This window comes from Centroberyx affinis, unplaced genomic scaffold (genome assembly GCF_046629955.1).
Source record: "Centroberyx affinis isolate AG114_WGS23_722 - 3 ecotype Tasmania unplaced genomic scaffold, CSIRO-AGI_Caff_v1 ptg002385l_1, whole genome shotgun sequence".
In the NCBI taxonomy this organism is placed as follows: Eukaryota; Metazoa; Chordata; class Actinopteri; order Beryciformes; family Berycidae; genus Centroberyx; species Centroberyx affinis.
The window spans coordinates 1-244,201 of NW_027280640.1; the positions used below are offsets into that span (position 1 = coordinate 1).

General features: G+C 41.8%; 16 protein-coding genes and 1 pseudogene across 26 annotated transcripts in view; 10 read left to right on the forward strand and 7 right to left on the reverse strand.

Annotated features, from left to right (window-relative positions):
* Positions 1–1,811: 1,811 nt before the first annotated feature.
* On the reverse strand, positions 1,812–13,234 carry LOC139656108 (long-chain fatty acid transport protein 2-like). 2 transcript variants are annotated; one of them, XM_071533607.1, is made up of 10 exons: positions 12,727–13,234; positions 10,814–11,023; positions 9,945–10,103; positions 8,539–8,663; positions 6,022–6,216; positions 5,538–5,628; positions 5,219–5,417; positions 3,563–3,660; positions 3,274–3,404; positions 1,812–2,678 (listed from the first exon to the last, which is right to left on the reverse strand). In XM_071533607.1, the coding sequence occupies exons 1-10, from the start codon at positions 13,199–13,201 to the stop codon at positions 2,502–2,504; spliced, it is 1,860 nt and encodes a 619-aa protein (XP_071389708.1). In that variant the 5' UTR covers positions 13,202–13,234; the 3' UTR covers positions 1,812–2,501. The 2 variants fall into 2 exon arrangements, with proteins under 2 accessions (XP_071389708.1, XP_071389709.1); XM_071533608.1 differs by lacking the exon at positions 9,945–10,103.
* Positions 13,235–17,621: 4,387 nt separating this feature from the next.
* LOC139656122 (glycine amidinotransferase, mitochondrial-like) lies at positions 17,622–23,036 on the forward strand. The gene is given in 11 exon segments (XM_071533624.1): positions 17,622–17,762; positions 18,848–18,995; positions 18,998–19,065; positions 19,192–19,387; positions 19,722–19,738; positions 19,740–19,913; positions 20,236–20,373; positions 20,822–20,986; positions 21,116–21,179; positions 21,257–21,373; positions 21,625–23,036. Coding segments are annotated over 11 exon segments (1,269 nt in total). The 5' UTR covers positions 17,622–17,693; the 3' UTR covers positions 21,738–23,036.
* An 18,892-nt stretch (positions 23,037–41,928) lies between these two features.
* On the forward strand, positions 41,929–81,393 carry pde8a (phosphodiesterase 8A). Its single transcript, XM_071533597.1, has 22 exons — positions 41,929–42,034; positions 59,748–59,804; positions 63,533–63,723; positions 64,368–64,424; positions 64,660–64,714; positions 64,964–65,052; positions 65,370–65,448; positions 65,944–66,084; positions 67,592–67,680; positions 67,831–67,882; positions 67,979–68,021; positions 70,450–70,527; positions 70,993–71,063; positions 72,101–72,265; positions 75,304–75,352; positions 75,770–75,905; positions 76,021–76,219; positions 78,190–78,407; positions 79,381–79,513; positions 80,635–80,799; positions 80,942–81,071; positions 81,178–81,393. The coding sequence occupies exons 2-22, from the start codon at positions 59,778–59,780 to the stop codon at positions 81,282–81,284; spliced, it is 2,274 nt and encodes a 757-aa protein (XP_071389698.1). The 5' UTR covers positions 41,929–42,034; positions 59,748–59,777; the 3' UTR covers positions 81,285–81,393.
* On the forward strand, positions 44,465–44,626 carry LOC139656129 (U4 spliceosomal RNA; annotated as a pseudogene).
* Positions 81,394–84,068: 2,675 nt separating the features above from the next.
* On the forward strand, positions 84,069–93,074 carry LOC139656107 (KH homology domain-containing protein 4-like). Its single transcript, XM_071533606.1, has 14 exons — positions 84,069–84,206; positions 84,974–85,277; positions 85,386–85,505; positions 85,749–85,825; positions 86,026–86,078; positions 86,836–87,041; positions 87,846–88,054; positions 89,313–89,373; positions 89,671–89,728; positions 89,954–90,189; positions 90,394–90,498; positions 91,486–91,568; positions 91,657–91,775; positions 92,230–93,074. The coding sequence occupies exons 1-14, from the start codon at positions 84,178–84,180 to the stop codon at positions 92,358–92,360; spliced, it is 1,791 nt and encodes a 596-aa protein (XP_071389707.1). The 5' UTR covers positions 84,069–84,177; the 3' UTR covers positions 92,361–93,074.
* Positions 93,075–93,269: 195 nt separating this feature from the next.
* Positions 93,270–99,939, reverse strand: LOC139656105 (fibronectin type III and SPRY domain-containing protein 2). The gene is made up of 12 exons (XM_071533605.1): positions 99,658–99,939; positions 99,381–99,476; positions 98,891–99,124; positions 98,373–98,395; positions 97,970–98,091; positions 96,838–97,002; positions 96,591–96,725; positions 96,204–96,357; positions 95,238–95,371; positions 95,014–95,146; positions 94,372–94,548; positions 93,270–93,590 (listed from the first exon to the last, which is right to left on the reverse strand). The coding sequence occupies exons 1-12, from the start codon at positions 99,937–99,939 to the stop codon at positions 93,341–93,343; spliced, it is 1,905 nt and encodes a 634-aa protein (XP_071389706.1). The 3' UTR covers positions 93,270–93,340.
* Positions 99,940–100,988: 1,049 nt separating this feature from the next.
* On the forward strand, positions 100,989–115,463 carry LOC139656112 (WASP homolog-associated protein with actin, membranes and microtubules). 2 transcript variants are annotated; one of them, XM_071533614.1, is made up of 11 exons: positions 100,989–101,616; positions 104,275–104,448; positions 105,486–105,636; positions 106,271–106,440; positions 107,396–107,591; positions 109,380–109,564; positions 110,298–110,384; positions 110,515–110,610; positions 111,344–111,764; positions 112,564–112,706; positions 113,840–115,463. In XM_071533614.1, exons 1-11 carry the CDS (start codon positions 101,044–101,046, stop codon positions 113,999–114,001), a joined length of 2,358 nt encoding a protein of 785 aa, XP_071389715.1. In that variant the 5' UTR covers positions 100,989–101,043; the 3' UTR covers positions 114,002–115,463. The 2 variants fall into 2 exon arrangements, with proteins under 2 accessions (XP_071389715.1, XP_071389714.1); XM_071533613.1 differs by having other exon boundaries at positions 111,341–111,764; positions 113,840–115,462.
* Positions 115,464–117,152: 1,689 nt separating this feature from the next.
* homer2 (homer scaffold protein 2) lies at positions 117,153–146,750 on the reverse strand. Its single transcript, XM_071533616.1, has 9 exons — positions 146,332–146,750; positions 136,077–136,233; positions 128,413–128,544; positions 127,763–127,855; positions 126,494–126,633; positions 125,000–125,156; positions 124,239–124,349; positions 121,344–121,424; positions 117,153–119,174 (listed from the first exon to the last, which is right to left on the reverse strand). The coding sequence occupies exons 1-9, from the start codon at positions 146,334–146,336 to the stop codon at positions 118,986–118,988; spliced, it is 1,065 nt and encodes a 354-aa protein (XP_071389717.1). The 5' UTR covers positions 146,337–146,750; the 3' UTR covers positions 117,153–118,985.
* A 540-nt stretch (positions 146,751–147,290) lies between these two features.
* On the forward strand, positions 147,291–149,222 carry LOC139656124 (RNA guanine-N7 methyltransferase activating subunit-like). Its single transcript, XM_071533626.1, has 3 exons — positions 147,291–147,358; positions 147,580–147,750; positions 148,496–149,222. Exons 2-3 carry the CDS (start codon positions 147,581–147,583, stop codon positions 148,731–148,733), a joined length of 408 nt encoding a protein of 135 aa, XP_071389727.1. The 5' UTR covers positions 147,291–147,358; position 147,580; the 3' UTR covers positions 148,734–149,222.
* Positions 149,223–156,735: 7,513 nt separating this feature from the next.
* On the reverse strand, positions 156,736–161,832 carry LOC139656095 (BTB/POZ domain-containing protein 1-like). 2 transcript variants are annotated; one of them, XM_071533587.1, is made up of 8 exons: positions 161,282–161,832; positions 160,680–160,836; positions 159,625–159,730; positions 159,337–159,534; positions 158,938–159,067; positions 158,728–158,815; positions 157,891–158,037; positions 156,736–157,767 (listed from the first exon to the last, which is right to left on the reverse strand). In XM_071533587.1, exons 1-8 carry the CDS (start codon positions 161,707–161,709, stop codon positions 157,609–157,611), a joined length of 1,413 nt encoding a protein of 470 aa, XP_071389688.1. In that variant the 5' UTR covers positions 161,710–161,832; the 3' UTR covers positions 156,736–157,608. The 2 variants fall into 2 exon arrangements, with proteins under 2 accessions (XP_071389688.1, XP_071389687.1); XM_071533586.1 differs by having other exon boundaries at positions 158,938–159,130.
* Positions 161,833–162,667: 835 nt separating this feature from the next.
* Positions 162,668–168,199, forward strand: LOC139656096 (transmembrane 6 superfamily member 1-like). Of its 2 annotated transcripts, none has more exons than XM_071533588.1 (10): positions 162,668–162,759; positions 162,902–163,005; positions 163,485–163,586; positions 163,677–163,776; positions 163,996–164,078; positions 164,319–164,437; positions 165,114–165,218; positions 165,801–165,893; positions 166,005–166,124; positions 167,840–168,199. In XM_071533588.1, the coding sequence occupies exons 1-10, from the start codon at positions 162,668–162,670 to the stop codon at positions 168,035–168,037; spliced, it is 1,116 nt and encodes a 371-aa protein (XP_071389689.1). In that variant the 3' UTR covers positions 168,038–168,199. The 2 variants fall into 2 exon arrangements, with proteins under 2 accessions (XP_071389689.1, XP_071389690.1); XM_071533589.1 differs by having other exon boundaries at positions 163,485–163,582; positions 163,673–163,776; positions 165,123–165,218.
* A 980-nt stretch (positions 168,200–169,179) lies between these two features.
* Positions 169,180–174,242, forward strand: zrsr2 (zinc finger (CCCH type), RNA-binding motif and serine/arginine rich 2). 4 transcript variants are annotated; one of them, XM_071533600.1, is made up of 13 exons: positions 169,180–169,434; positions 169,622–169,707; positions 169,815–169,887; positions 170,073–170,181; positions 170,393–170,479; positions 171,023–171,061; positions 171,666–171,796; positions 171,939–172,152; positions 172,459–172,514; positions 172,620–172,729; positions 172,945–173,226; positions 173,260–173,367; positions 173,422–173,969. In XM_071533600.1, exons 1-13 carry the CDS (start codon positions 169,391–169,393, stop codon positions 173,967–173,969), a joined length of 1,887 nt encoding a protein of 628 aa, XP_071389701.1. In that variant the 5' UTR covers positions 169,180–169,390. The 4 variants fall into 4 exon arrangements, with proteins under 4 accessions (XP_071389701.1, XP_071389700.1, XP_071389703.1 ...); XM_071533599.1 differs by having other exon boundaries at positions 171,660–171,796; positions 172,945–173,969; XM_071533602.1 differs by lacking the exons at positions 169,180–169,434; positions 169,622–169,707; positions 169,815–169,887; positions 170,073–170,181; positions 170,393–170,479 and adding an exon at positions 170,506–170,936 and having other exon boundaries at positions 171,660–171,796; positions 172,945–174,242.
* Positions 174,243–175,608: 1,366 nt separating this feature from the next.
* LOC139656104 (AP-1 complex subunit sigma-2-like) lies at positions 175,609–179,125 on the reverse strand. Of its 2 annotated transcripts, XM_071533604.1 has the most exons (6): positions 178,972–179,125; positions 178,192–178,370; positions 176,790–176,898; positions 176,404–176,541; positions 176,107–176,115; positions 175,691–175,746 (listed from the first exon to the last, which is right to left on the reverse strand). In XM_071533604.1, the coding sequence occupies exons 2-6, from the start codon at positions 178,368–178,370 to the stop codon at positions 175,699–175,701; spliced, it is 483 nt and encodes a 160-aa protein (XP_071389705.1). In that variant the 5' UTR covers positions 178,972–179,125; the 3' UTR covers positions 175,691–175,698. The 2 variants fall into 2 exon arrangements, with proteins under 2 accessions (XP_071389704.1, XP_071389705.1); XM_071533603.1 differs by lacking the exon at positions 176,107–176,115 and having other exon boundaries at positions 175,609–175,746.
* A 3,660-nt stretch (positions 179,126–182,785) lies between these two features.
* phka2 (phosphorylase kinase, alpha 2 (liver)) lies at positions 182,786–198,494 on the forward strand. Of its 3 annotated transcripts, none has more exons than XM_071533591.1 (32): positions 182,786–182,863; positions 183,745–183,903; positions 184,870–184,917; positions 185,288–185,456; positions 185,607–185,689; positions 186,110–186,190; positions 186,324–186,422; positions 187,100–187,246; positions 187,397–187,450; positions 187,838–187,960; positions 188,074–188,169; positions 188,664–188,771; positions 189,042–189,120; positions 189,503–189,637; positions 189,747–189,856; positions 189,949–190,093; positions 190,538–190,616; positions 190,754–190,911; positions 191,020–191,175; positions 191,419–191,527; positions 191,673–191,798; positions 192,332–192,494; positions 193,131–193,210; positions 193,343–193,421; positions 193,529–193,658; positions 193,780–193,881; positions 194,205–194,323; positions 194,473–194,496; positions 195,129–195,182; positions 195,565–195,798; positions 195,996–196,196; positions 196,305–198,494. In XM_071533591.1, the coding sequence occupies exons 1-32, from the start codon at positions 182,786–182,788 to the stop codon at positions 196,476–196,478; spliced, it is 3,702 nt and encodes a 1,233-aa protein (XP_071389692.1). In that variant the 3' UTR covers positions 196,479–198,494. The 3 variants fall into 3 exon arrangements, with proteins under 3 accessions (XP_071389692.1, XP_071389693.1, XP_071389691.1); XM_071533592.1 differs by having other exon boundaries at positions 190,754–190,908; positions 191,008–191,175; positions 191,419–191,528; positions 191,662–191,798; XM_071533590.1 differs by having other exon boundaries at positions 190,754–190,896; positions 191,008–191,175; positions 191,419–191,528; positions 191,662–191,798.
* Positions 198,495–211,627: 13,133 nt separating this feature from the next.
* On the reverse strand, positions 211,628–221,150 carry ppef1 (protein phosphatase, EF-hand calcium binding domain 1). Its single transcript, XM_071533617.1, has 17 exons — positions 221,096–221,150; positions 218,679–218,806; positions 218,470–218,530; positions 216,541–216,704; positions 216,055–216,169; positions 215,476–215,522; positions 215,046–215,212; positions 214,899–214,935; positions 214,524–214,673; positions 213,720–213,843; positions 213,349–213,605; positions 213,041–213,226; positions 212,758–212,900; positions 212,526–212,632; positions 212,144–212,307; positions 211,932–212,016; positions 211,628–211,827 (listed from the first exon to the last, which is right to left on the reverse strand). Exons 1-17 carry the CDS (start codon positions 221,148–221,150, stop codon positions 211,628–211,630), a joined length of 2,190 nt encoding a protein of 729 aa, XP_071389718.1.
* A 4,376-nt stretch (positions 221,151–225,526) lies between these two features.
* Positions 225,527–231,742, forward strand: rs1a (retinoschisin 1a). The gene is made up of 6 exons (XM_071533618.1): positions 225,527–225,578; positions 226,111–226,136; positions 226,572–226,701; positions 229,625–229,766; positions 230,908–231,103; positions 231,590–231,742. The coding sequence occupies exons 1-6, from the start codon at positions 225,527–225,529 to the stop codon at positions 231,740–231,742; spliced, it is 699 nt and encodes a 232-aa protein (XP_071389719.1).
* A 3,586-nt stretch (positions 231,743–235,328) lies between these two features.
* The window catches only part of cdkl5 (cyclin dependent kinase like 5), a 16,551-nt gene continuing 7,678 nt past the window's right edge, over positions 235,329–244,201 (reverse strand). The window contains exons 11-20 of the mRNA XM_071533619.1: positions 244,144–244,201; positions 242,465–243,285; positions 241,908–242,248; positions 240,848–240,949; positions 240,356–240,461; positions 239,482–239,614; positions 238,403–238,508; positions 237,804–237,926; positions 236,742–237,008; positions 235,329–235,733 (exon numbers count right to left, since the gene is read on the reverse strand). The exon at positions 244,144–244,201 is cut by the window's right edge and continues 118 nt beyond it. Coding sequence (XP_071389720.1) covers positions 235,329–235,733; positions 236,742–237,008; positions 237,804–237,926; positions 238,403–238,508; positions 239,482–239,614; positions 240,356–240,461; positions 240,848–240,949; positions 241,908–242,248; positions 242,465–243,285; positions 244,144–244,201 — 2,462 coding nt within the window. The remainder of the gene's footprint in view (positions 235,734–236,741; positions 237,009–237,803; positions 237,927–238,402; positions 238,509–239,481; positions 239,615–240,355; positions 240,462–240,847; positions 240,950–241,907; positions 242,249–242,464; positions 243,286–244,143) is intronic.

Consider the following 244,201-nt stretch of genomic DNA (forward strand, 5'->3'; position numbering starts at 1 on the left):
GTCCCTAAACTACCTTTGAGTCGGCAAATAACACAGAAATCCAAGTTATTCCAGATCATTATTTGACTGCATACATAAATATGGTTTATAGTTGTGGTCTGGGCATTTTGACAACCTGTTGTGTGAAGTACAGATGTACAGTGTTGGGTTACTGATGGCAAATTTAACCCTGCGCTGAGGTGACAGACGGTCTGAGGCCTCCTGGATCTTGACAGAGAGACTTTAGTTTCCCTCAGTTTTACGATCCTGTCTGAGGATAAACACATGAACCAACACCGACTCTACAGCAGCGGTTCTCAACCTTTTTGGCTTGTGACCCTTTTAAAACAAAGTGAAGCCTACTCGTGACCCCCCGTCACGTCACAGGTTGCATATGCAGAGTGGTGAAAAGGACTAATTATCAGAGGAGGCCTAGAGCCTTAAGAAAAAAAAATAAAAATAGAGAAAAATCTGAAAAAATAGACATGACAATAAATTTGTATAGCAGAAATCGCAACCCCCCAAAATGAAATTCTTGAATGTTGAGAACCACTGCTCTATAGCACCATGGGGAAGACACAAAGAGAACTGGTAGGGAGTTCACAGAGGAAAAATAATTGAAAAAAATGGGGCAGTGAGAGGGAGACAGCTATGGAGAGATCCTGAGAACTGAAATATGTTCTCCTTCATTTTTCTTGCATCATAAAAAGCCAACATGCGACCAAGTGCGAATGAACTGGCATTTGAAATTGCCATATTATTGACTGAGTTGGACTCTATTTGTACAAGCATGTTAGTCCTGTGTGCCTGCAGCAGCGATGAGGACTTTGGTCCCCGACAAGAGACGCGTGGCAGCAGAGACCTGGATCATAATGCAGTTGGGCTTAGCGGCAGCACAGGACAGTTTAGAAAAGCCCAGCTTGATTTTGTCATGATCTGCTCTCTGTCATGATCTGCTCCTCGGTTTTGCTCCTCGGTTTCCTGGTCGGCCACTCCTTCTACCCCCCAGTCCTGTCATCCTCCAGACTTCCACCAGATGTCCTCGGACTTTCCCTCCTCCTGCACACACACACCTGTCTTCCATCAGCCCATTAGCCCTGTAACTTTGTTCCCCCTTCCCCTGCCTGCTTTCAGCCAATCAGCTCCCGGACTCATTCCCATCCAGCCAGCTGTTCTTTATTCTCGTTAGTCCCAGTGTGTGTATATATTGTCTGTGTTCCGCTGGAGCGGGGGTCAGTTCGTCTGTTTAGTTTTCTGTTTTGCTACTTACTTTGTTATGAGCTCTGTTTTCATGTGTTTTTGCCTTTTGGTTTACCGGTTGTTTGCTGTACGACTGCCTCAGTTCTGTAATTAAAGCTTCTTGCTTCAGCAAAGCTCTCTGTCTCCCGGCTTGCATTTGGGTCCAGTCCCTGAGTTTACGTACGTGACAGATTTAGATATTTGGTCCCTGTAAAAAGAGCCACAGTGTCCTCTTGTTTCAGCCCAGCATGCTACCTCAAAGCTCTGGACACTTTGTTAGTGTGCTGGTCCTCATCCTGGAAGCTGTACACTTCACTCTGAAAGGTGATGAACTTATTTTTGTCAGGCTGGGTTGCCTTCAGATCCAAGAAACAATCCAGTAAGGTTTAGCAAATTTTTCTCTTCCTGAATTCTGCTTTTTGGATCTCTCTCTTGACAAATTTGTGGATGTGCATGGCATGCAATCATGATTATTGATGTAATGAAAGAATAGAGGATACTGAGTAGTTTACTTCAGGCCCAGTCTGAAACCGGTCTTACCAAAAGCTGAACTACAGCAGAGTGGAGATCAAACTTTTTATTTTATCATTGGAAACATTAGATATGCCTTCCATGTTAAAGTTAAAGTTCATTTATTTATATAGCCCTTCATCAAAAGCATGTCTTAATGGACTTTACAAAGAAAGCCTAACTAGATCTAACTGATCAATCATAGAACAGAATGATGATGATGAGTAAGCCTTCATGTCTATACACAGTAAATGTACACAGTTAAAAAGCAAAAGCTGTCAGGCTGTCAAATCCTGATTAAGCAACACAGAACCACATAGTGTGTATTTGTCATCACCCTGTGGCTTTTAAACAGGAGGATTCTCTTGATGTTGTGGTAGAAATACATGTGCAAAATATTTGTTGTTTTACATTAAGATAATTACTTTACTTTCTATGAAAGTAATTTGCATTTACCATACATTGACACATAAATATGAATCATATTTGGTCCCTTTCTACAAAACTGCCTAACATGTAAAGAGTAACATAGATAAATCCTTACAAAATTCTTTTAAACTTGTTACACTTTTGATTCCCATATATTGCTTTATACAAACACAATATTATGCTATTTTGCCTGCATTTTCTATTACTACACATGCACAGTATGATCAATATGAAAAAGATCAGTTCAGTCCCTGAGCTGGATGTTCATCAGTAACAACAGATATATCTATATGGCTAGACTGATCGGCCAACGCACAGTTATTGAATATCAAGAGCAGGCCTCCTCATAGTTTCATGGTTCCTGAAGTGATGGAGCCGTAGATCTGAGCCGTCACTGGCATGTAACTCTTCTCACGGTCATCAAGGATGTAGAGCGGGTCCTGGACGCAGCCGGGGTCGAAACCTTCCTCCACTAACTTCACCTTCATCTGCTTGAACGTCCCAGTCACCTCCACTGCATTCTAAAGGAGAGGAAAGTGCACACACACACACACACACACACACACGTACAACAACAGGTTTGACATCTCATCATCTGCTTTTGTTTCTATCAGAGGCGTGACCAAGTCAACTTTGCTCAACTCCCAAGTCTCAAGGCAAGCTCCAAGTCTAAATGTAGATTACCAAGTCAAGTCCAAGTCATTAATGTCAAGGCTCAAGTCTAAATGTAGAAGTCAAGTCAGAACAAATCAAGAGTCCAGTATCAATTTAATATCTTAAAGAAAACTAAATATCTAGGAGTTTTCAATGCAATATCATTTTCTATAATCAGTTTAAACTTCAGTAGATTCAATTCCATACAAATTCAGAAAACAGAATTTAAATTCAGTCGTCTGGTGGAACAAATCTCATCACTTTCAAGTCATCAAAGTCAAAGTCAAGTTCCAAGTCACCAGAACCCAAGCCAAGTCTCAAGCAATTAAAATTCTGACTCAAGTCTGACTTGAGTCCAAGTCATGTGACTCGAGTCCCTGCCTCTGGTTTCTATGCAGCAAACACACAGGCCAAAAATGCGCTGTATATCAATTCTAAATGCTTAAAATCATGAGAAATTACCTGTATCCTTATAAAGCGAGGCCGGGCGTACGACGGAAGGTAGCTGACCACATGGCTGTATATGTTGCTTCCATCAAACTGGGCGTCTTCTTTTATAGTGACAGCTGCCATCCCTATCCTCCCCTCATGCCCTAGAAGGATAAAAAGCCAACATTTAAGAGCCAAACAAACAAAGAAGCAAATTCATTACCAAATAAAAGTTTCTCTTCGTCGTTCTGATACTTTGAATTCCAAATATAAACCATCAAACATACTACAAAGTACAATGTAGAGAGGAAATGTCCATTACCTGGTACTTGGACTCCATAAACATTGGCCTCTTTGACACAATCACAAATCGTGAGGATGTCAGCTACTTCGGTCGTGGCTACGTTCTCACCTTTCCACCTGTGGGTTCAAACAAGTTACCAATTTATATGTACATGTGTATTTGGACTTAGGGCAAAAGTAAACTTTCCAGGTCCTCATTAGCCTCATGCAGAGAGGAAACAGGGGACATGTTGTTCCATTTGCCCAATAAAAGCACATGTCTGGGGAATAAAGTGCAAGTTTTGACAATTTCTCTAGTGCATCACCTCTTTAAAGGAGAATTCAACCAAAATTGGCTTAAAATGATATTATTCTGCAAAGTAGACATTTTCATACATTTTCTTAAGAGTAGTAGTAGTTTTATGAAACTTTAGTAGCTCTCAAGGTAAGAAAAATCCAATTATATTACGTAAGAGTTGTACTGCCTAAGATGGTTGAAAAAAATGGTATTTAATTTCCTTCATCTTTCATTTTTATGAGGGGGAGTCACACCTGATTATTGATTGAACACCTAGTATTATGAAAAAAGGTACTAGAACATGACTGTGCATACAATTTTCACAATCCCAGCCAATGCAACTCCTTGGACTCCTGGATTGCAATTTCCTCTACCTTAAGAATAAATATTCTCGTTTATCTTGTGTAAATGTTAGGAGGACTATAAAACGAAACTCATTTCCGTTCAAGCAAGCATGAGTTGACAAAATAAGTGTCCAATTAATTAAACTGTTATTTTTTGGTTTGTCTCAAATGAATCCGGTAAAAAAACAGGAAGCTCAAATTGTCACTCTTCTGATCTGCAGTTCCAGCAATCGGCTTTTGAAATCAGAATGTCGCAGTGCTAAAGCCAAGGAGGTTCACTGTGTTTACTGGACAGACTGCTTCAAAACTTCTCTCAGAGCCCAAGTCATGCTCTTCAAGGAGGTTTATTGTTCTGCTGATCGATTGCACTGGTCAACCCCACTGCCTGTCGCTGCATTTCATTGTCTAAGTACTCTGTGCAGTGACAATAAAGTTGAATCTAATCTAATTTAATATAGTGTGTGAAGTGTTTAGGTATATTTAGACATCGTCCCGTATGGAAACTTGTCCCTACATTCGAACAGGATAATGCAGATATTTGTTGTAAAACAACATATTTCGGTTTTCTTGAGTTGACAATACAACATTTATCCCCTTTGTTGGAAAGCAGTATCTATTAGATTCCCTTCTAAAATAGAAAAAGCTTTAAATTGTATTTTTTTACTGATTTTTGGATCCTTATTGGTCACTGACCCATAGATGGCATAATTTTCAGGTTTTCAGATATCACTGACCAGAGAAGGCCCAGGTTTCTAGTTTTGGGAAAGAGAAAAATAATGTAATATATTTCTAATAGAGCACTGTTCTCCTTCAACCGCTTTCCCCCCAGTTTGGATTTGGCCTTTCAGTCTTTTTAACAGTAAGAAGGTAAGAGAAAGGCAGTAATTTTAGAGCTTGTGAGTTCATGTTGTTTTATTCACCATTAGTTTTGGTCTTGCATTTATGGTTGGAGGATATGGCCAAAATTGCTACATAAAAATGGAAAAAAACAATTATTACTATAAAACTATAAAAACAGTGGATTTCAAAAGCAAAACAGTAATACAACATGTACCTAAATGTGTCTCCTACACGATCCTGAAAGTAAATGAAGTTGTCTTTGTCGATCCTCAGCAGGTCTCCGCTGTTGAAGTACAGATCTCCTTTCTTGAGAACGTCTCGCAGTCTTTTCTTCTCCGTTTGCCATTCGTTTTGTGCGTAGCCGACAAAAGGAGCAACTTCTGTGATCTTCGATACCAACAGTCCCGTCTCACCTTCAAGAAAGAGGAGAAAGGAGACACGTCTGTTACACTGTTCCTACATTATTCTATTAATGCCATACTGTATTAATACTATACTGTGCTCAGAGAGACAGCTGAGGAAGTTTCCCTCACCTTTGGGTGACTCTATGCAGAGGCCATTTGCATCTCTAACCGGTTCATCTCTCTCTGTGTCATATTTAATAAGAGTGTAGGGAAACAGCTTCTACAGGAGGAAACAGCACATTACAGTATATTGCATTATGTGCTCAATACCTCTTTATACCAGCAGCAGATTAAAACATTATCATTCCATAATACAGTTGACCTTAATTTATCTGAAAGTCAGACTCAGATAGAACTGGCCAGTTAACATAAAAGGTGTCATTGTGTAATGAAGAAAATATTGGCAATTCTATTAATTAAGTAGCTATAATTGTTAGATGGTGATTTCTTTGTTGATACATATCACAATAATGAAGGATGTTTTGGGATGAGCTCTAATGACTCAAAATAGAATATTTAGATAGCTTTGAACTGCTTCAACCAATCATAAATAAGTCTTAAAAAGTTTCACAATAGAGGCATAAATGTTTTTCTGGACTGAGCTCATTCTTACCCGATGGAAGAAGTTGACTCGTCCAATAGCTCCAATTTTCCCTGCGTAGTTGACAAATCCCACATTTCCCTCAGTGGAGGCATAAAACTCTCGGACCTCAATTTCCCCGAAGCGATTGAGAAACTCCCTCCATATCTCCGCTCTGACACCGTTGCCAATGGCCAGTCTTACTTTGTGGTCCTTGTCATTTTCTCTCTGCATTGTCATGTAAAAAGAATAAAAAGAAACTGATCAAGCATTTTGCAAATATTAAGTAAATGAATGACTGCATATCTGATCAATTCAAGTCTGAATGTACTAGAAACAGATAACTGTAAATACTTCATATCAAAGAATTGGGGAATCATTATTGTCAAAATGCAAAGGTTAAAAAACAAGGATGGGCAACTTTAATGGTGATGGGGCCAAAAAACTCCTATGGTCACTTTGCTTTAAAACACATACAGTATAATGCCATACCCTTTAATGGGGCTGTAATGAACAGACAGTCCCCTAAGTCAGTTGGAGGGCTGGTTGGCAGGTTGCCTATTAGCAGAAGGGATGCTGGTCTGATTCCCGGAACCAAAACGCCCCAAAAAAAGTGACCCATGACGCCTAATCCCCATGTATGTGTAGCAACCTGGTCTAAGGCACTAAAAATAAACCCACACTAGCAAAACCACTGATACAACCACTGTTAATAATACTTGTCCTGACATCAACCATACAAACATACGTGTATGCCCATCACTCGAATAAATGTGACCCTAAAGTCATACACTCGTACATTCTATCACAGAGGGCGATCTGGTTGCCAAGCCACTTGATATGGTATTCCTGAGTAAAGGCCAGCGTCTATTCCTAGAGAAGACCAGATACAGACAAACCCATCTCCTGTAACTGGTGGAGAGTCACGCGGAAATCTGAGACTACACTCCACGTGATTCTGGTAGATACTGTTTCAATGGCCATAGACAGAATATTTTCCCTACTCCCAAAAACGCCCCACCCAGCCTTCATAAGATCTCAAATGTATGCTATCATGATTCTGACATATAAAGAATGTCCATTTATTATATCAACAATTTGCGCCGAGCAATAATGTCTGAAGCTTTTCCAACCCTTTCAAACACCTACATTTTATGACACTGAGGGCTGGAACCTGATAGTCGAGATTTTAACGATTTCTATTTCAGTAAGCCAGCTGTGCTGCGCAGTGAGGATGTACAGATTTGGAAAGTAGATCTGTCTCAATGGCAGCCTGCTGCAGGCTGGTCACAGTATTCTGCTTCTGCAGCTGTTTTGAGCAAACGCATGGGTAAGATGGCAGAGAGGAAGCACAGCGTCCACAGTGCCGCGCCAGAGATCCTGAGTGGGCAACAAATGCTGGAAGACATTTACTGTATATTCAAGCATTCACTTTGATAATTGGAAAACCTGACGTTTCTGAGCACTGCTGCTGCTGAAAATGTATTTTATGTATTTTAGTTGCTCTTCACTGTCTGTTCTATACTGTGTACTGTCTGTGTTATATTGTGTACTGTCTGTTTTATACTGTGCACTGTTTGTTTTATACTGTGCACTGTCTGTTTTTATTGTGTTGCCAGATTGCTGAAGACAAATTTCCATTTTATGTAAATTTAATGGACAATAAAGTTTATCTTATCTTATCTTATCTTATCTTATCTCATCTTATCTTATCTTATCTTATCTTTCAGTAAATAGATAATTGGTAAATTGATAACCCTTATGTCTGTTTATTTGTTTTTATATGGTATGGTATGGTATGGTATGGTATTAAGTCTTTTTTATAAGCCACATCAAAGACAATTTGCTGTCATGCTTGTGATAGACAATAAAGCTTTCTGAATCTGAATCTAATAACTAGGGCTAGACCGATATATCAGGGCCAATATTGTCCTTTTATTAAATATGGGATATGGGATAGTAGTCCACTAACAGTAGGATGGAGGTTCCTCCCTGACCACAGCTGACCAAACCTGCAACATTTTATTTTCTTTGCACATTTTATTCATTCATTTAATTGTTCAATTGTGTTTTTGTACATTGATTCTTCATTTAAAAGGTAGCAAAGTATCCCAGAGTTCCCTCTGAATGTGTGTGATGGGTCACCCTGCCTAGAAGGGCTGCTAACCCTAAAACAAGATTCATTAGTTTGGGTTTTGATGGACAGTTTTAAGGGTCACATGGTCTAAATGCTGTTTCAGAAGTTCTTCCATGAAAAAACGTGTCAGGGAAACAGTGGATATTTGCCATTTTTGGCATTAAAATGGAAAAATTTAAAGATAAAGGCTATCAGTTATTTCAACCTAAAATATCTGTATTAGCGGTATCAGCCTTCAAAAGCCAATATCAGTCAGCCATAAGAGATATTATTCCTAATTAGAATAATGTTAAAATGATACAAATGTGATGCTGCTTAGTTTCTAGTCTTACAGTAAACAGTTTTGAATGGTTAAAGAAGAAGATATGAAAAGTTGTGATTGGTAATGACATGAATGTGGTGATGCTCTTTACCTTGGGTGTGTTGCAGAGGTAACGCAGAACTTCTCCTATGTACTGCACAACTGTCACATTGTGTTTCCTGCAGTCGTCCCAGAACTGAGAGGCAGAGAACTTCTTCTTCAGAATGATAGTTGAGCCTTCAATGTCAGAGAGCACAAATGAAAGAAAATTGATTATAGGCTGCACAATATCAAAATGTGTTGGTGCCAGAGATGGATTAAATTTCCTTTTCATTGCGTTTAATTCAGCAAGTGGATTGTTTTGGGGGGATTTTTTCAACATTTGAAAGATGAAAATCCTCTGTTGTAAAAGCTTATATCCAATCTACTAAGAGTTTCATTCCAAAATGAGATATCCATCATTTGAAAACAAAACAAACTAGTACTCTTACAAAATTATTTATTATGTATTCCCACTGAAATCATAAGTCATCTAAGTACCTTTCCTTATTAACGAAAAAAAAAGTTATATTTTTAAGGATATTCACCTGCGTTTTTGAACAATTGGCTCATGAATTTCAGGCATAGTCTAAACACACATTCTCTGAAATGCTTTCTACTGTCTATTTAAACACTGTTTAAACCACTGATTTCAACTTATTACTTACAGTAAATATCAACAAAGACATTTCAACAATTACCTACAACAGAGTCACTTTTACAACACTGACATTTTTCTCATTACGTTAGTTTTGGTAGACTGGTTGCATCAGATTGTTTGAGGCATGGATAAACAAAGCTTTACTGTATAAGGCTTGAAATATTTGTCAAATTCTTGTATTTAGTCTCATGTCAAAATAATGACTACAGCACGCTGTTTAAATGAATGTACAGCAGCAATAGGACAGGGATTGTTTTGTTTTGGGTGCAGTATTGAATATCCCTTAATACGTGTGTGACACGGCCCTCTTTCCCTGACAAATAATGGCGTGAACTTTAGCCTATTTAGAGAAAGCGTTTAGAAAGTAGAGGTGGTCCAGTCTTGGTGATCTGGCTCTGTTCAGATTACAGGTTTACAGCGACAAAAGGTTCTTTCATTAGTTTTCCTCGGGGGGAGGCGGAGGGCAAGGCAGACACTTCAAAACCAGGGGAAGGAGGGAGCAGAGGCGTCACTTCTGTGTGGCGCGAGCCCAAGTCTGTTTACAACTTTGCAGCAATAACTGCAGGATGGAGTTATGTGCGAGAACCTAATCGTATTAAGGTCTTGTAACAGAGTGCTGCTTTGATGAACCCGCATACTCAGTTCATATTCGGTCATTTCATAAAGCCTGATCTGTGTGACCTCACAACTGTTTATTAGCACATGAGCGGATTCATTCTGTCTGCAAGGAATCTCACATGCCCCTCACAAATTCTTATGTGATTTTGCTCTAGAAATACCACCTGGTTTTGAGGTGCTTTCTGTCTCAACTGTCTCACCTGTCTCAATGGAGCCAATAAAGCCTATGATGAATCCAGCTGTGTGGTAGAGAGGCAAGTTGAGATAGATGACATCACCGGACGTAACGCCATTGGAAGATAAAACAGCCAGAGCTACAAAGAGACGGGTCTGGTTGACCACAGCTGCCTTAGGGAGACCTGTAATGAAATACAGACACAAACAGCTCAAACCTTGAAATCTGGAGCAGGTAGGGATGGGACGATATGCTTTTCTCACGATACGATTTGATACGCGATGTGGGGATCACGATTCGATGCAACCACAATGTAATATAGAAAAGTTTAGTGTCAACAAAGTATGACTGTGCAGAATTATGTTTATTTCTGACCCAAAAATCTTTCTAGCAATGGCATTAGCTTGCTAGAATGTAAACAACAATTTAAAAATGTCATTACAAAGTGAAAATACTATCATTTTGATGAAGAGCTTGTGAAACCATGATGGGCAAGCCGTCTCATTTGTGATTACAACAGCAGAATAAAATGGAGCTAATGTCGGGATTAATTTTTTTGCCCCACAAAACATATTGTCACATTTTGTATTGCGATAAATAGAGTTTCGATATATATCGTCCCATCCCTGGGAGAAGGCTTGTAATACTTGAATGCAGGTTATCGTGTCACACTGAAAATAGGTATGGTAACAGTTAAAGTCCTCACAAAAATAACTTTTCCCCCACAATTTCCACTCACCACCCCCGACTGCATGAGGGAGGGCCATCGGACACACACACACACACACACACACACAACTACAGACTGTTGACTCTCTCCCCTCCCTCTCCAGTACAGCCTCCTGATTTGCTCCTCAAAGTGTATCTCCCACCCTTCTCCGCCCGCTCAAATACCTGTAGTTCCAGAGGTGTAAATGTAGACACCAGGGCTTTTGAGTGTGATGTGCGATCTGAGAGATCGAGGGAGCGGGGCGTCGGAGGCCTGTTCCACTTTATCGGAGAAGCTCTCGATTCCAGGTGTGTCGCACTCCTTGGCCATCAAGTAGATGCTGACGCCCTGCTCTCTCAGTGAGGGAAGAACATCTTCCACTGCTTCCTTCAGCTCTGAGAAAAGGGACACACTGCTATTGCTGAAAGTATTTCATGTATAGTGTTGTATTGGATCAGTTGGTTAATTTTTAGATTATCCATTTATTATTCCATGCCTTATTAGTTTATGATAATATTTTGTGCTTGAAAAGTTTGATTCATGGCCAATTCCAGTGCTTGACTGATATATTCTTTGAGTGTTTGGGAATCAGTGCAACTCTGTTCAGTATAAGATTTGTGGAGTAGCTGAGAATTTTGAGTAAGATTTTGAATAAAAGTTTGAGATATGTGTTGAGCAGCTCTGTAGCTTTAATGTCATATGGAATCTTCTGTTTGTATCATTTATACAGATCCCACCCCCTGATGAAGTTAAAGGGAATGTGCTGCTGAAATGAATATCTTCTTGTGGAATCTGCCTTCGCCCTAATTTCAGTGGCTCATGTCCTAATGCTGAATGTTCCTCCTACACTCCAGCCCACTCCGAATAGATCAAACCTAAAACAACCATACTCAGTGGATAATGTTACTAGGGTTAGACTGATATATTGGTTTGCTGATATATTGGGCCGATGTTGGCCATTTATTACATGGCGTACTCAATTCTGATTGGCTAATCAATGCACTGTTTCACATCTAACATACATATCACTTTGCGGCTTTTACTTCAGACACTCAGCTAACTGAGGTCACAAACATGGAAGATTTTTCCAATAAAACTATAAAATGTATTCAGAGAGCACAAAACTTTTACTTGCTAGTTAGAGACTGCTCTGCAATCTTACTGGATACATTTTCATGGTTACAGTTCTGCTACAGTGTAACTCATGGGTGCTAGCTACAGATGTTGCTATGGTTACAGTCCTGCTACAGTGTAAGTCATCATGGATGCTAGCTACAGATGTTTCTGTGGTCACACTCCTACTGACCTATTTTTTGGCAGAAGCTTGATATTTACTTTAGCTGCAATAAAAATAATTTTGGATCAATATTTCATGTCAACTGTTTAATGTCTTCACCCTGGCAGGTCTTAATTATACACCATTTCTTTCCTATTAAATACCAAACATCAGCCAGTCATATTCCGCCCTGATCAGGGCTCCATTTAAAAAAAAAAAAAAGCAATTAAATGTTATTTTCTTTCATACATTTGATCTATTCATCTAATTGTTCTCTTACGTTTCAATTTTTACATTTATTCCTGCCTGAAAGAACTGCTAATCCTTAAAGAACTGCTAATCCTGAAAGAATTTCATTACTCTGTGATGCAGTGTTGATTGTTGTCCCATGATGGTCTAAATGCTGCTCAGAGGCTTTTCCACCCGGCCAACATTACATTTCAAACACTGACTACTTGTAACTGTTTGGCATGATGGTTCAATTTAAATCATTCACACTAAACTTAAGTCTAAAAGTATATGGTATCGGCCTTCAAAACCCGTATCAGTCGAACCCTAGCTGAATACTGTGGCTGAAGTCAACTAAGTCGAGGCTGGTCAGGGCATTTCCCATGCAAAGCTGCTACAACTTTCAAAGTAAACTATAGGTAAAGGCATTTCCCACAAGAATAACCACCTCTAATATAGGCTACAGAAACTGAATAAGCATGCTTTGTGTTTTTGTACAATGAACGACGTTTGGAGGCTGTAGCCTAATCTTCCACCAGCGCCTCAACATTTTCCATTTGAGAAAGGCTCCATGCAGACCGATGTGACAGATACCTGAGGCTGCAATCAACACTTTAGCTTTGCAGCAATTAAAGCAGTGCAGCAGAGACTTGGAGCGGATGTTGTGATTGAGCAGAGCCACGGGGGAGCCTAGTTTAGCCAAGGCCAGCCAGGTAAACATGAACGCGGGTTCGTTGCCCATGAAAAGTGCAACCGTGTCCCCAGCTTTATACTGAGGGTGAGCCCGCAGAGCATTGGCAACTTTGTTACTCCTCTTGTCCGTGTCGCTGTACGAGTAGCTTTCATTTTCAAACACGACGAACAGCTTGTCGGGATGCGCAGCGGTCTGCTCCAAGAAACGGTCCAAAGCAAGAAATAAAGGTTTCCTTCTTCGCCGAGATACAAACGTCCCAAACATCCGTAGCAGATCTCGTAGATAGAGGATATCCATCCAAACATACGGGAAAAAAGTTTTGACTGCGAATGGTATGATGACCAAAGTTGCTAAAAATATAGAAACAATGAACATCTTGACTCTGGTGTGTTGTTTTTAAGATGAGTCCTGCTAAAATTTTCAAACGCCTGCAGCAAAATGCCGAATGTTTCAAATTCATCCATATGTTTTTTTCTTCCGATGGGGCGGGGCATTGAGGTGTGGGCATCTTATTGTACAAGCTGCAGTTGTAGTCAGCAGAGGGAGCAGACATACCAGTTAACTACTTCAACTATTAGTTATACATTAAGCAAGGGACGCCCAAATGTTTTTCAATGTCAGGACCCCCCAAACAGATCCACATTAGGTGACAGACCCCGGTAAGATGATATAGTTTTAGTTGGTCGACATCCATCATATAGGTGGTCAAATCCCCTATAGGTGGGGAAGTAACTGTGGAGACCTACAGCCTACCTCTGATCCAAACAGACTATAACACTCTCACTGTCCTAACTTCAAATTAAATATGTAATTATTCTTTACTTGGGATCCCCCCCAGGACCTGTTCAAGGACCCCTTGTAAACCCTGGACTCCATTGTGTGAGTCTCTCTGCATTAGGCTACATATCTTTACTTTCTGCAAAGCTTTTAAGATGTAAAGTCATGTCAGTGACAAGTCAGTGTATATTGTGATTATGAATCGAGGCCATCGGCACGTCCATTTCCTTCCTCAGAGCTGCTTGGATTAGCCATGGCTCTCAAAGTGTTAGGGTCCAAAGTGACACCCATGGCATTAAATAATTTAATGGCATGGGTGCCATGAGTGGCTCCGCTCATGTTTAAGATTAATTTTTATGGCAGCTCAGAATGATATCTTCTGTATAGCCTACTAATACTGGGTAACATCCACCGACAGAAAAACATAAAAAGGGAACTTCCCCCCCAAATGTATACATCAATCAGACATTAATTTGCAAACCATATGCAACAACACATTCTCCATGTCATCCAACTAAAAAATTCAGCTAATTCAATACAAGGTTCTACACAGAGCACCCATCACCACTCACAAAATGTATCATATGGGCTTTACAGACAGCAACACCTGTACACACTGTCCAACTACAATAGACAACCACTTCCATGCATTCTGGCTCCGCACCCCAGTTAGGCTGTTTTGGTCAGAGGTCATGAGAAAGCTATCCGAGATCCTTAACCTCAGCATCCCCCTCTCCCCTTCCATCTCTCTGTTAGGCGACCTCTCCTCACTTACAATCCCACAACATCTCCAAACATTCATCTTAATTGCATTAACCGTGGCCAAGAAAACCATATTACTCAACTGGAAAGACAGAACAAAATTATCAATCAACCACTGGTTCAATCTGTTAACAGACCACTCAAACCTAGAAAAGCTCACCTCAACCCTAAAAGACAATATGAGCCCATTCCATAACACCTGGTCTCCTTTCCTGCAGTTCATTCAGAGCTGATTCCTCTCTACACCAACCCACTCAGATTTTTCCAACCCCAATACAATAACTCACAATGTGCATGCTCAACACTGCCCATCACAACTGGTCTCCCCCCTCCCTCCCCCACCGTTTGTCACGTCTTTGTGTTTTTGTTGTTGTTTTGTTAATGCTTTTGTTATCCACCTGTGATGAAACACCTTGTGCTGTCTTGTAATGTACTGTAATTTGTTGATACATTTTCAATAAAAAAAAAAAAAAAAAAAACTTCCCCCCAAATGCTATGAGTATCCAGGGTCATGGTACTTTTAACAGAGACTAAAAATCTTATAAAACATATCTCTGGCAATTTCTGTAGCAAGGATTGTCATTTTCACATTTTACCAACAACCAACAACTACATAAAGAGCCCTTTATACAAAGACTAATAGTAGGCAAGAGATAATAACTTTAATTTCTGTTTCTGTGCATTGTTTGTCAAATAGTTGCCCCCATATGTGCCAGTATTTCATATACTGCTCTTCCTCAATTCCATTACTTTGCTGATGCCAGGACTAAAAAAATATGAAACGTTGATCTGTGATTACTTTCATCTTTCCTGTGAAAGTGATCATGCCTGTTAATCTGCTTGCCATGTGACAGAACCAACAGCCACCTGAACAGTGAATGCTAGTAAATTAATTGTGACAGTTTTACTGTCTAGGCTACTGTATATTGGTGTATATTGGTCATGACAGACAGTAGTGGCAGAGTTTAAAGTGGCAAATCCGCATAATGTGTTTTATTGATTTTTTCTGACATCTTTGATGCGCTCATTGCTGTGGTGTTTCTGCACTGCACTTCCCACCTGTCAATCAAACAGTGTGTCCAGGTCTGTGGTGTCTTTTTCCCTTGGATTTTCTGTTGAAGAAGTCTGAGATTCTGTAGGTGGCGCTCCTTTCTTTCTCTGTTCAGCCATGGTGGCTATGGCTGCTCATGCTAACTACCCAGTTCTTCTTCTGTTTATTCCAAACTGCTGTTGTTGCTGTAAAAACAGCAAAAAGCTTTCATGAACTGGGTATAGATTCAATCACCACTGTGTTATATTGGTCGACAATAGAGAATAGCAAAACAGACATTTGTTAATATGAAAATGTTGTGGACTATTTCTTTAAGGAGAAGGATCTTTCATGGGACAGAAATTGTAAAAAAATGTATTATTTTCATGTTCTGTTAAAACAGTTTATTCAAACAGGTTTTGTAGACTACAGGGATGGTAAAATTTGAAAACCTACATTGTCTCTATCAGTGAGTCTCTTTATCACTGTCTATCAGTGTCAGTATATCAGTTTCGGTATCAGTACAGATGTCTATAAATAGCAGACACTTTCCCCCATAAGAAATGTGAAATGTGAAATTAATGCATCAACCAAAACTTGTATTATATAATAATATAATATAAAATATTTATAATAACAATTATTTAGCTAATTTAGGTTCCATAAAAATAAAAATAAACGTGCCTTTCTCCTTGTGTTCACTGAACCACTAGATGATGCTTGGGAGCCGAAGACATTCCCAGTCCATATCCTTTGAACCCTGGGCATCAGCCAGTGATTTTTTTTTAGAGGGCAAGGTAATATCAGCGGTCACTGAGGTCATTGGGTTGTGAAACTCTGTCAGCACAGTCCAGTGAAGCATGTGGTGACACAGCCTGTGCTATCTCTTTGATTATGTCAACTCCTTTTTGCACCCTTCCAATCTAGTTTGTGTCCCTCCAAAAGCCGTCTGTCAGGGTATACTGCATTCCAAAGGGTCTAGCAAGCAATGATACACACACAGATAGAGACTTAATGGAAAAAAAGTCTATAGCAGCCCAGTCTCAGAAGCCTGTTTGTTTTTTACTTGTTGAAACCAATTCAGCCTATACTGTGGTCACAACAAGCAAACTGAACATGAAAGGACAGAAAGGTCTCCTCAAACTTCATATTGACACTTTTAATTTTGGTTTGATTACCTATATGCATGACTGAAATCAATAAATGAGATAAAGTGGCATTCATTTATATGTTTTTAGTGTATCATGCACTGTATTGAACAAAGTGTTTTCCAGTAACACTATTTTTTATAGTTTATCGTGAAATGCCAAAATGCCTTTAAACAGTTTAGGCTGTACTGTTATTACTGTTGCAAAACAAAAAAAAACGATTTCCTAAGTTTCTGTTCTGGTCACTCTGATAACATATCTTTATTATTTCATGCTAAAAGAAGCTGAACTACAGCAAAGCTACCCTCAAGAGTGTAGTTAGATAGTATATATAGTTATAGTATAGTTTGATAAAGTTACTCAGAAAATGTAGTTCAAACTTTTCTGTAACAAATTATCTATATCTGCAATGTAATATAACAGCAATAATATACAATTAAGTCACATGGCTGCAAAACACAACTGAGTTTATTATGAAAATAGATACAAAAGGCTACTCAGGTGTAGTTTTACAAGCTTCCAGTTACTTCACATTGGCAGAAACTGAACTGCAGCAGAACTTCCCTCAAGAGAAAATATAATTGTCATCTGGCTTCATCACATGTACTTTCTGTTGGATGTAAACTTAAAATGAGTAAATAACAGGGTCTTTGAAGTATCTGATTTGTTCATTTTTAAACCAAAACTAGTTGGTAGTTGCAGTAGTTATGCCTCAAAATCCCCAAAAAGTACTAAACTACTAAAAACACTATCCAAATTTGAATTTAGTTGAACTAACACCAAGCAACTACAAAATTAGTTTAGTAGTGAAACTACTCCCCAACACTGGACATTAGCTATTCAAGAAACATACAATGGAAAACAGAAACTATCATGGAGACATTTCAGATGTTATCCTTGGAACTTTAACGCTAGTAGCCCAGTTGATAAGAATTTGCTGGTGTAAGGGATTGAGTTTCAGAATGCATTTTCTCAAGTCACGTTGCCCCACAACTTGCACGTGACCAATAGTTTTAGAGGCACGTAGCCCGACTGCTATAAAGAAGAGGGTGAGCAGAGGCGTCTTCACTCATGTGCAAAGTGAGAGGTGGATTCTGCGCTGCCGTCTGACTTCCCTTGCATAGCCAAACCTTAATTATTACATCGGACGATGCTGCGAGTAAGGTGTCTGAGAGGAGGTAGCAGGGGGGCCGAGGCTGCCCATCTGATCGGAGCCATGGTTGGTATTGTGGTGTTTTTTTTTCTCCCAAATCTTTTCTACAAAATTCTAAAACAAATTTCAATAAAAAAAAAAAAATCAAACTGAATAAAAAGAATGTATTTTTGATTAAAACATTTTGCACTACATCTGAACTGCAAAAGCAGCTTCTTTCACCTGATGTCAATCTAATTTATTTATTTATTTACTCATTCTTTTGTTGAACTGATTTTGCATTTTGTTATTTGAAATATTCATAATGTCACAATCGACCAATTATGGAAAATGATAATTAAAAAAACGAAATCACAATAACTAAACACTTGAAACACTGATTTTGCCGGAGAGACCGCAGGCCTATAATTGATTTATTTTGAAATGCTGAGTGGATTTTTTTTTCTGAGTGACGGTGAACAGCTGTTTGGCGCAGATGCGCTCCCAGCGTCAGTGACACTGGAGCTGCGCCTGAGTCAGCAGAGGCGATTCAGTAACGCCTATCTCTGCAGATAGCGCTTCTAACAAGTGTACTTTGGCTCCAAACCAATATACCTTACTGACGATATTTCCAGTCCTATACTCTGATATTCAAGGTCGCCTGTGTCACTGTGACCTGCCTGCACAGCTGTTCTGCTGTATCTGAATTCGTTTACTTGTCTATAGGACTTTTTCAAATATGAAACAAGGAGCTACCAAAATTCTTTTGGTTACCGTCCTGGCACAAAAACAAACCCAACAGCACCAACTTGATCAGGGAGCCATGGGAATACAATGCAAATGAATGCATTTTAAATTGTTCTATCTTTCTACACCTGTCCAAATTATAGGCTATATGCCTACTTATCTGTAAGTGAACCAACCAGTGAACCTTTTGTTCGGAAAAAATGACCTGAAGAAAAATCAGCAGAAAGGATTCTATATATTTAAAAAGAGAATTACGCAAAACAAATCTGTATCAATACATTCAGCTCCCAAGCTGGCTCTGCCATAGGCTATTGGAAACAAAGTCCAAGACTCTGCTCTTGAGTCATTGATAAAAAAAAAAAAAAATCAGTATCTGCAGTTGGATGTGTGAATGTAAGTCCTGATGCAGCTTGTGTCTCCCGCAGCTCGGCCGGGCTGCGACTGGGTGGGTGCAGAGGGCCTTCGAGAGCACTTCGAGTGCTGCAGCTGCACAGCCGCGCCCTGCAGTCGAAGAAGAAACTGTTACTGAGCCCGTGCTGCAGGAATGCCCCGTCTCCGCCTACAACGAATGGGACCCCTGGAGGAGGTGATCGTGGGCCGCGCCGAAAACGCCCGCGTGCCTCCCTTCACTGTGGAAGTCAAAGTAAGAAATGATGAAAGAGTCATTCGTTTGAAGCATGCACAGATCTGCAAAGTGATACCTAAAATGCATTGTGAGTAAAAAAAGTAAATTGCCCTCTTGATGAGCATATTGTCATATTGTTGACAGGCTAACACATATGAGAAGTATTGGCCCTTCTACCAGAAGCATGGGGGGCATTCTTTTCCTGCGGACCACTTGAAGAAAGCTGTTGCTGAGATTGAGGAAATGTGCAATATTCTGCGTCACGAGGGCGTTAATGTTCGTAGGCCAGAGCCCATCGACTGGTCCTTCGAATACAAAACTCCAGACTTCACATCATCAGGTAAACACAGGGAGAGATAGAGTAAGCAGACTCCATGACTGATGCGAGAGGGGGAGTGGTGTATTATGCAGCTATTATCCATTGATAAATATTTCAAAAGTGGAACCTAATTTTTTATATTAGTTAATAGCTGACAATATGAAAATATCATACAATACAGCAAAATGTATGTGCAAATAGAAAATAGTGTAATCTCATCTCATCTCTTTATACATAATCCACCACTCAGGAGACAAAACTGAATGATCAAGCCACTAGTACATCTACCTGTGTACGGTGATGATGATGCATTGCATTAAACTAATGGTGTACTGTGAATCCTACCTGTTTGCAGGCATGTATGCTGCCATGCCCCAGAGACATCCTTATGGTCGTGGGCAATGAGATTATCGAGGCTCCGATGGCCTGGAGGGCTCGTTTCTTTGAATACCGCGCCTACCGGCCTTTGATCAAGGAGTACTTCAAAAAAGGTGCTAAATGGACCACTGCTCCCAAACCTACTATGGCCGACGAGCTGTATGATCAGGTGAGGGCTTCATCTTGTGACATGATCTGTCTCGTACTTCCCTCTGCTAGATGATTAGCGGTGACTTTAATTTCTTGAAACAGGACATGTTAAATATTTCATAATGATTACAGAAGGGTTGTGTAAACTAACTTTGAAGTGTTGAGTTTTTGTATTTAATGTGAACTTCAACCTACATGAAAATGACCTGTTCAGGTCCCCGTACTGCAAGTGAACTCTTGACACCACGTTGTTCATCGTGCCGTACCGGCAAGAGACTGTACATTACAGCTTAATTGCCCGAGAGATAATCCCTTTCCTGTTTCCGACCCCGCTCATACAGGACTACCCCATCCGCACAGTTGAGGACAGACACAAGCTGGCTGCCCAGGGGAAGTTTGTGACCACGGAGCACGAGCCCTGTTTCGATGCTGCTGATTTCATCAGAGCTGGGAGGGACCTTTTTGTCCAGAGGAGTCAGGTATTCAGGCTGCTAAAGTAACTTGCAAACATGTGTGTGATTTGATACTGAGTAAAATATTTGCCCAGTTTTGCATTGGTTAAGTAGCCCAACAAGGGCAAATTCTTCAGTCTTATCAGACACAACGCTGCATGGCGTAAATGTCAGCTGTAACTACAGCTGCTACAGTCTGAGAAAGAGAAGATTAGATTATAAAGCACAATGTGGCTATTACTACAGTGCAGTTATCAATTGCAGATGTCATGAAGCAAGGCAGTAGAATAATGATGAAGCCCTTGGCCTGGAAAGTGGTTCACTTCTCTTTGTATGTCAGTGAACGCCCTAAAATACCATTCTAAATTTCGCTAGACCCATTTACTCACCAATTAACACAATTAGACCCAAGGCAGGAATCCACTGCAGCGATTCAGAAGAAGATAGCATCCAACCTCTATTGTTTTATTTGTAGGTTACAAATTACATGGGAATTGAGTGGATGCGTCGTCATCTGGCCCCAGACTACAAGATCCACATCGTCTCATTCAAGGACCCCAATCCCATGCACATTGATGCCACTTTTAACATCATTGGGCCGGGGCTGGTGCTGTCGAACCCTGATCGCCCATGTCGCCAGGTAAGACTGGGAAGACTGTGTGTCTCTTTTTCTTGACCATCTTTTCTCATAGTGTCCTGTGCTGCCCACTTGTGAGATAAAACTGTAACAGGTATGTTTCACCACTAGACTTTGTATTGTGTCTTTCAGATTGAGATGTTTCAGAAGGCTGGCTGGACTATTGTGAAACCTCCCACACCCCTGATTCCTGATGGTGGGTACTGGTTAAATCGAACTTCCATGAGTTGAATATTTGTAATTTCTCTTACAACTCTCTTACTCTCTGTTTAGACCACCCACTGTGGATGTCCTCCAAGTGGCTCTCCATGAATGTTCTGATGCTGGATGAGAAGCGTGTTATGGTTGACGCCAATGAAGCCACCATTCACAAAATGTTTGAAAACCTTGGTGAGTTCACTTAAGTGATCCTAGCCTGTTTTCCCCTCAGTTCACAGTCTTCCGGATTCACTTTAACTGATATTTCCATTATGCTATTCATGTACACTTTCTTTCAAGTGAGGAAAAGGTTCTGTATATCAAGAGGGATTTCCAGATATCAGCTGTTTCCCAGTTTGAAGCAAATAAAACCTTTAATCATACTGCCTGCTGTCCACAAATAAAGTAAGGATAATTAACGGGTGCATGTGTTTTTACCGCAGGTATCAAGACCATAAAGGTGAACATTCGCCATGCCAACTCCCTGGGTGGTGGCTTCCACTGCTGGACAACCGATGTCCGCCGCCGTGGTACCCTGCAGTCCTACTTCCACTAGCCATGCCAGAAATAGGCAGTTTTTATTGAGCTGTTAAGGTTAAAGCCTCAATCCGGGATTTTATGTAATTCTTAATTTCGGATTCTTTATTTTTTTGCTCTAGCAGCTATGTAACTATTTACACATAGGTTCATCAAGGGTGGGGCTTGGTGATGATCCGCTATTTGCAACTTTCAGATCCTATCTGAACTCAAAGTACATGATGCTCAAATGTTAACAAACAATGCAAAGATAAATAAATAATTTTTTGCTTCAAAATACATTTTAAACTTGTGTTTAGGTGTCAAATGCTGTAACTCCTTCCATTAAAATCACCTGAGTCAAACCAATTAGAGAGTGAAAAAAAAGTTTTCAAACCTATGAAACAAACATGAAGCTTGTAGTGGGGCAATCTTGTCACTACTGGTGGCACCATAGTCCAATTCCGGATTGGGCCTTTAAGTCTTAAATGAAGATGTATGAACTGTGTTGATTTAACATTGCTGTGTATTACAGTGCCTTTGCAAACAGCTTTGTCCAGAGATGTCTGCTGAATAGCAACAAATGAACATCACTTACTTTCTTGCAAAAAAAAAAACTCAATAATCTCAATATTAACTGCATTTCTGGCCTGGCTATTGTGAAAATGAATTGTCAAAGGCTTATCCATCTAAAAGTCTTAACTATGAGGACGGGGTACAATTTGGTATGTGAATGTCATCGGACTTAATGGGCACAGGAGCGAAGAAACTTCCTCCTCACGAAAACTCATTTCGTATTATCAATTCATACTGATTTTTCCAACTTTTTTTTTTTATCTAGAAGAATGTATAAAAGTTGTTATGTAGGTCATTAAACAATATTGATTTCTTATCTCTGGTATATTATTTTGTAAAGAATGGAATTGATTAAACAAACAAATTTATATTTATATTTTTCATACATTTTATTGGACTTATATATTTTTCATTGTTTCCCAACAATTAGTGTTTTTATATATTTACTTAAAAAGTATGAGGTCCATATCAGATATTGTATACCTTTTGCCTCTGCTGTTTTCTCTTATTGCAAATCTGGGCCAGTTATATGCTACTAGTCATTCTCACTGAACTGCTTGGCTGCTTTTGTTTGCATGGCAAAAATGCCCACAGAATGAAATATTTTATGCTGTTAAGATTCTTGTTGCATGGGTTCTTTGATGCTTATACTGTGTAATGTAATCCTGGAGATTTTGAACTCTAGAAGTCTGTCTTGGTATATAGTTTGATAATGGTTTCAAGTAAAAAGATCGCTCAACAGGAACATGGTTGATGCTTTGTACTGTGCAACATTATTAAACATATATAAAGAAGAGACATGTGTCGTCTTGATTGTGTGTAGAAGTAACACTGGCCTATAACACATGGGAAAACATGACTTATTTTGTTTGATGAATTTAGCCGGTGCTGACAAGTGATTATTACATTACATTAGTTGATATCTGCATTGTTAGCCCCATAATCTTCTCTTCCAGGTTGAGGTTGTTAGCAACAAAGACACAACTCTCTACCTCAGTGTACAGTAGTTGAATGAATGTAGTACTAAGTCTCAAGTTACAAATGGTGAGTTATGCCAAAATGGAGGAGAGACAAAAAATGTTAGCACTTAAAGACATACTTGCAGTAAGTATATTTCCCACCTGAATTTCTTGAAACACCAAAAATAACTACGTTTATACTTAAATTTAAAGTGGGAGAATTATATTTATGATTGATGATAATGATAATGCTGTGCACAGCTTGGTAGGACTTTTGTAGTTCTAATAGAGTGCTGTCAACTTTAGTGAGAATAGGTATGGTGTATAACAAGTAATCAGTACCATTTGATGTTACTGAAGTGAGTGAGAGTGTTAGAGGGAAAAGTCGAGACACATGGCCAACATCTGTGAAAAACATCTGAGGCTGACTTGGGAAAACTTAACAATAAGATGAAAATTTGCATTCTGAGCCAGTATCCTATTATTGCGATACATCATATTTGAGAAAATCTACTTTGTTGAAGGACCTTTAAGACTTTTATCAGTGTCTCTGCAAAAACGTACACAGACCCAACAGGCCTTTAGTACAGGTATCAATGGGATCCATCTGTTTATGCACTGCAGGTTTGTGGTCTTCTCCCATCAGTATTGTCTCAAATTTGTTTTGGGTCATATTATATGTTATGTTGTTACATGTATGTTATATGTATGTTACTTAATGTACAGTATTTGTGATGGTAAGCATATTGCAGAACTAGGCATTACATTGGCAGTTCACACATATTACAAATTTAGTTGCATAAATTAGGTCACTCTGGGTTAAGTTAACCTGGGAAACTAATCCATTCATGTACGTATCTGATAAATGGTATCATAGTTTGCACTCACTGTGCCGCCATGACACCTTTATGTCTGTGAAACATTAACAGGGCTGATGTGTCAGTGGCAGAAATTGCATCATGTTACTCTGTAAACCGACCTGCTGCGATGTGATAGTCGGTGAGATGATAATTTCACTGTAAAGATTTAAAAAAAAACAAAAAAAAACTAGGTTCACTGGTTGGTTCACTTACATATAATGATAGCCTATATCATTTGGACAGGAGCCCATGTAGAAAGACAGAAGAAATTAAACTGCATTCATTTACATTGTTATGCTTACAGGAATCCCATGGCTCCCTGATTAAGTTAGTATTGTTGGGTCTGTTTCTGTGCCAGAATGGTAACGAAAAAGAATTTTGGTTGTATAGACAAGTGGCTGGCAGTAACCTTTGGTTTAAAATAGGAATGCCTTGCAATGCTAGCAAGCTATTAGCTGGTTAACTGAAGCACCCATGCAGGAACTTTTTATGATATACTTTATAGATACCCTGAGGAGGAAATTCACTTTCCTTCCTCTGGTTGGGGTGAAAGGTCTGGGGTGAAAGGGTTAAGTATCTACCTTAAAGATACTGCAGCACGATACTGCAGCAGGTATGGCCACACAGAAAAATAACTAACTATAAGACTAACTATAAGACAACTATAAGATTCAAAATAGTCAAAGTTATTATCAGGCCAGTTGTATAGCAACAATTTCTCAATGCCCATCTCTCATAAGTAACCTCTCATTTTCTTAAAAAACTTTAAAAAAAAAAAATTGCAGTTGTAGTTTTAATAAACTCAACAGCTCAATATTTTGACATTTGAAACAGTTCTGCAAGCTAATTGATCAGATTTGACCATAATAAATAAGGATATCAAAGCTATAAATCACAGACAAATCATCATAGTTTTAAAATATGTGATATAACAGAATATAAATTACAAAATGTTGAAGAAAGTTGTCTTGGCATTGTAAACCAGCAGTGGAAAAAGAAGCAAAGCAAGCTGTTCTGATCCTTTATTCTGCTGCCACCTACTGGTGAAGAACACACACAACACTTTGAAGGTTATTGTATAGTAAATATATAGGAAATTTCTGAATTAGAACACGATCAAAGAATGTAATGTTACTGTATATTTGCACAAGTCAAATTTCAGACCACAATAGTAAATTCAGCAACATATGATTAAAAACATGGTCATCTGTTTAATATTAGATTTGATTGGATTTGAATGTATGCTCTCTTCAGTATGTGAGGCATTTTAGATTAAATTCACACTGTGACAACATACCAATGGGTTTACAATGAAAGCATAATTTAGATAGATAGATAGATAGATAGATAGATAGATAGATAGATAGATAGATAGATAGATAGCCTACCTAACACACACTAAAACCACACATACATGCACACAAACACTGACACACAAATAGCAAGCAAACATATACACACACACAATGAGAAAGAATATTATGTCAGTTGCAAACATATTGTACAGTAGATATATTACAGAATGTTACTGGATGTTAGCCACTCAAATAGTCTGAATACGCTGTTTGTTTCTCCACAGGCTGGAGGAGCGAGCTGGGCCAAGTGAGAGCCACCAAGGCTTAACAGCCTCATGCCCTGATGACCTGATTTAGCTGAGCTTTTTGCTAAATGATGATTATGTGAACTGTTTGAGAAAATTGTGAATAAGTGAACACTCCCCTTTTCCCTGCTCTGTGATGTCTGTCATGAACCTGCACATCTACACCACACAATTCATGGTCCTTACTTGTTTCCCTTCTGCGGAAATTGTGAACGGAGGAGGATGTATTCTGTTTATCACCATCACTATTATTGATAGTAGGGCTGAATGTCTCTCTTTTCATGACAGCCAGTGCAGATAGTTGTATTAGTGTCACGTTTCTTTAGCACCACCCAGACCAGGACTTGATCTCACAACTGAGACTGAACTGCTCTTTTTCCCTGGAAAATCCCAACCCCCCACAACACCTCTCCACCAGGACTGCTAAGATATTTTTGTGTAATTTTAGTGGGGTTTTTTCCTTTTAGATTTTCCCCTTTTTTCCCTTATTTTACTACTGTTCCCTGTGCCGGTCTGGTCATCACTCCAGTCTGCCTTCTCCATCCTGACTCCCGAACAGCAGACTCACTCCCCATCATCTATTCTAGACCGAAAACTCAGCTTTTCTAGAAGCACCTCATGTCACCCTCTTCCCACTGAATAATATCACCTCTCCACTCACTGGTGCTCTCTAGAATATTGCTTCTATCTTTGCTGCTTAGCTATTATTTGATTTCTTTTTCCTAGCACTTATTCTGCTGTTGGACTGTTATGTCACTCTGGAGTGTCAGCTAAATGCTTAAAATGTAAAATGTAAATGAGCTTGAAATGAAGGCAAATAGTGTCTTATGAAGTGTGACCAAAGGTGGACTTAGACCTGTCAGGGCCTCTGTCTTCAGAAGATAAGGAGCTCTGACTTGAGATAAACCACTCGATTGATCCAGTTGCCCCATCAGGTGTAAATTTAAGGTGTCCGGGTCTGAGTCTGAATTCAAAATCTCCTCAGTCTCAATAACCTTCTTCAGACCTTCATCTGCCACTTACTGGGCCCAGCGTCCCCCACTATGTCAGCTTATGACATGGAAGGGACCAAAATAGTTCAGAACTGTTGAGAAACAGCTGGGTATAGGCGAAGGTGAGCTACCAGTAGGTCCGCCATCCTGGATAACAGGGTTGGGGCCATTCACGAATTGATTCATCCTGGAGTTGGAATTGGAATGTCACCCAGCTCCAAGGAAACAGAATTGGAATTGAATTGGAATGACAGGAAATAGAGCTGAATTCCAAGAAATTCCATTAAATTCCACTTCCGAAGTTGTCTTGACTTGCTAAACATAAAAAATTAAACATTATGAATCAAATAAAAGACAGTTAAACAAATCAAATAAATTGAATGATAATGCACTATGTGTTACAATTACATGTTATGCATCAAATACCACCTGAAAGGCCCCTTTAACATTTTATGATATTCAGTATTGATAATATATAACACTACATGTAATCTCAGATATGTGGTAAGAAGAAACAAAGAAACATGGAATTTCACAGAATGTCATTGAATTAAATTAATCTTCCTGAAATTCCCATTTTGTTCCAATTTCCTTTAGGTTTTTTTCAAATTCCAATTCCAATTCCTCAGTTGAATTTGATGAGTTTATTCATGAATTGACCCCAGCCCTGCTGGATTAGGGTTGGCTTGGTCCTCCGTCTCTGACATTCAGCACAAGAATGCTGCTCATTTAACTGCTTCCCCTTTGTCACACTGTGGCTTGGATCAAGCACTATAGGGTGGATGCTGCCAGGCTGTGACGAGTCCTGCCTCCTGCACTGATGAATCACAGTTCAGAATCAGACTGCAGAGCGGAGGTGATCATGTGTCTTGTGGCAGAGATAGGTTTACCTGAGACCAAGGCATTGAGGTTCTCTTCAAAACCCTTGAGCTGTACCTGTTTTTATCTGCTTCTATATAGTTTTCTGCAGATGGGCTGCCTGTTTGGACAGCTGTCTCAACAACTGTCTTCAAACTGGAAAATTGATTGGGATCTGGTAATGATCAGGCTTCAGGGACTGCAGGAGAACAGCAGTGAACTTCCGCAGCTCCTCTTGGCTGTGAAGGTCTTTGATAGGCGGAATTAGGTGTAGTCCAGCCCAGTCGGTCGGAGTGGATGCACATGCTCAAGTTTCTGGAATGGCCATTGGACCTTCAGTGGGTATATACAGTGTATCAGCAGAGGTTGGCATGCATGTGGCAGCTTGGACAGCAATCTTGCCACATGAGAATCACATGAGAATGGAGCTCAACACGTCCATCCTTTGCAAGTTGGTCCAACATACCTGCCATGGTTTCAACTCGCAGTGTAAGAAGTGTAGAAGGCAGCTGGATATTGGCTTCTTGAATCTTTTCACTTGATTACAACTTCTGTATTTACAGCAGCGATTCTCAATCCTTGTCATCGGGATCCAGAGCCATCTAATCATGGACTGATTTAGACCTGGGATGCAAGGTGAATGCAATTAACCACCTGGTAGGATAGAAAACCGGCAGTACTCAGGCACTACACAGCAGAGAACCACTGAGTTACAGCAGCCTGTGGTGAAAAGACTTAACAGTGCTCTCCCAGTCCCAGTGCCTGTTGATGCCATAATTACTGCAGCAATGCAAAAGTATGATTTCTGTATGTGTGGTGATGTCTTTTACTATTACAATAAAACTAATTTATGAAATTGTCAGTAGACATCGATCTGTTCATTTATATCCAGTTACATGTTTATGGTTAAGTATTTTTTTTATTATTATTATTGTATAATGAGAAATGTAACTTTTTCCATTTGGAATACAGTTTCATACAGCACAAGAGGGATTGACTAACATATTCAAAACATGTTATGAGTACAATATTGTGTAATAAAAGTGGAATAAAAGGCCTTGGCTTGATTAATGGTAGAGACATAGTCTAAATATAGGCTCAAGGTAGCCTATAAAAGGAGTCTGATAGCCTGACACCCTGACACAGGGTGTCAGGCTATCAGCTGTTATGATAAACAGCTCCAAGTTTCTGTTGAAAAATGGCAAATATTGAGAAAGCACTATCAGCAGTATAGGTAACTCACTATCATCTTATTATATAGGCAAGGCAAGGAAAACTTTATTTATACAGCACATTTCATACACAAGGCAAATACAGTGTGCTTCACATAAAACAGAAAAAATACATAAAATGACATTAAAACGAAAGAAAGAAAGGTATTGAGCAGTCACTCTCACACTGGTGACACCTCTGGTCAGCCAGTATAACTTCTCTGAGAGTGACTCCCTTAATTTTTCCTCTCAAAAGGAAATCATCAATCAAAGGATTCTTCGAAGGAGCCTAGAGTCTTTCCAGTGGTCTTACCCCACCCTATAGGCAGGCCCCACAGCCCCTATAGGACTTGGAAATGTTCCTGTAGAACAATACACAGATCATCTAAATAATTACAATTATAAACTTCAAGAAATCCTTCAATTCTCAATACAGGTTTGAGGATCCCGTCAGAGCGGATAAACTACTCACCAGAGTTCCTCTAGACTCCTGTTGGGATCCTGTTTGTGACGCCAATTGATGAATAATTTTGTATAAAATAGGTAAAACATAAATAAAAGAAATAAAAGAAATAAATAAAGATAACACCTGTTACATCTACATACAGATGATTTAGCAGAAGGCCACAGAGAAAAGGAATGTTTTGAGCCGACTTTTAAAAGAGCTGACAGTGGGAGCACATCTCAGTGCTTCTGGAAGTTTATTCCAGTAATTGGGAGCATAATTACTAAAAGCAGCTTCACCTGATTTAGTTTTCACCCTGGGAACAACTAACAGACCGGTCCCAGATGACCTCAGAGGTCTGGGTGGCTCATATCCTAGGAGCAGCTCAGAAATGTATTTTGGAGCTAAGCCATTTAGCGCTTTATAGACAAGCAGCAGAATTTTAAAATCAATTCTATGGCACACTGGAAGCCAGTGCAGTGACCTAAGAACTGGTGTAATGTGGGCTGTTTTCTTAGTCTTAGTCAGAACTCTGGCAGCAGCATTCTGAATGAGCTGTAACCACCCCAAAGTGTTTTTGGGGAGAGAAGACCATTGCAGTAGTCTAACCTGCTGGTAATGAAAGTATGCATCAGCTTTTCTAAATCAGGTTTTGACATAAGACCCCATATTTTGGTTATATTTTTAAGATGATAAAAGGCTGATCTTGTAATGGTATTGATATGTTTGTTAAAATTGAGATCAGCATCCATAATAACACCAAGATTCCTAGCTTGGTCTTTACTCTTGAGAGACAGGGAGTCAAGGTGAGCCCTAATTGTTTGCCTCTTTTCCTTAGGACCAAAGATAATTACCTCAGTTTTGTCTTTATTTAGCTGAACTGAATCAGAGAATCTACAGGACCAAAGTCACTTGGCGAAAGAGATATATAGAGCTGAGTGTCATCTGCATAATTGTGGTAGTGAATGCTATTTTTCTGTATGATATGTCCTAGTGGAAGCATGTAGAGGTTGAATAAAAGAGGGCCAAGGATTGAGCCCTGTGGAACTCCACGTCTTACTGACCCTTTCAGAAACAAAGTCACCGATAGACACAAAGTAGTCCTGCCTTGCAGGTAAGTCTTGACCCAATTTAAGACCAGGCCAGAGAGTCCAACCCAATTTTCTAGTCTATCTAATAATATTGTGTGATCAACAGTGTCAAATGCAGCACTAAGATCCAGAAGTACAAGGATAGAAAGCTTGCCTGAATCTGTGTTTATATGAAGATCATTCACAACTCTAATAGGGGCCGTCTCAGTACTATGATGGGGTCTAAATCCGGATTGGAAATGGTCAAAGTGGGCATTAAATAGTTCTTAAGCTGGTTGAAGACAATTTTTTTACAGGATTTTACTAATAAAAGGGAGATTGGAAATAAGTCTGTAATTACTTATCACAGAGGCATCCACACAACTCTTCTTTAACAGAGGCTTAATAACAGCAGTTTTCAAAGCATTTGGGAAAACACCAGACAAAAGAACGCTGTTAACAATTTGCAATAGTCATTCGCGAAACAGCTAAAAACATTTAAAAAAAAGCAGGCATAACCTTCCTGTTAGACATGGAAGCACTGATAGTTTGTCTGATACTCACAATCCTATCACTGAAAAAGGCGGCAAATTCATTACATTTAAAAGTAGAAAGAAGCTCTGGGGCAATTGATGCTGGGGGATTTATCAGTCTATCAACAGTAGTAAAAAGTGTATGTGCATTGTTTGTATTTTCACTAATGATCTTGGCAAAAAAGGATTGTCTGGCATTTCTCAATCTATGTTGTAGTTTTGAAGCTCCTCTTTGTAGATATCATAGTGAACCTGGAGCTTTGTTTTTCGCCATTTACGTTCAGCCTTTCGGCATTCTCTTTTCCGTTGTTTTACAGACATAGCATTTCTCCAGGGTGCTTTTTGCTTACCAGAGATTTTCACCTTAACTGGTCCAATGTCATCAATGGCATTCCTAATTTGACAATTAACATTTTCAACAAGGTCATTAATACAATGCGCAGTGGGCATTTGTGACACAGATATTGCGTTCATAAAAGCTGCAGCAGTATTATCATTGATGTAGCGTTTTGGGTTGGGGGTTTTTTACAATTTTTGGCCTAGCTTGTAGTTCCAGATTTATAGACACATCAAAGAAAACACAGAAATGATCAGATATGGCAACATCAATAGCAGTTTTAGTGATATTGAGACCCCTAGTGATAATCATGTCAAGGTATGCCCCCGATTGTGGGTGGCTCCGACACATGCTGAGACAGACCAAAAGCCTCTAGCACGCTAGACAGCTCTCTAGCATGGTTATCATTTGGATTATCAATGTGAATATTGAAGTCACCCGATATAGCCAGACAATCAAAATCTGAAGAGATTTTGGACAGTAGTTCACCAAATTCATCAAAGAAATTGTTGGACTGTTTAGGTGGTCTATATACAATCAGAAATAAAACTTGAATAGTACATTTCAAAGTAAAAGAAGGTATTCAAAAGATGTAAAATCCCCAAATGACACCTGTTTGCACTGAAACACATCAGAGAAAAGAGCTGCAACACCTCCCCCTCTCCTGTCAGCTCTAAAAACATCTAAAAAATTAAAATTGGGGGTGCAGATTCAATAAGAACAGTCATTCTGCCATTTCTGTCTAAACAGGTTTCAGTTAAAAACATAAAATCAACTTTATAAGTATTAATTAGGTCATTGATCAAAAGAGACTTGTTAGCCAGAGACCTAACCTTAAGCAAGCCAAGCTTTATGGTTTTTTGGGCTAGTTTTAGATTATTGGTCACAGGCCCTGAGGCAGGGTGTCTGCAATTGTCAAGTTGTTTCACTCTTATCAAATTTGATAATTTTGCAGCATGGAGAGGGTACATCTTGCTTATTCTACTGCTAGTCAATACAGGAATGGGGAAAGTTACAGGCACTGATGTAAAAACTCTTGGTGGTGGTTGTGATCCAGCAATACATGTACTGGGTCCCAGCTTCATATGGGAAATTTCATGAATACCAGCTACATTGCAGCGGGGACCCCAAGGCCATCAGTTGTTTGCTTCTCCAGTGTTGATATCAGCAATGCTGGTGTGACACAGTGCGCTTGGCGCCTCCAGGATGGATGAAGGTCGAGGGGGGCAGGGAGGGGGAGGACGTCTGTGAGTTGAAGAGGGGGGGCATGGGCGAGGGGGACAGCAATGTATTTAATCCAAGTAGCCTGCTAAACTTATTTATTCCTCTGTCAGCTCTTGGTAATGGCCCACTGATAAAGGATTGAATCTCTAGTTTGCCAAGTCTGTTAAAAAGTTCAATGAAGTCCAGCTTTAGCAGTTTCCAACAATGAGAATGTCCGGCACAGGTGTCTGCTCCACTGGGGGGCCAGGCTTCTTGACCATCCAAGCCTTTGACTTTAACCCTTTATCTGTGCGCACCTTAGTCCGTCGCTGTTCTTCCTTGTGCAAATGATCAATAGTGGTCGCCATTTCTGATTCACACAGATTCAATAGTAGTTCAAATCTATTTTCCAGCCGTAATGTCGGGATGACTGCAGTCTCTTATTTGCATTAGTCTGCTGTCTATTTGTGTGTTTATTTTTGGGCTTTGCGCTGAGCGTATACCAGTGGGTAGCAGACTCAGTCTGTTCAGTTAGTTTCTTTGGTGCTGGTTCAGGTTTACCAAGTTTTAGGAAGGTTATGGAATCATTCAATGCTGGCACTTCATTAGCACTCTGAGCCTGAGTTCTAGGCTGTTTTGACGACTGAAGACATTGGAAGTGTGTCATGAAGTTCTCTGTCATTTTCCAATGCAAAAATTGTGGTTTCTAATAAAGCAATATTCTGTAGCAGTTTATGGCAGTCTGAGCATTTTAGAGATTCCAGAGTGTGAGGAGGCATCTTGTAATCCCGAATGGTGAAAAAGTTTGAAAATAGGTGATCACGACCTCTGATCACTTTAATCCTGTAGAATTAGTAGTTAACAGGTACTCCCACTCATAGTTTTGTGCATTGCAGCTGGAAAAACAAGAAAATATTGCCGAAAAATAGATAAGCATCCAGGAGCAAAGCAGAGAGCGTCTGTAGTGTTGGAGAGGCGGTAGCAAAAGTGGCTTTATATATATATAGGCTTATAGGCTTATATACTGTATATACAGCCCTGGAGACCACTGCAAAATTATCAGTTTCTCTGGTTTTACTATTTATAGGTATGTGTTTGAGTAAAATGAACATTTTTGTTTTATTCTATAAACTACTGACAACATTTCTCCCAAATTCCAAATAAAAATATTGTCATTTAGAGCATTTATTTGCAGAAAATTACAACTGGTCAAAATAACAAAAAAGATGCAGTGTTTTCAGACCTCGAATAATGCAAAGAATATTTGGTGGAATAACCCTGATTTTCAATCACAGCTTTCATGCGTCTTGGCATGCTCTCCACCAGTCTTTCACATTGCTGTTGGGTGACTTTATGCCACTTCTGGCGCAAAACTTCAAGCAGCTCGGTTTTGTTTGATGGCTTGTGACCATCCATCTTCCTCTTGATCTCATTCCAGAGGTTTTCAATGGGGTTCAGGTCTGGAGATTGGGCTGGCCATGACAGGGTCTTGATCTGGGGGTCCTCCATCCACACCTTGATTGACCTGGCTGTGTGGCATGGAGCATTGTCTTGCTGGAAAAACCAATCCTCAGAGTTGGGGAACATTGTCAGAGCAGAAGGAAGCAAATTTTCTTCCAGGACAACCTTGTACGTGGCTTGAGTCATGCGTCCTTCACAAAGACAAATCTGCTCGATTCCAGCCTTGCTGAAGCACACCCAGATCATCATCGATCCTCCACCAAATTTCACAGTGGGTGCGAGACACTGTGGCTTGTAGGCCTCTCCAGGTCTCTGTCTAACCATTAGATGACCAGGTGTTGGGCAAAGCTGAAAATTGGACTCATCAGAGAAGATGACCTTACTCCAGTCCTCTACGGTCCAATCCTTATGGTCTTTTGCAAACCTCAGCCTGGCTCTTCTTTGCTTCTGAACTCTTCCTAAGTTAAAAGATTAGTATTGTGTTGTTTAAAAATGAATATGAACTTGTTTTCTTTGCATTATTCGAGATCTGAAAACACTGCATCTTTTTTGTTATTTTGAGTTGTCATTTTCTGCAAATAAATGCTCTAAATGACAATATTTTTATTTGGAATTTGGGAGAAATGTTGTCAGTAGTTTATAGAATAAAACAAAAATGTTCATTTTACTCATTTTACTCAAACGCATACCTATAAATAGTAAAACAAGAGAAACTGATAATTTTGCAGTGGTCTCTTAATTTTTTCCAGAGCTGTATATATAAGCCTGCTACTCACAAAAACTATTGAATTTGGCGAATTGAAAGGGAAACTTTGAAATTTTTAGTTTAAGTATTATTTTTTTCATTGCCAGGCATTTGTCACACTGTCGTGAAAAGTTTCTTCTTTGGCAAAAAAAAAAAAAAGAATTGCTTGTTAGCATTCCTTTAGCATCCAGTTGCAAACACACATTGTGTTTTGTGGGTCCTTCAATCAAGTCTACTGAAGCCAAACTTTAACAGTGGAATGTGTTAACAGATGAAGAATCTTGAATCAGTCATTATGAAATTTGAAAAAAATCTGTATAATGTGCTGCTAGAAGAGTGAAAATACAGATTTGTAAACAAAGTAAACTCATAAACAAAGTAGTTCACTACAGACAAGTGCCTGGTAAATCAACTGAAGTTGTAACTTTGTAGCTACTAGCTAGCTAAAGAGTGTGTGTGTGTTTGAATGTACTCTGTGTGTGTGTGTGTGTGTGTGCGTGCGTGTGTGTGTGTGTGTGCGTGTGTGTGTGTGTGCGTGTGACGTATTTCTTTAAATACTAGCTTACGTTTTTTGTTTCTTGATTACAGGATTCAAGTTTCCCATCGACATCATCACCTGAAATTGGAGTCAGGGGAACAAGAGGGGGTCGAGGCAGAGCGAAGTCCTCCTCTTGGAAAAGCTGTTGAAACACTTTAGGACTCATGTTTGATGCCCTGAAGTTTACTGAAAGTGTTCATGAGCCCAGATAGTGAAACACAACATTGATTCACCAAAGTGCTGCTGACCCAGAGCAGAGAGGTTCCACACAGGTTTTATATACAGTATGTTGCCTGCATCATCAGCTTTAATGTTTTGGATAAGGTGTCCAGCAACTTGCCCATGGTAACCTGAATGACAGTCTTGCCCTGGATCTCGGCCAGGAAGCATGTTGAACAAGGCCAGCGCAGGCACAGTGTGTGCAGACAATACATGATACAGCAGCCTGGTCTTCTCAGTGAGAAAAACAGAGTTTCCAATCTCAGCTGTTGTGTCTGGACAACCTGGGAGACACAGCCACTGACTTGTTTAAAATCTGAAGTCTGCTGAACACACTAACATGAGCTGTAGTGCAATACATGTCTGACACACTGTCTTGTTTACACCACTGTCCCTTGCAATATTACTTTCACTTTTTAAGTTTAACAATAAATAATGCAGAGTTAGAATTGAACATTTACTAAACGTATTCATTTTATCACAAAATGGCATATTGAAAGACTTTTATACACATTTGTTATAAATTTAGACAAATGACAAAAACAGACATACATGTGTTTTTACAAATACTGTAATGTGTCACTCTACAAAGTCCTTACAAGACACAGAGTATAGGTGGATGTGAAAGCATTACTTTTATCTGTCATGGTGGTCATCTTATACAGACAGGTGTGTTTTGTTCTAAATCATCCGATTGGTTGAATTGACCATAGGTAGACTCCAATCAAGCTGTAGAGACATCTCAAAACATTCAAAGGAAGTTGGATGCAGCTTAACTCAATATGAGTGTCACTGCAAAGGGGCTGAACACAAAACATTACAGTTTTGCATTTGTTATTAATTTGCACACATAATTTAAAAAAAATCGACTTTGACATTATGGGTTATTGTGTGGAGTTCAATCTTTTTTTTTCTTCTTTTTTTTTTTAAATTCAGGCTATAACACCACAAAATGTGGTAAACATCAAGGGAGTTGACAATTTTCTGAAGGCACATATGGACAGTCCAATCAATATTTGTGAACATTAAACTATAACAAAGCAAGAAGGCTTGAACCTGTGATGTCATCAAGATGCAGAATCTGGAGCTGCTCCAAAGAGATTGAGTTTGTAAAGTAGATAAAAGTGACTGTGGGGAAATTTGCAGGAATAATGACATGGATACACTGACAAGGAGCGTACTTTCCTCTGGACGACGACTCCATGCAACGAGGCTCTGCGCTCAAAAATATTGATTCTTGATTGATTTCTTGGATTGATTTACATATGTCATACACTGTGTGGGTACACATGTTGGTACCTCACACCTATTACTATGTAATTAAAAGACAGAAACACCATAAATAAAAACAGCAATAAAACTGCGTATTACTGAATTTTTCTTAAGTAAATTTGGTGACCATCGAACCATACAGTAACAGTGACTGTGAGTGCTGTGGATGGGGCGTCCTGGTTGTCAGTGGTGCATGTAAACGTCCTGGGTTCAAATCCAGCCTGGGACCTTTGTTGCATGTCCTCCCCCTCTCTCTCCCAATATTTACTTTCTCTCTCTCTACTTTGAACTGTCTAATAGAGGTGGAAATGCCCAAAAAATCTAAAAAAAACAAAACAAAAACCCAAACAAAACAATGACAGTGAGTGAGTGAAGTGGGGAGAGATTCTAACAGATGTGTATAGGTTGAAAATATAGGCCTATCAAGATAAGCCAAATTTTTCTAACTTGATTAGAGAACAGTACTTGTGGGACGTCCTGGCGGCTCAGTGGTCTAAGGTCTGTCCTGGGTTCGGATCCGGCACTCAGATCTCTGTCAACTTAAAAAAAAAAAAAAAGGCAAATAAAAGAAAACATTACTAACAGTCTCTAATTTAATTGTTTATTTATTTTTGAAAAAAATATATACTTGCATTGTATTCGCCAATTGTTTGCTAATACAATGTGGTTTCTGAACTTCTAAGCGGGCTGTTTCCAACCAGAAGGGTCAACCGTCCCATTAGCTTGTTGAAAATGATGGTGAGCTTGGAATTTATTGGTTGCGATGTTGTCATAAGTGTAAGTGTAAGTATAGTAGCAGTGTCAATGTAGTGTCTGTGAGTGTGGATCTGATCAGTGCTGAGAGTGGGTACAGAGGGGGGTGTATTGTTGACACATCAGAATTTACTGTTGAGACTTCTGGATCTGCATCGTGGGACAAATTCAGTGAAATGTCTGTGATGGGAGGCGCTCACTCGATAACTCCAAAGATTCCCGCTCTCACTCACCCCTGCTTCCTGTAACATCCAAACCAGGATCTGTTATGTGCTCAGTCGGGTTTAAAAGCAGAGTATTGAAGCACGTGTGGAACCTGTTTGGCCTTGACACTCTGCAATAATACAACTTCTGATATTGTTGCATATAACAGTTATATAGGGGATGACTATGTTACACTATGTAGTTTCTGACAAGTAATAGCAAAGGACTTGACAAGCTGAGGTTAATTTTTATAGCTATTTTACCAACACACAGCATTTGATATAAGTACACCTGATGTTATTAGAATAGAGTGAGTGCCTACACAGAAACCTGACTGGATGTTTCTGGAAAGGAGGGTGAGCAAATTATAATATTATTACTGATATTGAAAAAGTAACTCATTATACTACTCCTTAATCATTACTGTGCAAAGTCATAAGGTTACTGAAACATGTTACAACCAAACGCTGCAAATAGGTGCATTTCACTTGCACTTACTCTTGGGTACACGGTTTCTTGGCAACATTGTTTTAGTGACTTTTAGTTAGTTTTAGATTAGTTTTTGATGCCTGGTTGTAGTTTTGGTTTTAATTGCACAGAACTTGAATATGATCGCTGTATCAAAGTAATTTTCATATTAGGAGACAATAGTCTTAGTTTCACATATACAGGCTACCATGCTGCTACTATGCCTCACTATGATTGCTAGAAACATCAAGTCAAAGTAATAATGCATATGGACAAAACCCAGTCAGTCACATGTGAAGCAAGTCGCTGCATCAGTTAACTCTGACAGAATCACCAGCCTAACCAGCTAGTTTTCACATAGCTATTCAATGCTGTGGTCTTGATTCAAATACGTATATGTCTTGAGCTGGGTTTAGACACTGCTCTAATGCACCAGTACAATTGGTGCCCAAGAAATTTGACCCGGTCAGTTGTTGGTGACCCATTACAAGATGGTTAAACAATACAGGTTTGATGCACTAGGTGAAGGGACAAAACAGGTCTTCACATATAGTGCAGACATATTGCATGACACATTGTAAGTAAACCTTCAAAGCTGAAGGATTATACCAGTGTAGCAGCATTGGCATAGCCACAAATGTGCAAAGTACAACTCGGTTGACTGATAGCAAAATATGCATAAATGACAGAAGTGTAAGTAAGGCAACAGTAAAAATGTCATCCCCCACGCATAATGCAGTCATTGTTTGTTTATCTAAAATTATGTCACTCAGTGCTTGTATAGTAGCCTACTGAGTTTAGTTTTTGTCTGTGGATTGGTGTGCTGCCACCCATCATATCTCAGACACCACTGATTGGCCAATCAGTGTAATTTTTAAACGCCAGAACACAGTGCCAAAATGTATCATCCCTCCAAATTTCATCAAAATCTGACCATTTTGACCTGTAATCATATCTCCCCTGTCAGGCCAATTAGTGTAATTTTTTAAGCACCAGAACACTGTGACAAGAAGCATTGTCCCACTAAGTTGTATCAAAATCAGACCAGTGACACCAATCAGACGTTTAATTGTAGCACCTCCATCAGGCCAAACAAATTATGGTACTACTTCCATGTAATGTTACCTATTGTGCAAATGGGATGCGTTAACAAGACAGTGAGAGTTAGCTGGATGCTATGGTTAGCTAGCTAACTAACAAGCTGACAGTGTCAACACAAAATCAATCACAGGCACCAGTGAAGAAATGATCAGCACTGAAATCAACCATGTCTATTTCATCCATTTTTGAAATGTAATCAGTCATTCTCAGATGTTGTTGTGGACCAAAAATCTAAAAATCCTCCATAAATGCATTAAAACAGATAATTCCAGTCCTCAGTTCTGATTGAATGAGTCAGCTGTTGTAAAATACGTGATAAACACACAGCTGTGACCGCATAAGACTGTGGTCACAGATCACATTTTTTTCCCTCATGCTGAAACACAATGAGCCGCTTTGAGCGTCACTAATAGAGAGAGCAAGAGTAAAATCGCACTAACCAAAAATCACCGGAACGTTTTATGAAACCACGTGAGACTGTGATTTATAATGATTTTAGAACAGCTAACAGTCTGAGCTCTGTTTCACGTTGCACCTAAAAACGACTCTTAGCTGTTCTAAAATTGCTGTAAACTACCTCCTCCCATGGCTTGTTGCTTATAGGAGCATTAAGTAATCTTTCACTTTTATCGACCTCTGTCAGCGACCAAGGAATTCCAACAACATTGACATTAATTGACATATATAATAATCAATAGTTTCACATAGAGACGAGTAGTAGTAAGTGTATGTTTTTTTCAGATTATGCAGTAACCTGTGTAACCATGTGCATAGGGTCTTAACATGCACCTCCAAAGATTTGTAACAATGTGGATGGCAGTGATCAAGCTGCAATGATTGGCTGGCTAGTCTATGTAGTGCTAGTGCATAATGTTTGTTGCTATGGTGACAGAACATGCACTCTGTTCTTCAAGCCGCTTTGACCTCATCAACCATGAATTTGCCTGGCGTTTGCGGAAACTGTGCGTGCGGACGCTGAAATAAAGTATGAATCAGCTGTAAGGTAATTAGAGCAGAAAGAAACATTTATTAAATAGTTTATGTCATGATGCAAGATATTGTAATGATAAAAGTCATTTGTTTGTTTTTTTGACTTGAGAACGAAATGTCTTCTGAGCATGAGCAGTTGAAAATAGGGGGGCAGGGAGTTTTTGCTCCAAAACAGAGTAAGGGCCCGAAAGTGAGTTTTGAAAATCACAAATCTCAGCACCTGGCAAAGTAATGGCATTGGTATTGGTATCAATAACCCTATCAATCAACCCCGCAGATACACTATAATGTGCTATGGGAGAGTAAAAACGTCACTTACTGCACCTTTAATTATTTACCCGGTTTGCAAGTGACATTCGCACAAAATGTGCCCGTAGCTCCAGCCAGCTCTCTGCGGTCTCCTTCCTGCTTTCAAAGTTCCCACGGAAAGCAGCGGACCACCCAGCAGCGCCGAGCACGACGCCGATTAGCTGAGTTGAGCTCATTTGCATTAACGTCAGTAAAGGCTGTAGGTCAATCCTTGCGGGTGCTTTTATTGGATGTGCCGCTGTCAAGCAGTGCTGAAGAATTGGAAGGGCAAACGCTAGAAAAGGCAGAGAAAAGACAAACAGAAAACCAGCATTATGTAGCTCGTTTCTGCCTTATCTCTGCGCTCGTAAACCTTAAATAATTCTGCCTTCCCCTTTTTCATACCCGAAACTTGTGGACGCGGAGCGGTCTTGTTTTTTTTGTTTTTTTTCCTCTCTCAAGCGATTGCATTCTCCAGAGGTGGTACCTCCACATATTACAATTTGACAGGCTCTACATCTTTTTTTCTCCAGAATGAGAGAAAATCGCGGAGCCTGACACACTGTAGCCGGGTTTGTGTCTCTCTATCTGGCGGATCATCTTCAATCGGGCAGCGGATGTCTGAATGGAGATTGCAAGCCATCCCCAAGATTTCTCCGCTTCCTAAATTGGTGAATTTGGGCTGATAAATGGAGTGTTTGGTCGGACTACATGGCATTATGTTGCAAGGGGGAGGCTTGACATCGGAGCGACTGACCAGAATAATAGTCTGCAGTGTGAATATTTCAGCCTGTTGATGATGAACGGCTCAGGACTGGAGCAAAGTGTCGTGAGAACCGGTTTGTGGCCCATGTCTTGAATTGAAGTGGGCAACCAGATTGTTAAAGGAGAAAAAGGATCATTTTGGATGGCTGTGGGGTGGGGAGGACGACAACAAATGAATCCTCGGACACAAAAAAATGGATAAAACTAATGCATGAGCTGGCGGGGGGACTGGTGTTTTTTAGGCCTACTTGATAACAGTGAAGTTGAGAAAAAAATGAGAAAATGATGATGTGGTACGAAGAAGGCGAGAAGAGGAGCCAGAGTGAGGGATAAATCGTCCATGGGGATCTGAACAGCCCAATTGAAGAATAACGGAATTCAAGTTTTTTTTTTTTTTTTTTTTTTTTTTTTTTTGCGGGGACGAGACAGCTGCTTTGATTAAAGAAACATCTCCAATTAACTTCATGTGAAAAACAGAGGGAGGAAATCAGCTTCCTGGTCGGGGGGTGGGGGATAGAGAGATAGATATATTATTCATGCTTTGTGTTAGAGCAATTGGAGAACCCGTTTTGTATTGGCCTAGCTGATATATATAAATATATACATATAAATATAAAAATGAAATAGCTTAGGAAGAAGAGTGGACCTTAAAAACACAAGGAGACAGCGAATGACACTCGGGTAGCCTCTAAGTAAAGCACTTGCGCAAAAGAAAAAGGCTGAAGTGGGTTGAAGCATGGGCTGTGCTTCAAGTATTCATATCTCTGATAGGGTGGTCTACCACAGTGGAAAAGAGTCCGAGGATTCCCACTCACCCCAGCAGACTAATACCACTCAGCATCAAGGAAATCCTGCCTCGGGACTACCCATAAAACCCCTGAGTTGCAAGGTGAGGGAGCCTACATTCATTACATTCAGAGAACTGAGAAAGAAGTGTGTGAGAGAGAGAGTGTGTGTGTGTTGAGAACTGAGAAAGTGAATATTATACAACCTGTTTAATTCAAGTTGTTCAGCAAAAGGCCCGTATTCCCTTACAGAAAAGAAAACCTATAATGATTTTTTGAAGTATACTGTACAAATATCACTCCAAAATCATAAATTATATATTATATCCAGTAGGGAAAATATAGTGACACTCTAGGAGATAAAAAATAACACAAAATACAGTAAGGTCACGCTAAACTATTGACTGACACAGACACCGTCCCTATGGGAATATTACAGTGATTTTTTTTGTTTTGTTTTGTCATGACTGCTAGATTTCACATTTGAATTTGCCATGCTTGACATTACAACTTTATCTGCTACTTTTTTTAAATATAGAAAAGCTAGGCCATGACAGTGTCACACACACACGGTGGAAGGTCGCGGGGTCATGGGCCTCCACACCAACCTGAGGTATTGTTCAGGAGTTTATGAGCCCAGCAAACGCAGTCAGGATGTAGCATATATGTTTATCAGCTGTGAGGAGCTTGATATATACTGTATATGTATAATCCCACTGCTGGAGTTGTGGACTAAAACCTTTATCAAAGGTGTGGTTCTGTTCAGGTCACCACACTGTAAAAGCCACGGCCTTTGCCTCTGCAGCACCTTTCTACTAATGAAGCTCTTTTAGTTTTCAGTAAGATGCCCTCTCTCATTGGCCTGGTCGAGGCCCAAACTTGCCGCTTCAGGTTTGATTGAAATTAGACTCTAGTCAAAGTCTCCTACTGAAACGTTAAAGTGGAAGTGCTTATACGGGCGGCAAATGTGTCTGAACGGGCAGCAGGAGAGGCACTGGAAAGGATTTAGTGACATAATCACAAATAGGTCCTCATCAGTATGTTACATCATGTCAAAAAGACAGAAAAAAAACCCAAAACAGGCCCATTTGTGTATTGGACTATAAATAATTAACAGTGGCATAATGAAATGCACTGTTTGTATCCTGGGACTAAAAAAAGAGTTGTTTCATGTTAAGATTCCCCAGTACTATTATTATTATTATGACGATGATGATGATTATTATTATGATTATTATTATTATTTGGCATTCTATGTCATGCTTGGAATCACATAACAAGAAGTGTAACAAATCAGAGGTGCTTGTCTCCCTGTCATCAGGGTTCAGAAGTCAGCGACAGGCATTTGGTGATGAGGAGGATCTGATTTTGTGACAAACTAACAAGTGAAGATCCTGGTTTCCACGTGCGCTGGCAAACCGCCTCGTCCCTTTCACACAGTGTTCCTCAGAAATCTCAGTCACTATACAATCTTGAGTTCAGAGCAGTTATTCTTTTCCTGAATGAAGAATAGTGATGCAGTGGACTCGAGAGCAGTGGCAAATTTACAATAGAGTCGAGAGAGCTTGTACTTGTGTGCATGTGCCGGCGTCTTCAAGTATAAACAGTATGTAAATGTGCGATTTTATGATTTTTAGTGCGCAAGTGTGTTTGTGTGATGGTGTATGTTTTCATGAGTGTGTGTGCATTTGTTTGACAGACCGCAGGCTATTTGAGGACCTCTGTCAAGCTGAATTTTGTGGCCAAATGTCACCGCAGGATCCAGTGAGAAGTCAGTGTGACAGATGCCCCCACGTCAAGACGCCCACTGTGCCTGTGATTGAATTAGTCCCCTGATTGAGTTAGACTAATGGCATACAAATCTCCTTCAGCTGGAGACGGTTAAAGCCTGTTCTGTAAGGTGTCATCATCAACATTCTCCGTAGTCACTCCCAGCGAGCGGCCACGTTGATTCTGCTATAATCTATACTTTACAGCTGAGTTGGGTTGTAACATTTACCGCTCGCTCCCTTCACAAATCGAGTGTTTGCCAACACCAGCTGGCTGGGATCGGTCTGAGGTGCATGTTCAGTGATATGTGTCACTGTTGCTCGTTGTAGCTTTCTTGGATTCTCCTGCTTATAAGCGATCAATATTGGCTATTGATTATTCTTGTGAGTGTAGGTTTTATTCTCCCTTCGCAAAACAATTCCATTACAAAAAGCACAGTGTCCGGCGGTTCTTCCGGAAGATGTTTGGGAGTCGAGTTTTCCGAAGATGTCAAAGTGTTCGTTTGACCTTTTTTTCCGACAACAGTAGAGCCGCACCGTAACCCCAACAAGTGTCACTGTAAAACAAATTCGACCCACATCATCTCTAATTGTCGGTGCGTCTAATTATACGTGTTTCTGTTTTTGTCTCTGTGTGCGTGTTTGCCCATGTTTGTGTCATTGTGATTCTGTGGCACAGAAAGGGGCACACACACACATTCAACACTTGCAGGATAATAATCATCCACATCTGTGCCCAAACTGGCACTAACTACAGCAAAGCAAATTTTTACGCAGAGGCAATATCGTCTATGAAGTCTATGAAGGTCTACTGAGATGTGATTATTGCTGGTTGAAAACTGAACCCAAAGCACACTTTATTTTACCTTCATAACAAACTTGAATTAACCGGATTTTAAAAGTGTGCTCTTTTTCTAGATGTTTACACTGAGAGAGATAGAGAGAGAGAGAGACAGAGAGAGAGTATGTGCAGGCGTCCAGGCGAGTGTGAGAAAGATTCAATAGAAGTTTGGGAGCGTGATGTGAGCCTTTGTCAAGGGTACGTTACCATCTGGGCTGCTCTGGCAGTGATAAGGCTCAAGTACAAGGTCTTGTGATAGTGGGCATTTTTTGCTGTGTGTAGGGCCAACAGACAGAGCAAGACCTCAGCCAAACACAACACCATTTATCTGGCCTTGACTTTCACAGTCTGACTGCCCCACTCAAGAAAATCAAGACGCTCCCCCCCCCCCCCCCCCCGAACAGCAAATACAGAATCAATTTTACATAACCTCTTACCATGAAGGGGGAAAGGACGGGCGGTATCGGTCCTAAGCATCCGGATAGAGTAACACCGTCCCGCTTGCTCTCTGATTCCAGCCGCTGTGTACATTAACATCACTCACTCACACCTCAGACTTTCCCCATTAAACCCTTCCATCCCCAGAAGTGACAAGGCACACAAGGTTGCTTTTCTCAACTGAAGCCCCGGCCGAGAAAAAAAACACTTAACTACACATTTACTAGCATGCAACACAAAACTTTTAGAAGTTTCTGAGGAATCTCAAATTGATGCTTCTTAGTTTCTGTCCTCAACCGTAAAGAGTGTGTATGGGGAGATATGCTACATCTGGGACCTGGGCAACTTCTTTCCAGTTGTCAGTTTTCTGTCCCTCTCTCTCTCTGGTGTGTGCTCTTTTGAGCCCTCTCTGGCCAGTGGAGTAGAGATTGTGTGTGTGTTTAGTCTAAGTTGAGAGCCATTGGGTAATTTATTCCAGAGGAAGGCAAAGGCTTAGCATGGTGATGAATTAATCCACTGTGCTTTTTCTGCCGGCTGAGAGGAGGGAGACTGATATTGGCTGTTTTTTTTTCTCTCTCTGTCTCTCTCTCTCTCTCTCTCTTGCTTTCTTTCATTATCACACTTTCTCTGTTTTCCACGCTCCTCCCCTTGTGTTGTTCTTGTTCCATAAAAAGTTTTTTTTCTTAGCTATTGCGCTCAGACAGTACAAAGTTAATGCATTTATCTCTGTCGTATTGACAACTGTCCTTATCACCACTGTTGCATATATGATTTAGTGTACAATAGGAGCAATCTCCCTCTGTAGACCCATAGAAATGCAAACGTTCAACTGACTTCAATGGTCCTGCTGTTGTCTTTGTCTTTACAGCTGGTGATAGGATCTAGTGATGGACTGTGCTTATCTATGTCCATCTAGGATGTCATGTGCGTGTACAATGGTACTTTACAGCTCCATGGCTAGAGCATGACACTAACGCCTGGCACTCTGCCAGGATTAGGGGTTTGATTCCCATTGGGGCCAAAGTGTTTGATACTGTAAAGCACTTTGGATGAAAATGTCCATCCAAATGGCACATGTATGTAAACATTGGCACATTTTCAATAACTACTAGATAAAGAAAGGCTTTCTGTGTTAATCTGACCATTTCTGCTCAGTCACTAATAGTCACTGAGGTGGAGCTGCCCAATTTTCACATTAATTGAAATAAAAAGACATTTCACAAACTCCATGAATCCAACATACAAATATCACTTTAGCTGTACATTGTGTTTTATTTAAAGAAGTGTCAGCTGGCACGTGACCCTGTGTTTCCCTTCCTGTCAGGAGTATCTCCAGTGGCAGTGAGAGGGCAGTTTTTTTTTTTGCCATGTCATACTTGGCTCTTTATCTTTCTGGCACATGAGCTGAAGGACTTGAGGAGAGGAAGCCAGATGGGGCCCATAGAGCACCCATGGTCCACTGATTGATGCATTGGCAATGCTAGAACTCATCATCTTACTGGACTTTTGAGTAAAGGCAACAGTAGGAGTTGTCCAAGATTTTAGCCTTTTTCAACCTCTACAGTAACAATAAACATGTATTCAAGCAAAAATATGAATTGCTGTTTATTATGGTAACTTAGTTATACATTTGATTTTGGGTGGAATTAGTCTTGCCTTGGGCACTGAATGGCTCAAACAGTCAAAGCGATGACAACGAAGAAACAGATACAAATGGGCCATTTTAGTGACAGAGCCAGTGACTGCTTGATGTTTAAAGAGTCTCGCCACTCTTTACAATCATTGTTATTGTGCTATCTAATACTTAGAAGCAGTTATTTTTGCTGGTTGTTTATGGAATTACATTGACTTGAAGAATCACTTAGTGGAACAGGGATGGCTATCCGTTTTGCATGTGGCATCACAAAAGCATCTTTATGTACAATCCTTTGCTTTCACTTGATATCACAGCTCCCACTGGTGGCTACGGAGCCTGGGAGTGGCCATCCTGTAGGGGAAAAAATCTATTTCTTGGTAATGAAGTATTAACTTGTGTGCACAACATGCTCTTGTGTGTGCACATTATATGAAACATCCACTTGGGTTGCATAAAAAAACAGCAAGATAGAAGTTAGTAGAGCCAGTGAAACCGCACCAACGTATTTTCTGAGACTGGTGTTGGAGAGCGCTACTGTAAGTGTTGAGAGATACAAATCCTTGCAATTGATCGACTATAAAGTCTATAACATCCCTCAAGTCTGCATTTTGACTACAGTTTGGCCCAGTAGCCCTTAATATCCTTGTCACTTGTCTCTTACAGTAAGTGTTGTCAGCAGGCAATGGCTTAATAACTCAGAGAGTTATTTATCTGAAGTAAAACTTGATTAACGAATCTCGTTATGAATCCTCCTCATTGAACCTCATGAAAAGCCTGAATCAGCTAAATGTGTCTTTACTCAACAAAATATCATCCTAATTACAATAAATTAATCAATGCAATCAAGTAAATTCAAACTGATTGTTGCAAGTGAGTGAAATTTGAAACTTGCTAAATGAACTAAATTGAGCACACCATTTATAAAAAGCACACACATTTTATTAAATTGTAGGCACATGTTAATTTGTATGTATGAATTACGAAATTGTGTGCACAAAATATAGAAAGTGAGGGCACAAATGAAATCAAATCCAGGAAACTTAATGTGCCTTATACACTTCACTTAATCAATACGAGGGTATGAGTTGTATCTTGTGCAAACACAAAGTCGATGTAGTAAATTGTGATCTCCAAATATATATATTTTTTCTCTTTTGACCTCTCCTGAGCTCCATAGGTGACCATTTTTATGGCGGCGATTTTGCATCCCTCCTTGCATTTGATTGTATTAAATTAGGGATGGAAAATGGTGTGACTGAAAGCAAAACATTGTGGCTACAACTGAATTAGTGTGAGATCATATGTTGCTATGTTACTCCTGTAATCACTAATTAAATGGCGATCCTGAGGAGAAATCAAATTAGGATAATATAATAAACAGCTTTGTTACCTTGGGTGTGGACAGTGCTCAGTCTTTTTAGCTCCAAGAGTTTGTTCACTTATGAGATGTCAGCTAAGGTGCATGTACTTTTGAAACAGACCCTCCCATTGTTTTTGAAATAGTCTTAACAAATAAGGCCACATTCAAAGCTTGTTCTATTCCCCCTCAAGGTTAAGGACTTAGTATCATAAGGTCAGCATGTGATAGTTTCATAAGATTATGGAAATGGTATTCTTCCAAAACAAGGCACTGCAAGTGTTTACTTTGTAGCCATGCTCTCTGTTCTGTTTCAGAAGCTCCCAGGAATGTGGATGTGAGCGGGCCCAGGTCTATCGGTGGCCTTAAGCTCCTCCCTGACTGCATCGCTCCCAATTTCTGGGCTCACGCCTGAGCATCTGCTGTGGCCGTGGCGTCGTGCTACCAATGCATGTGTTTTCAATGTGGCTTCCAGCCCCATGCATCTAGACTGTCAGGGCACAGAATGGGGTTTATCATGATGAGAGAGAGTGCCTGAGTGGATGGGGACTCGCTCCCCTTGCGTGTGACGCTTGTAGAAAACAGAGCTGTGTCAAAGGCCTGCTAGGCGTGTAGTTCTACAGAATTTTATTTTGTCTGCTGACTGCTGGAATGTCTTGCAACCGCTGCCTCGATGCTAAACTCTCCCAAGGTCCTAATCCCACACTTGACTTTAAAGTGGTTTTGAAATGAACACCATGTACACAACACATCATCACTGTTCAAGCAAATGAAGAGTTCATCTGAGATTTATCCTCCTCTTGCATAGTATCGCATTGTCAAAGTGTCCATAGGTGTATTTGACTCTCCCCTGTGAGAGAGCCTTATGTGGCGATTGAGGGCTGCTGTAACCATGCACAACACACCATGTTAACCCTGTTAACAGCCATGTTAACAGCCTCTGGTTACTGGAGTACTTTGGCCGTTTTCACGCTCCGTCACACTACTATCCATGCAGCCAGAGCACACAGGAGAAAGGCTGTGTACAGTACAGTTGAAAGACTACTCCTGGGGCTAGATGTACAAAACCTAAGGAACAGTTGCACCCAATTGGTAAATTTAGGACTAAATTATAAACCTAATGGGCATTTCACTGCTAATTCTGAAAGTTCATCTGAGACTAATTTCTGGAGGTTTTGGTGGCAAAAATCTCCTGAGGCCTTGACTTCATTTTACTTCCTTTCTTCACTAAAGAAAGGCTGAGCAGACAAGAGGCTCACTGGATTTAAGTGAACAGGGCTGCAGCTTATTGGTTGTAGTAAACAGGCGAGAGGCTCATTCACCTGCTGAACACCACAGTAAGCCGGCAATACCTGCCTCCTTCCTTGTGTTTCACGGACACAGCTATGACACACAAACGTTTCGTGACTTCCAGGAGTGTGTCATGCCTTTTGACTCTCTCTGAAGGTGTGCGCTCTTTTGCTAGAAGTCTCTTTAGCCAAAAACAGTGGTTGAGTTCCACATCAATGGAGTCAACTCTGCCCTTCCTCTACCTAGACCTGAGTTAGCCTGAATGAATGTATGACTGTATGAATGCTCTTTAAAGGAAGCTTTTTAGCCAGAATTTTCTTCTGTAGTAGTCAGTCACATCCCAGTGGAATTATGGCACTTACCTCAAACTTTCAGACACATTCTTTAAAGGATAATACCAGTGTTTTGCTAAGTTTGTGCCAATCGTCTAGGTCGCCCCTCTCTCCTTTTACAATATTCCTTGTTCTAAATCTGTCTGCACACAGTCAGCGTAGTTGGAGATATCAAGGCTCATTTTCCTACCTTCAGAAGGAGACATTCACAGCCATTCATTTTTGTACAGTATGAAAAACAACTTTAATTGTCCGAGCAAGATTATTCTTCACAGTAAACATGAAGCGTTAATTTAATTTGGTCAAAGTTCCTGTGTTATCGTTATCGCTATTGTGTACAAGTTGAGTGTTGGCCGTACACACCGCAAAAACTTGCTTACTGTCAGTCACCTGACACCCACAGAAAGAAATAATCCTGCAGTTAATTTAAAGCTAGCTACGGTTTGACACCGTACAAGTAAATTAAAAAAAATCTAATTACATACAGCATGCATTGCAAAGAGATGAAGAGGAAAATGCAAACTAGATGTAGACTATAGTAAATGGTCTATAACTGTAAATGACACTGGTATTCTCCTTTTAAAACCTAAATACTATGCTGTTGAACTGGCAATATAACCCTTCATTTTCCATCTGTTTCAGCTGCTGTGATTGTATTCTTAGCACTGAACTTTTTTGTCCTGAATTTTGTCCTGCTATGTTAATAACCTCTTAAAGAAAACTCTTAGTTTAAACATTAGGGTTAGTGCTATGAAGCTATTGGAAGTTCTATCCATAGCCCATTGAATTTAAAAAAGAGAGCTGGGGCTGTGTGTGTGTGTGTGTGTGTATGTGTGTGTGCACGTGCATATGCAGTCATCAAATCTCCATTCCTCAGTCAGCTTTTGTGTGTGTGTGTGTCAGTCATGTTTGAGTTTGTGTGCCAAGCCCTAGCCTGGTGCTTCAGCTCGTGTCACTCAGTGATCCCTCATGCTACAGTGACATCAGTGCTCCACTTTTAGCAGGTGAAGAGGAGGGGGAGTCCAGTGATTATCTAATGCTGTGTCTCACAGCCAGCTGAACGACCAGGAGCCCGCTCCTGATATTTTCAAAAAGATCTAAGCTGTTCTGGAGAGTTGGAGCCACACAGTGCTGTAGATGGAGCTGGGGTAGTGCGGCCACAATGAGTATATTGCTAATTCTAATCCTGTCTTTGGGCTACAGGGTCAGGTGTGATAATTAACATTGTACAGTTGGGTAAGGCTCTGGCAACATACTCACTGTAATGGAGACTAACGGTCTCTTATTGAGGCTAAACTGTCTTTATGTGTAGCTTCTTGTCTACACTCTTGCCTTCCTTGCTGTGATGTGTTTGGCAGGACTGAAGAGGAGGAGGGGTCAGTTGCAATGGAAGGTTTCCCGGTAAGATTATGCTGTAGTGTCACTGGACCAGGCAGTGTCCCAATTAGACTGACCAAGCTCCCTTAGCTTGTCTCTTTGCTTTACTGGCCTCTGACCTTACCTGGAAGGAGCTAAGAGGGGAAGGAGAATGTGGACTACACACGCCTGATGAACAGCTGCGTATGTTTGACAGTACAAGTGACACGGTCATGGCAGGCACAGATGGAGATGGACAAACTTAAGGGGTTTAGTGCTGGTATTGGAGTGGGTCACAGTAGAAGAGAAAGGAGAGGGCACACAAGCAGATGATTTGAAGTATGCATTGGTCCGTGTGTGTCTGTTTGTGTTAAGTGAGGTTGTTGTTGGAGGTGGGGAGGTGTGAATGAAGGGGAAAGTGAAGCAGTCCATAACCTAGGCCTGCAGTAACTGTAGTGCAGATTGAATGAGGCTGATGGGGGCAAAAGAAGAAGAGGTTTTAGTAAGGGGCTGCCCCAGAGCCCTGGATGGCTTAGGATTGTCCAGGTATTAGGGGGATTTCAGGGTAATCTGGATAAGGACAGAAATACCTTGAAGGTGAACATTGGAGAAAGTGCTCCGCTCCTCGTGGATCTGTTTACTCGTGATTCTTCCATTTAATTAATTTACACACTGTGTCTTTGGACACATTGAAGTCTTTAGCTTGCCGCACGGGAAGAGTTTGTAGATGTAGGCATTCACTACTCGGCTCATCTGATCACACCAGGATGCCCCAATATCGGATCTTGCTGGGATTGCTATCGGATCTTCAAAACCAGATATGGAAGTGTTCAGGCTCCTATTGAGATCGGAATTCTTTGTCGTTTGGACGCGATCCAATCACAATGTGCGTACAAGTAATGTAAAAAGATGGAGGGGGAGAGTGGGGAAAGTAATGTAGACACAAATGTAGATAAATACAGCCACAGGAGATGTAAAACAGCCATTTTCAGGCCAAGTGTGGACATACTGTACAAGGATGTGATCATAAAATCTCATCTTTTGGATCAAAATCCTAGCCTTAGTTCCATCATTAGAGTTCGACATGTAGCTTATATGCAGGGATCTAGTGGGTTGCTTTATGCATCTGGTGGCTTATCTGTGTCTGTGTTGAATGTGTGCATATCTCTCTCTCTCTCTCTCTCTCTCTCTCTCTCTCTCTCTCTCTCTCTCTCTCTCTCTCTCTCTCTCTCTCTCTCTCTCTCTCTCTCTCTCTCTCTCTCTCTCTCTCTCTCTCTCTCTCTTGCTCTTTCGCTCTCTCTCTCGCTCTCTCTTGCTCTCTCACTCTCGCTCTCATTCTCATATCCCTGTGGACCAGTCAGGGCTCTGAGCACTGTCTTTCCCAGTCTCTAACCCTCATCACATGGTCTGTCGGCAGGAACCGCTCCACAGCAAGGCCTCAGTTACTCTCCTTGGCACAGTGACGCACAGATCACATACACACTCACGCCAATATGGACACAGGGTATGCAGGCACGCCTAGGCAGTGTCACTAGCTGTGGGAATGCTGCTTGCACTCTGACGTCAAACACAAACACACGTACCGTATACGCATAAGTGTATACGCATTGTCCTTTTTTCTTTCATTCAAAAATATAAACACAGCGTACTGACTACGTCTATAGGAGCAGAATATAGTAAGTAACAATGGAAACATTTGGAGTGCTGTGATATGGTCGGCTAGTCTGATTGTGTTTGTGTGTGTGTACGTATGTGTGCATATGTATGTATATAAGCAGTCAACAAATATTCATTCCTCATTCAGCTCTCTCTGTTCAGCTGCAAAATACACAGAGGAATTCTACATAATTTGCAGATTTCGTGTCACCTTCGAAGCGATGCTTGCAGGTGTGGTACACTAGTGAGAAATAGGGACAGGTCACCAAGGATGAAGTAACCTAGTCATTTTCTGCAAACTCTGTATTTTTAAACCACGGACGTCATTCAAGGGCATTTGGGACTGAATTCCAGGACAAGGATGAGTTCAGTCTCCTGCGAGTTACTCGGTGTATTCCCTGTGTGTGTATGTGTGCATTCCGGTATGCTTGAGTTTCCGCACTATCTGGTGAGGTAGGAGAGATGTCACTGCAGACAGAATAAAGGTCAGGCCGTACTCTGGCAGCCCTTAGTGTAGTGTCACCAGGCACTGCATGAAACAAAATGTGTGCGTGTGTGTGTGTGTGCGTGTGTGTGTGTGTGTGTGTGTGTATGTGCACGCCCACACATGCTTGTTTGTGCGTGCAAGACCGTGATTAGAAATTGCAGTATTTAGGACAGTATGTGGAAGAATGTGAGTCACTAGCTAATACTTACAGTAGGCCTACACACAGACCAAGCACCACCACATTGCTTTGCATCGCTTTCCTCTATCAAAAGTCATCGCTTGTGGGCCTTTCACTGGGCGTGTTCTTGGGTCAAGCATCGGTTTTGTTTAACATTATTTGTGTATGTAGACCTATTTTGTATTTTATCATTTTATCAATTTTATTGTGCCCAAATAAAGTCTGTGATCATATGTCTGCAAAATGTAATCTTGAAATCATGCTTTACTTAGAGAGCTAGCTTAGGGGTTAGAGCTGGAAGTGATGGGGTAGGCAAGCTAGCAGGCTAACAGTAGCCTGATATTCAGACTGAATGGCCATTTCGTTACCACTCCATTATTCAGCCATTATTCGGGGGGGGGGGGGGGTTGATATCCCCCTAACCACTAGTGACTGACATATCCGGCTGCTCTGACATTATTTTCAGTCACACTGATGCTGGGCATATTTTCTAACTTCACCAAGAATATCGCCCATTTTTGAGAAAAATAACATCTTTGCAAAGGTTGTCGTGCTGCGACTGCCGTGCATATGCATTATATAGATTTTTTTCAAATTGTCGTGTTGCATCATGGGTCTGGTTGGCATCGCCACTTATCGGTATTTGCAGACGATACATCATTGTCCATGAGAAGGGAATGACCAAGTGCGCACTGCATAACGGGATAGGTGGCGATGAGAAAAGTTGAAAAAATATAGATGAGCATGACAGTCACGGCACAAGTACCAATTACAAAAAGCTGGAGACTAGTTGGTGTATAACATTACCGGAGGTAGCCTAAAAGCTAACTTTACCTCTGGTGGCTAAACACTGAAGTTGGCTTGCTAGCCTACCTATCCCATCACATCCAAATACATAGCCAGCTAGCTAACTGGCTAGAGTAAAGCACAATACTAAGATTATGTATTCCACCAGTATGCTTATGGAATATATTTGGGCAAAATGAAATGAAGAAAATGATAAAACGCCCCCAAGTGACGATCTTTTGATAGAATGAAGTGATGCAAAGAGAAGTGTTTGCTTATCATTTCCCTTCATGTGGTCACTTGCTTCTACAATGAATGGAGCCAAACTGCTTCAAGTAATAAAAAAAACAAACTTGTAGTTGACTATTTTTATATGTCAAACATGTAAAGCCACACAGTTGTAATTCTCTCAGAGTGGATTTTTTTGAGTTTTTGTTCTACGGGTTGGTCTTTCCTCTTTAGTGCGTTCCACCAGCAAGTGAGAGAGAGACGCAGATAGAAATACAGAGAAAGCAAGGATGTTCTGGGACACACGGATCCACGGTGGCCTAGTTTTCCTCAGCCATGCCAATGACTCACCTAAAGTCTTCTGCCTGGCTGACTGTGGGCTTGGTCACCGTGGATAAGACATGTGGACGGGGCCAGAATACACACATACATGGTTACTGTTATTTTTCTAAATGGATGAACTGCAGTAATTACATTAACACGTTAGACAAGTGCCTTGTTTTTGTAGGGGCGGGGGGTTGTTCTTTCACTCGGGTGAGTCTTTTTGCTGCTCTTTGGCTACAATATCAAAGCATTGGAGCCACAGCAGGGCCAGATAGAAATACTGGACCACCAATATTATCTTCTAACATTTGCCTCACATTTTTGTCAGTGTAATATTAACGTCTGCATATTACTTGACCTTCCACCTTACTAGCCCTTCCTTTCCTTTTGTCTAATTCCATGCATTCTGGCATTTACTTAATGTTCCTGCATACTGCCTGACCATTGCTCTAATATCCACTCATTAATCTGCATGCAGGTGCCCACACACACATACACATGCTCCTTTTCTGTTTCATGGAGTTTGTGATGTACTTTTGTTTTACCTCTCTCATAATCCTTTCTTTCATTACCTCTTGATTTATCTGTATCTGTGTCCTTTGCTTTCTGTAAAACACTTTGTGACAAACCTGTGTGTGTTAAGAGCAGTTTGGACATAAATTTAACTTAATGTGACGTGACGTGACTTGACGTTATAGGTTGTAGGCTACACTGAATGAATGGGTCTTGAGTCTGGGCTTAAAGTCACAATGAAATGAGCCATGGCTTTTTCACCTTGGTTACTAATTTTCCATGTCATAAAATTTTCCTATTCAATAATATATGCCAAAAAAAACAATTTTTTTTTGTTTTCTTGTGTTTTTATATCAAAATCCCATGGTGTGTCTACATATACATTTATGTACATAAAACGTACATAAAAAATCCAACCACATTTTTGAACAATCCCGCCCTTCCCATCAAGTACAACTGCCTTTACCTCTCTGTGCCTAATGGATATCCCATTGGTTTTCACTTTTGAACAATCCCTCCCCTTGTTATGTCCCGCCCCAACATCCTGTTTCAACAGGAAATGCGTCAAATTACAGAAGCAAGATGCTCTCAAAATACCGTTTAATTGTGACTTTAATTAAAGAGAGAGTGTCTAATTCCTACAGTTCCTCTGTCTGAGCATTTTTGATTATATGAAAAAAAAAAAGTAATCGCTGCTGAGAGAATAACAACGAATACCAACACTTGTCTATGGTCAATTCTGAATTGTAGCACATAATGATCAAGTTGTTTGTCTGTTTATGATCATTTGGTTCACTGTGTGTCCAGAGCCAGATTATGAAATAATGGTGCCTATGATGAATTCAATCTAAAAACAACAATCAACTTTTGTAATTTAAGTTTGTAATACAAATTACAATTTTTTTCTTTGATAATTAAGTCTTTGCAAGCAATGTATGGAAATGTCTAGTTGTTTCATGCTGTCACAACGTTTTTCTAGTGGCAGATCAATTGGCAATCTGCAATTTTGCTCCCAAATAATAATCTAAATATGCTGTATCAGTCAGGCCTTAGAAAAATAGTGCATTGTTACAGTTCAATGATGATTAAAATGGATAGAATGATTTACTTTACGTTTCCAAGTCAGTAAAGTGGCTGTTGTAGTGAGGGTTTAGTGAAGTGCTTGCCAGGTTGGTTAGCTGGCTACGGGTCATTGATTGGTCAGAGTTGGAGCTGGGTTTTTTTTTTTCAAAATTTTTAATTAGAGGATAAACCCCTTGAGATGCACCATCTCGTTTTCGAGGGGGGCCTCAGGCCCAAAACATAGAAATTAACAACATATAAACAAAACAAAATACATAAATAATAATAATGATAATAAATTAAACAATCCAACGATACTAAACAATCAACATAGTAACATTTACAAGGAAACCCCATTGTTATTGATGGCTTCAGCACAGTTCTAAGGGAAGCAAATGTAAGTGGCCACACATCAATGTGAATTATTCTCTTTGAGGTAACACACACAGCATGGACAGCCAGCACTACTATCTCAGTGGCTCGGCATGTGGTGGGGTTGACGTGTCACTCAATGCCATTTAGCCCGTCACTGAGCTCTGTGTGTGTGTGTGTGTGTGTGTGTGCGTGTGTGTGCGTGTGTCTGTCTGTCTGTCTGTCTGACCATCTGTCTGGTACATAGTGTGCGTACCACACCTGTGGCTGGGACTGCTCCCCCTAATCAGCCCTAATGAAGAACATTGATTCATCTCCATTTGGTCCACACTTTTAGACTGTTGTACAGCACACGGACAGCCTCTGGAACATACACACACGTGCGCACGCACACACACACACACACACACCCCAATCCTCACCCTCTCCCCCACCACCACCAATTGTGAGACCAGCACTAAGTCAAGGCTCTGACTTCTTCTAGCAGAGGAAGAAATACCAGTCTCTTGTAGTACGGCTGATAGTTGTCTTCATTACTTACACTCCTTTATCATTATCAGTTCTGAATATAATAGACTTAATGACATGTATGGAGATATTTAAAAGAGGGGAAAGAATTGTCGCAAGGGAACTGAAGGAGGGGAGGTATCAGAGAGTGGGAGGGAGGAGGTAGAGCGAGCATGTTAGCAGGAGAAAGCTCTGTCAAAGCGAGGGATCTGGAGATTGTTAGTTAACGGGGCCGCCATGCACGTTTTCCTAAGAAGCACGAGTAGGGCAGACATCCCAAGATTCCCTGCATCCTGGTCCCAGCTCTGGGGTGGAGGAAGCTGTTTACTCTTTCTATCTCTCACTGCTGACGTCGGCGCACCGAACAATGTCATCCAATTTCCTGTTTTTCACTTTAGTGGAAAGCCACTCTCCCAGTGTGTATGGTGTAGTGTGTGTGTGTGTGTGTGTGTGTGTGTGTGTGTGTATGAGTGTGAGAGAGAAGGGCTGGTGGGCTGGAGGAGAGGAGGAGATCCATAGGGCCGGATGCACAGGGAGCAGGATATGGGGTCACAGGCAGCTCTGCTATGTAAATACATTAGGTGTATAGAACGAGAGTAGCAGTCGACTGCAGCCTGGGACGACTGTAGATGCCTAGCCGCTCTGATGCGATCAAACCGGCCCGAACAAGGAGGAAAGGTGTGTTATCACATGCCATATGATCAATTGGAGTGATCAGGCTGGAAACTGTCAAACTGTCACAACTGTCAACTTGTCACACAGACTGATTTCTAAGGTTATTGTGTTAAGGAGCACTCAAGCATTTGATTTTGAATTCCTCCCTGGTTTTGTTTTATAGGCATTTGCTATTGTAGAGCTGCATTTTTTTTAACTGTGGGGAAATGTCAAGAGTCAAGAGAAACTACAAGGACCAGAATGCATTGCATTGAACTCAGACTTCCATTCAAAGTGTTTGCACAGAACAAAATTACATCTACACTATGCCCAAGTCAACAAACTTGTCATCCACGTTTACCACCTGGCCCTGTGCAGAGAGAGAGAGGGAAAGAGAGAGAGAGGGAAAGAGAGAGAGAGTGAAAGAGAGAGAGAGAGAGATCCCAGTGTGACTGGTACAACGCAGCACATAGCAGGAGGGAGGGACATGGATTACGTAGGCACACACACCATGTCCGTACTGCCCGCCCGCCTGGCCTGCATGCTCACTCACTTCCCCCGCTTTGTTTGCCCCTGGTTGGGTGCCAGCATGATGTTTGCGGGATGCAAATGCTTGGGTGAGTGATTCATTGCTGTGTGTGCGTGTGTGTACTGTACAAGAGGAGTATGCTGCCCGAGGAGGCTGGCAGACTGGCTCGGCGCTGTGTGTGTGGCAGGCTGGCTATTCGAGTTACACAACCTCAGCTGCAGTTGCATTGGTTGTGTCAGTGTCAATTAGAGAGGGAAGTCTCTCTGGACCGAGACAGAGCGCTGCGTTCTGCTCTGCTAGGCCTCGGCTAGCTGCAGGCCCTGTGGCCAAACTCCATACGTCAAGGCCCTGACCTCAACTACTTCGCTAGCAAATGCTGTCACAACGGAAACATGATGTATATGTGTGTGTGTGTGTGTGTGTGTGAGTGCATGTATTCGGGCACTTGCACATTCCATCTGGGACATTTACTCCATAGGAGAGAGAATGTTTTGCTTCACTTCCACAGTAAAATGAATGATTTGGTTAAATCTCTAATCAAAGTCGATAGAGCTGAGGACTGAGGTTATTTGTTCTGACACACATGGCCAAAGAAATTAAAATCATATCTGACAGCAGTAAAAACTGTGTTTTGTCCTGTGAAGCCCTCTTGGAATACCGGGAGTTTGTTGCATTTCCATACATTGGTCCCTTTTCACAGCCACACACACACACACACACACACACACACACACGCACACACAAGTATCATACACATATATACCATCTCTCCAGGACACATGAGCTAATCATGCGACCAGGCCCTTGTGTCTGTGAAAGATCAGATTAGCACACAGCCTATCAACAGCTGGCCATCCTGATGTCATACTCTTTGTTAGTGGACATTACAACAAACAGAGCCTAGTGTCACCGTGACGTCAATTTGGCTACTACTGAGAACTAATTAGCTTTTTTTTCCTTTGTTGTTAATGTTGCTCACAAAAAGGCTTACAATTTAGCGAGAAGCGATTTACTGCTGCCCGGCATGTTCTGAAATTCCTCTCTGTGTTCCTCCTCACGTGTGTAGTTTGTTTACGGAGAAGAGGAATTCTAGAGGGATGGCGGTCCGCAAGGGGCTTGGTTGCTATGGTTACTAACCCCTGCGCTGGGTTCCATTTAGCAGGAAGGAAGCTAAATTATTTGCAGACAGAAAAGAGTACTCTCATGTAGGGAAAGTGTAATGAGTTGAAATCGGGTCTATTTGGAATCAGTAATCAAGTTTTTTCCTTTTTTTCTTTTTTCCTTTTCAAAGCTCTATAGTTACTTGATTTTTACAAATTATGAGATTTGTTTTTAATGGCAAGATATGCAATACGTGGCAAGAGGCTCACGGTAGATATTGACATTTTATTTTATATAGACTAACTGAGTGATCTGCATTGATTAAAGATACCAGGAATTATCTATTTATTTATGAAATGAATTTTTTTTCTAATCCTTGTATTCTTCTTGTTATTTTTCAGACCACATTAACAGAGGTGCAATTTGGACCAATGAAGTTATTTAAAGACCCGCTTCAGGTATCGTAAAACAATGCCAAATGTCTGAATGATGGATGCTTGTGTGGTTGAGTGAATTAGGCTTTCCAGTGAACAAGAGAAGTGCTTCAGTGAAATGTTCATGTCCATATCATTTAGGCTCTTAACTAGAACAGTCCAGCTAAAGTTGGAGTAGACTGTCAATATTTGGTAGCATTTTTCTAGGATTACTATTTCAAAACGTCGCCACAGTATGTTTGCAGTTAGAACTAATCTTGAATTTGAAAAAGATACCACACCTCACTAATAGATTAAAGAAAACAAGTCCCCATTCAAACATTCAAAGAAGAGAAAAAAAAATGTTAATGGACGTATTGTGTGCGATGTAGCCTTGGGTTGTCAAGGCAACAAGGCCAAACATTGATGACCGTGAACATACCATCATGAACAATGCACGTTATGGGAGAACTGCACAGAGGAGCCATGGACCAGTTTCGTCACTGCAAATAGGACATTCTCTGACGTTCAATGGTTCATTATACAGTGTTGCACTGTGCTTGTTCCTTTGGCATGTGTCGCTGCTGTTTTATGAAAACCTGCTGTCTTCTAAAAGTCAGCTTTTTAGGAATTGTAAAATCATTTTGAAAATATACAACAGGTTTTGAATTGGTTTCAAGGGCGCCTGGGCCTTGCAACTTGCTCAACCCACAAAGGACTATGCAAACCTTTGGTTCAAGTAAAACCACAATAATCACTAAAAGTGGAAGTATGAGGTTTCCACTTGACAGCAGCATGTCATGTAGCCAACGCAACTGGAAAAGGAGCCTAAGAGGAGAAATGCAATAGATTAGAGGTCCTGTGTTTGAAGCCATGTATAAGTGCACAGAATCAGCTTCATTGTAGTCCGGGCCTGATGCGCTCCAGTGTGACCACAGTAGGAAAACGAGGCAGAGAGATATCCCCTTCCTGTTTTTGTCACTCACAGCTGATCCTGTCATGCCCTCCTCCTCTCTTCTCTCCTCCTCTTTTCTCTTGGCTCACAGGATCTGGCCAGGCCCTCTGTTTTCAACAATGATGTTTTCTAGACAGAGCAGTCAGACCCTGCCAAAATGCTGGCTACCCCCCTGAGAACCAGTTTGCCTGTCTTTCTCTTTCTGTCTCTGTCTCTTTCTGTCTGCCACTTTCTCTGCCGTTTTCCCTACTGTTTCTTTTGGAACATATTAATTATATCTTCACTCAAAACATTCTTGCTATTAGTAGCTTGAATGTACTGTGAGTTGTTTGCTGGATTTTTGTCCGTTGCGACTGGGTGTGTTAGTACTGCACTGGAAAAAATGTCCATCTTAACAAGTCATTTAGGCTATTATTGAGCCCTAAAATCATAATTTTCTTAAAACAAGTGAAAAAATCTGCCAGTGGGGTAATTTTACTTGTTTCCAATGCAAAGTAACTTGTTTCAAGAATTTTGTTGAATCAAGTGTCATTTTCTTGATAGTAGTGCAATAATCTGCTTTATTCTGACTTGTTTCAAGATATTGACACTCATTTCTAGAAAACTCCTGAAACAAGTGAAACTGCTTTGGAAACAAATTATCTCACCCCATGGCATAATTTTCTCTTGTTTTAAGAAAAATAAGATTTGAAGACTGAATATGAGACTAAAAGACTTGTTAAGATAGATGTTTTTTGCAGCGTGAGCAAGGCCTATCTGTCCAGCCCCAGTGCAGGCACCTGAAAAGACCTGATCCTGGCCTACATTAGCCCGTTCCTCCACCTCAGCCGGAATGTTGACTTTTCTACCAACATCCCAATGTGGAATTCTGATCTAATTCCCTGTGCGTACCAAACATAGCTGAAGGACTCAGTGATGATGTATTTACGACCTGGACACTTTTTGCTGCTTGTAATGAAAATGGTCATATGTGGAATATGGTTTGTATTAGGAACATGTCTCTCAGCCATTAGGGCTCCTCTATAGGCCTGGGGCCGGCTTTTGATGAAGTCACGTCTTTAAATAAAGCCAGACCAATCGTCAGAGTGAATCAAAAGGATAATTGTCCAACAACAAATCCTCTGTCCCCTGATTGTGCGTAGGACACTAGCTCTAGTTTTCTCAACAGAGTCATGTCTTTGTACCCTAACTCAATTTTACAGGTGTGATGCAAACCTAAAACTGCAGAACAAACTTTCCCTTCTTTACGTTCATTCTGCTCCCTGCCAAACAGTTGGAGATGACGTCTGTTTGAGAGAGTGACTCATGAATCTACTCTTAGTGCGGCAGTGCTCTTGGAGGCGGGCCTAAATCTCTGGTCCTGTATTTACGCAAGTAAGGGGTTATATGAAAGTATGCTGGCAGGGAGAGTGTGTTCTCAATGGCTGGTTTGACGGTAGCAGCAGTACCTTCTGCCACAGCCTTGGCAGGCCAATGGGAGGGGCCGCAGCTAGTCAAGGCCACCTCGACTAATTGTGTCATAGATCATGGCAACGGACAATAAAATCTCTGACGCATCCAGGTGGGAGCTGGGCCTGATCGATCAGGACCTGTCCGCTGGAGGCCTGAGGTCACAGTCAAGCCCACACTGCAGGCTGGTTAGGGCTACAGGCACAAATGAGCATAAATGCACCTATGAAAACATGAAAATTTAGAGCTGTAAGTGAATGGATAAACTCATGTTCTAGCTCTCTCTTCTCTTGCTGTGTCCGAACTGATTCTATAGCTCAGAGGGGAGGCAGAGGAGGCGGATCGTCTGTGGTTTGGAAAGTCAGTTTCCATAATCAGATCAGGGCTACATATCAAGTAGCTCTATGGTTCTCATATATCCTCCTATAAATAATATCTCCGGCCCATTTTGAATGCAGTAGCTAGGATTTTAACTGGTGCAAAACAAATGGATCATATATCCCCAACTTTAGCATTTTTCCATTGAGTACTGGTTAGATAGAGAATTGATTTTACGATTTTACTGATCACATTTAAAGCACAGCTAGGTCTGCTCCCTAGTTCACTGCAGAGCTCCTAATCCCCTATGAACCATAGAGCGGCCTGCTGACTGTCCCACAGTCTGGACTCAAGACTGAAGGTGATCGCTCTTTTGTCATCAAGACCTCTAGACTGTGGACCGCTCTGCCTGAGGAACTAATGCTTGTTCCTACTAATTCATAGTATGCAAATTCACTGTCATCTTTTAAAACACCTCTTAAAACACACTCATATAGACTTGCTTTCATGTACAGTTTTGGATTTTGACCACTTCAAATCTGGTGTTTTGTTTTTATTTGTTATTGTTTTTATTTTATGTAGTTTGCATTTCCCATCTTTATCTCCTTTGTATATATTTTATATTTACTATTCTTGTTTTTTATGGCTTCTTGCAAAGCACTTTGTAAACTGTGCTTTTAGATAAGTGCTATATAAAGTTTATTATTAAGTGAAAGAATCTTTATGCATCTGCCAATGGCGTTAGATATTGTCACTTGTTTCCAATGCAAATCAACTTCAAGAATTTTGACGATATTGACATTCATTTCTAGAACATTCCTGAAACTAGTGAAACTGCATTGGAAACAAGTGGAGTTATCTCACCTCATTGGCAGAATCTTTCTCTTATTTTCAGAAAAATACGATTTGAAGGCTGAATATGAGACTAAATGATTCGTTAAGATGGGCGTTTTTTGCAGTGTAGTAGTTGTAGTAGTAGTAGGATGTTGCATGAGGTCAATGAGAAACAAAAAAAAGATTTACTTAGCTTTGTACATTTCTCTTTTTGCAGGTACTTTTAGTATTTGCCAAAGAGGACAGTCAGAGTAATGGCTTCTGCTGGGCATGTGAGAAGGCCAACTTCAGGTGCAGCATGGCGCGGACACCTGAGTCGGCTCTCGAATGTTTCTTGGAGAAGCATCACGACCTCGTCATCATTGACCACAGACATTCCAGACACTTTGACGCTGAAGCACTATGCCGGTAGGCTAATTCCCTTACCATCAAAGTACTTCTAAATGCATTGTATTTCTGGAATGATACAGTGGACACAGATGGATTGAATCTGATGCCATGCAAATAATGTCACCGAAGGCCAGTGTCCCAATCCAGACCAGGTCTTGACAGGCCCTGCTGTAGCCTCTGTGGGTTTCCCTGCCTCGCTGAGGGGGATGAATGGGAGCCGGCTCACTTTGGGCTAGCTTCATTCGCATGCTACCTAGTGGAGTCATGTCAATGAGAAATGAGCAGTGCCTGCCCATACCACTCTCTATCTTTAGCCTGTGCCCAAACCAAAAACACATTTACAAACATTCATTTACCCTGCCCAGCGTGTATGTTAACCCTATTCATTTTGGCCAATCCATATGTTCAGTGTACACGCACAGGCCCCGATGGGGAACTAAAGGGCCTTTATGACCACTGGCTGGGGAAAACCACAGGCGGATGAGTGGCCCTGTACACTGCATTCTTTCAGAGGCCTAGGCCTGCTCACAGAGCTGCACCACTGGGCTCTGCCTGCCTGGGAGAATCGGAGCGTGAAAAACTGAAAAATACATTGATTTGATGCCATGGGCTTTTCCACCGGCCTGCTCACTGGCTAAAAGGCTCCCTCTGTTTACATTCAGGTCAATTAGAGCGGTCAACTCCTCAGAAAACACTGTGATAGTCGCCGTTGTGAAAAGGTACGTACAACTCGCTGACACCCCCTTGCTCTCCCTCTTTCTCCCTTTTCTTCCTCACTGTGTCTTGTTATGTAGCTAATGATTAGGATTATGGTCAGCATCAAAATGGCTGACTCAGCACAGGCCTGGAGGCCTGCAGGCCTGGAGCCTGTCATATGGTGCGCCCCTCTGACGTTCTCTCAACAGGCCTTTGTCGTGGGGATGGTTGGGTGCTAACATGTGTTCTCTTTTTAAGGCCAGACAGAGAGGAAGCCTCTGTGATGCCTCTGATCAATGCTGGCTTTAATAGGGTGAGTACGATTGCATGTGATTTTTTTTTCATTCCTGGTGTCAACACTCGATCTAAGGCAGGGATCCAGACTCTAAATCCTTTTTGTTTGCTTAAGAGGCACACCCATTGAGTTCCCTATACCTGAATCACTGGTACTCACTGGCATTAGCAGCACCATAACATGGCCTATAATAGCACTGATTTGAAAATGGGCTATTAAGTGGCTTTGGTTGATCCATGTTGCTTTGTGTTGCCCTCTGACCCTCAGAGATATGTGGAGAATGCCAATATGATGGCCTGCTACAATGAGCTGCTACAGCTGGAGCATGGAGAGGTGCGGGCGCAGTTCAAACTGAGGTGAGGAGCGAATGGGCATTTCCCAGAGCACACCTTAAGATCTGAGTGCAATTAAGTGGTACATTAGTTATACAATGTCTTATCGAGACCTCTTGCACTGAGGGCAAAACATCAGAAAGAGGATATAGGTTAATGTAATTTGTTGTGCCAATGTTGCTACCCGTTGTCTCCATCTGGGATACAAATACATGTCCACTTTGATGTTCTCTAAGATCTACTTGTTAACTGTCTTTGTATAATCAAGCTCATGTGTTCAATACATTTGGGGAATATGGGTATTAATGAGTCTGTGACTGTTCTCTCTCTATTTGTGCAAGGGCTGGAAATGCTATTTTCACGGCTCTAGAACAAAGCCAAGAGGCCATAGAGATCACTTCTGAAGATCAAGTCATTCAGGTGGGTCTCTGATACACTTTGCATTCTCATTGCATCATTGTGGTTAACGTTTCAGTTCTCCCTCTCTCTCTGTCTCTCTCTCTCTGTCTCTCTCTCTCTCTCTCTCTGTCTCTCTCTCTCTGTCTTTCTCTCTCTCTCTCCTGTTTTAGTGCCTGCTGATGTCTTGTGATCCCAGATCTCTGTAATGATAGTCGTGGTCTCTCTCTCTCTCTCTCTCTCTCTCTCTCTGAATGGTTCCTTTTGTTAACCACAAAGCATTTTAGGCTGTGTTATCACATTCTGTGTTTTTGAGTTCTATGAAGTGAGTAACGAATGTGCCAACATCTCTCTCTGAAAATGTATTGTTTTGGTTGGCATGGCTCCTATGCCATTAGAGGTCATTATCATAGCTAACGCTGCTGACACCCCTAAGACTGCACTATGTCTGACCTCAGCCCAGTGTGCGCTTCATGAACAGCAGATTGTCATCTCAACACTCTCTCCTCTCCTTCGCAGTACGTGAACCCTGCCTACGAGTCCATTATGGGCTACCAACAAGGCGAGCTAATAGGGAAGGAAATAATAGAAGTGCCTAAAAGTGAGAAGAATAAGCCTGATCTCCTTGAAACAATAAACTCCTGCATACGGAAAGGAAAGGTAATAAGCATTCACAAAATCTTACTCTTGCCTACACTACACTTTTTAGAACAGTGATTCTCAACATTTTTCATATCAAGCACCCCAAATTTAATGCCCATTTAATGAGATTTTGTCTCTCCAACCCAACTCTGAGAATATTTTTATTGTTAAATAGGATTTTGTCCAGAATTCCATGACTATGAGTATTTGTAGGTAGAGAGATAACAGTGAAACTATGACCAAAATAGTCATTCTTCTATTTTCTCTAATTGTGTTAACTTCTTGTAAATTCAATTCATCAGTTTGTCGGGGACCCTCTGGAATGCCCTCAAGGACCCCTGGTGGTCCCCGGGCCCCATGTTGAGAACCACTGTTTTAGGCTACGCTACACTTTCACTGTGGTTCACTTGCACCCCCTTGCAAACTGTAGCCTCATCACTAAATGAATGATCGCCTACATGATTGTGATTGTGACTGTGTTGATAGACTGTCCCATATACATACTGTGTGGCCGTCATTGTAGTCTATTACTATCATTCCACTATTAGTTCACTCTAGTAAGTAGTAGGGATGGGACGATATATCGAAATTCAATATATCACAATACAAAAATGTGACAATACGTATCGTGGGGCAGAAAAATGAATCGCAATATTAGCTATGTTTTATTCTGCTGTAGTAATCACAAAATGAGCTGGCTTGCCAATCACAATTTTACAATCTCTCCATCGATATTATTTTCACTTTGTAATGACATTTTTAAATTGTTGTTTACATTCTATCAAGCCAGTGCCATTGCTCGAAAGATTTTTGGCTGAGAAATAAACATCATTCTGCACACTCATACTTTACACATTAAATGTTTATTTATTACATCGTATCGTGGTTGTATCGAATCCTGAACCCCATATCGCGTATCGAATCGTATCGTGAGATAAGCATATCATCCCTTCCCTAATAAGTAGACTACTACTTACTGTATGCAATGCATATGTGCCTTGTCTGTGTGCAATGCATATGTGCACGTGCATCCACGTGTGGTCCATGAACTGTGCCACGGGCCATCCAGCAGCTCTGTTTCATGTGCATAAGAACAGTGGTTGATGGCTTTGCTGTGATCTTACTACACAGAGAGCGAAGGTCAGTCCCAGACAGACTAACAGCGGGAAAGGCCTTTTAAAGCTGCTGCAGCAGTCCATGGGTGGGGTGGACATGAAACAAGCACACTGGACTCCAGGAGTGTTTCACCTACCCATTAAAGCAACTTGCTGCTCTCTGAAATACTCTGCCACCCCCCCACCCCACCCTACCCCCAAATATCACCCTGGCACACCCCCCTACTCCTAGCTTTTAGTACCTTTTCAACAGATGAAATCTTGTGATTCCTCGCTTTTATTATGTTTTTAATTCGATACAGTGTATATCTACAGTGAATCCATGTCCTGAGTATGTCTTCATATACTGTAATGTTTTGTTGCTGTATGTCTCACCGCCTCTCTCTTGGCTCTGGCTTGGTATGTTCCAGGAGTGGCAGGGGATTTATTATGCCAAAAAGAAGAATGGAGACAGCATTCAGCAAAATGTGAAGATCACACCTGTAATTGGACAGGGAGGGTGAGTGACAGTATGTTTAGGGCTGGCTCATCCAATCTTCAGCTGTCATCCACTGTAAATTACCTTGCAGTAACTTGCTGTTTAATGATACTGTATAATTGTATCCCCTTTATTTTTTCCCCTTGTACTAATTGTTTTTGTCATTCACAGAAAAATCAGACACTATGTGTCTATCAACAGGCCTTTAAATGATAATAATAAGGTAAGAGGTATTCTTATTTCTGTTACAAATAGATGGATGAAAGGAGCTCTCTGACCCAGATGTATCAAGTTGCTTTTTTTCCCCCTATCCATACAGACTGATAAATCCAGTGAACGTGTGCAGGCAGAGTCTCAGACAGGTAAGATGTGTCCCCAAGTTCTCTCTACTACCTTAAAGTGTGTGTGTGTGTGGGGGGGGGGGCTGCGCCATCTTAATCATCTTAATTCTTATGGATATTAGTGTAACATTTGATTTGATCAATCACACAATTATGCTGAACCATCTAAAAGCCTGGGTTGGAGCTTGGGGACAGTGCTTGACTGGTTCAGGTCTACTGTATCTCTTTGGTAGAACACATCGGTGATGCTTGTTTCTCCCAGGCCGGTATCACATGCGGTGCGCCACAAGGTTCGTTCCTAGGACCAATACAGTTTTTTTAATACGGCGATCCACATTTTTTTTATGATTGCCTTGAAGGCATCAACTGTTAGATGACTTAAAACTGACTGAAACTTAATGACAGTAAATTGGAAACTGTCACATTTTGTAAACCGAGATTTGTAGACTCGGGTTGCAGTCACCTTGGCAATATGTCAGCAAATGTAAGGCACCGTGCCAGAAACCTGGGTGTTTTTTTATTAGGAGTTAAATGTTGAAGAGCAGGTTATCTAGTCCTGCTTTTTCCAACTGAGAAATGTCTCTAACATGAAATCATTTCTTTCTTTTATCGACCTGGAAAAAGTTATCCATGCTATTATTTCTTCTAGACTGGACTATTGTTACTTGCTCTATTGTGGCCTCAGCTGTAAAGCCCGTTCACAGCTGCAACTGATTTCAAAGTGCAGCAGCTAGGCTCCTGACAGGCACAGAAAAGAGGGATCATATTGCTCCTCTCTCCCTTCACTGGCTCCCTGTCAGCTATAGAATCAACTTTGTAATCTTGCTGTTTGTTTATAAAGCTTTGCAATGTCTTGCATGTCAGTATACAGGTATTTCTGAACTGTTTTGCCCTTACAACACCCCTAGGTCCCTTAGTCTTCTGATCAGGGGCTCTAAAGGGTGATCACACTTTTACTATTGTGGCCCCTATAGACTGTGGAACAACCTTCCAAAAAGTGTTAGGTTGGCAGAATCGACTGCTGTTTTTACAAATCGATTAAAGACCTACTTTTCCTCCATGGCCTTTCAGTGTGACTGATGTGTTTTACCTACTTTTCTGTAATCTGGTTGGACTTTTTGTCTGTGTAGATTGTTTCTTGATCTGATATGTTTTTCTTTTAACCTTGTGAAGTGCTTTCTATCAAAGTGTCTTGTGTTTAGGCGCTATATATGTGTATATAAAATTGGCTTGACTATCCCAAATCCCTCCCAGAGCCTCTGCCAGCCTACTATATAGATGAAGGTTTCTGTTTTACTTCAGAACTTTTAATAACTGCATTATTCATTCACATCATCATCATATGTGAGTAGGTACAAAGATACAGGGTTTATTTTTAAGTTCCTCCAAGATTTTGCAATTTTGCAGTTGCGATAATAGAAATTCAAGCAATAGAATAGAAATTGCAGTTTTGCAGTTTTTAAAGTTGCTGTGGATGAAATGGCCAAATCAATTTTTAGCTGATCATTACACTTTTTCGCATAAAATTATCCACTCAAACCATACGTTAACAAACTATGTCTTCCTTGTCTTCTTACACTACAACCAATGACTTGGCAATGGAGCTTTATAGAGGGAGAAGATTGAAGATTATTCAGAAGACAATGAGTTGTAGTTTCATATACGAGTTTTATTCACCCCTACAGGTGGAAGAAATTGAGTTTTTCATTTAACCTACACTATTATAGCTTCCATTTATCACAAGCCTTTGATTTTCATACTGTTATTCAGAAGAACAGAAAGTGTACCTCAAACATAAATGGGCACTTTTTAAATGAAACTACACAGTTTTATATTCATGAAACATATTCATCAATGGGCTGGTTTTATTTGGTGCTTACCATGCTGATGTTAATTTGAATGTATATTTATAAAGACTGGAATCCAAGCATAGTATTTCCCTTCATTGTAACTTTGAGCCCATGTTTTTTTCTCTTCATAAAAGAAAAAAAGCACTGAAGTATTTCCAGTAGCTTCTGTGAAATCCAGTATGCTTATTATCACAGGAAGTGATTATATATGACTCTTTCTTAATGAGTAGTAGTTACAACCATCCCATTTTTGGTATATCTTTTGTGCCACTTTAGTACCTTTTTTTCCTTGATGTCAGATTTTTGCCAATTATCACAATTTTACTGCAAAAAACACACATTAAACATCAAATTTCATTGCAATTTTAGAGAAAGGCCACCACAAAATCAAGCAATTTGGTTACAGTAACAACAAAAAAAGCTCTGCTACATCTTGAAGGGACTGTATACAGTAAGGCATCTCTCTGTTAGAAAGCATTTGTCGCCTTCTCAGTGTAAACTTCTTCTCATCAAGGACATCGTGATGGAGGTCAAAGTCGGCCCTGTGAATTAGCGTGTGTGTTTGTGTGTGTTAATGTAAGGTGTGCTGCTCTCCCCAGACATCCAATCCAGTAAGCACAAAGACCGGAGGAAAGGCTCTCTGGACGTCAGATCCACAACGTCTCGAGGGAGCGACGGTGAGAGAGAAGGGAGATATATGATGGAAACTCTGGCTGTTTCTCTCTAGCTTATGAAACCTTCCAAGTTGCCTGTTTGCATAAAGTGTTGATTGGACACACACACACTCACACCAAGTAGTGGAAAAAATGCAGCTGATTATGAATTTTTCCCTTTGAGAATTTGGTTGAACTAGTGCAGTGCCCGTTCAAAACATGCCTATTCGGAACGGGCCGATTGCTTGGCCTCCGGTATTGCTTGCAGCTTTCTCGAGAACCGCTCATCCAAACAACTTCACACTCGACACTGCACGTCCTTGAGTCCCCAGCAATACACCCACCAAGTGTGAAGTAGATCGGACGAACGGTTCTCGAGATATGCGAAGGACACACATACAGACAGAGATTCCTTGCTTTATAGTATGATGAAAGATCAAACTTATGGTAGAGGACATTGACATGATCTGTTTTTTTGACTCCTTCCAGGGAGTTCTCAGCGAAGGCACTCCTCCATGGCCCGAATCCACTCCATGACCATAGAGGCTCCCATCACCAAGGTGGGTTCGTCTCCCTCCCCACCATCCCTCCCAGCCTCCATCATATGATTAGCAGTTTGCACTGATGTTTCCATCTCATGACTTAACTCTCGGGTCATAAAACTGCCAGAATGGCCATGAGCATTTATTGTACAGCTACAAGTCTAAGTCTAGAGGCCATGCATACCATGTCAAGAGAAGATAGGCTGATAAAATGCCATTTCATGGTCAAGACAGGAAAAGCATGTGGGACCAGAATGACCTGCTGTTTCAGTGGTTTATGTAGGCTGCAGCGCGGCTAGTCGGAAATGGAGAAAGTCCCCGGGGATGGGTCATATGACACACTGCAGTTCCTCTGCTGTATCATTTGACTGTGTTGTCAGTCCCTGTAGGCATCTTCCTCTCCAGAATAAAGCCACTGATAGAATTGCTGGTCGTGTGTGTGCAAGTGAGTGGGTTAGCACTTGCGCAGTGCCCTTGCATCTGCCTGCCTAACCTAGCCGTAGGTGTCCAACCTTAGATCCTACAGTAACTCTGACTTCTTTCTTTGGGAAGTCAACTACATAATAGAGATAGACCTCAGGCTGGGTGATATATCATATAATATCGATATCGTGATATGAGACTAGATATCATCTGGGATTTTGGTTATCGTTATATTGTGAAATAACTTAAATGTTACTTCTTCCTTGTCTTTAAGGCTGCTTTACAGGAAAGTCATACAATTTTCTGAACTTATCAGCCTGTTCTGGCTGAGTGAAATGAACAGTGATTGGCTTTACCTGCTCATCATATCCACTTCACTTTAATAACTTAACCCATTAACCCCAACTTACCCATAACTGATTACTATTGATGATTACTAATTTTCAAAATTTTCTTGTGAGTAAATATCTTATGAAAGAACAAATACTCATCCCCAAAATATCGTCACCTTATCGATATCGAGGTAGTCGGTCTAAAATATTGTGATATTTGATTTTGTTAATATCGCCCGGCCCTAGATGGACCCCACTTATGCCCCACTCTCTCTGTGCCCTTCTCGCTCCGTCATCCAGGTTATCAACATCATCAATGCGGCACAGGAAAGCAGTCCCATGCCAGTGGCGGAGGCCTTGGATCGGGTCCTGGAGATCCTGAGGACCACTGAGCTCTACTCCCCACAGCTGGGCACGAAGGATGAAGACCCCCACACCAATGACCTGGTGGGGGGGCTGATGACGGTAAGGAGCAGCTCCACAGGGGCACAAGGGGCCTTTAAACCAGTCTAAAAGCCCGCATCCGCACCCCATCTGCTTCCACTGAATAGATTCCCATATGAACACACACACGTTGAAAAGTTTGCACATGATTCTGTGATGATAGCTTGCAAGTCCACACAAATGTTCATTTAGCATTCAGTAGCGTGCAGTTGACTATCTCGACCGTGATATCATGTGATGTGTCATGTGTTAAATGAAAGTAGCAGAAAGTCAGGAGTGGTGTGTATGTGTGTGTGTGTGTGCGCGCCCATGTGTGGACTTTTGTGTTTGTGTGCATTTCTGTTCATATTTGCGCACTTTGAGTGTGTATTTGAGCGAGAGAGAGAGAGAGATTAATGGACAGCAATGGTGAAGTAGAGAAGTAGAAAGAGTGCCAAGTTGGCAGTCTTGGCAACAACCCCAGAGGAAGTGTTAGATTGTCCTTTGTGCTCCTGTAGGCTGGAGAGGAAAGCCCACCCCTCCCTCTCTTTCTCCCCCCTCTCCCTCCCTCTCTCTATCTCTCTCTCTGTCTTTCTGTCTCTCTCTCTCCCTCTCTCTCTCTCTCTCACACACACGCACACACTCACTCACACTCACATGAACCTCTTCCTCTCAACTCCACAGGCCTGGAAACATCCTGTTCTTTGGATCAGATGAATAAGCATGGCTTTACTTATACATGTACACTCCAGAGACACAGAGGCGGAGAGATGTACAAAGAGAGGTTATACGTAGACTTTTCTCAGAAAGATTTTTCTGTGTAAGCGATAAAGGCTGATGAAACCAGAGAGCCATGAGGTGTGAGTGGGTGTGTTGTCTTGTTTTGCCCCAGACTAGATGATTATTATTTTTTTTTTTTGATGATTATTTATGTAGAATCTTATCTGTTTATGAGGCGCCCGGTTGCTTATTTATTTTCTTGGCCTTGCGGTTCCAGCTCGTTGTGGTGCGGGAGATACGCCGACTGAGCCTGCGCTCAGAAGGCCCAGGGAACGTTAAGAGAGGAGCTGTCATCTTTCTGGGGAGAAAGTCTTAAAATAGCCAGTGTGTACAGAGGCAGCGCCACCATGAGACAATGCTCAGGTCAAAGATGAGCCAGTCTCCTCTTCCTTTCTCACTTGTGAAGTAAACACTTCACTCTGTAACACACACCCATGTGCGCACTAACGCCCAAAATATATATCGGTGCACCAGCATGACTGGGTGATATAGGTCTTTCATTTGCATGGCTGACAAATGGCAAAATTTTCTGTTTAAGGAAAGGGCGGGGGCATTGATGCTCACAATGCCTTGTTTTATTTTAAAAAAAAATTTGTGTTCAACATTTGCATAACATACAATGGCCTGAGGATATGGTTTTATATCACGTAACAATACATTTAGAGGTCAAAAAAGCATTCACTGTAGCTCTTTGTCATAATTACTCTTTGAGAAACAAATTTGAACAATACTTCCCAAGGAAACAACTGTAATGCATGCAAAACTCCTGCATTGGTCATGTGCACACTCATTGGCATGTGCACACACACTTATAGCATACATTTATGGAAACACACAGTGTGATAAAAACTGAGCTTGCCCATTTCTTAACATGTAGTACATTGTGCATAGCTGATGCCAATCACGTTCCTGGAAGCGCCAACTGATGCAATTTTTGATCATTCAAGTGTTACTCTACTGATAAGCCCCATTTACTAACACTATAGCATGACAAGACTAATGTCACATTGGAATCATTTACTGTAGATTGTCTGACATATGTACATTAATTTTCACGGCGTAATTTCTGACACAACTGGAACAGTTCATGAATATGATAATCATTTTGTAAATGGTACATTAGTTTCATTAATGAGCTCAGCTTGGCTGCCCCAATCCTCCCCTCCCTCCCCTCCATGTGCTAGTGTGGAAACGGCTGAGGTGTCATCATAGTCATCATAGTCCAGTCTCCAAAATACTGCATCACAAAATCATCCATGTCTTTATTTCTTCTTCTTTATATTATTGTAATCTGTTATTCTCTTGCCTAGTCAAAATGCATTTCCATCTGCAACAAGACATTTGGCCAGATCCAAGACCCAAGATCCATGTCTCTCTTTTTTTTTTGTTTCATATCTCTTCTAAGAACTCCAGACACGACTGTTCAAGTCATTTGACAGGCTTTGCTATGAGAGTTCACTGTTGACAGATACTTGGCTTATGACGTAGGATAAAATTACAATCACAAGTTTCACACCTACAGTACCACATGAGACACTATGTATTAGACATGAGAAAGTGGCAATATCTATAGATGACCAAATGAAAAAAATGTAGTGTCCATTATAATTAAAATAGACTTTATTACTTATGAATAATTTTGTCTTTAATGGTTTTTAGTCTGACTGAAATAGACAGTGAGCTATGAAAGTATTTGAACAGAGACACATTTATTCTTGTTTTTGTTCGGTACACTGGTTGCTAATTGTTAAAGTGACAGAGGTTACAGTATAAGATGAACGCATATTATTGATTGTTCCATTGGCTGGGAATTGAAAATGAGCTATCTAGAGTCTGGTTTGTGAATTTCAGAGGGTCATTGCCTCTTCAGAGTTTTTTAGACACTAAAAATACTTTTTAAGTGGATATGATCTTAATCTGTCCAAATACTCTTGGAGCCCTGATATGCTCAAAACGTGTTGCCTTTTTTAACATAATAATCATCAATCACGTTATGTGGGTCTAATTCAACAAAATGTCTGTGAAAGTGGGTGCCATACCTGATCTCACCCACCCTTCTTTCCTCTAATTTCCTAGCCGGTTGTCTATGTAGGCGCTCTTTGTAGTTTAACAGCACAAGGGAGAGTTATCTGATCTTATGTATTAGTAAATGTCTCTAGCCTAACTATGTCTAACTAGCAACTGTTGCAACTAAACTGTCATTATGTGGCTGTTGATAAATATGAGAGTGATAACCTATGCATGCATTCAGTTTCCGTTTCTGTTTCTCAGTCTCTGTCACTTTTCTCTCTTGTTCACAGGATGGTTTACGCAGATTATCAGGAAACGAGTACATCTTTTCCACCAAACGTAAGTATACACAAAGCACACAGGTTACAGTAATAGAGTAGTGCTTATTATGAAGTGCTTTATGAAGAGTTTAATAGATGTTTTTTTTCTGGCACATATTGTGAAACTAATTTTTTTCTTATGTTGGAGCATCCAAAAATAGTAATAATATTAATAATATTAATAATAAACTCCAGTGTCTCTACAATAATAGCACCTTTCTTGACACAAGTTTACAAAGTGCCTCACAACAAGTAAAAAACAATAGACAGATAAGATAAAGTACAAAAAAAAAAAAATAGGTTATATAAAAGAAAAGGTACATAGCAGTATATTAAAAAGTACATAGTAATCTGTGAATTTCTGAACAATCTCTCTCCTCCTCACATCACTCTCTTCGTCTGAACGCCTCCTCTCCTTTCTCCTCCTTGCACACAGAGCCCCACCATATCCCCAGCCACCTGACCACTCCTCTGTCGTTAAATGACATCCCGCCGCGCATCGCCCAGACCATGGAGAACGAGGACTCTTGGGACTTCGACATCTTCAACTTGGAGGCTGCGACCATGAAACGGTGAGGCAACAAACACGGTAAAGAGCTACCAGAGAGGCTGTGTGTCAGGTTCTGGGCTGTGGAAGGAGAGCTGAGCGGGAGACGTTGTGTTAAACCACGCTGAATCATCCCGCAGGCCTTTGACCTACTTGGGTCTGAAGATCTTCTCTCGCTTTGGGGTCTGCGAGTTCCTGAGCTGCCCTGAGGCCACTTTGCGCTCCTGGCTACAAGTGATCGAAGCCAACTACCACTCCAGTAACTCCTACCACAACTCCAGCCATGCAGCTGACGTCCTGCATGCAACTGCGTATTTTCTCTGCAAGGAGAGGGTCAAGGTAAATGGAAAAAAAACTGCACACCATGCTTCTTGCCATTTCAAGTTTTCAAGTTGTCAAGTGATTTTAACATAATAGATCAGACCTACAGTATTTCAGACCTATTTCCTCCTATTATCCTTACCTTTCATGATATTTCTAGTGAAATTATCTCACTGCACTGCCAGATAATCTTGCTGGCTTCATTAAATTTCACTTGGTACATGCCAAAATGACTTATTTCAAGAAACCATCATAAAACAATGAAGAAAATCGTGAAACAAGAAACTTTCTCCAAGACAATTTCACGTTTACCAAGTAAATGTCCTGAAAAAGTTACATTATCATGAAAAAAACAGTCAAATTTGTTGAAACCTAAAATAAGCTTGATAAGTCTGAGTACAAGATAAAATAAAGTTTTTGCAGTGTACCCCTTAAAATTGGTCCATAGCTTAGGTGTGGTTTATAACCCATGATCATCCTTTGTGTGGGAGGCTTTTGAAACCAGCCAGTCACTCGACATGGACATAGTGGCATTGAACCTCCCTCTGTCATGGCTTTCTATTGCGTTTGGACCACCAATCACATTCATTTCTAATGAGACATTAAATTTTCCTGCTTTTCTCTGTGAGTGTGTGGTGTGTCAGTATCCTGGAAAAAAGCTCACTTCCTTATATGCCAATTCTGTTTTATTCTCCCATAGAGCAGCCACTGCAGCAGCCACTCTGCCCATGAATCAGCCATAGTAATGGGCTATTGTTAATATTTGTTATGTTGCTAGACAAAAAAAGAAAACCTTACAAGTCCTGTCATTTCCTGTATATGTGTAATTCATACTAGAAGTTCATGAGTAGATGTGAAGCTACACCGCTTTATAATTCAATATGTTGCTGAAAGTCAATACAGAAAGACGACTTTTTCTCTCTAGGAACGCTTTGGAGAGTTATCCCTTTGGTTAAAACTGTTCGCTGCTGCTAGGGTTTTATATTCAGTGGTTGTATGCTAATCCTTGCCTAAGTGAATCTGCCTTGTCTATCGCTGCACAAGTAGGCCCAAATACCTACAGTATATAGATGTTGGGATTTTCTTTTGTCACGCACGGCTCTCTGCTGAGTCTGTGTGAGTCTGAGTGTCAGGTGTCCCGTCTGAGATTATGTTATCCTAGAGAGTGCTGGTGTAGCCCAAGTGTGTCAGTGGCTCAGTAACTGGTTAAGTGTGTGGCTCTGGCTAAGCTGATTACCAAATTGTCTATTTCTGATCTCAGGGAAGCGATGTTTCATTGGCTTAGCCAGTGGACTGTGGCGTTACATCACCCAAGGCTAGGGCACACAGAAAAGACCCTGGTGCACTCTAGACAGGCCAGGAGAGGTCTGTTAGGAAGCTAAATTAAGTGATTACATTGTACTGATAAAATTCATGCAATAATTTTGATGATCTACAGTACTGTGCAAAAGTCTTAGGCACATGTAAAAGAAAAAAAGTAAAATAATTAAAATAATAATTAAATGAAAGGTTTTTAAATATCAAAAAATGTACTATAAAGAGCAGTCTACTGACACACTAATGCAGAAAAAAATGAATAAACATCTAAGACACAATTTATATAAAAACTCTCGGGTGCCTAAGACTTTTGCACAATACTGTATATACTGTTACTCTGTTTTATGTATTAATTAAAATAAATGTAAATGTGCCAGAGGGTAATTTTCATCTGTAGTCCTTTGACACAGATGACTAAAAACTACACAGCAAGCAATAGAAGACATCATAAACATGAAACCTAAAATGACATAAAGTACAGCTGTTTATTCTGCCTGTTTATATAAAGTGTTCACTTTTATGATAGTGGAATAGTACTGAAATAGTTCTGTTGCATTGCTTAAGTCAGTATTTTAACATGATAGACATCTTTTGCTGACATTTTCCTCAAAGCGCAACACCCTCCCTCATTTTGTATTTTCATCGTATTTACGTATTGTCTGCCCTGACAGCAAAGTCTGGATCCCATTGACGAGGTGGCTGCCCTGATCGCTGCCACTGTGCACGACGTGGATCATCCAGGCCGCACCAACAGCTTCCTCTGCAACGCGGGGAGCGAGCTGGCCATTCTCTACAATGACACGGCCGTGCTGGAGAGCCACCATGCTGCACTGGCCTTCCAGATCACCACCAGAGACGACAAGTGCAACATCTTCAAGAACATGGAGAGGTAGGAGATTCATCACAAAGCGGGGTGTTAAAGGAGTAGCTCATCCCCAAAATAAAAATTCAGTCATTATCCCCAGTGTCTGTCAAAACTCCATTGAAGTTGGTAGGAACACCAAACACACAGCGAGATCGCCGCCGTAGTTCCATCTCAGCCTTCTCCCAAACTATTGAAGTTAACAGGCCACCTTTTTACAGCTCCAAAAATAAGCATAAAATGTCTGTTAAATGTCTCCAAACAGCTCATGTGGCATAATCCAATTGCTTTGTAGCCAAATAACTGCACTGTCAAAAAGTCCAATATATTCCTCAGTATCTCCTAATGAGGTAATGACTTCAATGGAATTTTGACTGACATGGGCATGAGTAAATAATGTCATTTTGGGGTGAACTATTCCTTTAATTTAAAGCAAATATTCAACGAAGCGGACCTGCTGACTATGCAACTTAAGTGCACTTTGAGTGATTGCACTATGGCCCCAAATTGACTGTTGAAGATGTCACTCATCATTTGAATTATTGAAGTTCTTTCTGAAACATTGGTTGTGATACTGAAATCAGCTGGGTTGTCATATGGGATAGGCTAGAGCTGCACATAATGCTAGTTGTTTTAGATTATGTGTGTGTGAGCGTGTGTGTGTGTGTGTGTGTGTGTGTGTGTGTGTGTTGACAGCGGCAGGGTAGTAATGTGATTTGAGTCCCAAAGCAGAATGGCTCACATGCGCTGGTCCCCTCAGAGGGGGAAGGTGAACAAAGCATCCATTCATCGCCACTGTCACTGCAGTCAGAAGGGGAAAACTGTTCACACGGGTTTCCATGCTATTTACCACACTGTCATCTCACTCTTTCTCTCTTCTTTTCCCTCTCTTTTTCTCCTCTCTTGCCCGTCCTCTCCCTCGCCCATCTGATTTCTGTCCATCTCTCTCTCTCTCTCTCTCTCTCTCTCTCTCTCTCTCTCTCTATCTCTATCTCTCTAGGAATGAATATCGAACACTACGACAGGCCATCATTGATATGGTGCTAGCAACTGAGATGACCAAACACTTTGAACATGTCAACAAATTTGTCAACAGCATCAACAAGCCACTGGCTGCTCTGGAGGAGAATGGGGTGAGATGGATTTAAAAGAAAAATAATTTATTAGCACTTTTAATGTCTGGTATTAGAGGATATTTCTGAAAATCAATATATTATACCTGCGTAATGATGGGTGGTCTCATTTTAGATTTAGATATATGTGTGTGGTGTGACACAGACAGACACCAGATAAACTTAACCAATGTATTCATTCTGCCAAACAAGCATACTCAGTTTGTGGGACATTTTATGCAGACAGTGTCCCACAACTGTACCCAGTCCAACACTAAGCAAGCAACGATAGTGTATTGGTTTGAAGGAAGATGATGCTGGTTTAGGGGACGTGTGGCCTGTCGTTGCCTGGGCACAGATATCTTTGTGGGGAGAGAATTTTACAAGTCGGTACCATCTTTCTCATCTGGGTGTGGAATGCTCAGCACAGCCATTTAAAAGTTGTCTGTTCTTTTTAAGGCAGGAATGATGGGAATAAATAATAGGAACACTGACTCATTTTTTTTGTTGTCAAAGTAAGTAAGTAAGTACTTTGACATATTGTGGATTTAAGTGTTTGGTATAAATTGTAATGTAGGTTAAGTTCGGTAAATAAAAAGACTAGATTTGAGAAAGGGTCTTTGGCCTTTGACTCTAGCTACAGTATGAATAGTGTGGCTACAGTATGAACACTGCACCACATACTCGACCATCTGATAGCAGAGTGAATCTTGAAGCTCCAGAATAGAACAGAGGCTCCATCCATCTCTGCACAGCAGAAATAGATATACCGTATCCGTATGTCTTCTGCTTAACAAAATTGTCAGTGGAATTCAATCATGAAACATACAATAGGCTGCAAATCTTGTGACTGCATGAACCATACTGTGCTCTCTTGCATCTGTTAACTCATAATGAACTCATGTTGAACACTTGCACAGTGCACTGCCTGCTCTCCCATTGTAGATATGAATGAAAACTTATGAGATATTTATCCGCTGCCAATGCCAATGTACTTAATTTTTCCGGCATGATGTATGCACAGTCACAGTTGAGTTATTTTTAAAGTTGTTCAACTGTTCTATGACATGGGGAGCTGTCAAATGCCGCTACTAAGTAGAACTTCAGTTTTCTTTCTGCTAATGGTCTGCCTCTGTTTTCAGGGAAACAATGATGAGGAATCTGTCAAAAGCATCCTGACATCCCCCGAGAACCGGATCCTTGTCAAGCGGATGCTGATTAAGTGTGCAGACATCTCCAATCCGTGCCGGCCTCAGGAGCTCTGTATAGAATGGGCCGGACGCATCTCAGAGGAATACTTTGCACAGGTAATTAGAAAAAAAAACAACATGATGCCGTGGTTGGGAATATACAGCAGATGGATCTAGCGGGCAGCAGCTGCACTGTGCTTATTGTATTTCATGTATTTAGTGTGTGTGATGATCATTTGCGCTGTCGTCTCCGGTACAGACGGACGAGGAGAAGAGACAGGGTCTACCGGTGGTTATGCCTGTGTTTGACAGAAACACGTGTAGCATCCCCAAGTCCCAGATTTCCTTCATAGACTACTTCATCACGGACATGTTCGATGCGTGGGATGGTAAGAACGGATGCTGTATCTGCAAAGTATGATGCAAACTCTGTCGTTTAAAAACAAAGCATACCGCATCAAATCCCCAATCTAACGCTCTTCTGTTTGTTTCCAGCTTTTGCAGACCTGCCCAATCTTATGCAGCATTTGGACAACAACTTCAAGTACTGGAAAGGCCTGGATGAAAGGAAGCTGCACAGCCTGCGACCGCCTCCAGAGTAGGTGCGCCATGCGTGGGTTCAGCCCTCGGCCCCGGGACTCTGCGGTCCAGGGTGGCCCTCCTCTCCTCTCTCCTGCCAGGGCGTCTCTCTCCCTGCCGGCCCAGCCACCCAGGGCCTCCTCGCCTTCACTCTCCTGCTTTTGTAGCACGCCGAGCGTCCATATGTCCGTCCATGCAGAAACACAGAGGGACTTCCTGACAGACAGCTGCGCAAACGCTGCTGGCTTTGTAACCCTGTCAGATGGGAACTGTGACAGAGAGATGGATGGCTAAAATGGACACACAGCATCCTTATGAACTCCTTGTGCCTCGTAGGCGTCGGCGGTGTAGCTGGTCAAGTGACATGACTGAGAGAGGGTCCTCACAGGCCTCCTGGCAAAGCATCCGTCCCCTATTTACCACGTGGGTTCTCCCTTTCTGCCCGCGAGGCAGATGTTGCTGTCTGAGTAAAAAAAACTGCTTGTTCACTGATGGAGCGATAAACACTGACCGGGTGTTGCAGCGCTCGGGTTTTCTAGAGAAACTCGAGGATCGGATGGAGGAGCGGTCTGGAGACGAAGGTGTCCAAATCCACGTCCGGACCGTGAAAGATCACCTCGGACCTCCATCCCTCTGCTCGCGGCAAGGCAGGACTACTCTCTTGTGCCCCCGGAGGCCGCACCATAGAACAACACTCCACTGCTTTTTTTTTTTTTTTCTTTTTTTGGCAATATTTTTGTCTGTCCTTCAGAAACACATCCACTAATCCAGGCAAGGAAGATGTATAGTGACACGAAGCTGTCATAAGAGACAAGTGGGTTGGGATGCTTTCTTTGGGGTCAGGGAGTGGAACTTTACTTAGGCCACTGGTGAGAGACAAAAACCTCAACATCATGATCATAGGTAACTAATTACAGATGATTTGGTATATTAATTTTTCTTAGATGTTCCATATTTTCTATATTTAAAAAATACATACATTAATTAGTTGATAAATAAGAACAAAATAAATTTAAAAAGAGAGAAAAGCCAAAGCTGATTAAGACGAATACTACTATAACTCTCAAAGTCTTGTCCACGATTATTATTCATATGAAGCATTACCATTATAAACATTTTTATTTTCTTATCAAAAGTACAGTACCAGTTTGAATGAACACCTTTGTATTGCACTGTAAACAATATTAGAAATGTCTACGTCTCAGTGATTTGTCCAGGGATGGGATGTTGCATTGGAGAATAAGCTGTGTTATGGTTGATCATCAGGAGTGTGTGTGTGTGTGTGTGTGTGCGCGCGTGCGTGTGTGTGTGTGCGTCAGTGGGTGTATTCATTGTTGCAACAATCCCTTACTCTTGGTTTAATGCTGTAAACCGCTTGACATTTGACAACAGCAGAAATATGTGAAAACATTTTGGACTTGAAAGATTTTTTTCTCCCAGAAATTTTTGTATCTGGTTTATCCTACTGAAAAGACTGCCTTATTTTATACAATATTTATACAGTACATCCCACTGTGCAACTGCAACGGACATCTGGAGTTTTTATTATAACATAGTCAAAAGGTTATGTTCAAGTAAATCTCAATATTTTTATAGACAATGAATTTTACACTGGATTTGCAGCAAATGAGATCAACCATTATAGCTATCTGAATACCTGTGAATTGGATGGTCACAAAGAGGCATTTTAGGCATGTATACAGAGAACTAAATGGTTTAGAAGGATGTGGATTACAGAATTGTCTATCACTGTCTTTAACCAGTCTCCTAGAGGCCAGCTTGCTTTGATTTTGATCAAACATCATTCTATTTTGGCCACTTGTCCAACATCCTTATGCACAGACCCAGGGAACAACTTCTATCCAAGGTTGCTTTCAGATTAGGATACTAATATATGTTAAAGAATGTTGCTTATTAAGAATATTTCCTATTTAAACAGTATATAAATGCCATAACAACTAAGCAAATGATGGTTAATAAGATGTATTGACCATGGTATCTTTGTTTCTCTCTTATGACAGAATTGTACACTCAATCAGGGGATTTGTTTGTTCCTTCTGATTCACTTCTTGGTCTGAAGGCACGGAAAAAATAAAAAAAATAGAAACTATTCAATGGAAAATAAAATAATGTCAACAATAAGTTTGGAATCTCTTTCCTGCCATGATTCAAACTCTCTCCTCTATCTTTCCCTTCCTCTCTACCTATTTTTTTTCAGTCATCCTTGATGATTAGCCACCAATGAAATGCTGTATTGATGCATTGGAAACAGTTTTTGTGCTGCATTGTGTCTGTCTAGTTTTCTTTATCATCTTGGGTTCCTTGTTTATCTCCCAACCAGGCTACCTTGCTTTACCAGATTCATTTTAAGTTTGCAGGGAATTTATTCAGGTTTTAAGTAGGGAAACTGTACCACATCTAATTCACACACAATTGCACTGTAGCAGACGGAGACGCCGGCCTGGACAACCACCTATTTCTTTTTAGTCACCTTTGGGAGAGTTGTAACGTTTGATAAAGTCTAATCTTGAATAGATCCATGCCAGCCTATCAAGGAGGTTCTATATTAAGACTATCCGTTGGCCTGTGTAGGAAAGGTAACTCAGGGGACGCAGCGTAACTGTTGCAAACACGGCATTAATATGAACAAAAATCAAAGGAGACGCAGATGAGAGTTTTAACTACTAGACCAAGGACTAATCGTCTATCATCTCAGTCCAACATTATTCCTACATACAGGCGTGTAGTGTCTGCCTCGTTACATAACAGGCGCTCAACTTCCGCATAGTCAGAGTTTGCGACAAGTCGTCAGAAGAAATTGCCGGCGTTGGAGGGAAGCTAGATGGCTAACGTTGTCCAACGTAAATTATTTTAGATACAGTTTTTATTTTACTGCAGATTTAGTAGAGTGGTGCTATGTCTTCGGGAATGACTGGACAAACACCGTAAGTTTCCGTTTATTTGGGTTCAGTTAGTTTTGACAAACCCCACTAACTTGGGTAACCGAGCTAACAACACATTGCATATTTTGAGCGGAACAGCGAGCTAGCTAGCTAAGTTGTATTGAAGCTACTAGCTTCAGTTTACCACCACTAGCATATATGGTCGTGGCAGTGGCCTGCTAATAAATGTTAGCTGCCGAGCTATCGTTTGCGCGCTTATCAACCAGGATGAATAGGATGTCGTCTATGTACCATATCACAATACTCAAGCATGATATTCCAAAATGTCTTGTTAAATAGCTAAGAAATAATTTGAATATTAAGATAATCAAGTAGCTATAGCAACTTGCTGAGCTTTTTTAGCGCAGCCTTAGCTCATGCCATGTATCAACTAACGTTAGCTAATGTTGGCTATTGTTAGCTTCGAATAAACAGTTAACCGTAAAGCCAGTTTACTTGGCAAAAATACAAATAATTGCTGTTAAATCAATTTTTCAATAAGACAGTTTACCAACGTACAATTATTTAATTATCATATTTTCCCAGTCAGACAGTCGTGATGTACGACGACACCAGACGGCTAGCCATAAACGCTACCGTCTTGATGGCTTGGCTTAAAACTTTCCATGAGATATCGTTCGTCTATGGCGAGTCATTTTTTCTTGTTGTTAACGCGTGTTTGGCAGTAGACCTGTGTAACTTATGTAAGTGAATGTTAGTCGTTATCATAATGCCGCATACTTAATGTTTTTATCTTATTTTCTTCTCAGGTGCTTAACCAGCCGATGGGATCAGCCCGCCCAGCCCAAACAGAGTGTAGATGTGAGGCAGCAGAGCAGTGTTGAAAATGCAGCTCATCCTGTCTCCTTATCAGGAGTAGCCGCCACTGCGGGCTCAAACAGCAGAGTTTCTAAAAGTCAGCCACTCAACTCAGCAGCTGCATCCTTTATACCTGAAGTGGAAAAGCCAGCACCTCAGGGAGGAGTTGAAATGGCTGCAGCCATGGCTGCCAAAATCAATGCCATGTTAATGGCAAAGGGAAAGCTGTTGACTCCCCCACCATTACTTGCAAAGGTGCTCAACTTTCAATAACCTTTAGTGAGTAGCTGTTAATTTTCCCATATGTATGGATTCATTCAATATGCTTACTGTGTTTCTTGTCATTTGGCATCTGTCTTTCAGACCCCTCCAAGTGTGCCCGTGCTGACAACTACAGAAGAGACGGTGGTCACAGAGGTGGACATAAATGATGTACCAATAAATTGCAGGGACCTGCTTACCAAAGGCAAAACACAGGAGGAGGTAAATGGAAAGTAGTCGTGGCAGTGTTGCATTAAGAACAATAACACTGCTTGAGAAAATGGCAAAACTATTATAAAAAAAAGTACATTTTAGCCAAACCTCCCTCTTAAATGCGAAGAAGCATTGTCCTAATGTTTAGACTTTGTCCTTTTTTACTATGAAAAAATACCAACATAAACCTTCATTTTATCAAGTAAAACCTTTTTTTTTTGTCGGCATCAACTTTTCTGTTCCTTTTTCCAGATCCGACAATTTAGTGGAGCAGTAGTCTCAACAAAAGGTCACTACATGACTGACACAGAAAAGGGAAAAAGAGCAGGGTATGTATTCAGTCATAATCTTGTTGACCAATCATAGCATTTGTACTTCAGAAAATGAAGAGGAACTGTAGTGTTTACAAATCGTTGCAATTATAGTGATAAACAACTGTTTGTTGTCATAATGATGATGGGAAAATATTTTTGGAGGGGTTGCATAAGTTCTGTGTTGTCCATGACTTATTCTGATTTGCTTTCTTTAGAGAAAGGCCTTTGTATTTGCATGTCCAGGGAAAAAACCAGGAGCAGGTCAATAGTAAGTAGTATTTAACTTCTTATCAATCCATTGTAGAGGGTTGGGAATTATTTGCACTTCGTAAGTTCCAGTAATGCCTTTTTGTTTAATTTAATCTTATAAAGGTATACAGTTGTGAATCCTCAGAGGCTTCAACATGTTTGTACAATACCTGCAACAATATATATTTTTAACTCAGGAAAATGGCACATTCCAGCAGTATTTTAGAGGATTAAAAAAAATAATAATAATGAGCAAGGGTTAGTCAAATAATCAGGATAATAATTTTAGCTATAATCATGTAGGCCTAGCCTTACACACATTGATTTGACTCTACTTTAATTCTTGATACTGCTTCTTATGTAAATTTTTGGATGAAATTAATGCAACATTGTTTCTTCAAAATTCACTAAATGAACAGTATAATAGCAGGAATGGAGCAATCTGATACTTTATTGTCAAAGAATTTATTTTAAAGCATTAATGATACGTTTCAATCAAATACATCTTTCCTTTCAGAAAAAGCATAAATATAGTCGAATAAATTGAAAAACAAATTGAACATTTCTAAAGAGCCTATACTTTGTGGGAGAAATAAAAAAATAAAAAAGTTGCTGGAAGATTTAAGCATTCTTGTTATCAGTTCTGTTACTTTCAGAACTGGAAATGTTTTTCCAATTCCCAACCCTACTACTGCTGAGGTTTTGGGGCCAGGGGTTGAATATGGAGCGAGTATGGCTGATGTCCAAACATTGTGCACTTCTCTTCTCAACATCAGAGGCTGTGATCAGGATCAAGGAGATAATCTCTGAGGACGTGCTGAGGGCGTCGGCAGCATCAGGAGGACAGCAGATCCCCATGATGCCCCCTCTCACTCTCTACCCTCAGCCTCCTCGGCCCGTGATTCCACCGCCAATGCCAAGAATGCCCAACACCAACTCTACTTCAACCCAGGGACACCGACCTGCAGCTCCACATTCAGGGGTAGGCAGATAGACACGACATCATCCTATTACAAAAGTGGTGAAACTCCTGATGTTATACAGAACGAAAATTGAATGACACTTGACAAAGTTGTCACGTACAATTAATTTCAATGTTACAAGAACATTTCTGTGTTCAGACGTGGAGGACAGATTTGCCTCTAAAAATGGCATTTAATCATCAAGTTCAAGCACTGGTCTACTTCTCTCTTCCGTGTGAAGTGAGCTGGCAGCTGACTTGGCTTCCTTTTGTGCATGCTTCAGTCATGCTAAACATGTGACAGAGACAAATAAGCTGCATCCTGTGTGCTCAGTGGTTGTGATTTGTTATAGCGGTCATTGTGAAGAGCCAATGAATGTAAATGCAACTGCTTGTGTTAAGTACAGCAAATAGGAGCAATTGATTTGATACTGGAGCCGTTCTCAATGAAATTAAATAAGACATCCATAACATTGCCACATTAAATGATGATTAAACATGCACAGTAAAATCTGGGTCATTGTATACAATTAATGATGCAGCCCAACTCTCTTGTACTTAAAATTGGTTGGTGTCAATAAGATGGGGTTCAACTAATGGAGGTAAAGAAGGTGAGGCAAGTCAAGACCATGCGGCCTTCTCCGATACCCACCTCCAAGATCAATCAGCAGAGAGAACAACCCTTGTCTACAGAGAAAAGCCTTGGGTTACTGCGTCTGCTTACAAACCTGTTCTCCTTCTAGACACAAAGTTGTTTTAGATGTCATTGAATGGCAACTTAATCTCACAAGTCATATTAATAACTTGCATTTTTCATGTCCTCAGAGTTTTGTGCACACAAAGATTTTTGTGGGTCTGGACCAGGCGCTGCCCTCATTCAATGTGAATGAAAAGGTGGAGGGTCCAGGGGGTTCGTACCTGGGTCACATCCAGACGGAGACGGGGGCGCGGGTCTTCCTCAGGGGAAAGAATTCTGGCTACATTGAACAAGCATCAAAAAGAGAGTCCTTCGAGCCTCTTTATGTCTACATCAGGTAATGTTGAATCCTAAATGCTAAATACAAGATCAAGTACCATATAAGGGCTCTAAATGGACTTTTTTACTTGGTAGCATTAGTGCTCCTAACCTCCAAAACGTAGGAGCACCAACAAAAATGTAGGCACACCCCAAAGAAATGTAAGGAACACCAGTTTATTTTTTATATATAAATATACACGCAGTGTCAGTAAGATAGTATTGGAGGTAAAGAAGGTGAGGCAAGTCAAGACCATGCGGCCTTCTCCGATACCCACCTCCAAGATTAATCAGCAGAGAGAACAACCCTTGTCTACAGAGAACAGCCTTGGGTTACTGTGTCTGCTTACAAACTTGTTCTCCCTCTAGACACAAAGTGTGTGTGTGTATATGTATGTGTGTGTGTGTGTGTGTATACAGTATATATATATATATGTATATATATATGTGTGTGTACATACATGCATACATACATGCATACATACATACATACATATTTATTATTGGAATTGGAAAAATAGCCAATGCTTTAAAATCATTACAGTTTCATGCTATGTGTATATACTCTCCATCTAGATATGGAACATAGAAACGCATACCAACACTAATTATTTACATAGATTGGCAAACATTAGCATCATAATGATAATAATACACAGCACATTTAACATCAGTAGTTGACATGGCTTCCATACTCTCTAAAAGTCACATCTCCGCTTAGTCATAGAAAATCCCCGCTTTCGAGTCAAAACAAACTGGCCAGTGCAGTAATGCTGTCCTTGAGTGGTATTGCAATCATGTTCACTGTATATCTGAGTGTTGGGCAATTATACACAAAAAAGTGGCACGTTAATTTCTAGCACACACTATTAACACATACATGAGGTTTGGAGCATAGAAACACAAGTTTCACTTTTGCTTTCATAAGGGTCTGGCTAGATAGGAGTCAGTTATAATCTGGACAGCCAGCACTTGTGGAAAATAGTGTTTCTTGTAAGAGGAAGCCTGAGGAAGGGGATTTAATTTTAGCCAATAAAAAAAGAACAGCCTTAAGGTAAATAAAATCACGTTGTTTTTTGGCCAGAACCAAACGGGAGAGGAGTTGAGTGCTCCCAAATTTAATTTCCAGGTTGCACAATTTCAATTTCAGTGGCCGCACTTTAGAGCTCTACATATACTTTCATAATTAGGCTAAAACCATTGTCTTTCTTGATAACTGCTACTCTTTTCCTGATTCTGGTTCATCCTAGTTAACAATGGTCCCTTGTGTGTTATAGCCATCCAAATGCAGCTGGATTGGAGTCGGCAAAGAAACTCACTGAGAGTCTGCTGGAAACTGTAAGTTTCTAATTTTCTCACAACAAATAAAGCGGTGGAGTGTGTCGGAACTGTATGAGAGTCTGATGGGAGGTATAAGAAGGTGAAACTATTAAAGCATATAGTTTTCACTGATACCCACCTCCTAAAGTAAAAGTGGTAGCGTGAACCACCTGATCTCCAGAGATAGGTTTTGAGTGCTCTGCACCTACCCACAATGCTTACTGCAACTCTGCTGTTAAACTAATATAAATCAACCATGCCTTGGAATGTTCTCTTCTTTAGCGTCTCACATTTTGTTTGTCCCCGGTTTTCCAGGTGAGAGCTGAACACGGCCGCATGGTGTCGATCTACACGGCCACCGGCTCCACCCAACGTGAGTTTTCCTTTACACCTTGTAACTAAACAGGCAAATTCCAATAGGGTGACCTAATATCAGATACTAGCTGATTTAATGTATTCTTCTTGTGGTAATTAACCCTCTCCTGACGTCTTTAGTGACCCAACAATAGGTTGGAATAGGTCAGAGTTTTCAAAAACCCTGTGTTATTGATCCATGTGATACGTGCTATTAACTCCATGTTCTATACTTTCATTTCAGCATACGCAGCACATGGATTTCCACCTAATATCAATTACTCTAGCCAGGGGTCCTGGTATAACTACCCAGCAAATGGGTATGCTGGCGGCTATTCAGCGTACCCAGGAGCCGGTGGTTATTGGAGTAATGCAAATGGTCCCCCAAGTCATTCTAACCTGTCGACAACCCCTCCATCTTCTCAGGCAATGGTTCAGTATCCTGTGTGTCCTAGGAAACCACATCCCTATCTTGTCCAGGTATGTGTATTGTGCGCACACACTCGCATATGACATCACATGCGTCATAAAAGTTAATGTCAACAAGGTCTTGAGCTCATTGTGGACGCAATAATACATAGTATAACATTGTCAGGCCACAGGAGATCTGTCAAGGCCGTTTTTATCTGTTAACAATCCTGCCGCAGCGTCAGTGTGTGTGTGTGTGTTTCTGTTCTGCCCAAGGATCCTGGAAGGAGTGACACAGTGGAGCCTGAAGGATCCTCAACCAGCCCCCCTGAGTCAGGAAGTCCCAAGCGTCATTTCCAGGAGGGGGCTGAGGAAAAACAGGTGAGCTGAGAGTTGCATTTAAGTATTGTACACACTATCAAAGGATAATTCTGGCCATTTTTAACCTGGACCCTATTTTTGCCCCATACTGATAGATTCTGCCTGCACACACAACTCTCCAATACAGTGCTTTCGGGCCAATGGACAGCTCCCAAAGCATGTCTTTTTCAACACATTGCTTGCTTGCTCTATAATGAGAAGTGTCTGTAAATAGATGTAAATGAAAATTATCTAAAGCCATGTTTTGCTGGTACAGTTTAAATGCTGCCTTGACCATTGCTTTAGCACTTCCTTGTTTACCCTTTGCCAGCTGGCTGTGGGCTGCCTGTCTACATACGCCACAGCTTTGGCTCCAACTCGCTCCAACCCGTAAGACTCCGTCTACACTCACTAACTCACCATTTCTTGTGTGCCTCCGCTCTGTAAAGTGGTGCAAAATAAATGGTGATAGTTGTCAGGTCATGGATAAACTGTAATGAGACATGTCTATATTTAATTTTCAGAGTGAGTGTCAGTATGTTGAAAAGGACATGCTTTGGGTGCTTTTGCTGTTTATTTTTATTGATGTATGTATGTACTTATTTTTGGGTGTCCACTGGCCCAATAGGACTGCATTGGAGAGCTGCAAGGTGTATGTAGCTCTATAGTGTAGTACTTGAAGAGGTTTTGTTTGGGCGTCCTGGTGACTCGGTGGTCTAAGGCACGTGCCATGTAAGCACAATGTCCTGGGCTTCAATCCGGTCCAGGACCTTTGTCATCCCTCCCTCTCTCTCACAGTCTTTCCTGTCTGTCTTGACTTTGGGGAAAATGCCCCAAAAATGTATCTTTAAAAATAAAAGAGGTTTTGGTCAGAATCAGTATGTTGAAAAATGGGGTTCATGTCAAATGGCTGGAATTATCTAACTTTCCTAATTTATGCATCAAACTTTTCTCTGTATAGGTTGATAAGTTTTGAACAGTCCTAAAAGTGTGTGCTTTTCTTTTTAGCCTACCAGCAGCTCCTCAGAAGACTCTGCTAATCAAGAGTCTCCACTTCCTGCCTCCAGTGTTGTAGAGAAAGGAGCAGAAAGGTTTGTGGATAGATCTCATTTCCCTTGGGTGTTACACTTCATGAATCTTATGTGATGCAGATGTTACTTAACGCTCCTCTCTCTTTAGGATACTGATGCCTCCACCACCACGTCCTGTCGTGGCCCCCACCCCTGCTGCACGCAAAAGGCCGAGGGAGACGACGACAGAGCATCCAGCCAGTCTGCCCAGCAACTCTGCACCGATGGGTATGCATCTCTCACTCTCCTACCATTCTCAGACCCGAGTAGGCAGACATTTTATCAGTGGAGTTGTCGGTAGTATGAAATGGCTTCTCCCCCCATGGAGGAATGGGAGAGCAGTGGAGACCTGTGTGAATCCCTCGGCTGGTAGAAACCACTAACACGCTCTTCTTGTATATGTTCTTTGTCTTTCCCTTGTTTTCTCTCTCAACATGTGTCCCCGGACCTGCCTGTTATGGATGTGTGCTCTGCTGCGGTTTCATTTGATATCCCCCCTCTGGCTGTGGATCAAACGAACTCAAAACCACCGCTAACATGGGGCTCCTCAATGGGTTTCTTCTTTGTTTTTGCTCTTTCTCGCTTTGTCTCCCCCACTCTCTCTCTTTGTCTCCCACCTCTCTCTTATGTCTCCCCCCTTTCTCTCTTCTTTCCTGTCTCTCCATTTTTTGTGCCCTCACAGGTGTTCAAGAGGAGGTGTGTGAGAAGAAGTCTAAAGTGGTTGAGGATGCGTCAGGGCTAGTGCCCTACGGAGGAGATTCCTCCGACGAAGAGGAGGAGAGGACACACAGCAGTAAGACAGCTAACTCATAACCCCTACCACACCCCCTCCCCACTGTCCAGGATACCCACAGCCCAAAGCCTAGCTCTTCTACGTACATCAACACAACTCTCGAAAAACCCCTTAAAGGAAAAAGTCCACGCCCCTCACTCAAAACACAACATGTCTTGTGGCTGCATTGCATTCTGGTCTATTGAAGCTGCTGTCGGTGAAGAAGTTGGAAATCTCTTCCTCTTCTACGATGGATTTCTCCCTGTGTGATTGTTGAACATTGGTGCAAAATGGTGAATCTAGAAAGAAGCCCTTGCTCTTTGATTCTGAGGGACTGACACCAAAACCTGACGTTTACCACTGATGTCTTGGACTGCAGAAAAATGTTCTGCTATCAAAGAAAAGAGAATAAAATAAACCACCAAACCACAGAATAGGCCCAGAATTGCAAGGCACATCGCCAGTGGCTGTTATTTAAACAGTGTTAGTGTTTTAGGGTGGATTTTTCCTTTAAGACACAAATGCAATTGTATAGTAATTATAAATGACACCTTTTTATTAAGACCATTTTATTTCAATTCTCAAAGCATATTTTGTCCATAAATGAGCCAAATCTTTTTGGGTTTTTCATCACTTGCTCTGCACCAGTTGCTGATGATATAAATATATACATATTGTAAAATTCAGTGGAACTTTTTCTTATCTTGGAAAATGGTGTATGCCTGTTCCCATGGAATACTGTAATAAAAAAAATGGAAAAACCCTTGTCTTTGGGTCTCACACATTTAATACAGCTGAGACAGGTCAGTGGATTTTCATAATGACAAGATTTCCTTTTTTGTTATAAAGGCAGAGATGCATATTATGTAGGGATAAATCCTGTCCATGCTCCTGTTGGTGTCCAGTCATTTAGAAAACAATTCCAAAGGTATTCAAACAGACATCCTATATTCCACTTACTACAAGCCATGGATTTTATTTCATGTATGAGACTCAAAAGAACAGACATTGGTAATTGATGTCAGATAAATGTGTACTCGGGAGCCTCTATGCCATTGTGCACAGTGAGAGCTCCGGGGTTGTCCAGGGCAAAGCAGGGGTGGACGTAATTTTGGAAGTGACAGTGGAAGGTGTGGAGGTGTTGTTCTAGGTCGACATTAAAGAAGGACAGAGCCCCCTTCTCATAGTCGAGTGCCACTCCTATGCGCACCGGGTTCACCGTGATCCTCAGGTCGGGGCTCCAGCCATTGTGCAGAAACTCATACTTGTGTCTAAGGAAAAAAGGGCAAAGTCATAACAGCTTACCTGGGAAGTTATAAGTGTTCTGCCGCTTAGGAGTGAGGTGACATCTCATGTGAATCCTGATAAAAGAAATTTGCTGTAATTTAAATCATGACTCTTCATGCTGTCAGAATAATGTTCCAACTTGCTAAGCCATTAGTGATGTCGATGCTGAATTGTCAGCCAACAACGGGAAGTCCTGTGGCTGCGGATTAAGGAATGAGAAGTGTGTATTGTGAAGTTGTGCGTAGGCAGCGCCACACACAGCAGGATGACATTAAGACACCCACAATGTAAAGCGCATTGGTGGCTTGTGTGATATGCCTTGGTGAATGATCCGCTAAATTGGCGATTCAACTGTCCTCCTGCTTTGTTCCAAGAAGAGTTGCTATAGCAACTGCTATAAAGTAATATTTATTCTACTCTGGGCCTTTTGCATGAATAAAGTCTACCTTCAATAGGCTTAGGCACAACATTTTTTGCTTAGGAAAGGAATTTGTTTAGTGACTAAAAATACTGTCTTGGCCCACTTTCCATGAAGTGTGTGGTCGTCCCTCTGAGAGGATCAGCACACTAATTCTGGTATCACATGAGCTGAAAAACTTCTACTTGGTCTGTCCAGTCCTGTGAAACTAATAGCCAGTCTCTCCTGTCCAGCCAGTATGTAATGAATGGGAATAACTAATATATCCTTTGTGCAAACCATAGAGCAGCAGACCAAGGCTACAGATCATTAATAAAGTTGTATTTTTGATAAAGATGTACTGGTACCTGGATGGAGTGAGGATGTGTCTCATACACCATGAAGTGTTGTTGGCCCCCAGGTACGAGTTCCTCTGGGTGTCCTCATATGCAACTCCAATCCTGAACTCCGTCCCATCATCCACCTCTACCTCCCAGTAATGTCTGCCACGCACTGGAATCAGATCCCCCAGAACAGCTACACATCTACACACACACACACACACAGGTTAATTTCACATATCTACACTAAACGCATGAAGGGATATCTTGAGTATATACATTCAACAGTCATCAGGACACTTCCAGTTACTATGTGCATATTTGTTGTAGGGCTAATAACTACTAATAATTATTTTCATTATCGATTAATCTAGCAGTTATTTTCCCAATTAATCATTTAGTCTATAAAATGTCAAAAATAATGAAGTTACTTTTCTGGGTAGAAGCCAAATAAAAACAAGTATTCATTATATAATGATATGAAAAAAGCGAGCAAATCTTAGCATTTGTGAAGCTGTAACTAGCAAATCTTTAGTATTTTGACTTGATGAATGACTAAAACAATTAATCGTTTATCAGAATTATAAATGAATCGATGAATTTTCTGTCGATAGACTAATCATTTCAGTTCTAATTGGTTGTCACATTAGTAGCTATGCAATACTCAACCTGGCAAAGGTGTTATCGTCAAATGCCATAGCACTTAGTGGCAGCTCCTCATCTCCATAAAACATGGTGAAGCCATCTTCAGACATGGACAGGCAGGGATGGGCAGTATCCTCTAGAAGATGGAAGAATGTACCTGCACAGATGAACATAAATGTACACAGTGTTATTCATCACATGAATATGCTGCAAGCACAGTGAGCAGGCTGACGCACGCTGCTCCTCACCTGTTGTGGAGACAGTAAACGCCTCACTTCTGTCACTGGGCCCTCCGATGTTGACTGCTCTGACAGAGATGAGGTAGCGCCTTCCTGTCTGCAGCTGGATCAGACATTGACAGGTGGGCACAGCTACTATGGACCTGGGGGATTAACCAGTGGGACAGAAGATAGATATCGCTTCCTTTTCAATGTATTAGGTGCCTAAGAATGACAACGTTTGGTTTAATGTCATTATTTTCCACACTGGTACCACAGAGAAAAGTCTCCAAACATCTTTTCTCGCAAGCTCTGAAATACTAAGTTCATATTGCACTTTGTGGGATGGGCAAGGAGTGAATGCAAGAACAAAGAAGGCATCCAACTGTATGCACCTATCTCATTCACACAGTTTAGAAGGTTTGATTTCTGTTGTAATTATATGGAAATAAATAGAGCATTGTAATAAATGGTTTGACTTTCTTTCAATTCACTCTCTGAAGTGACCAGATGAAAAATGAAAATGACCCCAAACGCTGGGACAATATTCTAGCTGAGGCTAACAGTGCTGCAGGAGGCGAAGCTAAGAATAGATTTTCTAGGACAGACTGTGTCTTGAATCAGCAGCTCTACAACCATGGGACCTCAAAAATTCCAGGCAAGCACTAACAGAGGCATGTTTATGGATGTATTGAAGCAAAAGCCTTATTAAAGGGCAGCACGGTAAAGACAAATATCATGTGATACTGCATCTAGTATGAAGCTCTGCAGATCCAACAGACCATTTCTGACCCGGGCTTCTATTTATACAGTGCCTTTTTTAAATTTAGCTTTTTGCAGAATTTAAAAACATCTATCATGCAAATGTTAAAACAGTCAAGGAGTGCACAATAAAGTCCTGAGTTTGTTCCCATGCAGAATCAGTCAAGTTCATTCTGAGCCAGGATAATAATGCGATACAGGTGTGTGTTTGTATTAGGGCAAGACAATTCTTACTCAGTAATGCCACTCTGTCTGCCATCTGTACCCATCTCACTGAGCTCCACAGTGTAGGAGTCAACAGGGTTGGGGTTTCCTGACTCCCAGCGAATCAGAGCAGCCTCTGGACAACTGGTACACTCTCTCTGCTTGATCACTGGAGGTGAGGGCACTGGAGAGAGAGAGAGAGAGAGAGAGAGAGGAATCCACAATTTGGGCCTCATTCTCATAACATCAGTCTTGTGAGTCTGGAATGACTACAAAGTTGAGAGTAATAAATCTGAAACTCTGCAAAGCAATTTTGGTGGACAACCAGAAGTCTAGCCAGGGCATTAGAACAATTATTTTCGACTGTCGGGACTTTAATGACTGCTTGTGTCATGGCAGGACCAGGGCATTTATTACCTGTCATGTATAGGGCCTTCTCGCTGGCTGGGCTGATGCCTGTGGTGTTGGTAGCCGTCACCCACAGCTCATACTGAGCGTTAGGCAGCAAATCTGTCACAGTGCAGTGGGTCTCCTTCACTTTTACCTTGGTTACTGAAAAGGGGACAGCAACCACAGATTTAATATACGATACGATTTCAACAGTAAACAATGTGATAATTCAGTTCAGTAGGCAATGTGAAACTGCAATATTTCTGTCCTGTACCGTCTGGTCCACAGGTGCTGTCTGCTGGTGTGTCCTCCAGTACCGGTCTGTAGTACAGCTCATAATACTCCACTGTATCATCTGAGAACAGGCTCCAGCACACACGCAGAGACGTCTGTGTGGCAGAGTTGGCCATCTGGGGGTTGATTACTGGGGCGGATGGGGCTGGAATCACATTGGAAAAACATTATAATTCCAATCCTGTTACAACAATATAACATCAGTTGCATTGCAATGATAGTACAGTAGCAATTTTACAAAAAAAACCAATACGCTTTGACCAGGATTGGGGTCATTCATGAATTGAATTGAGAATGCATGGGTAATTCCAATTCAATTCCTGGAGTTCCTGGAAACAGAATTGAATTTAATTAAATTCCATGAAATTCCATTGTTGTCTTGACTTGCTAAACATTATAAATCAAACATTATGAATCAAATAAAAGACAGTTAAACAAATCAAATATGTTCAATCATAATGTATGTATTACAATTACATGTTATGCAACAAATACCACCTGAAAGGCACCTTTAACACTTTATGATATTCAGTAATGATAATATATAACACTACATTTATTATTTTGCCCAAATCGCTTAAGACTTTAAGCTCAACAACTGGGAAACACACACACACACACACACACACACATACAGGACAGTTGACCAGAGTGATTCAAATATGAAAGTGAATCATGGATAGGCATCATAGCAAGATTCTCTCATTCAGAAAATGGGTGGTAACAGTGCTGTATGCATGTTTTCCCATTAAGAGCATCACTGGATTATTGACAAATTGGAGATCATCCTATAATTAAATACACAAAGGCAGTAAATTGCTAGTTATTGGTCTCTAGGCAACCATTACGCCACAGACTTCTCCAAATTGTAATTACGCACATATGGAGTCTGGAGTGTCCAACTGCACAATGCCTTCAAGGAAATGAATCAGCTATTCTCATCATGCTTGAGAGAGAAAGAGCATTTGGCTGATTCATTCATTCAAGAGTCAAACTGTCTCAGACAGCTGTGTGGGACAAGAAATTGCCCGTTATTTACAGTATGTACAGAGAGACAGTAACTGTAACTACACAGTCTATTGATTGGTATGTAACATGGGTGAACATCAGACCTGGAACAACGTTGATGGAGTCCATCATGGTTTTGACATCTGATAGGTCAGCAAGGGGTGTGCTAAACTCAAGAGGTGTAGACAGTCTGAGGTCAATCTCCTCTTTGGCAAACTCCTCGATTCTGGTGAAAGAAGAGCATTGAGCATTGAATGCTAAAGTTTTAACATAAAGGTAAGGCAGCTTGTGTCATGCCATTCACTGTCACTGGCATCAGATGGATTAGTCAAAAATAATCCACTAGCACAATGTCATTCTGAAACTACGTGCAAAAATTAGTATTCTCTTGAATAAGTGAGCATCACTTCATAAGCAATTAGTCTTTTGAAATATCACTAGTGTCGCTGTCACTGCAGTGTCATGCCACATCAGACATTCTCTCTGAACAGCATCACACATAATTACCTCTTAATGGTGGGCATGACTGCCTGTCAATAAAGTTCAGAACAGAGCAATTCAACAACACAGTAGTCTATTTTTCAATGCAATATGGTTTTAATAGGATAAAAACATAGTAAAGCAGCATGAGATTGATTTCTATGATCAGTTTCAACTTCAATAAATTCAATCATTCCATACTAATTCAGAAAACAGAATTTAAATTCAGTTGTCTGGTGGAACAAATCTCATCACTTTCAATCTGAGTCTTCAGCAATTAAAAGTCTAGGTCAAGTCCAAGGTGAATCCAAGTCATGTGACTCAAGTCCCCAACTCTGAATATTTCATATTGATAATCGAATCAGTGCTTTATTCTACATTACTATCATGACAACAAAAAACATGTGCTGGCTGACTCTTCTACTTTGTTTACATGATGATCATGAATCATGAATCCAACTGTAATCTGCACGTTCTTATGACTGGACTTGGTGAAGGAAACTGTTGCAGAGCTGGAACAAACACAAGTCAAAAAGCCGACAGACCTTTAGGAACAGCCTCTTGTCCTGGCTGCGGTAGATCTCCTGGGCCGCCTCGATGAGCTCCTTGGAGGCGTCCAGCCGCTGGCCACAGCCCAGCAGCTGATTGTACAGAGCCTCCAGCTTGCCCTTCTTCTCCTCCTCCAGCCCGGCCGCCCGCTCGTCATACCGCTGAGACAACGTCTGCAGGACGTCGTTATAGTGCTGCTCCAAGTGCTGCTCCTGACGGCCAAAATTCTCCTGCACAGACATTTACATGTTCACAAAGCTGTAGTAAGAGATTGATTTATATTAACAGATTTGTTTTGCGTTTAATTGATTATTCAGATGCAAGGAAATGAAGAGAAGAAGACAGATCAAGGGAGGCAAAGCATGAAATTAGGATGTGGCGGTTGTTGAGCTCAGGCCCTCGGGAGGGAGGGACACACATGGACTTTCCAGCCACCAAACCGTCTCTGGTACAAACTGAAAGATCGTTATTGAGGATGATATTTACCTCCACAGTGAGGAAGATTTCTTCCAGATGACCTGCAAAGTTCTCCATCTGAGCAACCTTCTCTTGCAGCTTATTCCTGGTCTTGAAAATCTCACTCTGAAAGCAGTTGAGAGTCACACACACACAAAAACAATGAAGATCCAGTCAGTTTGTACTCGACTTAAGCCGTACCCCTTTAATTCAAACCAGTTTCACAGAAAAGGCCACTGCAAAACATGTTCAGAGGTAACTGGAAACTTTTTTTTTCAATAAAAGGTCAGTTTGTCAGTCTCCCCACCTCAGTTTCTTGCTCCTCAAACACATCATCATGCCCATCTTCAGCTCCAGTAGGGGACGGGGCTTCATCTTCACAAGGCTCAAAGTGAAGGGACTCATTGGTGTCGACAGAGAAGCGCTGGAAGGTGGAAACGTCCCGGGTCGCCTTCCCTCCTCTGTCTGACACCGAGGCGAAGGGCTCCATGCTGGTGAACCCTCTGTTGAGCTCCTGGTGTTCGTCACCACTGAGGGCTTCCTCTGTAATCACATCCAGTCTGCCTCCTCTGATGTCATACAGGTCCATAACAGGAAGGGGAAGGAGACACCTTAAGAGGGACTGTGGGAGGACAAAGTCAAGGTTTACATTTCAGTCAGGACACAAGGTTACATACATACATCTAATCTAATACAATGCAATCTAATACAATACAATCTGATCTAATATCAGACCAATTCAGCCCTTTCTGCTTGTATCTCACATTCATAGATCAAGTAGAATGATTTTAGATGATAATATTGTGTTGGCTCATGTTGAGAAAATCTTGCACCATACAAGCTGCACAGAATGAAGTCAACAGTAGCAACAGCACACGAGATCTGAAAACTACTTTGTCCATAACTTGCCTGTGCAATACAATTAGGCTGTTGTGTTTTCTTGATCCAATTAAATTCCTTATAGTGAACAAGAGACTGGTGGCAAATTTACCTGGGTGATGAATCACTTAAAAAAAAACTGTTCAAAATAACATTTCTAGGGCGGCAGTGGTGTTCGACAGCACAACTCTGCAAGCAGCCTAACGTGCAGCCAGCACTTGTGACAAAAATAGATAGGATGCAGGCAGCTCAAATGTCAGGAATGTCAACCATCAGTGGGGGATGTTAGTTATTCATTGAATAAAAAAATCAAGTGAGACCAATTAATGACCTGACTTTTTTTTTTTACATTGTTAAATTAAAACATAATTAATGTTGTTGCCAGGTTTGTGCTCAGCATAATTTATTGCCTCGATGTTGCAAGAGTGGAATTCCCCGAACATGTGATTCAAAGGTCAAAGTTGAGCATGATAAAGCGACCTACTGTTGCCTTCAAGTGTCCCCCGTAAGCTCCCACATACGGTCATCCAAATGCTTTTGGTCGGAAATAACAATAAAATGGATTCTGTAATATAGGTGGTTTTTGGTGGCTTTTGCTTTAATTTATAAAAGGTCTAGTTTATGCAAATATGGTATAAAATTCCGCCTTTCTCAGTCGTATGTATCACTTTGTTAAGTCGTTCATGTGAGCTCAAAAATTCGTTAGTCCTGTAATTTTTGAGAGCACTGAAGGCAGCATACGTCACGCAAATGGCGGACGGTGTAAACAGAGGCTGTAACGTCGCAGACACAAGTGAAATATCTTTAGTTTAAGATGAATAACGTAGAATATGAGCGTTTAGACAGCTTGGACGGCTGGGTCGCTGTAAAAAGTAACATATTTGAAGAAAACGAGACGTTTAAGCTGGGATTTATCGTGCAGTGGAATGTCATCGAGTCTAAGTTTGCTGTCACCTGTCACAACCGGACGTTACAACGGCAAAAACGCAAAGACCAAGTTGCCGTCGGAGACACTCAAATGAGCTGGGCTGGACTCTTCTCTGTCAACGATCTGAAACACATCCATCAACAGTTTACATGTGTGGCTGATGTCTTGGTAGCCTATCTTCCGGATTTATCCGATTTTGAAGAGGGCAACATTTGGGACTTGCTATTCCTGAATCGGAAGTCGAGTCCAGACGATGACGAGAGGGATTTTGATACACCTTGTCGAAAGCTTGAGAAATATTTCAGCACGGCGATCGATATCTGCGGACGCAAAATAGTGCTCGATACATTATTCACACAGGATGAACGCGACGTCGAGGAGTACTTTGAAAATCTCCAGGAGTTCAAAAGGAAGACCATGCAGGATGAGATGGCGAGAGCCAAGGGTCAGCTGCGAGAGGTGAGGCACTGGACTGCTGCTCAGTGTCTGCTCTGTCCTGAAAACTAGGGGAGAACGGGGTCAGATGAGCCGCAGGATAGCGTTATGCAGGTTTAGAAGTAAAATAGGTGTCTTTTCGCACAACTTGTCCCAGGGAAGGGGTAAGGTCAGCCATAAGGACTATTTTTATGATTGTATAGGCCTAGGTCTAAAAGAGCATGCAGTAAAATGGATAGTCATACCGATCAGGGAGAACACAGTTCTCTAGATGAGCCCTTGTCTGAAGCTAGGGAGCTAACATGTGGTGCACCTCAGGGATCTATTCTGGGACCCGTCCTATAATAAGCTGTCATTACACCTTGGCAAAACCGAATCTGTTTTGTTTGGCACAAAGCATAGCTGAAGTAAAGCAGTTGGGATCAAGGTAACCTGTGATGGCAAAGGAATTGAGTCCAAATCTCCTGTCACATATTATTTAGACATTAGATCAGTCACCTTCTAATGAAGCGATAGCAGACAGAATCCTAAGTAGGATGCCAACAAACTGAATTTTCTGCACCGCAGAACAAGGCAGAACAAGGCAGAACAAGGCAGTTTGGCATAAAAACCGGGCAACTACTAGTAACAGGTCTAATACAGTGCCATCTGGATTATGCCTGTTCAGTGTGCTACAGTGTCTTAACATCCAAACTTAAGAGAAAGATGCAAGTTCTCCAAAACAACATGATACACCATCTACTTGATCCTCCACCCAGAAGTCATGTTGGGCCAGAGGACTTTAAGACAGTGGACTTGAGAGTGGAGCAGCTTAAATTCAACCACATCATAAAACCATTAAAAAAAACCCACCATACTCGGACCACATTGGAAGCAAGTGTCATTTCACTTTCATTTCACTTTCCCCTGGGTTCGCACAGTACTTTGGACTCTCTATCTTACCCAAATTGAATCAAAACAAATCAAATCAAGGATGGGGCAAATTGAGCCCTATGGAGGTAAAATATTAAAAAGAAAAAAATTAAAATTAAAACCTTTATTTTTGTCCCTTTCAGTCCTTTTACTAGGGCCTTACCAGTATGCCACAAGTTCAGTGTGTCTCTCCATTCTGTCTCCTCTGAGAATGGCCCATTTTTTCCTCTTTGACATTCTAACAATATAGCCTAACTTCAACTACTTCAACATAACATAGGGATACTTTCTCTGATTTCCAAAATGATAACAATGCACCAGCTTGCTCAGCAACTGCCAACACAAAGTTTGTGTAGTGATTGTGTGTGTTTAATTTAAGTACATTTAATTGAATGTAAATGTAACTCGATTGTTGTAAGCTGAGCCATTGGCTTAACTTGCCCCATAGTTCGTGGCACATTTACCCTACAACCACCATTTTGACAAAACTGCTTCACACAAGCCCTCAGTTATGCCAAGTTTATACCCTCATAAATGAATAGGCCTATATAATAAATCCTCAAACATGTCTACTTCCATTTAGATACAAGAATCATGACAGCTTTACCAAGATGAAATCACCTCACATAGCAAAAATCGTGTTTTTTTCCCCTCACTTATCACTTCACTTACCACTTTCTCCATGTGCTCTCTTCCATCACAGATTCAGGGAAACAAATTACTGTTTCTAAATCTGTGATCAAATGATTCATTTTGTGTATGGTTGCCTAGATACATGGGGTGGCTCATCTTACCCACATGCTCAGCATACCCCATTCTCCCCTGTGACTGCCAGCTTAAATTTCAATGACTGACTCAGTTGACCTAGGGATAAAACCTTCATCAGATGGGGGTCTGTGGTCTAACGTGTATCAAACTGGAGATCCCCGAAATGAAAGGGTTTGGGAACCTCAGGGTGTGGATGACACACAAGATGTTAAAGAGTTGAGGAGATTAATTTGTTAGACTTCTGTGGTAAGGGTCAGAGTTGGAGTCTACACTACTAACTTTATCTTGAAGTGGCTGCACCAGTCGACCTTCAGCTACAGTAACTTGGTTGTCAAAGTAGTAAACAGTACCTAAGTTCTGTGCTTGCTTGATGTTGTACTCATCATAGTATTCATCAGAAAGCTTATTTCCACTTGATCTGACTTCGCCAGCTACGTCCTCTGTAAGGCACACTGCAGGAATGATGAGATCTATTTGCTTAGCTGCTGTAGTCGCGGTATTAGATAGCCTCTCAATCTCAAATATTTTTTCAAAACAGTCATATTGGTGTGCTCAGGTGTGATTGGTACAAAGAACAGCTCCCTGCACAGATTTTTCTGTTATTTTTCCAGTGCATTGCAAACATGGAATAGGGCTGTGCAATAATTCAATATTATCGTATATTGTCTTTCAATAGAATCATATCATGATGAAATAATGATTTAGAGTTATTTTGATACACAATTCTTCATTCACAAAAATTCACAATTTTTGTCTAAAATTACAGTTTTATCATACTTTAAATTCCCATGCAGTTCAGTGCAATGAACTGGCCTGCCTCCTGGTAAATATAGACTCATACTTGCCAACTGTGGGCTTTTGATAATTTATTATGATAATCGATATAATAATTTTGTCCATCTCCTCTAGCCCTAGAATGGAATAGCTATGCAGAGCGAAGAGTTGGCCGAGGGCAAAGGGAATAAGCCCAAGCAATGGTGTTTATGTCTTCTCTATCCACAGCTGCTGCAGAGCCACGGCAGCGCTGACGGCATGGTTCTGCTGCTCAGCATCTACCAGGAGGAGGACCAGGCCTACCAGGACCTGGTCACAGAGGCCACCACCTTCTTCCAGTACCTGCTTCAGCCATTCAGAGACATGAGAGAGCTGGCCTGCCTCTACAAGATGGAGATCCTGGTAAATATAGGCTTGACAACTTGACAACTGTGGGCTTTATTTTTAGGATAGTGTGTATTGCATATGCTCCTTTTAAGGTACAATCCGCAGTTTGTTAGCATCTACACATTGGATATACAGTATATAAATATCAGGTATTGAAAAGTTTGACTTAAATGAAAAGGAAGTTTTGTGGAACTGTCTTCACTCAAAGCACAGGTCTGCTTACAGATTCTGCTAATGTAAATACACATTTTACACCCTCAAAACACATGTAAAACTCATGTTTAGCTGCCACATACTGTCAGTCCTTGTATCAAAAGCTCTGATAGTAAATCTCTGAGTGGAAAATGGCCAATAAACCACTACGTAAACAAATTCAGTTTTGGGGTGACAAATCCTGCAGTGACATGACTGTTTAACCACTAACCTTCTCTGTTATTGAAAATACAATATTTCCTTTCACTCAATGGACAATTCAAATACTTATTTTGGTTGCTATAGGTCCCCCTGCTGGTCGGGGGTGTTTAATTTGTAACTGCTTACACTTCCAAAACATGCCACCCAGGGAGTGATTGGCCTATGTTTCAACCCTAAATTGGAGTCAAATTAGGACACTGATTCACAGCTAACTTTTTTTCCTCCAGTAATTTGCATATGGTTGCTGTGTTGGAGTGTTAGCTGATCCTAGAACTGGCGTGAACCTCAGGGATTCAGCAGCCGGAGCGGCTCTAATGTAATCATGAGCCTGAGTGATTACCAGGTCACCCTGCCTGGAGCGCATGGGAGCCCCAGTCAGAGAGGGACATGACCAGAGCTCTCCATCATGGTCTAGACATACACACACACACACACACACACACACGGTAGGAGAATGCTGGACACAGTTTGATCTTTTTTTGTTCATTCCTGCAAAATGTGAGGCAGATTTTAAATTTCTCACCAAACTAAATTTGAGTAAAAGCCAAAGGCATATATATATACGGGTTAAGTAACTGTTCTGCATTAAATCGCTGAGGCAAAGTTGTCAATTTTTTGCTTACTGTGGTCTTTTGCAGAAGTCTTTGGAGTATGAGGACTTGGGTCCTAAGAGAATTGCAGCTCTGGAGAAGGAGGCGGAGGAGTGGAGGAGAAGAGCGGAGGATGCAGTCGCCTCAATTCAGGACATCACTGTCACCTACTTTGTGCAGACATCAAAGGCTCTGGCTGGTATAGCCGACTATGTTTTACTGTGTGTGTGTGTGTGTGTGTGTGTGTGTGTGTGTGTATGTATGCATGCATGTGTATACACACTAAGCAGGTGTTCACATGCCACTTGTTTGTGTGTTGTGTTATATTTATGAACATAAAGGAAAAATCCACCCTTTAACGCTGTTCAAAAACAGCTATTGGCAATATATCTTGCATTTCTGGGCCCATTTTGTTGTTTGGTGGTGTATTTTTCTTATTCCTTTGGATAACTGGCCAAATGTAGACAATGTGACGTTACATCGAGATGTTTTCAGCACAGCTACAATGGAGCAGAACATTTTTCAGCCATCTAAAATATCAGCAGTAAATGTCAGGTTTTGGTGTGCACCGATGTTCAACAGTCATACAGGGAGAAATCCATTATAGAAGAGTAAGAGATAGCAATTTCTCCACTGACAGCAGCCTGACATTTATCACAATACTTCATAACTCCTGGAATGCACTGAGCATCACAAATTAATGACATCTAACAGTGTAAGAGTATCCAAGGGTGGTTTTTCCTATTCTTGTGTTATGTTCCTATGTTTACATGCATGTACCTACAGTATGTGTGGTGCGGACATGCATAATAGATCATTGTGTACATGTCCAGGTATGTTGAAGCAGATGGAGGAGGATAAGTGTCGTTTTGGAGCTGCTGCCTGGGCCTCTGCGGCTCCCAGACTGGAGAAACTACGCTTCCTATTGGCCAAAGAAACCCTGCAGCATATGAGAGCCACAGAGATGTGCCTCAGCCGCAAGAAAGATGGCATCAGAGAGAGGGTGCGTGTCTCACTCTGTTTTCTGCTGAACAAAAACCATGGTGCAACATGTATCTCTGATTTTGAAATTAGTCAACACTTTCCAAGTTGGCATATTGGACCCTTGCACGCTTGCAGGGCTTTGGCTGTCATTCAGATCTTCCTCAGCAGTGCCAAGGTTTTCACTGCTCTAGCGCTGTTTGTATGTCTGTAGCAAAGAGACGTGACACAGTGTCTACCCGCTCTAGTGTATCTTTCACTTGGTATTCCAGTCTGATCTGAATCTCTGGCTGCTATAGGCCTTTGATCTATTTATAAACCCTGACTAGAAACACAGAGAATCCCCCAGATACACCCCCAAAACCTGTGTATGAATAACCCTGTGTATGAATAAGTGAGTGAGTGAGTGTGTGTGTGCCAGCTAACATGCCAGCTATATGTCTATCTGTGAATAGAAGGCATATATTTCTTCTGATTTGCTGCTAGTTTTTTGCAAGTCAAAATCACAGTATGTTGGAAAACTGCAACAAACAACATGGTGGTTTTAGTGTGTCACGCTGTGCATTTCAGCTTTTGGAAGAGAACACAACACCTTTAGCACCTTCACCTTCATGCAGCTGCATTATTCATCTGATTAAGCTCTTTAAAAATCAGGTTTCAGGATGCTGGCAGTAGCTACCACTGTGAAATCGACATGAGCCTTTAAAGAGACAGCTGTGTGTGAATGTGTATAATGAGATTAGTGAGCTACACCTACGCAAATCTTTTGCATAAAGCACTGGAGCCAGCGTAGCTTGGTGGCACCACTAAGTGTGCATGTGCGCCTGCGGATGTCACAGCGAGAACACATGTGCACTCAGAAAATGTATGTGTTTGGAATGGATTACAAAGCTTCAGTCTCAAATCCAGTGTGCCTATTTGACACAATCCCAGCATTCATGAGGCTGACTTAGCACTCTTCTTTTGTTGTGGTGCAGTTGGGCGGTCTGTCTGGCCAGAGATCTGTTTCTGGGTCTGCACCTGAGGGTGGCCAGCAGCAGGACACAGTGGATCAGCTGGAGCTGCAGTTCTACGAAGCCCAGCTGGAGCTCTACGACACCAAGTTTGAGATCCTGAAGAATGAGGAGCAGCTGCTGGTGGCTCAGATAGACACCCTGCGGAGGCAGATTAAAGGTATGCCATACATGATAATTAGTACAATGGTGAGAGTAACAGTTTATAGAGTAGTTCTGTTTTATGGTAGCCTGGTTCCAGACTCCTGAATCGCGTCCCGCCCACTCTTCAGATTTTGTCGAGCGATTCAGAGAGTCTGGTGCTGCTCCAGTCAACGGCTTGTTCTCGCTCGGAGAAACAATCAAGCCAATCAGCGCCTTTGTGGGCGGGACTAAAGTTTAAACCATTCGTGCAATGGTTTTTCATTGCCGTTTCGGCAGAATAAGATTTGTTGAAATCACCCTCTTAACCGACTACAAGTCAAAAAGTACTGACATTCTTGCTAAAGTTGGTAAATACATCCAGCATCAGTGTCACTGAAAATAACCTCAGAGCAGCCAGATACGTCAGTCACTAGTGATTTGTTAGGGGAAAATCAACCCCTCAACCCCACCCACACACAGAAAATGCCTAACAAGGGGGCAATCTCAGGCTGAATAATGGAGTGGTAACAAAATGGCCATTCAGTCTGAATATCAGGCTAGTTTTGCGGGGTGAGGGTGAAGAGTAATTTGACATGACTCCTTTCTGAGCAATATGAATCACGCTGTGGGACAGACAGGTTTTCATACAAGTGGAACTGTGATTCTTGGCCTTTTACAGTCCACTGTAAAACATTCTAAGGACTTTTAAGCTCCATAGAGGTGACTCACTGCCTTTTTCAGATTTCAAAATACAAGAAGTTCAAAGTACAAAATACAGGTAAGCTGAGAGAAAAGGTTCAAGGTTGCCTCTGACTGAAAATTTGATTAGAACATGAAGGCAGCTTGTCCCCACAGATTTTTGTTAGAAAACGGCATTGAAAATAATGCAATAATATGCTACAAAGCATGTTTACTTTGGGGAAATATTTTGTGCATTTACATGTTCCCTAATTGCTCCTCCTGGGAAATGGGATTTTTGCTTTCCAAGTTATGTGTGTGTCTGTATCTGTGTGTGTGTGTGTGTGTGTGTGTGTGTGTCTGCCTTGGCTGTGTGTATGCTTACCTTGGCTGGCTTCTGGTTTATTTTCCAAACCTGAAAAGCAGGAAGGGGTCCTCTACCACTCGTTGCTCAGTAAAGGAAGCAGGAGGACAGAGGAAGAGATGAAAGAATGGTTTGTGAATGAAAGAAGGCTGCTGCGAGCCTTTCAGAGGAGTTCAGAGTCAATACCTTGAATTAAATATTCATCAGCGGGCGAGGATTTCTTTCATATTAGGGCCACATGCTGAAAATGTATGCAGGCTGTGCTGTAAGGTGGTATTGTAAATGTTACGTAGGTTGTTGGAGAAAGTGATGGTAATTTTGACGCACTTTTCAGAATGAATTAATTATATTAAAAACGTACTGTAGTTAGACCCCCTTCACACTAGACTAATGAATATGCAGGTCATCTGTCAATGTAAAAAGGTCAAACCTGCAGAACAACTTCCAAGATCAGGGTCACACTCTCTTCGGCACAACTGTAGTGTTTACAAAGTTGAGACACTGTTGCGGTGCACAGAACAATGTCTGAAGCGCACAGAATGTAAACACATCTGCTTTTAATGGTGCATAAAGAAGAACTGATGAAAGAAGTATACTAGTGTGTGCTGGTCATGCACAACATTCCTGTGTACGAGGCTTGGTGTGGATTTCCTCCTACATGGGATGGAACCAGATCAGCTTATTTTAATATTCCCACGCCGTGTGTGTGTGTGTGTGTGTGTGTGTGTGTGTGTGTGTGGAAAAGGGTGTTAGATTGATGAGAAGTCTGCGTTTGTGTTTCAGAAATGAAGGAGGAGGTGGTGTATTATGATGTGTGTGAGGATCCAGAGGAGCTGCACAGCCTGGCCCACACAGGTATTCAGCAGACAGACTCTCCTGCTGTCAGTCAGCTGAAAAGACGCCTACAGACCCTGGAGACCAAGAGAGGCAACATCTGTGCCCGGCGAGCATATCTCCGCAACAAGAAGGTAGGGTGTGCACCAGAGTAAGAATACTAACTTTTTTCCACAAGGCTTTGTTTGTCCCTTTGTTCTGAACTTTGAAATAATACATTTTCATTGCATATTGTCAAATAAACACTCAATTTGTACCACTAAGATTTGGTTTATTTTAAAGCATACCACACGTCCCACACTTCCTTCCCACTGCTGGAAACTGGCGGTAGATCTTATAAAAGAGGATGGTGACGTTTTCCCCACTCTCTGTCCCCAACCAGTCCATCTTCCTCCCCTCAATTGTTTTTACAATATTGTTTGTTTTATTTTTTATTGACACAGTGATTTGTGTGGTGTTGGCATCTTCTTCTACCGCTGGCTGTATGCTCATTTGTTTTCTGATTAAAAGCCGGTCTATTTTTCTCACCCAGAAGCATCCCCCAGTCATAGGCTCCCACGAATCCCCTATGGTGGCCCACAGGGAACAATAGTTGCATTCACGTGTGACTATTTGACAACTCAGTGAAAAAAATGTGAACTGGGTGAAATTTTTAAAAGGGTACTCCTAATTATCGGGGGCATTTTTTGTTCCTCATTTTTAGTTTCACTGACATTTTATGAACTTTCAAGGCCTTTTTTGCCCAAACATCTGATAATTTCTGACTCTTGTGTATACACGTCAAACAGCACAAGTATTCTCACTCTTAGACATTTCTTAGTATGTATATGTTTATGTACATGTAATGTGTACCATGTGTGTCTGTAGGATCAGTGCGTGGAGGCCCAGGAGCAGAAGCATCATGTGGCCGAGCAGAGCTCCATAGTCTTCACCCAGCACCACCAAGTCCAACTGGTACGTCACCATGCCAACGGGGCAACCCCACCCACAGAGACGCCAACATCGGCAGAGGCCGCAGATCAAATTGGATCCAATTCTCTCTCATATTTGTCTTCCCCTCACTGTCTCCCTCTGTTGTCTGCAGAAACGAGAGAAGAGGAAAGAGGAGGAGCAGAGGAGGAAGGAGTGGGTGGACCAGGAGAGAGAGAAGACGCTGAACAGATTACGATCCTTCAGAGAGGTCAGGCTCTCTCGCTCTCTCTGTTTTGCTTCCCCCTGCGGCTTCCCCCTTCTCTTCCTTTAATAAAGTCCCACAAAACCCCTGCTCCAAGGAATAGTTCACCCTAAAATGAAAATTCTGTCATTATTTACTCACCCCCATGTCGGTTCATTGAAGTTCGTAGGATTATATTTCCCTCACTGACAATGCTCTAGAAAATATAGGAGATAATGAGGTAAATATTGGACTTTTGGACCGACTGCAGTTCTTTGGCTACAAAACTCTTATGCTGGCTATGCTGTGTGATCTGTTTGGAGAAATTAGATGGACATTTTATTTCGGAGCTGTATAAAGATGCCCCGTTAAGTTCAGTAGTCTGGGAGAAGGCTGAGATGGAACTACGGGGGGTAACTCACTGTGTGTTCGGTGTTCCTACCGACTTCAGTCGAGTTTCTGCTGACTGTGAGTAGACGCTGAATTTTAATTTCGGGGTGAGCTATTCCGTTAATCCCAGTTGTTCATTTTCTCTATGCATCAGCATCATGGCTTTGTGTGTGTCTGTGTGTGTGTGTGTGTTGTGCACATTCGTTCTGTCACTTAAAATTAATCTCAGTCGCTGTGAGACCTATTTAAAACAAAACGTCAGACTGATGTGTGGGTGGCGTCATGTGTCTGTGCTGTCTGTCTCTCCTAAACCATTGGATTAATAATATCCTTGTCCCTAAAGCCATTTCTTCTCTTCTTTTCCAAGAAGCGACATGGCCAGTACATGCTGAAGACCCCTCAGTCCAAGATGTCTTCCTCGGGGCTGCCGTGGTCTGACGACTCCTCCCAGCCGCTGTCCATTATCAGCCTTGGCCCCTCTCTCTCCTATGCCGGATCCTCCGCCCGCCCCGCACCCAGCACCAGGAAAACACCCAAGAAACAGCAGCCCAAACACAAACCCAAAGACATCCCTGTCCAAATCTACGCCCCTCCACCACCATCAACAGCCAACCCCACTGCAACCCCACCACCGCCCCCTCCCCCTCCACCACCCCCTCCCCCGCCACTGCCTCCCGCTCTACCTCCCCCTCCACCCGTTTCTGCCCCTTCCTCCCAAGACACTCCGATGCCGCTCAGCGAGAAAGAGGTCGCCCCTTTCCCAGCCAAGAACACCCTCAAGCAAAACATAGGTGAGAGCGAAATGTATGATTCTGCTCTTTATATTTCTGAGACATCAAAATGTTTTTCTCTTTCCCAAAGCCACCAAGAGGTCTATGAATCATTCATCAGTTAGTTTCATTTCTAACCCAGTCAGAGCTCCCAGACCCATCATGACTGTGTGAATGGAAGCAAAGCTGCATCTCCACTTCCTGTTTCTGTCACCGGCGGACGATAAATACATATTCTGGCTGTTAGCTCAGGATAGATGGAGGAGGATGTGTGAAAGTATCAGACCGCTGGGAAGGTTATGTTTGTTTGTTCCAGAGAAAAGTGTGCTTGTAGTGTGTGTGTTTTTGTGTGTGTGGGTGTGTGTGTTGCCTGCCTGTACTTGGTGTTCTGTCCTAAATCCCCAACCTCAGTTGTGTTTATGCACACTCTCAGCTCCAGGGAGACAATGCAGTCTGGTACAGCTTCATTTTTCTGAACCTTCGGAAAATGGAGGCCATTCAAGAGGATGACATTTTTTAAATGTATTGAGATTCTGTACCAATGCTTATTCAAAATATGCACTTGGGAATGCTCTGTGCAGTCTACATTGTAGTTAGTGTTTTTAATTGCTTCACCAGTGAAATTAACACAATTATGCATAATTCATAGAGCATATTATCAGCACATTTGGTCAATATTTCTGTTCAAAGTGAAGTCTGTGGTTAAGGTGAACAATGCTAAACAAAATGAAGGAAAGCTTGTTCTGCCCAATTTCCCTCATTTACTCTCAAATCTTTCCATTGTTGTAAAATTTGGTGTTTTCTCTCACTCTCATACTAGGAACAATGGACGAAGTGTTGGCCTCGTTGCAGCGGGGTCAGATCCAGCTTCGAAAGGTCCCTGCCCCTGGGACAGCGCCCCCTGCAGGGGACCTGAGGAGCAACCTGATGTCTGCCATCCGACAGGGAGTCACCCTGAAGAAGGTGAGGAGAAAACATACAGACATGTTTGCTGTGTTTGCTTTAAGGTGCAGAAGGAGAATAGAGTTTGATTTTACTGTCAGTGATCTAAGTGAAGGGCCGGTGTGTGAATCAATTGTTAGATCATTCTCCCTTTAATCACTCTGATGGTTATAACTAAGTAACTGAGGGCAACTTCAGTATGAAAGACAAATGAGGTAAATGTCCATGGGTCGCTGCTGTGGCTTGGACTGAGTTCAGAGTCGGCTTGAAGCAGTCAAAAATAAGTTAGAGAGTTAAAAAACATAGAACTTATATAACTTATATAACTATAACTATCCTTGTCTGGTCTTATCAACTGATGTTCATCTATATGTGTGTATATTGTGATGATTTGTCTTGTGTTTTATTGTGCTTTTATTATATGTGTTTTTGTTGTGGCTTTATTGTTGTTGTTTTTTTATGTTTTTATTGTGCATTCTTAACTGAAAACCTTGTCTGCAAAATTTCTTTAAGGGACAATCAGTGTCTGACATTAACTGTTTGGCTCACCTGCCAACAGTTGGCAAACTAAAAATAATTACCTGCCAATAATACATTTTACTGGCCAAAATAATCAATATAAATTTTTTATAGAAATATGTCATCCTACCTGTTTTTAGTGCTAGTTTGTGTAAAGAATCAGGTACTTGTGTTAATTTAGAACTTGCTTGCTCACTTATACATTTGTAATACACACATGGACACACACACACACACACACTCTGTTATGTTTCACATTTTGATATTAATCCTCAAGTAATGTTAAGCTAGTTAACTAGGCAGGTGAGAAACAGGAGGAAACTTTTGCACTCCTTCTAGAGCCATTGCAACAGGTAGCCAATCAACAGTCTGTTTGATACAGACCTTTGATTTGATTGGCTCATGGTCAGAGAGAGACTATGGTGGTCAGCAGGGAAAAGTTTGAGAACCGGCCAAAGACTGTATATAACTGAGGCTTCAAATATGATCGTCTCAAAAATGTGACCCTTATTGATTTATCCTCCAACTACAGTTTTTAAAAGCATTTGGCGCTTGGCGGGTGTTAATTTCAGACCGTGGGGACAGTAAAGTTTTAACAGAAAACAGAAATTGAATTGAATCCTCCAATGCTGCAGATGGTCCCTGTGCGTGCAGAAGTCCAGACGAGTCCAGACAATGAGCTGGAGCGCAGCATCAAGGCCGCCATGCAGAGGATGAAGAAGGTCTCAGCCGACTCAGATGAGGACGATGAGGACAGAGGAGATGATGAGACACAGTCTACAGAGTGGGACAGCTGAGAACACTCTCTCTCACACACATACACACACACACTAATGATGATGTTCCCTTACATCAGCCCTGCTCTTATTTTTTCTCCATAGTACTGAGCTACAGCATGTTGCTGCCAAATATTCACCAAAAGGCTTCTTGTTTGACAAGGCTGGGATTATGTCTCCTCTAAATGTGACACTGCTGTTTGCTGAAGTTGTCACCCAGTTATCTTATTTGTCATTTAAAAATAATCCTAAAGTGACAGTAACGCCACCCAAAACTGCTTAAATCAAAATAATCAGCAAGTGGTAAAGTCAGAGTTTCCTCTCTTCCTAGCAGTTGGTTTACAGAAATGTATGAGGTGTTGAAATTTAACAAACAGTAGTATGTAAATGATTGAATCGCTCCCATCTCTCAGTGTCTCAAAGGCCTTTGGTGAGCTAGACAGTCACACAGCAGGGGAAGCAGAAAAAAACCCTGTGCTTGAAGCAGAGACAACAGGGAAACCCTGTGAAACAACTACGACTCCGCTGTCATTCAGTACTCATTTTTCTCACTGTGCTGATCTTGGACATAATAGTCTGAAAAAAACTATTTTGACTCGATTGTACCTTTAATGAGGGCTCCCGCAAATCATGAGTTTTGCGGCTTTTGGATTTTCTTTCTAACCCGAGGAGGAGTTAATAATGATGTAATCAAGTAGCATTAATTACAATCTACATGTTTGTCATTGTTGTATTATAGACCGTCCCTGTTTTTTGTCTTTGAATTAGAAATGTGTAAATGTCTTCTGTCATGCATAACATGAAGTTGACTCTGTTAAGGTGCAATTTTTACATGAGCTGACGTTTCTTCCTCTATGATGCCATAACAAATGAAGCTTGAATGTTGGATTCTTTTGCCTTTCGTTAACCAACAGGGTTTCTTAAATTTAGCACTGAACATTGAAATGCATACATGTACACACCTGTCAGCTCACGGTTCTGTGCTCATCTTCAAATACCCAGAAAAGCTTTAGATGGGCATGTTGACAGGTAATTCATAATGTTTAGGGCAAACTTTGTACTTATGACCTTTGAACGTGTGACACACAGCACTTAATTTACTAGGACTTCTCAGAGAGTTGAAGGTGTAACACATAAGAGGACTATGAAGCACTGGTCTTTATTCTGTTTTGGTTTCAGTTCTTATAATATTGGATGGTAAACAACATTATAAAGGTTTGCAGATAATGATAATAAATGCAGATAATGAATGCTAGTCCTGCAGTTTGCTTTTTATTTTGAACTTTTGAATGTGCACACATGAAAAGTATTCCGATGTGTTACAGGTCAGCTATGGGCTGAAAACGCTGAAGCGCGTTCACCTGTTACTGCTGCCGTGTTTTAAGAATAAAGACCCGAATAAAGAATGAAGACATATTAGTCTATACTCTTGGGAGTGCTGGTCATTTCTTTTTAATTCATCATGTGTTGGGCCTTGCACCCAGTCCAAGATATATTCTTTGACATTTGAACCTTTTTGAGTTGTGCGTGCTATAACCTGATCTCTGTAGGTTAGCTTTACCCTGGTCATAATGAAAGCCAGTTATTTAAATGAGCCACATCATCTACTAAAGAGATGCCTTATCAAACTGTGCCGGTGAACCCCAGTGAGTGTGCTTTGGCAGATCCGAAGCCCACGTGATGATGAGTCATATTGCAATATCCAATCTAGCAGTCCTCGCTCTGAAATATCTCTCCTGCAGTGAGGGCTTAGACATCCCCAGCCAGCTGTAATTGGGTTTATTCAGCTCTATGTACTTAGAGAGCTGCCACTAGCAGAGTAATAATGACTGCTCTTAAACAACATCTTGTTTCCAGGGCCCCCTACACTTTGCATCTGTCAACTGTGTGTGTGTGTGTGTGTGTGTGTGCGTGCATGTACTGGTAGCATTCAGGCGATGCAGGTGAAAAAGGGCCATGCACCTAGGGAAGACACACATGGCAGGTACTGGGCAAACCAACTGATTCAGCGTCAACGTGAAATTCCGGCAGCTACTGTTACTATGGCAACAGGAAGTCTCAGTGGTAGTGGCCCACGGTGCGCTTTTTCTCTCTTTTTCTCTCTCTCTCTCTCTCTCTCACACACACACACACACACACATACAGAGAGCAGCATACTCTCTTAATGATGTTTCACCAACTCGCCCACTCATCACCAGTCACACAATGAGCCTTGCCCAGAGAGTTAAAGAGAGAGAGAGGGACGGGCAGGAAAAAAGGATAAAGAAATGCTGCTTTGCGACATTGCCACTGTGTTGATTGGAGTGTGATTGATAATTGATGCTTATACACCGACAGAATCATCTTCCCCTTACCCAGAAGCCCCGTGCATTCCTGTATGAAACCCCAACCAACTGATCTCAGAAGGTGAGCAACACAATTTTAAAAGGTTCCCAGGGAGTCTCTTTGGCTGGGAAAGATGATTAACTCTCGAGTGTAATTAAAAATTAGTTAGGAAGCAGCACTGGACACACACTTTTCATAGTCAAACAATAATTCACACAGCTATTTACAACAAAAGGAGTGAGTGGGATTAAGTTGCCTAGGCAACATGTCCTCTGATCCACCACTGCAGCTATTTCCATATTACGATGAGGACATTTTGGAGTTTAGGGTTTTCCGTTCCTCAAAACAAGATCATCTCCTTCCTTTCATTTGTCCTGATCTGAGAGAAATTGATACGTGCCACAGTGATCAAATCCCACCTCATTTGTTTTGGTTATGTGTCTTTCTGTTAGGATTAGAGCTATATTTAGTGCCATGTAAATCAACATCAGGGGGAAGATGTGAGGTGGCGGAGCTTCTGTACTAGATGCAGCTCTGGTGCTATACAGTAGCTCTAGGTTCATTCCCTCTCACAGCTTCTCACATGTGAACTTGGAGAAAAAATGCCTCAAGCAGAGTAGACCTTCACAATGTCATGCTTTACCTTCTACCTTTGACAGTATCTTGATTTTCTACACAGTACCCACAATGCTGATCTGCAGCCGAGTGCGGATTAGAGACGCTTCCCTAGTCCTCGCTGCAGAACTGTTACTGAAATGTGGCCCAGCGCCGCATAGTAACCAGTGAGTCATATTCCTTAGTTACATCTTAAAGGCATTTGAACTGAAAGGAGGACACTGGCCCGGCATTGTAATTAAACTAAATTTTAACAATTGTCAGTTCTATAGTACAATATTGAAAAGGAGTCACAAAAGTGGATAAGAGGCATTTGTTTGACAGGAAGGATCATACGTTCTGTTATCCAGGTTCAGATGACACAGGAGGGTTAAACAGAGAGATAACAATAAGCAAAAGTCCCTTCATAGACGACTCCACCTTATAATGAGATGAAAACGGTGATGGAAAATATAGAACATCATAGTGTTTCCTCATAAATATTCCACTACATGATGTGCCTTTGATTTCAATTAAAGTACTATATTTCAAAACAGCATATTGCTGTATTCTAAAAAGGTGGATTTCCCATCTTAAAAAACAAAACAAAAACAAACAAACAAAAAAGGAGCCATGACACCATCCTGCAATCAAATTCCTCCATTATAAAAACTCTGAAGCCAGACAATTTGGTATACATATATTGTACAGTGCGTTTGTGGAGACATTAGGTCAAGGTATTGTTCATGTACTGGGTACGTTCTAGAAATACTAGTTGCAGATAGGCACCAAAATAAATAAATGTGTAAAACAAAAATCAAGAATCTCACAGGGTTATATTGAAGGCCCATGCCATCTTATGTTTTCAATGAAGTACACTTTCACATTATTCACCCATCTAGCAGCACCAAGTCCCCTCACCCAAAATAACCACCACCATAACAAAAACTAGTGTGTGGGAAGCACATCAACAACAGCTTTGAAGACATACTTCTTTGTTCTACAAATGGACAAAAATACTATCGCACATGCAAAATCCTTTGAACACTACACTCATGGCAAATGGGTTTTCTACTATTATTTTTGGATGACTAAGAACAGTCCTCGGCTGAGACAAGGAGTTTTCCTTCTTTATGCAAATATAATCCTGTGTATTGCAAACAGCTGATGAAATCCTGCTCCAATCCCTTGTTGGAGTAGTTTTTGTGCCAACACCCGTTTTAACCTTCGTGTTTCTCACTCCACAAAGAAGCATTAACATCCTTAGGATTGGCTCGCCTGCCTGCATTCTCCTTTCATCTCGTTTCCTTAGTGAGGATGTGTGTTTTTCTTTAACACTATCATTTTTTATCAGGTTTTCCACAGAAAATAACCAAGTTATTATTATGGTGATGGTCATCACTTGGCCAGTTCTCCTTGCCAGGCGGGAATAGGCCCACCTGGAGGCACTTTGTGTCACGGCCGTTTGTCATATGTGCATATAATCTAATGAGTACAAACTGTCTTCAAACACACCTGAGATAGACAAGAGGCAATAGCAAGGACAGTCTTTAAAAATCTCTCTAATTCTCTGAGGTGGCCAGAAGGATTAACACCAATTATTACTTTAGTGGTGCTGAACAGCATTTTCTGTGTGTGTTCTTCACTTTAGCCCTTTTAAGCCCCTTCTTCCCACTCTTAAGCTCAGACTGCCAGTGTGGAACTGCTGTGGCCTTCAGAAAAAGACAGATGGATAGAATCTAAGAACCCACCACCAGCTTTAACGCCGTTTCCCCCCACAGAAACGGATAGGTAACCTTTAAGTGTGACTCTGGATTTAGTATTAGAATGCCAGCACACAAAATGGAGCCATTTGGTGGAGCATTCTGGCCTTCCTTTTGGTACATCTGCCAGTCTCTCTCTCCCTCCCTCTCAAAAAAAACCTCTCTTACTCACGTGGTAGTGTTTGTTAGTAGCCAAAGCTGATTGTTTCTGAGTGGACGTCACCTTGGGGGAGTGGGTGCCACATAGTACTGCCCTGAAGACACACAGTAGTTAAATCCCTCATATCTGACCTCTGACCCTTTCAGCTCTCAGTGCTGCTCTCTCAGTTATCCACGCCTAACTTGGACAGCCCCTGCCTGAACTCGTGCAGCTCGTCTATCTTTCCGTCCAGAATATCCATGAACTTCTTCAGTTCTCCCTTCATGTTGCCCTGCTTTTGCTGATTATCTTCGATGTCCACTTGAAGACCCTCTATCCTCCCTTCCAAGTCCTTGTTCTTTGTCTCTGCAGCCTGTGGAAAATATAAAAACAAATGATCAAACATCACAAAAACACAGATTCATTGCAAAAAATAAATCAAATGGTGGATTTACAAGGGAATCAAAATCATCCCCTAAATTGGAAGTTAGTCCATTTGACTGTATGCTGTATGTCCTCGTTTAAGCAGAGCTACAGTGGAAGCCATGGGTGCAGCACTGCGGTGCATATCTGAGCCAAGGAAAGAGCCTCCTTGAATTACAGCTATTTGTAAAGGGAGAAAAAAGATAAGCTGACTGAGAACTGTTCTCTTAGCAGTTTTCTTCAGTTCAACCAGCCTCTTAAGATAGAGTCCTATAGTGAGCAGTGATGAAAAATAAGCAAATATTTGAAAAAAGGATACATTTGCGTTTAATTTTAGGGAACATTTGCCAAACTAAGGTAAACAAAAACATTCAGTGTTAAAAACACACTGCAAAGTAAGAGATCCCACTGAAAAGAAGCAATTCCCTCAGTCCAGGATAGGTTAAAGGATAATGACTCTTGGAAATTTAGCCTGTCATGCCGCTAATTGAGTTTGTTTTTCAGTTACTGTCAGGACAAACAATCAAGGTCTTAGATTTAGGCAACTTTTCCATGTTTATTATACTGTATGGGGGTGGGGAGTTTGGGGTAAAATAAGCCCTCCAGACTAGCAGGCGACACTAGTGACACATTAATGCCAAAGATACCAGTGAAGGGAGGGGTTTAAAATAGGAGCTCTAAACGGGTGTTGTGCCTGCATGACCGTATTCTCCAGCTGACTCCTGAAACCTGATCTCCACGTGGGGCGTCTTCTTTAAATAGAAGGGAGCCAGCACCGCAAGCACAGCTAGGTGGAATAAGTAGATTTTACAAAATGCCGCAGAAACACATTAATGTTAGGGGAATGACTTTGATTTGGTGGCGTTTAGAAGTGGAATATCAAGTTACTGTATTTCAGTGATGGGCCGCAGCAGGGAAATGATTTTCAACAGTTTTTATCAATCAACTTCCATCTCAATGGATGCTGGCTCTAATTTTCTTTGGGGCCTCATGGATAGAGAGGAGGTATTTGAGGCATCCCATTGTCGCCGCTATGCTTCTCCTCAGTTTGGATAGCCTGTTTGTCAGATCGGTTTCTGCTTGAGCCAGTTCTGTTGTCATTGTCATTCATGCAGTTGGCTGATGCAGAAACAAACCTGGCAACCAGGCTTTGTAAAGCATAAGAACTTCAGGCATGCCACTGTTGGTTTTATACTCCGCCCTCTCCTCCCCTCCCTCCTCTCCCTCTCTACCCAGCTTGAATGGCACCACATGCATGACAGCTTGGATGATGAAATCCTGCTCTGAGTCAGTCAGAACAGGGGGAGAAGAGCGTCACTATCAATGCAGCTCATGTCAGACTTGGCACTAACTGGGCATACAGTCATACACCAAGCCTGGCACTTCAGGTTTCACAGAAAGTCTGATGTATGGCTGAACAAAAACAGCCTTGAAGAACAGGTGCTCTCTAGCTGTAGGGTAGATGGCAGATGATGGGCGTGAGTCCATATAGTTTCAGGGTTTCTGTCAACAACAGAATCTCACACCCGACTTAGCCTCACAAGCACATAAACATGCCCGTGGATTTGCGACATGAAATGTTATAAGCCTGGGGTCTTTAAAGCCGGCCCTGGTTACGAGCTCTCAGCGGAGCTCTTAAACATCTTCAGCTGTCCTTGTCATCAGCAAAATGGCGAGATCAAATCAAAAAGCGGCTGCCGGAGAACCAATAAGCCGCGACAGAGATGTTGTAAGTGCAGGAAGAGAATACGGCAATGATCTACTTAGTCTTTATTTATAGTGCTGTGATGGAACCTGATTAATAGGTACAGTAACCACAATGTGTGTGTGTGTGCGTGTGTGTGTGCGTGTGTGAGACACGTGATAGGAATGTTGTGTCACAAGCCCATGGGCAGAATGATGAACGGACCTCTAATGCTCTACCTCCATCTGAAAGCATCTAAGAGCCCACGTGTCACGTCAATGTGACAGGCGTGACGTCTTTGTGTGTGTTGTGTGCTCAAGGTCCGTGCCGTTCTCCGCCGCGCGCTTATACTCTAGCCATAGGTCGAGGCTGAGCGCGTGCAGGGGTTGATGGGAAATTATTTTGTGGGAACTTTCGGGGCTGCTTTGACCTCACCTGCAGTTTCTCTGTGATGCTCTCGCACTCTGCCATGAGCTGGGGGATTATCTCCGCCTGCTTCCTCAGGTTCTCCAGTTCCTGGGAAAAACAAGTCAGTTCATCAAAAACCTGCAGTTCATATATTGCTGCACAAAAAGATATCGGCGATATAAAGCAGGTAAGGAACAAAAAAAACCCCACATATCACAAGCTTTGAATTAATATTCCAAGATGTAACCTTAATGATGTTTCCCCCCCTTTATGCTTAGATGCTTTTTTCCTTCTTTTACTTCTCAATTAAACAATCTATTATATCTCCAAAAAAAAAAAAAAATCTTCACCCTCCACTGCCTTAAGACAAGCACACTACAATTTCATAGCCTCTGTTAGCGCTTCAAGTACTTCCAGCCAAGTAATAATTGGTCTACTCTTTGTAGTCGCCCGGAGCAGCTTCGCTCCGTTAGCTCACGGCCGGCCAGCGCCGGGGTCAGCATCACACTGGATGCTTAATAATTCATAGTCACGTTTTTAATTGGACGAGTTCAGCGTGTGCATTTCTAGAAGGGGGTGAGTCACTCTGCTCTGTGGCTCCGGCAGATGAACCTCTGTGGGCTGTCTGCCTGGTGAATGCATGGCAAACAATGAGATCTCATTTTGTAGGACCCTTGGTAAACATCATGAGCATTCAGCTGATGCACAGCACTGTGGAAAAGCTGGAGACCAACGAAGGACTCGTTTCTTTGGTCACAATCTTTCAAAATGAATCACAGCCTCTTTCAGCTACTTCCTGCTTGTCATTGTCCTGCAGGAACGCTTTATGTATTCCATTAATACTCTGATACCTGGGTCGTATCGGATCTAATTTGTAATGTAAAACAATCTAGTTTATGTAAAGCACTTTGAGTTGCATTCTATGTAGGAATGGTGCTATATAAATAAACATATTATTATTATTATCATTATTATTATTATTATTATTATTATTAGGTTGCCAGGTGTCAAACTAGAATACTGACACACCATTTCCCCATGGGGATTTTAAATGGGTCCAGTGTTTCCTCTGTATTCATTTAGCAGTAGTGCACCACCACAGCAAGGAAGCTGCCACCACTGTTAGATAGAGCATTAGCATTGTAATTTAGTCTTACTATCATCTAAAACTAAAGAAAATAATTTTTGAAGAGCTAAAAGTCGTGAGTGACAGGTGCGTAGGACAAAAAACAAAAAGGTAGATACTGAGAAAGCAATATAATCCTTCATCAAGCAAAAATGACTCATTCTTGGTCCCATGACCAAAATGTTGCAATCAAGTATTATGCAAGGGTAAACAGTGTGTGGGATTATATTATCATCTACAACTAAAATAAATGTAGTCCAAATGTTTTAGAAGTAATGATTTTATTGTGATTAAAAAAAACATTTTTAGCACTACACCAAACAGCGGCAGATATGGGATAAAACTAGAATTACCCCCCAAGCACCACAGCTGCACCAAATTACAGAGGAAACACTGTGGTCTTTACGTAACTTAGTTATAAATATAGTTTTGCAGCACAGTGATTAACAGCATTAGAGACAGACCATCATTCACCTTTTAGGGAGAGTGCAAGGCTTGTATTAAAGTAACTTGTATTGCACCAGAGTGCCAAAATGTCTAATCTTCTCTACAATCTGTCAGCGGAGGTAGACCGCTGCTCTAAAGCCTCAGAACAGTAACAGAGAGCACACACTAGTCAGCCTCTGTGTCCCTTCATCACTTTTTGTCTGATAAAATATCTAAAATGACCTGGCCAGATATCAACTCGCAAAGGATGGGGAAACAAATTCAAAAATGATTCATCCTCTACGTTCTTCTCACGGTGGCTGAATTTGTTTTGTCAAACGCTTTCTTCCTCTGTTTCACACACAGCTGAACACACTCCCCGTCAACGGCATGAAAGGGAGACACAGTCACCACAGAAAGCGGCGGAAATAAAGAGAGGCAGTGAGATTCTTAGGGAATGCCAGAAGTCAGTACTAATAAAATATTTGTCTGCAGACTGAAACAGCATTTAACCAGTAATGAGAAAAGGTCAAATGACTGTGTGGCCATGCAGGACCCATCCTCATTAGAACTAACACGGCCATTAGGCTCTGCTGGGCTGAGAATCAGATATTTTGGATTATGGATGAGTGACGTAATAGACAGTTGGTGCTAATGGCATTTGTGCCCAAAACTCCTTTCCTTGCATCTCTGATAATTCTCTGATAAAGTCAGGAAACGAATACGCATTCCACAGTCTGGCTATTTTCAAAGAGCAGTTCCATTACAAGAGGTACCAAAACTAAGGTACTTAAAAAATATGTGGGACACAACGTAAGATGAAGGAACTTCAGAGAGGGAACAACAACAGTGGCCTGTATAAAAGTCCGGTTTTAGCTGGGTAAGCGAAAATAACAAGACCAACCCAGAACCCCAGATCCCACAACAATAGCTATCATTTCCTATTGGAGAATAATCAGCTCCTGAGGGAGAGGAGTGCTGTTGAGTGGGGAAAAGAGGCAAAGAGCCACTGTGCAGTGAAGAGACTCACTGAAATCTAGGATTATGGAAGAGAAAGCTAGACTTGTAACTTCAGGAGATTAAAGGGTGGAGGGACAGACAACGGTGGAATCCTGCAGCACTAATCTGAAAATTGTGATTGCTCTGATGGAGAAAGGATGAAGGGACAAAGAGTGGATCATAAATGTAAACTCTGTAGGTAAAACAAAACCTCTACTATGAGGTTTTCCCAGCCTGGCCCTGATATCTCTGGCTCAAGACAGATGTAATTGGATTAGATTTGCATTTTCGAGGGCTCAGAGCATGGTGAAGCGATCAAAGAGCAACAGATAGTTGCAAGATCTGCAGCGCTGTGTGTGCAGACATCTCACCTGCTCTTTGTCCTGTAGCTCAGCCTCCAGCTCCTGCACGCGTACGGTCAGCTGGGCGTTTCTCTGCTTCTCCTGATTGGCTTCGTTACACTGGGCTTCCAGCTCTGCGATCTACCGATAGAGAAGAAAAGAGAGAGAAGTACTTGATGAAAAAGCAGCTGGGAAAAAAAGCAGCTCTTTGTTTTTATTGTGAACAGGGATGAATGAGACATTGGAAATTCAAATTCATATTAATTGCAGTGTTATCTTGACAACTGACACGCTAGTAATAAAATAACTTGTGGCATGTTACAAAAAGAAGAGTTGTATTGTTGCAACACCAGTCCAGTAGCAGCACCAGCCCACATTGATTATGAAACTAAAATGATTCTATTTATAGTGCTGGGAATACAGCAGCTGATCTAATGTACTCTACTGTTCTGAGAAGAGAAACAGACATTACAGGATTTACCACAATTTGTGTAGGGATTCACACATCACATTATACACAGATTATACATTATATACAGATTTCAAAGCATAGATTTACATAAACTGCTCTTTTGCCACAACATAAGATGTATAGCAGCATAGAGATTTATTCTGTGTCCTTTTTATAGAATGAATGAATAAATTAAATTTTTCAATGTATGCACGACAATTTTTGTGTCGTGCATACATAGAAGTGCCAATATTGTTTCCAAGTTACCTTTATTGCTAGCAGGTTTGAAGGGTCTGTGTACATTACTTAACTTGTCTGTAGGAGTGTATGACTGTATTACCTTTTCCCTGAGTGTGTCACTCTCCTCCTTGCAGGCGCCGAGTTGTTTCTTCCAGCTTTCTACATTAGCTGAGGACTCCTGCAGTGCGTCCACCAGCCTAGCATTATTCTCTCTTAAAGTCTGTAGCTCTGTCTCCCACTTCTTAGCATTGGTGTTGCTGCCAGAACGGACAGATTGAGAGGGATCCAGAGAGTTATTAAGGGAAGGAGGAAAAGAGATTCAGACAGGTTAGTGTTGAAATGCCTGGGGCCTGTGCCCACTGACATGACACATAATTCTACCAAATCCTTCCAATCATAAGTATTTAATTAGCTGGGATGCACATCAAACTGTCAAGAGTCTTTTCAAGTAGAAAAAGAAAAATAATTGAGTGTGAAAAGACTCAAAGGTCTAATGTGCTGTAGCCCTGATAAGATAATGCAATCTGCGGATATGGTTCAGGTATCCTTTCCCACTTGAGTGTGTGTGGATAAGGTTGGAGAGGTTGTGATGTATATTTAGTATGCATCGCTGTTCCCTTCTGTATGCATGGCTGGGTTGAAGTGTTCTCCTCTCTGTCAAATGTAGACAGACTTGCACTGTGACATTCTACAGCAGCAGTCCTGGTTCTCTTATCCTTGTGTGAATAAAGTCTCAAGCCCTCTCCGGGACGCCGTTGGTATTACCAGGGGAGGTCTGGTGATCGGTCATTTTTACCTCAGGACCACGCAAATTTGATCCCGTCAGGATCAAATATGCCAGTGATTTTCTCCAGCTACCCCAGCTCAAATTACCTACTGTATTTTGATATTTTGAGCTAACTCTGATGTTCTGGGGTCATTTTAATCCCATCTGGATCGACATCTGGTGTTTCACGCAATTACCGTTTTGCGCATCTGGAGCCATATAACCAAATGGCGGGGTAGAGCAGCATCACTCCTTATATTAGATTAGATGATTAAGGATCCCCGTGGAGAAATTAGCTTGCTGCAGCAGCAAAAGTAATAGGATTCAGCAGGGAAAAAGGCACATAGAGTATAAGCACACAAATAGAATATAAAATGAGCAATAAAAGGAAGAGATAGCTCATTTAAGCACAGTTTGGTGCCGAGACGATTAGAAAAATAGACAGTGGAGGAGAGTTTAGGAGCTGCTGCATCTGGTTACAGAGAGTTTTGCCAGTTTTGCTGTACTGTTGGTGATGTTGGTGACATTTGCACAGACAGATTCCTGGATTACCAAGTTCAATATTTTACCATCTGGATGACGGACTGAAATTACTATGCGCATGTGCAAAATCTAATTACTGACCTCACCTGGTAATACCAATGCTGCCTAGAGAGGGCTTTAGTTAGAAATGATTTGTTCTTTCAGAAAACTCTGGAAGCAATGCGACAGCCCCAGAATGAAAGGAGCTAAATAAATATGTGGTATAATATTAAAGCCCTTTTTTTTTTTTTTTTTTTTTTAATCATTAAGCATTAAGTCGTGCATTATTTATAAATGAAGCCTTACCTCTGTTCCACGGCGCTCTTGAGGCGGTCGTTCTCGCTCTTCAGCAGGGCGGCATCCGGACCCCCGTGGGAGATTTTCTCATCATCTGTCCCATTGATGCTGGACGCCTGGTTGGTAGACGGGGTCTCACGGCCAGACTCCTGGTAGGGGACGGAGGGAGACTTTTTGAGCACAGTCACAGCTTTCTCGCAGCTTTCTAAATGTCTGATGGGTTGAAATGTGTAAATGCGTCTCACAAATAGCACTCCCATTGTGAGAAAGGGGCCCTGGGCTCCTCCATGTGAAGCACTGTAACACCCACAACACATCAGCTATGACAGTGGAGGGGTGAAGAGGGAGTGTTGCCAGTATCCATCATGTCATATGGCCCAGCAGCTTTCTGCTTCACAGAGCCGAGTCTGAGTCCTGCCATCTGGAGTTAGCGCGGGCAGAGAGCGCGGAGCGGGCCTTGGCAGCTGGGGACCGGGCGGAGGCTGCTGGACGCACCTCTAGTCCAGCTCTCCAACGTCGTTTTCTTAGTCCACCGAATTACCAATCGGGGATCGTTTGTGTAAAAAATACAGGAGCTTTCATTTGAGCAAAACAATGTGGAGTGACACCGTTCCACTGTGATCTCCCTCTCGGTCAAATTGTCACTCAGATAAAACATTTCCAGCCCTCCACTTACCTCTGACTCCAGCACAGTGACATTTATCTCTCTACTTTGTCTTTGTTTTATTAAACCCTCACTCACTCACTCACATGCTCCCTCCTTCTTCTTTTAATTGATTTCTGTCCGTGTTTATCCATCTGTGTGGTGCTTCCCAGGTGATAAGTGGCTTGGGATCACTTTTGACCTTTCCTACACCTCATCAGTCATTATGAATCATATGCCTGACTATTATTACATGAGTGATCTCTGTGTTGTGTAGTTGTGTGTTAAAATACATAGTTACAGCACCACAGGCAATGACTTACAAACAATCAGAATGAAATATTCAACAAAGAGTTCTGCCGAATTCATGGTTGGGTTTCTGACTTTCCACATCTCTGTGTTTTTGTCTCAGCTTTGGTGCTAGTGCACTAAAACTATTCTTATTTGGATATTTGATTATGCTAAAAGCACAATTTCTAGACACAGAGCCTATACCGTTTTGTGTTTTTGAGGAAAAGTGAGCTCAATTAAAATGTTTTAACTTCTCATTTCCACCGTAACTGCAGAGAAAGCACTGAGACAGCAGAGGCGTTGTACTGAATCAGAATTTCAGACAGTCGCAAGATATAATTTACCTGGGAGTGATTACTCGATGTCTCCACTTTCTCTTGAGATTTGTCCCTCGCTAGCTTGGCTGCTTCTTTCACCTCCTGGAACTTCTCGGCAAACTGAAAATATATGAGAGATGTGAAAGAGTTGTGATTAGTTGCAATACAAGCTGAAATGTAATAAGCAGGGCACCTCGCCTTTAAATTGGTGGGAGCTCATGGTAGACTAGAAAGCTGGAGGATATGATGAGCTGAGAGATATGGGGGAACATATTCTATCTACCCTTATAACTTTTCCTAATGCTTTCTATTCCCCGCGGTGATGTGCAAATTAATAGAGAACGAGTGTGTGCGTTTTGTCTCACGAGTCCAAAGACAAAAACAGAAATAAATGTCAAAAAGTCCTTCTCTCAGCTACAGCAGTGGTGGAAAGTAAAGCCAGATTACTCTTCTCACTTTGAATGGCTCCACAACTGGCCAGTTTGACTCTTGCTCTAACTTGTCCTGAATAATGCAAAAATGTACTTAAGTAAAAGTAAAATTACTGAAAAGGTACACAACAAAGCTACTCAATTACAGAGACAGGAGTAAATGTAATCAGTTACCTCCACCCTTGAGCTACAGTATATGGAGGCTTTTGTGACCTTATGTGTTGCTGAACCATTTTCTGGACTCACCTTGGCCAGCTGCTGCTCCGAGGCGAAGCCCAGGCCGAAGACGGTGTTGGCCCTGCTGTCGGCCCACTGGCCAAATTTCTGCGATGTCTTGGTGAAGGTCATGTTGGGTGTGATGGTGCTGTTGATGATCACCTGTCAGGGATAACGACAGGATAATCAATTCATCATGACACGCTCGTTTAGCTTTATTGGAAAACGCATGGTAATCAATTAAGATTTAGGCTTCCAGCATAATTCACAGATGCACTTCCTCAGCAGGATGCCAGGTGTTTGGATTTTGAATGTCATGTGTGTCGTCTAGCCAAGACAGGGAGTTCCAGCAGCTGCAGACGCATGGTGAATAGTCCTATTGATTTGCCAAAGGACAAACCCCTATTGTAGCTCCTTTCATACCAGAGTGAATATCTGTTGTGCTCTGCCCTAGACGGAAGGCCAACACCATCCGCCTCCCTCTGACTAATACAAGACTACTAATTTTACACCATGTCCGTCATCTTGCCTACACTGACATGTTTGATTCGGATTAGCATAAAAGAGGCTGGGTGTTTTTTTTAGTTCATCTGCTGTGCCCATCTCCAACACTTTAGAGGAGAGATTGCTCATACCTTGTGTCATTTATGTAAGACTGTGATAGTCCACTTCCGAAAGAGATTTGGATTCATGCGAATGTTTGAGATTCTCTCTAAACTCCAAAGCAATTAAGTCTTATAAAATCTCCAATACTTTGCGACTGTTTACTAGAAAAACCTCCTTGCTCAAACATGACTTATCTTCTCTGTCCTAGATACAGAGGGAAAGGCAGTTTCCACAATAACAATAAAAAAATAAAATAATCCAACAGGATGCTGGAAGGCAAATGGAGACTTGTGCATAATCCTAAAAGGGGGGCAGCAATCTAAACACTATTAGATTTGCTGCTGTGAGAGTCACTGTCTCACATTCCCTTGAGGATCAAAGAACACTAGTCTTAAAATGGAGCTCCTATCTCCTATCTCCCGTGACACACACACACACACACACACACACACACACACACTATGCATTGGTGATTGCTGACCCACTAACCTCTAAGTGGTCAAATAACTCCATCCATATCTGCTACAGGACACGCTCAGCTGTTGTAGCTATGCAGTATATCAGCTGCCAGAAAACATCTGCTGCAGTCTAAAATTGTAAAGTAACAACTAGTGCATGAGGCAGCGGCGCTAACCAGTAGAATCTCACTAATAGATGCTACAGTTGACACAACGTCAGCACAACTAAACTGGGCTTGACTATGCCATTTAATTATGCTTGTTACTGCACCACAGCAAACACAGACATGTCTAACTCTGCATGCACACCTACACATTTACGCGCCTGTAAACAAACACACACACACACACACCTTCAGTCTACCCTCGCACATGTACACAAACCCACAAAAACTCATGACAGGGGTACAGAACAGTAGATGGAAACAACACGTGCAAATTATCCTAACAATTAAGTAACAATAGAAGACAGTTTAATTACAATGCAGCCCTTGTCTCATAGCAACATGGCGCTGAACATAGGATTTGAGAATTCAAATTACTGACAGACTTGTCCTCTCGTACGCCCCCACCGTCTCTCTCTCCATTTCTCTCCATCTCGTCAGCAGCTGAGGTGTTAAAACACTTTACACTGCATCTTTCCAGGGCAGAGATACCCAGAAAGCACAGACTTAACAGAAATTAGCCAACATTAGCATTCAGTCAATAGCCTCTTACTGAGACATTTAAGTCTTATTCACAACAATTCAAATGGCTACTAAAGGGGGAAAACATTGCACATACATGGAAAAAGCCAGTCAGGACACCTTTGTCTGCATCATTTTTACTGTGGATGTCATTGGTTGCAACCTGTGATTCAGTTTGCATTCGCTCCTCCAGGATTAAATGAAGAATGAATCTGATTTTAAATCACCAAATGCTTGATCAAATCAAGGTAACCCAAGTTTCCCAAAAGAGGGACCTGGGCAAACCTGGAACAGCACTTGCAGATCTTATTTAAAACAGCTGTGTGAATATTTAACAGACCTCATTGCTTTGGCTAAAAGAGAAGTGTTAAGATGGGATGAAACTTTAACGATTTTAACGAGATTTTTGCCATTCACTGTCAATTGACCAATCAGAGCCCAGATTTCCTCTGCTTGTTAGCACAGCGCTACAGAAACTTTCTGACTGGATTTCACGTTAACTTCCATCTCGCCACACCAAGTCACTAGTTAAATGACTGACTGAGGCTTTTGCTTGCATTTTACAACAAAATTGACCGGTAAGCCGGCTAACTTTTCAAAAATCAATATAGTTAACTTGCAGCTTGGGTTAGCTTTGCTTGGCTAATATGCTAGGGCTGCGAGGCCAGACGTCCTCGACAGTTTGCTTTTCAAACAAATTGTCCGGGTCTGATGTGAAAATACCAGAGCACTATTTGGCAGCAGTTTCTCTTATTGTTCATCTACCTAATTTACCTCTAGCAGGCTGTCGGCAGGTTCCCTAGTTAATGTGCAAAATCAAGCTTGGATAGAGAGAACTCTACTGTAGCCTTGTTAGACCTAAAATCAGCAGGTGACAACCATTCCTGTTTCTTCAACACTTGCCAAAGTGGCAAGTAGTGCTGATGTAGGGGGAAGAAACAGGGCCGGTTGAAACAAAGAAATAAAAAAAAAATGAAAAACATGTATGAGAATATACCAAACGAAATCTGATGTATGTACAGATATGTACAGAATGAAATAAGTTATAAAGAAAACAGCAATATATGCTATGTATAACCTATAAGAGGAAAAATGAGAATATGGAAAAAGAAACAACAGCATAAATGCTCTAAGCAAATCTCTGTCTGCTGCAATAAAAATAAAGTAATAAAATACTTTGTGAGAGTCACCAATACCATCAGAAAATGAACTGCAACTGACCTGTAAAAATTAGTAAATTGAGAGCGCAAGACTAGACAAAGCTGTTTGTTTTTATTCACCTACAGACGCGCTCATAAAGGGAGACGGTAAAGCTACAGTATATGTCTGTGTTGTTGATCCCGCCAACTCTGTCTGTAATGTGGTGTGTAATAGGATAATGAGCAGTGTGGAACATGATCGACTTCACGCCACTGAAACTACTGACACAGATCTACAGTCTGCCTCAGTGTCCTGCTCTGATCACCTCCAGCTCACATTTTCACTTTTTTTTTAAATGGGTTATTGATCCTGTACTGTGGTTGTGCACACCTACAGAAACGTGGGTATAGACAGACGAACCTATGGAGGCTCTACTTCATGGTCGACAGGGGCATCGTGGACCATCAGGATGCCCCTATCTTATTAGGCCCTGTGAGAGTATGCTGGTGTGTCTGAGTGTATGCGAGTGAGTGAGTGAGTGAGAGTGGGAGTGTGTGGAAGAGAGAGAGAGAGAAGAGTGACAGGGACAGCTGTGAGGGTGGTGAGCTGGGCTGCGTATCAAGTGGCACAGGAGGCGCAGAGCAAGGCTCGGCTGGGCGCTGGCCTGAGGGTCACCAAGAAGCTGCAAGGCGGCCAGGGAGCGTTACAGGAGATTTCTGACTGGGCTGGTTATGTGTCTGCAGCGTGCACAGAATCTGCAGAGTCAGGTGAAGCTAAAACGAAGATCAAAGATGTAGAGCATGGCAGAAGAGTGTAACCAAGCGCTGATTACCGGTAAAATGTGTCTTTGGTCACCCACCACACTGGCCAGTTAAGTTCTGAGATGATAACATCTGAATACTTTGGTATATATATAGAAATGCACACTTTCGTTGGTCTTTGCCTGTCCTCTAAATTTGTCCCTGCTGACCACCGTAATCTCTCTCTGACCGTGAGCCAATCAAATCCAAGCAAAACAATGGTTCTGTGTCAAACATGCTCCTGATTGGCTGCCTGGCAGATTTATACTTTGTTTTGGGGTTTGCGATGTTCAGGGCATGGATGTCAGGCAACTCATGCTTCTTGTGGTCAAAGTGGAGTGTGCGTTCTGTTACCATAGTGACAAATTGCTTTGTAGTTCTGTTTGCACACATTGTAGTCTACCTTTTTCAGATTTCTGCGAGTTATAGTTGAATAAACGGCCTATAGCTCTAGTTTTTGCAGGCTATATAGCAAAATGGTGGTGACAAACTTGCAGCCCTTTTCTACCTTGCTTCTCCTTTCTTAAACATACTGTAGCTCCACAGAACAATTTTCACACTTCTGGATAGTGCTGGATAGTGCAATCATTACAACGCAATGCGACACCGCCTGTACTGTTGCAAAATTTTGGATGTGCACAACTCCACACACAGTCCCTGTGATGATCCTACACACGTAGTCACACAGGCCACAATTGCATCATATCAACATTGATGCTGCACATTCCGCAAAAAGCATCAATTAAGCATTAAGCTGGCTCTACACAAAGCGGTAGCATCTAAACTTTTGTTTCTCCGCTGCCTGGATGGTAAATTAGATGCCACCAAAAAGAAAAAATGCCAACAAAAGATCCATTGAGTGATCCAAGTGAGTGAGCAAGTTTTAAATTAAAACTCCAAATCTACTCTTGTGTCTGTACTGAATGTTTCACACAGTCCCCGATTCTATACACAAAATTGGATACAGGTACGACGACATATTGCTGTGAAAAATGCTTACTTATTATTTTGGCTGTTAAAAATTATTCTAGGTACATTTTTTTTTTAGTTTACCAGCTCTTGGCAGGTAAGACAAAGTTTTGGACACTAGGTGTGAAAGAAGTAGGGCAAAAAAGAATGAAAGAAAGAATAGGTGGTAAAATGACAGTAGGTTATGAGACAGAGGAAAGAGGCAAGAGGGAGAAAGTATTCAAGACCAGAACTTTCATTAAGATTTTAGTTCTCCAAAGCATTGGCTCAGAGGTGTATTGTGGTCATATTTGTAATAATACAAAGTACAGCCAGCAAACTGGACTCAGCACTGTGTTGCCATAGTACTTGTACATCCGTATATCAGGAGCATTATTCAGGACGGGTTAGAGCGAGAGTCAAATGTGCTGATACGCTCTTCTACTTGCCATATCATCACCATCAAGTTGCCCCGGCCATCAGGGACGGACAAATATAAGCTGACGGTCTGTCATAGTCAGTGTATGTTGCACTAAAAGCCAATTCTTCCAGACAGACCTGTCTCCCTGGCAGCTAGTCTAGGAACGAAAAACTTTAATTTAACACTTATTTGATATGACTCAATATTTCTCTGCTTTCAATTACTTTGCCTCATTCAAATTTAAGCGGAAAGAGAGATAGATTTGGATGAAATCAGCTGGAGTCAACTCTTTATTTTAATTGAGCGACCATTTTATGTCCTGACTATAAGTCCTCATAGCAGATAGCTGTTGCCTACAGGTCCTGTTATAATGCACACTGCTCCCTCCCTGATGGTAACAGGAGAGTGGAGAGACGGAGGGGCAGAGAGGACAGCAGGAGTGGGAGAGCGGAGAGAAAACTGCCTTCAGGGTATATAGGACATGTACCAAAATAGATGAATCCACTCCAGGAAGAGCGATGTAAAATAGATTACCCATCTCTGATAACTATGAAATCTTTACAAAGCAAAATAAAGATGTTTTGATAAGAGACCTGCCTGCAAGATAAAATGTGTTAGTAAAGTTAACTCCACTTATCATCAGTAATCTACAGTTTTTGTCAGTGGTGTAGCTCCAGAAAGTGTTGCTGATAACATAACAGATCAGCGTCTTGCCTCTCTGGTTTCTAGCTGTGGGAGAGACTTGTTATGAAGCTAACAAAGCTTGACTAAACTATGCTGGCATAGAGGAATAAAGCATGTGAATTCTGTTTTAAGATGTGTTTTTGCTTTAACAAAATTGCACTGAACTGCCTCAACCTGCACAGCTACCAGTCCTGTAAACAGAGTAAAATGTGTTCTCAAATCGGAGAAAAAGAAAAAAGTCAGAAATTCATCTTTATGCCAATATATTTGATCCAAAGGGGCAAAAACAAACTTTCTGCAAACAGAACAGTTTGAAGTCCACACGCACGCACACTCCTCTAAATTAAGAATGCAGTTAGCATGCATTTGTTCAAAGGAGATTTTCCTTAGTACTAGAACAAAATGCTTGATGTGCAAATAACAGTCTACATTCAGGCAAGTCAGTGTTTAGGTCCTGTGAGATCTGTCCTTCAGCAGTTGGGCTGGTAATCCTAACACTGAACTCCACAGGCCTTTTATCCAAACAACCGGGTGAGAAAAGTGCATGACTGAGAAAGTAAACAGATCCCAATATCTGTCAACCTGCTCAGTCATCGAAGTGGCTGTGGAGGTAATCTGTGTAATTTATGCTTGGTGCAAAAGGTGACAGTCCACCAACGTCAGTAGAGGGATCTCGTTGCCATCACACCCCTACAATTTCCCACAGATAGAAGACTCCAATCACCATGGAAACGCATTATCTACCCTTTCAGCTACTAGAGGAAGTAGGCATGAACATGAGATACATGCACACCAGCTATGGTATCTATTAGTACATGCATGATTTAATCTCAACAGCATGTTCTCGTCATGTTGGGGCGATGCTAGTGAGTATGTTGAAGATTTCAATTTAGCCATGGCACACAGAGCTGGGGGAAAGATTCATGGTGTGTGTGTGTGTGTGTGTTCAGATATTGAGTACTGGAGGTACATCATTAAGAGCGGGTCTCCTCTGGGCCGTATTAACATGCAGGCTATCAGGGCTTAAGTCCCTCGGCCACCTGCAGGCAAGGGCCCACGAGGCTGGAGGAGAAAACACAAAAAAACCTAATTGAGCAGCACTCTACAGTCTGCACTTTGCTGTGCAGCTGTCAAGGGCAGGGAGGGGTGTGGATGAGCCAACAGAGGACAAATCAAATCATTATTTTGGAAAATGAGTGTGTTGTTTTTGATTATGAACCAATCAGAATGTTAATTGGTTAGGAGGCTCTTTGCTCTTTGCTGGTGTTCAGTTTCTCATTTCAGGCTACATGAGAGCTGTGATGGTGCCGTCCTGTGAGTTGGTGCTGAACTGTTAACATGCATGTGTAAGCCTTTCATAAACTCATCTCTGTCTGTATGCAGGCAGTAGGCTAAATCAGATTTAAAGTGGTGCTAGGTGAATATAGTCTCGGGTCTGTGTGGTTGTGCAAAATCTTATCTCTTATCCTCTGTTTCTTTTGCATAAGTATCATAAATGTATTTTATGAGGCAGAACGATGGTGATGGGTGCTGAGGGAACACAGGCAGAGATGGGCTTCCTCACTTCAGAAGCAGGAGAACACAAGAAATGGCAAATGGTCCACTATTAGGTGGATGCTGATCAATAGGAAGCGCAAATGTAACATTACTATACTTCGCTGCAAATTGTTTTTTTCATTTATTCCACTGAGTACTCTTCTCTAGCCTCAATTGTCTCTCTTAGAAGCAGTCAAATCTATCCCCTCATCCCTCTCTCTCTCTCACATTATTACACACACACACACACACAAATCTCTGTTGCTGTCAGTCTCCTGCAGCTCTAATACACACCTCAGTCAGCCCTGGGGACGTCCTGGAGAGAGGAGCCATTTACAAATAGCATACATGCAAACAAACAAAAGGCACACACCGGCGTGCAGGAGTACACACCTACGGTATTGCACACACATACCTTGGATCCATCCACGCTGATGATGCGGTAGCTGTTGCGTGTGTTGTCGTAAAAATAGGAGACGGTGACAGCCTGCTTGCTGGCGGGGACCCAGTTCTTCTTGGTGGTGGGGTCAATCTGGAAGACGTGGGCCCTGGTGGTGAAGATCGGCTGCTCCCTGCACACCACAGAAGAAGAGGAGAGAGACGGTGTGAGAGGGGGATGACTGCAGATCAGATACACCAGAGAATTCATACGAAACAACAGAAAAAATCAAGGCAAAAATCCATTTACTGACAAGCCACATCTTGCAGCTGTTAGCCGACATCTCAAAACACACCAGAGCTCCAGATATCTGCTTGACCGGACACTCTGCTAACATCCCTCCATCACACTCTGCCTGCAGCACTGCTGTGCCGTCCCAGGAGATGCCATGTCCTGAGTGTCTCAGCATGGAGGGGCAGGTGTTAATGTAACACATACCCTAAATCCTCATGGCAACCCACAGCCATTAGCGCATCAACACCTCCTGCCCTCTCACAGTGCAGGCCGGGCTACAATAACACATCTCTGTGTTTGTGTGTGAGTACGCACCTGTGTGTGTGAGTCTATTGCCTAATGGAAGATTTCCCCTGTGCACCAAATACATTAGGGGCAATCATCTACAATTATCTACTTGTAGCAACATAGTCAAACAAAGGAAGGATTTCTTAGCCTAGCTTGAACTGATCGTACTGTGAAGCGTAACCTTCACTCTCTTAAACCTTGTATTTCCAAAATGTCAACTTTTCAGGAACTAAGAAAAACAGCCTTGGGTTTAGCTTGATGACACAGCATTTTTCGCATCTTCCAAGTGGTTTTGAAAGGGTTTTGTAAGCCCAAGAGGTCAAATAACTCTCAACCCATAGAAGAGCATGCAATCCTCCAGAATGAGGTGAAAACGTCAAAATCACCAAAATAGGATATGATACGAGTAACATGGGAATTAAGGCATCTAAAAGCTATGCAATCCAATGGGAAGAGAAAGGTTTTCTATTAAAACCCTTTGCAATTAAGCCAACAGCAGGGAGTCACTGTCATCATAACTCCAGAACTACAACTGCATTGGAAAACATCATGTCAAACTGCCATTCGTGCATCATTGGAATAATGAATAATAGCTGAACTTGTCTCTTAAAGCCATTTCAGTGACCACTACTATTAGGCTAATGATCAAATGTTTCTGAAGAGTGGGGACAGTATACAAATTAGGGTTTAGATAGTGTTCTCCCCAATGTCACTGCCATGTCCAGTGTGTGTGTGTGTGTGTGTGTTTCCTGCCACTTCTCCCTTAAGTTCTCATTAAACACAATCATCCTTCCCAGTTTCTCCATCGCCGACAGCTCAGGAATTCTTTATTTTCTGAGCGTGATGTGAAAAACCTCAAATCCGTGTCAGTTTATCTTTCAGAGTGTGAACTAATCAGTTTAGCACTGGTAGAAGTTGTAAACTGAAACAGATCACTAGACCCAATAACAGTGGCATCATCTCTGTTTGATCTGCCTCCCAGCAGCGAGGAGCTCGTTGCCTGTGTGTTTTTAGAAGAGCATCAGCATGTTTTCCCTGACTCGCCGCAATGGTGGAAGTTGGGAAAAACATGGTTAGTGGATGAAAGAGCGGAATTAGACCGGCTGTGAAACTTTAATGATCTCAGAATGAAAAATTACAGTGGAAATGCTCCTCCTCTTCATAACATTCCCACACAGCTCACACACACACACACACATATCATATCGCACTCTCTCTCTCAAGACTCTGTCATTACCCTTCTCTCTCACTCACTCACACACACTTACACACACACACACAGCCTGATTCAGCATTGAGTTGAGAGCTGAGAGCTGTTGTGAAATGCGTTCACAAAATCCTTCTCCCCTCTCTTTTTCCTGTTTAGAGCATCAAAGCTTGCATTTAAATAAACTTTACAGTTTCATGACGATTTTCTCACTTTCTCACTCAAGATTCAAGATAAAATGCTGTGTTGCCGTACTGATTAATATTGCAAGGAAATTGCTCAAGCGCAACGAAAAGTAAAAAAAAAAAAATCACATGCATACAGACTGTATATGTGATAAAACAGGCACTGGAACACCCATTATTGAAAGTGAAAAACTACTGCACTCCCCTTTAGCCGTAGTGCTTCATGGGGACTAGACCCAGTGAGTTAAAATTGTCTCCTGGTTAACATTTTAGAGGTGAATGGTTTTAGTTGAGATGTTCCAGGAGGGAGGCATGATTAATTAAGGGTTGGCTGGATGAGAGTGATCAGAGGACACTTCATGAACTTCATAATGGAGGAGGTGGGCGAGGAATACAGGGGGAGACAGAGGGGAAGTAACAACCACCGCTACCTTGCTGGAAATGAAAATGTGAAAGTAATGCGTCTTTCTGATGGGACACGGTTTGCTCGCCGCTTGGTGCAGCACAACTCTTGTCTAGATACCTGAAGAAGTAGCATGGAAAACAAACACAGAATTTTCAAGAGCCACTCCTAGCTTGTTACCATGCTAGTGCTGTGTGTGTGTGCATATACTGTATATATATAAATAAAAAACATCCAATATAACATCCAATGGTCACAGATCGCTAATCTCCACTGCACATGCTATGCCCACTTGTTTAGAAACATGCTTCCAGGAGAAAGCTTTTCTACTGCGGCCCCTATACAACTTCAGACTTTTGTTGTATAATTCGGGAAATTGTGATGCTGATAGTGCTAGAATAAATGTTTCCTCCATTTTCTTCCCTTCCTGGCCGGCTACTTCCCTTGCCGTTTCTATTGGACACACAAGGGTTTCATCACAAGGCTAAACAGTGCAGCGAAAACTCGTTCAAGCACGGCAAAAGCCATTAGAAATAATGGGATGAAAGTAACATCAGCCTACACCCAAAATGGTCATCTACGAGTTAAAGTTAAATAACGTAAAACACAGAGGATTCTTACCAGGAAAGACCGACCAGACACTGGATGTTTAAAACAGCAAATATAAAAGCTTTCACTAACAGGTTAAAGGCTGAACCGCTGTTATTGTATATTATATTATATTATATAGCATATTGTTATGTCAACCTGCAATAGAGAGCAGCAAGATGAGCACTGATTTATATGAAAACATAATGGATTATCACTTTAATGCACCAATATTATGAGATCCCGGTGAAAATAATTTCAGACAGACATGCAGCAAATATTCATGAGCTAATAAAGCTTTTACTTCCATTGGGATTATGGTTCTGACAGAAATGAAAGCCTAATAAATTCACTGTCCCCTTTAAGCCTAATCTCAGTCCTCATCTGCTTTGGGAGCAACAAAACCCATTATATAGATCAATGTTGTTGGTTTACACACACAGGCACACACATACACACACACACAAACACACACACACACACACACACACACACAATGACCTTTGCAGTGGCCCTGTCTGGATCCAGCTCACACTGGCAGGACAGGGAAGAGAAAGGCCACTGCTGAACACATGGATGCACTCACAAGCACGTCACACAACAATCCAGTGATCTGCTTTTCGGAGATAAAAACATTAGGCTGATTGATTTTACTGGATAAAAGGAGGTAACATGGGGACGTCCTGGAGGCTCAGGGACCATGTAAATGTGACGTCCCGGGTTTGAATCTGACCCGGGACCTTTGTTGCGGTTCTTTCTTGTCTATCTCTCCTTTGATCTGTCCAATAAAAAGGCTAAAATGTAAAAACAAAAAAAGTTAAAAATGGAGGCAAGATTCAAGACTTTTGAAGATCGCCGAATCCTTTGTCCTGCTGACTCTGTCGGGCAGTCGCTACCCCCATCTGGTTGCTTTAAATAATTTACAGGTGTGGGTGGGTGTGTGTGTGCTCGTCTCATGGGGAGCAGGTCTGAGTCAGTCCACACCGTCTGCCCACACACGCCCACACACACACACCTCAGTCCCGTCCACACCGATGATGTGGCAAGTGTTTTGTGAACCGTCAAAAAAAACATCAGTGACAGCCAGAGACAAACACACAACCATTGGCTTTATATGGAAAGTGGTCAATATGGCCTGTCAATATGAAGTCTACTTATGAAAGAGGCAGCATTATTATATAGATATGGCTTTATTTTTGCATTTAATGAATCTGTATATTAATGAATCTTTCTTTGAAGTTTTAATAACGCAGAAAAATATAAGAAAGCCAACAAGTGTGAATCCAACTGTTTGAAGTTGAGGGTTTCTCTTCCCTGAGCAGAAGGCTGCCATGTTAGCATGCCATACTACACTACCTGCATCAAGTTCCTTCTGAGGAATATGAAGCAGGCAATAATGTGATGCATGACTAAGCCTGCCTGGCTCTTGCTCTCTTAAACCCTTTAAAAATTTTAGCTGGATCACTACCTAAGATTTACCTAAAAAAAAACATATTTCCCAACCAATAAGTCCAGAATTTTCCGTAAACTCTGCTTACAAAAGGATAATCTTACTGCTTAAAGGAGACAGTTTCAGGATATATGATGTTGGATTATACCATGTCCTGAGTGTGAATAACAGCGTGAGAGTGGCTCCCATCTTTTGACAGCAAGTTTGGATGGAAATTTCATGTAAGGAGTTGCAGTCGCCTTGTATTTGTTTCATGCAACGCCTGTAGTTACATTTGGGCTTGTCTTCCCGGTGAGGCTATCGAGTGTGAAAACAGCCTCGTCTGGATTCCTGGGCTGAAGAATCCACTCCAGGCTCATTCTACATACAGACTTTCTTCACCCATCAAAGTAATCTACCAACTGTTAGAGCTGCAAGTCAACTGTCAATATCTTGCCAAGTCATTTGAGAATGTGAGGCGAGTCTTTGAACGGACCAATATATGAAACAACTGTGGCCACTGGCCATAAAGCCTGCCGATATAAATCAACAGCATTAGCTGCCACAGACACACACACTGCAACATTCTTCACATTCCTACCAAGATCGAACACAGGAATGTTACTTTACCTGCTGCAGATGCCACTGTTATTAATGCACACACACGCACGCACACACACACACACCTGAGGCAGGACACATGACTACACAAATGTAGGTGGATGTAAGGCTCAAATCTTACATTGCATAGTTCCCAAGTAAATATAATATAAATATACAGATGCAAAGTAATATTTGTGTATGTCGTCTTGTTTGGTTAGTTGTCCTCCTCTTACACCATATCTGACAATTTCATTCCTGGATGAGGAGTGGATTACACTGCCAGCGCCTGGTGAATCTCCCTGCTGAAATCAGTTGTCAACATAGCGCACAGTTTCTTTTTCTCTACTGGCAATAATTTTATGGAAGTGTCAAGTCTGCCTCTGAATGGGTCGGGAGAGAGAAGATAATATCGACATAGGCAACACAAAGCATCTGAGTTTTATTCCATGGTAGGAGTGTGATAGGGGCCATGTGAAAAAAAGTAGTCAGTTGTACATCCAGGTGCCATTAAGTGCAGATCTACAGACACAATGCCATGAATGAGACTGCAACACTATCACAGAATCTCTTCATTAGTGAGACAGCATCTCAATGCTAGTGGGCCTTCGTAACATCATTGTCCAATTTAGTATTATGTTCTTCCTTTTGAATCCTCCAGAGGTAAACCAGACACCTGGACAGGCAGCGTTTCCAGAGAAAAACACCACATTATTGTCCGTGACCTGATGAAAACAAACTGGGTGCCGCAAATATCTCACTAATAAAATACATTTTTGAAGCAACTGGAAGCTTTTTTTTTTAGCATGCTGCATGTTGGTGTGTATAATATATGGGAAGAGGACACATTAGATTATATCCTAACCATACTAATTTATATGTGTTATTGCTTTGGTATTCAACAATACAAAGGACAGGCTGTCACCAAGACAACTTCAGTTACTCAGATCATTACTTTGTGGGGGAATATGGATAAAACGATAGCCTTGAACGGGAGTAGTGTGACAAACACAAAAATTTGCATTTAAGTGTGTTCAAAGTACTTTAGTGGCACAGGCTGCATTGCAAGCTTGTCAAATATGTAGGGAGAGGAACAGTGAGTAGACCTCTCATTCTTTCTCTATTTCTCTGGCGGTGCTGATAACAATACAGTAACAAAAAGTTACAATGGGCTCTTGTACAGGACCAAGGAACATGAGAACATCTTCTCCCAAATCTGTCAGAGAGGGAAGACAAAAATACACATATCTAGGTCGCAAGGTACATAGAGTTGGTGGCTCTGACAGTATGGAGATGACATGAGTTAGAAAGCAGATTTGTTGCGACTTTACTAGACAGCATCCATGTGTGAATGAAAAAAAATAACCCTCACACCTGAAAGTCAATTACTTGAATTCTCATTAGCGAGTTTAATCGAGTTCATCTGTCAGAAGAAGAGAGTCGAGGCTCTCCATCATTTTTTTACCTGCGAGCCCTGCTGGAGTGCAGAGCCGCCTCATTAGTGAGAGTAGTGTTATGTCTGTCTGAATGAGCAGAGCACGCAGGAGAGGAAAGCTCCATGGGATCACCAGCACCAACACCACCTGGGCTTTTATCCAATAGGCTGCTGTACTAATGATGTCAGAGGGTCAAAGGGCACATTTTCCCTCAGATAGCGTACAACAAACCTGGACTCTGAGATTTCCCCATTAACGGAAGCAATAAATACTGTGCGGCGGATATGAATGAATCTACTAGTAACAAGAGACCGATGACAGCTCCACATATTACGCTTTTTATCTTCTTCTCTTTGACATTTACAAAACAGGACACGCAGTATCATCCAAGCTTAGCGTGAACTTGAGATCATCCTTGTTGCAAATAATATTTTTATTTCGGCTTTCTAAATCTATTCAAGGTTTGTTTTAGGAGGGAGACAGAGAGAGAGAGAGAGAGAGAGAGAGAGAGAGAGAGAGAGAGAGAGAGAGAGAGAGAGAGAGAGGGAGAGAGAGAGTGGCTGTGTTTGTTCTTTGTTATCTAGAACTCTTTGTTACTTTATATTTACACTAACCAATCCTAAATCATTACATATTGTTATTATTGCCATTTTATTAGAACTGCTTTTTATTAGCATTATTAAATGTTATCATCATTATTGATTATAGGCTGTCAGAGCTTTGGCAGTATATTCTGAACTGTACTCCATACCAATACAGCTCACTGAATTGGAGAGAGAGAGAGAGAGAGAGAGAGAGAGAGAGAGAGACAGAGAGAGAGAGAGAGAGAGAGGCTGTTTGTTCTGTGTTATCTAGAACTCTTTGTTACTTCATATTTACACTAACCAATCCTAAATCATTAAATATTGTTATTATTGCCATTTTATTAGAACTGCTTTTTATTAGCATTATTAAATGTTATCATCATTATTGATTATAGGCTGTCAGAGCTTTGGCAGTATATTCTGAACTGTACTTCATGCCAATACAGCTCACTGAATTGGACAGAGAGAGAGAATGCCATGACTCAAAGCCAAGCCAGACTCAAACCCGCAACCACACCGCATGTCCGCCCCGCCCCGCCGAGGCTCCGGGACACCGAGCCCCGTCTTAATCTCAACGCGAGGAGGAAAAGGAAGTGTGGAGGTCTCCACAGAAGCACAACGGCGCAGCAGATGGCCTCCTAGCCCTCCACCATCTGGTGAGGAGACGTCCAATCCCCCGTCAGTCTGTCCCCTTTCATTTTACCCGTTTGTTTTTACAGTAGTAAGCGCTGTGGATTCCCTGCGACCCTCCAGCTCCCACCTTCCCCTCCCTCGAGTCTTAAGGAGGCAGACAGAGGGCATAGGTTTAAGATTTACAATCCGCTCTCCTCCCTCGGGCACCTAGAGCTTCCCTGGGGCAGCCAAGAGACCCACCGCCACGTCACATGTCACGCAGCCTAATCAATGAGCGTAAGCCTTGAGTTGTCACTCTCTGGTCGGCCAGCAGATTACCATCTATCCCTGTGTTGGGGCTGCTCTCAGCACGGCTTACTTTAAATAGCGATATGCTGATTGCATTGCTGTCAGTGACCGCTTACTCAGTCAGCAGGGGCTTGGAGCAATCTGAGCTTTATTTTGGATGATTCCAGAAGGGAAAAGTATGCAGTGCTTAAGCTGTGAAACTCTACTTACACTGCAATTATCATCACTTTCTCCTCAGCAATCTATGACAAAACAAAGCTCCCCAAATTCTCCAAATACAGCAATCTTGTAACAAATAAACTTGATTTGTTGGTTCTGCAAACTTTTAACGGTGCAACTTTCCAGACAGTGTCATATATCTTGGACTGATATAGTCACGTTTCAGTCTTCGTTAATGTTAAACCAAACATCCTATGTAACAAGGCAAAGGTGATAATTATATGTTTAAATGATCTAAAAGTGACATAAGCCCACTCATGAATGGGTCAAAGTCAAGGAAGTGCTGACAGTTTGCACGATGATGACCTACAGCAAGAGAAAGATAGAGAATGTGGGGCGAGAGAGTGTGTGAGTGAATGAGTGTGTGTGTGAGAGTGTGTGTGTGTGGGCGTGTGTGTGTGTGGCAGTAGTCATTGTTAATCTATAACTCCATTCAGGGCCAACAGCTTCAGGGACAAAGGGGACAACTAAATCCAGCAAAAAACATGACAAATGATCAATACTACCAACAGCCACACACACACACACACACACACACAGCCTTATCAATACTGTCTGGCTGCTCAGGGTGGGACACATATTACATAATCGCCAAAATGGAATCAGCATGTCATAGCCTACATTGCACACTTCAGCATGCATGCACACTCAATCTCAATTTTCACTTCTGGTTTGAGAAAAAACTTTTCAGAAACAAACTGCTTGGGAGGATGGCTAAACCTTCCAAAAAGTATTAAACTGTCAAGTGAAACTAGAGCCTGGGAATGACTGAAACCAGGAAATGAAAAAAGGGGAATGTCATGTGTTTATGTCTCTCTCTCTCTCTCAGTAGGTGTGACCTCCTGGATCTGGGATCTGGATTGTCTGCTTGGCTGTCTTGCTGTTGGACCATCGGGGCAGTTTCATGACAAGGTGAGATGACACATGAAACATCGACTCCTTTCCATTTCAAGAACCTGCTGGGCGAGTATGCCAAACCCTTGAGAAGGTGTAAGGACTGTTGAACTGGTTTCCTGCACATAAACAGTCTGTTCAGTCTGGAAAACAAGCGCTGTGGCCTGGGCTGGTACTTTAACTTGGATCATAATCACTAAATGACAGTGCTGCTGATTATTCAGGCCTAGCCTCTTATTTATTTTATTTTGTTTTACATAATTCAGGGTTTCGTAATAGCTGCAAATGAAATCATTTATAAATTGCTCATAAATAATTCAGGGAAAGGTTTGATTTTGAGAAGAAATATAACTACACTAAGCTGTTATTGCTGTTTCTAAGTCAAATAAAAATATATAGGAGCAGTTAAGGTATGTAAGAAGAAAAAGCAAAAGCAGAGGAGGCAAAAATCCTATGAAAGTACAGTAATGTAGATGTGAACAGGGCCAGCGATTGCATAACTGAGGCAAAAGCATAGACTCAACATTCACACCACAGTAGACTATTGAGGCAGAATAATCTGTCCTGCCCTGTAAACAGCTGTAGGAGGACACTACCTCCACACACACACACACACACACACACACACACACACACAACCAGAACCACCTCTCTTTGCAGTCCTACGTGGGCAGTGTTGACTCTGACACCTTCATATCATAACACCCCCCCTCCTCCTCCTCCTCCCATAGCCATATTCCTACAGACAGTGAGGAATGGGAGGATTAAAAAAAAAAGAAAAGGAATCAGTTGTCTGCATTAGTTAACTCGACTGATTTATAGACACTCCAATGGGAAAATTAGTCAAAAAAAGAATCCACCATTAGAAATAGGCTATAGAAAATATCCCATCATACAGCGAAAGATCAGAATATCTCACAGGCTGCGATGACCAGATAGAAGAGTCATCTCTTCAATTTCCCCACATTACAAATAAACAATATTCTCAGCCTAAACAGCAAGGACTATGAAAGAGTGAATTGGGGTCTTCCTCAGCTCGCACTTAACGCGCACCAACACACAGGCGCGCACTCGTGCAACAACAGCGCTAATCAAATTTATTCAAAAAAGCTTAACAGCGGGGAGCGGATAGTTGTAAAGGCATTTTGCAGCATTTTCCCCCACTGCAACACACACACACACATTTCAGTCAGCGCAGGTGTCATAAGACGCTCTGAAGGGCAGCGCTTTCTGGATTACTTACCCCATTGCCGCGGACTTGAGGAACAACTCCTTTTAAACCGGCTGTGATCTTATTTCTTGTAGAGAAATTAATATTTAAAAAAAAAACCGCAAACCAAAAGTCCAGTGATGATTAGCGGTCCGGAGAGTTCATGTCTCGTCCACCAGCTTCGAACAAGTCGCCTGGCTGAGAGACAACTGAAATATGAGAGCTACTTCGTAAACTCGATTCACCGGGTTGTCAAGCTTTCACAGACAGAGCCTTCTTCCATTTCAGGAAGTTTTTTTTGGGGGGGCTGTTTAGATAAGCAACAGTACAATCCCACTGTGGAATATCCTCCTCTTTGCTGCCTTAAAAAAAAGCCGTGCTTATAAATTAAGTTAGTGTTCGCTTTTCCCTGCTCGCTGCGCAGGAGTTTCTTCCTCCCCAGCGGGATTGTGTTTCATACGGACGGCAGCAGCAGCGACACTGAGCGGCTTCCACCTGCTCACGGTTTAGCCACCCACACTTTTTTTTTTTTTAGAGCCTGTGGCATCTGCAAATGTTTAAACCCGGGGCGAGGCCGCACATGAAACTGAAAATGAATATGATTAATTACATTTAATACATTTCAAATAATATATTCAGGTGCACTTACATGTTTTATATGACTAGACAATGGCTCCCAGCAGTTTTTCCTAAATTAATTTAATAGCAGACCTACATGCGATTAGTTGTGACACACATGGGCATCTCTTGTGCCAAAAATGCCCCCAAAACTTAGGTTTGAAGCAGGTCGCAAGAAAGCCTGGTAATTCACTTTAAATGTAATCGTTTTGACAATCTATGCTCCGCGTTGATGTGTACTGTTTCGCTGCTTTTGTCAGCACACGCTGCATGGAGCAGGTAAGCCATCAACATCACAGGCGTGTGTCGGGGTGCAGGTGCGCGCCTCCCGGAACCTTTACAACGAGTTCATTTTTTTCCGGGGGAGCATTTCAGCGACGTACTATTGGCAGCTTTCTTCCTCGGACATCATTTTTTTTTTTAAATTGAACCAATTCATCAGGTACTGTAAATTAACGATTTGTAGCCACAACTGACACATATTTTCCATTATCTAAAACGTATGCTTTTTCTAGCTAGCATTAAATAATCGTTCTTTGTTTCTTTAGACGTGTTCTTGGTGTTTTTAGCTTTTGCTAACGTTAATCACATAGCTAGCTGCGTTAGCTGTCGTCACATGATATCCACATAACGTTAACTGTTCGTTTTCTTGGGTCGTTTTAGAATGGCAGAGACCACAGAAAACCTGCCTGACTACGAGGAGCAGTTTGCTAACAGATTTTCTAAAGAAGACCGTGAATATCAGGAGTATGTCAGCCGGCCGGCCGACCCGCCTCCTATCGTGGAGGACTGGAGGGGCCGCGCAGGAGGAAACTCCAGAGGCAGGGACAACAGGTAGCAGACTGTAGCTAGTCAATTAAAATACATTTTGATGATATTAACGTTACAGCTATACATAGGATAATAATGTTAAATATAGGCTATATGTCCTTCTCACTAGTTATGAACTCAATTGTGCATTTGTGTAAGATATGACATGGTATGTAAAGCCCATTGAGACATGCTTGTGATAAAGGGCTATAGAAATAAACTTGACTTGAATCCTGGAGTAATATAGTATTGTAATAATAAAGTTGATGAGCCTAGAAGATGATTTTGGATCATTGCAGAATCATGTTTTGTAGTAAGACGCAGTCAAAGATTAGGACAGGGAATGGACCAAAACTTGTAGAGCATGAGTGAGAAAATATCTGCACTTTAAGGAAAAGTAGTGTAATGTAGGAGGTTTGTCCCAGGTAGCCTACTTGGGTTCAGCAATCATAGACAAAAAGAAAACAAATTAAATTAAGATTAAAAAAGGAGGAAATCCAGAAGAGGCCAGCTGATGCAAAAAAAATTGACTCATATGTATTTACATAATGTGCAAAAGTGACAAAAACGTGGCAAAAATTTAAAATGACTGCACAACAGAAAACGTTTTGGTCAGTAGACCATCATCAGAAAACCACCCTACTCCATCACTGAGCGACTGTCACTGAGTCTAACTACTGGTCCATTATGTTAGCCTGGTCTTTACCATACCATATCGACTGATGCATATTGAGATTGTCTGTTGATGCGTTTCTGTCTCACCCCCTAGGTTCCAGGACCGTCGTGGACACAGAGGCCGAGGCTGGGGTGGTGGAGGAGGAGGAGGAGGAGGAGGAGGCCGAGGCTGGGGAGGCGACAGGAGCTGGGGAGGGGAGCAGCGCGGGCAGCAACACTGGCAAGACAGAGACAGGCGCTGGGGGCACGGCAGTGGGCATCAGTCAGGCCCTCCGGGTTACAACCAGGGATACAACTCCTACAACCAGAGATCAAATTATGACCGCTACTAATCTCTGCTGAAAATCGCTTGGGTATTGTTAGTATTTACATTATACACAAACATGTAATGCAGTACCATTTTTGGCATTAGTATTATTCCTCATGTGTCCCTCGCGGCCAGAGTCTGATACGCTTCAAACATTGACGTGGAAGATGCAAAATGTGCTCATCCCAAATTAGAATCACTAAACTTTTCTATCCAGGTTCAGTCTGTCCAGGTATTAACAATCTAGCCGCTACATTTTTACATGAATTTACATTTACTTGAATGTTTGTTATAATGGGTAGATTTATACATGGTTGCAAATTCTACATTGACGTTTTTGTTTTTTCGATTCTAGAAATGTTCAGCAGGTCTGGATATACTGTTGTAGTCAGTGAATATTAATTTTCTCAGCAAATGTATCTGTAATGCAGCTGTATTTTCCTATGTCACAAAGTTATATAAGGACACTTATGAGCTGAACTCTCATCAATAAATGTATATTTTCTTTTCTTAATTAGTATTTCCTTTTTATGAGGTTATAAAGCTAACAACAAAATCAAATATTGAGCACAAAATCTTACTACTACTACTACTTAGTACAATAACATAAGTATTCTAGGGAGAGGGTCAGTATAGACATAGACAACTTCTCTCCTTGGTGTTTGGTGAAGAGGAAATTCTTTGCAGGCTTTTTTTGGTTTTATTAGATTGTTTAGAGCCGGCAGTGTTGCTTTAGACATGGAGAGAGTGGTGATGCGTCCTCCTGACCCACATTTAGGCCATTAACAACAGCGACTAAAATTGAGGCCACCACACTGTACCCTCCCCAAATCTTAAACTCTAACTGTCAGACACAGCACAAACTAGGGGTGAAATTACTATTTATTTGTTTGTTTGGGGCAGCTGTGGCTCAGGAGGTAGAGCGGGTCGTCCACTAATCAGAAGGTTGGTGGTTCGATCCCCGGCTCCTCCGCTCCGCATGTCGAAATGTCCTTGGGCAAGATACTGAACCCCAAATTGCTCCCGATGGTTGTGCCAGCACCCTGCGTGGTAGTTTGCTGCCATCGGTGTATGAATGTGTGTGTGTATGGGTGAATGTAGGCATGTTGTAAAGCGCTTTGGATAACCGCGCTATATAAATGCAGTCCATTTACCATTTGTTTGTTCGTTTTTTTTTTTTTCTGCAAATTGAGTGTCCAGTCTGTTTCCCCTAATATTAGGGAGTCGCTGTGACTGCAGCACCTAGAGCCAAGAAGAAGTCACTCTGAGGTCTAACTGAAATGTAGATCAATTTATTTTTTCCTAAATAAGTTCTGATGCTTGTGCCAAAACTCTACCTGTCAGCTCAGTAATTAAGAACTAATTTAAGTTGCATTACGACATCAGTTTCAGCCTGTAACGTTACTTAAATGGCTGGCATGTTCAGACAGATGGTCAGAACAACTGTACTGTATGTAGAGGGAATATGGAAGGATCAGAAGGAACCTAAGACCAGTAGTTGACATTGTGAAAAGAGACTGAAATATTTATGTGCATCATTAATACATTATTTCTACATGCATCGTTGGCTATGGCATATGTAGCTCACTGCCTAAAAAAGTCAGCCATAATGTATCTCAAACGATTCACAGAGGATCTTCCTTAATTCATTAGCAAATTAGGAAGTTGGACACAGAGGCCCAATCCGCTGATGCAGTGCATAAGCAGAAATGTGAAGTGTTGTTTTATCATTGCCTGATTGCCATTCTGCGATTTCTATTTATGGCCCTGGTGAAGATGGGGTTAACAGTTCATTTGGATTTCAGCAGTGCAATCAGCTGTGATGATGAGGGAGGGATGAGAGGAGGTTAGAGGGAATGTGTGGGGGATGCTGTGAAACTGGCACACAGCGGGGAAGGCTGCCATCACCGCTGTAATCAGTTTAGATTAGGGAAACTTCCGCCTAGATTGCTGCATCTTCACAGAGCAGGGATGGGATGAACTGGACAGAGAGGGAGAAAGGGATTGAGATAAAGTAACAAGGCATTGTAAAAGGAATGGGATTGGAATTGTGGAATTGCAGTTGACTTTAAACATTACAGTTATGAGTCAGCACAAGTCACAAGTCTGCTTGGCGAAGGCAGGAATCGCTGTGTCCAGATGGAGATGCCGTTGTTTACAGCTGAAGAGACAGGTAATGAGGGAGAGGTATTCAGGAGACAATATTTGGGTTTCAAATGAGGGAGAAGAGCTCTTCTTTACAGTGACATCCACCTGAAATCCTGGAAAGTTAGACGCAGTCAGCAAAACTAATCCAATGTGGTCAACGTGTTAATCCAACGCTTGAGGTGCAACACAACAGTCCTAAGTACGCATTACTCACTCATTACAATCATCTTGTTCACTAAGCATGTGAGTGTAATGATGTGATTTAGGGATGACTACATTTTGTTTGCTGCCTAAGACAAATTCAACATTACCACATTGTCCCGTTTAAGGAGTCAAACAACTACTCGCTGGAGAGGAGTCGGTGAACTCTTTCGATGCTCCCCATATTCAAATCCAGCAGCTATTACATTTAATTAATAAACCATGAATGCGTAGTGAGGCTCAGAGAGAGAGAGAGAGAGAGAGGGACTTGTGAGTAGCCTCAGTCTGCTCTGCTGGGCTGTCAGGCCTCATGTTGCCTGTTTGCGACGATGCAATGTGACAGCAGTGGAGACTGTGTGCTGGCGGGCATGTCCTTGATGATGAACTCATCCTCCACAATCATCACTCTATCTCTCCCATCTAAGTGCATACACACATGCGTGTGCACACATAATGCCACAACCCCCCCTTACCAACACACACACACACACACATAGAGAGATATGCCCCCCCCCAGCCCCTGCAGCACTCCGCGACCTAAATCTGGTGTTGGAGAGTGCAGGGGCTAAGGTTTGACCGGGCCAGGCAGCCTGCAGCAGACAGTGGAGTGTGTTCATGTAGCATGTGACGTGTGTGAATGGAGGAGCGCCCCTGTTATTCTCTTTCTGTGGAATCGAAAAAACCCCCCCTGGCTTCATGAGGGACATACAAATCTGTGCACAGTTGTGCCCCGTCACATGAACGCACACGTGCGGACACAGACACAAATACAGCCACATGATCAAGGGTGGAAGTAACTAATTACATTTACTCCAGTTACTGTGATTGAGAAGCTTTTTTGAGAAACTATTTTGAGTATTTACATTTTACTGTTATGCAAGTACATTTTTACTAAGTATTACACTTAGCTAGATTTTAAATCACATCATTACAGAGTACAATTTTTTTTCTGTTTTCTATAAGCAACAGAAACTGGATCAGTGTAAATTGGTCAGTGGTGGAGCCATTCACAGTGATCAGGCAGAAGAGAAGAGAAATCTGTCTTGATTTTGTGCACTTTATGTTGTAATTTCTAATTTTTCCAATTAAAAGAATCCAGATTCAACGTCTTGTCCTTTTAGAATTGCATGGAAAAGATCTTTTCTAAAAACTAACTCAGTACATTTTAAATTAACAACTTTTTACAGTACTTCTACTTAAGTAAAATTTCAGTAAGGTAACAGTACTTCTGCTTGAGTAAGATGTTTCCACCCCTGCCCATAATGTAAGCAAACACACACACACACGCACTGCAGCTGCAGATCAGGTTAGATGAAATCCTGTCCCCTCTGCTGGCATGGCTCTCCCCACTCCATGCTCTATAAGTTAATAATGCAGCCACTCAGGTCACCCATGTAGCGGCTGTGGACTCTGTTCCCAAGGGGAGCTTGTTAGTCTGATTATGTCTGATGGTGTCTCCACAGGGACGAGCAGGCAGGGCTCAGGAACACTGCCACACATAGTAAGGTAAGCAATAGTCTTTCACTTGTTATCAAAAAGTCCTGTTGGATTTCCAGTACCAAGAAGTTAGTGAATACTGTGCTCCCATCAACTGAGCCATCTGCCTGAGCCGCACAAGATTGTTCCTTCTGCTACTGTTTGTGTGTGTGCGTGCGTGCCTGTGTGCATGTGTTTGTGTGTGAGTTGTGTAGTTTTAGATGTGTTTATGTCTACGGTTCAGTCTATCCTCAGCTATTTATATAATCCAAAGCAATGCTCTGCCCCAGGAAAGGGCTGACATGTCATCTGACAATGGACAAAACACTAGAATCTTTTTACAGTGCAGAAATGTTGCTGCTTTGTGTGTGTGCGTGTGTGCGTGTGTGCGTGTGTGTGCGCGTGTGTGTGCGTGACAGAGAGAGCAGTGGGTGATGTTTAATTATCAGAAAAGGCCACAATACATGTCGTTCTTCAGGATGAGGCACATGCTAAAATTCAGCAGTGTATTATGGTATTTCTGTTTCCATTCTTGAAACGTTGTGCCTTCTGCCTACAAGGCTGCAATTACACTTCAGTGTGATAAGCATATCAACACCCTGCAGAGAATCTCAATAATCAATCCTCTGCTAAAGATTTACATTGCTGAATATTAATGGAAGCAACACTGGCCTCACTCAAAGGTCACAAGCATGACTAGAACAAATGCTCCTATTGAAAGTAATGGTCCAAAATGGGTAAACTGTTGGCATTTTGGATTATTTTTATTGCCATAATGACCCTCATCCTGGCTATACTAGCTGAACCAGCTTTCCTCTCCGGGCTACATCTTCATAATGGCTGCCATGTCCACTATCACTAACATCATGTTGTGTCATATATCTTCCACTGGCAGCAAGTGAAGCAAATGTCTGCTCAGATTGTATTTCAGAGCAAGACAGGGAAACGTGTCAGTGAGAAGAGAGAGGTTAGCAGCTTCACGCTTCTCTCTCTGCTTTTTTTTTTTTTTTTTTTACTATAATGTGAGAGAAGTCACAAATTAGCAGTTTCTATTGATGTGAACAAAGCACATGTTCAGCGCCCAGTGACTTCGGGGCCCTGGGGTAAGTGATGCTCACCACAGAGTCCTATATGTGGTAATTAATTACCCAACTGTCTTACATCATTAGAATACAGATTGCATAACTCCCACCAGCTGGACAAGTTGGACACACACTCACACACACACATACTCACACACACACACACGCACGCATGCACGCACGCACACAGAGAGAGAGAGCTGGCTATCAACCTAGAACATTCCTCTGTGAATGTGTAAAGGAGATCTACACTGGCAGAAGAAATGGATTAGGGCCATAGAGGATGTGTTATGCTAACTGGCTGTACAGAATGACCAGGTAACAGTAATCACACTGGGAAAGTGCTTACCATTGTTAAAACTTTGGTAACGCTTTATTTTCTGGGTCCACAATTTCCTAATAATTTTTTTAAAAGGAACTGTTAATTTCTTGGGAGGTTTCCTGGAAATAACCATGAAATGTGGCAGTTACATAGAAAATGTAAGCAGTCTGTTTTGTGGAATCGATAAGATACTAAAGAGTTTCCTGGAAAGAACTGCAAAACTACAAATTATTTACTGGAAAATAATAGGCAGAGGTCAATCTGGTAATCCAAGTCATTATTCAACAGATTATATGATGTAGTTATTTGTTGAATTCCTTACTCTAATTTCTCATTTTCTATATAACTACTACATAATTTCATGGTTCTGTCATGGAAACAAAACAAAAAAAAAGAAGAAATTAACAGTTCCTTTCTAGGAAATTATTAGGAAATTGTGGATCCAGAAAATAAAGCGTTACCAAACATTTGGCCAATATAAATTGCACATTTGTCCAGTTTCAGAATCCTGGATTAATCGTCCTAACTCAAACCAGCTTCCAGAAACATCATTTGGAATAGTCTTAGAAATAGTCTGTTCTGGTTTAAATTAATCAGATTGTTGGCCATTAACAATGTAGCAGGACAGGCTATGACAGTGATAACCACTTAGCACCAAACAAGGCCAAAGTCTGTAAAGGCACTTTAGGGTTTTAATCGGTCTAAGTCAGAAAGTGTTTTCATAGGCATAATCAAAATAATTCTCTAGTTTTAGGACACATTTGTTGATGATGGTTTATTCCAAAGCATGTATTTTAAAATTTTTGAGTTACTGATATTTTTTGTGATTGGTTGGCTTTAATTCCCTCCAGTTTTCCTGGAACAATGCAAAATACAAGCCCGTCTGAGTCCATCTCATGGTTTTGTGGAGACCTTATGCACCAGAATCTCTATATAGGCCTCGAATTTGTCAACTGAGGCAACTAAACCAAATTTAGTGGTTCCGAGATCCACTTTTTAAGCCATAATTAACTACTTTAGAGTAAAACCTACTCCTTGATTTAATTTACCCTGTCAGGGAAGCCAGCCCTTAAAATTTGAATTGTTTTGTCATCTAATATCATGCTCTTAACTGCTTGACCAAAGAATTCGCCCCATATGGAAACATACTCGGAGAGCTGTGCCTACAGGGGGAGAAGGGAAAGAGCCTTTCTCTGTTATTCCCATGGCGATCTAACTCTGTCTCAGCAGCACATCAACACCTCAGTCTCACACAGTCATATGTCATATAAGTTGTCAAAGACAGCAGGGGCATGCATCCTCTCTCCTGCAGTCGGTTTTCAAGTAGGTGGCTAGAACTGAAAAAGACAGACCGTTCCACTGCCCAATCTACCCACTCACACATGCATGTACACACACACACACACACACACACACACACACACACACACACACATACAACCACACACACTGGAAAACTGAGTCTGTCACATATCACTGTCATGGATTTATAAATCTAATGACTGCGGGAAACCATCCGCAAGCTTGAGTTGTTCCCCATAAGCTTCATATTTGCCTCTTTAATGCCTCAGACATATCAGGGGAATCTTCCCTCCATCACTCCATGCATACACTGCAAGGAGCTTTCACACAGCTTACTTTTATATAATCCCTTAAGAGCCTGAAAACAATTCTTCACAGGACACAGGTGAGACTGCAGATGCTCATGCTCTAGTCTATTTGTCTACCTGGTTCTGAGAATTTCACGCTGGTGGGTGGTAAAAACCTTCTTAAAACTGATTTTCCTAGTTGTTTTCTGTTGTGAAGTGTGTCTGAGTGGGCAGCGAGCAGGAGAAGCTCTCAGGTCCTGGTGACTCACCTGGCAGCCTCTGTGGATCACTCTCCTCCTCAAAGCCCACTCACAACCATCTAAAGTGGCCTTCTCTTCACCGCCTTCCTCACATGAATGTGCAGATTACGCAATTTAAGAGCACTTCATCTCTCTGCTATACATGTAGCCTTCAGTTGCACTGTTGTGCGTCTTCTTTTGACTTGCATTCTGTACGAGAATGAGAATTATGCACAGCCGACAAGAATTAATCTGACTTTGTTCATGATAGCATCAGGATTCAGGACTACACAACTATGGATAAAATGATAATGCTGGTTATTTTGCTAGATATTGCAATTATGTATCAGTAGCTAGTTGTAGTCTGGTTGATTTGAGGAGCAAAAATATTTTACTGCACTTTTGGCTTCTTGAAAACATCCTGATGATTTTAAACTACTGCACACATTCTAAATGAAAAGAAACATTTCAATATTGCCAATATGCTATGAATATTAATCACAGTCTAAAAATGCTTGTATGATTGTACACAATTAATTGCAGCCATATCAAGAATATGACATTATTCCTTAAATTCTCTTTCTTCTCTGACATTAGTGTTGGTACTTTTGAAGTGTCTCAGAGTTGCCACCAGTTGCCATAAAGCATGTAGACCGGTAAAAGCTTCTTTTACTGCCAGGATGGTTGTGAAATTGGCTAGACTATTATGAATAACATAGTCTAATGGAATAGTTCATGATCCACTCTACTCATACTGAGGAGTTGAGTACTAAACTAAGCTGTTTAGTAACAATGTTTGGCAGCTGTATGGAGTATCTGGCATCCTCTAGTGACAGAAAGAGGAAGTGTATGAGCTCTGAATTATCAATGATTTACCCAAAAGCAGCCTCATCTGGAGTGTATATCCAAGGAACTAATCTTGCATTGGTCTTATCACATTTTATTGCCAAAAAGCTAAAAAATAGCCATTTTCATTCATTTGACCATAAAAGTCCTGGAACGTTCTTTTCTTACATTTTAATGAAGTGCTAAGCAAACAACATGGTATCATAAATTACAGCATGTACCACTGGCAAACACATCGGTACACACACTGATCCTCATCATTACAATGCAAAAAAAAAAAAAAATACTTGAAGACACCTGCTGAATAAATGATAAAAGTAGTGCACAATAAAAGATGTAAATATTATACAGTTTCAGTAATCGCATCAGCAAAGATAGGACAAAATGACAGGATGAACTGGCATTGACCAACAATGAGCGGCTGTCTCTACAGTTTCTCTCTCACACACACACACACACACAGACTACACTCCTGCATTGGCTGCCTACCAATGACACACACACACACACACACACACACACACACAGAATACTGTACTTTTTTTTTTTAAAGATTTATTTTAGGCATTTTATGCTTTATTGATAGAGACAGTGTGAGAGAGAGACAGGAAGGTATGGGAGAGAGAGAGGGGAGGACATGCAGCAAATGACCGTGGGCCGGATTTGAACCCGTGATTTGGATAATTTACAACCAATGATAAGTTTATGCCCGAAAAGCTTTTTCAAACCAGAAGAACTGTGATTTCCCTAAACCTCCAACCAATCTTTAACAGAGTCCCACTCCAATCTCATCAAAAAACATGTCTGTACACCAATGTATAGACAGACACACGTGTACGGATGCATGCACGCGCGCACACACACACACACACACACACACACTTAAACATTCTTTATTCCAAGTGAACATGAGGCACAATCTCTCCAGCTGTCCAGTCTTCCCAGCAGTCTGAGGTCTCCCTGGTTCAGTGTACCTGCTTGACAACATGTTAAGAGTCTAGGTGTAGTAGATGATCTCTGGTATCTGCCCATCCTCCACTGATGTACCATTGTTATTTCCAGGTGAGCTGAAGAAGAAAAACGTTGTCTTGGTCCCCGTTGCCGATTCCTGGGTCACTTTCTTCAAGCCTTTGGTGCCGTAATGGGAGTCTGGGCCCTGAGAGGAAGAAATTAAAAAGACATGCGCTTGGTGAATCCTAACCAGGGGTAAAAAAAAACAAAACGTAATGGTCATGCATGCATTTGAGAATGTATTGTATATACTGATAGTAAGACTAACCTTTAAGGTGGCACAAGCAGTGTAGCTGACATTGGGTAGGATTTCCACAGGCTCTTTAAACATCACTCTGAATGTGTTTGCTGTGCCGTCACAACTGAAACCTGTGTCATTCTGCCCAAGTGTAAGGCTTTTGTCGCTCTCAATGATCTGCAAAATAAGACATTTTTTTTATTAACTGAATGAATAATGTTGTGTAAAAAAAATTTTAAAAAAGGAAAAATCCACCCTAAAACACCTTGAAACTAGCTACTTGCTTTTCTGGGCTCATTTTGTTGTTTGGTGTGTGTATTGTTCTTATTTCTGTGGATAACTAATGTAGATGATGTGATGTCACGTCAAGATATTTCCGCTACAAGTTTATAGCTACAAGTTTATAGCTACAAGTTAGAATTTTCTTTAGCCATCTAAAACATCAATGGGAAACGTCGGGTTTGGGTGTCAGTCCCTCAGAATCAAAGAGCAAGAGCTTCTTTCTAGACTCCCCATTTTGCACCGACGTTCAACAATCATACAGGTGGAAATTCATCGCAGAAGATGAAGTGATAACAATTTCTCTTGCTGTTACTATGCTATCACCATCCCTCTCTCCAACTATATGTATAAGTACATGCCCTTTCTCTGGCGATTGTCAAAAGGCATTCTGGGAAATGTAGGAAATCACTAATTGAAGTAGAAGCAGGCGAGGCAGGTTGAGGGAAAGTAGGTAAACCATAAAAGTAAATTACACACAAAATAACTCCTGGAATGCATTGAACATCACAGATTTGTGATATCTAACCCTAACCCGAGGGTGGATTTTTCCTTTAACATCAATACACCTTACATGCCAATACTTACCTGTATATTGACCTGATAGTCAGTGGGTCCATGTATTGAACCATACAAGCCAAACCCCACTATTGATATTCGTCTATTAACATTGAATCTGTAGAAAGAGAGAGACAGAGAAAAGGAGAAAAGTGTAACTTGTATTGTCCGTTAACCATCTTTCCATTTGCGCTTATGAACCGCATTAGGAGAGCTAACCGCCGCAGCACGCTGTCCCACCTGATTCTGTCACTGGTACCACTGTACCCCCATCGACTCTCAACCTGGTGGAACCTATTAATGCTGCATTCCTTCCCCCTGAGGCAGCAGCGGGGTCTGTCAATGTAGTCGACTCGTGGTTTGGGGTTTACTGTAAAGTGTAAAAACAGATTTACCACCTCCCGATCGAACAATATTCCAGACTGGGCAGGCCCTGTTGCACAAGAAAGAATATCAAACTGGTTTCTGTGGTTTGGGTTCTTTGCACACATCAGGCACATGACAAAAAAACAAAACACACATGGTGAATTATGTTCATTAATGGCATTATGCATTTGGTGTTATTACAGAAAAAAATGAACAGTATAAAATTTGACATGGAAAAAGACATTTATTTTTTTTGTTTTGTGATATGCTTACCTGCGGCAAACTCCTCCACAGTCATGAGTGGGAAGCGGATGAGCGAGAGCGCTTTCCCCAGAACCTTCTGTTTGTTCTCTGAGGTCAGGGGAAGCTGCTGTCTGTAACACTCAGCATCTGCCCAGCGCACCACCGCCCCAAACAGACGGTTCTCCCTGATGCCGAGGGTGTCTCTTTCTAGCACTGCACATAAGGTGTCTACACACACACACACACACACACAGAATGCTGATCAGTTCAGATTCAAACACTGCAACAGGACAGGAAAAGTCTTGACCATTTACATACCTAGGTCAATATCAGTAAAGCCCTCGGCGTTTATAGCATCAGCAGTGCTTTTGTCTATGGTATCCAAGCAGAGGCTGGCAAGCTGAGGCTCATCAAAGAGCCTGGCCTGCAATGAAAGCATAACAGAAGCCACATGAGTATGTTACAGTGATTTCAGGTCATCTAACTACGCATGCTCCAAAGGAGAATGTCTACTGTTTTACAAACTGTGAAGAAAAGTAATTCTGTGTAATTAGATTTCATATTTCATATACCTTGTCTGGTAAACCCAAAAGATGTTTTGGGGTTGTCAAAAATGAAAACAACAACAACAAACAAACAAAAAAACAACAACAAAAAAAACAAGTGAAGTTTAAGTTTGCTCTTAGCGAAAGCATTCCAAGTGAACAAATCTAGCTAGATTCCTAGGTATCTGGTTCCCTAGTAGGATACCAGCACCACCTGATTTGGGAAAGTCTATATAAAGAAGGGCTTTGCATGAGGTTCAGAAATTAGCAGGGCTCAGGGCAAAAACGGCCTTGAAATTTCATAAAATGGCTGTGAAATGAACAATAAGGGGGCAAGAAATTCCCCCGATAATTAGGAGCACCTTTTTTTTTTTTAATTTTCGCTCTGTTCAGTGTTTTTTCAATGCGTTGTCAAATGTTCAGACATGAATGCGACTACTGTCCCCTCTGGGTTACTCATGGTGATTCATCCTATGATGACCAGGGATCCTTTGCAGTGCGTTCTGGGCAAGAGTGTTTTTCTGATCAGGAAACAAATGAGCATGCAGCCTGAAGCAGTAGAAAAGAATAACGAACTAATATCATTAAAAAAAAAAAAACTGTTGCTGACCAAAATGCCCCAAAAAATCCAATCAAGGGGTCAAAAAAATGCCTTCTTAAAAAAAAAAAAAAAAAAAAACCAAATTTCTTCCCCTGTCTTACATCTGATTTTGGTCCCTTATGTCTTTCGGTGGCAATCCAAACCTAGGGTTAACTAAGCTCCCTTCAAAGCCAGATAGGAAAAGTGTTAACAGTGTTTGAGTGTGTGTAGGTGTGGATGAGGATTACCTGAGTGAGGAGCATAAACGCATTGTCAGCTCTGAGGTGCTTTGTGAGGAACTCAACACAGCGACTCTCCAGAGCGGGGACTGCGTACTTCTTAGCCGTGTACAGAGTCGTCATCACAGTCTCTGGACCGATGTGGACCTCGTCAGAGTACAGGAACCTGCAGACAGGAGAGGATGTGCATACCCACTGAGACAAAACACCCACCTTTTTATTTGTAGAACAGTTTACCCACCATTTTGACATAAATCTTTACACATGACAAATTTACAGTATGCAATGTAGTAAGTAGCACCAATGGAGATTAAAGGCATTAAAAAAACATAAATTAATGTTTTTCTAAAAATATAGGTTTGCTTTATGATGATCACAGACTGGAGGTCCTACTGTAGTTTACCCACGTTTTTGTTTACTACCATCACTGATCTTATAGTGATATTAAGGCTCTGTCTAACTGGAGACAGGGCCACAAATCCCAGAGTGCAGTGCAACAGCCAAATGGCATCATGCAAATATAACTGAAGCTGCAGGTTGCTGGAGGTTCAGATACTAAAGTGACCCAGTGGGCTTGAATTTGGGCAGTAAGTGGTGATAATGTGGTCTACCTGAGCAGGGCAAGGAAGGCTGCCGGCTCCACGTCAGGCAGCTCTATTTCGGCCGAGGTAGTGGCCATTCCCCCGTTGAACATGGCATCGAAAACGGCGCTGCCCGCAGCCAGGACGAATTTATGGGCCGGTATCCTCTGCGCCTGCCGGCCCTTACCGACTATGAACCTGACGTCGCTGAGAAGTTCGTTATTGAAGAGGAAGGCGAAGCGCTCCTTCAGAGAGCTCTTCGTGGCCTGCCAGTTGTACATGGGCTCCCGGTGAAGTCCCATGACGGGAGCGGAAATGGACGGGGCAGGAGCGGAGACTGGCACGTTGGAGAGCGCTGCGGCTGCGGTCCTGCCCGCTCCAGACTGAGCCAAATTGGATGCCGCTTGTCCTTCAAGATTTGACGCCAATCCGCCGCCACCGCCGCCCCCGGTCGCCATGCTGCACTTCCAGTTACTCGGCGACCAGCTGCGACCACCGTTGAAACGGAAACTTACACCGACTTTGCAATATTTACAGTCTTTTGCGTGGTTTCACCGGAGCGGCCATCGTTCTGGGATGTTTACTTGCTAGCTTGCGCTGCGCTCGGCTCTCCAGAAATGACGCACACTTCCGCAGTTTACGCCTTCCTGTGCTGCCTGACTGAAGTTTTACAGTCGACCGCTAGAGGGCGGTCTCTTCACATTCACTTTGAACAGCAGAGGTGTGTTGTTAGAAACAGCAGTAACCTATTATTGCATTCAAAAAAGAACACAAACATATAGTATTTTGTATTTACAAACATAGGTTTGCGTTTATTGGGCATTTAATAATCCTAACAATAATAATAACAATCAGAACTGAGGGCCGGACCTATCAGTTTCATAAACTATGGTTTAACGTGACTGAGAAAAAAGTTCTGCCACTGCCACTATTGCTGTAATGCAAAAATAAAGGGAGAAACGCTACACTGTACAGAAAAATATAAATAAAAGCTACAACCAAGAAATTTCACTATGAATGAAATAGATTTCACTCATTCACTATACCAATCAATCAATGGCCTCCGAAATCTCTCTCTCTCTCTCTCTCTCTCTCTCTCTCTCTCTCTCTCTCTCTCTCTCTGTGTGTGTGTGTGTGTGTGTGTGTGTGCGTGTGTGTGCGTGTGTGTGTGTGTGTGTGTGAGAGAGAGAGAGAGACATAGAGACAGTGACAGACAGAAAGTGACAGACAGTGCCCAAGCATGCATGAGTTGAAGATTTGTAAGTTAATGTCGTGATAACGATGTAAATACGCCGTAATTGTTGATGATTCCTTGAATGTGACTTGTAGACCGGACATGGCTCAGTTTTACGGCTGAACGCGCCTTCCTCAGATCCACAATCCTCGGAGAGAAAATTGCTCAAACGGGGATCTGCAATGAGCGCGTCAGCTGGGACCGGGGTGTTTGTTCTGTCCTTGATGTCCATACCCATCCCCTATTTTTTTAACTCCCTTATTTACTACAACAGGTAAGTCTGGATAAATGTTATTTGGATGTTATCTTTGCAAAATGAAAAAATGTGACGATCACTGATTAGAGCATTAGTTATTGTCATATCAGTTGAAAATTGTCTGCCAGATTCTTTAATAATGTAAATTTCTTGTGTTTAGTATTGAAGCAGTCCTCTTCGCTGGCTGCACAACAGTTCTTATCCTGGCAATTTCGGTCCGTTTTATGTTCAAGCAGAAGGCCCCAGAAGATCTACTTTACTATGGTATGAGTCGTGGAAGTATTATATTATTATACAATATTATGGTATGTATTCATAAATGTCCTCTTCTCATTAGTCTCTTTAGTAGCTCTGATCCTGTTCTGACCAGACCAGGCAATTATTGTTCCCTCTATGGAATTAAATATGAATACTAAATTAATATCAAATCATCAGCTTAAAATTATAAAGTGCTCTGCCTTTTTTTTTAAACATGCGAATTGAGTTATCCACACATTGATCTTTGAATGCTACTTTTTGCTTGTGTGGTGTTGCTATTATTATGTTTTTTAAAGAACATTTTGCAGTTTAACATTCAAAAAGACAGAAAACATAACAGTTTTGCCAGCTGATATGTCAAATCTTTGATAGAACATTATAATTCCAAGCTCATTAGATGGTAACATTTGTAATTAAGTGTGTCCTGTAGCTTGTCACCCTGTTATAAACCCAAATAAAAAACAACAATGTATTCCCTTCTACAGTGTATGCAGTGTATGCCTTTCTGAGTGTGCTGAACCTGATCATTGGTCTGGAGCAGGACAGCATCATCGATGGCTTCATGACTTTCTACCTCAAAAAGGCGAGTGTCCTGTTGCCTCTCTCTGTTTGATGATGGCCTTTGTTGCCTCCACACATCCTAACTGACTGATGACGTGACCCCGTGTTTCAGGCAGATCCTCACATCAACACGGCGCACGGCCACATGATCTCCTACTGGGATGGATGTGTGCATTACCTCATGTATCTGCTCATGGTTGCTGCCATTACTTGGGGGTAGGTGCCGTGTTTTCTATATGCAATGCTGATTTAACAGATAGATTAAAAAAAAAAAAAAATAGCCAAATGTGGGAACAGTTTGTCTCATTGTTGCCCTTAAACCTTAGTCACCAACATTAGTATCATTGCAATCAAGGCTTATTTACATGAATTGAAACAGCCATTTTAGAGTCATTTCTTCATATCTGTCTATCTATCTTTCTCTGTGGTTTGCAGGGACAGTTACAGGGCCATTGGACTCTACTGGGTGGGATCTTTTCTCATGTGTGTCATAGTCTACATTCTTGGGAATGCTGTGGGTAAGTACACTAAAAATAATGGGACGCATTTAGATGGCTACTGTAGGGCGTGCAACCCCCCTCTCACACACACAGCTCCCCTAAAAATAATGAAGTGGTCCAAACTTTAGTGTTTTCTCAAGACTAGAATTGAAATGGCTCAAATTGGTTACTTGATGCACATATTAAACATGCTGACTTCATATACACTATAAGCTTTTCCCACAAACAGGTACTGTCTTGTTCTGTCTTTTCCCCCAGGGAAATATGGGACCAATGTCGGTCCTCTCTTCCTCTTACACATGCTGTATATCTTGGTGTCTGTTTGGGCGTGTTTCCGTGTCTTCAGCCAGTCGTCCACACAGGAAGTTCAGCTGCTGGTGAGAAGCCAAGTCCTCAGGATCAAAACAACAGTTGTTAAAAAGGAGTGTTGAACAAAACTATTCCAAATGTTTAAATGCAGTCAGGGGCGGAGCTTGCCTTTCATGCATATGGGGACAAGCTATAGTTGTGATCTCTGTCTACTCAACCATGTTATAGGTCCAAAAGGGCAAAAATAATAACTTATAAGCATACTGAAATTACAATTAAGATTCACAGCTATTATGGTACAGAAAATGCAGTGGTAATTCCCAGTGACTTGTCAAAACAACATTTATTTATTATTATTTATTTACCAATTCTCATTGAGTCATATACAGTAAGTGCCTCAATATCACAGCAACATAATTTTTCCCCCAAATCTGCCATATTGCACCAACACCACAAATTATTTTTTTCTAGATTTTGTCTTTGCAAAATGCCACAGACTGTGTTGATAAAAATTATGAGTGAATTAGCTATGGAAAATTGTCTGTGATTGTTCATAATTTGCTTATTTACCTAATGAGTATTTTTTTTTACCAATATTACTAAATTCCAAGGGATTCTCTACATTGTTGGCCACAGGTGCCAGGCACCCACAGCACCCATTTGAATTCAGCTTATGGTTTCAGTATATGAGACGTCAGTCATAGTTCAAACTTGACGTGTTGCTGTTGCTCTTATTCCTGTCAGAGCATACAGGAGGCCCAGAGGAAAAGCCTGGTCCACAGACCTTTGGACCTCCTGTTCATCATCTACCTCATCCCTGCTACAGCTTTCTGCGTCTTCAGAGGCCTGGTAAGGACTAAGAGGTTCAACAGGCTAGCACACACAGGCAGGACAACCGCTTTATGTAGAGCGCCTCTAGATTTAATAATGCTACTGTATCTTCTCTCATCTCCCTCTGTGAAGTGAGATCAACACTAGTATTTTTTCATTTACAGAGCCCTTCTCAACAAATTACCTTGTTATATCACAACACTGGTGGACTGGAATATTGGAGCGTATAAATCAGAATTGATTTCATTTTCTGGATCAGAAAATCCAGTATTGGCTTGTTCTTCAAATTCCAAAAGTTAAATCTGACATACTGTAGGAAAGACGTTTAGAATTTGTTCCCCTCATACTGAGAATGAACTGAAAAGCATTTTAAAGATTGATTCATTGTTATCACTGGGGCCTTTTTGAATGTAAATGTTTCGGCTAATATTTTCACTTCATTTTTATTTATTTATTGTCCCAATTTTTTCTTTGATTTTTGTGTTCTATATCTATTGTTACCTTGGCAACATTGCAAATCAGAGTTTTTCTCTCAGTGTGGCCCGAGGATTAAATAAAGGTTTGTATGAATTAATTAATTAATTAATTAATTTTATGTAGGTTGTCCTGGACTGTTCCAGCAAATGGTGTCAAGAATACACTCAGCAGTATGAACCTTACCTGAAAGACCCCTCAGCTTATCCTAAAATACAGGTAACAGGTACTACTGAGGCTATGGGCACCTTACTTGTGTCCTAACATCATTATTACACTTTTAAGGACATTTAAGTCTCAGACACATCAAACTGTACTCTTGTCTGCCAGATGCTGGTGAGCATGCTGTACTCTGGACCGTACTACATCATTGCTCTTTATGGGCTGTTGGTCCCAGGATGTGAGTGGATGCCAGACCTGACCCTTGTGCACTCAGGGGCACTGGCACAGGTAAGTAGTATCAAATGTGCTATACAAATAAAATTTGACCTGACTTTGACTAGTGTAACTAGGAAACTTGAAACAGTTTTGGAAGACAAAGAGGTTTTTCCAACTCAAAGCATCTATTTCTCACATATATTGTCAAAGTCCAAAATGGCCTCTGCGACTATTTCTGTTGGGATTCTTCACATTTAAAGTAGGAAACCAAATGTACAGACTATATCTCTTTTTTACAAGATATTTCTGAGACACAGCGGAGATAACACTGAGCCATGAATTTCTGCCATGCATAACTTGCAATATATAAATACCAGTATATCCATGTAAAAAAAATCACCTGACATTACATATGACAAAAAATCAGGAAAATGTGAAAACATGCATGTTAACAGTGACACAGTGATATACAATTTTTTTAACACACAAAGTGAAAATGAAATAATCAAGTTTGAAACACAAACATAGTTTCATTCTATTCTGTTTTGTAAGATACGTCTGGCCTCATATTCAAAATGCCCATATACCAGCTTCTGTTCTGTAATTCTATAACTCCTCCTCTCTTCGAGTGCTGCAGATTGGTCTCTTTGTTTATGTTAGGTTCTACAGTGCAGTCACACAACAGTGGTTCTGTATGAACAGATATGGTTTCAATCAGCAGCGCATACACTATCTGTTGACATCTAAAGATGGAAACACTAAAGAGTGGTGGGAGCAGCTAGGGCACCAATCAGATCTCAACAATACGAAGCGGCTTTTGTGTTGGAGCTGCAGGCTGACACGTCACTCACCGGCGGGACAAAGGCAGTCGCTGACTTCAGACCAGGAGGAATGGTGGTATTCACTTAAATGTCAGCTGTCTGGCCGAGATATAAATAGAAAAGTTGATGCTCTGGCAGCCATGGTTGCTATGAGACAGCTCATGCATCTTTTTTCAGTCACTCCCCATGTAAAGGTTAACTGGCGGGAGTCCAGGGAGTCAGACTGAAAAATATTAGTGAGACTTTCAGGATGAGAGGTGACACCAGAGTCTTTGCTTTATGCTTCACCAAACCATTAAAAGGAAAAATCCACCCTAAAACACTTTAACATTGTTAAAGATACAACAAGATGTTTCCAACACAGCTACAATGGAGTTTGGTACCAGAAATGTTTTTACTTATCTAAAACATCAATGGTAAACGCCAGGTTTTGGTGTCAGTCCCTCAGAATTAAAGAGCTTCTTTCTAGACTCTCCATTTAGCACCGACATTCAACAATCATACAGGGAGAACTCCATCATAGAAGAGGCAGAGATACCAAGTTCTCCACTGACAGCAGCCTCAATAGACCAGAATGCAATGCAGCTACAAGACATGTTGTGTTTTAAAGTCATTCTGGGAAACGTAGGAAATCTCTTGCTGAAGTAGAAGTAGACGAGACCAACAAAGTAAATTACAACTCCTCATCACAAAATAACTCTTGCATTGAACATCACAGATTTTTGATATCCAACAGTGTAAGTATCAGACGGGTCATTTTTCCTCTAAAGTCTGGCAAAAAAATGGTGCTCATTGGAGTCAAGGGTAAAATAAACCTTCACACACAACAGAGGAGCTCCCTGTCTTCCTTTTTTGCAGATATCAGCGAGATGTCTATCACCTGAATAGGACAGAAGCAGCTCAGAAGCTGTCAGTCAGTCATTCTCATTTTTCTCTCCTCCTTTTCCTCTCTTCTTCATTCCTCAGGCCCAGTTCTGTCACATCGGTGCGTCTCTTCACACGCGGACACCGTTCTCCTACAGAGTGCCTGCTGACAGCCAGCCTGTCTTCCTGCTGCTCAACATCCTGTACGCTCTGGTGCCGCAGGCTCTGTGCTACCGCTGTGCCACCAGGCCGGCCTTCTTCCTCAGGCCGTCTTCCTCACCTGACAAGAAGAGTGAATGAGTCAATGTATGTGTATGTGTGTGTGTGTGTGTGTGAGAGAGAGAGAGAGAGAGAGAGAGAGAGAGACCAAGCATACAGCACAAGGAGAGCTGGATCATGATTGTGATGGAAATACGCTGTCATTATTTATTATTGCCAGTGTATTTCTTTTAGCCTTAATAATGCGGTGAGATTTAGAGAAGAGGTCTACAACGATGATGATGGTCAAACAAGACGCCTTATCTTTGACGTATACTGAGGATGCGATGATGTAAAGTTCTTGATAACGTTTACTACTGTTCTTATGTTTTTGGCCAATGATTAAAAAGGGAAAATAAGTCAAATAATTGTTACATCAACATTCTTGCATTTATTTCCCACTTTCATCTTTCTTGTTGACAATACATTTTCTGCCCTGTCTGTTTTGGCAATGGGTGGGTAACATTAATTAATTACTTAATTAATAAATACTGTGCTAGTGTGTATAAATGCACGTGTTATTCACACTAAATATACTATAAATAATAGGCTATTTATTATAATGAAATGAGTAGACTAATCAAAAACAATCCTGCTGTTGGTATATAGATAGACAGACAGACAGACAGACAGACAGATAGATAGATAGATAGATAGATAGATAGATAGATAGATAGATAGATAGATAGATAGGCAGGCCTAGTTCAACATCACTTTAAACATCAGGAAGAACTCAATTAGAAAACTTCTAGGCTATAGATCGAGGTGGAGTCACACAAAATTGAATAACATATTGCAGATAAACAGTCCAACTTTGTCAAGAAAAAGAATCAGTAGGCTACAACTTTCAGTGCAGTAAATATTCAGCCAAAAAAGAGACAGACGCTTATGATGAAATTATGGGTTGAAGGAGATATTAAATATTTATTTAATGTGCCATCAGGGAGTATTACTTATAACAGTCTCCTCAATTATTTGAGAGAGACAGGGCTAGTAAATGGGTTTTAGAGGAGGTGTTTTTTTCTCGTTTTAGACTCTGTTCTACACTCCAGCACAGTAGGTGGCAGTACTGCACCTGGCAGTTGGATGCTAAACACCATGAAACAAAACAAAAACAAGAAGAAGACTTGAACCGGAAGAGTTTAGAGTTAGCGCCACCTTTTCCTCTGCTCGTGAGCAAAACAAACTCCACTGGTAGCTAACAGTAGTTGTCAGCTAACTGGTAAATTAGTGAGTTAAATTTAATCCAGTACCTTTGCGAACAAACTCATCTCAAGAAATAACTCATCCAATGATAAGAATATCTAAGCCAGTGTTTTTCGACTAAATGCTGGCGAGCTAACGTTAGTGAAGGAACTAGCTAGCGTTAGGTGTCCAAGCTAGCCAACTGTTATCATGGCAGCATCCACTCCTTCACTGGTTTCTGCTCCAGCATTAAGGTGCGTGTTCTCTTAAACTTTGTCTAACCTTAGTTTGTATTGTCTTTTGATCATGTTAAAGTTAGCTTAACTATCCGTTTGTTTATGTGTTGGATAGACTCAAAGTTAGCACCAATCTAATGGGCTTAGCTACGCTTTTCAAGTCTGATATGGCTGTTCATTATTGTTTTACCTGTCATCACTTTAGCTGCAGGCAAAAGCAACGCAGGGCGATTTTGAAGAAAGGACGAAGAAAACGGAAACGCCAAGCCCTAGCCCAACTCAGACAATGTGGTATGGACTTAGCTACCAAGTTAAATGTGTTAACTTCATATTGTTCTCATTTTAACAACCATTGCTGTTACGCTTGATAGACACTTATGGCCTTTGCACATCCTTAGGTTTAACAGATGGAGTGAACTGTTCACCCGAGGAGGAGGGAGAAGAAGAAGATGATAATGCTGAGGAGGAAAAGTAGCTAAATACTAACTTTGTTCTGTTTTCATGTGCAACACATTCACTCGTAACATGTAGGCCTAATATCTAATAACACACAGGGATGTTGATCTAGATAATACCAGCACAGACTCTACATTAGTGATGTGAAATTAGTTTGTAATCTGCAATGTGTTTGATATGCCTCCGCCTTGTCTTTTCAGGCAGCAGCTGCATGAACAGTGGCTGGAAAGAGAGAGGCTCGCTCAGGAGGAGTTCAGGCTCAAGTTTGAGAGGGAGGAAGCTGCAAGGAAGAGAAAAGAAGAGGATGAGGTATCCTACAGCTTCTCAGTACCCATCACACAGAACCTGCACACATGGTCATTAAATGAGCATGTTGCTTTCCTTTAATGCAAGAAACGTTAACATTTGGACAGTTTGTGAACATCCCAGGTTCTATAGCCATTTGTAAGATATTTTTATGATGTTGATGATTTAAATTAACTTGCCATTCCTTGACTAGCTTCACTTCTTGTTTTCACAGCGGAGGATAAAGGAGGATTGGGAGTCGCAGCAGAGGAGAGAACAGGAGGAAAAAGAACAAAAGCAGCAGGAGAAGCGAGACAGAGAGGTGAAACGGGCCCCAGGAGGATAGAAACAAAGAGAAATATATCCTCTTCTACTTTGACCAATGAGTGGACCCTTAGATTTATCACCGGTCTTTATATTAGCAATTAGTACCATCCAAATTGAAGATTAAAATAATCCTACATTTAAACATATCTAATTTACGGCTTGTATAATTTTGTACCAACTGTGTATTTCCTTTCAAAGAAGTGTTCTTGCCTTATACACAGTTCTTTTTAATTTTTCCTTGACCGAGCGGCACAAGCAATGATCCTGTTCCTTAACTAAGATACACACAAAGAGAAACACCCTTACCATCACCTTCAACTCTCAGGACAAGGATGTATCTTTTACTCGTGGCCCTGTGTGAAAACTGTCTGTGAAATTGCCTCCCAAGATTCAAGATATCTTGGAATTAACCTGTTGAGACGCGAACAAATCTTTTGTGTCTTCAAGTACTGGTGAATGTGATCTTAACATGCAGTAACAGATATGCTATGTTGACCCCTACACATTTTCACCAGCCATGTCTTTACACCATTTGTAGGAGGCTGTTCAGAAAATGTTGGATGAAGCTGAGAATCAGGTATTAACATGCACCAACGTCATTGCATTGTTTTTTATGATCCCCAAATATTCATAGGTAGAAAAGGGTGAGGAAATGTTTATTGTATTATTGAAATGTATAATATAAATCAAAGACAACAGAAAATCCACTACAGTAAGCCTTCAAGAGAGCATAAAAAGGAACAGTGCATGAGCAGGACAACATGCTGGAAATTCTTCATAGCATTAATCGTGATCACTGATTGCTCTCAAAATAGCGTTTCCAGTGTAAAGTCCCTAACCATGCATCGATCATATTGAAACTGTGGTTAGGATAGACTACACATTTTTACATTTGAGGCTTTCAGCTTGCGCTCTTATCCAGAGTGTCTTGCAGTGATTGCAGCAGTAGGAAAAGCCCAAATTTCCCCAAAAAGATTCCTAGATCACCAAAATTACAAGCAACCAACAGTAAGGAGTGTCGGGGTCAGGGTTACAGTGCACTGACAATCTTGTTACCATAAAATGACCATTTAAGAGAGACTGAACTAAAAGCTCAGCAGTAAATGAAACTGGGGATTTAACTAATGCCTCTTGCTAATGAAAAATGAAACTATATATTTTGTCGATGCTCTCAGTTGCAGCTAGATAATGGAGGTCCATGGATGAATCCTGAGGCTCCAGCGACAGAAAACTCTGAGAACTATGGAACAGAGCGGGACATAGCCAACTGTCCCTTCTTCCTCAAGACAGGAGCATGTCGATTTGGAGAGAGGTACGTTTTTGTTTTTCTTTTGAAACTGTGACATTCATAAATCTGTAATTTATCTGGTGAATAGATGGATGTTTGTGTGCATAAATGAAATACTAAACCATCCCCCTGTACATTCTCCTCCCCACCGGCCTTGTGGGTGTAGATGTTCTCGTAAGCACGTTCATCCCGCCGCAAGCCCTACCCTGATGATCCGTGGGATGTTTGTGACGTTTGGCATGGAGCAGTGTCGCCGCGATGATTATGACACAGATGCGTGTTTGGAGCACAGCGAGGAGGAGCTGCAGGAGTATTTCCTAGATTTCTACCATGATGTCCTGCCAGAGTTCAAGAGTGTCGGCAAGGTGGTGCAATTCAAGGTAAGAAAATCAGGACAATGTGAAATCTTGTTTGGGGAACTTTTGGTTTAATTGTTCTGTGTTGTGTTTTTTTTTCATTGTGTTACGAGATCAAAGAAAACATTAAAGTGTATGAAATTTTCCTTGTAATTTAATGCTAGATCTCTTACTGATGCCAGGAAGAATCAGATGTAATGTATATCTGGATGTTTCAAAACAAAGTTTGCTGTATAGACACCTTTATCGTTTAGGTTCATGCTCAAAAAATATTTTCACTGAAATCTGCCGGGTCCCTTTTTGTGGGGTTTTTTTTTTGGTTTTTTTTAGGTCAGCTGCAACTTTGAACCACACTTGAGAGGAAATGTTTACATCCAGTTTGATACGTAAGCCAATGCACAACTACTCAGCTTACTTTCAAAATAGTTAAACTGTGCCGTGTTCCAAATTTTGGATAAAACTCATTCTCTGTCTCTCTGTTGTGCGTCAAGAGAGGAGCAATGTAGAGAGGCCTTCGTCAAGTTCAATGGGAGGTGGTATGCAGGCAAGCAGCTTCACTGTGAGCTCTGCCCTGTTACACGGTGGAAGAATGCTATATGTGGTGAGTCACTTATTCGTCCAGAAATCAGAAACGCATTATTTGCCAAGTATAATAAATATACAGGAATTTGGCTCGATGACATTACTGCAGAGATTGACAGCTGAGTTTCACAGTACAGTGCAAAGGGACGGGGCAAGACATATGATGGATGTATCACATATATACTGTACATTCACTATCTTGCTTCTTTGTGTATTTGGGTTTTTTTTTCTCAGGCTTGTTTGACAGACAGAAGTGCCCCAAAGGGAAGCACTGTAACTTCCTGCATGTATTTCGTAACCCCGGCAATGAGTTCTGGGAGGCTGACAGAGACCTGCACATGTCACCAGACCGCGGCGGCACGGGGACTCACAGAGCAGGGTGGTATTCAGAGCGATGCAGAGAACGATCGTGGAGACAGCGGAACGGCAGCAGAAGCCCCCCGAGATCAGAGAGATCCCACAGCAGACGAGAAGGCGGCAAGTGGAGGAGCAGGAGCAGGAGCAGGGAGAGGAGTCGTGAGAGGTGGGCGTCGCATCACCAGAGAGGAGACCGCACACGGAGTGACAGGTCATCCAGATCCAGACCCATCAGCAGGAGGAGAGATGGGTATCGGAGCAGGAGTAGAGACAAAGACAGAGAGCGAGACCGGTCAAGGAGTAGAAGTAGAGAAAGGGAGCGAGAAAGGCTTCAGAACAGGAGTAGAGATAAAGACAGAGAGCACGACAAGTATAGGAGTAGAAGTACAGAGAGAGACAGGCCTCGAAGTAGAAGTAGAGATAAAGATGCATGTCTTGGAGTAGAGAGAGACAGGTCAAGGAGCAGAAGTAGGGACAGGGAAAGAAAGGGGCAAAGCAGAGAAAGGAGCAATGATCTGAGCCCCAAGAAACCAGATAGGAAAGACAAAACCCCGAATGACGACACCCACACACGCCGCCACCACAAACGCTCCAAAAAGAGCAAGAAAAAGAGCAAGAAGAAACACAAGAAGAAAAGCCATTTGCCTGCAGGGATGACTTCATCTGGAGAGTCGGAGAAGGAGGAAGAGTCAGAGACCGGGGAGAAGAACCTTTCTGCAACAAGTCCCAGTCAAGAGATGAATGAAGGGGAGCTGATTCGGAGTGCTGAGGAAGACTTGGGTATGAATCCCAGTGTTCACAATGAGACTGAGGACAAGTCTAGTCCGGAGGTGAAAAGTGAAAAGTCTGACCCAGAGATCCCAAATGAACTGGTTGGAAATGGTGACATCAACACTTTCTAGTGGCTCTCTCAAATCCGTGCATCTGTTTTTCATCATAACTGTTTGCAACTACATGAATGGATAGAGATTTGCTTCGCATTCAGTTAGGAATAACTGTTATCCTTCGAGCAATGATGAGAAAAATGCAATTTCAGGTTTTCAGCAGGCAAGATCACCATTTTGTACAAATGTAAATGTTTTGCTTTAACACCATCAGCTGAAGCTGTAGCACTAAACTACATGTATATAGTGACTGAGTAAAAACGGTGTAAAACAAAGATTAACAGTCTGGTTTTCCTTTTTGGATACATTTATTGTTAATAACTTTCAATCAAGTATCAGAAAAAATGTTGGCAAATGTGTTGGCAGTGTTTAATACAAAAGTCGGTGATTTCTTTTGCACAAATGAAAGATGAACATGACAATTGTTGGATGATTGCCTATAAATCAATGGTTACAAAACACCCTTTTGGTGTTAACTATTCAAATAAAAATGAATGCCAGCGTCAGTCAGTTAACCAGACAAACTGGGATGAGCATCTAATCAGCGTGTTGGCTTGGTTTTTCCTGCATCCTATAGATAAATGAGCAAGCTGGCAATAATGAGTATTAGTGATGTACTCTGATATGTGCAGTCGTCCTTGTCAATCTACAGAGCTTAAGTTCCCACCCCCCAAAGACACTTTGGAATGGACCTAAGTCTTTAAATTGATTTGATTGGAATACTTATCAAAATATCATGGCAAAAAAACCTTACATTTTTGGGACAACTATCCTGAAATATATAATTACAATACAGTTTAAACATAAATCAGTTGTGATTAGTAGCTCTTAATCCCTTTTCCGCCAAGTGAGTCTTCCATAGACACCATTAATAAGGTAAACACAGTGTTCTTTGGTCATATAATGTTAGTCTTTAAGAATTAGCCTAAACTATGATAATACATAAAATATTGTCTTTTATTAGGATCATCGTATTTTCCATATGGCAATCCCGACCTAAGACTAAGATTGATCTCCAAAGGCCATACAAATTTCATTAAATATTCAACCAACGTGTCAGAAAAATAAATCAAGTGCGTACAGAAAAAAAGCCTACTAAATGACATTTTTTAACACCTTTGACAGTCTTATCATGTAGAAACTACAAAGGCAAACAATTTGACTTGAAAAGGAAATATGAAATTCTTGAAGAAAAAAAAAAAGTAAAATAAACAAATTGAGCTTGGGTGTATGGTTTAATTGAATTTGTCTGGCGTGTCAGATATGTCCATCTATAATTGGTTATAATGGTGTCAGTGATTCCCATGACAGCACATTTAAGGAGCTTTAATCATCTCATGAAATCAGAAATACTCCAGATAAGACTTTCATTTTTAAGTCTGTCTTGTAAACTGAACCGCACATACAGCTCTGCAATCGGTGAGCATGAGAATGGATGATCCTAACATGATACCGCAGTTTTCATGTTGATGTCCTCGCTACATTGTACTCCATGGGGTTTCCAGAGTTTTGTGGGAGTGTAGTAATTGTACTGCAGAAAACAGCGATCTGGTACGTAGGAGAGACACTAACACCAATTGGCACAACATTAAATGACATTACAGAATAGTACAGTACATTGATTGTGATTATATACATACAACACTGACACAGTGAAAGGAGAAGACGGGACAGAGACATGGAGGTGGCGAGATCTGCGTCTGGGAAAATGAGTAACGCAGGGCTGCGCGGTGAGGCCGGGACACATTTATGTCAGTCCAATTTCTTCTAGGACGCTCCGTGGGGCTTCAGCCTCCTGCAGATGAGGAAGAGAGAAAACAAATGGACATGGTAATGCTCTCCACTGAAAGACACACTTTGTACGACAACGAGGTAGTGTGCATGAGTCATGTTGTGCAGAGCAAAGTACCACTCCGAATTCAACTTAATAATAGACCAAGCGTGATTGCAAGTTATAAAATCTGTTGACGGGGGCAGGAGGCTTTTCCAGTGAGTTTACCTTCTACAGGCTTGTAAAGTGAGCCATGTTACAATAACAAAATTGCTGTGTGCTTTACTAAAAATAAATCGCTTAACATTGACTTGATCTATTGCCACTGATGACAGCTATGCAGCTACGCAAACATGCATGCCACTTAGGAGGGACAGCACTCACTTTAGCATCCTAGCAAAATGGTTAGGCACAAGGGAGAGAGGTACTGATTGAGCGCTGCAGCAGGCTTTAATATGCAGAGGTGAGGAGAGGACACAGAAGATGAAGGGGGGGAGAGAGCAACGCATAAAAGGGAGAGATAATTTTGGAGCTCCCTTTCTATCTGATTCTCCACCCTATGACTAAATGAAACTATGAATTCTACACTTATGCTACGTACTCTACCTAATACAGTAGTTGGCCTGTGAAATCGTCTATCTATTCCACAACCAGAGTCGCTGATAAAGAACCAGCGCTCACCTCCTGCAGTAGGTCGGCCTGCTCGATGGCCTTCAGCACGTTCTTCTTGGACGTCTCCTGGGCCTCCCCTCCCAGCAGGAACTCATCCAGGATGAAGTAGGCCTTCTCAAAGTTGAAGATGATATCCAGCTCACACACCTGTGAAGCCGCACCAACACAATTAGCAGATCAGAGGAGATCCTGTGTAGCCTAAAAGCTTTGGACTTTTACTGCTTTTACTGTAGACTTGTGTAGCTCCCCCACACACACACACACACCCTCCCTAATATGCATGCACGTATAAACACAAAAACACCCCCACACACAAACAGTAGAGGATGACGTGTGAGTAAGGACTCACTCAAAGACCAGCAGGATGAAATGTGTGTGAAGTTTAAGAGACTCACACTGCCAAAGTATTTGTCCAGCAGCTCCACATATCTATGGATGATCTCCAGGGTGATCAGCTCATTATCCTGATCCTCTACTGCACAGCAGAAATACAGGCTAGCATATCTACAATATAAGGAAATACAAGGCATTACATGGGTTAACGTGGAGGCAACGTGTACAAATAATAGAGTCCTCCTCGCCCACACAGCAATCACACAAGAGGTGCATATTAGGAACACAGGTGGTAATATAGGGATCTGCCACCACTGAAAATATGCTGTAATCATATGGGTATCACAGCAGCACATGGGACATAATTTTGGAATATTCACTAGTCCCCACTCAGGCCTACAAATGTATGATTAGAGAAATCAGAGGGAGTCAGCGCTGAACCACAACACAATGAGACAACAGACAGTCTTTGAAGATAAAAGTTAGTCTTCACAAGTATTTGGCATCTTTTTTGCATCATTTGAAAAGGGCATTAAATAATGTATGACTTGTACTGATCTCAATCAGTAACCAAGGAACTGCAACATCATCGACACGTCTCTGGTACAGTTGGGGGTGGGTGGGGTAGGTGGTGTGAGTGGGGGTTCTGTCTTCAAAATGCACCAGAAGGTGAGTTTTGAAAGCCAGAAATCGCAGTGCCTGGTGAAGTAATCGGTGAGTCATTGGTATTGATCAACAACTCTATCAAACCACTGCAGATATATTACAGTTATTTTGTGCTGTGGGTCAGTAAAAATCTTACTTGATGCCCCTTCAACTAGGGATGAACTGCATATTGTGCAAAGTGAGATACATTGTAACCAACTGTGAGCACTAGCATAACATTAGCACAGACAGGTCCCATTATTTATTATCTTTTAAGATTACAAAATATATTTGTTTTTATTGTCTGGCCTAAGAAACTCTTTTTCTCCACAAAGAAACCACTGCTGTGAAAAGCAGCAGCCTATTGTGAAACACAGATAAAGATAGCTATACAGTGATTCACGAGCTGGTCAGCAGCTTTCACAGCGAAGCGAATGGCCTTGGTTTGAACAGAGTGATAATGATTTAAACTGAGTCTGCCATTGTGTTCAGAGGGTTAGGTGCAATGGCTATCTGAGTTTCTTATTGAAACTTTACTTTCACAATGATATGCATTCAAATAAAAGTTCCGACGAGAAAGATTCATGCTTGCTTTGAAAGCCAATGGAATGACAACAAGGCACAAACTCCTACTAGGAAATTACTATCAAGGGTTTGAAAAAGTGTAATGCATCTCTGCCGTGTGTGTATGTATGTATATGTATCTGTGCATGCATGTATGTGTGTCTGTGTTTAAACAGCAAGTTGGAGGAAAGCACAGATGCCATCAGGGAGTGAGAGATACCACAGCCAGGTTTTACACTTCTGTTACTCGCTTACCTCTTGTAGACGATCTTAAGGTCCCTCCACTCCAGAAAGCTGCACATCTTCGGCTTCCTGGCCAGTATGGTCTGCACCAGGTCTCTGGAGATCTTCTTCCTCTCCTTGTCAGACAGAGGCACATACCACTTCTGCAACCGCAGCTTTCCCTGCCGGCTGAACAACAGCATGAACTGCATCTAAAGGGAGGGAGGGAGGGATGAGGAGTTGGATATAAGATTATGGAGCGATTTAGTTAAAAGTAACGAGGGTATGCATGGAGAGGGAGCGATGCAAGGAGAGAGAAACAGTAACATTTACAATGATTGAAGAGATGAATAAATTAAAATAATTTGACAGGGTGGTGAAGAAGGGACGGCAATGATTGAGTAGAGGACAATGTTAATGATCAACATTACGGCTAACAATAATTTTACATGACAGGGAAAGTTATCCCTCGAAAAAATCCCTCAAACAAAATGAGACGGTTGGGATATAAATAATGCTAGCATAGCATAGGGAAGCATGATTTTCGATGTTAATACGAATCATTCGTGTTATCAAACTTATTCTAAGTTAGGTAAATAATATATCCAAATATTCGAGAAGCTTTTATAAAAAGTTTAATCGGTGGTTTGTTCGAGCCAAATAGCTAGCTAATATTAGCTAACCTAAATGGTCGGATATTACTAACAACATCAAACGCGGGTGCTTCCCAACATGTTTTGTCATGATGTGTCATTTGCGCCCCCTCCTGCGACGCTTAGCTAGCTACAGCCGAGAAGTAAACACGAATCTTACCTTCGACCCGACCTTCGATGTAGACACTTAGGCGATTCGTAACTTTTATAAATTCAAGCAAAATATGTGGCCACAAAGTGAACGAATAGCCCCAGTGTTGTTGTGTACTTGTCCCGCTAGCTGCTAAGCTAGCTAGCGAGTCTAACCAGCCTGACTGATGATGGCGATGAGGCAACGATTCAGTTAGCGGCGCCGTCATTGGCTGAAACGTCCACTGCTGTGAAATTTGATTGGTTTAGAAATTCCGTTATTCGTTACGTTATTCTCAGCACTCAGCCTTGGTTTCCTGTTATGTGAACGGCATGCAGAAGCATAAACCGATGTGATGTAGTGATAAACAAGTTTAGTACTTAACTGTTGGAAATGTGAATGAGTTGGGAAATTGACACTTGTGTTTGAGACAATTGTGATTTAAATAGTGACTTTGTAGTAACCTTATCGTACCTGATGGTATTTGTATTTGTATGGCCTTTGTGTTATCACTATAATATTCCAATATAATATTCTTATAGGGACTTGCTGTGATACTTGTATAGTATCCTAAAATGGATGTATTGTATGCAGTGACAAATGAAATGGCTGATTACTCTATACACGCTTTCATGTTTGCTGTTTCAGACATGCCTTGGCGAGAGAGAGGTTTCCAGGCATTTCTATGCATTTCCATACTGCCCGTGTTTAACAGTCGCATGTTTATTATATTTTTATAACCCTAACCCTATTATATTTTTAGCATATTAACGTTGTGATATTTTGCACCGAATACAAATAGATAATAAATATGCCTAACTGCCATAGGCATCACAACTGTTTTACTGCTATTCTTTATTCACAAAAAAAACAACAAAAAAAAACACAAAAGAAAATTGCAGAAAGTGCAGGTGCTTGTCTAGGGGGTGGCAAGGGCCACCCTTGAAATCTGACTAGCAAACCCAGGTGCCACCCCCAAATCCTTAATTATGATTGGCTGATGGGCATGTTAGAGGTGGGACCATCAAGCCAGCGCATTGTTTTTCTGTTGTTGTTGAGTTTTGTTCAAAACTATGCTCCTGTGTTCCAAGAAACACGCCTTCAAGCAACGGGAAGCAAAGAGAAAACCGGGATCTTTTAATGTGACAAAAAAAGTCTGACCAATGCCTGGGCCTGGACCTGTTCGGTCAGGCCCAGGAACATGAACTGGATCTGGGCAGAAGAGTCCAGGTCCAGAATCTTCCTAACGTAGTCATCTGCCTCCCTCATCTTCTTATATTCCTTCCTGCTCCATTTCTTCTGGGTCTGGGTCTGTTCCTGCTGCTGGACAGAAGACTCCAGGCCTAGAACCAGCTTGAAATGTTCTTCTGCCTCTATCAGCAGCAGATGTTCCTTGCTGCTACAGACTGGGTTCAGGAACCCAGTCTTTCTCTCCACAGGGAATTCCAGGTAGGTTTGCTCTGCTGTGCTGTGGACAGGGCTTACCTGGGCATCCTCTGGCTCCGTGTTCTGCTGGACCTCCAAGTAGGCTACTTATTCCTCTTGTCTTGTTTTCTCTTGTGAGTTGCCTCCATTGCGCCAAAAAGTGAAATATCTCTGTGGGCTGCTTCACACACTGTATGCTTTGTACCTTGGAGTTTTAACATTGTAATATCACACTGCTTTCACTGCCCTCGTTATGATATATATGAGGTTGGTGAGATTCCAAGTTCCCCTTGACTGACTGGACTGTCAAAGCTGCTGTGTGTTTTAGATTCTATTCAGCTTCAAGATGATGTTTAAAGATGATTTTTGAAAAAAAGTTGAATTTAGAGACAGTGTCAGAATAAACATTCTGCTTGAGCTGTTCACACTCTTCACTTCAGTGTGTGTTTCCTATTCCACACTGTGGAGCATCTTGCTGCTGACCCAGGTTCCCGAGGCCTGAGGCTGCTCATATTATCAACAGCACATCCTAAGAAAATGTTGTTCCAGTGTCTAATTACATTTAGAATTAATGTCATCTACAATATCTGACAAATCTCAACATATTTTCAAGCATTTTTCTAAATATAGTCTCAAATATACAGTATGTGAAATGTAATTTTTTGCAACTTGGGATAGCTCTGATGTCATTGAACTGCATCTGATCCCAGCAATCATGAGCAAACCTGAGAATGCATCTTGACTTGATTTGTTATCAGTACTGGTTTGACAGTTTGAAATATGTATTATTCTCATGCAGGCTGCAGGCAAAACTCTCCTGAAACAAATCACTTAAATTCCAAATTACAATCTCCAGTTACACTGTTCCATGTAACTTGAGAATTCATAAATAGTTTCATTTAACTGTACAAAGGACTAACAAGTGCTGAGATGAGCATCCATAACACTTCAATCATCTGCATTTATTTAAGCATCTACATAGCAACAAACATAAGGGACATATAGCCTACATCAGAGATTCTCAACCTTTTTCATATCAAGGACCCCTAATTTAGTACACATTAGGGCCACTGACCCCCATTTGATTATATTTTTTCTAGTGGACCCAAATCTGAGAATATTTTTATTGTTAGATATTATTTTTTTCCTTGACTGTATTGTAGGCAGAGAGATAACAGTGGATCTATGACCAAAACAGTCATTCTACATTCTCTAATTGTGTTAACTTCTTGTAAATGAAATAATGTTGAAGTTTAACAATTCATCAATTTGCTGAGGATCCCCTGGAACCCCCTCATGGACCCCTGGTGGTCCCCAGACCCCACACTGAGACCACTGACTTAATTCACTGGAGAGCTTTCACATCTCCAGATAGCTGGGAACGCTGCGGTCCAATAGGTAGACTACAAACACACAGGGCAAACACAATCTCCAACAGTTGAATCCAAAAAGTGACAAAAAATGTCCTTTCAACACCCACACAGCAGTGGGACCTGCCTACATCCTTCCTAAATGCCACGCACAGTGCCACCCTGCATTCAGTCTGTGCCCCACCTCGGCCACCCCAGTCAAAATGGCCTGGACACCCCACTGAGAAAGTGTACATATACTCCAGGGTCATTGGTTTGGGTAGAGTCTGGAGAGAGGACCTCATCATTTTACAAGGGAAATATCATATAAATAAATCTTTTAAGGTACTTTTATTTGAATATGAATTATTGATTGAGTCTCTCAAGGATTATGTACTATTGTTAAATTACATTCAAAATTACTTTTATAGGTTTATTCATCCTGAAACAACACTTATTTTGTCACTTATTTTAATGTGAGTTGAATTTTTGCTGTATGTCAGGCTGTTTGTAATGTATATAACCAAATGAGTAAAATAAAATGGAATAAAAGATAAAAAACAAAACAGAGCCTGGGGAGAGATCACTTGGCGCCCCCTGCAGGCCATTAATGAATCAACAGGAATATTTTTGTTTTGCAGGATGGATGTCAAATTGCTCACAGCCGCTCCAACATTCACCCTGCAAACCGCTTACAGAGAAACCGGCCGTGTTAGCATCTGCAGGGGCTGACCGTGCATAGAAAGCACTTTGACCAGACGATCATACTGCACTCAGAGGAATACAGGCTGTGACTGTAAACACCAATGTCGGCGAAACAGCTGGATGCCACTTACTGTAGCTAGCGAGCTTTAGCAAACCAGCAAACTGCGGACCGGCGTGAAGTCACCAGCGGTGAAAGTGTCAGACTCATGCTGCAGATGTGGAAGGATGGATCACTGGTAGGTTAGCTCAAAGGTTTTAAGCATTTTAAGGACGGAAGTGGGCAGCTGTCTTTATTACTTATTACCGTACTCTGCAGACAAGGAAGTTGCTCCTAACTGTGTTGTGTGCGGTGATCAGGCGTGAGGATGAGGAGCCGCAGTAACTCAGGAGTACGGCTGGATGGCTATGCCAGGCTGGTCCAGGAGACCATCCTGTGTCTCCAGGTAAGTCCAGACACCCTCTCACTGTCATGTCGTTTCACAGCACTAAGCCCTGCTGTGTTATTGACAGCTGATAGAGAGAGAGAGAGCAGTGTTATGAAGCCGTCTTGATGTTGGAATTGCATGGTATAGCTGTATAGTTCAAGTTCAAGTTTGTTTATATAGCCCTTTATCACAAGCATGTGTCAAAGGACTTTACAGAGAATGAGCCTAACTAGATCTAACTGATCAACAATCAATATATCATAGAACAGAATGATATAGGACAAACATCAGGAAGAGCAAGACACACAAAAAACAGATTGTAGCAAGACAACATCCTATCTATTCTACACAGCCTAACCTACCAGCACCACCAGCCTTAGGCCCTCAATGCATACAAGGAAAAACTAAACCTTGTTATGAAAAAAAAATGGAAGAAACCTTGGGTGGGCCAAGTCAAAGAGGGATCCCCCACCGGGAGGCTGAGCATGTAATAGGTGCCAGGGAAATAGTGACAAGAACATGGGCAATGACTGTATCCTGTGTGTAGTTTTGTATGATGTGTGTGTTATTTTAACTAAATCTTCAGTTTTCTGCTTTGCCACTGAAATATGTTAAATATGCAGATGTTATGGACCCTATGTATGTATGTTCTGCTCCAGCCAGTGTTTGCAGCATAGAAATAAACAAGGGCTTGAGCAAAGTTCAACCCCCGTAACAGGCTGAGGACCGGGACGCTATGCACCTTATCTGATCAACACTTTGGTTCACACTGAAGCACACTGTCAACAGCTGTCTAAGTTTAAAACTGTGGCCCGGATGGTGGATAGTTGATAGAAAACAGTGCCCGCTGTCTTTCCACTGTGTGTGTGTTTGTTTGTGTGTGTGTGTGTGTGTTACAGAACCCAGTGACAGGGCTTCTGCCTGCCAGCACCCAGCAGAGGGATGCCTGGGTGAGGGATAATGTGTATAGTGTCCTGGCTGTGTGGGGACTGGGCATGGCCTACCGCAAGAATGCAGACCGGGACGAAGACAAGGCCAAGGCCTATGAACTGGAGCAGGTGTGTTTGTCACAGAGAGGAAGAGAGGGAGAGGGTCAGTGTGTACACCAGTGTGTTTGTTCTTCCCTCTATGTTGGGTTAAATATTTCTGCTTAGTCAGTATTTGGCTTGAGGCCCAGCTGATCTACAGTAGGAGTCTGGAGAAGCCAATGATACTGTAATAATCACCATTCTTCATGTGAATATATTAGACATAGGCTATGATTACACTTGTTGCTTTAATGTGACTTTTATCACCCAATTCCATCAGGTAAGGCTGGGCGGTATGGACAAAATTAATATCACGATAATCCTAAGAAAATATTTTGATATCAATATATGATGATCTCTGCTAACATATGCAAAATTACATGTTAAATATTCAAATTGATCTTGATTACACTGAACTGCATGATAATATAAAGTATAGGCTAATAAAATAATTATAATCATAATATTCCCTCATTTGTTTCAGATCTCATTTCAGAAAGATTTTAATTAGTATTAATGAATGTATTATTAATACAACAGAATTGTGTATCATAACCCCATATCATTATTTCATTAAGATTATGATTCTATCAAAAGATGATAATCGATAATACTAAATTATTGCCCAACCCTGCAGGACACATTAAGTGGCAGGTTGCACAAACAACAGATTTTGCTCACATTGCTATCAGATCTTCAAAATCAGATGGAAGTGATCAAGCTTGTATAGTGATTTGAATTCTATGTAGTCTTGAGCTAATCCAGCCACAGACACTTAGCACATATAAGCAATGGGAAGAGAGGGAGAGTGGGAAAAAGTAATCCAAACACAATCACAAATACAGCCAGATTTCCTGAGAGCACTTGCCTCCTGTCCATCAGAATCACAGAAAAGTAGTCTACTGGACTTCAAATAGAAGACTTTTTGGTCCGTTACTGACCAATGTTTTGTTTGATCTGTGTTTTTTTAATGTGACTGTTGTTGTTTCTTGGCAGAGCGTGGTGAAACTGATGCAGGGACTTCTACAGTGCATGATGAGACAGGTAAGATACACTCATGTGCTCCTATTGAGTGATTGATTTCTTGATTTATCTAATTTTGAATAGCATAATGTTCTTTATTCTCTTTTTTTTATGCAGACCATCTTATGTTGCAGTACATTTTAAAGGCTATGGTAAATTGTCAGTAGCTGCATACAAAACTGAAATTTTAAAGTTTAAAAACCTTCAGCTTTTCCAGTCTTTGCAAAAGGAGTTCCCGTTCTAATCTTGCCATAATCCCTTTTGGGTCTCATCTGACCCAGATAAAACAAAAACACATTGCACTAGAGAAACATGCTTTCAGTAACGCCTATCAGTGTTGGTATGCCTATGCATTTTGTGTATGTGTATTTGTGTATGTGCGTGCGTTCAGGTGGACAAGGTTGAGAAGTTCAAACAGACCCAGAGTACAAAGGATTGCCTGCATGCCAAATACCATACTCCCACCTGTGCCACAGTGGTGGGGGACGACCAGTGGGGCCACCTACAGGTGGACGCCACCTCTATTTACTTGTTGGTACTGGCACAGATGACGGCCTCAGGTAGGCTGAAAGACCGCAAAGAAAGTGGAAGAGTAACATTTGCCAAAGCACACTTTTTGCAGTGAAAAATACAGCGTGACGCATTTTGACAGACACATTTGTCTTACAGAATTTTTGTCACGTTTGTATGTGTATCACGTTTGCATGCAGGTCTTCGTATCATCTCGAACCTGGATGAGGTCGCCTTCATTCAAAACTTGGTCTTCTACATAGAGGCTGCCTACAAAGTAGCGGTAAGTGGCACTTTCAGAGGTTGGAGGGTGAGTTCCAGTTAAGTAAGAGGTAGAGGCAGACACCTAGTAGCTGAAAAGTGGAGCGAAGGCTTTGAGAAAACATTTAAGATGATGCACAGAGCCACAGGAGTTTTAGGAAGAACGGGAAAGAAGAGCTTAGAGATTGGAGAGACTAAATTCAGTCAGGGGGAGAGGGGAAATTGTTTAGCCTGCAAGATGGAAGCAGGGAAATGGTGGTGAGAGGGACTTGCAATTAGCTGCTAGATATGGGAGCAGAAGAGAAGAGAGAGAGAAAGGAAGGGAGTCTGATGGGAGAAAGACAGGGAGAAGAGAGAGCATGCATGAATGAAAGCAGGTAAAGTAGGAAAGATGAGTTGCCAGACTGTTGAGTGGTGCTGTCATGACCTTTTGTCTCTGCAGGATTATGGGATGTGGGAGCGAGGGGACAAGACCAACCAGGGCATCCCTGAGCTCAATGGCAGCTCTGTAGGCATGGCTAAGGTACCGGACAACTTTGCAGTATTTATCAACGTCTATAATTTACTGTATACTAAAGACCCGAAATATGTAGGTGTATATATTTTCCAGTATTTAAAAAAGTGTGTGTGTGTGTGTGTGTGTTGGGGGCTTGCAGGCAGCTCTGGAGGCCATAGATGAGCTGGATCTTTTTGGTGCCCATGGAGGGCCAAAGTCAGTCATCCATGTTCTGCCTGATGAAGTTGAACACTGTCAGGTACTGCTGGCCTTGCCTCTATCTATCTCAACATTGGGGAATTTTGAGAGTCTACTGCTGGAAAAAAACGTCATCAATCTTAATACAATGTCTGTACAAATTCATTCAGTCCTTTATTTATTCAGATGAATCTCATTGAGATCGAGCAACATAACAAAAAGTGGCAAGACCTGCACAACAAATCAATCATACGTTCACATACATACATCAAGCAGTACATGACAACATGAGGAAACTAAAAGCAATTACATACATTGCTAAAGGTCAAGTATCAACATATCAAAATCTTGAAAGGGAAGAAGGCAGTCTAATCTCAGTGTTTTCTGTAAATTTTCCACTTGTAATAGCTAAACTAGCTTTACCTAAGTCAGGTTTTTATGCGAGGAATATCGAGTAATACATATTCATGAGATCTTGTGCCATAGCTTGATAATTTATAACTGAATAAAGGTAATATAGGAGTTTTAAAATCAAGGCCTTGTATATGAATAAATCCAATGTATTTCTCTTCTGGATGTGAGCAACAATCATCCTGCATTTTGATATAAGATGCAGTGATGTGTCCTGAAATTGTCTCCTGTAATAATAACAAATATTACACATTATTAATGATTTACACACCTGTACTCTCTCTACCGACCTCTCTTCCTCTCCACCTTCCTGTGTCTTTTCCCCAGTCCATCCTGTGCTCCATGCTGCCAAGGGCTTCGACTTCGAAGGAGATCGACGCCGGTCTTCTGTCTGTCATCTCCTTCCCTGCCTTCGCTGTTGAGGACGCTGACCTGGTGGCCGTCACCAAGTCTGAGATCATAAACAAACTGCAGGTACACTCACTCACTCCACTCACATAGTTCATTTTGGCCCGCCGTGCACTGAAACACTATCCAATTCAGTATTCTGTTCTATTCTATTCTGTTCCCATGTACATGCAAATCATGTCATCATAAAATTTCTACTCTTCCGCGTACTTTCAGGGTCGCTATGGCTGCTGCCGCTTTATCAGGGACGGGTATCGTTGTCCTAGAGAGGTAATGCTGTTTTGAATGGTTTATTCAAATAATGGCTGCAGAGAAAATGAAACAGGGAGAGGACATATTAACTTGATGTTGCATGTAGCAGATAGACATGCCACACCCGAATTATGAAATGAGAAAGAGGAGGCGCACTGTTTAGATGGATGTCATAGACAAATTTAGTATGAATCTGATTTAATTCCTACTGGAGCAAAATTGTTGATCACCTTTTAAAGAATTACATTTCTCCTGCTTCGATTCTAGTCTGTAGACCGCAAGTGGCTTCAGTTCAGTCTATCATTATGTCTTATGTTATGTGGTTTCTTTATATTTTTATTATTAATTACACGTGTGATATAATCTGAGCTGTAAAGCGCTAGTGTGCGGGTGTGTGTCTCCCAGGACCCGTCTCGTCTGCACTACGACCCTGCGGAGCTCAAGCTGTTTGAGAATATTGAATGTGAATGGCCGGTGTTCTGGACGTATCTCATTCTGGACGGCATCTTCACTGGAGACCAAGTGCAGGTAATAGAACCTAAGCAAAATGTGTTAAGGCCTGGAGTCACTTCTAACAACATGTCAAAGTGATGAAGAAGTATTATAGACATAGCAAACAAACTACTGTGTGCTCTGTGCAGGTGCAGGAGTACCGTGAGGCTCTGGAGGGCATTCTGATCAGAGGGAAGAATGGCATCAGACTGGTGCCTGAACTCTACGCTGTACTGCATGAGAAGGTATCCTATTCACATAAGAAACATCCAGCCTTCCTCTGGTTGTGTTCTCTGCCAAAACCTACAAACCGACTTCAAGAAACTTCGTGAAAAACACGGGAGTGGCAGCTGCACTCCAGAAACACTAGAAAAATGACTGAGACTGGTCCTCATCTTTTCTAATTAATCGATCATTTTTCTAATACGTTTTTTTTTGGAGTGCTGCCACTCCCATGTTTTTGAGTTGCACCAAGGAATTCTATTCTATTCTATTCTATTCAGAATTGAAGGGCAACAAAGGCAACAAAGGCTCAACAGACAAGAGTTTTGGCAGCAAAATCAGTAGGCCAGTTTTTCTGACCCTACTAACAAGGTTATAGGCCTATTTACTGCATCTTGCCTAGGTTGCCCTTAAAAGGTGAGAAAGAACATCAGATTAACATATGTGTGTTTGTCTGAGCCGTTGTACCTGTGTGTCATTTAACTAATTAAGAGTGGGAACATGTTGCCTCTTGCAGATGGAGGAGGAGTACAGCAGCCCCCACACAGTGGACAGAGTGGCTCTGGGGCAGCTGCCTCACATGTGGGGACAGTCGCTCTACATCTTGGGCTGTCTGTTGGCCGAGGTAGCTGATGACAGGACCTTTACACACTGCCTCTTATGTTAGCTAGCAACACTTAACTGGTGCTTACAAACATGCTCAGCTATAGATAGTCAGGAACACACATTTTCCACTGTACACATGTAAAAGAAGTCAGTTCTGTAAGGAGTAGTTTCCAGCCATACAGCACTATCATGTCTTTTCTAAACATAAACAAACAGTAAAGCAGCTTCCATCGTTTCCCTCTGTAAACTCCCCCTTTCTCTGTCTTTTTCTTTCTCTCTCTGCTATAAGGGTTTCTTGGCACCAGGGGAAGTAGATCCACTCAACAGGAGATTCTCTACTAACTTCAAACCCGATGTTGTTGTGCAAGGTTTGTGTCAATCATCTCTATGAGGGAAGCTTTAGCCTAGAGGTTAGAGAAATGGGCTTGTGACTGGACGGAAAGACGGGGGAAAATCTGGGAGGGAAAAGTGAAGGAAAAGAAGAAATTAACACTCTCAAATCCAATAGCAACTACCGTCAAGATACCCATGAGCAAGACACTTAATGCTTTGCCACTGTTGGCTATGGGCGTAGATTAAAAAGGGCATACATGCTCTGTCAATCTTCCCTGGACAGATAAAGTTTAAAACAAAAGAAATTCTGTTCAAAACATGTGACACTTTGACTTAATACACTGTGGTTTTATAGATTGATACTTCAAAAGCAGGATATAAAGGCCTTCTTGTGTGTGTGTGTGTGTGTCTGTCCAGTTTGTGTTGTAGCAGAGTCAGAGGAGATCCAGGAGTTGCTGAGCGACCATGGGATCCAGGTCCAGACAGTATCAGAAGTGCTGCCCATCAGGGTCCTGCCCGCTCGCATCCTCAGCCACATCTATGTCAGACTGGGTACCAAGCATCAAGCACTCTTTTCTTCAGTGTGTATGTGTGTGGGCTTGTGTGTGTGTGTGTGTGTGTGTAAGAGATAGAGTAACATCTTCTTGTGTTGTTGCCACAGGGAACTGTAAGAAACTAAATCTGAGTGGGCGGCCCTACAGACACATCGGAGTTCTGGGAACATCCAAATTCTACGAGATCAGAAACCGCTCTTACACATTCACCCCTCAGGTAAAACTGTAGCATGAATAGAGCACCTTGATTCATGGGTTCACTCATTCACAGCATTCTGATCTCTCCGCCTGTCCATGCTCTCTGTCCAGTTTCTGGATCAGCACCATTTCTACCTGGCGCTGGACAACCAGATGATTGTGGAGATGCTGCGTATGGAGCTGGCCTATCTCTCCTCTTGCTGGAGGATGACAGGCCGGCCCACACTCACTTTCCCCATCACCCGCAGCATGCTGGGTAAGGCACTTGAGTCCAGGTTCATCAGTTGGTGCTGCGGTCCTTGTTTTCTCAGGAAACAGCCAATGGAACTGCTCTTGACCCTGGGGAACACAAATATTTATGAACTGCAGACAACATAGAAATTTAACTAGTTTTGCTATCTTATGGCTGGCATTTTTCAGTTCAGCGTAGCGCAAAATTATTCTCACAAGCCAGAAAATGAATGGGGATTAATGGAGATATTGTAAAGGTGGAATGCTGAATAGTTTTGCCAGGATGTTGTCTGAAATTCATCCCTGCATGCACTGTATTGCAGTCTAGCTTTGCCATGATAATTCCCCTGTTTGTGGTTTGCAAATAATATGTAGTTTCTATGTCCATGTATGTATGTTTCCTCAATGTTCTTTCATCAAATGAAATAACCATCGACTCATAATGATTTTTTCATTTTGTTATGTCCAGTTGAAGACGGTGACGGCATTGATCCGTGTATCCTAGCAACCCTGAGGAAACTACAGGATGGCTACTTTGCAGGAGCCAGGTCTGTCTCCTTCTGTAACAATACACATAGGATGTCGTAGTAGTAGTGTGAATTTAAGAATTTCTTCTGTTTTCTTTCACAAGTGTATTGATAATCATGTTATACAATATATGTTATTACTGTGCGTGTGACTGCAGGGTGCAGATGTCAGACCTCTCCAGTTTCCAGACCACTTCCTTCCACACTCGACTCAGTTTCTTAGATGAGGAGAATGATGACAGCTTACTGGAGGATGAGGAAGAGGAGGATGACGAGGAATATGAAGAGGAAAATGACAGCTGTGGGCCTTCAGGTAGCCCACCGAAGTCTTTGCGTACCTCTCAGAGGCAAGATAAGTGTAAGTAATCGAGTGTATTTAAATCATAATTTATGGCTCATCTCTCCTCTCCAGGCAGCTCAGAAGGCGTGATTGACCAGTACCTCACCCAGCTACTCCACAGCACCACCAAGTGCCATCTCCCTCCCATCCAGGGCGGGCAGCACCATGTCTTCAGTGCTGAACACACCACCAGAGATATCCTGTCTCTCATGGCCCAGGTTCAGGGCCTCAACATGCCCAGTGAGTTACTAAAAATCTAATGATTCAGCCTAGGTGGTAGGTGGGAAAAATCCTTATCCTCCTGTTAAAAACAGCTACTGGCGATGTACCTTGCATTTCTGGGCCTTTTTGTTATTCCCATTGACAACTGACTGAACATAGACAACGTGATGTCACGTCAAGATATTTCCAATGCAACTACAATGGAGTCTGATAGCAGTGTGTGTGTGTGTGTGTGTGTGTGTGTGTGTGTGTGTTTTTCAGAGTCATCCATGTATCTACCTGTGACTCCTGCCATGACCAAACACCGCAGATCTCTCAACCTACTTGAAGTTCCCCATCCTCAGCAGGCTTCACACACAAAGCAGCACAAGGTTGGCACAACAGATCACTGCACAAGCAACCTGGTTTTATTGTGGACTAAATTGCTCTGTATCTCTTATGACTTAAGTATTAGTCCTTCTTTTCTCTGATGCCTAATTGTGTAACACTTAAATTCCTTACAAGTCCCACAGTGCTGCTGATCTGCACCTGCCTCGAGACTCGCAGGGCAACACAGACTTTGCCGGGTTGGTGAGGCAGCTGAGAGAGTGTCCCACTCTGCAGGACCAGGCTGACATCCTCTACGTTCTCTACATCATGAAGTATGGACACAGACTCACAGGCTCTCTCTCACACACTCACACACACAGCTCATTGCCAGTCTTAGCACACTAAGGCAGCGGCCACACTAATCCATCAGAACAGGTTACTTATAACAGAATTATTGACGGATAGATTTCTGTCCGTTGGGCTGTTTTGGAACGTCAACATGGTGGGCGAGGCAGAAATACAGTAAGGCTTTGCTCATAACGGAGCTACTTCATAGAAAAAAGGAAGACTATACAGTATGAATTACATAATAAACTGTTTTATCCTTGTTTTGGTCATACTGTTATTTCTGTGTTGCTATTTTCCCCAAAATAAAGGTAGGAATGCCTCTAATTGGCTGGTGAAGATGGTGAAGAATCGATCTGTCCAGAAAAAGTTTGGACAGAGACAGATGTGTTCATTGAAAATAAATTGAAATGATACAGGGACAGACACAACGGATCAGTGTGGCCGCCGCCTTATAAGTAAACAATGATTTGAATAAATTGTTGTAATTGAGTGTCCTGTGCTGTCTACTGCTGAGCAGAGGAGCTAATTGGCTGGTTGAGGTGTCGGGCCCGGGCCAGGGCGGGGCTAGTGTGCGCTCTCTGCTGGAGGAGCTGTATGTGCAGGCTGGAGCCTGTAAGGAGTGGGGCCTCATCAGATACATCTCTGGAATACTGCGCAAGAGAGTGGAGGTCCTGGCTGAGGTCAGTTTGTGGCTGTTGCTGTTGCCCAGCTGTTAGAGAGACTGTTGTTTAGTTGGAGAGCAAGAATCCCCCCTGCTGAAGTGTCCTTGAGCAAGGCACAGGATAACTACCAGCTCCAGCGGTGCTACTCTGTAGCTGAGTCTACACTCTGAGCTCCCTTTGCATGTGGGCAGGCAAAAAGAGAATAAAAGAAATACTTAACAGGCAAATTTGCCTTGATTTATTGATCACCCCATGACCTCATATTTGTTTGCTTTTTTATTTTTTGTTTCTTGTTTGCTTTTTGCTTGTTGTCCTTATAATGTGAAAAATGTTCATAAATAAAAAGTAAAAAAAAAAAAAAAAAGATACTTAACTATCAGGTGACAAAATGTAGAAGTGTCATTTGCCTATTTGGTGCATCTCCACACACTATGTAACCCACAAAGCTGACTTAAGATTAAACCTACCCCAGACAATGAATATCTATAGACTACTTTTCACACAATTATGAATATCACTTGAAACTCTGTAGACTTTTTAATGACATGTTATAGTCACTTGATAGGACGTTGAGTATCAACACTGGACTATCCAAACAAAGTGTGACCTATTATTTTTACTATTTCATTCCATCTATGTGTGTCTATTCCACAGGCGTGCACAGATCTTATTTCCCATCATAAGCAGCTGACAGTGGGTCTACCTCCTGAACCCAGGGAAAGAGTTATCACAACGTAAGTTATCTTACATACAATTATTGTCAAGAAAACTGGTGTGGCTGTAGAGAATTTGTGATAAAGCTTAGGCTTAGTTGAAATAATTACTGGAGAGTAAACCGACTCCTCCTCCTTCCTGTCTCTGTCCAGTCCGCTTCCTCCTGAGGAGCTGAACACTCTGATCTATGAAGCCAGTGGTCAGGACATCAGTATAGCTGTACTCACTCAGGTAAAACCTTAAGGTAAACTATAGGGCTGCTGCAGGACTTCTTTGAGACACTGATCTTAACGGCATGAACCGTGTGTGTGTGTGTTGTGTGTGTGTTGGTCATATAGGAAATAATGGTCTATCTAGCCATGTACGTGCGCTCCCAGCCTGCTCTGTTTGGGGACATGCTCAGACTCAGGATAGGACTCATAATGCAAGTGATGGCCACTGAGCTGGCTCGCAGCCTACACTGCTCTGGTAGGAAAGTACACACACACAGACAAACAGAAACACACACACACACACATATACACGTGTGAACATACAGAAAACTACCCTACACAATAGGAATGGATGGATGTGTGTAATACTTTTGTAGGTGAGGAGGCCTCTGAGAGCCTGATGAGCCTGAGTCCGTTCGACATGAAGAACTTGCTGCATCACATCCTCAGTGGCAAGGAGTTTGGAGTGGAGAAGAGCAGTGAGTCTCTTCCTTTCTCTTTCTCTCTCTCGCTCTCTTTGTCTCTCCCTCCCCCCTATATATATATACACTGTGTGTGTGTGTTTATATCACACTCTCCCTCTTTGTCTAGAGGATTTAGAGAGAAGAATGAGTGAGACGAGGTATTAGGTAGGATGAGACAGGTCAGAATGAGGTGAAGGCCAATAGAGCCAATGAAAGAGGAAAAAACGGGTAAATTGATGGACGAGGAAGTGAGGAAAAGGTTAAAGGATTGGGAGAGGAGTTCTACAGCATTATTTAATTGTTGTTGAATACTCTGTGTTTTTATCTCTATGCATCAGTGCGCCCCATCCAGTCAACAGCCACCAGCCCTGCCATCTCCATCCATGAACTAGGCCACACTGGAGCCACCAAGACCGAACGCACAGGAATACGCAAGCTCAAGAGCGAGATCAAGCAGGTGACGAGCACATATCATAAAATGGATAGACGATCTGAAATTGAATCTGTATAAATATGTAATGTTGTGGCACGTGCTTTGCTATTATTGATCTATCAATCAATCTTTAGTTTTTCTCAGAATAACACTCTCCTTGGTTCTGATTGCAGCTGGATGACTCTCGGCCGCTGAGTGTGGGTTGGGTTTGATAACGTCTGTAGGCATGTGGCTGTCTCATCTCTAAACAACAAAGCCGCTGGCTAAACCCTATTCATAAACCACATGCTGCCTCTAATCATTTTGCTAGCCATAGGGCTGTCCATGGCTGGGATTAATCCCACTTCATCACTGTTCTCATATCAGCAGGAGAAAATGCTTTGCTACTCTTGCAAGTGCCTCAGTTCAAAGTAATTCACTCTCCCAAGAAGGTGGTTTTAGAAATTCAGATTCACAAATCACATTTTCACGTATTCATGAGCTAGATCATAACGTGAATTCAGCTCCTCATTAAGCTGCTTTCAATAATCCATCCCTCTCACAACTCGTTTAATGGAATTCTTTATAATTTCAGCATGGAGTGGCATCATTTGTCTGTTGGATGGTCTTGTTCTTAGCCATGTCGAACAGTCATTTGGTTTCCAAGAGTCTTTCACATCAGGTGTCTGTTGTAGCGTTGACTTATATTGTTCATTTCATAGACCAAACATCTCTTAATAAAATGTGCTGCCATATCATCTGGGTCTAGTGTGAGAATGAGATGGCATCTCAAACTCAGTCATGAATTGAAGTATGATTCCTGTCATCTGTCATCCATGTCCATCTGTAGATCTTTGGTGGCGGTCTTTCCATGAGTAGCAATGTCACTTCTCCCCGCTCTACGGTAAACCATTTCACCCTACAGCACATCTGCTTCAGTTTAACTTTTGCTTGCCTTGTCCTACCTAAAGTTGCCGTAGTTAGAATGTAGATACTGAATAAAGTCATCCTAAAGGCATTTTCCATTCAGATTTCATATTTCATATTTCATGTTGGTCCAACTAGGCAGCGTGTGTCTTGCTAAATGACCTTAATGTGTCTGCTTAACTATCTTGCATTGCCAAGTGTGCTATAGCATGATATTGATATGCTTGAATGTTGATTGCATGGACTGTATGACTATGTATCAGTGTTAGAAGAGTCCTTTTTCATGTGTGTGGGAGAGAGAGAGAGAGAGAAAGAGAGAGAGAGAGTGAACACTTGTGTAACTTGTCCTCCATCCACAGCGTTGTAGCAGTCCCTCCACCCCTAGCGGGATCCTGTCTCCAGTGGGCGCTGGTCCAGGTGACGGACAGCTGCACTGGGAGGAGAGGCAGGGCCAGTGGCTGAGGAGGCGCAGGCTGGACGGGGCTATCAACAGAGTGCCTATGGGTTTCTACCAGAAGGTCTGGAAGATCCTCCAGAAGTGCCACGGCCTCTCCATCGATGGATACGTCTTGCCCTCCTCTACCACCCGCGAGGTAGGAGCCTCCGTTCTGGGTGAAATCTAGAACTGAGAGGCATCTGTTTTCTCTTGGTTCACTGTGTTACCTCTCTACAATCAGATGAGATAGATGAAAATAGCTTGTGGCCTTTCGATTGAAGCTGGCTTTAGGACTTCATGTGTGTGTCTGCATGGTAGTATGGATGTGTGTTTACTTCTGTTTGCGCACTGCAGATGACAGAGGGAGAGATCAAGTTTGCGGTGCAAGTGGAGTCGGTCCTGAACCACGTCCCTCAACCAGAATACCGGCAGCTACTGGTGGAGACCGTGATGGTTCTGGGCCTGGTAGCCGATGTGGATGTGGACAACATTGGCGGCGTCATCCACGTAGACCGCATCCTACACATGGCCAATGACCTCTTCCTCAGTGACCAGGTACTACCACTTTCTGCACTGCGTCGCTGTTAATCTAACACAACGGGACGAGCGTTTATTTTTGCACATGTACACTGCCATCACTTACTTTTACCTCTCCGTCCCCAGAAATCCCACAGTGCTAATGACTATTTTCTGGAGAGGGACCCAGCCACCGGCATCTGCAACTTCTTCTTCGACAGTGCCCCTAGTGGCAGCTATGGCACCATGACCTATCTGTCCAAAGCTGTGGTCACGTACGTCCAAGACTTCCTACCGAGTTCCAGCTGCCTGATGCAGTGAAGGCTCGGACCAGCAGGTGTCACTGTTCCTGACAGATGTTGTAACATGACATGTAGATTCGTATGTAACATCTGAAGAGATGCGTTGTGTAACCGAAGGATCCACTGACCAAAGGCAGCAAAGCTTCTCATTATCAGCTCATATAATTCACACGGTGCTTGTTTGATGAACTTCGTAATGAGTATTTGATTCAATGAATGCTATAGCTCTAATATATTGAAGTAACATATAGCCTTGGCAGCTGATTGCAAACCACTATTTTAATTTTTTTTTCTTTGTGACCCTAGACTGTAAACGTTATTTATTACTTTCAACATGCCGCTCAAATATGATATGTTTACAGCCAGTAACTAACATGCATATCATGTTAATGGCATGAATATCTACCAAGACAGCAGGTATATGTGTGTGCTCTTAGTCTTGTATGTGTGAGGATTTAGCCTAAATTACATGAGCAGTTACCTGTCCTCTGATTGGATACGCCATATATATTATAATTCAGTGTTGTTGATACTAAAACTTAATTGTTGTGGTCCTATATTCAGATTTAATTAACCTGTGTGATGACAAGAATCCTAGTTTCTTTGAATGCCAAGAGTCTGGTGATAATGTTTTTGTCTGTGCTTATACGTTGTTTGTATTGTATATTGTGTGAAAATTAATCTGAAATTTCGTCCATCTGTCTTCATATGAATGTGACACCCCTGGCATGTACCAAGGTACTACTGTACTTGTACTACTGATTTGGGTGAGAGCATTTGGCCTGTACTGTAACATGTTGAAGCTCTGTCTTTGTTACACTTTTAATTTGTTTAGAGTGAAGACATTCAAGTTGTTTGGTTTGCTAATGCTGGTGCCATGAATTAGTAATCATGTAGGTAATCATGTAAGGAGGAAAAATCCTCCTTAAAATACTAACACTGACAAAAACAGCAATTGACACTGTACCTCATATTTTTTGGCCCATTTTGTTGGTATATTGGTGGTATATTTTTGTTTTTCCAGCAGATAACCGAGCAAAAGTAGACAATGTGACGTCACACCAAGAAATTTCCAGTGCAGCTACAGTACAGTGAAGTTTGATATCAGAAAATGTTTCAGTTATCTAAAATATCAACAGTAAACATCAGGTTTTGGTGTCTTAATTAAATTTAAGAGTTAAAGGTTTCTTTCTAGATTCATCATTTACCACCAATATTCAAAAATCATATGGGTAGAAATCCATCATAGAAGAGGAAGAGATACAAATTTTCCGCCAACAGTAACCTCAATAGACCATAATTCAATGCAGCCACAACACATGTTGTGTCTTGAGTAAGGGGTGTGGGTCATTCTGGGAAATGTAGGAAATCACTTAACTGAAGTAGAAGTAGACAAGGCAGGTTAGAGAAAGTGGTTATACCAAAAAAGTAAATTATAATTCTTAATCACAAAATAACTTGTGGAATCCATTGAACATTACAAATTGGTGATATCTAAAAGTGTACGCGTATCCGAGGGTGGATTTTTCCTTTAGGACTCCAGTGTATACCAGCGCTTTATACATGCATGATTTATGTGTATGATCATGAGCATTACAGCCGGACATTGTATGGTACCAGAGAGGTGCAGAGTATGTTGAAAAAAAGGTCCAAGTTTGAGAACAGCGTTGTTCCACACAGGCTTTGTCCTGGACTGTGACATGAACAACTTGTATAGGGTTAGTATGGAGCAGAGAGACAGGAAAAGTTTCAACAGCTTCTGCTTAGTGCTGAGTTTTTGAAGGAAAAAAGCAGGTAAAAGTGTACAGTCTTTTATTGCTAGAGGTTGAAATGGCATTTTCATTTCTATACAATTAAAATACTACAATATAGTACAATTTACATATTTAATTGAAATGTAATATATCAACAACATATTATAATACAATGTGTGGATCACACATTAAATATTGTAAGACTGCTCTCTTAATGTAACAATGCAATCGCCCTTCATCTCCATAAGCTATTGTGTTTATTTACATATTTTTAAAGTACTTAAGTTATGTGGTCATACAAGAATAATAAAATCATTATCTACTAAAATCATCAGATACTTGTTTTCATCATTTGATACTATTACTATATACTATACTATATTATATACTATTATTCATCACTTTTCCTCAAGATCTATTTAATGATGTGTCATTGTGAAAATATCACACACACTGCTGCTGCTGGATGGACGGCTCACATCTTCATAATGTAAGTGTCAGAGAAACTACTACAGAGATAATTGATTCCAAATTAACATCCATGTGTTTTAAGTGAGTTTCTTAGGGCTCTTAGGGTTCTGAAACCTACCCAGTACATAGAGGATCATGTAAACTTGCAAATTGTCAAGTGAGAAAATGTCACAAAACAGCAGCGACACTCTACCTGTTTCTGGTTTCTTGTATTTTCACACTAGGAGAAGGCTGGTAGAGGGACAGGCCATTACAGCAAAGTACAGAGTACAGCAGAAGTCTGTCTAGTCAGTGTTTCCCAGGTTAGCCTGCAGTGTCCAGTGTTTCCCTGGGTAAACATTTCTTCCAGCTGTAGGGGGAGAGGCGGTGGGAGGCCGGGCAGGCGCATTTATATCCCCCTTTATGGTTCACACACAGGTGAGAACACCCTCCGTTCTTCCGACTGCACTCATTAATGTCTGGAGGAGAGGGAGAGAGAATTACTGTCTGTACCTTCAAGACAGAGAATGAAACATCAAACTGAAAAGGCACTTGAGCTGCGCAATGTCCCGCCATAATCACCATGATACATTAAACAAAACCACTTATGCTAATGTCATTAATTAAGCTAATTAAAGCTCTAATTATTTCTATGTCAACATACTTGTCTTCACATAACACATGGGTGGTATTAATATAAACGCTATATCTTAAAGAATTAAGGAGATATAGTAGTTTCAACAAAATCCGTTTTTTGTCATTAATATGCAAATTTATGCAGCAAGGTGCTCCAAAATGTACTCAGATCATTTACTCTATTCATAGTATTGCCAGGATGTCACATGCATTTCCTATAAATATGATGCTTTACCATATATACAGCTCACTGGCTCTGGCTGTCATTTGATTACAATAACCTGTTATTTTTTTGTGTGGTGATGTAACAGAATACTATGAATAGGGGGAACCTGTAGTGCAAGTATGACATTTTTATCTCCTGGTCTTGCATACCATGTGCCATGGTGGTGGGACATAAAAATGTGCGGTAGAGAGTGGAGAAGCATGTGTTTATGTGATGACAAGTGCGTGTGTGTTTGTGATTGTGTGTGTGTGTGTGTGTGTGTGTGTGTGTTCCTGTACTTCTATCTTTGTGAGAACCACTTTGAGTTTTAAACACTCACTTCAGAGTGAGGACAATTTTGGCCAGTCCACATTTCTTCAAGGGACTGTTTTAGGGTTGGGACTTGGCTTTAAGGTTTAGGATTAGGTTTAGGATTAGGTTTAGGTTAGGGTTAGGGGATAGGGGATGAATGTAGTCATTGGAGGTCCTCATGAGGACAAGGACAAGGATGTGTGTGTGTGTGCCCTCACTGACCCTTGCAGCGTTGTCCATCTGTTTGGAGTGTGTATCCTCTGGGGCAGATGCAGCGATGAGAACCTGGCAAGTTGACACACTGCCACTCACACCTGTTGAGCTGCAGCGTTTCCTCCTGGCACTCGTTTATATCTGAGTGTTGACGCAAAGAGTCAGCTCAGTGATGAAGGGAGAGAGGGGAAAAGGAAAGACTTCTGACAGAACAAGGTAAAGAAACCACTCAATGATATGTTTGAAGATACATTAGGATAACTGCTGTACTTTAACAAATACAATATTTCTCCTACCGACACACTCCTCCTTTGGAGCTTGTGTGGTTGAATTCTCAGGCGTTGGTGCCGGTTGCTTCCTGTAGCCAGGAGGACACTGAGCGATGCAGCTGTGTCCGTCCCCGGCCAAGGCGTGCCCATACATGCAGGAGCATTGGTAGGATCCTGGGGAGTTGTGGCACTGCTCCTTGCACGGCCCTCGACCCTGGCTACCAGCACACTCATCTACATCTGCACCGGAAATGACAAAAAGGGAGGTTTATGTTTATGTTTACAAGAGGTGCTTTTACTGGACGACAACTAAGCCAAAGTCGACACCATTTCTATCTTGTGTACAGCATTATTTTATCAAATGTGTGAAGGCACTGGGACAAAGGTAGACTGAAAGAATAACATGACTTATAGGCTGATTACAGTCACAGTTTGGCATCATGACTGATTATAAAAGACTGGACCCAACCCATGCTACAAAACAAATTTTCCAGTGTTAACAAGTGTTGATTTTTTAGTGACACTTACTTGGAATTGAGAGGTGTTTATTGAAGTGTTGTTGTCCACTCATAGAGCTGATAGAACTACATCTAAAAAATGAATTAACTCTGATGGGTGTAGACTTATGCAAACACTCAACAGTGTGATTTTTACACTCTGAGTAAATTAACACCGGCAATTTTGCTGTGAATTTAATCATTTGTTCCAAAATAAGATATTGAATGATAGATTTAATATCCTCATCAACTTGATGTTTTTTTTTTTTTGGATACATAGTGTTTTGTAATACAACTCCTAATACATTCCAGGTGAATTTGAGTTAATCTGTCATAGAAACAACAGAAAAGAACGAGGAGTGGATTCACAGTAATATTTATCGAGTGGCTCCTAACCTTGGCAGTGGCCATCAGCGGTCCGAAGGCTGTAGCCTGCAGGACACTGGCAGTGGAAGCTTCCAGGAGTGTTAACACAACCAAACACACAACCTGTCACTGCTACAGGCAGCAGGCACTCATCCACATCTGGAGAGAGGGAGGGGAGCAGCAAAACATTCAGAAATAAATGATATAAACAGATATACAGTACAGTACAGTCTCACACACTTGTTTCACACACACCTGTACAGGAGGTCTGGTCATGAGCCAGCTGGTAGCCGTCATTACAGCTGCACTTATAGGAGCCAAATGTGTTGACACATCTCTGCTGACACTGGTGCTGCCCCTCCACACACTCATCTAAATCTACACACACACACACACACACACACACACACACACATTTTTACAATTTAGTTAATACACTTAACCAGGAATTTAAAATAAGTGCAGCCACTAAATAAGTGAATGTAGACAAAATCATGCATAAACACACAAAAACACAAGCACATATATTGTAACACACGCACACACACACACACACACACAAACACACACACTGAAGCACACATGCACAGTCAACCAAACACAAACACACAGTAAACGCCACACGGTGAGATGAAAGAGAACAGCAACGGATGAAAGCTGGTCATGTTTCTCTACGACTTTGAATCAAGCTGGAATCTGAAACCTCACTGATGTCTCTCCATGTTTGCCTGCTGTTTTGGCCTGTAATGAGCTAACCATAAAGCAGATGTTTTCTGACTTCCTTTTCTTCGTCTTGGTCCTGTTGTAGAAGAGACAGGAAGCGAGGATGTGTGGAAAACAACTCAGCCAGGATGAACATCTATCCCAGCGTCCCTGGTGTTGCCTGCCATGCTGCAGAGCATCATTTTCCAATCTGATGCTTCTCTGTATACACTACCAGTCAAAAATTTGGACACACCTAATTGAATACATTATGTTTTTCATTATCTTTAAGCCATTTTGATCTAAAGGCTTCCGCTTAAATGTTTGAAATGTGTTTCTTAGACAAATATAAATAGTGAAGTTGATGCCTATGTATGAATTTCTTTTCCAAAGCCTTTGCCTTTCCATCAAGGCAAAGTGCGGCTACTTTAAAGAAGGTAAAATATAAGATAGCTTTGATTTGTTTAACTCCTTTTTTGGTCATAATATTCCATTTATAATTATTTATAAAAAAATATATTAATTCCATTTGTATTATTTCATAGTTTTGATGTTTTTACTATTATTCTAAAATGTGTAAAATAGTAAAAATAAAGAAAAATATGGCGTGTCCAAACTTTTGACTGGTAGTGTACCTGCCATCTTTGTTCATGGTTCAACATCCTTCCATATTCTGACACATAAAGCAGAATGAGGAGGACATGGATGAGCTCTGGCTGTCAGACAGGAATGCTTCCAAGAGTTATTTCATTGCAATGGAATTCCTGGGCTAAAGCTAAACTATAATCATTTACCCATCATATCTGCAGACAAGCTGACAGAACAGGACTATTTGTCCATCTGCACACTGATAACACTGTACATAAATAATATCAGCACCTTGCACCGATGGCGCTCACAAATGACTGGTTGTCCACGGCAGGAACATCGCGTGAGCAAGCACACCTAACTTGAGACCATAAATCTATTTTTAGCATAGTAAATTTCATCAAGGGGATCATGCCGCCAAAAATTTCACAGTTCACTTACGCTTGTCAGTGAGCCATAAAACATCAAACACATAAAACATTTGAAGGAGGTTCCCCTGTTGTGCTGTAACATGCCTCATCGCACCGTGCTTTGTTATTTGGAAGATCCCTATGGGTGCTAAGAGAGACTCAAGAAGAATGCCACAGTCCTAAGAGAGCTCTGACAGCTCTGAAAAAGCAAAACATACCAATGACATGCTCACCTCTACACGTCCGCCTGTCATCCAGCAGAGTGAAGCCAGGTCTGCAGTGACACTGAGTCCCGGTCTGAGTCTGACTGAAGCTCTGGCTGTGGTTGTGGGAGTGAGAGCAGAGCTGGGAACAGCCCCCGTTGTTAACCGAACATGGTGTCAGCTCTGGGTACAGACAGACAAGACAGAGGAACAATGATGGAAGATAGATACTGTACAACCGGGGATGCTGTCAGAATAAGTGAAATCATTTGGTGTGTTCACAATAGACCGGTCCCTAGTCTGGCCCAAGCTGACTGTCAAGGCACATTTAGATGGTGGAGAATTGGGGACTAGCCAGTTTGAACACATCAGCAGAGGATGTACCTAACCAAAAACTGAACTCACTTCTACCCTTCAAATCCACATTACTATCACACCAGAGTGGGGTGATGTGTTTAGCAGATGAAATGACGTCAGTGAGGTAACTGATGTTTAAAGCAGATAACCCACATGAAGCGGCATTACTCTGCTTGACTGAAACACACAAACTGGATGCAACTTCATAACGACAAAACACAGAACACATACAACGAGAGACCAAGTAGATAAGACGAAGGGTTTTTAAGACTTTTTTTACTTTACGATGGCACTTTTATTGGTAAGAGGGGTCAGCCAGAAATCGTCCAGTTAAAGACAAACAGCTGTAGCAGGACTAAAATGATCATTGCAAGCATGGACAGGCATACTTGGCCTTTATTGTGAGGGCAAGGAAGAGCAGCTTGCCACAGTGAGTTGCTAGTCACAGCTCTTAGATTACAAATGTGCATTCTGTACGTTATCTACATCTGTAAATGTAATATATTCATGAGGTGAATAGTCTTTTACAATGCACGTCTGCATGCCTTAACACTTTCTGTACATATGTATGATGACCTTTTGTAGATGCAGATATTGTTGTTGTTATGTATTGCATATATATAGATATTTGTATAATTTCCCCACTATTTTATACTGCATATACTGTATTTCATATAGTATATATGAAATATATATGTATATTTTCATATTATGCATATTCAGCATTCATTTTTTCTTTGTCTCACTCAGAAAGTTCTCCTGCTGTTTGTTTTACACACTTACACACACGTTCTAGTGTTGCAATTGTTGTTTGCATACATTTATAACCTCATTTGCCTACTATTACTGCTACAATGATCCAGTTTCCCCACACAGAACACTAAAAGTTTCATCCTAGCTTTACTAGGGTTTGACCGATATACTTTTTTGAGGGCTGATACCGATATGGATATTTCTTACACTGAAGTTGCCGATAGCCAAAATTTTGTGCTGATATTCAATATTGTTAAATTTGACAATTTTCATGCCAAAAAATTACAAATATTCTGTGTTTCCCCCAGAATTTTATTCTTGGCAGGATGGAGCAGCAGGATGGAGCAGCATTTAGGCCAAAACTCTCCATAATAATAAAATTAGTTTTGGCAGCTCCTTAAGGCACAGACACATTAGGCCTTTAAATAAAGAGTTCATTTACCAAAAAACATTATTGAACAATACTAATAAAATATAAATTCATTGCAGGTTTTACAGACTGTTTTTATGTAGGTGTGGTCAGGAAGGAACCTCCATCATATCAGCGGTGGACGACATAACAAGCCGATATCCGGTATTTGATAAAAGGCCAATATCAGCCCCATGTATTGGCAAACTGATATATCTCACTAACCCTAACCTTTACCCATTGCCTGCATCATAATCCATCTTCCCCTTCCTTGTCACTGAGCTCAATTGCAGTACGGTAAGATTACTACAAAGAATCCAAATTATGAAACAGCATCATAACCTACCGAGACAAACAGGTGTGACTCCGCTCCATGTGCCGCCCTGCTGGCAGTAGCTGTGTATGTCTCCGTGAGCCAGCGTATAACCGGGGTAGCAGGCGTACTGTATGTAATGTCTGTACTCCCTGGGACCCGGGTTTTCAACATTACGAAAGTAGAAGGTCCCGTGAGCGGGTACGGGTGGGTAAGGGCACACTGGCCGTCTGCTGAGGGTCAAAGACAGTGTGGGAGGTTTGACGGTGACATTCTTCATGAGGTATTCTGTCCAGGAGGGTCTTCGCTCGGTGGGGGTTGAAGGGGTGACATCAGACAGCGGTGCTTTCTCATTGGAGGGAGAAAGGGAGGGAAAGGAGATCGGTGAGGAGGAGGCAGTAGAGGCAATAAGGGAAGGTGATGAAGTGGAGGACAGAGCTGAGACAGAACTGACAGATTTGGAGTAAGTAGAAGGAGACAAAGCGGACGGTGAAGTAAAAGCTTCTTTATGCCAAGTCCTCTGAGGCTCCAGCTTAATGTCAGTAAAGTCTGGCGGCTCTGTCACGCTCTGACCAGGATCCGCTGTCAGCTCCTCCTCACCCTCAGACCCAGGCTGTTGATCCTGGGCAGAGTCTCCAGCTGAACCCCTCTGTCTGGGGCCTTCAGGGAACGAAGGATGCTGGAAGACGGTTCCAGCCTGGGGGTTTGCATCTGCAGGTGCGGAAGACCCAGTTACTAGTCCAGGATGAGTCACATGATCCCGGGATGTGTTGGGGACAAAGAGGCCCCCTTGGTCTCTGAACTCGAGCGCTTTTTCACCACCAAGCACAGGTAGAGCTGGTGTGGAGGCTTGAGTCGGTGGGAAAGTCACAGTTTCTGCCGCTGGAGAAGGCTTGATTGTGGTACTTGTGACGGCAGTGGCAGTTCGGGCGGTTGAAAATGATGATGATGAATATGTTGATGCTTCTGTTCCTGACATTAATGAGGTAGATGAGACAGTAGGAGATAGATGTGATTCAGTGGTGAACTGTGTAACAGGTGTCAGAGGCATTTGGGAGGCTTGTGTAACCTCCTCTGCTTCCTCAAGTGAAGCTTTTGCCACTGAGCCCTTCATGCCAGTTCCTCTGTCTGGTCCCATGCTGCTCTGTCTTACAGACACTTCCTCTCTGCCAGATTTCGTTACAGGGGCTTCAATTCCCTTCTGGAACTGAGCTTTATGATGAAGGGTTTGGACCCTGTCTTTGAGGAGGACTTTAGCGTTAGGGTTTTGGACTTTTTGATTAGTCACTTTAACCCCCTCACTGTTTGAGGTGTGGGATGGCATGCGAGACGACAAGCCAAATTTTAGGTTCACTTCCTTGGAGGCGGTATTAGCGAGGGCGTCGTAGTGGGATTGCTGCTGGTTCTTCAGAACCGAGGGAGCCTGGAGGTTCTGCTGTGTGTTTGGCTTTTGCAGGACTGCATGTGAAACAGAGCTCATCATGTCAGACTCTAGGAGGAAGACAGAATAAAAAAGATGAAACAGTTGTGATATAATATAATATTACAGAGAGATGAGTTTACTTTAATCCACTGTTGTCTTGAATGATAGATGACTACAGGAGAAATAATGAAACACATAATACAGACACAAATAAAAGTGTTTTGCATGCTGACCTTTGCAAACTGGCTTGGTGCTGTTCCATGTGTGGCCCTTACAGTATAGCACTGAGGGCCCATGGAGCCTAAAACCACTGTTACAGCTGAACACCACCCAGGAGCCATCCTCATTCACACTGCTTGCCCCATGGAGCAGCGGCCCTGGGCTGCGGCAGCCAGAGCCTGAGGCAGGAGGAGAGAGACATGAAGAGTGAGAAAATGTTTAGAAAAAAAAAAAAATAGAAAGTTATTCCTTTGGTCAAGAAAGGAAAGACAAAAATGAAATCATGATATAAATGCATGTGAATCAAGCTCCACTTAGGACTCACCAACACAGACTGGCGGTTCCCGGCTCCAGTGCCCAGACATGCAGCTGTTAGTTTGGTATCCATGGAGCTTGTAACCAGGGTGACAGCGGAAGATCACAAGCAGCCCGCCGTACCGGAAAAAGGTGCGCCCGTTCTCCAGGTGTCTAAAACCACTGCAACTCTCAGCTCCATGCACTGTAGAAAGAGTAGGATGAATACTTCCAGTTCTCCCTGTGCTTGTCTGAAACCACTGCTTCTCTTACCAGCACACACACTGAGGAGAAGAAAAGGGTTGATAAACTGACAGAAGGAAAAATGAAAATGAATTGGCAGCAGGTACCTGAAGTGTGGCTGCAGAGCAGAGCGACCAGTGCCGCCAGGAGCCCCGTCTGAGCTCCCATGGAGTAGCAGAGGTGCACACAGGATGACGCTGCTGTACGATCTACAGACCTAGGATACCTCTCATAAGGTTTAGAGAGGGAGGGAGGGGAGGGGAGGAGAGGAGAAGACGAGGGAGGGAGGAGTGCAGGATGGGAGGGTTGGCTGAAGAAAAGAAGGGAATACTTGGAGAGTGAAAGTGGGTGGTTTATGAGAGGTGGGAGATGAAGAGGGGACTTGTGGCCTGGGATTATTACAGGATGGGTAGAAGGAAGGAAGGAAGGAAGGAAGGAAGGGAGGGAGGGAGGGTAAGAGGGTGCACTGGAGAAAACCAAAACACTCTGACAGATGGATGGAAGTGTGTCAGGGGAATTGCTCTTTCTCCCTGCTTTCCTAATTCTTTGTGAGTGGCAAGGACTCTACAAATTCCAGCATACCCCGTAGAACTGCGGACATACAGTATTTCTGAGGTTTGCTGTATGGAGAAGGTAAATTCTACCAGTCCATATACTTCCGCATATATATATACCATTCGGATGCATGTGGAAAAGGGAAACGTCCATGTAAAGCCATCAGTTGCCATGGTAAATAAGCCCTCCTGTGGTATTCTGCCAGGAAACCTTTCCACACTTTAGAGACATTAACATTTGACACCTTAGTGGCACTGATACAATGTTTTCCCTAATTGGTCACTAGTCTCAAACTGCCTCAGAATTGATTTGATTGGTTACAATTAAAACTCAGCCCTCCCCCAGACCATGAAAACCGCACACACACACACACACACAGGGAAATCCCAATAATTTGCAAATGACAGAAAACTCTGGGCAATCACGTCATTATCTTTATTAAAAAACAAACAAACAAATGCAATTACATACACAGAAAACCTAATCACTGCCCAACAGTTCTAAAAATGAGCCACTATGTTTTGGGTCAGTAAGTCCTGGCTGCCTTTGCTGTGTCCAGTTGTACTCGATGGTGATGTGTGCCGATGTAGTGTGGGTCAGCCTCCAGTCTACCTGCAGCTCCTGGCAGAGGTCTAACATGAGAGGTCTTCCATCCATGATTGCATCTTCCTTGTCAAACTCTCGTTCGCTGGCAACCCCCTTCTAGAAATACAGCTGTACAAATATCATCCTCTGACTGCATGTCAAGCCTGTCCGACCGAAACACTGTTTTGTTGTCGTTTGTAGCAACTTTGTGTCAAACGCCATTGCGGAAATATGCTTTCTTCTGCCGATAAAACAGCGCGTGTGAAATAACGTCGTTACAATGTTCACAAAACTGCTGAGGTCTCTGTCTTTTTTTTTTTTTACTCTCAATTTTTTTCTTACAAGCTGAAAGCCAAAGTGGAGATAAGTCAGTAGTCTCTCACAAATATAAACAATGCCAGCAATGTCTGTTCGTCGCAGAAGACAGTAACCAATAGGAAATACCCATACTCGCCGGACAGTAAAAATCTTCCACTCACAGGTTTTCTTCTTTTGTCGGGCGTGACGCAGGAGAGGCCAACCAATAATATTTGTGCATCAATGCATGGGCGCGAAACTGAACACATACTGCTGGTTCTCTACTGTGGATAATAAGGCTCATTTTAGATAATTGATTTAACACTAGAACATCACCTGGCACATGTGATTTTTAATTTTAAATCACTGACACTGAAAATGCAATCTGTATCTCTTTGCTTAAAAAACGTACTGAAGTAGAAGTAATATTACTGACTTAAAAAATATTCCAAAAAGTACAACTGCACAAAAAATCTATTAAATTACAGTAACCTGAGTAAATGTAATTAGTTACTTCCACCCTTGGTGTGTGGTATGTGCACTGGAGAAAGATACTGTGTGCATAAAAGCACATTGTAAATATTCTGAGCAGGTCAACACTGCACATTTGTATTGCACTGTAATGTAAAACATTACATGCATAAAAGCAAAGGACTGAGAAAAGGTGGCCTTTTTACTGGTAGACATTGTTCTGTGACAAAAAGCAAGCAGCCACCACCATCCCAGCCCATTAGCCAGTCATCAACATGTGAGCAGCTGTGATACTTAGCCAGCCATCAACCAAAACTTGTACAATTCAAACCAGGGACTTCCGGAGAATTACGCTGATCTCTGTAAATGTCCACAAAGTAAACATATGTGGCTTTTATTGGAAATTTACAAGTCCGCAGTACTTGGTTCCATTTATTTCCATACATCTGACAAAAGTGAGCTTAAGTGTAAATTTACAAGTCCCACATTTTTCTGGATACACCTCTTCCCATGCAGTACTTGATGAATTAATGATAAAAAAAAATTGACAAAATGAGGGGGACATTCAGGGACCCCAACTCTGAAAGCACCATGTTTATTACTAGTCTCCATACCTCCCTCCATTTATCTCTCTCTGCACTTTTTGTAGGCTCTGGCAACTGGTAGTTATGTGTAGGTGTGTTTAGTGTGTATTTGTGTGTGTGTGTGTGTGTGTGTGTGCTGCATGAGTGTGTAGATGCCTTCAGTAAAATCTGACCCCATTATTTACTCTGGCTGACAGGATGCCCGGGCCTGTTTAAGTGCTTTCACAGTTTTGTAATTACACTCACCGAGCACTTTATTAGGAACACCTGTACACTTGCTTATTCTTGCAATTATCCAATCAGCCAATCATGTGGCAGCTTCAGCTTCAGTTAATGTTCACATTAAACATCAGAATGGGGAAAAAATGTGATCTCAGTGAGTTTGACCGTGGCATGGTTGTCGGTGCCAAACGGGTTGGTTTGGGTATTTCTGAAACTGCTGATCTCCTGGGATTTTCTGTGCATTTCTGTGTAAACTCTAGAGAGTGCTGCTAATACCCAGTATTAGTATGGTGTTCTAATAAAGTGCTGAGTGAGTGTATAGTGGGCAGGATACCAGAGTGAACGAGCACACACACGTACAGTATGTACACACATACAAACACACTCTCGCTCTCTCTCTAAAAATATACACAAAAATGTACAATAATTATAACCGTATGAGGAAATCTATTTTATAAAGCCATTTTATTCTCTTTTTGGATAACAACAGTTGGAACACAGACCAGCTGAAACACTCAAATTAGCGGCGCTCTCCCATGTGAAGGCAGCGTAGTGTTTCTATTTTCCCTAATCCTACAGACTCCAGTCATCAACACCTGTAATACTAGAGAGCTGACATATAGGTGACTGTGCTGCACTGCACTGGCACTACTACTGTAGAGTCACTTTGTCACTTACAAAACTGCAACTACGGTTGTTTTAGTCTGGGAGAAACTCAGAGGCGATATGTTAACACAAAGGTTTGTCAAACTATACCTACAGCCCCAGAACCTGTTCTAGACTAATATATTTTACCCTTTCTGGCAGTTTTTTCACCTATTGGTCAAGGTTTGTGGTGGTTCTTGGTGTCTGGTCTGCACACCTCTCTGAAGGCCGCACTGAATACTGTCATCTGCCAACATAATTCTTCTGACCCATATATTATCCAGTCATTTTTATAATCCTTAAAAAGGAAAATTCCACCCTCAGATACTCAGACATTGTTCCATATCATCAATTTATGTCCAATGCATTCCAGGAGTAAATTTGTGATGAAGTGTGTTGTAATTTTCTTTTTTGGTGTATACTCTTTCCCTCAACACTGCCTCGTCTACTTCTCCTTCAGTTAGTGATTTCCTACATTTACCAAAATGACTTTCAGTAACCCCCAGAGAATGGCTGTGAAGTCGTTGCATTCAGCTGTGGGTTATATACGTGTAGGTGGAGAGAACAATAGTGATAGTGGAGCGAGAGATTTTCCATTAGGGAAAAAGTGAGAGTGGCGCTCCTTTGTCAAAACACCTTGAGGCTACTGTCAGTGGAGAAATTGGTATCTCTGCTGCTTCTATGATGAATTTCCCCCTGTATAATTGTTGAACTTTGGTGCAAAATCGTGGGTCTAAAAAGAAGGCCTCGCTCTTTGATTCTGACACAAAAACACAAAAGCAAAAACATGGGATGACACCAAAGCCGGGCGTTTACTATTAATGTGTTAGATGGCTGAAATGTTTCCTGCCATCACACTCATTTATTGCTGTGCTGGAAATATCTTGATGTGACGTGACATCGTCTACGTTTGCTCAGTTACCTGTGGGAATAATCAAAATACACCAAACAACAAACCGTGCCCAGAATTGTACGGCATATCGCCAATAGATGTTTTTTTTAACAGCATTTGCGTGTTTTGGGGTGGATTTTGCCTTGGAGAACTCTAGAAAAACCCCTTCTTCAATCATTTCATCTCATCCCTGCTTTTCTTCCTTCATTTCTCCACCAATCAGGTATGCAGGACTTCCAGAATTGAGTTTTTCAGAATGTTGCTATTCCTCCCTTCACTTATATTTCCCTCTGTCCATCTGTTAGCCTTGTTGCTGATCCTTGTTGTCTAGTTTGTGCACCACTCTGAAGGCCTCTAGGAACTCGGTGAAGTCTATACTGCCATCTTTGTTGAAGTCGATACTGCGGGCCAGGTCATCAATGGCTCTGTCGTCGATGTCGACCCCCAGGTGGGCGCTGAATAGACGCCAGGTGTGACGGAACTCCTCGATGGAGATCAGACCTGAACATGAACGCCCCGCACACACCACATACACACACACACAGAATTTTGAGGAATAGATTTCAAATTACTGACACTAGTTATCCAAAGAGATACTTCTTTACCTGAATGGTCTTTGTCTATAATGTTGAATATTATCTCAAGGTCTGTCCTGTATCTGAACAGAGTTTCAGCCAGGTTTGCAGTGACCTAGAAAGAAAGAACGAAAGAAAGAAAGAAAGAGAGAGAGAGGATGGACACTAGGGTCAGAGGTCAGTCACTAGACTACACCATTACTTGACCATAATGTATATTAGGACCTGTGTCCAGTTCTGACCTGTGGGAGTGGAAACCCCGGGCCCATGTCCTCGAAGCAGGACTGATACTCCACACTGCCATCTGCTGCCAGGTGAGCCAAGTGCGGCCGAAGAGTCCTCCAAGGCAGGTCCAGTCTCAGGACAGACTCCAGCACCTGAGCCCACTCACTGACTGACACACAGCCTGAACACACACACACACACACAGAATGTTTACATACAGAATAAAGATATGTACTCACACAAATATGTGAAGAAAGATGTATATGAATCAGGGTTGGTTAGTTTTTTTTCAAATTCCAATTCCTCAGTTGAATTGGAATCGATGAGTTCATTCATGATTTGACCCTGACCCCGGTTTGAATCACACAGAAAGACAAAAGGAGGGTGGGTATATCTCACCAGTGTTATTCTGGTCACACTGCTGGAAGCCCGCCATCAGCTCAGAGCGATGGGCAAACAGCTTCTCCTGCAGAGACCTGAGAGCAGAGCCCTCAGCTGCTCGCACTCTGTGGACACACACACACACACACACACACACACACACAGTCTGAGCACTTCTGTCTAGATAACTGCACCCAGCTGCTGTTAATCTGCCCCAGTTTACACCCAAATGACCACCCTAGGCACCTACCTCTGTGTTAGGGTGAGTTTGCGGGTGGTGCGGCTGACCTGGTACTGGTAGAAGCGGGGAACCAGCTCTCTGCCCAGTTTGATGTAGGCGCCGCGGTTGCTGCCCTCCTCATAATAGTTGGAGGCTGAGAAGATGGTGATCACCTTTAGCACACACATACATGCATACACACACACAGATTTATTTTTCCAGACTTCTGTAAAAGCAGGACTTTATCAAATCGCTAAGATTGCTCTGATAGGTAAAGTTTCCCCACCGCTACTTCCTCCACCAGCTAGTCTACCTGTCCACCATGACAGAGTTCGTAGCCCTCCTGTTTGCACTCATGGGAGCGGATGAGCAGCTGCAGCCCGTGCTGGAGCAGCAGTCTTTGGGTGACGTCAGGGCCGAAGTAGCAGCCTCCCCCTCTGAATGTGTTGGGACTGCAGCCCTCTTGGGTTTTAGGGTCGCTCCACAATATATCCACTATCTGCAGGGGGGAGAGGAGCAAAGTGCTGCACAAGATAGAAGAAAAACAATGCAATAAAGCAATACAAGACAACGCAGAGTTTAACAATCTGTATTTCCTTCTGCTGCCTCCGCTCCTCTGACCTGTTTCCATTCCCGTTCATGTTGAGGGGGCGAAGGAGGGGAGATGGAGGAGAGGGAGTCCAGGAAAGGCACGTGGAGGACATCCATAGCGCAAGGCACGCTGGGAGAAGGCGGGCAAGGACGAGGCGAGAGGCAGGACGGAGTTTGAGGAGAGCAGAGAGAAGAGGAGGAGGACGAGGAGGAAGACGAGGAGGCGCTGTCCTGTCGGCTCAGCCCACAGCGCCTCTTTCTACGAGAAACAGAGTAGAAGAAAAGATCTGTCAATTTTAACAAGATGTTTAGTCATACACTGACATTATAAAAATCAGTTATAGCTGTATGAGACAGTGGGCTGCTGTCGGACCTCTGAGTCGGGGTCCTTTGGCTCTTGCCGTGGCTACGACAGCTGCCTGGCCGTGGGCTGTCTGTCGATCTCATTCTCTTTGCCTGTCTGCAGGACCTGCTGATATCCAGCTGCTCCAAACTGTGCCTGGGAAACCTCAGTGCAGACTTTACCTAGAGGATGGAGGGAGGGAGAGAAGGGGACACCAAAAGAAAGGGAGAACAATGGTGTTGGACTTCAAGCACAGTTAAATAAATTACAGCTGACACCGAGACTCAGGAGTTATTTTGTGATGAATGGTTACAATTAACTGTTTTTCTTCCACCCATGTCTGCTTTCTATAGTGTTATCCTGTGTTCCCCAGAATGACTTTTGACAATCGCCCCCGAAGTCATGCAGCTTACTCAAAACGTAACATGACTTACAGCTGCATTGCATTATGGACTATTGAGGCTGCTGTTGGTGGAGAAATTGGTATTTCTGCCTCTTCTACGATGGATTTCTCCCTGTATGATTGTTGAACTCTGGTGCAAAATCGTGAATCTAGAAAGATTGATTGATTCTGAAGGGCTAACACCAAAACTTGATTTACTGTTAATGTCTGAGATAGATAAAAAAAAATTCTGCTACCAAACACCATTATAGCTGCACTGGAAATATCTTGACATGACGTGACATCATCTATGTTTGGCCTATTATCTGCAGGAATAAGAAAAATACACCACCAAACAACAAAGTGGGCCCAGAAATGCAACGTACGTTTTTCTAACAGTGTTAATGTACTTTGGGGTGGATTTTTTGTTGCGTTAGAAAAGTGGGAGGAGGAAGATTGGGCGTTCACTCCCTTTCCAACCTTGTGCCTGTCTATGGAGCTGAGGAGGTCCAGGTCAGTCTGGTCCGATATCCCTCCATGAACGATCAGGACCTTGCCGTCTATCACCGTTGCGACAGGCAGGAGGCTGAACACGTCCTGAAACAGCTGGAGAATCTTGCGGCCGTGGGTCTGGACACAGTCAGTCACACAGGAACGAAGGAATTCATTTCACAATCATGGACTACTCAGCCATAAATAATCCACCTGCTTCCACTGGCTGTGACAGTCAGTGAAGCAGTAAGACGACCACAAGATGGCGGCAGCTACATGCTACAACTGCAGAAAGTATGATGGAGCTCTGTCCACAAAAAAAGCATAATAATCATCTTTATCCTTCAGGACCACTTACTGTACCTTGTACTTCTGCATGACTTCTTTTGTGAAGCCATATCTGAAACAACAACATGTGGTGTGGTCTTTAACCAGACATCTGAGTTAATCTACCATGTCTTTATCTATGAATAAACATTTTCTTTCCTATCTACTGTTCAACCTACCCACCTGAGGTTCATTATATGGTCTTCATGGTTTCCTCGGTTCAGATGCATGTAGTCGGGGTAAAGCAACAGGTAGGCAAACAGGAGGATGACCACCTCGATCGACTTTTTGCCCCGGTCCACAAAGTCCCCGTTAAACACATACGGCGTGTCCGCAGAGGGAAGGCCGTTCTGAACAACAGCAATGTGACATAAAGGCAACACACTGTCAAAATCTTAAATCAGATCTCAAAGAAGCCTGTAACTGCATTATTGGGCTATCTGTGTTTTGAATTTGACTACAACTGTTTTTGTGTAAATCGTTTTTCAGAAATATTTGTAAATAAAATAGTGTCATCTTTATGCAATAGGACCTGTATTTAAAAACTGATTTAATACCTGATGACTAATGCTAAAGTAAAAGCTTCATGGACAGCAGCAAAATGTAGCTTTACCTTATAAAATATGAGAAGCAAGTCATCAAGCCGCCCATGTAGATCACCTGAGCCAAATGAAACATCAGAGGGATGGAAAAACAGGAATGAAAAAACAAAACAAAACAAATCATATAACCCTATCTAAATTGGCCACTGTTTCACACTGCATGTGCAAAATTGCTTGATGGCATGAAAACGAGACGGTGAATTGCTCCACCTCAACCAAAGGGTGTGTGTTTTTGTCTTGGTCACAAGTATTCTTGAGTTTAATGAGATGCGCATCTGCAGGAGAAGGCAGCCATGGAGGAGTCGTCGAGTGCCTGATCAGTGTGCAAATAAACAACATCTCCATTCTTGGAACGTTCCCCTCAAGATACGGTCAATTGTATTTGAAACACGTTACAGACATAAACTAACATGTAACCAGTGAGCAGGGCATTTATTTATTCAGTAGCCTGCTGTATGCTGCCCCGGCTGCTCAGCCTGCAAAACAAATGGCAATGGACAGACAGCAATGTGGTATCTTTATGATCTTTATGATCAGAGTGCAAAAATCTCATTGAGAAGACATGGGTAGCAGGGGGAGTTGGCACCTACCACATATAGTGATCTCCTTGGTATAGGATGTTGACAAGTGGATGATGTTGGGCATCTGTTTGAGGAGCTTCTTGGTCTCATACAGCAGCTGCAGCACATACCTGGCATGGAGGGACTGGGGGAACAAACTCATCAGTCCCTAAGAGCCCCAGAATAAATACTGCTATCACGTTTGTAGATGTAACACAAGGGCTAAATATAAATCCAGTCTCAAATTCTCAAAGTCTTCCCAATTTCTCAACGAACCACTATTGTATTATTCAAACTGTAGGCTACATTTGTAGTTTCAATGAAAATTCTCAATGCTGGGGAACAGGGAATGAGAAGCAGTCCCATCTCTCTCACCATTATCACCCCCATCATTAATGCCATCTAATCAGCCAAGTTGTCATTTGCTGTCATTGATTTGCTGCACATCTCGTTCTCTCTCTCTCTGAACCTGGTCTAAAGCTCAAAGCACAGCATAAGACCCACTATACTCTGTACCTGCTGCTCCTTAAAGGCGCTGAGGAGAGCAGTAGTGTGGGAGACGGAGAGAGGGAAAGACAGACGCGGGCCGGTGTAGGACTCCGGCACGAGGATCAGGTCATAGCAGGTCTCTCTCTCTAACCAGGGGTCGACCACTGGGTCCAGCAACTGGGAGATCAAGTCTGGAACGCACAGTGTAAAGAGCTGTAAACATACTGAGCTCGAGTCTCCTTCTGCTTGTTGAGTTTGAGAGAGATGAACTGAGTCAGAGAGGCTCAGAGCAATGGGGGAAAAAAAATCAAATTTTGCCTGTAACAAACTCTTTTCATCTTTCTTTTTTAATTTGAGTGAAATGAACTGAGCTAGAGGGCCAGACGAGTGAATAAAAAAATAAGAGTTTGTGGAGTGTGAAAAATGTGTGAACTAAATTATTTTGTGAACAAATAAAGGTTTAGCCCACTGAACTAAAATATATCATTCCAACATTTGTTTTATGTATAGCCTTTGATCTTGTAATCAATAGCTTGATACGATACGACATCTAGCTCTGTGTGACCTCATGCACTGTATTAGAAGTCCACTCCAATATGCTAATGAAAACTGATGGCCTCTAATTTATGCAAACAAACAGGGCATGAAGGGACCTCTACCTACAGTCCCATTTCTCTTTTGTAAATCTTTTGTCAATTTCCTTCTCTTAGTGTCTATTTTATCTCTTTCATTCACACACACACACACACACACACACAGACACACACACACACACACACGTATATATTTTAAATATGATCAAATGAGGATGGCCTTTCTGCGTTACTTATTGCAACCCCCATAATGTGAAATCCATGAGGCGGGTGTAGATTTTGAGGAATAGCACTGGCCTAAGGATTAGCTTGTCAATAGAGCATTATCCTTTTTAGCTGGATGAGTGGGTCAATACACACTTCAACCACAGCTGTGTCAGTGAAATACACCAACACATTGGCCTCCACATCCACAGTAGTTGCTAAGCAACAGGGTATACGCAATGGTTTTCTAGACCAAAATACAGGGGCATGACTAACAAAACCAATGTTAATTTGATGGAAACAGTAAAAACAATTCTCCTATGTTAGAACATGTAATAAAGAGAAAACAGATGTGCAGAACTGATACAACCATTACAACATCAACCAACAATTACAGAACTGATTGAAATTGTTATTAATGTCTAATGATTTCCCAGTATTTTTATATACCCGTGGTTGGTTGAATGGGCACACTTTTTTATATTTTTTCCCCAGAAACACCCTTCTTTACTCATTCAGTCACACGCAATAATAAAACTACACAATCAAATAAACAAAGAATGAGATTTGGACGTCATCTCTCTCTTAAATAATGAATAAGGGGCAAACTGCCGTACAATAACCTCATAAATGAATTTATGCCAGAGAATGAACCTGCACATAGACAATGATTGCCAACCAGCCCTGAAATACAAGGTGCAAACATGAATGAAAGCGTTACCGTTACTCAGAAATATCAGAGCACAATGATAAAGTGGAACAAACTTAAGAGATGAAGCATTCATATAAAAGTGTACACAACACATTCCCATAATCAAGTAATGGGAAAATAAACGTGTGAAACCTGTGTTATTCGTGCCTGACAAAGATCTCTGTGAGACTGAAATGTTGCCTTGCCATTTCAAATTATTGGGAGCTATCAATACAGTGTGCAGATTCTACCTCTTTCTCTCTGTTAAAAATAAACATGGCAGCAACCGGTCCTCTGTTAGACTAAAAAAAAAAAAAAAAAAACGTGTTTCTAAATAAAACCCTAACTTTACCTTCAACATTTTCATGAGATAAGGGTGAAGTTAGACTCTTATTTTGGAAACACATCATACTTATCTATATATATCTTCTATATCTTATCCAGATGACAGTAGACTGGTCTCCTCACCTGGCCCGTTGCCGTTCAGCTGAGTGAAATTGTCCAGCATGAAACTGAAGAAACTTGAGAGCTGAGGAAAGAAGTGAAATAACACTGAGCCTGTTTCTACTGCATCAGAGGTTAAGTGTTGAGATGCGTATGCAGATGAGCCTACACAGGTATCTCGATCTTATAATCAGAAAAAAATACTTGGTGGTGAAATACGTGGTGAAAATCACCTGTAGCTGGTCCTGCTCCCCAGCATATTCAATGGACTGGAAGATGTTCCAGGTGTACCTGCGTCTCATCTCAAGCCGGGCCATGTAGCGCCGGTACCATCTCTGGATCAAAATGGCCGCCTTCATAGCTAGAGAAAAACACCTGTGCTTAAATTTTCAACAAGTTGGCTTTATTCACTCTTTACGTAGAGGTGAGACAAGTCTAAATATCTGGCCCTAGTAGCGGTCATATACATAAATGAATGTGCGTACATATGATCATGAACACACACAGACAGCACAATCCTTCTGACCTAACTCCTCAACACCTGTTTCCTTTACTAACACTTCCTGGCACTTCTCAAACAAACAAAAACACAGAAATGTCACAGGAATATTTTGTTACACGTGTTTTCGGGGAACTATGGCTCTGAACCCTGCACTCTGCAACTACTAGCTGTTTGTAATGAGAATGATCTACACTGCAAAAAAAGTCCATCTTAACAAGTCATTTAGTCTCATATTTAGCATTCAGATGTTTTTTTTTTTTTTAAACCAAGAGAGGTGAGATAACTCCATTTGTTTCTAATGCAGTTTCACTTTCAGGAAATTTCTAGAAATGAGTGTCAATATCTTGAAACAACTCAGAATAAAGGCAGATCACTGAACTTCTAAGAAAATGACACTTAATTCTACAAAATTCTTGAAACAAGCTGATTTGCTTTTTAAACAAGTGAAATTATCTAACCCCACTGGCTGATTTGTTCACTTATTTTAAGAAAATTATGATTTTAGGACTCAATAATAGACTAAATGACTTGCTGAGATGAAGATTTTTTTGCAGCGTAGGAATTTAAGCAAATTCTACTGTTGCACTCATTGTAAGTCACCACTCTGAGTAAGAGCATCAGCTAAATGCCTAAAATGGAAAAATGATAATGCAAATAGACATGACAGGAGAGCCATACATCCCCCCCAAAACACCTTCTGGTTAATCATATGGATCACAGGGCCCAGGATGAGCCACCACCCTCCGCCTCTCTCTCTCTCCCTCTCTCTCTCCCTCTCTCTCTCCCTCTCCCTCTCTCTCTCACATACTGTACACACCATGTGTATGGCACACATCATGTATGGCACAGACTAATCTTTAGAAACGAGCAGGGCCTTACTCAGAGCAGGGCTGGGATTCTTGGCTGCTTCATCTGTGTGAAGAAAACTACAATTCAGCATAGGAAAATGGTAATTGAATAAAATCATGTGTGAGGCAGCAGCGAGACAGAGAGAGAGATAACAAGACACGGGGGAGGGCAAAAGGAACACTGGGACTGGAAAAACTGAGCAAATTAATAGAGCTTTCGGAAGAAACGACACTCGTTAAAAACGGGAGCGAGGAGAGAGAAGGGGAACAAAGCAAAGCACCATCTGTCAAACATCTTGATGGTATCACCTAATGAGGGGGTGGCGAAGGTAAAAGATGTGCGCAACAAGTCTGTCAAAAATTTACAACTGGGGCATTACAAAAATTAATTAGTGTCAGATTCATAGTATGTAATGTGATATGGTGAAAATAATAATAAACTTAATACATCACTTTTCAAAACGTAGTTACAAAGCACTTCGTAGAGTTTGGAGAAAAACAAATATAAACATCAAGACAATTCCAATAAAACAATTAAAACAAATAACATAAGAACAATAATAGTTATTAGGCAAAAGCCAGTTTATGAAAGTGAGTTTTCCATTGTGAATTAATAGACAGAGGCACAGATTTCCTCTGGCAAAGATCAGGGGCCCTGATGGCAAAACATCAGTCACCTTCAGTCTTTTATCTGGACTGAAGAACAGACAATAGGGCTTTGTCTCACGATCTACTGTAAGACTGCTTTTTGGCAAATAGGGAGATAAGAGCTCCATGATTTAGGCAGGGGCCAAGCCCTTTAAAGCTTTAAATGTAATTAATAAAATCTTGGAAAGTAACTGGAAGCCAGTGTAAGGAGGCTAAAATAGGAGTTATATTTTCTCTTTTGTTAGCTCTTATTAAAAACACCTCATTAAAAACCTCATTCAAGTGATTTTGGAACATATACAGCAATTAATATCCAACTTATGGGCTGTTTATGCTCAGTCACCTTGTCTGCCGATGGACCAGGTGTATGAACATGGCACCTCTAATTTGATGCCATTGCTTTTTTCACACCTTTCCCTAATAGTGCAAAGGGTCCAAACGTCAAAACTTTCCAGTTCAGACAGAGAGGAGGAAAACATGCGTCAGTGTGGGATGGGCTGGGAGGACTGATGACGTCTATCCAGCATTTCCATCCTTCCTAACCAATAAAGTGCGTAGTGTACTTGGGGGGGAAAACACAACAACAAAAATCTGTCTGTTCAGGGAGAGCAGTGGATCGCTGGGACACAGTAAACCAGCCACACTCCGTTACCTGTCTCCAGTCTTTTCCCTTGTGTCTCCGTGGCAATGGAGGTGCCACAGCCCATGATGACCAACAAGGACGTCCAGTGGTCACATGAGTCAGCGTTTCACCAGCCTGTAGCAGTGGGTCACAGCTGGTGGGTGGCATGTAACTGCTGCAAAGAGACCTGCGAGGTACAGGAGAGAGTAGGCGACTGTAGCAGGAGTGGTTGTTGGTGAGCAAGCTGTAGCCAAAGGCCTGAGGAAATGTTTCTTGTCAGTGAGACTGGGTTTTGATAAGACATGGAAACCTTTAAGGCTATACCAAATTGTGCAACACCAACTAACATGACACCAACAGTGTTTACCTCAGCAAATTGTTCAGCTATTGGATGCAGTAGATAGAGCACCCATCTCTGCTGCAGTACTCCTGGAGAACTGTCTTTTCTTCAGCCACCTCTTTCACTTGGGCCAGGTTAGTGGTATTGGGTATTTCCACCAGCAGAGTGCTTTCTGGTGAGCATAGACTTCCTGTTGCAGACACCTGCTGTACATCACAACACCAGGATTAACGATAAACCTCCACATCTCCTTAATTACTTCTGCCAACTAATCAAGCTCTAACAGAAATATCAAATCTAAATTGGTCAATTTAGTCTCGACATTGCCCAATAAAATTGTAGATCAAGGTGTCAATCCCTCAAAGTTCTCCCAACAACTTTTCTGTGTCCTTTAATGAGTTTCAGCAAATCTGTGTGTGATAATTAGTCTTTCCAAACCTAAAGAGAGTTTGGCAGAATATCGCAGGTCTTTTCGGACAACTAACTGTTCCACTTTAATGAAATCGTATAAATTAAAATTAGTAAATGGTTGCTACAACCAACGTCATAACCTCATTACGCTTGAACACAAAACAGCCTAGGCTACTTGCTTTTGACAGCACAGAGAAGATCAAAATAAACTGCTGCAGCGTTTCGTATTGCGCGACACTTGCCTCCATTAAGAGCGTCACATTTAGACCATGCGCCTCACCTCATGCATCCAGTCAATCAGATTTGCTCCGTCTTGCTAATCAGTAAAGCATCCACGCTTGGTAGATTTGCGATGGTGCCTACGATCCGAAAATCATGAATGGCACCCACAATCCATGTGTTGCGCAAAAACTTGAATCAAAAACAGGGATAGAGGTTGATCTTAACGAAGCCTTACGGAATTATAAGGCGTTAAATGTGTGTATCGGAGCAGCTCCAGATGCTCATCTGTTTGTTGCTCGCAGCCCATCAGAGGGTGTCGGAGCGCACAGAGCCGGGAGAAGGCGGAGGCGTCAGGTGAGCAACACTCACCAATGGAAATGATAAACACACAGTACATCAGGCTTCACGGGGAGGGCGACGTTTCACCTTTTCTGCTGTGACAAGTCTCTTTTCACCTAGGCTCCAATTTCCAAGCCACTTGGTATCCCTTGAGTCTTATGCCAAGCCATTTGTCCTCTTACGTCACGACCATAGGAGAAAGGCCTTGTTTGAGAATAGATTCTTCTCCCTGTTGACTCCCCCTTGGCGAGATTATGGTCAAGTCTACAGAGGTAGCCCATCACTACACACCACAAAATCTTCAGTGTCGATTTAAAAACAGACTATACCAATCTTATTACATTACTTATTAAAGTATAATTCCATATCCAGAGTTAGTTTAATATTGATACATTTCTGAACACCCACGTCAGCGTGTAGCCTACAGCTTGGGGACATGGGATTACACTTAAAAAAAATCCATTTAGGCTATGTTCTCACTACAGGTGGAAGTGGCTCAAATCCCATGTTTTCCCCAACATACTGTTTTTTTTTTTAGAGCAGTGACAAGACTAAAAACATGGAATCTGATATAATTCCAATGTTGGGCCACATTCGTATGAAGTCCTAGATCAGATTCATATCACTGACTGGTCAGATTGGAATTCATGTGCTTTGCACAACACTCCATGGTGTAGATCTCTACATTGGCCACTTCAGAAAAGCTGGAGGAGAGCAAAACAAGAGAGACAGGAATCATTTTAAAATTAATGATGGGCCACAATTTAACCAGCTTCCATCATGTACTGTTGGCAAATGGGACCTTTGTTAATTTGCGCTGTGGGTCTAGCAGATATGGGTTGCTTTTTCCAATACGAGTGAGAACAGTCAAACACAAAAATTGAGCATTAAGGCCTGTAATGCCTTAGCTTCCTTCAGCGACTCATGACTAGCTGAGGTTGCGTCACCAGTGATAAAGGCAACAGACAGTAAAATAAAATACATCTTTAATAATACACTTGATAAAAATCTTTGTTCCAATTCAGTCTCAGCCCAGTCCAATATCTCATGCAGCGGTTCTCGTGCAAGTCCTCTGTTGTACAAGTGTGACAGCAGCACTGATCTCCTGTTGGGTGATCACTCTTCGTCTGGTGGTCTTGGAGAGCCGGGAAGCCTCTGAGCCCACCAGTCTGAGCAGGACCTGTTTTGGATAACCGGAGCGGCTGGCCAGGAAGATTTTGCTCTTCATCCCGGCTCGCCTGACCTGCAGATGATACAAAACATAGGATGTTTAGAGTGTAGCTGCACGATGGGGGTGGGGCTGGATTTATATAAGCTTTTTACTACACCACTTTACAAAACAAGCACAATCCTTAGCCGCACAAACCTTAACCGAATATTAAAAACATCCCATCTTACACTGCATGTGTGGGAAAAAAGCAGGCCAGACAGGACACATCAAATGCATGTTGCGTGGCCAAGCTTTGTTCAAACCCACAGAGCATTATTTTTCTAATCAAGATCCCAAAGATACCAAATATGTCACACTGAATTACAGGGAATGTGCACAAAATGACACAAGACATCTAGATTTTGTCCATTTGATATAATGGGGCAGCAACAAAAACATGGCATCCCGGGTTTGAATATGTTGCTCAGTGAAGAGTGCCAAGTGTGCTATAGCTTCAATTAAGCATTGGAATGAGTAGGTACAGAATATGTATGTGACATTGTTGTATAATACGGAAAGAAAATGTTTGCTCCAACTTTGAAGCTACTTAAGGGGAAGTTTAAATGGCAGTTAAGGTGCAAGGGGCTAATTTCACAGGTAATGCCTTTTGTTCTGACCTCTTTTCTGGCTCTGTAGATGAAGGTGCTGTAAGCTCTTGTCCTCTTCTTTCCTTCTTGATGCATCTTCCTTGTTGCTTGGACAGGAGCCTTCATTTTGCTGTTATCACTCTTGTAAAAGCCAGATTAAAAGACACTGATGAAATTGACAGCAGCCTTTTATACCAGGAGAGAGAGAGCGAGGGGTGAAAAAGGTGTTTCAATGAACACAAATTGAAAACAGCTTTGTACAATTAGGCTTGATTACTTTCACCTGAGTTTCCTCTGGCTGTGGGCCCACAGGGCTGTGAAACCTCAGTGTGAGGTCTGACTTTAGCCTTGACCACAAGTAGATCTTACAGCTAGTGTATGTACAGGAAGACAACTGTCCAAAAAATTTCAGCAATCAAAGGTGATGAAATTCAACAATGTCGTAGGCCTGCGTTTTCCCTGATCTACCTCAAAACTCATAAAACTGGATAAAAAAAAAATCATCTTTGGAATTCCTCTTCACCCATTTTATTCATTGTTATCTTTAAAGGCAAAACAGATCCCAGAGCAGCATTTCGCCTCACGTTTCCTAGCTGTTGCCCATGATTTACGACTGAATAAAACACACTTCTATATTCTTCTATATTCTCCTGTTTTTTCCCAAAAGCTGTGGCCATATTCACCCAGATGGATCTAGCTCAGTGGGAATTAAATCTAAATGTTTCACTGGACGTTCGACCTATTTCACTTTGTTGCATCAACACATTTTTCCTCACATTTTCTACTTTCCACTAATGATTCATCTTAAAAGGGAATATGACTGCACAGTGTTGCCCTTGCAAATAGACATGAGAGGAGAGCCATACATCCCCCCCCCAAAACACCTTCTGGTCAATCATATGGATCACAAGGCCCAGGATGAGCCACCACCCTCCGCCTCTCTCTCTCTCCCTCTCCTGCTCTCTCTCTCTCTCTCACACACACACACACACACACACACACACACACACACACACACACACACACACACATTCATACTCATACCACTCAACCCCCCAACTCACACACGCCCAATCCTGTCACATAACCGACCATCCTGGCTTTATTGTTTTTTTTTTTAAATTTTCACAGGCTTTGTGACTTTCCTTGTAGTGTGCAGTGATTTCTGTAAACTGGCAGCAGAATGCATGGCGGTGGTGGGTGAACAGCTGTAGGAGGGGCTTTATGAGATAAGGATGGTATTAGGTAAGGCCATTAGTGTCCTGTGGATTATTGTAATCCAGTCTCTCTACACTGCTGGCTTGGTTGCTCGGTCTACAGTCGGTCTAGTCCGGGTTGAAGCAGGTTGGAAGATGGCTCTCGACGCGCGGTGTCTCCTCCTGGCCCTGCTGCTGGGAGCGAACGGTAGGCTGTCAATCTGTCTCTACACTCTGCTGCTTGTGTTGCTGCTGGGTTGGTGAACCCGTAGTCTGCGGTTATAGTTGATTTCTTACTCCTAGGTTTAGAAAAGTAGGATCAGACATGCATGAAGGAGTTAAGTTCCATTGTCTGATGTATAGCTTGCTATATAAGTCACCTCAGATTGGACTATATGTTGGAGAAAACCTCTGAAGCAGAACAGGACACTTCTGCTTCACTATGATCTCAATAATTCACATACTGAGAATTTGACTGGTTTGTCAGATCGGTTTCCCTCAGTAATCCCTTCGATTATGATCCAAGTTTTTGTTGGGTGGCATGACACTTGAGTCTCTTTGTATCTCTGTGTTGGGTTTATTTTGTCTATTCTTTATTTTAATGTGGTTACAGTGACAGCTTGATGTACACATTTTGTTTGTTTTGATGGGAGACTGTGTCCTAACAGTGTGTCCTTTTCTCTCCTCTATGCTTCCCTGGCCGTCTGTCTTTTCGCCTGCCTGTCCATCTGTCTGAGCAGTGTTCATCAGCATTCATGCTCAAGAGGTAAGAGGAAACCTCATCCACACAGCATCTTCATCAGTATTAATTTAACTCTCAGAGTGTAAAAATCAACACTGTGCTTGTATCAGTCCACACCCATCAGAGTTCATTTAACACTTTTAGATAGTTTTGAACAGCCACCCAGAGCCATATCACCACTGAGTGGACAAACAACTCTCCATTTAACACTTGTCAACTCCAAATAATTACCACGGAAAAATCAACACTTATTAACACCGGAATATTTTTGAAGAGATGTTAGACAGTCTAGCCTCTGCACAGCATTTTCTGAATTTCGCTTATTTTATTTTGCCAAATCAGTTAAATTCTAAATTAGCTGGCTTTTAATTAATGACATTTGTGATACTAGCATGGGATATTTTTGTACTGTCTCTATACAATGTCTAATGTGTGTATCTGTTTGTGTGTGTATATGAGCCGGGTGTGTCTGAGGCGTGGACCAGCAGGGCTTGTAAGTGTGACTGTGAAGGAGAATCTCCGACCGAGTTTTCCTCCATCGTGTCTCCAGCTGGCTCTCCCATGGTGCGAGGCGTGGACTGCATGCCAGGTAAGAACTGCACTCCTCTCTTTGAAGAAAAACTGTCTACTCTTTTACCTTCCGTTTTTTGTGCCAGTAAAAGATTTGCACACCTAGGAAATCCCTCACAGCAAATGAGTGTGTTAATAAGTGTTGATTGTAACAGTGCTTACTATCTCCAACACTGCACAGAGGTCATTCTTAGTGTCCTTTCTTTCTCCTTTACCTAACAAGTACACAATAGCCTATAGATGTGTGTCAGAATCAGTATCAGAAATATACAATTAATTTCCTGGGATTTGTGCTGGTGATATTGATTCAGAAACAACGGACAAAACTATAATCAACTACAGTGACAACTTACAACTTAGAGAGTCCACTGTACATATTTATACATGGGCAAGAGGACCTCACATACAGTGCAAGGAGTCAGGGTAAGACATGCAATGATGTGATGACAGAAGACTGTACAAATCACCCTGAATATAGACATGCAATATCTATGTACTATTCCATGTGAGAAAGGGGTGCAGCTGCAAATGTAAGTGTAGTGAGTGCTCAACAATAAATTGATTAGTGTACCATGAGTTAGTTATACTGAAGAGAATGTGCAGTTTGAATAAGCTATGATAGAGAACACAGATCCATATCCAGAGTCTGTAAAGTTATTGTCATTCTGCCAAGACACTGGGCGATATAGGGTTGCTTAAACATTGTGAAGTAGTTCTAAAATTGCACAAATATGGCTTATAATGATAAATGCTTTTTAAGTTATTGCATTGAGATCTCAAAGTGATGATTCAGATATTCATGGTTTTGATTCAGTGGACTTTTTGGTTTACCATAAGAAATTATATTTCACATCAGATATGCACTTAATGAAACACTGTGCACAGGTTTAATCTTCTAATTGCCAATGAGGCCACAATTTGACCTACGAAAGCGATTTTCGTTATTTAGATGATTAAGCTATTCTAATGAGGTAATAGTATTTCTTACACAGGGTGGATTGTGTTTGAAGCGCTCTGTCTGGATTGGTGAATGTGCAAAGCTGTGCGCTGACTGAGAGAGTGGACGAGGGCGAGGACGAAATATGTCTGCCTGTAACCTGCTGGAAACTCATTACAGACCACAGATGGAGGGAGAGTCTGTTTGTGTGTGTGTGTGTGTGTGTGGGTGTGACAGAGAGACAAGAGAGAGAGAGAGAGAGAGAGAGAAACCCTATGTGTGTATGTGACAGAGAGAAAGGACAAAGAGAGAGAGAGAGAGAGAGAGAGAGAGAGAGAGAGAGAGAGGAAAGTGAAAGTCTGTGTGTGTGTGTGTGTGTGTGTGTGTGGGTGAGCACATGCATGAGTGCACGTATGTGTTTGATTAGATTCCAGATCTGACTCCACAGGGTAGACATGCTCCATCGGATGTCCTTAGAGAAGGTGATGCAGCTCAGAAGGCGATGCAGAGGATACAGTTAAACAAAGCTATGAGTCGGCTTTATACTGGCAACAATGGGGAACAAAATCACAAGATATAAAGATTAGCAGGTCAGGCTTGAGAAAGAAGATGGATAGACTTGATGGAGAAAAAGAGAGTAAGAGACAGAGAGCCGAATGTGGATTGGTCATTTCAGAGAAGAGTTTAATACTTGAAGAAGCGATGAATAAGGATTGCAGAAGATATGGTGAAAGATAAAGCTGGATTACATCCCGTGTGATGATGGGGCAGTGAGGGTTTTTTTGTTCTCAGCTGATCAATGTGTGTCAGCTGGGCCACCAGCGTGGCAACCGCTGACGGAGAGGAGAACGTACCTGAGCAGATAATCGTATTCTTAGAACCTGATGCTCAGATTACAGGGCTTGGAATAGGCCGCGCCCGTCGCACAATCACAGAAAGCAGCAAACGGGCTGACGTGGACCGGGTGACGACAAGCGACCGGCGAGACGGACTGCCTGCACTGCCTCACCTCCTTATGTACCTCAGTTCTTCTTAGTTTCACGTTCATTGTTCATCTAAATGCATTTGATTGTAGTCTGGTGAAACAGCGTGGAAAATAACTACAAGAGGAGGAAGGCGTATTCACTCACGTTACTGTTATGTAAACACTTATCTCCTGACTCACACAGGCGTTGCTGCTCTGTGCGTTGTAATACTGGGATTAGGCAGGATGACCCTGTGTCAGATAGGCTTAGGCCAGTAGTAAACAAAAGAGCAGCGGCTGCTTCTACTATACAATACCTCTCTTCTCAACATATCCACTGCTGATGTATTTATTTGTATCAAGGCTTTAGGATAAAGACACATGATTGTAACTCTCTCATGTTGGCATACTAGGGGGTATACAGGACAATTATGTGTATATTGCTGTATATTTATTTGCAGGGTAAGTCCACAGCATTGTAATGGAAGCGAGAGTGCAAATTGACATATCAAAAGGTGGGAGAAACACAAAGCTAAAGCTGTGGAGAGCAGAACATGGCCATCTGTCCGCCTGCCGCCCTAATGGACATCACTGATCTCTCACTGTGGAGAATTAAACTGGAGGCTTTTAGGATGGGATATGGGTCACACTGGGTCTGGTAACGGTGGGGGGAGGAGGGGAAAGGGGAGGATGGGTGAGACAATGGGAGGATAGGGCAACATAGAGGGCTAGATTTGAGGGAGGAGTGGATAGAGGGATGGAGAATTAGGAATCCAGAAAGGCTTAATGCTGTTCATTTATTGGTCACATGACATTGTAATGTATTGCTGCTAAGCTGCAGGCAGACATGTTTGTGTTCCCCTCTATCGGGGTGCTGCCCTTCTTTCACTCGTGTGGCCGTTACTAATCCAGGAAGTCCTTGAGTGAAAAACAAAGACGTTAAATGACATGACAAAAGAGATTAAAATTAAAACCTCTCTCACAGGGAAATCTGGTTTATAATTCCCTCTTAACTTGGACCATGTCTCTGATCGTCTGCAGAGTGTCCATACCACAGGCCGCTGGGCTTCGAGGCTGGATCTGTGAGTCCGGACCAGATCACCTGCTCCAACCAGGACCAGTACACCGGCTGGTTCTCCTCCTGGCTCCCCAGCAAGGCCCGGCTGAATGGCCAGGGCTTTGGGTAGGTACAGGCCAACATACACTACCAGTCAAAAGTTTGGACACATGCATTTTTCTTTATTTTTACTATTCAAAACTATGAAATAACACAAATGGAATTATGGAGTGACCAAAAAAGTGTTAAACAAATCAAAACTATCTTTTTTTTTAGATTCTTTAAAGTAGCCGCCCTTTGCCTTGATGGAAATAAATTCATACATAGGCATCAACTTCACTATTTATATTTGTCTAAAAAAACAAATGTTAAGCATTTAAGCATAAGCCTTTAGATCAAAATGGCTGTGAGATAATGAAAAATAATACATTCAATCAGGTGTGTCCAAACTTTTGACTGGTAGTGTACGTATGTACACATTTGCGACATCCACAGAAAATTACTATTGCCAAAGCATCATTAAACAGAACATTCCAGTTATATATCGACATGTTTATGTTTAATCCTTGATGGTGAACACGGTGAATCTGCCTTAATATTTAACTCACAAAATGTTGTTGATCCAAGAAACGGTTGAATGTTCTGCCCCCGGGAAAGACCTTAATAAACAAATGCCCAGACACTCACCATCTGCCATGAGCAGCATTGTATGAAGAAATGTGCTCAAGCAGGATCTAACCCATCTCTCATTATGTAAAGGGTAGAGTTGTACAGTATGGTAAAGTCGATGGTGACATGCCAATATGTTCTCACTTAGTAAACAGTAAAATATAAAGAAGACAGGCAGCATTAAAATGGACAGCGTAATGAGGATCAAAACCACTTGCTTCTTGACACTCAGCGACCGCCAATTTGAAGGTTTTTTTTAAGATTTAGACAGAGATAGTGAGAGAGACAGGAAGGTATGGGAGATAGAGAGGAGCACATGGAGCAAATGACCGCAGACCGGATTCGAACTCGGGTCGCTGCGGGAAGGTTTATCCTCCGTTTGTACCACAGGGATTTGGACAGCCTGTTCTCCCTCCTCACTTGTGTTATGTGTCTTTTCTGTTTTACCATTTGGCTGTTTATATCTATGTTTTATGCCTGTCTTTCTTAAGATCATTGAATCGAATTGAACCGAACCACTGTCCAAGTGTGCATGTAAACAAGCCTATATCCTACAAGCAGTATATATAGCCTGGTCAATAGTCGTGTTTCTCCCCAGGTGTGCGTGGCTGTCGAAGTTCCAGGACAGCAGCCAGTGGCTGCAGATCGACCTGAGAGAGGTGATGGTGGTGTCAGGGATCCTCACCCAAGGCCGCTGTGACGCAGAGGAGTGGATCACCAAGTACAGTGTTCAATACCGCACAGACGAGAAACTCAACTGGATCTATTACAAAGACCAGACCGGAAACAACAGGGTCAGTGGGGTCTCGGCCAAGACTAGAATTCAATATAGATTAGACACAAATAGACACATGTGCACTCAGATGTGTGGATGCGTACGCGCACCTCCGGACACACACACACACTCATGCAAAATCTCAAAATCCTGGGCTGTGGATTGGGCTGCGTCCGTCTGTCCGTCAAACATGAAATCTCTGATTTTGCTGAAACTTGGAGGGATGATGCATCTCCACATTGTATTCCAGTGCTTAAAAAATACTCTGATTGGCCTGATGGGGGAGGTATAATTGAAGGTCAACATTTCAAACTTGAAAGGACCTAACTCCTTCTCGGTTAAGTCCAATTGTGATGAAAATTGGAGGGATGATGCATCAATTAGTGATTGGCCCAAGGGGTGTGTGCATCATTCGTGTGGGGCGATTGTTGCATTGTTATTAATATTACTATTATTAGTAGTATTAAATGCTGCATCCTGACCCTGCTCTCTGCTCTCTCCCCAGGTCTTTTATGGTAACTCAGACCGCTCCTCCTCGGTGCAGAACCTCCTGCGCCCGCCCATCGTGGCGCGCTACATCCGCATCCTCCCGCTCGGATGGCACACACGCATCGCTCTGCGCCTGGAGCTGCTGCTCTGCATAAACAAATGCAACTGAAAGTCTCCTCCTGCTGTCCCTGAGGCCTCGTCCCACATCTGCACCTGAGCCTGTACTTCAAGCCCCAACATAAAAGTGTGTGGTCAGTGATTATAATCTGCAGATTTGGCTAAATCTCCGTGTGGAATCAGCAAGTCAACAAGAAATCAACAAGCTGAAGTTTGGTAAAACTGCCACTTCTGTTTGAAACCCCTATGAAGTATACAACAAATGAAACACGTTTGTTTGACTTGTGTGATGGCAATAAAACAAGTTTGTTTGACTTGTTCAAGGGTCTCTCACAAGCTCAGTTGACCTGTCTTATCTCTCCCATTAGTCTCAGATTGTAGTAGATTGTTGAATTTTGCAATAAAATGGCATAAACCCAAACCAATAATTACCCATGGAGAGGGAACGGTGCTATGGAGGTTGTATCCACAGCTTTGATTTGGGGCGACCCCTTCCAAAAGACCTGTTTACTTCTGATATTTAGTGGGCAACGGGAAATGTACTGTTCTCTCTCTCTCTCTCAGTCTCTTCCTTATTCTCTCCTTATTTACTAAATATGGCCCAGTGATTACACATCTTTTTTTCCCAGTGTTTATTTTCTATTTGTGAACAATCACCATTTTTAAGCTCAGGCAAAAGTATTTTATGTTTTTCATATTTTTTTTAAATTACCAACACTGATAACACATATTGTAAATGTGATCTTCTAGCCTTCCACTTATGGAGCACCAATGGAAATGGTTAGAGTGATGTCACAGCGCTAATAATGGCTGTTCAGTGCTATACAGGGATGGAAAATTCACTAACAGAGGACAATGTGCAAATTTTTGGATGTGGTTTTTGTATTGTGCGTAACTCCTGATGTGTTTCGTAACATAGTCGATTCAATTTCCCATGGTGCTTTGGAACTGTACTCCAGAGTTTTCCTCTGGAAAGGCTTTCTTTATTGTATCTTCAAACCATTTCCTTGATTAAAAAAATACTTGTATCATGTCATGTCTTTTTTTCTCATTGTGTGAACTATACTACATTCTTGTTACATATGAAATAACCATAGGAGCAGTTCAAAAATGTACAGTTGGCTTTTATTATGATACTCTATCATTTTAAGGTAGAATGGTCAGTTTAGATACACTCTATTTACACCCTGTAAGAAGTGGGGAACAGCTTAATGGAAAAAAAAACAAAAAAAAATGATGCTTTAGGAAACACATTCATGTCTGTGAACAAAGTTTCTCCTTTCCATCTCACTTACTGTATGCGACATGCTGGGTTGGAAGCCTCCATTTCCATCTGAAGTGTTGAGTCAGTTAGCTAATGTAAGGCTTCAGGTCACTGGCAAGGCAAACTCTGTCATCACTCTTATCCCATTAATGACATACACAGACAGACCCACCACAGCAGTCATTTACAATCATTATCAATCAGGATTTTCCAAAATACACAACATGTTTTGACAGTTTTAGCTGTCCAAGATCATGTTCAAGGACAAATCAAAATAAAAAAATGTATTGCAGAACAATGTCTTAATGTGGACAATCCCCTTGCCTTCACCACAGTCTCCTGTTGAAAACCCTTTCCTCTACTGTATTTCGTTCCAATTGAACTAGCCGTTGATTCAGCTAGTGTTTGGCCAGTCCCAATGTTATTGCTTTCAATCAGCCAAGAAGTCAATTTGTTTTTCATTTTTAGCTTGGTTATGTCTTTTCATCACTGTGACAGATGATGAGAAAACATCAGGCTGAAACCAAATTCTCCCTAATCCATGGATCTGTCTGAATTTCACACAGCTGCATCCCTCCTTCCTTCTTTCCTTCGTTCCCTCCTTCCATGATATTACTGATCTATTTGGCTATACTGGTTAGGGAAAACCTTTACTCTTTTGCTTTAAGCTCTCAAACCACAGAGAGGAGGAAGGAATCAAGGACAAAGGGAAAATTGAAGGAAAACTGTACTGTGCATTTTAACTAGGCCACAAATAGTTTTTTGTTCTATGTAACTCCGTTTTTTATCATCCACAGGTAAGTAGACAACAAATAAATGCATTTATCAATAAGCTAATTAATAAAATTCATCCCTGATCATGATTATTGATGTTACACAATGAAATGAAATTAAAGAAAAAAAGATGTAATGCAAAGAGGAAAAGGTTGGAACCAAATTCAGATTTACAAAATGCATTTACAAAAACATTGATAACACAAGCTTTTAAAACACATACAGAAGACGTAAACACACACATTAAGATCTTAAAGGTTGTAGGTGAGGTACGCATATTGCACAGCGCTCCCCTACTATCTTAAACAGTTAAATGTTGTAGCCGGGTTATTCAGACCTCCGTTACAGAGGGCATGAGGGCGGTGTGGTGCTGCGGGCAAAGTCACGATGCCCATTACTCGCTGTTAAGGCTGGTGGACAAAACAAAGCCACCAGGGCAGCCGGGAGCCGGAGTGCTGTTGCAGCCGACAAAAGACAACAGCATGAAATCGAAACATGGGGCTTACTTTAAAAGGGCTACCCAAAGAGTGGGACATAACTGGACTGGCCATTATGTTTACACGGAGCTTGCATGTTGTGAAATGAACCGCTTCACTGAGCACACGGTCTGTTATACTACCAACACCTGTTGACAAATAACCCAACTTGTCACTAAACCCTGACGTTATGAGGGATATGGGTGGGCATCTATTTGTACTAGGTGTAAAATGTCAGCAGAATGCAAGAATTGTTTTTCTACTTTCAGGAATGGATATTTTTCAATAGTTCTTCACATCTTAAACAAAAAAAGAGCAAAATAACATGAAATAACATGAAATTCTGTTATAAATAACATATTAAATTGTGGTGAACAAAAAAGACATTCACCATTAGATATTCCTTGTGACATATTGTATTATCAACACATAAATATCTATGCATTTCTTTTTGTGTCGAAACTAAAGCTCTTGCAATTACACAATAATTCTATAATACCTTTTTAATATTCCCATATAGCCTACATACTGTGTCATTTATAGCTTATATCCTTGAATTTAAAACAAATAAATATTTAATAAATAATGTTGATATAAATTTTTTTGTTCTTATCAAATATCAGAGCTTGAAAAACATATGACTTTATTGGCCACTTGTGTGACAGTGGCGTGTGATGTGTTGTAGTAGCGTCCTGTAAGCAGAAGATGGCAGCAAAGAGGCCAGATGGGCAGTGTCTCTCTGCTGCTGCAGACAGAGGGCCAAAAGATCAGCTTATCTTCTGATGTTCTAACCTTAACAACCAGTAGAGAAAGAATAACATACAACTGATACGATACTGGCGTCCCGATACTGGGGAGCCGCCCCTGTCCTGTCACTGATCCCTAAAAGACACTGTAACTGGTGTGTGTCTCGCCCGTCAATGTCTAGTCTTCACCAGAGTTGTTGAGTTCAGAGACGTAAGCATCGACAGAAAACTGTGTTTCTGGATGAGGACTTTTCAGAGCTGCGTGTCTGATCCAGTGAAATTGGTTTGTAATGTAAACTTGTACTACAGTACCATAAGTCTGCGTCTCACAGATGCTTCCGAGATGGAGCCGTGTTGGAGGTGGTGTGGTTTAGGATTTTACAGCGCGGTCTCCTTCAGGTCGTTGAGGTTTGGCATCCTGGTGCGGGAGGCGCGGGTGAAGGTGGGTCCGTTCTGCCCCGGCTTGATGCCCAGCTGTTCGGGGGTGTACTGCCCCCCCTCTGCCCGCTGTAAGGCGGACACGTGCCAGCTGGACTCGATCTGTCCCGGGAGGGGGTAGCTGGCCTTGCGACTCTTGGCCTGGGCGGAGCTGCTCACCCCGGAGTGCCCCCTGCTCTCGGTGTGCCCCCTGGCTTCAGGATAGCCCGCTTTGGAGGAGGGCTGCGGGGGGTTGGGGAGGGGGGCTTGGAAGCGCAGGTCTGGAGGAGGAGGAGGAGGCTGAGCTTGGTTAGAGGAGGAGGGGGAGAGGTGCAGGAGTCTGCGAAGAGACTTCAGTGGCTGGCTCTGGCAGGAGAGAGAGAGATAGGTTGATAAAAATATATAAATGTGCAGATAGAGATGAAAGGGTTGAAACCAAACCTCTACATACTAACAACTATTATGACTGAAAATAGACATACAGGTCCAGATTCACAAAGATTGCATTTTGAGAGAAATCTGTGAGTTTTCATAACAAGACATAATAAGACGTTTATGCAAATAAAGTTGTGGTGCAAACAAGCCCTCAAAAAAGCACTGTGCAAGTGAATAGCTCCCTTCATCACCAATTGCAAGCACATACTGTGTGCTTCAGCTTTAAGACTAATTTACCAAGGCTGGCACCCTTGTGGCCTAAAGCGGCCTTTATAATTGGAGCGTTCTCTGATCTTTTTCTTTTCTCAAGCATAAGTCATTGGTATTTTCATTTATATTGACAAAACAAAACACTACAATACAATAAAGAAGTGAGGAAAAGAAAAAAAAAGATTAAATTAAATATATATATATATATGTATATATACAGTATATGCATGTATATATATATGCATGTATATATATATATATATATATATATATATATATATGCCCAGAATAGCAATAAGCAGGTATGGAAAATGAATGAATGAATAACAATTCTCTGATTTTGTCTCTTGCTTGCCTGACTTGCTGGTGATGATACCCATGTCTTGCAGCAATGATAGCAGTCTTTGTGAACGGATACACACTTTGTGAAAAGCCTTTATGACTCCTTTGAAAGGATCTTATATGCACCACAATAATTAGTTGGAGTTGAAATGTGTTAGTGAATTAGGCACAATTCCAATTTGCAAAGCCTAACCTACAAATAACTATAATGTGGGCAAAATAATATCATTTACATATAATTTACATATGCAGTATTAGTCAGCTTTCCACTCATTGTGCACGGTAAGTGAAAAGCATGACTTTCTGATTTGGTCATTTTGGTGACACAATCCCTTAGTGAATCTCGGCCACAGTCTTTAGACAAATGCAAACTCTATACTAATTTACCTGAGAGTGTGAGTCGACTGGCTTCTCTGGTGGCCAGTCACTGACTCTCTCTCTCTCCCTCCCTCTGTCCCTCTCTCTCTCCCTCTCTCTCTCCCTTTCTCTCTCCCGCTCTCTCTCTCTCTCTCTGTCTCGGTCTCTGTCCCGGCTCTGCTCCCGCTCCCGGTCTCTGTCTCGGGATCGCTCGCGGTTTTTTCGACGGCTGCTGTGGTGAGACGACGATTTGGACGCCCTCTGCAGGGACAGGTGGTCTTGCCCGTTACCGGGAACCTGCCATTTCAGACAAAGAAACAGAGGCATATTATTAGCTACATAATGTCTTTATTGAGAATATATTTACTTCATTTAAATGGCGATGTTACCCCACAATCATTTATAACACAAACATGAACGAGCATTGTCAGATGTCAAATCCTGGTGAGGTTCCTCATGCACCACTCTGGCAGCACCAGACAAAACACATGGTGGTAATGGCGATTCGTGATGACGTCATACAGAGAAAAACACAACTTGTCCAAATATTTGCTCTTGTTGTGTGTGTCATACATGAATGTGTGTGTATGTGGTGGGGTGACAGAGAAATTGTAGTATTTAGTATTTGTAGTATGTATTATTTTAGGTTCTGACTATGATTTATTCAAAATGTCTCTGAATGATTATGAGCTTTATATGTTATGAGTGTTTTATCTGAAAAGGATGAGTCTTGACATGTGCACGAGCAAAAGTGTTCGCCTCAAACACAGTACACATTGTAGCATGACATCAATGTCCTACAGCGCAATGTGAATGCAATGTGACTTGCATTTGACACACAGTGTAGCAAGACAGTATGGATGCACATACACCGTGCGGTATCAGACTGAATACATATTTGAAATCCTTTCAATTCGGAATATTTATTCCTCCATTGTGTCAGGAAAGCTCAGTCAATCAATCACAGGGGGCTTGAGAGGATTTCAAACCAGGCAATCCTGGTGAGTGCAGTATGAGAGTTAACATGCAGCGGTAGTGTTGAGGTTAGATTACTGGTGAGGCAGGGTAGGGCGTGGTAGGCTGGTGTTGTACCATAGGCGAGGCGACTACAGGTAGGACTTTGACAGCTGAGTTGTGCTTTAAGCTATTCTTAGAGCTAAAGAGGGGGAAAAGGCTTTTCCTGATGCTGGGGTTCCTCCCGTCCTCCATGTCCGTCTGTGGAACAGAAGACGCACAGCCAAGACTCTCAACACAAATCTGACAACCCAAACTGAAGACAACTGCTGTACCTTATCCCCACACATTAGGAGACATACCGCCTCACAACAGACACAGAGATAAAAGCATTAATCACAAGAATAGTTGACTGTAAAATCAGATAAGATGATAAAATTCACCACAGCAATAACGGTTAATATCAGGGTTTGTTTGTTTGTCACACAGTTTGCACAGTTAGTTCTTTAGTGTTAAGCACTTATAAAATTCTAACAATAATGTTGGAGAATGCTGATGTTGGGGAAAATGCCAAATATATTTTCAAATTCCTTATTCTGAAAAAGCCTACTGATCAGCAGGTACTACATGGTGAAACAGATTTTTGGATATTCCAAGCAGTTCCAATGCACCGACCCAGAGGGCTTGTTTTAATGTGTGCTAGATGACATGACAGGTGACGACTAGAAGGATCTTACTATTTGCGTCTTCTTCTTTTTCTTTTTAATGGCTCTGAAGAAGCCCTGTTTTTCCTTCTCTTTGGTGGGCTCTGGAGGACTCATGACCATGGCTTCAGCTGCAGTCCTATATAGCAAATGTGGAAAGGTTTTATATGGCTCATGTGAATAATTAAAGCTCAGGATTAAATGGTGAATTCTTCTACGGTGAGTCCGATATGTTGGGGGCACAAATGAAATGGATAATAGAAAACATACTGTATATAGGAATTAAAAGAAAGTGTGAGATAACACCAGTAGATCTGAGGGACTGTAACTGTGTTTGGATGATGCTCGAGTTTAAACTTCAAATCAGCTGCATAGAAACACTTCATAACACTATATCTGCAACTTGAGTTACTAAACACGGATTGTACTCAAATAGATTTGAGGGTACTGAGTTTACTCAGTTGTTCAAGTGCCAAGTGAACACATTTCTTTTTTAGTCGAATGACCTGATCCTGAGAGTGGAAAAAGTGTAATAAATGTGGAAAAAATTTAGATTCTGTACCTTGAAAAACTTCACAGAGTAAATAATTGCCTTGCCAAACATATGAATCATACCATACTATTATAGATAACCATAAGTGCCTCCTCTCTTATGGATTATCATGACAATATAATCAAAACTCCTTGTACTGAAATTGTCAACACTGAGGTATTTCTACCCAACAGAGGAAAATATTTCAATTCATCACAGTGACAGTGTTGTCACACACTTTTTTCAAAATCGTCATTTAGAAATGTTGTAAATATAAATGTCGGTTGTGGTCCATCACACTTTTCAATTAAACTGTTTGTCTCCACAGCAACACTGCAAAGTAATCTTGAAAACCTCAATGAGATGACAGTCAGTACTTTATAAAGCCAAAATTAGTTTTCTGAAGTGAGTATCCCGATTCAGCCTTTCTATAACCTTTCTCAGTCATTTTGTTTACATGGAAGGCCACAATGTTAAGCATGATTTGGGTTAGAATGTGGATTTCTATCGTAGCAATTCCCCGAAGTCACACTCAAGAAGCCCATGCGGTAACCAGCCAGTTCAGAAAATGAATTCTCACCAGTCGAAAGCGGTCTGGCGTTTGGAGTGGTTGGCCATGGCAACGGGGTCTCCAGGTACGACTGGCACGACTGGCCCTCGACCCTGGCCGACATCGTGGAAGGAGGAGGAGTTATCTGGTCTGGGGGAGGGGACTGGAGAGAGTCGAGGAGGAGAGAGGAGGAGGAAAGGTGGGAGAGACAAAGATTATTACTCTGCAGTGTATTTTACTGAGGAATGGTTGTTGGTGAATTCTTAAAGGAAAAGGTCTTACATAGTTACCATCAATTTGTGATATTCAATGCATTCCAGGCCCGGGGTTATTTGGTGATGAAGTCTTTACTTTTTTGGTGAACCTGCTTTCCCTCAACCTGCCTTTTCTACTTTGACTATAAATATATCTAGCCATCTAGTTCGCAAACACTGGGGCGTGCCAATGATCACAGCCTTACTCGTCTTGTGGCTGCATTGCATTATGGTCTATTGAGGCTAAATTGAGCCATTGGTATCTCTGCCTCTTCAAGATGGATTTCTCCCTGTATGATTGTTGAACGTCGGTGCAAAATGATGAGTCTAGAAAGAAGACCTTGCTCTTTGATTCTGAGGGACTGACACCAAAGCTACTGTTTTAGATAGCTGATTTTTTTTGCTGTCAAACTCAATTGTAGCTGTGCTGGAAATATCTCAACATAAAAACTCTCAGCAGAAAAATACAATACACCAAACAACAAAATGGGCCCAGAAATGCAAGGTACATCGCCAATAGCTGTTTTTTTAACAGTGTTAAGTATTTTAAGGTGGATTTTTCCTTCAAATCGTTTCCTTTTCTGTTAGAATACTGTATGCAGCTCCATGCTAAACCCACCTTAACTCATTTGGTGATTCCTGTTCCTTACCTCGGTAGAAGCTGCCTACTCTCCGAGGCATGGACTCACTGAAGATCATACGGTTCTCCTTGGAGGAGCCTCCATCCTCACCGTGGGGGTCGTGGTACATGCCCACCTGGGAAACACACACAACACGCAGACACAGACGCAGACACACACATGCACATGCAAAAACACACAACGGCAAAATGCACACATGGACACAGAGCAAAACCAAGTGCCTCAGTATCTTTAGCAGTGTGATTCATAATCTCAGCTGATCTCAAGACCAGTGATTCAATCATCACCCTAATATTAGCTTCATTCTTTACTGGCTCACATCACAAGACATTCAGGACAATCTTGGAACTTTTCAGTGAGGTTACATTTATATCAGCGACAACGTGCAGTGAGGCTGTTGACCTGAGTGGGCAACAGAGAAAGCTATGGAGACCAGCAGTCAGCAGAGCTATAGTATGTATTCAGTGAGCTGGTTGGAGGTAGGGAGTCGGGGGGTCGGACCTCGTTTTTAGAGCGCTGCGTATGAAAAGCAGCAGTGTTGTCCCTCGTAGAGTCTTTGATGGGGGCACAAGGGTGGCTCATGTCCTTAGGGGACTGCTCACTCTGTTGGGAAGACGGACAGGTGCAGGTCAAAGCAGACTGGAGCAGCAGCACGGAGCAGTGGCAATGATAATGTAAGACAAAGACTGTCTCTGCACACGCACATCAACTCACGCAAGTGCACATATATACACAAACACGCACACACACACACACACACGCATACGCACGGATACGCACGCACAGACACATACACACACTTTTAATGCATGTATTAAAGAAAAGATCCACCCTCGGACACTGTACACTGTTTAATATCATCAATCTGTCATATTCAATGCATTCCAGGAGTTATAGGAGGAATACACGGTACGCGACTTTGCAAGTGTGCCATTCATGTTCAATGAGAGGAAGGCGGTGAGCGGAATTTCGGCAGCTTTGTCTAGGCGGAGCGGCGAGTGACGCTCGATCTCGTGAAACTGGCGCACTGGCGCACGACACGTGCACACGCAGGCCAGTGGCGAGTTTTGGCAGAGTTGAGATCACCTCAACTGTTTGTCACGGTGTTGTCGCGCATGGTCCAGCCAATCCATGTGTTTAGTTATGACAGCAGGACACCTGGCGCACGAGGCACACAGTGACAGCGGGAGTATCCACCGCTCATTGAAAGCAAATTTTGCGTCTCTCCTTTTGGAGAAGTGGAGAAATGTATTTCCGTCAGAACTGTGGCCCTAACCCTCTTCCGTACTTGAGCTTTTATTCTGAGGGACTGACACCAAAACCTGACATGTACCTTTGATGTTTTAGATAACTCCATTGTAGCTGCGCTAGAACTATGTGACGTCACGTCATCTACCTTTGGCCAGTTACCGACAGTAATAAGAAGAACACACCATACAACAAAATGGACTGAGAAATGCAAGGTACATCCTCATTGGCTGTATTTATAACAGTGATAAAATGTTTTAGGGTGGATGTTTCCTTTAACTACCAATACACACACAGGGTGTCTGCCACTAACCCTGGTCATGTCGTCAGTACAGTCCTCTCTAGAAGAGTTCACAGAGTGTCCAGTGAGGGTGGTCCGGTGCTGGAGCTGGGGGGAGAGGAGCTGCAGGCTGCTGGCACGTGTCGGTATCCCCTGCCCCGGTGCAGGCAGGGCCCCCAACCCAGGCTCCACTCCGTGGGGCCGGTGGCGCTCCCTCCTCACATACATGGAGTGGCGGTGAGGCCGCTGCTGAGAGGAGAAGGGGGAGGTATAGCCCAGGCCATAGTGGTAAGATTCATGAGGGGAAGGCAGGGTGTGAGTGGAGGGCATCCCCACTCCTCCTGGGTCTAAGAGCTCTGGAGCTTTGGCCTCCTCTGCAGAGAGGAGAGGAGAGGAGAGGAGAGGAGAGGAGAGGAGGGGGAAGGAGAGGAGAGGAGAGGGGAGGAGAGGAGATCAAACATTCACCAACTGAACTCTTGCTTCCTCCACTGCAAATCATCCAAGTTCTAATCTCTTTCCTTGCATTTAAGTATTTACTGTTCTCCACAACATTTCAAGTAACTGATCACACATTTGACCCATCAACCCACCTGGTGCCAAAGATTTGTGTCTCGATTTGTGTCTAGAAGAGGAGTCAAGTGTACTGCTCTCCATACGGACATTGCCACTGCCACGAGAGGCGGGGCTGTGCCCAGAGCGATCACTGTGTCGTGTAGAGGGGCTGCCAGGGGGCCCCGGGGGGCCCGAAGGGGCGTTGAGGTCTAAACAGCTGGCGGGGAAGAAGCGGGCTCCAGTGCCAACGCCTGCTGTTACACTGGAGTTCGGGTCATCTGGGTGGAGCCGGCCATCGCTGAGGTTCCCTATAGACTTGGCATCGCTCAGGGCGCTGTGGCTCTTGGACAGGCTGAGATAGGAGGCTGAACTCTTAGAGGAGGAGGACATGGATCCGTGAGCAGAGTCTGCCATACTGTGGGCATGTCGGCCATGTTGTTTCTCTGCTCCAGACTGCAGCGTATTGGTCTTGCCCTCCAGGAAGGGGTGGCGGCTGGCCTGCTGCTGCTGAGAGCGAGAGGAGCTGGGCTTGCTGTGGCCGTACTTGACCCCAGGATCTGGCAGCTTGGAAGAAGGCCCCAAGTTGAAATCAAACTCTGTCTTGCCTTTGGCATCTTTGGGACTGAGGAGGTGTGGCAGGTTGTTATTGGCCAGGTCTTTGCTGCTTGAGACAGAGCGATTGAGGGTCTGGGACATGTACTGGCTCTTGGGGTGGAGGGTAGGACTTAAGCTGGAAGGGGCCGGTTTGTTACCGTTGAGGAAATTCTCATTGCCTAGGTGATGGAGGTCTCCATGGCGAGGGAGGCTAGAACATTCTTTGCTGTTGGAGCGACGGTGGCTTGTGCTCTTACTATGACTCCTAGAGGGGAAGAGGGACATAGACAGGAAGGCACAGATGGATGGACAGGATGTTTATATTAGGCTACATGCTTAACAACATGAACAATGGGATTTATGTGTTCCAACCGGGTATCATGAGTTATTTTCACTCATTTGTATGCCTAGCAAATTAAAGCTAGGCTCGGATACAGTTAATACTGAGGTGCACATGCAAATCACACACATCTTTGCATCTCAGTTGTCAATAGTAAAGAGTTTCCATCTTATTTACACAGAAATTGCTGCAAATCAAGTAGTAGCACAAACATTCTACTACACTGATATTAACAACTGCCAGGGTTTAGTGTCATCCGACTATTCTACTGTGTTCGAATAACTATTCAGACAGTATCTGAAAATGATTCCAGCTTCTTAAAGTTGGAAGAAAGATATTCTTGGAAGGAATACCCTCTCATTTACTTGCCTGAGGCAACAATGCCTCTGTCAGGGAGCAAAGATAGCAGCCATTATAAATAGCAAAACTGACAGTGTTGTGACTTATCACCTTTCAAAAGACCTTATTTACGCAACAATAATTGGGGGAATTGATGCTGTGAAGTGTTTTTAGAACTGGGTGCTACCAAGTCAGTATTATTTGTGCAAAGAAAATCAGTGCCAATGGCTATATTGTTCGGCATGATCTATTAGGCATACTCTCCACTCACTCAGTCAACTGCCTGCTTAGTGAATAAGACGGTTTTCTAATTTGTTCCTTCGGAGCTACAATATACGCTCCACGCATACCCTTGGTGAATCAGGGTCCTCATGTTTCCATCTGCAAGATGGTTGCACATGGAAGCAGTGACATCAAATGAAAACAATGGGGCAGCAGTCTGACCTAGTAGGAACGGTGTTCTCTCCGTGGTGGTGCGCCTTCCTCTTGGAGGAGCGCGGTG

Excerpts from the sequence above, each read along its gene's own strand:
- zrsr2 (XM_071533599.1), top strand. The coding sequence starts at position 169,391 with ATGGCAGCATCCACTCCTTCACTGGTTTCTGCTCCAGCATTAAG. Across the intron at positions 170,182-170,392 it reads AGAGAAAAGAAGAGGATGAG|CGGAGGATAAAGGAGGATTG; the intron begins GTATCCTACAGC and ends TTGTTTTCACAG. Across the intron at positions 171,797-171,938 it reads GCATGTCGATTTGGAGAGAG|ATGTTCTCGTAAGCACGTTC; the intron begins GTACGTTTTTGT and ends TTGTGGGTGTAG.
- LOC139656112 (XM_071533613.1), top strand. The coding sequence starts at position 101,044 with ATGAATAACGTAGAATATGAGCGTTTAGACAGCTTGGACGGCTGGGTC. Across the intron at positions 109,565-110,297 it reads CATATCTCCGCAACAAGAAG|GATCAGTGCGTGGAGGCCCA; the intron begins GTAGGGTGTGCA and ends GTGTGTCTGTAG. Across the intron at positions 110,385-110,514 it reads AGCACCACCAAGTCCAACTG|AAACGAGAGAAGAGGAAAGA; the intron begins GTACGTCACCAT and ends TGTTGTCTGCAG.
- LOC139656096 (XM_071533588.1), top strand. The coding sequence starts at position 162,668 with ATGAGCGCGTCAGCTGGGACCGGGGTGTTTGTTCTGTCCTTGATGTCC. Across the intron at positions 164,438-165,113 it reads CACAGGAAGTTCAGCTGCTG|AGCATACAGGAGGCCCAGAG; the intron begins GTGAGAAGCCAA and ends TATTCCTGTCAG. Across the intron at positions 165,219-165,800 it reads TCTGCGTCTTCAGAGGCCTG|GTTGTCCTGGACTGTTCCAG; the intron begins GTAAGGACTAAG and ends AATTTTATGTAG.
- LOC139656124 (XM_071533626.1), top strand. The coding sequence starts at position 147,581 with ATGGCAGAGACCACAGAAAACCTGCCTGACTACGAGGAGCAGTTTGCT. Across the intron at positions 147,751-148,495 it reads TCCAGAGGCAGGGACAACAG|GTTCCAGGACCGTCGTGGAC; the intron begins GTAGCAGACTGT and ends CTCACCCCCTAG.
- phka2 (XM_071533592.1), top strand. The coding sequence starts at position 182,786 with ATGAGGAGCCGCAGTAACTCAGGAGTACGGCTGGATGGCTATGCCAGG. Across the intron at positions 192,495-193,130 it reads GAGTGGAGGTCCTGGCTGAG|GCGTGCACAGATCTTATTTC; the intron begins GTCAGTTTGTGG and ends TCTATTCCACAG. Across the intron at positions 193,659-193,779 it reads TCGCAGCCTACACTGCTCTG|GTGAGGAGGCCTCTGAGAGC; the intron begins GTAGGAAAGTAC and ends ATACTTTTGTAG.
- LOC139656095 (XM_071533586.1), bottom strand. The coding sequence starts at position 161,709 with ATGGCGACCGGGGGCGGCGGTGGCGGCGGATTGGCGTCAAATCTTGAA. Across the intron at positions 159,731-160,679 it reads CGTTTATGCTCCTCACTCAG|GCCAGGCTCTTTGATGAGCC; the intron begins GTAATCCTCATC and ends CTTTCATTGCAG. Across the intron at positions 158,038-158,727 it reads ACTATCAGGTCAATATACAG|ATCATTGAGAGCGACAAAAG; the intron begins GTAAGTATTGGC and ends CTTATTTTGCAG.
- ppef1 (XM_071533617.1), bottom strand. The coding sequence starts at position 221,150 with ATGGGCTGTGGCACCTCCATTGCCACGGAGACACAAGGGAAAAGACTG. Across the intron at positions 213,606-213,719 it reads AGGCAGCTGTCGTAGCCACG|ATCTTTTCTTCTACTCTGTT; the intron begins GCAAGAGCCAAA and ends TAAAATTGACAG. Across the intron at positions 212,308-212,525 it reads GTGTGACCAGAATAACACTG|GCTGTGTGTCAGTCAGTGAG; the intron begins GTGAGATATACC and ends GTGTGTGTTCAG.
- LOC139656105 (XM_071533605.1), bottom strand. The coding sequence starts at position 99,939 with ATGGACCTGTATGACATCAGAGGAGGCAGACTGGATGTGATTACAGAG. Across the intron at positions 99,125-99,380 it reads AAATCTTCCTCACTGTGGAG|GAGAATTTTGGCCGTCAGGA; the intron begins GTAAATATCATC and ends ATGTCTGTGCAG. Across the intron at positions 95,147-95,237 it reads GTTTACTGTCTCCACAACAG|GTACATTCTTCCATCTTCTA; the intron begins GTGAGGAGCAGC and ends TCATCTGTGCAG.
- LOC139656107 (XM_071533606.1), top strand. The coding sequence starts at position 84,178 with ATGTCTTCGGGAATGACTGGACAAACACC. Across the intron at positions 85,506-85,748 it reads AAGGCAAAACACAGGAGGAG|ATCCGACAATTTAGTGGAGC; the intron begins GTAAATGGAAAG and ends TCCTTTTTCCAG. Across the intron at positions 88,055-89,312 it reads CCTCTTTATGTCTACATCAG|CCATCCAAATGCAGCTGGAT; the intron begins GTAATGTTGAAT and ends TGTGTGTTATAG.
- LOC139656108 (XM_071533607.1), bottom strand. The coding sequence starts at position 13,201 with ATGTTCATTGTTTCTATATTTTTAGCAACTTTGGTCATCATACCATTC. Across the intron at positions 5,418-5,537 it reads CTGCATAGAGTCACCCAAAG|GTGAGACGGGACTGTTGGTA; the intron begins GTGAGGGAAACT and ends TCTTTCTTGAAG. Across the intron at positions 2,679-3,273 it reads CTCGCTTTATAAGGATACAG|AATGCAGTGGAGGTGACTGG; the intron begins GTAATTTCTCAT and ends CCTCTCCTTTAG.
- LOC139656104 (XM_071533604.1), bottom strand. The coding sequence starts at position 178,370 with ATGCAGTTCATGCTGTTGTTCAGCCGGCAGGGAAAGCTGCGGTTGCAG. Across the intron at positions 176,899-178,191 it reads CTTAAGATCGTCTACAAGAG|ATATGCTAGCCTGTATTTCT; the intron begins GTAAGCGAGTAA and ends CTTATATTGTAG. Across the intron at positions 176,542-176,789 it reads TGGACAAATACTTTGGCAGT|GTGTGTGAGCTGGATATCAT; the intron begins GTGAGTCTCTTA and ends GCGGCTTCACAG.
- homer2 (XM_071533616.1), bottom strand. Across the intron at positions 127,856-128,412 it reads CGGAGCAGCAGCTGGCCAAG|TTTGCCGAGAAGTTCCAGGA; the intron begins GTGAGTCCAGAA and ends ATATATTTTCAG. Across the intron at positions 126,634-127,762 it reads CATCGAGTAATCACTCCCAG|GAGTCTGGCCGTGAGACCCC; the intron begins GTAAATTATATC and ends GTCCCCTACCAG.
- rs1a (XM_071533618.1), top strand. The coding sequence starts at position 225,527 with ATGGCTCTCGACGCGCGGTGTCTCCTCCTGGCCCTGCTGCTGGGAGCG. Across the intron at positions 226,137-226,571 it reads TCAGCATTCATGCTCAAGAG|CCGGGTGTGTCTGAGGCGTG; the intron begins GTAAGAGGAAAC and ends TGTGTATATGAG. Across the intron at positions 231,104-231,589 it reads ACCAGACCGGAAACAACAGG|GTCTTTTATGGTAACTCAGA; the intron begins GTCAGTGGGGTC and ends CTCTCTCCCCAG.
- pde8a (XM_071533597.1), top strand. The coding sequence starts at position 59,778 with ATGAAGTTATTTAAAGACCCGCTTCAG. Across the intron at positions 59,805-63,532 it reads TATTTAAAGACCCGCTTCAG|GTACTTTTAGTATTTGCCAA; the intron begins GTATCGTAAAAC and ends CTCTTTTTGCAG. Across the intron at positions 64,715-64,963 it reads TCAATGCTGGCTTTAATAGG|AGATATGTGGAGAATGCCAA; the intron begins GTGAGTACGATT and ends TCTGACCCTCAG.